Here is a 250,811-nt window from a genome sequence, read left to right as displayed (position 1 = left end):
ATATAGTGACATAGCCCAAGACTGGCATCTAAAGACACAGAGATGTGGGATCACTCACGCATTTCACATGGGAATATTAAATGGGGTAGCCACAGTGGGAAAGTTTCATAGGTCCTTATAAAATGTACCATTGCCATGGGGCCCAGAAATTGAGCACTTAATCATTTATCCCACGTAAAAGAACATTTTATATACACACAAAACCTGTACAGGGATGTTTATAGCAGCTTTGTTTGTAATGGCCAGAATCTGGAGATGATCAGGTGTCCTTCAGTGGGTAAATGGTTGAACTCCTGTGGTATATCCATGCTGTGGAATACTATGCAGCAAGAGAAAAGAGTGAAACATTGGTACCCTCAGCACTTTGGATTACTCTCCAGGAAATTGAGCTCAGTGAGAGACAGCCCATTGCAAAAGGTATCAAGGATTGTATGATTTTATTTTTATGACACTTTTGAAGTGACAAAGTTATAGAAATAAGGAAATGATGAATGTTTGCCTGGGATCAAGGGGGAGGTGGTGGGGGAAGGGAGGATGGAGTCATTCTACAGGGCAAGAGGAGGCTCCTTGTGGTGATGGGGATGATCTGATCTTGATAGTTCCAAGATCATATCCACGCTGTGACACTGTGCCATAGTTTTGCAAGATGGTCCCAGAAGGTGGAACCAGCTAAAAAGAGCAAGGAATCTCTGCGTCGTTTCCTGCAGCTCCTGCAAATCTGATTATCTCAGAATAAAAGGTTCGATTTTATAACTAAAAGAGAGCGTGAGGATGGGCTCCCTACTTGAATTTCCAGGATTCCCACTGCCTGTCTGATCACATCCATGTCCCCATCTCGGCCTCCAGACCGGCCAGCCTCTCCCATCATCCTGAGCCTCCCTGCCCTTCAGACTCCAGTCGCCCTGGGCCACCTCCCTTCCCCTTCTCACTGGCTCTCACCCTTCCTTGGTGTCCTCTCTCCGTGGAATGTCCTTTCTCCCAGCTCCTTCTTGCCAAGGGAGTCTCAGCTTCGACGTCCCCTCCTCCTGGAAGCCTCCCCTGATTCCCTCCAGCGGCCTCCTCCACGTTCTTCTTCCCTGCCTCCCCCTCTCGAGGCATTTGAAGTTCTTTTTGACTCTCACTGGGTTCCCTGGGTGGCTGATACCTTTGTCCTCTAGTCTGTAAGTTGCTTGAGAGGAGGACCACTAGCATCTCCCGGAGTCAGCCCAAGGGCTATGCGTAGTAGACACTCAATTAACATTTGTAGGCAAGAGAGGAAGAAAGGAGAATGGGGAGAAGAAAGATGAATGGAGAAGAAAGATGAATGGTGGAGGGAGGGAGAGCCAAAGGGCAGAAGGGACGCAGGAAGTGATGGACAGGGGACAGAGAAGAGGACGGGAAAGAGGGGCTGGGGGGAGATGTCACCGAGGCAGCCGCATGGACCTTGGAGGGAGGGACACAGAAAGTGCTGGTGGTGACATGTCTTTGTCTTAGGCATCCTAGAAATTTGTCTTTCTCAAAGAAGGAAAGTATTTTCCTAGGGAGAGGAGACAAGGACAAGGTCACTGTCCACATGTTCAGGTCCTGCATCTCCCGGTCCATCCAGGGTCCTCTTGCAGATGGTCATCTTGGGCACATTAAGGAGGTTTTCACCCAGTACACAGGGGACCAGGATCGGGCCAGTCCATCCTAAGAAAATTGGTTAAAACTAAGAACAAAAAAATGATAAATCTCTTAATATTTTCCCCCTGGAACACATGTTCATCGACGCGCTGATCTTAAGACAGAAAACGGGGACTTTTCACAGAGCGGGTGTTGGTTGTCGGGATGGCACATGCATCTTGCAAAGCCCCCCGCCCCTTTGCAGGGGCTGCGAACCTGGACAGGCTCCTCCCACACCCAATTCCACAGAGGGGATTCCTCACCTCCACCCCCAAAGGACGCTCCTCTGTGGCATCTTCACAGAGCACCGGGTTCCTGCTCCGAGAAACATTTCCGTCTCTCTTCACACTCCATTTAATTGAATTGGTGTGCTTAATGAAATGGTGTAATCATAACAAGCACAACTGGCATAAACAGGTTTGGAAACAAACACAAGTGACCTGGGATTCAGTGTGCTCAGGTGCATTGCACCATGTATCAGGGGCCCCTGTGGTCCGCAGGCCTCGGTCATCAAGTTTCAGAGTGAGCATGAGATTGTCTGTGAGCCTTGAAAGTGGCTTCAGAGGAATCTAAGAGTCTGCTCAGCTTTTACTTAATAGTCATTGAACAAATGAATGAAAATTGAGATCTGGTCTCAAGTCATCCCTCCGGCCTCCGTGTTCTTGTCTGTAAAATGGGTCTGAGGCTAATCCGAAGGCAAAGTGACCATGGACCTGAAATCAGGGCAAAACATATAAACCTGGCTCCCGTCCAAAGCCCAAGCAGAAGCGGATCTTTGCAGAGCTTCAGGCTTCAAGGTCTATAAAGCCTCAACCTTGCCGGGTGCAGTGGTGCACACCTGTAATCCCAGCAGCTCAGGAGGCTGAGACAGGAGGATCGAGAGTTCAAGGCCAGCCTCATCAACTTAGCAGGGCTCTAAGCAACTCAGGGAGACCCTGTCTCTAAATAAAATATAAAAAAGGGCTGGAAATGTCTCCACTGTTAAGCACCCCTAGGTTCAATCCCCAGTAACAAAAAAGAAAAAAAAGAAAGAAATGAATCTGATATTGAGGGAAGGATCAAATCCTGGCACAATTACTATAGGCGGTGTTTTCCTGGGAGAGTGATCTGACCTCCCCCAGCCTCGGTTTCCTCATCTATAGAATGGGAGGTGAATTCGTATACATGAAGCGCCACATTTATGAGTAGTGAGTAGTAGGCACTTCCTGAGCAGTAGCTAACATCATTGTGGTCATTATTACTATTATTATTATTATATTGTCATTGAGGCCTGGGAGAGACAGGCAGCCGCCAGCCAGCCTCTGGTCATACAATAAATGAATGTTGCTTTTATGTCCTAGAGAGGAAAAAGCAATCTGCCATTTCCTCTCCCACTTGAGTTGATTGCTGTTTCCTTCTGATTAATATTTATGAGGCTGGCTTTGTGCTTTGGCAGGGGAAGGGCCCTGTTGGTTGAGCAGAGGTCTATAAATCTATATGGTAATTACCTCCCTCCATGCCAGTGCTCCCAGAGCAAAGATAACTGAAACGAGTCACCCGTGAATTTAATGGCAGGAGACGTTGGCCATGGAGAAACCAGGCATGAAAAGCCTGTTCAGGAAACGTGCTGGGGAAACCAGAGGTCCCCAGGCTCCGGGAAGGTCATGGTCAGAAGCCTCCTGGTCTGTGCTCATTCCCTCAGCTGCTGGCCACGCCCCCCGGGGTCCACTGAGCCAACCCTCTCTCCCCAAGGGCAGGGCGATCCCCAGGGCGGGGCCTGGTTAATTAGCATAGACCCGCCCCCTCTGCACAGTGATTGGTCTGAAATGGGTGCATGACAGGCAAGCTAGTCCAATCAAAATGAACTTTGGGATTCTATTCTAAGAGAGGGGATGCTGCCCTTGCAGGACACCTGCTTTTGAGATTCCAGGGCTGGAACAGAATCAGAGCCCCTGAACACAGAAGAAACGAATTCTTGATGACTCTAGGAGTCCTAAATGCAGCTGTGCCTGAAGTTCTCCCTGAACTTTACAATTACATGAAACAATCAGTGATTCATTGAGTTTGGCTTCTGTCCCTTGTAACCAAAATAATCAGAAGATTTAAGTTCATCCCTTCCTGGGATAGATAAAGATACCGACGTCCCCAGTGAGCAGGGACATGCCCAAGGTCACACAGCAAGTCTGTGGCAGAGCTGAGGATGGAGTGAGTTTAAAGACACACACTAGAGAAAGCTTTTTTAAAAATGCAATGCTGGCAGCCGACTGGTGTGGTATTGGAAAATAGTGCGCTCACACACTAGTGGGAAACCATGCAGACTGGTAAGCCCTCTCGGGAGAGGGGTAGTTAGCAACCAAACAATTGGGAATCAGGGTAAAAGAAGAATAATAAGCATACAATCCTGTCAATAGATCATAAGCCACAGAAATCCTGGGTACAGGATTCCTGCTTCAAAAATATGTCTATCCTCTCAAGCGGGAATTCATTCCCCTTGAAGAATTGATGCTAAGGAAATAACATAAGGGGTCTACAAAGATTTAAGCACAAAAATGTGCATCATAGATTTGGTTATTATAATGAAATTTAGGGAGAGGGGAACCCATAATAGGGGAAATGGTTAAATAAGCAGGAGACAGCCACAAAACAGAATACCTCCATCAGACAGGAGCCAAGAAATGATTAAAAACCATGTTAAAGAAGGGTATTTTATGATACAGAAAATGCCCATGATCTATCAAGTGGGAAAGGCAGGTTATAATCTGATTTATACTGTGCGATACCATATGACCCAAATCAGGGAGGAACAGCAATATTTATATACATACACATATGTGGATACAGCACAGAATCCAGACAGCAAGAAAATCAGCCACAGTGTTACCAGTGTTTATCTCCGGGTGATATTTATTTGCTTCTTTGTGCTTTTCTGTGGTTTCCAAATATACTACAATGAGCATGTGTTACTTATGTAATCAGAAAAAAAAATTGAAGTATCATGTTAAAAAAAAAAAAAAAGTGACGCAGACTGGTAAGAAATAACTGGGCCAGCCAGAGAGGGGGACGTGGCACAGCCTCTGTCAGCCGCTCTGTGGACTTCACAGAGGCTCCAAAATAATTACCTTGGCAATAGAGCCACGTCCATAATTGAAAAGATTACAGAGGAGAACTTGGGCTCAGTCAGGGAGAGCCCTAAGTGGGTTACGTCCAATAGTTGAATTCTCTCAAGGACCTCTAAGAATAGGCTTTATTAGCTCCATTTTACAGGTGAACTCTCTGAGGCTCAGAGAGGGTGACATCTTGCTCCAGGTCACACAGGCAGGGGGCATTTCAGACCCGGTCTATGTGATTCCAGATTTAGCTTGAATCCGCATTGGACTGAGACCTCAGCCAGCTTCCGGGGGTGGGGTAGGGACCCCCAGCCACAGCTGAGGTTTCACAGTAAGGACATTGTCCACATCCCTGGCAACAGTCCTGAGCTGCTCCTGCTCTCCTCTGGTCTGGGGAGGCCTGGAGTGGACCCCGGGGAGGTCCCTGATGCTGGGAAGGGTGGGGTCACTTGCATGAAATCACTTAGCTGGGAAATGGCCTCCCCAAGGCCCAGAGACCCCCTCCATCCTGGTTGTCACTGGGCCAGCCCAGCTCAGGCTGCGGTGAGAGGGGCCACCTCTCGTGCGCAAGGCGCGAGGCTGCTTTGAACTTACCGTCTGGGAGTGGGAACCGCTGTGTGCTGACTCACCACCTTCTCCTGCCTCAGTCCTTCCTCCTACAGAAACTCGTGCATCCATCATTCTTACAGCATTTATCAAGCACCAGGTGTATACATGGAATGGTGCTAGGCATTGGGCAGCGCCAGGCTTAGGGTAGGGGGCAGAGAGAGCTCCCTTCTGTCCAGAGGGGATGCAGGTCTCCATTGATTCGCTTGGGGAGTATTTGATGAGGCGTTAATCCATGTCCCCCACTGCACAGGGACCCAAGATGTTGCAGGCCAGGTTCTCAGGGAAGCCGACCCTGGGCCAGATTGGGGAGCAGCCGAGCCAGCCCTGGCCATCCCTAGCAGAGGCACCAGGTTCCGACTGGCCCCTCAGCACTGCCCCACGAGTGGCCGGGTGGCCCGTCTTTACACAGCCCTGGTCATTGGCTGAGGAGGGGCTCAGCCTTCTACAGCTCAGAGGAGGAGCCATCAGCATAGGGTCGTCCTCCAAGACATCTGAGGACGAGAACCTGGCCGTGCGTCCCCGTGCACCCCGGGAGAGAGCCGTGAACTTGAAAATCAGCGTCCCTCCCCAGCAGAACTTCCCTTCTGCCTGAGCAGGGCTGTCCCTGGAGTCAGAAACAGGGCCCGGTACTAGAACGACCGGGGCCAAGTGCCACTCGCTCCTGAGGACAGGACAGGCGCAGGTGGCCGTAGAAGCCTGTGCCCCTCTAACGGTGCCGGGCACAAGGGCTTTGCTTCGAGAGGGAGTCACCCCAGGAGGACGTGCTTGGAGGGCTTTCCAGGGCAGGTTTGGAGGCTGAGCAGGAGTCCACCGGCCGCAGAGGCAGCGGCAGAGAGCGCGCCAACGAGCATAGAGCCGGGTGCAAAGGAGAACGTGGCCCCAGGGCGGACTGCTCCTTCCTCCCCAGGCCAACAGGTGTGCGTAGGCCGAGATCAGGAACCCAGGCCACCTCAGTGAGGGACTTCTGCTAAAGGGTTTGGGGTGGCGCTGGGCAACTTGGGTCAAAGGTCCTCCGAGAGGGGCTGCTTCTTCAGCCAGAGGAGAACCAAAGTGGCCCCAGTCAGTCCTTCTTCCTAGCGGGACGGTGACAGCGCCTCCCCCAGCCTGAGCCGCTGCGTCAGGCGCCCTCCACAGAGACCAACGTCACTCCTCCTAACGCGCCTGCTTCTTTCCCAGCCACACAATCAGGATTCTCTAGCTGTCAACGGTTGCTACAAATGTCACTTTAAAATAATCCCTCGGCAATAAGAATATTAAGAATGGCTGGTGTTCACAGAGGGCCGGCCGCACACCAGGCGCGAGGTTAAGCACTTACTCGCCTCTTTTAGAGTAATTCTCCCCAGCCCTGGGGAGGGACACTGTTGTCATCTCCATGTCACGGGGGAGAGGGAGAAGCTCTCTCAGAGAGGTTGAGACATTTATACAAGGTCACACAGTAAATGGCCCAGCCAGGACTCAAAAACCGTCCAACACCAAGCCCAAGGACAAGTTCTCAATGACCATACAACATGCCCACCACCCCCAGCTGGCATCTGCTCCCTCCCCTGAAGATCTAGCTTCCTTTAGGACTCAGGCTGTTTCTCCATTATTAAGCTAATTGGAAACATTTTTTCTTATTAAAAGAAACTTTCACCAGGCAAGGTTGCCCATCCTTGTAAATCCCAGTGGGAGGCTGAGTCAGGAGGATCCAGAGTTCAAAGCCAGCCTCAGCAAAATCAGGGTACTCAGCAACTCAGTGAGACCCTGTCTCTAAATAAAATACAAAATAGGGCTGGGATGTGGCCCAGTGGTTGCGTACCCTCCCCCCCCCCGCCCCCAAAAGTAACTTTCTGCATTATCAAATACAGATAGATAGTCCTCAACTTACATGGTATCAGGCCCCAATATATACATAAATTGAAAAGATCTTAGGTCGTAAATGTATTTTATTTAGTACACCTAACCTACCCAGCATGCTCACTTAGCAAAACTGTGGCCAATGTCATTGTCCAGCATTGGGAGAGAGAAACACCCCCATACACTGCTAATTTGGGGAAAGATTAAAATGGGGGAAAAAGGAATTGTTTCCACTGAATTCCATATTGCTTCTGCACCTCAAGGTGAAAGATCCTAAGAAGGACCAGGCTAAGATAAGAAGCATCTGACACACATTGTAGAAATGTTGCTGCATATATTATAAGAAAATGAAGGAGGCTGGAGATGTGGCTCAGTCATTAAATGTCCCTGGGTCCAATCCCCAGTACCAAAAAAAGAAAAGAAAGTATTCCATTCCACCTCTGTAACACACAGGTGGTTCATGTTTTGATACCTCTCTTTGTAGTTTGTTCTAAATGTTATATTTGCTATTGTAAATCTGTCTTTCTGTTGTTGAGATTCACTACACACACATTCAGCTGTGTCATGAGCCTGCTCAAGGTTGGCAAATGTTTTTTGTCATCGTCACTTTACATGGCTGCATACTATTCCACTGAGTAGCTGAGTACAGAATTTATTTGGCCCTAATATTGGACAGTTACAATGTTTTTGACTTTTCATATGTTACAAATAACACGAGAGCAAACATGCTTCTATTCGTAAAACTTTTATTTCATATTTAGACTTATTTCATGAAGGAGGAATCTGAGAAGTATAGTTATTTCAACAAAAGTCATAAACGATTCAAAGAACTTCAGTATCTCCCCGCCCCCTTGCTTTCTGCAGCCATGTGCATGGATACACGTGACCTCTGGCGATGAGTGAGCCCCACAATGTGTTTTTCCCCTGATTTTATTTTCTTGCACAAACACACCATGCTCGTCATAGAGCAGCAGTGTGCAGTTTTTAATAAACCTAAACAGAGGGCTGCCCCCGCCCAAGGTCATGCGGTCCATCTTGCTTTCAGAGCCTGACAATTCCGGCTGCTCGGTTCTCACAGGTCTCGCTGCCATCCGGGCCCGTTACCATAGCAGCGCGGGAAGCTTAAGGTACTCATTAGCTCTCCCGAGCTCAGTATTGTGTGACAAGAAAGGTGTGCTCCAGCACCCTCCCCAGCGCACTCGGCCTTGAGCATTGTTCAGCAATAGCCTGCTGTTGGCTGGTCCCACTGGAAGGTTCTGGGAGCTCACAGACTTGACGGCTGCAACGTAGTCAATATGGCAGCTTCTCCTGGCTCCTGGGCGCGCCTGGGCACCGTGAAGCCCAAGCAGGCAGACCTGCAGCCCCGGGCTCACTCCTGAGCCTCTGCCTCTGTGCCTTCTCCTTCCTGTTCCAGTCCTGACTCCCTGACGTGTGGCCCTCTATGCCCTGAGCAGCCCACACTGCACCCTGGCACAGGTGCCCTCCGGGAGGCTTGGCATCTGTTGCCCCGGGTACACAGCCAGCTGCTGATTCTGTCTCCACCCCAGTCCACCCACCCAGCGTCTCTCCTGCCCTCCCTCGACCTGTTCCCCCGACGGTCCACGCTGCAAGAGAGTGACCTTTAATGGAGCCCCGTCTGCTCTGATTGTCAACGTCCAGTGGTTCCCATCAGACCTTAGACTCAGACAAATGTCCTGGTCTACTCAGAATATTCGTCAGCCTCCCCCTGCCTGTGACATCCCAGCTCCTTCAATCTGTCACACCAGCTTCACCCGCCCCGGAAGCCTTCCCTGACCACCCATCAAATCGGACGTGGGCTTCCTGTTGTCCTGCTCCAAGTTCTCTGCTCCCTTCCCACCTGGCCCTTGTTAAAGTGCACAGCCAGCCATGAGGCCGAGTCCTGGGAGCTGAGGGGAAATCCCTGGGCCCTTTGCCCTCTCGGGGGTTTTGAAGTGTGCAGTTCAGTGGCTTGAAGTCTGTTCACGCTGCGGTCCAGCCGCTGCTCTGGGTCTGCACTTCCCTAATGGTGGTGGATACTGGGCATCTGTTCGTGGACCTCTGGTCCACCGTTCGCGTATCTTCTTTGGAGAAATGTCTATCGAGACCCGTTTTTGAAATTGGGTTGTTTGGGGCTTCTTGGGTGGTTGAGTTGAAGAATTCTTTACCTATTCTGGACAGGAGCCCTTTATCAGATGCATGATCGCCAAATACATTTTCCTGTTCCACAGGTTGCTGGGTAACCTGTGATCCTCCATCTCTACCCCAGGACCGTGGGCTTTGTAAGGACTGACAGCCTGTCTGCTCTCGTCCTCAATGTATTTCAAGCACTTAGCACAGCTCTTCATCCAAAGATACCTGACAAATATTTATTGAATGAATCAATCAAACAATTGATCACTCAATCAATTGCTAGTGTGGTGGCGCACGCCTGTCACCCCAGTGGCTCAGGAGGATCACAAGTTCAAAGCCAGCCTCAGCAACAGTGAGGCCCTGAGCAGCTCAGTGAGACCCTGTCTCTAAATAAAACACAGAATAGGGCTGGGGACGGGGCTCCGTGGTCGAGGGCCCCTGAGCTCAATCTGGGTGTGTGTGTGTGTGTGTGTGTGTGCATCTCCACTGCCGTTTGGAGACCCTCGGGCCCAGCTGTCTCTCAGCTCCACGCCCTTTCTGGCAGGTTTCCTGCTGGCCAAGTAGACTCCTTCAAGCAAATAGCAAGAAGGATGTCACAAGATCTGAGTTGGTAGGGATTCACTCCTCGCTCGCCACAGTTTGCCCCTGGTGGCTAAAAGCCTATTTTATGGGGAGCTGCAGTCTTTACTTTGCTGATTTTTTTTTCTTCTTTGCAGTGAATAGCATTCCGGCTCACTGCAAGCCACAGCCTCTCCAGCAAGTGTGCCCAGAACAAGACCTTGAGAGAATAAGAGCGGGGGAGAAATCAGCTTGGTCAGGCAGAAGTCGCCCCGGGGAGGCATCCTGCAGGAGCTCCGCGCGCTGGGGGAGGGAGCCAGAGTGAGGTCGCTGGGGAGCCCAGCGATCAGGCTGGGGGCGGGGCGGGGCGGTTGACTACAATGACAAACGCATTATTAGACAGACGCGTGGTCCCCTCAGCGATGTCAACTCCATGATGCTGAGAGGAGAGAAAGGCGGTGACAGTGGCTTCAAAGCAGAAATACCCGAGCATCGGCCTGAAGTACTAAGAGAGAGGAGGCTGCGGGGCAGGGGGCAGGCGGGGGGCAGCGGGGCTGCCCTGTCCTGGGTGAGCAGAGGGCACAAGCCCGTGCCTGTCCCACCAGCTGCTCAGAGACCCCTGGAGCCTGCCAGTCCCATCACCTGTAGGGGTCTCTCTCCATTGGTTCTTAACTCCCAAGAGCCACCAACACAGGGGGACCCTGCAGATGCCCCAAAGGCAGGGACCTTGTCTGTCTTGCTGCATCCCCAGCTCCTAGAAGCGGCCTGGCCTGAGGTAGCTCCCAGTAAGTCCAGGGTGAGTGAGTGCAGGGGCCCGTGGGGCTCATAGTAGGTGCCCAGGGCATTCGTTGAAAGAATGGACATGTCCCTGTGGGATTGGGGGTTGGGGTTTTTGTTCCCTTGCTTTGTTTTGTTTTCAGGCTCTTAACCACTGAGCCCCATCCCAGCCCTATTCTGTGTTTTATTTAGAGACAGGGTCTCACTGAGCTGCTGAGCGCCTCGCTGTGGTTGAGGCTGGCTTTGACCTCACCATCCTCCTGCCTCAGCCTCCCCAGCCCCTGGGATGACAGGCGTGGGCGCCCCTGTGTGATTGTGGTGACAACCTCCATCTCTGCTATCAAACCAAGAGCAGGAGTCAGAAAATTGAGGAGTGGATGAGTGAATGACCTCATTGGGACAGACAACGGAGGGAAGCTGTCTGTCCTCCTCACTGATGTATCTCCAGCCCCCGCCCCCAGCCCCAGGGCCTGGTAAACAACAGGTGCTCAATAAATGTTTGTCAGCGCCTTAATGATATGAAGGGGTACCAGCTACCAGCTCACAGTGCAGATCCGGCGGTGGGGATGTCCGTCCATTCCTGTTTTAACTCCCCAACTTGGGCTTAAAGCCACAAAATAATTAGTTATTGACGCCCAACACTGATGTCAAGAGTCTTTTGTTTTAAATGTTAACAGTTTTCGCTGCTCTCCTGCTGGACCAGGCACCCTTGCGGCCGATCACAGCCCCTCCGTAAAGGCCTCCTGGTAGCTCCGGGTCTCCCCTCCGGTCCTTCTGCCCTTTAGCTCCGCTCCTGGGCAGAGAACGCAGGACCGAGGGCTGGAGCCTTGCTCTCGGCATCAGGGGCTTCTTGCTGAGGTTGGAGCCCATGAAGAACAGCCCCGTGGCCAGGCAAGGCGGGAAGCTGGGGTGTGGAGACGGCCCCACCCCAGCCCCGCCCTCCTAAGGAGCAGGGAGCACTGGATCCACCCATCCCTGAAGGTGGAGGAAGTCCCAGCTCCCGCCCCATGCTCTTGTGCGCATGCTCATTCACGCACACAGTCATCTGGTCCTGGGGGGTCCCACAAAACTCACACACATTCTCTCCCAGACTCACAAACACATATTGTCCCGTACGCATGCTCACACGGATGCCACCTGCTGCGGTTAAGAGATTTTTAGACTTTTAAGTCTGTGGCCTGCATTTACTGAGCGTGGATTCTTTGGCAGGCCCAGGGAAGAAACTGAGAGACCCCGGTGAATCTGCAAGAGCTTCCTGCGCTCGGCCACCCACGTCACACTCACACACACTCACAGCCTCACACTGACATTAGCACACGTGTTCCACTTATATTCAGTAGTGTGCTAGCACACGCAAGTGCAGACGCAGGTGAGAGGGCAGGAGAGAGTATGTGTATTTGTGACTGTGCCAGTGAGTGTGTCGATGTGTGCTATGTACTTTTTTTTTTTTTTTTTTGGTACTGGGGATTGAGCCCAGAGGCACTCAACACACCCCCAGCCCTTTTTATGTTTTATTTTGAGGCAGAGTCTCACTAACTTGCTTAGAGCTCGTTAAGTTCCTGAGGCTGGCTTTGAGATCCTTCTGCCTCAGCCTCCAGAGCCGCTGGGATGACAGGCGTGTGCCAACGCACCAGGCTGCTATGTACTTATGTGTAAGTTCCACAAGGACATAGCTGTCTGAGGTCTGTTCATTGCTGGATTCCAAACTCAACACAGATTTAAGAACTGACCACGCATCCCCCGTGTTTATAGCAGCACAGTTCACAATAGCCTAACTCTGGAATCAGCCCAGGTGTCCATCAACGAATGAGTGGATAAGGAAGTCGTGGTGTACATACGCATCGGAGTATTACTCAGCCATAAAGAAGAATGAAATTATAGCATTTCCAGGAAAATGAATGGAACTAGAGACCATCATGTTAAATGAAATAAGTCAAACCCAGATGGTTATGAGTCGTGTGTGCTCTCTCATATGCAGAAGCTAGAGAGGAAAAGGGAGAAGGACGGAGGGGATGGGTCTCCTATTTAAGAAAAAAAATCAGAGATCGGCAGAGAAAAGGGACCAAGGTGTGGGGGGCAGGGAAGGAGGGGGAGGTGCTAGGGAGTGATATTGGCCGAACCATATTGTTACTTTGTGTGCACCTACGAATATACCAACAAATCCCGTCCACATGTGCAACTATGTTGCACCAATTAATAAGAAAAAAACTGGAAGAGAAAAGACATAACGGTGAGTGACATTACCTTAAATAAGTCAGACCCAGAAAGACCAAGGCCCTGAGTTCTCACCTCTATGTGGAGCTCGGATGTGGACATCTTAGGAACAGAAAGCAGCGGGCGGTTCCCAGCACCAGGGAGATCGCGGAGGGATCCCAAGGGAGCTGGGGCGGACGCGAGGACCGGCGGACAGCAAGGCTCCCGGGCCAGTGGGCCAGAGCCACAGACAGAACAAGCACCCCGGAGACAAGTCGGCCAAGACGCACGACTGGTGCTTCCAGGATCCTGTACCTGGAATAATTCGGACTTGTGTGTGGCATGATACACTGCGCGCTCCCCCCCCCCCACACCCTGCTAGCATCAGGGAGGGACAGCATGAAATCGCCCCCAGGGAAGGAAAGTTGGAAAAAAGAAGAAGAAGAAGAAGAATCAAAGTGTTGCTGGAAGTGGGATGGCACCCACTGGTCCTCCCAGAGGCTCTGGAGGCCGAGGCAGGAGGATCGTGAGTTCAAAGCCAGCCTCAGCAACTTAGTGACCTTCTGAGCAACTCAGTGAGACCCTGTCTCTAAATAAAATATCAAAAGGGCCGGGCCGTGGCTCAGTGGTTGAGCACCCCTGGGCTCAACTCCCAGTACCAAAAATAAAATAAAATAAATCAAAGTATTGGCTTGGAATTCTTCAGTAGGCTTTTGTGTATCTGCGACAGAAACCATGGTATTGAAAGCCATGGATTTCAACAGAAAATGTCAAATGTTTGAGCAGGCGGAAAAAAAACCTTTATTCCCTAAAGCCAGAGCTGGTTCAAATAGACCAGCGCATAGAAGAAAGTCTTAAGGCACAATCTATTTTTCTGTTAGTTGACTGAAACAGAATCTGCAGGGGTCCCTTGGAAGGTCTCCAGGCCCGGCCATTCATGCAGAGGGGAGGAGGGGCCCCGGGGAGCCCCAGAGCTGAGGTGCAGCCAGACCCCAGGTGCAGACCCCCGCCTGGCTCCCAGGCTGAGGCCATCCCGTGGCGGAAGGAGCTGAGCAGACCTAAGGAAGCCACTCAGAGTTCCCCAGGGTGCCCCAAAGCCACTTCCTTCTGTGGCTTCTAGTAGGAACAGGGATGATGGCCACCCGGCCGGACACTGCAGGTGTCGACGGGCTTCAGCCATCAGTAAGGGGAGGGCCATCTCCTGAGTTGGCAGAGCCTTCAAGGACAGGAGCCTTCACTGAATTCAGATGTCACCAAGGAGGTAGGGAGGGAGGACAAGGAAAGAGAATCTTGCAATGGTCAGGTGACCGCGGTCATGCACCACACAGCCATGTTCTGTGCCAGAGGCACCCGCGACGGAGGCCCAGGAGATCCTATCTCCAACGTTGCCACAGCTGTCCTGGTTTGCATAAGCCACTTCAGCAAAGTCAGCTAAAGACGCGGTTCTCAGAACCCACCAGTGTCCTTAATGATGCGTGGCTGTGCTCAGAGACCAGGTCTCACCAGGAAATGCCCAGCCACTGGGCTTCTCAGGGGCACCCCTCCACCTGCAGGTGGAAAGCAGGCTCACAGCTGAAGAGAATTTATCATAAAGTGTGCGAAAGTCTGGGCCCCGTCGTGACCTGGGGGTGAGCTGTGGCTAAAGCTGAGGGTCAGTGGAGCTGCTTGAGAAGTTCTGGATCCTTCTCCAGCTGCAGGTCTTGCAGAACAGACGTGAGAGCAAGCAGAGTGCAGGGCGCCTTCTTTGACCTGATGACTCCAAGCTCTCGCCTCGGCTCTAGTGGAAGCAACCCCCTCTTTGAGCTAGGGTTGGGGTTATTTTTGGGAATTTTAGAGACACTCTGGTTTGGCATTTGTGAACACACAGCTCTTAGGTGCTGCCCCTTGGTGACAGACATCACTAATCGACCAAGGAGCCTCCCGGTTCTTTTCTGGACAGCTACCCCCTAGGGAATGGTCCGAACGGGCCCAGAGTTGGGATTCTTTGCCCCCCTTGGTTGAACCTGAATTCAGCTTAAAGAGGCCTGAGCGAGTGGCCTTGCCAAGAACACAGCCAGGTACCCCCACTACCAGCTCGGCATTTTCCACTGGAGAAATCTGTTTTGCTGTGCTCTAAGGGGCCTCTGTGAGCAGCATCATGTTCTGCAAACTCTGGGGGTTTTAAGGATGCCTAGGATGTGCCCAGCTGTGTACAGCACAACACCTGAGCCAGCCGCAGGACGGATGCATTGCTGCCATGGGGACTGACCTTTGGGGACAACAGAAGTCATGGTTCTGAATCTGAATCCCAGTCCCGGGCCCAAATCCCTGGCTCTGTGACTTTAGGCCACCTTCCTTTTCTTCTCTGAGACTCAAGTTTCTGCATCTGTAAAATGGGAACCCTGAATATCGACCTTGGGGATATCGTACAGATTAAATGAGATAATATACGACAGCCCAGCCACTGGCTGGGACACTCCAACAGGGGTACTTTCAGCCATTCCAACCTCTGCAGGACAATTCTCGTCCCAGTAAAATCCTCCCCTGCAGGAGCTGCTGCTAATGTCTTTGCAGGCAGCTCCCCACCGAGGGCATCACACTTGGAGTTTTGCTAATGAGTCATTTGTACCCAAGAGCAAGCATTCAAGGAAAGACAGGCGGCATTGGGAGAGCCTTGGAAATCAAACCCAGAGAGTCGCTTTTCACTCCGAGGCATTCTTACACATGACCTTGCCTACACAGGCCTCAGTTTCCCCAACTGCACGGCGGGCTGGAGGATAGGGGCCTCTGGGAGCCTCGTAGCAGCAGGAGAGAGGATGGCTGTTGAGCGATGGCTCCCACGGGACCCTGGAGCAGAGTTGTCACGCAGCCTGGCTCCCCGGCCATGGCACTCTGGCCTGGCGCCTGGCCTGCGGCGGGCAGCGCTCCCTCTGCAAAAGGAAGCGCAGTTTGGCTCAGGCTGTGGTTAGTGCTCTGCTGCAGCTGGCCAGGCCTCCCTTGGTGGGGGTGAGCGCTGGCATCGCGCAGGAGCTTGGCTGGGCGCTGGGGCTGGCAGAAGGCAACCTGGCAGGCGGAGGGCGCGAGAGTCTGAGCCACACCTCCTGCAGGCTGCGGGAGACCCAGTCCAGGAGGAGAGACAAGCGGGGTCCATGCAGCCTCTCAGCCTCTCTTTTCTGCTCTTTTCACCCATCAGGGGCTGACTATGACACACAGAGAGAAATGACCTCAGCTGCCCTCAATCTGCAACAGTTGAGGACAGTGAGGCTCAGAGAGGGTGAGCAACTTGTCCAGGGTTTCACAGCCAAGAAACTGAGGAGCCACATCAAAATCTGGTCTGATCAGCTACCCTGCCTTCTACAGAAACTGAGAGGGTTTGTCCAGAGATTAAAAAGGAAAAAAAGGAGAAGGAGGAGGAAGAGGAGACGGAGGGTAAGAGGAAACACTTCTACTAATTGGGCTCGCACCATAAGCTGAGCAAAGTATTGAACCCTTGCACTCTAATTTCTCCTCCATAACCCTAAGTGGTTCTAATCCTATTTTACTGATAAGAAACTCAGATGCTCCATACAGTAACCAACATGGCCATGTAACTCCTGCTCCTCTCTCACCCCAAGATCCAGCCCAGCTGCCAGTGGCTGGTGAGGTCCCTCTTGCTCCTGAGACCCACTGTGCAAAGTGGGGACCGTCCTGGGCCACCTCAGCAAGGTGTTCCAAAGAACAAATTGATCCATGAGCACAAAGCGCCCAGAGTTTGGAGCGATGATGACCTTGGAGTCTGCTCCTGCCTGTATTGTTACAATCCAAGACCAGGTTGCAACAAAATAGCAGACAGTGGTTTCCAGGTATTTGAACATCACTTGTCAGTTGAAAAATAACAAAACAAAATTAAACGATCTACAGAGAAAGACAGATGCAGCCTATCCCATTTTATATTGTGCCAAATAAGACATTTTATAAAAATGACGACCATCTCTCACGACTGCCATTTCATAAAGAAAAGACGCTTCAACACCTAAAAGGCAGTGGGAAGAATAGAGCGCCAGGATGCAGGAGAGCCCTTTAAATTAAATAAACGTGGCTTTCCGAGCGCTCTTTCAACATTTATTCGTCTCATTTCCCCAAAGACCAGCAGAAACCTAGTCAGCGGCTGGCGCGGGATTCCAGTCCCGCATCCTGAGAGCACAGCCCGCCCCGCCCCCACCGGGCTCTGCAGGGGGGCGTGCAGGGCTGGGGGGGGTGTCAGAGACGTCTCCAAAATAGTGGGTTTGGGGAAAGTGGCCGCTGATAAATAGCTCCGGGTAAATATCTGAGTACATACATGTATTTTTTCCTTCCCCAGGTAACAGCTCGCATTCAGCAAACCTGAAAAAGGATTTCTTATAACAATAATGCAGGAACTGACTCCGACAAGCCTTCTTGCAATTTATAGGGGATGCAGAGTGGAACCCGGGTCTGAATACTAATCTAGGAGGAAGCTCACAGGGCTCAGGCTCGACTGGGTGGGCAGGGGCTTCCTTCTGCTCTGGAAGCAGCAGGCCCTGGGTGGGGGGTCTCTCTCTGCAGTTAAGTTTAGGCAGAAATCTACAGGCTCCGCCCCCCTCTAGAAGGACAGGGACAGGGAGGAAAGGGTTTCTGAGATGCCTGCATGTCTGGCTGGCACCCAGAGACAGAGACCAGGCTGCACTTCCCCCTGGGAAAGGGCACCAGCCACAGCAAGCCACATTGGCATGCCAGGCCCACGTGGATTTGAATCCAGTTTCTGCTACCTTTCACCTGGGGTCTCAGATCATCATGAGAAATGTCTTTTTTTTTTTTTAGTAGGCCACAGAGACCGTGGCAAGTGCTGATGAGTAGGTAAAGAAGTGCAGCCTTCATACACAGCTGATGGGGTGCCAAGTGCATCAAAAGGCGTGGGTGTCACTAGAAATATCAAGTGTCAGAGCAGGAAGGCAAAGAGACCCCCTCTCTGAATGTCAGGAGATGGCTGCAAATATTCAGAACCTGGAGCATGAACCGCAAGGCCCAGGAGAATGGACACAGACCGCGACGCACTTCTCTACACCCCAGGCTGACGGAGGTCACAGGTCCCTGGGAGACAGCCAACAGTCACAGCATCAAGTGTTCCCTTCTTTACCATCACCATCATCTTCATCACTTACAAGGCACCTAGGTCTCGGCCAATCTGAACCCCTTCTGTGATTTCACCCCTGTGGTTTTAAGGAATAGGTGGTGTCCTAACAAAGTCGGTTTCAAAGGAAAGAAGAATCCCTAGGGATGTGGGGGTTGAGGGGCATACCATAGTGATGAAGCTTCATTAAGAGGAATTGGCAGCCAGGCACAGTACGCACACCTGTCATCACAGCAGCTCAGGAGGCTGAGGCAGGAGGATCGAGAGTTCAAAGCCAGCCTCAGCAAAAGCGAGGCCCTAAGCAACTCAGTGAGACCCTGTCTCTAAGTAAAACACAAAATCGGGCTGGGGGTGGGGCTCAGTGGTCGAAGGCCCTGGGTTCAATCCCTGGTACCAAAAAAAAGTAAGACTAACATTCTCTGCAGAAGGCATTATAATCTCTGTAGAAATTTCCAAGGAATCTACCAAGAAGGCTGTCACAGCAAAAAATGAGTTTAGCAACATCAATGCTCAAAAGAAAGGAATGAATTCTATTTCTATAAACTAGGAATAAACTTTGGGAAACTGAAGTCAACTGTAAAAGCTATGAAATACTTAATGATGAGCTTGATGGACAGTCGAGACCTAAATTCTGAAAACTAGGAGATACTGCTGGAGAGAAATTAAAGCAGGCATAAATGAATGAAGAGAGCCTCTGTGTTTTGGGGTCAGAACACTTAACATTGTCAAGTTGCCAGTGACCCCAAGCATTGATCCACAGACCCAATGCAATCACCATCAAAACCTCAGCAGGTCTGTGTGTGTGTGTGTGTGTGTGTGTGTGTGTGTGTGTGTGTGTGTGAATGTACGAAGAGCTTACATAATGTATATGGAAAGACAAAGAATCCAGAAAGGCAGAATTAATTTTGAAAAAGAAGAAAATGAAAAGTCTGATAGGGTTTGACTTTAAGATGTGTTGCAGGGCTACAGTAATCAAGACAGTGTCCGTGAAAACTGGCGTAAAGACAGACCTCTAGATCAACAGAACAGAAGAGAGTCCAGAGCAGGCCACACGTCTGTGGCTGACGGATTTTCAACAAAGGTACCAAGGAAATTCGATGGAGAAGGTACAATCTTTTCATTAAATTGTCCTGAATCAACTGGATAATCATACGCAAGAGAGAGAAGAAAAGGAGGAGAAGGAGGGGGTCGGAAGGAGGAGGAGGAGGAAGAGAGAAACTTGTGTTCTCAGATTTGGCTGAGGTTTTTTTAAAAATATGAAACAAATATAAACTATAAAAGAAAACATTCATTAGTTGGACAAGATCAAAATTTAAATATTTTGCTCTTTAAAATGTACTTATGAAAATGGAAAAACCAAAAACTGGGAGAAAATAATTTTAGGACACATATCCAGCAGAGTTTTTGGTACTATAATATATAAAGAGTTCTTACAACTCAATAGTTTTAAAAAATACACACACACAGATGAAATAAACACATAAGCTTATACTGCACTAAAAAAGATATACAGATGGTAAATAACCATGTGAAAGATGCCAATGTTATAAAACTGAAGCCTCCATGAGATTCCACCACAAGCCCACACGTATGATTTAAACTAGGAAACCTGGCCAAAGTATAGCAAGGACATTGAGTGATTGGGTCTCACATGGCACCAAAGGACTTGTAAATGATGCAGCTCCTTTTGCAAACCATTCAGCAGTCCCTCGAGAGTTAAATATCACTACTATCTATGATCTAGCCGCCACACCCTTGGGTACTTACCTAAGAGAAATGAAAACATACGTCCTCACAAAGACTTGTTCAGGAATCTTGGTAGCAGCTTTATGTGCGGTGGCCAAAAAGCAGAAACAACCCAAATGCTCATCGTAGTTATGTAGCTTTAAGGACACATCCTGTTAAGAATAGAAGAAAGCTTGGTGCCATTTATATATTTGCATACATTTGCAAAGGTGGAAAGGATGCTCTCTTTGTCTAGCCACACACAAGAATTTGGGCTTAGGAAATATGGTCATTGGGCTTGGCTTGGTTTCTACCCTAGCTTTTCTTGATGTTTTCCCCCTCATTTTAGACCTCTGAGTCATGATGCTATCTTCTCCTTATAACTGTTCTGGGAAATGGTAGTATATCCTCGTATCGTATGAGATAGTGTGTGTTCAAAACCTATCTCTAACACTTCCGAGCTGTGTGACCTTGAGCAAATTGCCGAACCTCTCTGTACTCATTTGCAAAATGGGAGCAGCCAGAGGACTATTCCCCAGAGCTGTTGAGAGCATTAGCCCCACACAAAGTGGTCAACAAATATTTGCTATTCTTGGTATATGAACCCAGTTTCAGGAAAGGGTCTAAAGGTAGGAGTCACCTTGTCCTGTGGTGTGATAAGGATAGTTTCAGAGGAGATGGCATTTACATGGTCTTGTTCAAAGAAATAGATTCTCACTGGCATTGCAGGTGTGGGCCTAGGCGGGCGAGGGGCACATCGCTGTCTACAATCACACCATGTTCCCATCACCAGGAGCATCAGGGCTGAGGAGCCCATTCCAGTCAGCGTCTTTGAGGACGGCCTGAGAATCTGCACTACAGGGAACTCTGGACAGTTCTAATCCCCAAGAAGATTCAGGATCCGGCCAATGGCATTCAGATCCCAACATGAATTCTCTTTCCCCCACTCTCTCCTGCGATTCCATTCTTATGCCCCCTCCTCAACTTTTTTATGTGTTGGGGGAGGGTTTTTGCATGAACACCTCATTAACCTGGAAATTATTTTTCCTTCCCATTTTGTTCTTTCTAGGACTTGTAGAACTGCTGCTTTTAAGTCTTTATGCCTCTGTAGTAATGGAAGTGCAGAAGTTCATATACTTTAACATTTTGCAATGTATTACGTCATCCAGATACTTCTTGTCTTCATGCCTTTTCCTGCTTTTCCGGCCAGGTGACCATTTCACCTGTACAGGTGGGCCATTACCTGTATCCCTGCTCAACGCCATCCTATGCAAATATATATCCACATTACAGTTGGAGGACTTGATATGTCTCCGTTTATCTCACTCTGCATATTTTATAAGCACTCTGAAATATTTTTTTTCCTAAAATCTAAATGAATAAGGAAAGCTGAGCAGGAGGTGCCCAGCCAGCACATGCCTGGGGCTCCGAGCGCTCTTTCCGCGGTGGAGGAGATGGTTTCGTGAACGAGGCTCCTCTTGACTCCTTTGGCCTCACTGCAGGCGTCGGGGCCTGGGCCTGCTGAGTTCATCAGCCCATTGGCACCTGTCAATAACGGTGCTCGCCTGCAGCGCCCAGGGCCTGGGAACGCTGCGCGCCCCTCTCTTCCGGGGGAGGGCACCCTAGCTGTGGCGCGGAGGACTCAGATCCTGGTCCCACCGCTGTCTGCACCCTTGGGCCTCAGGTTCCATGACAGCTGCTGCTGTGCTCAGGCAGGGTCTCACTGGCTGTTCCCTGGGGACCGTCTGCTCTGACGTCACCTAGACACTTGCCCCAGACCCACCGGATCTCAGGTGCTTCCATGGACGCGGAAAGGTCGAGAGTCCCAGGTGAGTGCTCAAGCGCCCTGCAAGGTGGACCCCTGTCTCCTGCTTGCGCAGGAGAAAGGAGATGGCGGCGGAGCCACCTGCTCCTGCTGGGCATCTGCCAGCAGCTCTCGAGGCGACGGGGAGCCTCTGCTGACCCCTGGCTACCGCCCAGCTGCCGCACGGCCTCCCACCAGGCCTGGACAGAAGCCAGGGTAGCCAGGGCGGGCTGCCCCGTGACAGCGCAGACACCAGGCAGCCGGCCAGCCTGGCCGGGCCTCGGATCGGCAGAAGGTGGGCTGCCGCTCCTCCCGCAGTCCCTCTGGGGACCTGGCTTTGCTTCCTAAAGCCTGAGATTAAGGCAGAAATCCAAAGTGTCCGCCATCCACCAGAAGCCAGCGCACACGGGTGAAGGAACCCAGAATATGGAGTGCGCCGAGCACCGGGTGAGCGGTCCCCAGGGTGCGGGGCAGGATCGTAAGTGCAAGGTCGGCAGGGGGCCAATTAATACTGGGGCCGGTGACTCGCATGTCACTAAACAAAATCCCAAAATCTGGTGCATAGTAGGTATTTTAAAGGTTTCTCTATAGGTGCACTGAGTGACACCTACCCCCCCACCCCATGTCCCAGGTCCCTTCAGTCTTTATTTTCCCAGGCCCCAGCTGTTAGCATCTGTCTTTCTTTGCCCAAAAGCTTTCTCTACTGCCTTCAAGCACCTGCCAGAAATCCCAGGAAACGAGCTGCTGACCGCCAGCCGTCCTGGAACCAAGGGCCCGTTGAACCTGGAGCATAAATACCCGTATCCCTGACCCCTCCAGTGGAGAGGTCTGAGGCCAGCGATTACACTGTCCCTCAGAGTTCCCCAATGGGCAGAGCCCCCGATGGCCACAGATGGTCTTGCTCTTGAAAACCTGTCCTTTCTTTGTCTCAGTCTTGAAGCCTGAAGTGGCCAGGCGTTGAGCATGCATAAGTGGCCCCTTAAGAACGACCTCCCCCCCCAGTGACCAGGTCCCTGGTCAGGCCCCAGGTCCTTCTGTACCACTGAATCCCTTTCTTCTAACACTACACACTGGCCTCTCTTTGGCTTTAGGACTTAACAAATGCTGTTTCCCTGGCCGGGAATGATTTCAAGTTCCCCTCTGCAACATCTCAGCTGAGAATTTGCTTTCCCGAGGAAACCTCCCCTGGATCCTCCATCCTGCCAGGGATGTAACTCTGATGCTTCTCCTCCCACTTATGCAATTAATTAGCTGTTCAATGGCTGACTCCTCCCACTTATGCAATTAATTAGGTGTTCAATGGCTGACTCCTCTCACTTATGCAATTAGCTGGGTTCCATGGCTGACTCCTCCCAGTGGAACCAAAACTCTCATTTACATTCCCAATGCTCATCGCAGAGCCTGGCACATAGTAAGTGCTCAATAAATATTTGATGAAACCTCAAGCAAATGACACAGGCATGGCTGCTGGTCTAGCTTTAGCCTCACATCCAGGGCTTTCTTGGGAAGAGCCAGAGTTCCAGGAACCTTCACCCACGCACATGCTGTTCCCACCCCCACGACACCCCAAACCAGCCAAATGGCAAATGCACCCAAAAATCTGGGAAAAGCCTCTGACAAGTCATCTTAGAATAGTAACAGCTTCTGTCCCAGCCAGCGCTGTCAGAGGCAGCTTAATTATGGTAATTAGGACCCACATTAAAACATGATTATAACATAAAATTGGAATTAGCTGTATAACACATCCAAATTTTTCGGTATGCTTATTGATTTTCTTCCCCCGTTAATCAGAGGGCTACGGTAAATTCAGATAGATCTGGTCTAATTAAAACTGAGCCTGTAACGCTCTGGGAGACTCTCATTAGCATCTGTCTTTTGTTCAGGATGGAGAGGTGGTGATGTGGGTTTTTAGGAACCACCTAATCAGGGTGCTGTTTCTGGATCCTCGAAGGGGCCAGCCGCCCGCTCTCCTTCCTTTTCAGGAACTGTTGTGAAAGAAGAGCAAGGCATGAAGACATCTAAGAAATGCCCAAGCAAGGGGCTTGTTCAAAGAGAAACATCTCGTGGGACCTGGTGCCTCAGAGGCGTGGAGACAAAGTAATCTGAGGAGCCCATCCCTCTCTCTTCCGTGCGGCGGAGTGATGGAAATCAAGCCACCTTGGATTCCTGTCTCCATTCTGGTATTTCCTAGCCGTGTGATCTTGAGAGGGTTTTATTGTTCCTGCCTGAGCCTCAGTTTCCCCATCTGTGAAGTGGGGGTGTCGTAGAACCCATCTCATAGGGCCACTGGAAGGATGAGCGAGATTTCAGATTTAGCAGCAGGTACTATGGGTTGAGATCCCTGATCCAAAATTCGTGGGACCAGGAGTAGCCCAGATGACAGATTTTTTTTTGGAGGGGGGTACCAGGGAGTGAACCCAGGGTGCTTAACCACTGAGCCACATCCTCAGCCCTATTTTGTATTCTATTTGGAAAGAGAGCCTCACTAAGTTGCTCAGGGCCTAGCTAAGTAGTGGAGGCTGACCTTGAACTCACAATCCTCCTGCCTCAGCCTCCAGAGCTGCTGGGATGACAGGCATGTGCCACCAAGCCCTGCTCAGATTTTTTTTTGTACTTTGGAATACTTGCACACACTAAACATGAAATTCAAATTTGTTTCAGGATCACCTTAGGCACGTACCCTGAAGGTGACTTTCTACCATATTGCCGGGGCACCTGCGTTGTGACTGTGACCTGTCGCATGAGGTCAGGTGCAGGACTTCTACTTGTGCCCTCACATCAGTGTTCAAAAAGGTCTAGATGTTGCAGCATTTTGGATTTGGGATTTTTGGATCAGGGATGCCTGACCTGTAGCAGATGCCTCCAGTTATCGTCTAAGTAGTGGTTAGAGTGGCTGTCCTCTTGCTCCCATCACCATCATCACAACGCCAAGGTTATTGTTTTCACTCAGTAGAAGAGACTCTTGCAACGCCTGCCGCGGCTCTGTGGGCTCCCTGGTGCAGCAGAGACGCCAGGGCTCTGGATTTGGGGGCCTCCAGCTGTGCCTCTCCTAATCTGCACACCCTCAGAGAAATCATGTTCCTCCAGGGCTGTTTCCTCATTTGTAAAATGAACACGACCCTCAACAGGGTGCTGGGGACATAATGCGGGGTGCGGAGGGTGCTGGGCAGGAGCTCATCGTTTAACCAGTGCCAACTCCCTTTCTCCAATGCCTTGTCCCCTTGACAGATGGCTGTGGTGTGGCAGAGCCCAGGTCAGTGCAGAGACCAAATAAAGAGTCTCCAGGTTTGTAATCAGCAGCTTTCCCTCATCAACTGCTGGCTCGTCAGCATTACCTCCTTCAAGGTCCACCTACCACTGGCCTGGCCTTGATGGCTGGGAAGCGCATCCGTCACTGTACGTGTGGAAGACAGAGTTCCTCCAGTGTCCCACCTGGACTCATGCATTTCCCAACCTCCTTTCTGCTTGGCATGAGGCCACGTGGGGAAGGCTGGCCAAGGGACTGAGCAGAAATATAGCACTTCCATTTGGAAGGAAAAGTACAGTGGCCAAGAAGCCACACATAGAAATAACAAAACTACAGACATAAGTAACCTTGGTCATCAAATCCCTGCAGGAAGACAGCTATCCTGGAGAGCAACCCTGGAGGACTTTTGTGAGTGGAAAATAAACCACCATTTCACTAAGACACTGAAGTTTTAAGGTTTCTTTGTTACAGCAGCATAACCTAACCCATACCGATTACAGCAGTGGGTCCTCATTACAATCAACTCCACTGTTCGGCTTAGGCTCTTGCTCTGAATGCACTGCTGGCTTGCTGGCTATTTCTCACTCCAGACCAGTGGACCTGCTTCCAGAACAAATCGACCTGGAATTTCTAAATCCAAAGATTTTCCACAAGGCTCATGCCTTCTTACACAACCTGCACCTGGTCCTGCACCCCCCCAGATGCTTCAGAGAGCTGAAATCCAGGAGCAAGGAGAGCCCAACACATCAGGGCCCTTGATTGGTTCATGCACAGTGACATCGTCTGGCTTTGAGAACCACTCATTAGATGCAAGCTTGGTGGGATTTTCCTCCTCTGCCCAAGAATTAGGTACATGGCCCAACCTGGGCAGAGAGTCACATTGCACTCGGCCCCTTCAAAGGACTGGGGAGGCTCCCTGCTTTCCCGAGCCTGAGAACTTCTTTGGTGCCGTCTCTGTTCCGTTTTTCCAACTCTTCTTTAGCCTCTGAGATACTCCTATCCTCCCAAAAAAGCCCACCCACCTTTCCCTGATACTCGGACCCAGCATCATTCCCCAGAGAGCCCCAAGCAACACGAGGGAATGAATTGTATCCAAAAGCAACACAGCACCTTATCATAGGCTGGATTCCTTATTGGACTTTGTTATTCTAAGTTTGGGGTGAATTTCATGCTTAACATAAACATAATTGTTACTGAAAAAGCTCCGTCCTTGTCCCCGATGCCAATGCAATAACGAGGACACAGTTTTAAGGAAAAATAAGGTTTATTGCTTTGCTAGCAAAGGAGAGGCACAAGGGACTCCTGTCCCAGAAGCTGTGATTCTGCCCATCAGAAGGAACAGGGGACTTTTAAAGAGGTGACCCAAAGGCTCCATTCCACGTGTCCTCTGTCTGGAGTTGTAATTCTCTTGTTAATTTGGGAGAGAGTCTTTTCTGAGATCTTCTGGTGCCATCCTCAAAGTCCGGATTACCTGTTCCTATGGTGGGTGGGTGCTCAGAGACAGATAACTCTGCCTAAAATGGGGGAAGGGGGTCATCCTGTGTATCCCCTGAGATTAGGAAGAGGGAGAGATGTGGGAAGAGCAGGGAGAGAGGAAGGGAAAGAAACATCCATTTTAAAAATCAGTTGCCGTGGCAAAGCAGCAAGGGCTGCATTCAGATCATAAAGTGGACACTGTTACATAATCACAAAGGAAGTAAATGTAACTACGTAAACTAAGTCAGCACAGTCAGAGGAGAACGGAAACGCGTTTTCATTTATTCAATCAACAAACGTGGTGAGCGAGCAAACGCACATCTAGGTGCTGAGAGGACAAAGCAGTTAACAGAAGAGACCCACCTCCCTGCTCTCAGGCCACCTCATCCCAGTTGGAAGAGGTGAGAGGACCCCAGACCCTAATAGCAAGGGCAAAAACCTAGGGGTTGCAACATTAGACCAATAGGTAGGAAGGACTTTGCAGTGATTTGAGCAAAGCCCTGGATGACAGTCTTGGGTTCTCTTGTTCTTGTTGCCAAACTCCATTTTTCAGGAGACGGTTTATAGGGCTTTGTGGGGACAAAACCTGACAGTAAGGTCACAGTAAGGAGCCACCCTGCACAAACCAGGTCAGCCCTGTAGCACCCCACTCACTGCCAGTCCTGAGCCCCCGAGGGGACGCGCCAGCCCTGGGGCTCCAGCAGAGCCAGGAACCTGCAGAGGGCGGGTTGGGGACATCAGCAGACCCCCACCCCCAGGATCTCCTAGTTAGGGGCCCCGGGAAGCTCCAGAGGCTGCCTGCTCCTGCCACTGCCCTGGCTCAGGGGGAAGCATGGAGAGGGGAAGGGAAGAAGGAGAGAGGGTAAACTCCGCGGCCAAGAGGGCAAGAGGGGCCCATGATGGGCGGGAGGGGACGGGGCACTCGGGCCCCCTGCAGGGGACTGATGGGCGTCCTCCCAGGGCCAGGGACTTCCAGCATCCACAGCCCCTCCAGGGCCCCCCCACCCAGCCCGCCTACCTTGGAGAAGTGCTCAAGGGCAGGGGTTTGGGACACGGGGGACCTGAGGTCAAATTCTCCCTGCCATTGCCTGTGAGCCCGGGCGATCTTACCCCGGGTTCAATCGTCCCAACTCCCCGAGTTAACACAAGGACATGGTGGGACCCACGGAAAGCCCCTTGTCACCGGTCACCGGCTGAGCCTAGGAGAGGCCTCCGTCCACGCTGGTGCCCACTGTCTCCTCCCTGAGTAGGTGTGGGGACATTGCTCAGTTTCAGGTCTGGGTCCTTGGAGACCCTGGTCCCTTCACATTCACCCAGAGCCATGTTGACAGCTCTGAATGGGACCCTGAGCCCAGCGCCTGTCAGCCTTGGGTGCTCCTTGGAGCCACCTCGAACCCTGGAGAACGGGCTGACAGCCGGCCACTCCCAGAGCGCTGCACTGAGTAAACTTGGGTGTCCTTGGGCATCGGGTTTCCAAGAGGGAGCCTGGGAAACCCTGCTCAGGGCGTTCACTGAGAGCCCCTACAGCTCTCCCCGGAGAACGCGACACACCCCACCCGGATGCCCACCCCTGAGGCCGCCTCTCAGAGCATCTGATTGTCCTCTAACGTGGATTGACAAGGGTTTGCTCAGTCCCTGGGGATGGCCTTCACACTGGCGAGTTCCACATCCCCGGATTCAACCAACTGTAGATTGTAAATATTTGGGGAAAAAAAAATGCATGTGTAATGAACACACGCAGACTTTTCCTTGTCATGATTCCCTGAATAATGCAGCATTAACCTTTACATGGTATCAGGTGTTACCAGGCATCTGGAGAGGGTATGAAGTACATGGGAGGATGGGCACAGGTTCTATGCAAATGAGAAGGCATGCAAATGTGGAGGTATGCAAATTCTATGCAAACGCTATGCAAATACAAGGGACTTGAGCATGGAGGATTTGGGTAGGGAAGGGGATTCCTGGAACCGGCCCCTATGAATGCCAAGGGACAAGGCATTGCCTTCTGGGCACATTGTCGGACACTGGACAAGACTGTTCCTGTCCTCAAGTAATTTGGAGACAGGGTTGCAGGGAGCCAGTCATGGGAGTGAGGAGAAAAGGCAGCTCACCCCAATAAAGATGGGTGTTAGGGTTTAGGTATGAACGTCCCCCAAAGGTCCTCTGTGAAGCAACGGAAGAATGTTGAAATGATTGGGTTATGAGAGGTATGAACCAATCAGTGGATTAATCCACTAATGGATTAACTGGGCAGTAACTGGAGGCAGGAGGAAAGAGGTCACTGGAGACTGCCTTGGGGTTCATATTTTGTCCCTGGTGAGCAGAGCTCTGTTGCCTGCCCACCATGTCCTGAGCTGCTGTCCTCTGGCCCCAGCCTTGGCCATGATGTTCTATTTCACCTCGGGCCGTGGACTGAGACCTCTGAAACTGTGAGTCACACAAGCTCTCCCTCCTCTGTGTTGCTCTGATCAGTCTTTTGGCCATGGCTGCTGACAATGGGTGAGCTGGGCACGGTGACACACACCTGTCATCCCAGCAGCTCAGGAGGCTGAGGCAGGAGGATGGCGAGTTCCAAGCCAGCCTCAGCAAAAGTGAGGCCCTAAAAATCAGTGAGACCCTGTCTCTAAATAAAACACCAAAGGGGGCTGGGGCTGGGGCTCAGTGGTCGAGGGCCCCTGAGTTCAGACCCAAGTGCCCCCTCCAAAAAAATGAGTGAGGAAAAAGAGGTTGCCAGGCCACACCTAAGTCACCACTTATCAAAAGTAAGTAGCAGTTTTCCTGGCAGAGAAGTGAGAGGAAAAAGGAGTCGCCCCTGTGCCCCAATACCAGCAGCAGATGTGCTACGGCCTGAGATATCCAGAGGAAGGGGCGGAAGGAGGGACAGGTCCCTGTGACAGGAGAGGAAGCCAAAGACTGCTCACAGCCATGGTAAGGCTGTGGCCTTCATCGGATGGGTACTGGGGAGCCATGGAAGGCTGTAGGTCAAGGGGCAGCCTTGATCCCATGCATAAGGCTTCAGAGTGTGGCTGCGGGGAGCGCAGGGGTGTGGGACATCTGTGGAAGGAAAAACCTTTGTCTGACAATTTCCCCCGGCAATTTCATTCCATTCCCTTCCAGGATGCAGGAACCGAGATCATCAGCGCCATGGCAACGGTAGGAGAAACAAACGGCAGGCTGGCTGTCGCAAAGGGTACCGGGAGGCTGTTTGTTTTCCATACTATTATTTTAATAAGTGGGGATGGCGGTGACGGGCTGGGGAACAGCAGGGCTTTGATGGCACCACTGACATCCCCTTTTCTTGAGACGCCTTGAAATGCTCCCAGGCATTCAGAGAGGTTGGCACTTCGATCATGTCCCCAGCTGGGAACTCCTGCGGGTTCAGGATCTCCTGCTGCAACCATCACCTGTTCCCTGATCTGCCAGGAGGTCTGGCCACGTGGCCAGGGTCCCCCGCCCGAGGTCACGCAGACCTGGGTTGGAGAGCCCTGGGTTGTGCCCTTCCTGACGTGCGACGGGGGGCCAGTTCCACCTGCGAAGTGTGTCCTACATTCACGGATTTGCTCAGAATTGAAGGAGGCTTCACTGAGCCCCGCCTGTGAGCCCGGCTGCAAAAGGTCCTGGGATTCACGCTGCTTGGAACCCGGGGGAAGACACAGAGAATGCACTGCGAGCCCGCGAATAAATAAGAGCGAAAATTTTAGATAGTTTTCTATGTTAAGAAAGGTTTAAAACCGAGGGAGTCCTGTGTGCATGCTGGCAGATCACAGAGGGACTAGGAAGGGGCCGGCTGCTTATGTGCCAGGGTGAGGGGCACTTTCCGGGCAGGACAAGAAGAGAGGTCCTGGAGGGTCTCCGAGTGAGAATTTGCAGCTGGAGCATCATAAAGGGAGCTACAGGGAAAATTTAAACCAAAAAGAGAAGCCAGATCTGGAGGGACCCAAGGCGAGGCTTGGAGTTTGGGTTATAATAATAATAATAATAACCTCTTCAGGTGTTTGTGAGGATTCAGTGAATTCACAAATGGTAAACTCTAAGCAGCTGCATAAAAATGTTCCCTTTCACTCCCCATGGGAGGCTCTAGACCCATCTCTTAGGCATGAAGCTGACACCATCATTGAATTGCAGAACTAAGGAGATTGTTTTTTCTAATTATTCCACTTTTTTAAATGGTGAATTAAGGATCAGAGAGGGCAATGGGGCTTACAGAAATCACACAGGAGTCAGCAGGGGAAGATCTAGACTTCAAGTCACCCTCTACCCGCTGTACATTGGGCTCTTGAACTTCAGCCCATGCCGGAATCTCTAAGGGGGAATTTCTTGGCTTCTGTTCTGCTGACGCTGGGAAGTGCTCCCTTTGGGGTGGGGATTGGAAACGGTGTGGGATCATGGAAAACCCTAGACATAGTGCTTTTTGGTCTGAGGCGTCTCCCTTTGAGCCTCTGAAGGTCCACAGACATTTGTCCTCTTAGCCCTCCCTCTTCTGTCCTCCTGGACACAGAATCTGGGCTTTGGCTGGGGAGCTGGGAGGAAGGATAGGACGTTGATTAGCAGGGACCCCACACACACAGCCTGGCCTTTTCGGTATTCCATACGGAGGACAGTGGCGAGGTTTGAGAGAAAGGCGACGGCTAAAGAATGTTTCTGGAATTGAACAGAACAGCGCTGTCTCGGTTAATTCCGCAGGAAGCAAGCCACGTGAAAAATGGGTTAGATTGACTGAGTCCCTGACGGGGTTGGAAGTTTAACTTATTTGGTACCTTTAGCCCCAGCTGGACTTTCTGCTGGCTGTGGATATACACAAAGATACTTAATAAACCCTAAGAGGGAAGAGCTTTCATAGCAGGTGTGTTCTGTTTTTTTAACTTGCAATTATATGACACACTGTAATTGCTCCCATTAATTGAGCACCTATCCACTACCCACCCGGAGCTCAGGTCAGCACTGAACACACACCTTCCTTTTTATTTTTCTCCCCAAAAATAACCCTTTGCAGTGGTTGCAAATGTTATTCACATTGTACAAACAAGGAGATCGAGGATTACACGTTACTTACCCAGAAAGGGGCATGGAATCACATCCAGGCCTGTCCAGCTCCCGATGAACCTCATGGACTCAAAGGGCACAGATGCACCTGGGGGACCCCAAACCTGCATAGGTGCAGCCCATAGATGGACAGAGATCTGCAGATCCCCAGATCTGTGCTGACGGGGGCAGCTCTCTAGGGTCTGAGAAATGTCCCCCGCTCCCTGGTTTCAGTGCCAACAGAGCACATAAATACACACGGTATCTAATCGATTTTTTTTCTCACCTCTGAACCCCAAGCACAGAACCCTGAGTCAGAACAGTCTCCCCTGCTGCGGTTGCAGGAACTTGGCGAGGGGCCCGGGGGACCCTGGATGTTTGTCCCTGCCTCAGGGACTTCACAGTGGCTCTCCCTCCCCCTGTCTCTGGATGGTGGGATTCCAAGCTGCGGGCCCTCTTTGTATTCTGTGAACTTTCAGTTTGAACATAAAGGCACCCCCACCCTGCACCCCGCCAGGGAATCTACCAGCACAAGGGCCAGGGCGGGCGGTAGGGAGAGAAGGGGCATTTCCAAGGGAACCCACAGGGACGCAGTTGCTGCCTTCCAGGTGCCCGCATGGGGCTGAGCATCCCCTCTCAGCTCTGGCCGGAGACCCCGGCTCCCTGCAGCGCTGACCGGCAAGTGACAAAGGCCAGATCACGGATGAGATGGAGACAGGGGCGGGCGCTCCCCGTCCACCCCTCCAGATCCAGGGTGGCCTGTCGCCTGCTTCACTGTACTGGGCCTCTGTCTTGGTCTCCCTGTCCACCCGCCCTCTCTCCAGGTGTCCTCTTGTATCTCATTTATTTTCCTCCCGTCCCCACCCCCACCCAGTGATGAGCCCCTTCTCAGTGGCCAGAGGTTCCCGGGGGAGCTGCCTGGCTGGGTCTGGCCGGGGCAGGGGTGTGACAGGAATCCTGCTGGATGGGAAGAGGAGCCACTGAGGACAGGGTGTCTGAGGGCCAGAGCCCCTGGGTGGTCGTGATCTGTGTTGACAGGGAAATGGGACCGTGGCTATCCTAACTGCAGACTCCCTGCTGGCCTCTCCCTGGGCACACCCGCAAGGCAGGGAGAGAGGGACCGAGGGGTGAGCGGGTGAGTGGAAGGAGGGGTGGAAATGAAGGCCCAGAGAGACTGATGATTCACCTAAGGTCACACAGCAAGTCCACAGAGGAGGAATCAGCCCCAGACGCCCGTCTCTAGTCAGCTCTCCTAACACCAAACATCTCAGAATGAAAATGGGTGATTTCCTTAGAGTCTCTGAACTAAGGGTGGTAGCGCTGGTGGCTGTTCCCGCTGTGTGACAAACACTGGGCCACAGGCTTTGGCTCCTCCACTCCAGGGGTTCTCTCTCTAACTCTATGCAAAAAGTGCTAGGGCATCCCTCATCCCCAAGCCTGGTGTGACCCACTTGTGTCCGTCCCTCTGTATGATAAGGTTATTTTTATCCCTCCTTCTCAGAAGAGAAAAATAAGGCGCAACGAGGCTAAGTAACTTGCCTCGTCCTCCCACAGGGACCAGCGAGGCCTGGAGCCGACCCTCGGTCTCCAATGGACTAATTTTAACCACAGGAGAGCCGGTCTGTCAGGTGGCAGCACCAGAGGGGGACAGAATCGTGACCACCTGTCATCTGCTCCGCAGGGAAGCTGGGATCCTCTCCCGAGGCCGCAGTGGGCAGCAGGAGACCCTCTCTGAAGAAGGAGCCTCGGCCACAGGGCCAGTGGCAGTCCAGAGGACGCAGGTCGAGACTCAGGGGAAACCAAACACACAATTTTGTGGCCCTGGCACTGTCCCTGGAGAGTGTCCCTGTGAACAAGGCCCTCTGTCTTCCTACAGCCGCTTTCCTCATCTGCAAAATGGGTTTGAAAATTGCCCCGGGGAGGATTTTCCCCACCAGCTGCTCTGGCCCCCCACAGAATTCTAGCCGTGTTGTGCTATTTCTTCTTGCAGAAGGAAAAATCATCCTGGTATTCCTCCTGGGTAATCGGCTCACGTTCTCCATGTCGCAACTTCAGACTACCAGGTCTGGGTAGCAGGCAGAGGGACTGAGTAGGTCCCAGCCTGAGCCGTCAGTGGGTTAATAGTTTATGGTGTCACTTTGTCCATAAAGACACCGGCCAGAGGCTCAGTGTCCTTATCAAGGAGTGAACGTAAGATGGACCTCAGACATGGAGGCCTAGGGGTCACAAAGAGGTGTTGTGGTGCCAGCAAGAGCCACCCAATCACAGCACAGAGGCAGCCCCCCAGTTCCCAGGAAGTAGCCTGTTAGGTGACAGGGATGCCCCAGCTCCAGACTCAGATCTGGCCTAAACCTGCCACGTCCGTCACTTTCTGAGTGATGAGTGAGTTGAGTGACCTCAGCAAGGTTGGGCCCCTTCCTCAGGATCCCATGTTTAGATGGAGATGACCACCGCTCACTGTTAGGATCATCATGAAATTAAAATGAGAAGCCTTGTCCTGCACGGTCCAGCGAAGAGTTGGTGCTTATCAGTTTTGGTTCCCGTGCCTCCCGGGGTGGAGGGCCCTCCCCTTGGCTCTTCCTCACTCATTTTCCCTTTTCCTCCATGTTTCTGGCTTCTTTGAGTCCCTGCTCAACAAGTATCCCTGGGCCCACTGCCTGCTGGTACCAGGATGCAGACCCTGAGTTCATAGTGGCCCGCAAGACAGGCAGGGCCGCTCCTTCCAGAGCTGCCAGCCTGACACAGACGAGCCATGGAATGCGCCATCTTGTGCCAGAGGAGATCCCAGCCCTTCTGCACAGCCTTCCTCGACCTCCCTCTTTGTAGATCCCAACTGGCTTTGCTTCCAGGAATGAAAACTCGCTGCAGTCAGGGACTGGGTTTTCTGTCCCCTAGGGGTAGATGCAGGTTTGGGCCTAGGGTGAGTGGCCTGAGAGCTTGTGTGAATGAGCAAGTGGGAGGCACTGGATGTGGAGGGTCTGCTGTAGCCCTGTCTCCCTCCTCCCTCCCAGCCTCTCCCACCCTTCTCTCCAGGGCGCTCCAGGCTCCCCCCCCTCCCGCCCCGCCTGAAACCTTCCCTCCACCCGCTCCTGGACCCTGCTCAGGCTGCCCTGTGTAGGTGGTGAGACAAGGTGGGGTGGGGGAGCACAGGGCATCTCAATTGGGGTGAGAGGCCCCGTAAGCCAGCTGGGGTTGTGTGACTGCAGTGTAAGACACTCAGTGCCTGGAGTGTGTCCCCCACTGGCCCTAGGCCAATACCTCTCCCCAAGTGGCTTCTTATCTCCTGTCCCTCTGTGTGGAGAAAAGACAAGTTGCTTGAGCATCAGAACCGGGCAAGGGCACCGAGGAGGGGGACCCTGGAGCCCCAGTTGAGATGGGGAAAGAGGGTGGCAGGGGAAGGGGCTGGACTGCGGGGACCTGGCCCACCCCAGTGCCCCACTGCAGCCGGCCAGGGGAGATGGTGCTGGATCAGGGCAGGGACTAACCTTGGTTTAGAGACTGGCTGGGCTGCAGAGGGGTGGAGAACCGCCGGGCACTAGGTGCCCAGTTTTGTGGCCCTAGCACTGTCCCTGGAGAGCCACTGAGTCTGACTTCCCCCCTGACAGGGCCTCACTTCCAAACCCCAGGACCCTGGCAGGGGAGAGGGCGGCCAGGGGCGCAGGGGACCCTGGGAGAAGTGGAGTGGGGTCTCTGTGGAAGGCTGCGCCTCGGAGAGCCCTGGCCAGGCTCAGGCTTGGCCTCCACGTCACCGTCTGCAAAATGGTCAGGGCGTCCCCGAGCTCGCCTGGCAGGACAGGGCTGCTTGGGCACCGGCCGGGGACAAGGCTCTGCCCGCGCAGGACCCAGGCAAATTGGCGTTAAACTTTGCGGGGCCGCGGGGCTGGCTGCCACCCCGGGCGCCTTGGCCCGGCGCTCGCTGCCGCGCCCCTCCCGCATCGCCGTCGCACGGCCGCGGCCCCAGCCCCCTCCTCCCGCGCCGCTCGGCGCTCGCTCGCTCGCTCGCCGGCTCCTCCTCACTCGCCCGCCGCCCGCGCCCGGCGCAGCTCGGCCAGAGCCATCGCGGGGCTGCGCGTCCGCCCGGGGGCTCCCGCGGCTGCCCCGGCCCGCGGCCCCTCCCCGGCGCCCGCCGCCGCTGCCCGCTCGCCGCGGGCCCTTCCCGGCGCCCCGCAGCCCGGCTCCGCGCCCCCCGCAGCACGATGCCCGCGGCCCGGCCGCCCGCCGCGGGACTCGGCGCCATCCCGCTGCTCGTCGCCCTGCTCCTCCGGGGGAGCCCCGCGGCCGCACTGGCGGGAGGTAAGCGCCCCGAGGGGTGGGCCGGGAGGGGGCAAAGTTGTCGCGATCGCCGGGCGGCGGGGGGTCGCGGCGATCCCGGGGACTCCTGCCTCGCCCGCCCGGCTCGGCTGGGGAGCGGGGGAGGCTGCCCGGCGCCCGGCGAGGAGCCGCGTCCCTTGGCCCGGGCTGGGAGCGTGGAGGCGGGAGGTGTCTGAAGGACTCGGCGCTCCCCTGCGCCGGCTGCGGTTTCCCTCTTGCGTCTCCCCGGCTGCGGGGCTCACTCCCTGGCAGCCCCAGAGGAGCCCCTTGGAGTGGGGTCGCCTCCGAGACCCAGGTGCCCCGAGCCCTCGGCAACCGCACCCCCGGCTGGGTGCCAGATCATTCCCTCTGGACAGAGGACAGGACGGGGTGCAGCCGACCCGCCCTGCAACTGAGGTCTAGACTTCAACCGTCAGCACGTCTGGGACACCGTCGCCTCCCGTGACTCGGGCTGCCCGGAGGGGCTGCTCCTCGGCAGATCCCAGCCTGGGCAGGAAACAGGACTTGGGTGTGGCTTTTGCCAGAGGTCAGAGAAAGGGGCTCAGGGGCCCCAGAATTTGGCCAAGGAGTGAGAAAGGATGTTAGGTGGCTGGGGGGCGCGGGGACCTGAGGGGACTCCCTCTGTCTCTCCTCTGAAAGCCTCGCATCTCTGATCACTGTTGGGGGGGAGGGGGTTGCTAGTTTCACGCGCCACGTGCTCGCTGGGTGGGAAGAGGGGTCCAAGTTTGGCGGGTTGGCAGCCCCTCGTGCCCAGAACTGGAGCCGGCACCCTCTCTCCACTCTGCCGAGGTCCCCCAGGAAAAGTTGTGGTGTGGGGGTTGGGATGGATTGGGATGGGGAGAAGAATGAGCCGCTTAACTCACCCCAAGTTAACCCCAGGGCTGCGGAGATTTACCGGACACTAAGACACCTGAGTTTGGGGGGAGGTGGGGGCGGCACCGTCCGTCCATTTGGCCTGCCTGCTGGAAGGTCTAACTCCAGTTCCCAGAAACTCAGTCCTCACGTGGGGAGAGAAAAAAAAAAGCTGCAGTGTGGCCCAGGCTGAGACCGCAGGAGAGCACCCGCCCTGCCTAGCTGGAGCCCAGTCTTATTTGCACGGTCTTGACCTGGAGTCAAGGGGACAGGCGGTGCGCGCTCTCCCAAGGAGTTCTGCCCCCCTTCTCCCTTCCACCCTGTGCGCCCACCCGGTTTCAGCACCGAAGGCCTCGGACAGCTCTCAGCTCCCTGGGCCCCAACTCTGGGTTCCTCTCCCTTAAAACTCTTCCTCCTCCTGTGGCCTGGAGTGCCCTCCTCAGCAGAAATCAGGCATTCTATCTCCCAAGGCCTTCTCTTTAAATGTGGAGCCCCCCGTGCAGAGCAAAGGAAATAATTCATTACCTTTTGCTTAACAAAGCATAACATGAGGAAGCCCCCTTTATGAGGCAATGAGATTTTACAGTGTGCACAGAGCCACACAGTCCCCCTGGGAGAGATGGGGGGAAGAGATTGGGTTGAAATAAATCCCATCCACCACAGCAAGCCCTTTCTTAATTAGCTGTCTCCATTCAACAATAGCTTGGTGGCCTTGAACGAGGTCCAGATCGCTGTCCTCCGTGGCCCTTTTGAATCTGTGTGGTGACTAATACACACACACACACACACACACACACACACATACACCAGAGCTACCCAGCAGCTTGATGGGTTTTCTAAAGTGAGTCGACCTCTGGGGTCTATACTCTCCAACACACGACCTCCCAGGAAAACTGTCTGAATGGCACAGATGGGAATTGTTATACAAGACCAGGCTTCTAACATGTGCTGTTTCCTTTAGTGCGTGTGCATGTGTGTGTGTGTGTGTGTGAGTGTGTGTGTGTGTAGGAGTCTGGGTGCCTGTGTGTGCTTTAGATCTTAAGACATTCCACACTCCTGTTTCCGACTGCTCGGCACAATGGCTAGCCAGTATATATATTTCATTAACTTTGGGTCACCACCAAATTAAAGTCAACTGACGGACGACTTCAGAAGGCTCATTAATAACCGTGTGGTTCTGACTCTGAATCTCTGAGTCATGAAGAGGGCCCGAGGGTAGCCAATGAGCATTACCAATCCTGATGGTACATTTGGAGAAAATTGACCTTCTGCCATAAATTCTATTTTTAACCTAGAGCCTAAGGAAGGGCCACTAATGTCAGAGGGGGGACCGTGCCATCATCCAGAGTTGCAGACTGGTCCCTCTGTGTGTGCTGGAGGGAGGGGGATTTGTAAGTACTTGAAAGGAACTTGTTGCTGCATTCTCATGCAGGGCACGTGATTCTCTGGGCCATTTTGCTGTAAGGCATGAATAAGTATAAAGTATAACTTGTTTTTGAAGAGGCTCCTTATTGTCTGAGATTTGCACATGGGGAATAATTGTAACTACGTGCTAAGATTGCAGAGCTCCAGTGTAATTTCTTTTCTTCTTTTTTCCCCTTGAATTAATAAGGCGAATTCAATATTGCTCAATAAGACTCGAATTTGCTGCTTCCCCCGGTCTCTGATGGGCATTGTTGTGAGATTCACTTAAAGACTATTTTCATTATGGTTCATGTTCTTGGCGTGGGGTTTGGGCCCCTCCCCCCGGCCAGGTACCGCCTAAGCCAGGCTCTAGGGATTCTTCTCGTGTTCACGTGGCTCCCTGGGGCATTAGGGAATTAACGTTCCATTCATTTCCTTGTCCTTCCAAGGCAAGAGAATGTTTCCTGATCAGAGTGGCTTGTTTTCTGCTTTTTGCTCACGAGTCTGTTCCTGCAAGCTGTTCCAACGAGCTGGATTTGCAGGCTCTCCTCTTTGGTCCACAATTTCTGCAGTCCGCCCATACCGCCGATCTCCACTAGGGGCTCTCGAAGCTATGGTTAGTGACTGAGAGGAGCAGGGAGGCAAATCCTGACCCGAGCAGCCGCCAGGTGTGGGCAGTGCCCAGAGTCAGCAGAATGCCGCTCTTTCCAGACGCAGGGTGGCCTTGCCGCCTCCCTCTGTCTGCTTACTACACTTGCTTCCTATTTCTCAGGGAGAGAAATCGCTGATGGCTTGACATGTGCCACGAAAAAGAGGAAGGAAAAATAAAAAGCAAGCACCAGAGTGTTCCCAGGAGGGCGTCGGTAGAATGCAGGGCTGCGCCACCCCCTTGACACCAGCTCCTAGTTCCCTTCATGGAGCCGAATTGCCAAACACCAAACAGACCATGGCAAGGCATTCTGGAGAGTTCGAATGAGCTGGGCACAGGAATTTGATTTTTAGGAAAAAAAAATGTGGCTTTGAAATTGGAGCAATCTGGGTCCAGAGCCCAGCTCCGGTGCTTGGGAATGAGTGACCTTCAGAGGGACCATCTTCTGAGCCTCCATCCCGTCATCTGTGGATGGAGGGAGGAGAAGAGGAGCTGAAGGTTCCAGGCCCGGGGATGGTTATACGGATTACATAACTCGTGTGAATGCACCTGATACACCTTAGGTGCATAAGCAATGCTTTCCTGCTTTCCAAAGGGCAAACTGCTCTGATGATGAGGCACCAAGGAAGCACCCCCCTGAGGTTGGTGGGAAGCAGATGTTGGCATAAAGATTGAGATAATGGAGGCCAAAGTAGAAGAAGCAGAAGAAGGGGTAGTGAGTAGCTCCCGTTGCTGCATTTGGCAGGCGAGAAGTTTGCCGTTCCTGGTGCAAACGCCCTTCTGTTCCAAACGCTCAGAGTGTGTTGCTTTGAGCTTCCAGATCATTGTCAGGAAATCAGAGTTCATAGGACCAGAGACGCAGGACGGCAGGTGAATTGTTGGGAAAAGAACATAAGAAGAGAATCTCCCGAGAAAAGCTATTTTTTCACTCACTCATGCACATTTGCTGAGCACTTCCTACACGCCTCAGTCCTCGCAGGCTGCTGTAACAAAAATACCTTCGCCTGGATGGCGTCAACGGCAGCATTTTATTTCTCACATTTCTGGGAGCTGGAAAGTCCAAGATCAAGGTGAGGGCTCCCTTCCTGGTTTGCAGATGTGCACATTCAAGCTGAATGACCAGGAGAGAGAGGAGAGCTCTGATCTCCATTCTTTTTAAAAAAAATTTTTTTAGTTGTAGATGGACACAAAACCTTTATTATTTTTTTATGTGATGCTAAGATTCGAACCCAGGGCCTCACATGTTCCAGGCACGTGCTCTACCGCTGAGCTACAGCCCCAGCCCTAGCTCTGATCTCCTCCCCTCATAAGGGCACTAATCCCACTGTGGACACTGGACCCTGGGGACCTCATCTAAACCTAAATACTTGCAAACATATCATCGTTCCGGGCTTCATCATAGGGAGTTTTGGGGGGGACACAGACGTTCCCTCCATAGCACCATGCATGTAGGAGACCCCATGTCACATTCTGAGGTCCCCCTCCCAGGAAGTGCAGCCCTGAAAGCCGGCCACCAGGGTCCATGCCAAGTGCTTTGGTAGAGGGACACTGGGGAACTACCGCCCCCCACAGTGAGAGTCAACTTCTCACCAGGGTAAGCTGGCCTTGAAAAGATGTGACAGTGACCACCAAGCCAGAGGAGATCTCTACAACAGGGGAGTGAAAAAATCCTGACAAGGCTCCATTCTGGAGCCGGAGAGAGAGACAGAGGGAGTGCGAGGGAAGGGGAGGCGGGTGCACATGCTCACCCTCAAAAAAGACCCTGGAGCCGCCCCTCCTCCCTGCGCCCCCTCCGCCTCCCAGGCTCCCTGCTTGAGAAGGGAACAAAGGACCGCCAGGCTCCGTGCGCTGTGTCCACTAGAGGCTGCCATTGGGTTCTCAAGGAGGGGAGGGCAGCCGCCGAGGAGCCAGCCCTGGGCACGCAGGCTTCCTGGATCTGCCTATTTGCGTGATCCTCTGGTGACTGTAGATCCCCAGGCACAGCCGGCCCTTGTGTGGTGGTGACAATAGGGAGCAGAGCAGGAACCTGAGGGCTTCCAGGGCAGGGAAAGGGTGGTGCATTGGAAGGAGGTCGGTGGACTCACGGGCACGGAGACCTGCACCAGGGAGGGGGACGGCAGTTAAGAAATGCAAACAGCATTTATTGAGTGTTGATTTTTGTTGTTGTTGTTGTTCAAAGTTTTTCGTTTTTGTTTTTCTTTTGGTACCAGGGATGGAACCCAAGGGTACTTTACCCCTAAGCCACATCCCCGGCCCATTTTTTAATTTTTTTAAATTTTAAGACAGGGTCTTGCTAAGTTGCTTGCGGCCTCACCATGTTGCTGAGGCTGGCCTCGAACTCATGATCCTACTGCCTCAGCCTCCGGAGCCACTGGGCTGACAGGCCTGCGCCACTACACCTGGCTTTGTCCTAAGCGTTGTGATAAGTGTTTATATAGATCAGGCAGAGAACCCTTCCAACAGCCCCGCCAGAGAGACACAGTAATTATCCCCTTTGTAAGGATCAGGGAAATTGAGGCACAGAGAGGTGCAGCACGGCGCCCAGCATGATCAGGCCAGGAAGGTGGTGCAGTGTGGCAGCAAACCCTGTCCTGCACCAGAATCCTTTAACACCGAGTATATGTGTTATCTTCAAGATTTTTGCTAACTGAGATTATAATTGCTCTTGCCGTGGGGGTGGGGGTAGGGAATGAATAACTATAGGAGAGATGCATATGTTAACTTGATTCACCATAGTAACCATTTCACTATTTATATGTGTGTCTATACATAAATGTGTGTTGTAGAGCATCCTGCCCCATGCCTTACACACACACAACACAACTCTCAAGACCAGGTCCCCCAGCGCCTTTTATATCCCACACCCTCCAAGCGTGTGCACAGGTTTTGCTGGTGTGGGGGAAGGGCATATAAATATTTGTCAGATGCAGGTCGAATGTGTCCCCAAAGTCGAACAGAGTTCCTGGTGTAAAGCAAGCCCCTGAGTAAAGCAGGTCCAATTGAAGTGAGCCAGAAAGTGATACAGGTGGCCATTTTATTTGTAGGCAATTATCCATAATTATCACAGCTAATGAGAACTTAATAGATGTCAGACGCTTACGCTGGTTATTTTATCTGATCTTCATAATCGCCCTGCAGCTTGTAGATGAGGAAACCAGAGCTCAGAGAAAGCCGCTTTGTGTGCCCCAGGTGGTGTCTGCTAGGGAGTGGCCAGGTCAGTTGGAGTCCAGGTGGGCTGACCGCAGAGCCTGTGAGCTCCAGAAGCTTCCATGCCGGAGCCTGCTCTTACTTCTGGAATATTAGGAAAAGCCACCTTCAGGCCATGCATGAGCAGCCACCAGGGTGGGGTCAGCACCCGGCTCACCAGAGACCGGCAAAATGGAGACTGGAATCAACTAGGATTACCCCCAAGGCTTCCGGAAAGATCAGGAAGCTGTCCATCTGGTTCCTTGCTCCATGCGGCAACTCTGGCTGTTGGTCATCTCTCCTGTCGCCAGGTCCCCCGACCATAAAGGCGGGGTGGACATTGTGTAAGACTGATTTCTCTGGGCCTCTGCCTTCAGGACCTAAGCTCAACCATTTTTTTTACCTGGGAACCTCAATATTTCCATCCATAAAAAGGGTCACAAAAATCACTATCGTATTCACAAAGCTGTCCTGTCGCGGGATGAGGATGGGACCAGGGAAATAAGGGGCTTTGTGTTCACCAGGGAATGGAGACTCGGGGAGGTGGGTGCTGGTGGGGACAGCTGAAGGGGCCACCTCCGCCACCCCATTCCATAAGAGAGTGACAGCAAGTCACACCATGGCTTCCATTTGTCCTGGACTCACTGTGCCAGGGGACTGTGCTCCTCCTGCAGTCACTGTTTGGTTCCACATCCAGCTCCATCACAGGGTGACCTGATTTTACAGAGCAAGGGGCCGAGGCTTAGAAAGAGACAAGCACCAGCCAGGCACAGCGGCCCACGCCTGTCATCCCAACAGCTCGGGAGGCTGAGGCAGGAGGATGGCCAATTCAAAGCCAGCCTCAGCAATGTCGAGTCCCTAAGCAGCTCAGTGAGACCCTGTCTCTAAATAAAATGCAAAATAGGGCTGGGGTGTGGCTCAGTGGTCAGTGCCCCTGAGTTCCATCCCCAGGAGAAAGAAAGAAAGGGCCAGGCACCTGGTCAAGGTCTCGGGGACGGTGTGTAGAGGCATCCGCTTGACAAGCCCAGACAGACACTGGGGGACGAGGGTGGGTACCCGACAACACACGGCCAAACGCAAAGCTCAGGCCAGCCTGGAGAGCACGGTCATCCAACTGTCCCCCAGAGGGGGGATGTCTTCTCACCGGGTGGTGACGTCAGGTGTCCGGGGTCAGCTTGTGGAGACAGACAACAGCCCATCTCCCCTGCCGTAGCTGCTTTCTGATGGACTCCGGAGGAGGCATCACTCTGGTCTTATTCAGCTACCTGCCCCCTAGACTGTCACCTAGGAAAAGGTACAATGGGATGTTTTGAGAACTCGAGCTTAAATTCCCAGCTGGCTGATTTCAGCATCCTGGTCTCAAACTGTTGGCTTTAGTTCTTTGAGCCTGTTTTGTCCTGATGGGTCAAGAGGAAGGGCCGTATGTCCCTTCCAAGGTTATTAAGAAAAGCCAGCTGTGTGGATGTAGCCAGCTCCTTGCATGCACTTGGCTATTAAAATTTGCCATTATTGCTATTATCACTCACCAGGCGAACTCCTATCCACCCTGCAAAACCCAGTTCTGAATTCTCTCCTTCTTGAAGACCTCTCTGGCCTCTGTGATCCTAGACCAGTGATTTCCTCTCTGGTCCCCCACCTTTTCTCCCTGTTCTGGGGTGATTGATAGATGGCCAGTTTACACGCCTCCTTACTCCTGGACAATGAACTCTTAGAGAGTCCCACGTGAATTTCACTCATCTATATCTCCCTTAGCCCGGACCTAACTGTGTTCTACTGCCTTTCATCTTAATCTTCCTTGTGGGGAGGTGGAGCTGGAGTCCCAAGGCCTGAATTTAATTCCCAACTCTTTTTCCTACATTGGTGTGGTCTGAGGCAGTCTCCCGCTAAGCCTCGATTTTCATTGAAAAGAGACTAATAGAGGGTCCTACCTTGTAGGGTGACTGCACGGGAAATCAATGAGGTAATAGATGTGGAGTCACCGAGGAGCTCCATAAGAAAAGGGGGAGGAGGGCGAAGTAAAGGACGGAGGGAAGGGAAACGCACTTCACAAAGGGAGCAGAAAAATACGCCTTCGCACAAACGGACACACAGGACAGCCCGTCCCCTGGGTCTTCTCTGAAGCCATCTTTCTTTCCAAGGGCGATATTGGGTGCAGTTTTTCACCCTGGGACCCAATTCATTTCAAACTAGACATTTCAGACGCAGCAGCACAGGTTGTTTTAGGACCTGCCTTCTCTTTGTTTTGGGGGCAACATCAAAGAAAGCAAATGCCCAGCTGAAAACTGGGTATGAAGCCGGGCGCGGTGGCCCACGCCTGTCCTCCCAGCAGCTCGGGAGGCTGAGGCAGGAGGATGGAGAGTTCAAAGCCAGCCTCAGCAATGGTAAGGCCCTAAGCAGCTCAGTGACACCCTGTCTTTAAATAAAACACAGAATAGGGCTGGGGGTGGGGCTCAGTGGTGGAGTGCCCCTGAGTTCAATCCTTGGTACCCCCCGCTAAAAAAATTGGTTGCAGAGAGCAAACCGAGTCAGAAATACAGACTTTAGAGTCAAAACAATGTGAGTTGAAGTCTGACGCTTCTAAATGTCCTGGTGCAAGTCACTGCGTCACCTTGAGCTGGGACTTGGACTGTGCGGAGAGGCGATGGGCTACACTCAGGCCCCTCCTGCGGATGTGCCGTGGGGGAGGGGCTGGCCTGGTCAGCTCCTTCCTTCCTGCTCTCTGTCATCTCCATCCGATCCCCTTCCTGGGGACCCAGCCTGGCTCTGTCCTCTCCCCGACGTTTTCATCTTATTAAGGAAGGAGACGCAGAGACAAGGGAAGAGCTTCCTCCAAGTCCCGCTGCGCCCGGGGGTCAGGGCCGGGGCTTGGCCCCTCCTTCCTGTCTCCTGACCCCCGTCTAAGGTGATCTCAGGAAGCACGGCGTCCTTGCTCTCCCCAGTGTCTGTTCTGAGATCTGGTGACATGGCCAGGAAACTCCGACCAGCTGCTGCCCCCGGCAGGCCTCTGGCCTCCGTCACCCGTGGTGGATACTTGCGTCCCCGAGCCATGGCCGAGTGACTGCATGAAACAGGCTCAGCGGGAGCCAGAGCCAGGCCTGGCACCCCGCGTGCTGAGCTGGCACCTGACTCGGGGGCACCTGGAAATGGTGCCATGCAAGCAGATGGCCCGAGTCAAGCAGGCTGGGGAGGCAGGCCTGGGGCCAGGTGCACCCTGCCCTAACCATGGTCATGGCCACTGGCTGACTGGGAAGCCCGGATGGGTCTGGGGTGCGGGGAACCAGGGAAGGGCTGAGGGAGACAGCGCTGTGGGGCCGTTGCCCATCTTGGCCGAGAGGCTGGACGCCAGGGACCGTGGGGCTGGCTTAGAACCAGGTGATGGGTACAGTCGAACCCGCGGGTCGGAGCTTACGATGGCCATAGGGGGAAGGGGGCTGGGAGACGGGGCCTCTCAGTGACCGTTTCCTTCTCTGTCTCACCCAACCCTGGTTCAGCCATGGCCCTGTGCCAAAGTTGAACGTCACACATGAGTTCGAGTGCCCGAGGGGCACTGCCCAGGACACAGAGCCCAGCTGGGTTCAGCCCAAGTACAGTGTGAAGCCAGTCGTGGTGACCAACCGGGAGAAACTGGTTCTGAGACCTTGGCCAAGTGACTTAGCCCTGATGCGCTGGGGTGGCTGGTAGTGGGGACAACTGTGACGGTGAATTGTGTCCGCTCTGGGCCGATCCTCGTATTCTCAGATGGGCACTGGCTTCCAAAAGAGGAGACACCACGTTTTAATAGGATTTGCCGTTTTTCCGGTGCTGTGGTCTGAGGGCCATGCCCTGCCCACAATCCCAGTGACCACGGTAGGAGGTGGGGCTTTTGGGGTTGTGGCCTTAGGAAAGAGTTCCCTCGCCCCCTGCTGCACGTGGGGGTCCCCGGTAGACGTTGCCCTGTGCCTGCACTGTGCCCCTGGGCTGGCCATCTCTAGATGGGTGAGAAGGGGTGTCTGATGTTTAGAGGTCACCCAGTGAGAGCTTTCTTGTTACAGGAGCCCAAGGAGACAAGAGAGAACAGGGACTGAGCAGCCAGGAATACGGTCATTGGCTGTCAGGATTCTGAAGACATTGAGCCCAGCGTGTCCCAGGGACCGGCTTCTGTGTCCATCCCTCCCCTTCGTGACCCCTGATTCTCTGTGCACCCCTCCCTCTGGCCCTTCTCTCGGCCGCCTGCTGCTCACCACCCTCCTCAGCTCGCTGCCCCAGGACATTATGACTTCTCTAGCTTTAACTCCTCTCACGCACCGTGTGGCATGGTACCCACTAGCCACCTGGGGCCACGTAAATTAGCTAACATCTAATTTGAGTTCCTCAGTCACGTTGGCACCCCATAGCCAAGCGTGGATGGCAGCTGCCACCCTGGACGATGGGGAGTGAACGCAGGTTTCCGTCTTTCCAGAAAGTTCTCCGGGGTGCTGCTGTTTTTCCAGGTCATGGCGGTGCACGCGTATCTTCTCACACTCAGCCTCTCCGTCCTTCCCACCTCAGGTCGCAAAGAGGAACGTGGCCTGTCCCGCTCACTCCCTGCCACCAGGAAGTAGACAGGCGGTCGGTGGCTCTCGGGAGCCGGCCACCTTGGCTGGGGGGCAAACACACCAGAGAACAGGCGCCCGCCCTGGGTGGACCACTGTCCGGGGGGACTTCTCCTGCACTGGCTCTGCTGGTCCCTGGCTGCCCTCCTCCTGGCTCAGAGGTGGCCGGGGGAGGCCCACCTGCTCCTTCCCCAGGCCGCGGCTTCATCGAAGCCCAAAAATCCTTGGGAGACCTGGGGCTGTCTACTGCGGGCTCCCACCCCTCCGGACAACGAGGTCCTTGGGCCTTGGGGCTGGCTCCCTGTTCTCGGTTGTTTTAGTGAATAAGTGAACAGCCCGCAGTCGTCAGCCGAGACGCAAAGTGTTGGGCAGAGGAGGTAAAAGCATTTGCAGAAATCGCATGACCTTCGCATTGTCTGGGTCAGCAGCGCTCCTGGTGGGAGCTGGGGTGGTACGGGACAAGGAGGGGTGCACCCACTCGCCTGCCTGGGGGCACTTGAAGGTGACCCACTCTGATTCACAGTGGAGAGGAGCTCCAGGACTGTCCCTCCCAGGACCCTCTGGAGCGGCAAGCCTTCAGGAGCAGGCGTGGAGTCGTGGGGTCACCTCGGAGGAGCCCCGTGGGTGGCTTGAGTGCACATTTCCCCAGAGCTGTCGCGTTATGGGAACGGGGAGGAGGTGCCGGCCCAGAAGAATGTTCTGGGAGTGAACTTTCTGAGCGTGGTGGACACTGCATTAGAGTAGGCCTGGGCACGGATCCAGCTCTGCCACCCTGGGCTGTGTAATGCCGGCGGAAGTCACTTAATCTCCTCAAGCCTCGGTTCTTATTTGCCAAGACGGAATCTCGCACTTCCCAGGCCTCCTTCAGCAAGGTGCACGGAGAGAGTGTGATGCATATGGCCACCTCCCTGCAGGGCTGCAGGGGACCTATTAGGACCACAGCATCTGTGAATGGAGCCCTCCCCCGCCCCTGCAACAGAATTAAGCAGTGCACAACCTATGGGGCTGTACGTGACAATCCTGGAGGTGGAAGTGCAGCATCCAACAGCAAAGCATTTGCAGAGGGAGAAAGACAACAGTCTTCCCACATCTCATTCCCTAAAGACTTCTGATCAGCCCTCTGCTTTCTATGCCCCCTTTGAAAGCAGGTTTATCAAGTTGTAAAGCTAATTTGGGGCCAACTGCCTTGGAAATTAATGCAAAATATGTGGAATCAAGCCTCATTTTCCAGGGCTTCGGGAAGGGAAATTTGCCTAATTTATGGCATAAATAAAAAATGATGTGCTGGGGCTAATTTGCATACCACTACTTCAACTGGGGTTAAAAACTGAGCTTTGTTTTCGTTTTCTGTTTCTTGGGGTGCTCATTGTTGTTTTTAAAGAAAGCCTTCCGCTTCTCTCCTTAACCCAATGAGTAGGTTTCAGCAGGTTCCTGAACTCCGCTAGGCCTCCGCTTCCTCAAGAGCAAGATGAAGCTGATAAATGGGCCTCAACACAGGACGGGAGGGAAGCCTCTCGAGGTGAACCCTGAACACTCCTAAGACCAGGGGTCGGTCTCAATTACCCCCAGAATTTACACCGTAGATAATTACGAGTCATCACCGTCATCGTCACTAACTCAGCAATAGATCCTGTCCTGCACATATTCATTCCAGAAAATTCCAAAGACCGCAACACCACTGTGTACTCACATGGCGTTAATCAGAGCCCAGAACCCAGGATTATGCTGGAACACAGCACGTGCCCGGTTATGCCATGCCAGACTGCACAACAGAAATGGGTTACAGCCGGGCACAGTGGCTCACACCTGTCACCCCAGAGACTCGGGAGGCTGAGGCAGGAGGATGGCGAGTTCAGAGCCGCCTCAGCAACAGCAAGGCCCTAAGCAGCTCAGTGAGACCCTGTCTCTAAATAAAACACAAAGTAGGGCTGGGGACAGGGCTCAGTGGCCAAAAAAAGAAAAGAAAGAGATGGATTATAATCGTCATCACTCACCACCCCAGAGAGGCACATACTCTAAAGTCATTTTCCCCTACTGGACTCTGAGGCCCCCCCCTCTCTGAGCCCACACCGGTCACTACTCCACATCCCAGAAAATGGTAGCTCAGTTAGTGCAGCCTGTTGACTGAGTAGCTGCCGAGGGCCACCGTTCTTAACTAGCATGCGGGACTGCTTCCTATCAGCAGACAGGAGCTCTTCCCATCCATGTCGCGGACACCTAACCCAGCGCATGGCACACCTGAGCCAGCAGCAGGCACCCAGTCCCTGTGTGACAGCAAGGGTAACCTGGAGCGTGGGGTTCAAGGTCACAGAGGCCTGAGGCTGAACCTCAGCGTTGTTATTGGTGGAGCCGCGTGGCCTTGGGCGCGTCACCTGTGCTTTATGGAAACAGCCTGCGGGAAGATAACTGTGCTCTTTCACTGAGTGGCTGTGAGATGGAAAGGAGAGATGTCCCCTCAGGAGCTTAGCACAGTTCCAGACACGCAAGGGGTCATCCGTGGAGACACACTGAGGAGCCATGGGAGGACGACCTTTCCCGGGAGTCCCGAGAGGGGAACGCCTCGGTGTAGGACAGACAGCCATCAGGAACAGAACCCACCACCTCATCACCCTCCCCCGGTGAAATGCTCTGTGGGATCTGAAGCAAGTGTTAACTTTACGACGACCACATTCACGCTCCGCTTCCCGACGGGAGGTGTCTTACTGTCTAGTTTAATAAAGTTGAGGCTCTAAGCAGACGCGGGACCAGGGGAGCGAATCTGTCACCCACTGGCTGGTGGTTTATGACCAAGGTTCATCTCAGATCAGCCACAAACCCTGGATGACGACTGGTCCTCCCAGTGCCCTGACACCAGGGCACCGATGGCATTGGGGCAGCCTCCTCTCTCCTTAGTTCCGAGGAGAGCAGCCCCTGATGAGGCTGAGCCCATTCTGCACTGCACTAGGACCTCCTGCTGAGGCTCCCTTTACAGTATCTCACTTAACTATGGTGGAATCTTCAAAGGTGTCTGTTACAGCTGTGTCTGTTACAGAAAGAAAGTGGAGCCCCAGATGGCTGACTGGGAACGAGGTCAGATTCATTCATTCATTCGAGACCCACCTTCTCTTTGTCCAAGATGATCTCATTGGGCAAGGTGGCCCACGCCTGTCATCCCAGCTGCTCAGGAGGCTGAGGCAGGAGGATCGCGAGTTCAAGGCCAGCCTTTGCAATGGTGAGGCCCTAAAGAACTCAGTGAGACCCTGTCTCTAAATAAAATGCAGAATAGGGCTGGGGATGGGGCTCAGTGGTCAAGGGCCCCTGAGTTCAATTCCCACTACCCTCCCTTCCTGCCCCCCCAAAAGATGATCTCTACTGCACCAGTCCTTAGGCGGAGCTAGAGTCAGAGAGGAACAAAACCTCTCTGTGTCACCAAAGAACGTCACATCTAACCATTGCTCAGCCAGGACCCCAGGTGGCACGTGCCTTTTCTCTCTCCTCCCTGCTGCCCTCTGTGGACCGAGGACTTCCAGATAGGAGGCAGATCAATCCAAGGGACCAGGCTGGGTGCCCCGAGTTCCCAGGGCCACTGCCTGCAGCCCTGGTTGGTCTCTCACAAAGCCGCCAGTTTGGTTCTGCCCACGTTTGTTTGCAGGGGACACAAACCCCACTGGATGCTCTTCAATGGGAAAAGGGAATGCGTGGCTCTAGGAGACCTCCAGATCCCCCCACTTCCCGAGGCAGCCGAGGACCCGGGGCCTGCTGAGAGCCGCGCTGCCGACTCCAACCGTCCCAACAAGACGTTGGCGTTTCAGTCCTCGCGCACGCGGGGAAACGCATCCCAGCAAAACCCAGACAGCGACGCAGACACCGCGCAGGTGAGCTCACAGAAGCCACGGGCACACTCTTCCCATAAGGCGCCATCTCGGACGGACAGTTAATGAGGTCTGCCCCAAACAGATTCATGACTTCGGGTCCTGGGGTAGCTCTAGTCTAAGGAGTAATAAAAACAGTCATTTCAAAGGCGCGGCCCAGGGCAGAGGATGTCCACTGTGTATCAGACGTGAACACCTGAGGACGCAGTACCGTGGGAAACGACGCCGATCTTCAGATGAGGAAACTGAGGGTCAGAGAGACACCGTGATGGGACATTCCTTGGCCTTTGTTCTTTCTGACTTGACTTTTTTCTTTTTTTTAAAGAGCGCAGGCCCATTATGTTATAGGATGATCTTTAATTTCGCCAAAGGGACTTCTCTAATTCTTACAGAATGGCAGCGTGCATCTAGATTGGTCTATGACTCACTTTCTGCCTTTATTTTTAAATTTTTATTTATTTTTGGGGGGGAGTACAAGGGATTGAACCCAGGGTCACTTGGCCACTGAGCCCCATCCCCAGCCCTGTTCTGTATTTTATTGAGAGACTGGGTCTCACTGAGCTGCTCAGGGTCTCACTGTGGCTGAGGTTGGCTTGGAACTCGAGATCCTCCTGCCTCAGCCTCCTGAGCAGCTGGGATGACAGGCGCGCGCCATGGTGCCCAGCACTTTCCACCTTTACGGGCCTCTTTCCTATGATCAGAACAAGGCCCAGAAATACCCGCAGCCCAGAAATACCTCTCCCCAGTCCCTGATGCTGAACAACAGTGCCCTGTACCCCCTTCTCGGGTCCCTCTGAGTTTCCCTTCCCCTTTGCCGCAGCTCTGGGCTGGGGCCTCTGCTGCAGTAGTGATCTGCTCTGACCCTAGCATTTGTTTCCCCACTTGTCCATGAGAAATCCAGGGGTGCGGCCACTGCTCCCACCCCCAACAACACATTTAATGACATCCACTTCGCTGCTCCGCCTGAGGCCCTGGAACAAGAACTGAACAAGAACTTTAATCCCCTGGGGTCCATCTCTTGTCCTCTGCCAATTCAACGTCCCCACCCGTGTCCGCTCCAGGCGCTGGGCCACGTCCCTAAACACACTCATCAGTCAGTGTGTGCACAACGGGGTGGACGGGGCCACTCTGCAGTGGGGAGAGGAGGTCGGGTTTGTTCACTTATGATGGTAAACAAGACGGTTTCCAGAGAATCTCAGACCTGCTCGTGGCCACTGTGTACAGGGAGGGGTTGAAAGGAGAAGTGGGGCTCCAAGAACATCTAGAACTTCCAAGGTCATGGGCTGTGTGTGGCTCCCTCGCTCTAGGGTCCCCTGATCGGCCCTATTGTGATTTCTTTCTATTGCTCTATCAGAATTTCTTGCTACTGACCAGTAGAAAGACCACCTGCTGGGGAGCCAGAGACCCAAACTCTGGAACTGATATCACTGATAACAATGTGCTGTGTGACCTTGGACCTGTGGCTGTCCCTCTCTGGGTCTCAGTATTTCTATTTCCAAATTTAATGACCTGGGCTGAATCAGTCATTTCCAAACTGAACTATGAGTTAAAATCACACGTGAAACTTTAAAGACCAGAAGCCCATGACTGAGCTCCACCCACCGCTTCCCAGATACAGTTGATGTATCTACAAACCTTGCCTGGACTCTCTGACCCCAAGCCTCTGTGATTCCCTGGTTCATGACAATTTTCCTGCCATTTCTGTATCAGCCACCTCCTGAGCCCTTGAGCACATTATTGCATGTAAGTCACATTCTGTGCAGGGCACGGGGAGCTGAGACCCCCACTTTACAGCAGTAGCCCCTGGGACTTGAAGGCTTGAGTGACAGTGACAGGCTCAAGGTCACACAGCTGGGAAGACCCAGAGAGCTGCCCAGCCACATCTGTGTGACTTTGGCAGAATCTGCTGTGCTAGAAACGGGGAGGCGCCCTCCCTCAGCCCACCCCCTTCCCTCCCCCAGGGGGAGCCTGGTCTCCTGACTCCTCTCTTCCCTGCAACCCAGTTAACTCTTAATGATCCAGATAAATGTGCCCCGTGAAGTGTGGGGTCGATGGCGCCCGGGCTTCCGGGGAACCAGGCGCAGAGCCGCGGTGCGTCAGCCTTTCCTGCCTGCTGGCAGGGGACTGGCTGAGCCAGGTCGGGGGACACAGCTCGGCCAGGAGTACCTCACCAGAGCTCAGAGCATTTGGAAAAGGGACAAGAAGCCCCTGTGGTCAGAACACGGAGGTCAGGGAAGGAGTCAGGAGAAGAGACCTCACAGGGGGCGGCGAACGGTGCTCAGCAGACCATCGCCACGCGTAAGAGGGACCATGGCGACAGGATGGGGAGGGGGTGCTGGGGATTGAGCTCAGGGGCCCTCGACCACGGAGCCCCGTCCCCAGCCCTATTTGGCATTTTATTGAGAGACAGGGTCTCGCTGAGCTGCTTAGGGCCTTGCCGTTGCTGAGGCTGGCTCTGAACTTGGGGTCCTCCTGCCTCAGCCTCCCGAGCTGCTGGGGTGACAAGTGTGCGCCGGGGTTCTTGGCCACAGCCATGGGACTTCACTGTGGTGGAGAAGATGGGGGGTCTGCAGCATGGGTGCGGGGGGACTAGAGCTGGGGAGCAGAGCCTAGGTGGGTGGAGGGGAAATGATCCTGGAGGGTGAGGGGCATGTCCGCCAAACAGACCTGAGAGGGTCTTAGCTTAGGACCTGCGGGGCCGGGCATGGCCTGGGGTGGTGGAGGAGGCGGCCCCACAGGATATGCCAGGAGGTGTCCCGGGGGGCGCTTTGCCAGCCGGCTTTAGAGGCAGGGAGGGGCCTGTTTGGGTCTGAAATGCTGTTTATGGTTGGAAATAGAGGGCACTGAAGATGGGGCAGCAGTCCCTCAGGAGGCCCTTGTGGGCAGGACACAGCCCCTTCAGTACTTCTTGCCTCCTGCTAAGCTGCGGTCTGGGGCCATTGAGTCCCTTGCCTACCAGCCCGCAGCTCCTGGTGTGGCCTCTCTGCAGCTGCAAAGGAAGGCAGCTGTGGGAGAGGGGGAGTCACGTGACCCCCGCCCTGGACCCTGGCTGCATTTAGAGCCTCCGAGGACAGCCACAGACTAGCTCCCTGCCGCCCGGCCAGATCCTTGAAAGAGTCTTTCCTTTCTCTCTCCCATAGTTCCTAGAACACAGGCAGAACAGCGAAGAGGAGCAAAGAAGAATATAAATTCGGGCAAACGATGAATAAATTCATCCCTCTCCTGCTCCCAAATCCTGATCAGACTGTGCAAAAAAAAAATATATATATATATATATATATATAATCCCTGGCTCTTGGTTTAATGCAGGCCTGACATTACTGGGTAAATTAAAAGACATCTGTAATAGAGCTTAACTCTAAAAATGTGCTTGGGGCACCAATCAGATGTACCAAGCCTGTTCCTGCAAAAGACACTGGTACAGACACGCGCACCTGCGCCAAGTCGGAGGTCTGTCATTCTGACTTAAAGCCAGGGAGGCGGGGCTGAGCCCTGGAGAGAAGAAACCACCAACCAGGTGAGCAAGAGTTTAAATTCTGCTCCTCGCCTCTCAGCTGCCTGGCGTTCCAAACCGTCCCCGTGGGGAGGAGGGTGATGTGTGACTCACAGGGGCACGCCTCCTCACACAGGACCCCAAGTCTCGCGAAATGTCCACGGGCCTCTTCCAGGGAGCCGCCCCGCCCATCTGAGTGGTGCTGGGGACGTCGCTCAGGACCCCCGCGCGATAGCAATAGCATTTCACTATTGCTCGGGAACACACCACCTCAAAACGTGGCTGTTTAAAAAAGCCATGGTCCCTGTCTTCCACCACACCATTCTGGGGCATGATGGGGCTCAGCTTGGAGACTCTTCTGCTGCACGTGGGACTGAACAGGGTCACAGGGGAGGGTGCACGGTGCTCAGCCGAGTCCGCAGCCCAAGCTGCTGATTGTCCAAGCACCTAAGTATCCACGTGCTCCCCCAGGGAGCCTCCCCGGGGTGGCAGCTAGATTCTGAAAAGGAGCATTCTGAAAGCCAAGGTCAAAGCTGAAGGTCACTTAAGGGCCCACTTCAGGGTTGCACATTGTATTCAGAGAGTCAGAACAAGTCACGGGGCCAACTTGAAGGAAAGGCAAAGAGAAAGAGTCCAGCTCTTGATGGGGCATGGCCTGGCCTGGGTGCAACAGCGCTCTCGGTACTTACTCTTTTTGTGGGGTGGGGGACACTGGAGTAGAATTCAGGGGCTCTCGACCACTGAGCCCCATCCCCAGCCCTATTCTGTATTTTATTTAGAGACAGGGTCTCACTGAGCTGCTTAGGGCCTCGCTAAGTTGCTGAGGCTGGCCTTGAACTCATGATCCTTCTCCCTCAGCCTCCTGAGTTGCTGGGATGACAGCTGTGCGCCACCACCGGACTTGGTACTTCCTCTTGATATAATTCTATTCCATGTTTGGCACATACTCTGCTAGGTACTCGCCACTCTGGACCCAGTTACTGGTTCATGTCTGTGTTTCCAGATGCAAAGGAGCTCTTGTCTCGTTCATTGCTGGATCAATGATGGTGTAACTTGCTCAAGTTCAAGAGAAAAGTCATGGCCCCAAGGGTCCCTTCCAGATAGAGTCACTCTGAGCCCAAGAGATTATTGTGAAATATTGCAGGAATCTAAGGGCCAGTATTTGTATTCGTTTCTGGTGGCAGCAGTGATAATAATGGCGGTCATCGTAATGATGATGAATAATGGCAGTAACATTAACAACAATATAATCCCTGCCGCTCTGGCACTAATGCATGGAATACTGCCTTGCACTTAGGCAGCATTTGGCCATTTAAAATGTGCTTTTATTTCTATTACCTTATTACTCTATCCAACAACCTTATAAAATGTCCCAGGAGGACTCTCGCAATAATCCATGGTTTATAAATGAAGAAACAGGCTGGAATGGGACCCATCTCCTCCTGTATTGATAGTCAGTCATAGTAGACACGATTCACCAAATTGTACCAAGAGTTTAATCTCTTCCATGCAGCAATGCTGGGAGGCAGAAGCTAGGATTGCTGCCATTTCACAGATGAGGAAACTGAGGCTCAGAGAGAAGTCCTGGGATTGTCGGTTTCGCACTAGGATTTGCTCTGGACCAGTCCCGTCCACGAGTCCACGGTTCTTCCCACAGTGCTCCACTAACTTGCTCCCAGATCACCATGTTTGAAATCCCCTTGAACTGAGAAAACAGGAACCGTTTGTACAAAATCAGTGTGCCAAAGCTTTGGGTAACTCCTGCCAGCGCATACCCCATTCTCTGACCACCTGGAAGCAAGAACTGTACCCTTGCTCCTGGTTCTTGACAGTTTCCATATGGCCAAGGTGACCCGGAAGTAAATGTGCAGTAAGCAGACTGTCTGTGTGTCAGGTGAGCTGAGATCCTTGAGTCCAGTTCTCCATGGGATCAGCTCCCTTTGGAGTTGTTAGTTAAGTACTAGGTAGGAGCAAACGTACCCATCTCTCTGCATCTACAATGGATCCCATTATTTCACCAGTATTTTGGGTGACATCCACTTCTGGAAGGCAGGGAGCACAGAGCTGTGCATGGTCACTTGATAATCAGATTCCCTGAGTTCCGATCCATCTCTCCCACTTAATTACGTGACCTCAGGCGTGTCGATCTCCCTGGGCCCCTGTGTCTTCATCTCGAGTGGTGACTTTAGAGTGGTCCCCATCTCACAGGGCCAGGCAGGCTTATCTGTATACCTAACTGGTCACACGCTCATCCTGGAACACGTCACTGGGGCAGGTGCCACACAGAACCCTGCCTGGCATCCCTAGGCTCTCAACAGGTGACCAAGAGAAGGAGCCGGGGCTTCCCACAGGAAAAGCCACAGAGAAGTCCAATTCGTAAGAACCAAGAGCTTCTTTTATTTTTTTTCCTGCCTGTGGTAATCGATATGTGACAAGCGCAGGAAGGGACTGAGCACGTCCTAGCCCTAACAGGACTCGAGCGTGACCTGAGCAGACGAGCGAGTGCCTGGACCCAGGCCTGACGCTGCCCATCTCCACCCTGTCTGCCGAGGAGGCAGAGGAAGGTCCAGGAAAGAGCCTGGGCCTTGGCCAGACAGAGGCCTCTCGGTTTGGCAGCGAGTCACCCACAGTTCAAACACTGACCTCCCCGGAGATAGAGCGCCTGGGAAGTGGGCCTGTGCCAGGTCGCCAAGAGACAGTCACTGAGGCCACGACCTCTTGGCCAATGAGAATGAAGAAAATGCGCCATCGGCCAAGTCCCTTCTTCTCTCTGAAGTTCAGTTCCTTCATCTCTAAAACGAATAAGTTGGACTAGATGATGTCTTAGGATACTTCAGAAGGGAAAGGTCCAGGAATTACAACTAGATTCAAATGTCTTTAATGAGAGATGAAAGGGAAGAATCAGAGTACCCCTACTCACTCACTGAGTGACACTGAGCAAGTCAGTTCATCCATCCATCTATCTGTCCATCTATCTGACTACCATCCACCTGTCCAGCCTTCCATCCATCCATCCACTCACTCATCCATCCATCCATCCATCCATCTGTCCATCGGACTACTATTTCACCTGTCCATCTTTCCATCCATCCATCATCCATCCATCACCTGCTCCCCAATCCCTGTTCATTGATCCATCAATCCATCCACCTATCAGTCTATTCAACAATCCATCCACTTATGGGTCCACTCACTCACCTTCTCACCCACCCTAACACACACTTGTCCATTCAGACCACCATCTTTCCACTCATCCACTTGGTAATGAGTCCGTCCAGTCATCTGTCCATCCACCCTTCTATCTGTCGGTCACCCTTTCCATGCCTCTTATGCAAGGCCACTGTCAGCCCTTCGTTGGCCCCAACCTGTCCTATTTTGGAGCCTCACACTCACATCATACCATGCAAATTAAAAGCATTTTACTGCAACATGATAAAGGAAATATTAATGTTATGTTTTTGAAATCATTTTGTTTACCCAGTGTATCCCATGTGTAAATGCATAACCACAGTGTGAGAAACTGTTCTGAATGAACACACTTTCAAGTCCTGTCGCAGGGGGCTCTGACCAATTACTACATTTCCATTTCATAATGATTTGGGCATTGTCCCAACTCAGATAGCAGGGTGTGGCTTCAGGTGTAGGTGTACCTGCTGGCATTGAGTTACACTCACCTGTTCCCATGTAATCCTACCCTTCCTGTCTTTTTTATCTGTAATTTCTGAAGAGTCAAAAAGCACACTCAGGAATTCTTATGAAATGAGACTCGGACCCATCAGACTCTTTTCAAATATATTAAAACTTTTATGAATACTAAATTTAAAGAAAAAAAATGCCGAGGCTGACATATAATGGCACATCGTGGAAGCATTTCGTTAAAGCCTTTATTAATTTCGTGCATGCGGTTTTCTTTTGACTGTTTGGAACCAACACATTGTTTTCGGCTCTCAGACATTTTCTTATGGGCTCTTGAAAAGCTTGTAGGCCCCGGGTACTGGGTAGAGGGGGCCCATTTCCCGAGTCCTTCCCTGGGCCACGTTTCCGGATCCTAATTGAATGAGATGCAGCAGAGCTATCTGGTCAACCCGAGATAACAGGCTCAAGGCGCCCGGGAAACTCCTGTGGAGCCTCCTCACCATGCAGAGATTTCTTCCCGTGCACACGGCACCCCTTTAGGCATTCCTGTCCCAAATAGAAACGATAATTCTGGACAGATGAGCGAGGGAGATAAAGGCCGTCTCAAGCACTCGCCGTCAATCGTAATGAGCACCTCCTCCAGTGGGGAGCATTTTGATTATTTTTTGAAATGTGAAATAGCAGATTTATCTCCTGTGATCACATTGGGAGTATTTTTTTTCCATATAAAAAGGAGGTTTCAAGAAATGCTGAAAGGTTTAAAATAATGAAGGCAAATGGCTCTTACAATGATTGGGAATAGTGAAGAGTTTGTGTGTCTGAACATGGGGAAAAATGAGAGGATTCCCCAGGGAGGGATTTTTTTTTTTAAAGCAATTTGTCACCAGAAAAATCCATGTGAGAAAACCATAGCTTAGTGCCTGAGGGGTGCGTATGCGTCATCACCATTGGTGAATAGGCTAATCCGTCTCCCTCATTTAAAGATGAAGGATGTGTGACTCAGAGAGGGAAGGCAGCCTCCCCTAGATCACAGAGCACAATCGTGTCAAGACCGAGAGCCAACCCTGCGCAAGGCCTTTCTCCCCTCACGCGGGGCCACGTTATCCTGATAGAGTGGGGAAATGTGTGAATGAAAAAGTCACTCTTTTAAACAATTCCCTTTTGTAAAAAAATACATATATTTTGAGCATTTGAGAGAAGGTTGATCAGATCATCCCCAGCCTGTCACAGCCAGGGAGCCTGCGTCGACAGCCCGAAAGAACCTTTTCTTCCCTTCCTTACAATTCCAAAAAGTAATTTAAGAGTTTGTCTGTCTCTCGAGTCTCTGTGATGCTCAAGCTTTCTGTAGCCTTCAGTTCTGCTCACTTCCTGTGGCTGTTCGGGCCAAAGTCTCCCGGGAATAATTAACACACTGGGGATCTTGGTGCTGTGTGGACCCTGCAGGGCGTCGGGGGTCTCCAGGGCTTTGGGAATGGTGCTAGCTGCTGGGGAGAAAAGTTAACTAGGACAGAGTCCCTGACCCCAAGAGACTCAGAGGCTGGTGGGATATGTAAACGACCCGTTTTGGAAAAAAAAAAAAAACAGTACGTCCTGTGGGCGGGATAACCACAGAAGCCCAGGGACACTCATAGCCCAGACTGGAGATCAAGGAAGGCTTCCCGGGGAAGGTGATTCCTGAGCTACATCCCAAAGAATGAGGAAGACTTGGCAAAGTAAAGAAAAAGGAAGCAGGACAGGCGCGGTGGCCCACGTCTGTCATCCCAGCAGCTCGGGAGGCTGAGGCAGGAGGATCGCGAGTTCAAAGCCAGCCTCAACAAAAGGGAGGCCCTAAGCAACTCAGTGAGACCCTGTCTCTAAATAAAACACAGAATAAGGCTGGGGGTGGGGCTCAATGGTCGACTGCCCTGAGTTCAATCCTGGTACCAAAAATGAAAATAAAAATAAAAGATGCAAAGCTATTGCAAGCTCCAAAACGAGTTTGGAACTAGAAGCAGCGTCAGATGCAACCAGATCATAATTTCCCAGCCAGGAGGGTGCTGGGGCCCTGGTACAGGGACAAAGGCCAGGCATGAGCTTTCTGTTACGGAAGTGAGGTGGCTGGTGGCCTTCCAGGAAGTCGCAGTGTCAATGGGAGGCAGGAGAGTTGATAACTACTCCCCGCCCAGCGCGGGGCTCGTTGCTAGGCAACCGCCTCCCTGGAGTTACATAATATGTAAGAGAAACACTTTCCCCCACAGATGGCACACAGCTCCCTCGGTGCCAGGGGACTGCACCTCCGTGTTGCCTGTCTCCTGTGGCCCTGGGGTGGCCCCCACACCCCCTTCTGAAGAGGGCTGCATGGAGAGAAGGGGCTCAGGGGCAATCTGGCCTTGCCTCCTCCCACGTGCAGTTCCTAGTGTGACCGGGTCTGCTGCTATGCATTCTCCAGGTGGCTTTGGTGACATCAGATCTCCCGGGAGGTTTCACCAAACTTATAGCTGGATTTGGGCAACAGAGAGACGCTCCTGGTCCAGCTAGGGTGTCACTGGCTCATGTGGTTATCCATCCTCTTGGTTTTGAGGTTACAGATGTGTATTGAACAAAGGAATAAATGACTCATTTGACAATCATGGGATGGTATTGGGGAAGCAGAGGGGTTCGGGGTGAATCACAAGCTTTAGAAGCAGATGAGTTAGAGCAACTCGAGGCTCCCAGTGGGAAAATTACTTAACCACTCTGAACCTCAGTTTTCTCATCTGTGAAATAGAGGTGGTGATGAGGGGAGTGATGATTATGGTGGCGGTAATGATGTTGGTGATGATGATAGTGATGGTGGTGGTGGTGGTGATGGTGGTGATGGTAGTGGTGGTGATATAACCAGTCTCAAGAAGCTGCAGTTCCGCAATCAGATCAGTGCATATCCACGTAAAGTGCTCTGCGGGGTGAGAGCATAAAGCTCTGTGAATGCTGGCTGTCGCTGGAATTACCAGAGACCATAACTTGGACTCAGGAGCTCCTGGGGACCTCAGGATATACACAGTGATGGCAACACGCAACGTTTAGAGGGACCAGGGGAGACATAAGCAGGAGTGTCTGCCAGGTCAGGCCCAGTATCAAAACACCAGGGACCCGGGGACTATAAACAGGGAAACTGACTTCCACAGCTCGGGGCTGTGCCAGCAGGGCTGGGGTTTAATGAGGGCAGCTCTCTGCTCCCAAGACGTGGCCTGGGTGCCCTGTTCTCTGGAGGGGACAAATGCTGTGGCATCGGCACAAGTCAGAAGGGCAAACGGGCCTGTGTGTTCCCTGGATCCCTCTCAGGAGGCGTCCCCTGCAATCACCTCTTAGTCCCCAGCACTTAACGCCATCACGCGGGGCTTAAGTCTGGATTTTGAACAAACATCAGATCATACATATCGACAGGTCACCGGACGGCGCCATGTGAACATTCCCAAGGGGCCCTGATGTGCATGGAAGGTAATCAGAGTCGGCTTCTGGAAAGCCCTTCCTCCAGGGCCTTTTAATTCTGTCACTCTCAACCACCCAAGGAACTGCGGCAGTTTTAAAATGCACAGATGCCCAGGCCCCACTCAATATCAAGAAACTCAGCATTTCTGCTAATAGAATCTGAGACGTTTTCTTTTTTCCTCCGCAGATAATCCCATTGAATACATACAGAGTGTTTTACCCTATGCCGGACACCGTGCTAAGGACTTTGCATTCATTACCTCAATTAACCTTCACGGGAATGCTGTGAGGTTTATGTAATCACCTCCACTTTATAAATTAAGAAAACAGGCCCAGAGAAGCTGAGTGCCCAAAGCCACACAGTGGGTGGTAGACCTGGGACTTGATTCCCATTCCCAAATCCTACAGTCAGTCACACCAAGATCCTGCCTCTCTAGGTGCCCGGTCTACTGTGATTTAAGTCACAATAATTCCATTTACTCATACAATTCTGGAATCTGATTTCTGGGCAAAACAAGAATCACATTTACAGGTGGTATTAGTTAGCATATTGAAACAACTGCTCCAACATGCCAACTAATGCAGATCAAAATGTAATCATGATATCAAAATATGATCATAACACCAGCAAGATAGAAATCTGTCCCCCCCCCTCTCTTTCCATACTGGGCATTGAACTCAGGGGCAGTTAACTGCTGATCCACACCCCCAGCCCTATTTTGTTTTTTATTTAGAGACAGGGTCTCACTGAGTTGCTCAGGGCCTCACTAAGTTGCTGAGGCTGGCTTTGAACTAGCGATCCTCCTGCCTCAGCCTCCTGAGCCGCTGGGATCACAGGTATGCACCACCATGCCCGGCAGAAGTCTTTTTGTCTTTTCATCACTGTGGGCAGCCTGAGCTAGCAAGGCAGAAATCCTCAGGATCCCAGGCTCCTCTACCATCCTTTATATAGAGCCTCCTTCTCATCATCAAAGTGGCTGCTCCAGCTCCAGTCCTCACATCCACCTTCCAGCCAGTGGAAAAGGGCCAAGGGGAAGCGGTGGGCACTCCTTCCTGAAGACATTCACTGGGAGTTATATCCATCACTTCTCCTTGCTTTTCATTGGCCAGGATATTACCACAGGCCACATCCATCTTGAAGAATTGTGAATATTGTGAAGTAGTCATGTGCCCCTTCACAATGGGGACGTGTTCCAAGAAGGGCACCCTTAGTCAGTTCTGTCTTGGTGTGAACATGACTTACATCAACAAAATGGTCACAACATGAGTAGGAGACAGAGTCTCCTGGGACCACTGGGGTGTACATCACCTGTTCCTGAGAAAGCACAGCTAAGAAGCGCGTAGGTTCCGGGGCCGTCACGTCTCCTGCCAAGATGCAGAGGCTTCGTCATTAACGGGGAGCGGGGGAGTCTGTTGGGAATGATTGGCCGCCTCGCCTCTGCCTCCAGGGGAAGTTATTCTCAAAGACCCAGGAAATCGACAGGCGATCGGAGTCACCGAGAATCTCAAGGCCAGTGGACTGTCAATCTAGTAAGTCGGGCATCGTCTGTGTGGACAGTCCCCAAACCAAGACATTTCTGCCCACCGAAACGATGGGAGCACTAAGCCAGAGAGCGGGGGGAAGTTTGGCACGAATAACTTGGAACTTAGCGATGGAGAGAATCCTCCTACTGCCCATCGCTGACCTGCTTCTCCTCCCACTGCCCCGTCAGAGGCCGTGATGCAGACGGCGATGGCAGGTCCAAGGCCAGCCTGGGCAACGTAGGGAACCCTGGTCTCAGAATGAAAAACCCAAGGGAGCACTGGGATCGCAGCTCAGGGGGAGCCCCCAGTACCCAGAATAAATAGATGATGAGGCCGGAGGATTGCCCAGCTCCGGGGCAGCACAGTGGCTGGCTCACCTTCCGGGCTGGTCTCCAGCCTTCTCTCCAGAGCAGAGACCTGCGGGAGGGAGGGCAGAGCGCTGGCTTGTTTACCTCCGTCTGTTCCTCGGGAGGAGCCTGCGTGCGGTGACCCTGGAAGCCACTTCCCACCAAGTGATGACTGAAGGGAGAGGCAAAAGCAATCTCTTCAATCACGTTGGTTTGATCCGACTGCCTGGTGCCTTTGGAGAGAGGCTGATTTAATTGACTCTCTGCTGTGCGAAGGCCCCTTACCTCGGGGCGGTTCCCAAACACATTGATGCAGCAAAACTTAAGCCAGGAGGAGTGGGGTCCAGCGAGGGTTCAGGTCCAGCCCGGGTGCAGCTGGGCAGTAGGCTGGTGCCAGGGCGGCTGTTGACTTTCAGCAAGTGGGTAGAGCCCCACGGAGCGGCCAGACTGGAAGTCCACGGACCTGCAGCCCCGGCCGTCAGACCTAACCAGACAGACACAGGGAAGGCAGGGGATGTCATTAGGGCGCCTCCCAGGACCAGAGATGCCTTAGGATCTGTTGATGGGGAGCCACGTGGGGGGTGGGGCACGGACACCGACTGCATCCTTTAGATGTCACCACAGGCCATGAACTTGGTACTGTGGATATTTTTAAGCTTTATTTTATTTTTAATAGGTAAATGACGGTGGCATGCATTTAGGGAGTGCGATCCTCGTGCTGTTCTGCGTCCATTTGACAGATGGGGAAATGCATCCTGATGATTAGGCTTCTTAGCCAAGTCACACCCCCGGGAAGTAGGGGGGGGGCTGAGTTCTGCGGCTTCCCAGACCCTTCTGGGCCCCCCCTCCCCCTGCCCCCTCCTCCCGCCATCTCTGCCCTCTTTTAAAAACCCTCCTTTCCTGGGGCATCAAAGTTCGGGAGGTGTGTGTGTGCACGTGGGCGTGCGTGTAGGCACACACGTGTGTATGCACATGCACTCACATGTGTTGGTGTGCGGGTACCACCCATTTCATACTGTTACCTAGGAGGGTGGCCAGGCTCGGTGGTGACACAGCCTCTGCTTTCTCTGGACGCAAGAGCTGAGAGCCAATCCTCCCCCTTCCCTCCGTCTCACAACAGGTCAGTGGCCAGGGCATGTGGAGGGCCCAGAGTGGCCTTCCAGAGCCAGGAGCTCCCGCGTCTGCGCAGGCGCAACGTCCTTCTACTTGAGAAGCGGGGGAGGGGGCAGCTGAGGAGGACAGGTGTGCCCCGCCAACCCCGCACAGCCCAGCTTGAGGGCCACAGCTGACCCTGAGGCCAGCTTGGCCACCGCTTCCTGTGTGCCCTCGGCCTGCTGGTCCACCTGCCTGGCTCCCCAGGCCTGGGGCACTGGTAACAAGCCTCACCTTGCTCTTTTTTATTGGAGGGTAGGGATTCTGGGGATTGAACCCAGGGGCACTTAACACGGAGCCACGTCCCCAGCCCTTTTGATTTTTTATACAGAGACAGGGTCTTGCCGAGTTGCGGAGGCTGGCTTTGAACTCACCATCCTCCTGCCTCAGCCTCCTCAGCCGCTGGGATGACAGCTCATCGTATTCTCCCACCTGCTCTTTGCTTGAGCCAAACAGGGCGGGTCACTGCCTCCCAATCACGTCCCAGCCTTCCTTCCGGCTGGACTCTCCACCCGGCCTCCCTCCCCCATCACCTGCCAGTCAAACCCCACCCAGAGTCCCAGCCTGATTCATAGACACCCAAGCCTCCCCAGGGCCCCCCAGCAGGGCCTCGGCCTCCTTCACGACTCCCCAGGGCTTCCTGTACCCTTTATCCCATTTCCTCCAGGTTTCACTCCTAGGAAGACTTTCCTTCCTGAAAATCCGTTCACTCTTGCAGAGACAGTGTGGTTTTTTCCCAGTGTTTTTACTTATTAGACATAAATAGCGGGTTCGTTCTGACATGATCATAGATGCCCGGAGTAGACCTGGCTCCTCTCAGTCCCCAGGGTGTATCATTGGACCCTGAGTCCAAGCCCCTGGAAGAACCCTGCAAGGAGGAGACACTCAATAAAACTTAACGTCATTGGTTCGAATGTGTCTGGAAGTGGTAAGGACACGTAGTGTTACAGCCCAGGCTTTGGCAGTGACCATTTGCATTGAAAGCCCAAGGGGCGGCTGTGGGTTCCGACTTCCTTGACTTCCCGGAGCCCGGTTCCCCATCTCTGAAACAGGAAGAAGAGTGTCTGTTTGGCTGAGTCGTTGACGTTGGTTAAATGAGCTAATACCCCAAACTATTTTCCCAGCGCTGAGTTGGAGGAGGAGCCCAATCAATGGTCACTGTGTCATTGTGACTGCCATTATTTTCTGGAAAGGAGACATAGCTGGGGACTCCGATTGTCTGTTCTCCCTCACACCCGTGCCAATGTCCCTGTGTGTCCCTTTAAACAAATGGTTCCAGTTTGAACCCTGTTGAAACAGAACCTATGGCTGGGAGATCCAAGGTCACCCCCGGCCTCCCTAGCCACAGAAGGTGCAGCAGAAGGGGCACAAAGGTCTCACGGGTCTCCATAAGTTCATGGTGGCACATTGTCTAACAGACAGGGAAGGAGGGGCGGGTGGCCAGGGATTGATGGATAGCAGGCCCCTCCCCCACACTCCCTGGGGGCCACCCAGACACAGCATCCCAGCCAGCGGGACAGGAGGTGGCGGGGTTAAGGCTGATATTCTTCTCCCCCGTAAACAGTTCATCAGTTTGATGTCGTACTGGTTTTATGATGAGGTCTGTGGGGAGGAGAGGGGAAGTTCAATGAGGATGTGGGCGGAAGCTCCGCTGCTCCATCACAGTCCCACAGAAAGAGCAGAAGGACCTTTGGAGGAGTGATGGGCCCCGGGGGGATTCAGACATTCTCCACCGACTCTCCTACCCAGCTTGCGGCCAAGAACATTAATTACCATTAACCAACATTTACCAGAAATGACAACAACAAAACAGATACCATTAGCGGCCATCAGGTTCCTTAACGGTCACCTTTAAACAGCCCTAAGTAGTTTTCCAGTTGGAAACAAAGTTTCTGTCCCCAGAGTCGGGGGTGGGGGGGGGGGGTTCTATTCAGTCCAGGACGCGCTGCCTCCTCAGCGCCCCCTGGCGAGCACTTCCTGCAGTTGCCCCGTGGGAAACAGCTGGACCACAAAGCGGCCTGTGACCCGAGTCTATAATTCTTTTTTTCTTTTTCTTTTTTGTACTGAGGATTGAACTCAGGGGCCCTCAACCACTGAGCCACACCCCCAGCCCTATTTTGTATTTTATTTAGAGACAGGGTCTCACTGAGTTGCTTAGGGCCTCGCTGTGGCTGAGGCTGGCTTTGAACCCGCGATCCTCCTGCTTCAGCCTCCAGAGCTGCTGGGAGGACAGGGGTGGGCCACCGTGGCTGGCTACAATTTACTTTGGAATAGTCAAAATAGTCAAGGTGTCAGTACCAAGAACGTCTCTCTAGAATCCCTAAGTACATAAGCGTGCCCTGGACACACTTGTTGAAGGCATAACTGATACGGGCTGTTTTGATTTGCTCTTTCCACCTCCCCCTTTGCCTGACTCACCCTAGGCCTGCGCCGAGACTCTGCAGGCCGGGTGGGCGAGGCCCTTGTGCTCCCTTGGTCCCGGGTGTGCCTCTTCACGGACAGCAGCAAGGACGGTGTGGTTGTTATTTACGTCTCCCACTAGGCTCTGCGCTCCCAGGCATGACGGCTCTATGGCACTCATCTCTTTGACAAGCAGTAGACGTATTTGAGGCCCTGCTACTGAGTCTCGGGTGCATTTTATTTAGAGACAGGGTCTCGCTGAGTTGCTTAGGGCTTCACTAATGGCTGAGCCACATAGTGTCTCGTCAGGACGAGTTCCCGTGTGAAATGGGGACGTCATAAACACGGGAGCACTTCATAAGCACATACTCTGTCCCAGGCACCACGGGCTCATTTAAATCCCATGAAAACTCCTGGGTATGATCAGTTCATGACCTTCGTGCTCTGAGAAGGAAACCGAGGTTCAGAGAGGCCCAGGGTCTGGACTGAGATCCCAGAGTCTGCCAGGATTGGTCCCTCATGGGGACCTGCAGGTGAGGGATGGGAAGGGCCATTTTGAACAGACCTGGACACAGCACCCACCACTCAGGAGCTAAGAACAGCTAGAGGCGGGGGGGGGGGGGGAGGTGTGTGTGTGGAAGGTGGCGTGTCCACTTCTCTTCCCCATCCTTCATCCCGCACCTCGTGTGGCGAGAGGACCGTCACTGTCTTGGCTTTTGAATTTCTGAAGTATGTTCTCTGGGGTTCCAACTCTTTGGGCACCTTAATGTCGGGTCCCACTCTGCAGTCCTGGTACCCACCTTGCCCGTGGCCTGGGGGAAGCTCTTCCCATCAGCCTGTCTCCTTGTTCTTCCCTCTGTACCCGAAGATTCCACAGATACTGTCATTCGACCCGTGTTTGTCACACCTGTACAATGTGCCAAGTACTGGAGTCACAACAGGGTGTGACACAGACAAATGGTCCCTGCTGGGACTTCGAATCCACCCGGGGACTCAGCCACAACAGAGGGCCGTGTGCACAATTGTGCACAGTCCTTAACTCCCATTCTTGGGGGCGGGGTGGACAGTGTAGAGGGCTCTGGAATAATAGCTGACCACAGTTGCAGTGTGGATACCAGTCAGGTGCCCCTGAGTTCAAAAGGTTCCACAGACACCTGCCTTCGTCTTGGGGTCCTCCCTGATCACCCATCCCCCAAAGCCCCCCCGCCCCCGGGCAGTGAGCAGCTGCGATGCACTTGGGTCTTGTCTGCTCTCTGAGGGCACCACAGCTGCCACCTCCCTTCCCTGAACCAGTCCTCAAAGTCCAAGCTGAGGCCCGCCTACACCTGCTCCCCCCGGGCGCCAGCCGGAGTCTGCTCTCCTGCTCCCCATCCCAGACTCTGGGCACCGGAACCTCTGGGCGGAGGGGCCCTGGGGGCGGCAGCCCAGCCCCCCTCCGATCCCTGAAGAGCCCGCCGTCTTCTTGAGTCCACCTGCACTCTCCTGAGAGCCCCTTCCAGAACTGATCGTGGAGCCTCTGTCCCCGGAGAGAACGGAGTCCTTTCTTTCCAAGCGTTCCCCAGGTCAGTGGAACGTCTGTGACTATCTGACACTCGACCCCCGAGCCCCCACAACCACCGCCCGTCCAAGCCACCACCCGGATCCTGGGACCAGCCTGCTGGACCCCCAGCCCTCGGGTGCCTGCCTCCTGACCCCCGTCCTCCACCCTCGACTCCTCTGAGATGGTTTCTAGAACCTCCTTCTTCACCCCAGTTCCTACTCCAGGGCAGAAACAGGAGCTTCTCCCGTGTGGCCCAAGAGGTCTTCCCAGCACCCCTTCAAACACTTAATGAAGTGATTGCTATCTGCCAGCCGGTCACCATGTCCTTAGTATATGCTATTTTACCTGGCTCTCAAAGATCATAGGCAGGAAGTACTAATATTATCAGCCTTGTTTTGAAAATGAAGTAACTCAAGCCCACTTTAGTGAAAAAGTCACTTAACCACTTATTAAGAAAATGAGTCAAAATTCAAGCTGGGTGTGGTAGCACATGCTTGTGATCCCAGCGGCTCAGGAGGCTGAGGTAGGAGGATCGCAAGTTTGAGGCCAGCCTCCGCAATTTAATGAGGCCCTAAGCAATATAGCAGGAACCCTGTCTGAAAATAAAATATAAAAAAAGGATATGGCTCAGTGATTAAGCACCCCTGGGTTCCATCCCCAGAATCCCACCTCCCACCCAAACAAACAAACCAAAAAAAGGGTCAAGATTCAAAACTTTGTCGTTTGACTAACTTTACACTGTTGGAAGTGACACACACACACACAAAGCCCCAGAAAGTACAGACTGACCCTGGTTTGGGTCAAAACAGCAAGATGGTCCAGTCCAGCAAATGGAAAAGGTGAGTGTTCGAGGAAGTAAGAAACAGCACCCATTAAGCCTCTGTCACATCAACTAGAAAAACTTGTTTGAAGCTAAACTATCAGAGAAAGGCGGGTGAACCCCGAGAAACGGAGCCGTGGCTTTCTGAACAGAAAATTGGAGATGGCATTGAAGCCTCGGACTTAAAGCTGATCTTCTGTGCCCGAGGAAGCCACAGTCATTTATCTTGAAAGCTCCAGGGACAATTCATTCCTAAAGAAGACCTCGGGAATAATCTCGCATTATTTTGAACCCTGACAACCCTAAGTTCCTTCTTAATGCATCTAAAATTTCATTTGAAGCATGAAACATGCACTTCCACATTAGCTCTCCCTGGGGTTGGCTGCGGGGTCTCCTCGTGGAAGACAGCAGGGCGGGGGTTTTCCTGTGGCCTCTCTTCCTGTGGATTTTCACAAGTTGCCTGGGTCATTGCTGGGGGACACCACAGCACTCCATTCCTTTTTAATTTTTTTTATTTGTTATTTTTAGTTATATATGACAGTAGACTGTATTTTACGCATCATACACACATGGGGTACCTTCCCATTCTTGTGGTTGAACATGTGGGGTTTCACTGGTCGAGCGTAAACATGTGAACATGGAAACTTACATGCGTCATTCCACTGTCTTTCCCATGCCCATCCCCCCACCTTCCCTTCATTCCTTTGTCGAATCCAGTGGACTCCTGTTCTTCCCAAACCCCCTTGATCATGAGTCAGCATCCACATATCAGAGAGAATATTCAGCCTTTGGTGTTTTGCGATTGGCTATTTCACTTAGCTTGATAGGTCCCAACTCCATCCATTTACCAGCAAATGCCACGATTTCATTCTTCTTTATGGCTGAGTAATATTCCACGGTGTATATGTGCCACCTTTTATCGATCCATTCACCTATAGAAGGGCACCTAGGTTGGTTCCATAGTTTGCTATTGTGATTTGAGCTGCTGTAAACATTAAGGAGGCCGTGTCCCTGTTGTATGCTGATTTTATATCCTTTGGGTAGATGCCAAGGAGTGGCTGCAATTTGGTGCAACCACTCTGGAAAGTGCTCTGTTCTTCTTGTGATGACATCACAAAACTTGGTCACCGCCTTAGAGGCGGAATGGTACAGAATGTTTATGAGTTTCATGGTGAGTTATTTTGATTTTTTTTTAGAGAGAGAGAGAGAGAGAGTCTTTTTTGTAGATGGACAGAACACAGTGCCTTTATTTTTAATTGGTGCTGAGAATCGAACCCCGGGTCAGGCCCGTGCTAGGCGAGCGCTCTACCGCTGAGCCACAATCCCAGCCCGAGTTATTTTGTTTTAATATCACCTCAGATAAGGCACTTAATCTCCCTGGCCCTCCATTCTTTCCTCGACGAAACTGAATATTTATTTCATAAAGATGTTTATCAGAATTATATGAGATGATTCAGATGAGGCCGAGTAGGTGCTCAGTACATGTCACTTAGGATCATGTTAACATTTCATGTGTTTTCCAACACGGGCCCTTTAAATCTTCCACCTCCCTATTTTCTTTCTGTGTTTCCTGTTTTCCTTCCCTCTGTCTCCCTTTCCTGTAAATCTCTGCATCTGCCTGTGGTTGTGCTGGGGACCACACACGGGTCCTGGGTTTTTCATATTCCGCTCAGAGCTCACCTTGAATTTCTTACAGAAATTTGAGCAACGTGGCGACCACGACCTTTGCCCCTCTGGCCCCCATGGTTCATGCTGCAGCTCTGGTGTGCACTACAGCTGCCCCTTTACCAGCTCACAGACAAACTAGAGTTTTTTTATTTAAATAGTCCTACAGATCTGTTTAAAAATCAAGAGAAAAAGTTAACTACTTACATTCAGATATCGACTGCTTTCAATGCACTTGATGTTTCCCTGGGGAATGTAGTTTCCACTTGTGTTATTTTTCCTTCATCCCAAAGAACTCCTCTTACTTCTGCTGGGTAACAAATTGTTCCTGTTCCCTTTTCCTGAGAGCGTCTTTGCTAAACTCATGTTCTTGGGGGCTATTTTAGCTGGGTGTAGAATTCTGTTTTGAAACGTTCCCCCCTTTCAGCACTTTAAAGAGGTCGGTCCCTTGACCCCTGGCCTCCACAGTCCACGATGAGACATTCAGGAAATGCCACTCTGTCCCCCACATGTGGAATGCCAGGCATGCCGAGCCTGGGCCTCCCGTGATTATGGGTTGATTTTCTTCAAAGGCTCTCAGATTGTTCTCTTTCTCTTTGATTTTGAGCAGTCTGAGTATGATCTGCCCCGGCAGGCTTCCTTCATGTTTATCCTGTTTGGAATTTGCTGAATTCCTCAAATCTGTAAATGCATGCTTCTTCACCAAATTTGGAAAATTTTCAATCATCATATATTTAAGTCCATTTTCTCCCTCTTTCTCTTTACTTCTTGTCTCAAATTACTGGAGACAGCACTGGCTTCTCTTCTCAAATTACATGCATATCAGACAATTTGATATTTTCCTATAAATCCTTGAGACCCTCTCATTGTATTTATTTTGAGGGGTTATTGAGGATTGAACTCAGGGGCCCTCGACCACTGAGTCCCATTCCCAGTTCTATTTTGTATTTTATTTAGAGACAGAGTCTCACTGAGTTGCTTAGAGCCTCACTGTTGCTGAGGCTGGCCTCAAACTCGAGATACTCCAGCCTCAGCCTCCTGAGCTTCTGGGAGGACAGGTGTGCATACCGCCCGGCTATATATATATATATATATATATATATATATATATATATATATATTGCTCTGAAGAGGTTGGTGCTTTTGTTTTTGTTTGGCAATTGATGTGGACTCTAATCAGAATCTGCCTTTTGTATGACAACTCAACTCTTAGTTCAGACCTCCTGTCATTCACAGAAATGCTTCCTGTCACCTCTCTACCCTATGTGTGAAGTTCTGAAATAAGACCAAGGCAGCTAATGCATAGAATCGAGCTGTGGCCAGAGGTGAACTGACCTCCTGGGATCCCGGGCAGGACGGGGTGGATTTCTGAAAGAACACAGACAAGCTCCTTGCTATCATCCCAAGGGCAGTGAAGGCCAAGCCAATACCGCACCCCCCCCCCGGGCAGAAACAGCCCACATGACTGAAGTCATCTGGGTAATGTACGTTGGAAACAGGGGAGTTAAGTTCTCCCTTCCTCTGTTACCACCACATCTGTGGGAGAACACACACCTCCTCTCTGCCCATCCAGCAGGGCCATATTGTAATCCAGTCTCGAATCAGAGCTTCATGTCTTCATGTGGTGACAGAGTGGGTGAGTTAGGATGAGTCACGCGAGATGCTGTAACAAATAAAGCCCCAAACCTCAGAGACCGAGTGGCCACATTGACCTCTTACAATACGCAGCTTTCAAGTCCACAGGGGTCTTCCTGATGGTCATTTACATGTGTGGACTCCTTCTTTCTTGATGCGTCCCCATCTCGGCTTTGGGGTTCTTTGACGGATCTTCATCATCTGGGAGACCAGGGAGGGAAAGACATGGGGCTCACAGAGGGGCTTTTAATGGTCGGGGCCTGTGAGAGGCCCAGCGTGTTCCTCCTCGTTCTGCAGACATCAGTCGGTCCTTGGTTGCAAAGGTCTCTGGGATGCCCTGTCTAGCTTCTCACCCAGAGGCCAAGGAGGTGGGTTTCAGTGGAAACACTCCACAGAACAAGATGCTCACCCTTGATGGGACTGTATGGAGACCTGGGAAGGCCACAGGGGCTAGCTGCCTATTTTTTGATTGGTGCACATTGAGCCCCTGGAAGAGCGGGCTTCTGCATGGCTGGCCACAGGTCTCGCCTGGCGGGCACCAGCTCTGGGGAGACGCTGGCTCTTTAGAATGAGAAGCCGAACCAAACACCTGCTTTAGCTTTGCTCACGCTGCTATAGATGAACTAATGTTCAGATGGCCCTGACCTGCGAAGGCCCCACGCGGAGTTTCAGCGTTATGACCGTGTGAAAGGCACCCACCAGCCACGTGCTTCCTGCTCTCAGGACAGGACTCAGTGGGTCGCGGGCGTCTTGCAACACCTCAGGACAGAGCATGCTCGGGGTCAGAGGGTCTTACCCAGCCGTGGGGGAGTGCGCGTGTCTGAGCTCAGTTGAGGTAGGCCAGGCCACGCTCGGGCGCGTGCAGGGTTGGGTGTATCAGCTGCACTCTGGACTCAGAGAGCTCTCTCATGGTGGCTTTATTGGTAGGTGACTCCATCATAAGCCAGCAAATGCCTTCAACTTAAATATGATTTAAAATGGCTCAAGTAGGTGCTTTTATTATCCATTCTGCCTATGGGTCTAGTGGATCTAGGATGTTCAGTAAGTGTTTACTGAATAAAGGAGAAGATGGGTGGGTGGATGATGGATGGGTGGATGGGTGGATGGGTGGAAAGGGAAGGACGACCCTTGGCTCAGCCTCCGGAAAGTGGGTCCCAGTATGAGCCGTGCCCTCCTCCCCCGCCGCCCTGCTCCCTGGGCTCTGATCTGAGACCTGTGAGGCCAGTTTCTGTTGGGGGAAAAAGAGGAAGCAACAATAAAAGCCAGAGAAAATGTCTGTTCCGTGAGCTGATCAGGAGCCTCCTCAACTCTCCCTCTTTTTCCTCTGCCCCCAGAGGGAGGGAGGGGACTGGATTCAGGAAGCTCATTTTCCTGAGTGGGTTCTGAGAGCGGCCAGAGCACGGGGTTTGTCTCTGTCTTTAAGGGAACACAGCCTCCTTCAGAATCAGGGGGACTTCTGGAACACAAATCACCACAGGGAAGGGCACTCGTGTGGTGAGAATTTAATGTAATTCCCACACGGGTGACATGCCACCGTGGCTCGTCCGCCCCTGGGGGCGGCGGCTTTTGTGTTCTTCCTGGGAGACTGGGTGGGGGACACCCCTGCTCCGGCCCACCCCCCCCCAGCTCCCGCCACACCGCGGTTCTCTGATTACAATCCGGAGGACTCCTGGGGAGACGCAGGCCTCGGAGATTCTTCCAAACTCCTAATCAGAGGACAGTGTACGAGCCAAAGCCGGCCCACGTGCAGGGGGGTCAGCCTGGGAGATGCTGCGACATTTTAAAATTCATTATTCCAACAATTAAAATTCCTTGATTTTACATCTTACATTTTGTGCAGCAGCCCAATCTCAGGCATCCTTAGAAAAATCAGAAGGGGTGAAAACATGGACCATGCCACGCACACCTGGGCCCTGGTTGTTGGCCAAGGCCGCGCTGCGGTGGCCTGCCCCCACATTTGGCAAGGACTCCGTCGACTGCATTTCACTCATTTGCTTTTTCTCCGACCCTTGGTGGGTGTCTGACCTGGTGACCCTACCTCTAAGACTCAGAACCACCAGGTGCAGTGACGCAGGGCTACCATCCCAGCAGCTCAGGAGGCTGAAGCAGGAGGATCACGAGTTCAAGGCCAGCCTCAGCAACAGTGAAGGCCCTCAGCCACTCAGTGAGACCCTGTCTCTAAACAAAATACAAAATAGGGCTGGGGTGGGGCTCAGTGGTGGAGGGCCCCTGAGTTCAATCCCCGGTAACCCCCCCCCCCACCACCAAAAAAAAGACTTGGAATCCCCAGAGTTTTTTCCATAGCCTTGCCCAGGTCTCTGCATCTCTTGGAGGAGAACCATGCAAGCCAACGACATCTACTGTTAGAATGGAAATTTCCACCCCATGAAAGAAGAACCAGTTTAAGATTTTCTTCTTGTTTATTATTCCAAGGTTTTGCCGCATCAGACTTCAGTCCTGCCCGGGCTCTTGGTGGATGGAGTCTGTTGGAAAGAGATTAGGGGGTTAAGGGTGGCAGAACCTCAGCCACCCCTCGAAGGAGCAATACCATCCGGATCCCAGGCTGTGGGCAGCAACGGGCACCAAGCTGACCCCCTTCCTGTCCCTGGACCCGAGGACCAAGTCGAAAAGGAGACACGCCCAAGCCGGCCTTCCCGCGGACACGGCTGCTCCTGTTTGTGTGCACAGAGTGGCTACAGGATTTCAGGCTCAAAAGTCCCTTACGGACGCTCAGTCTGGTCTTCTCCATGAGGGTCCAGGGGGAGTCGGGGAGTGCACGGCCGGGCCACAGGGCCTCCGAGACGCCCACCTGCTCACACACTCCAGGGCCTGTTTTGTGACAGGCACATCAGGAGCTGGGGCTCAAGCCAACCCCCCTCACAAAAGACCCCAGACCCAAGTGCGAAGAGGACCCGGCCTGCGGGCCTCACCCCCGGCTCAGGCTGGGGAGTCCTCCCAGAGAAGCAGGAGAATGGAAAGGAGAAGTGGAGACCAAGTGGGAGGAGGAGCGTGGGTGGAGAATGTTCCAGAGAAAGAGGAGGCTGGGAGCTGGTCAGTGAGTCGGGATGAGAGGGACCAGAGCTCCCAGGCCACATGGGGCACCTCACACCGTCCTGCGGGGCCTGGCCGCCGGGGTCTCCTGGCCTGGGGTGTCGGCCAGATACTGACACCCCCCGCAGAGCTGGGGACGGAGCCATTTTACCTTTTTTGTGTCGAGACTCATGATTTCTGTTCTCAGCAAAATAAAAGATCCAACAGCTGAAATCGAGTTGGGAAAACCAGGGTCCAGCAGGGTTTTCCGTCGAGGGGTTGTGAAGTAAACAGGCCTGCCCCTGGGGAGGGAGAGGGGTCTGAAGTGGGGACAGCCACATTCTGCGGGGGGGGGGGAGAGGTGGCGCCCAAAGGGGAAGATGGCAAATGGCGGTCGGTGGAGCGTCTGGTGGGGTGAGAGGGAGAAGCTGGTCCTCGCTGTCGGGTCCGCCGTCCTGCCACCAGGGCAGGGATTGGCAAGAACGAAGAAGGACCGGCCACTCCTGCTCACTTGGTGCTCATTTTCTTGTTTGAGGACAGAGCCCCAAATCCCTTGTCGGCCCAGCTGGACTCCACTAAAGCTGCCCCATGAGGACCTGGGCACCCACAGGGGTTGGGCCACGTGATAAGCCCAGCACTGCGCCAGGCACGGAGGCTACCAGGTGACGGCCATCGCCCAGAGCTGCTGGTAACTCAGCTGGACCAGAGGAGGCATTCCCACTGTCACGGAGGGCCAGCGATGTCCTCAAACAGCAGGGAAGAGAAAGCTGTAAAGTCCGGTGGCTACGAAAGAGGCCTCGCCGAGGAAACTCTGTTCTAAACTTAGCTGTGTGTCCTTGGGTATGTGGCTTCCCCTCTCTGAGCCCAGTGTCTTCATCTGAACGATGAAGCTGCGGTATCTCCTGCCTCACAGAGCTATTCTGAGAGCCTGATGCAGGAGCTAGTGTGAGGCTTGGCACCCGAAAAGAAGAAATGTCAGCTATTCTTAGCTTCACCCATCCCCGGCCTTTCATCCCAGACAGAACATTGGGTGGCACTGTGGATCAAAGGTCATGGATTCCCTGATGTGGAAGAAGAGGGAGGTGAAATCTTTGAAGCCCTCAAAGAAGCCAAATCCTGCAAAGCGGGACTATCACGTGGAGGTAATATTCTCATATTACCTGTGAGAATCGCTGGCCAGACCTCAGGTGGAACTTCCGGAAGGAAGCAGCCTGCCCAGAAGAAAGGTGTGAGCAGTCAGACAACAGCACCTTGTTTTTTCCAGAAGCTTTAACAAAACAATTCCAGAGCGAGCTGGCCCAGATTTGTGAGGGGGCGGAGGAAAGAGTGGGCAGCCCGCAGCCAGAAAGACTCGAGGAGGAGAAGGGGAACGCGGAATCCCAGCTGGGAGAGGGACGCAGTTTGGGATGTTGATGGACAGATGCTTCCGCATGACCGGGGCACACAGTGCCTGACGGAGGTCACCCACGGGGCGCCTGGCACACGTGGAGTGCTCGAGTGAGAGGACTGGGCTGGAGGAACAGCTAGGAGGTGACCTGTCCTGCTTCCAAGAGGCCAGAACAAAATGGTTCAAGGAAAACACGTCTCAGAGCTGGACTGCCACCTGCTTTTGCGTGGGTGGCATCTGGCAGGAGAGAGGACCCAGTGCAGATGTGTGCATGCCCTTGGCAGCTCAGAGGTCTCGGGAGCCTGAAGGTCAACGAGGCCACTGAAGCCCTAAGGTGACCCCTCCCCAGTCTTCTTATCTTGGCTCCGAGAACTTCCCTTGACAGACCAGTCCCCCCACCGTGGCATGGAGGACCCCGATGGCGATGGCCAGTCCTCATTTACAGAAGAAAATGGCTCCATCCATCGTGGAGACTAGGCAGGAGTGGGCTCCACAGGACACTGGAGAGGTCGAGGGGGAGCCCCCTGCACGGTAAAGGGGTGAAGAGAAAGAATTCCTTGGTCTTCCTCGCATAGTCTGAAAATGACGTCCCCGGCTGCCTGTAGGGATTTTGGGTCAGGTTTCTTTGTTGTTTTTTTTTGGCAAAGGGCACCAGGGATTGAACTCAGGGGCACTGACCACTGAGCCCACCCCCAGCCCTATTCTGTGTTTTCTTTAGACACAGGGTCTCACTGAGCTGCTTAGGGCCTCGCTGTGGCTGAGGCTGGACTTCAACTCAGGATCCTCCTGCCTCAGCCTCCTCAGATGCTGGGATGACAGGTGTGGGCCATTACACCTGGATTTGATCAGGTTTTTAATCCTGGTGATGTTTTCAGGGATCATTTCCAAGGCATCCACCTCTGGGCAGAAGGAGCATTCGGCAGTGGTGGGCATCTGTCTGGTCAGCTGGACCTTCTCTCAGGGGCAGAGTGCATGGCTCATGCAGTGGGGAGCCTGCCCGGCTGTCCCCACCTCTGTCCCCACTTGTCACTGAGCTGAGGCCCTCACTTCCCCTCGTCCTGTGACAGGAGCATGGAAATTGGATCCGAGAGAGTCCCGTCCTCCTGGCTCCCGGCCCCCCACCCAGAGCACACCGACCGTCCACGGAGCTTAAAGGGACACCACCTCTTGGGACAGGAACCCCGGGGGTCAGAAACAGAGGCCTAGGAGAGCTGGGTCCTGCAGAGCCCTCAGGGCCACGGCGGAGACAAGTCTAGGTCTTCCCACCCGCTGCGTCCGTCTGAGCTGTTTTTGAACTTGACCTAAGAGATCACTGGGCCCCTGCAGGTACAGATGCCCTGTCCCCAAGTGGACATCCATGTCCTTATGTGAACAAAGCCACCTTGGCCACAGTCCTAACAATCATGGCCATCATGTGTCGGACGCCTGGCTGTGGACTTGCCACCCCAGCAGGGAGCTCCCATTCTGGTCCCCAGGTAGCAAGTGGGGAAACTGAGGCACAAGTGGCAAAGTCCCTTGCTCCAAGTCCCGTGGCTAGGAGGTGGGTGGCATGGCTTAGCCACTAGGCTCTCCTGCCCCGCTGCAGGGCAAATGGACAGAATTAGGATTTGGACCCGGGCCTCTATCCTATGGACAGGATGAGAGCAGCAACTCAGAAATTGTCACCGCACTCACGGCAGCTCACCAGTTTTAGGAACACGCCCACCCCGGGCTCCCTGCTGGTGCGAGCAGAGCCGGGCTCTCATCCTTCCCTTCCCGACACCACTGTGGTAGTTCCGAGCCCGCTGCCTCTAGTGTGCTCTGTTTTCAAACGAAACACAGGCTCCTCTTTGGGACTTACAAGACATGCCCCCTCCAGCCCTCCCTGCGTCTCCCCCACTAACGTGCTCCCCTTACTCTCTTTGTTTTGGTCACATCGACCTTCTTGAGGTTTTTCCTACCACAGGGCCTTGGCACCTGCTGTTGCCTCTTTGTGAACATCTCCTGGGCGTCCCCCTTTCTGCCCTTCAGCCACATCGACTTCCACTTCTTCTAATCTCACCTTAAGGCTGCCTCTGCAGACAGCTCTTCCCCTTTCTCTGTTATGCACCCACTGGGGATCCCACATTAGCCTTGGGGTTAAGTCCCGACTCGTCCTCACCCTATCCGTGGGACTGTGAGCAAGTCCTCCCCACCCTCCCAGCGCTCCTCTTCTCATCGCAACAAGGATGACAAGACCCAAGGCCTCGTCCAAGAGGGACCCAGGACCCCTCCTGGGCCTGGCCCATACCACGTGGTCTTCAGCGGGAGTCCCCCCCCCCGAGGGCCTTCCACCCAGGGCTGACAGGTGGCAGCCTCTGAGTCCTTTCCCTCCGGCCGTGGCCGGGTGAGGTGCCCGGCCTCCTCCCCTAGGAGCAGAGCTGAGTTCTGAGCCCAGACGACGCGGCCAGGAGGTGTCAGGAGAAGTGAGTCCACACGTGGCTCCTGCTACAGACCACCCCAGGGACCTTCCATGTCTGGCCAGTCTCCGGGGGAACTTCCCCGGGGGTCCCCTCCCTGAGGCCGTGCCCTGCCTCAGGCCAGCACCGGGCACCTTATGAACACCACGGGGCCAACTAAGCCCTCAGGGATGCCACGATGTTCGCGGGCACCTTGGTCTGCGGGTTCCAGTCCATGACTTCAGCAGCCTCGGGCCGAAAATATCCAGGGGAAAATCCGTATCTGCACTAACACTGTGGGGACTTTCTGTTTTCATATTCCCCAAACGGCGCACAGTAGGACTGGTATTCACAGAGCGTTTAGACTGTGTCACGTGTGATAAGAAACACGGAGATGATTCCAAATAGGTGGACAGGTTGCCCAGGTGATGGGCAAGACACTGGGCTGTGTCACACGAGACGTGAGCATCTGTGGACCTGGGCTGGGAGCGTCCTGAACCCACCGTTCCTCACGATGTCAAGGGGAAGGACCGGGGACAGGAACGAGGGTCAGCAGGCCACTCTTGGGAAGTGCCAAGGACGCTGGATGAACGAGGAGCCAAACGCTCAGCCTCCCCTCCCGCAGCCACCGGCCTCTCCCGCGGCCTTCGAGGCCCAATTAGCCCAGCCCGGGGGCCTCTGTCCCTCGGCCTGAGGCCTTCCCACTGTCTAATGGCCAGTCAGCACCCCGGCCGCGCCCTGATGGAGACCCCGTGAGACACCTGTTAGCACCGGGCAGCGTGGTGACCACCACAGGCTGGAGCAAGGACGGGCTGCCAGAGTCCGGCCACTTCCAAACCACGTGACCCAGAGTCATTCCACACCCCTGGAGCCTCCGTTGCCCAGGTGTGCAGTAGAGTCCAGGTCAGTGCTGCCCGAGGCGCCAGGAAGGAGGGCTCAGGACGCCCTGCCCCCGGCAGGTGCTGGCCCAGGCCACTGCGTCCCTGAGTGTCCTTGGCCCAGGCACGCTGTGCACACACCCGGCCTCCGCCTGCCCGCCCCCGTCCAGGAAGTCCCTTGCTGAAGACCCGCGCTGGGCAAGGCTCCGTCTTGCTGTGGCTTCTCCCAGGCGAGCTAGAGGACACCAGAGGACCGTGGCATGGCAATCGGGGCCCACTCCCTGCAGGCTGGTGGGCTCCCTGGTGCCACCTCCCTGCTGGAGGACAGGGTGTGCCAGAGCCCGTCCTGCCTCAGAAATTCCCAGGACAGAGGGAAGAAGCCAAGTGAAATGATGTCCCCAGTCCATCCCGACTGACCAGATCAGGGTCCACAAATCTGTATGACCACCAGCTCCGTCGGTGATTTCCCCGCAAGCTCCGTTAAGGACTCACAGCCATGATCGGCTCCACAAGACCCATAGCAAGGCACCCGGGGCCTCAGGGATTCTGTCCAGCTTCCTCCTTTTCCAGTCAGGAGCAAGTGAGGCTCAGAGAGGGTGAGCAACCAGTGCCAAGTCACACAGCCAGGAAGCTGCAGGCTGGAACACAAGCCAGAGGCCTCGCTGCCCGGCTGGATCTTCCTCTGGAAGGAGACCTTGCTATCTGCACGAGAAGAAAATGACTCGCATGGTTGAGCAATCCTGAGGACCAGGCACTATTATGCCCACCGTTCCAGAGACAGAATCTGAGACCTGACAGGGCAAACACCTTCCTGATGAGAAGCACAACCCGCCGCGTAGGAGACAGATCCCAAGGTCGCAGGGAAACGCTGGAGGGAAGCTTCCTCTCGCTGGTGGCGAGAATGACTTTCAAATGGTCTAACATGAAAACCACCTTTAGTTCACGTGCGCGGAGTGCACGGAGCGCTGAGCCCGAGGGAACCCGTCCAAGAGCCGCCACGCGATGCCACTGTTGGGATTTTATCCACGGAAATGGTTCCCAGCTGGGGGTGGGGTGCTCCCCAGGAGAACTCTGGCCATGTCTGGAGGCCTTTTGATTGTCACAAAGGGCACATATGAGGAGAGGACACTGCATTGCCAGGACAGCCTCATGACAGAAGTCCTCTGGCCCCCTAAGTGCCACCTTGGCCCCGTCAGTACACGGGGAGCCTGACTTTCCACCATCTTTATACCCTCCTCCACCACTAGGGGGCAGTTCACAGGTCGGTTCCCTGGGAGTCCCGGGATTCTCCTTGGCGTTCCATCTTCATCCACAAAATGGGTGCATTACGGTGGCATTAGCGGGAGTGGGTGGAGAAGAGAGAGAACAGGTCATACAGGAACAAAGTCCCCTGACAGATGGTGCAAGAGGTAAGAGCCGTGTTGGACTCCAAGTCTGATCCAAAGTCCACCCAGCTCAAGCGCTCTCTGTCGCCGGCCTGGTGGATGAACCCCCGAGGGCTGAGATTCTGCAATATAAGCCTCTGAATTCCTTTGCATCAAACACGAGATTTAATTAGAGTGTATTCCATTTCCCCTGCTTACTGGGAAGCGCGGCCCGTAGTCCTTCGGTTTCCCCTTGAGGGCAAGAAGTTCTGCTTGAGGGTCGAGGATGCAGATCTCACCATCAGCCTGAGTTTGAACCCTGGCCCTGCTGCTTATGAGCCAAAGGAGCTCGCAAAGTCTGTTCATCTCCCTGAGGCTCCGTTTTCTCATCTAAGACCTGGGGGTGAGGACAAATCCACTTGGGAAGATTGCCACGTGTTTGAGCTCTGATAAGGCTTGGAAACCCTTCGTATAGTGTTTGTGACGTGCATCACCCTCCTGGATGGCTGACAGTTGTCATCATGAGCACCTCGTCATCGTTATGATCAAGGTCCCAGGACAGGGAGAAGGTGGGCAACGGAGAGTTTGGAGACGGCTGAGCCTTTGAAAATCATGAACTGGAGCAGTGTGGACCCGATCGGTGACTGTGAATCTGTGACTCGGTAAATCTGACCTGTCACTTCCGCGTCCATGAAAATATATTCAGTCATGAAGTTAATTACGATTAAAGTGGCCGAGGGATCGATGGCAGATTCAGTGGGTGACCATCACAGAGTAAAACGTCTCAAGGTAAAATTTATAAAGCTGAGTTAATGCCCCATCCTGGGTGCAATGGAAGAGTCCCTGATGACAGTGGCCGCTGTTGACACTCAATCCAAGGGGCCCAGAGATCAGAGAGGACTTCACAGACAGAGGCAGGTAGGAGGGCAACCCAGGAAGTCACACTGTGCCTGGTCCCCCAGAAGCATCTACGAGGGTGGCAGTTCTGTAACCAAGGTGGAGACAGGGAGATTCGAGGACGCCTGGGACCCCAAGGAGGGATCACGCTTCGGAACAGAAGACAGCCAGACTGCAAGTCCGACTGGCAGGCCCTGGCCCAGCTCCTGCTGCGACCAGGGGTACTGGCGGAGGGGACAGAGCTGGAGGTACAAGAGAAAGAGCTAGAGGCAGAGCACCAGTGTCTCCGAGGCGTGGCCAAGACCTTGGGCTGATCTCCTCACCCTGGCAAGTCTCCGTTGGGGCAGAGAGTGGCTTGGCAGGATTGTTTATTTTTATCTTTTTTTTTTTTTTGGTCCTGGGGACTGAACCAAGGGATGCTTAACCACTGAGCCCCAGCCCCAGCCCTTTTTATATAATATTTAGAGACAGGGTCTTGCTAAGTTGCTGAGGGCCTCACTAAATTGCTGAGGCTGGCCTCCAACTTGCAATCCTCCTGCCTCAGCCTCCCAAGTCGCTGGGATGACAGGTGTGCATCACCGTGCCCGGCTGACATGATTGTTTAAAACCCGCTCCAGCAACAGGCTGGAGAATGGGGTGGGGACAGCCAGATGGGAGAGCAGTGGCAAGCTGGTGTCATCATCTGGGTGTACGTCCACAGGGGACTGACATGGGCTGAGGTGGTGGAGGTGATGGAGGAGAGACACGTAGACGTGGGGTCTCCCGGCAGTCCCGCTGCTCTCGCTGAACATCACGGACTGAGGGGCATTAACCCAGAGGCTCAGGCAGCCCACAGCTGCAGGTTGGGAGCCCAAGAGACGGTGATGGGCTGCAGGGCTTCTGAGAAGGGTCTCCTTGCTGTGCCAGGACAACACACGGCGTCACCCAGCCAGGCAGGGCAGGCTGTGCCCGCGAATCCAGGACCCCAGGACGTCATTGGTGAAGGCGGAGCCCTCCTCCCAGGGGTCCCGGCTGTCCAGTACCTGGACATATGGATCTGGGGGTCACGTTTCCAACACATGAGATTGGGGGGCACATTCCAACCAGAGCCCAAGGTCTGTTTTAGGAGTCAAGTTGGCGAGAAGCACCGTATTCGGGTTCTCCAGAGAAACAGGATGTGCCGGCTATGGATGCGCCCCTATGGATTAACTAGGAAATCAGGAAATCGGTTCAACACTCCCCCAGCAGGAGAGGTCAGAGCAGGGCAGAGACCCAGCTCCTCATTCACAACTGACTGTCGCAGGACTAACCAGGGTCCCCAAGACCTATGTAATCCCAGGCTCGGGACCCTAAGGACCCCAACACCTTTCCCTAGACGCCACCTCTTTTTTTTTGGTACCAGGGATTGAACTCAGGGGCACTTGACCACTGAGCACCACCCCCAGCCCTATTTTGTATTTTATTTAGAGACAGGGTCCCACTGAGTTGCTTAGGGCCTCGCTATGGCTGAGACTGGCCTTGAACTTGTGATCCTCCTTGCCTCAGCCTCCTGAGCCGCTGGGATGACAGGTGTGCACCACTGCACCCAGCTAAACTCCACTTCTTAAAGGTTCCCCCTGCCTCTCAACACCAGGGACCAAACTTCTAGCACATGAGCCTTGGGGGACAAACCATATCCATACCCCAGCAGGGACTGATGGGTAGAATGTGGAAGGTCAAGGAGAAGGTGGGCCAACAAGGACCTCCCTGCATTAGAGCTGAAGTAGCGATGTTGACATTGGCATCAGTCAGCTAGTCCTGGGATAATGCTGTGTAACAAATGGCTCTCAATCAGGGTCTCAGAACTACAACAGCGTGAGTCTGCAGTCATCTGCAATTCTACCAGGTTCAGATTAGGAAACTGGCTTCAAACATGCCACTAGCTATTATTACAAAAGTTCTACAATAGACACATTTTGCTTTGGTACCTGAAAAAAAAAAGTGACTAAAAGAAGCCATTCTGCACAAAGGTTGAAGAAGGACTGGTTGTAGAAATGCGTGGTGATGGGATGCTGAAGCAACTCGATGTCCCAGCCATCCTGCAGCTCAAGGCACAGAGAGAGGCCTGGGCCCCCTGTCTCCTGGGCTTGAGCGATTTCAGTTTTCTGATGAGCTTTTGTGCATGTAGCAAGAGCATTCTCAGGCAGAGAGCTGATCCTGCCAAACCCGGGAGGAGCCTGTCCTTGGCCGGGAAGCCAGCTCAGTCAGAGAGGTTGGCTCCCGCCCCTCACAGTGCCATCCGCCAACACCAAGAGCCCAGCCCCCGCCAGGCCAGTCTGTGCCTCTGTCCCTGTGCCTGCGCAGCCGGATCACTCCCTGGGACAGAGGCCATCAGACTCTGGCGCTGGCTGACTTTGAGACAGGGTGGGGACTCTCTTTTCAAGGACAAGGTGAACATAGAAGAGAAAACAGGCAACGCGCAGGTCCAGAATGGGGAGTGGGGTGGCTCAGGAAGGGAGACACCCACAAAATGGTGCTCTTGGCCGCCTTGGAGGAAGGCATCCCGGGTCCCAGGCAGCAGGAGGGATTGGGATGTGCCTGAGGGGACATGGCTGCCATCCCAAAGGGCAATTTGCAGCCTGGACAGGAAGCTGGTCAGGGAATTCACCTACAGCTGGGCGGCTGGGCGGGTGATGGGGCCACTGGCACGCGCACAGAGCCGGTGGCTGCCCCAGGTGGCCCCACAGACCTGGCCTCTCTCTGAGTACCTGCTGCCTTGGAGATCGGAGCCACCATAGTGTCACTGAGCAAGACCAAAGCCCGGATGCCACCCATTACCCCTCGCTCCCTCTCGGCGTCCCTGGGACCGCCCCCCTGGCCCAAGCCCCAGTCAGCCCCTGGCCAACAGCAACAAGCCCTCCCTGGAGGACCGTCCTCCGTCGCGCCGCCTCCTCCTCATCCGCGCTCCCCTTTGCTGCCGCCGCCATCTCCCCAGATGCACATCTGCCAAGGCCGCCTCCTTGTTTGGGAACCCCACCACCACCACCACACCGTGCAGCTGGAAGTTGTACAGACGCAGTTCCGCAGTTCCGCATGGCCTGGGCGCCTGGCCACCATGCGCCAGTGGCTCCCTCCGCCTGGAGCGGGCTTCCTCCAGCCTTCTCCAAGGTCACCTCCTTGTCCCCCAAGATCCGTTCAAGCCTCCACACAGAGCATCACGCCGTGGCCCCGGCCCCCGTCCACTGGTGACCAGGACCTTACGTGGACTCAGAGAACCCCACTCTTCTCCTTCCAGCGAGCCAGAGTGTCCTTGTGGCTGTGTGGTCTTCTCTGTTGGCCCCTGCGGCCCAGGGACCACGGCTGAGTTACTCGGGGCCTCACCCAAGCTCTCAGCCTGTCCCCACTAGCTGGGCGGCCCATGTCCCAGCCTCCTATGCACCCAGGGATGGCCCTGGACGCTGCCCGCAGGGAAATGTGAGCAGATGTCCCGAGGCTCGAGGTTGAGGCTCCTGACAGGAAGGCTCAGCCTGAGGCCCTCCGCTTCCCCTTAGCTCCTCCCTGAGACATGGAGCCCATGTGGAGAGGGGCCTTGGTCATCTCCAGCCATCAGAAGGGGGGACGAACAGGAAAGGGGGCTGAGGCCTGTCACTCTCGGGCAACCTGGCCAGCTCACCTCTCTTTTTGGGGAGGTACTGGGGATTGAACCCAGGGGCACTCAACCCCGGAGCCCCATCCCCAGCCCTTTTTTGTATTTTTTTAGAGAAAGAGTCTCACTGAGTTGCTTAGGGCCTCCCTGTTGCTGAGGCTGGCTTTGAACTTGCGATCCTCCTGCCTCAGCCTCCTGACCCTCTGGGATGACAGGCAGACACCACTGTGCCCGGCACCAGCCACCTCTTGTTGCCACTGGGTTACGCTTCCCTGCTATGAGCCACTGAGTGAAATTCTAACCAATGCGAGCTCCACAGGGACGTGAACTGTGTTTATTGTCCCCTGAATGTCCCCAGCAAGTGGCTGACGCGTGCCATCTGCTCAGCCAACATGGTTGAGGGAGTGGCCGCAGAGAGCGTCATCTTTGGCTGAGCTGGCTGCTCTGTCCCTCATGGCTGCGTGGCCACTCTGTTAGTGAGCTCCGTGTCACTGGGACCAAAATTCCTGACAAGGACAACTTAGAGGAGGAAAGGTCGACGTGGGCGCAGGTCAGTGGGCTCAGTCTGCGGTCAGGGGCTCTGGGCTGAAATACCAGGTGGGAGGGCGCGGTGGAGGGCAGCTCGTGACACCAGGAGGAAGGAGAGGAGGGGCTCGGAAAGCAGAGAGACTGTCCCAGGGCACACCCCAGGGACCGGCTCCCGCTACCCAGATCCAGTCTCCCAGGAGTCCATTCAGCTGGCCAAGGATGAATCCACTTGGTGACATATTAATCCACTTGGATTAATCCACCGGTGAGGTCAGAGTCCTCGTGATCCCATCACTCTCTAAAGTCCCCACCTGTGACCCTTGCTGCATTGGGGACCACGCTCTCAACAGGAGCACCGGGGGACACTGCAGGTCAGAGCCATGACAACCTCCCTGAGCCCCAATTTCCTGAAGCGTGAAACGAGGCTCATGACGTCACCCTCAAGGACCCTTAGAAGAACCAGACAAGGTGACTGGTGGAAGGTGGCAACGGAACCTGACTAGAAGCTCTGTAAACAGTCGCTGGCATTGCCATCACGAGGGACTGGTTGTCACCTCACACTGCCATTGTGAGCACGGATGACGTAGACAGCTTGGTGACAGGGCTCGGATGGGTGCCGCAAAGATCCCCAGAGTGACCTCTGCCCTCCAGGGCCGGGCAGCTCAGTGGGCAAGAGATTTACACAAATGCATGCAGAACTCACGGTGCCACTTAGTAAAGATGGGCCAGTGGCCCCCAGAAGAGGCACAGGTCCCCGATCACTTGTCAATCACCTACCATGGGGCCACCGAGTGCTGGGGTAGCTGCACAGAGGCTCCCAAGGGATTGGATGCATATGTCACCTGCTGGAACAGTGGATTAAATGAGCAAATGCAGGAACAATGGAGTCACTGAAGAGGAACAGATGAGCTAGAGAAGAGATGTTGGTGTTTTTGAGGGAAAAACCACGCTCCAAAAAAGCAGAGTCAGGGAGGGAGGGCCAGAACTGTGAGCCCAAACCATGAACCTCTTTTCTTTATAACTGACCCGGTTTGTGGCAATGTGTTATCAGCAACAGGAAACCATCTAACACAGCTTCCCGGCCCCGCTGCCCCTCCCAGCCAGCCCCAAGGTAGCAGAGATGAAGTGGATCTGACATCCATGGCAGCCACTGCTATCTGGGGACCCACTCTGAGCCGAGTGCTCTCTGGTCATCTCCTTTATTGATTCTAGTAGTGTGGGGAGCAGGGACCATCCTAGTGGAGAGACTGATGCTCAGAGAAGAGCTGGCAGCTGTCGGTGCAGAAGCCATCTGTGGTCTGACGAGGTGCTCCTGGCGAGTCCTTCTCTGCTGCCCCACCAGAGGTCCTTACCTAGGGCTGCAGTGCAGCCTCACCTGGGACTTCTAGAAGACACTAAAGCGTGGACCCCACCCCAGGTCAGCCTTCCTGGGAGTGAGAACGGCAACAGTGGTCTTCCGACAGTTCCTGCAGGTGAGTCACACTTGGTGCCGGGACTGAGAGCCACCACGGAGCCCAGAAGCTGTCATCAACACCTACGGTGGCCGCAGGGGGCCGGAGCAGGTGCTGATCCACAGGAGGGAGGGGCGCGGTGGGCTCCGCAGTGTCCCTGAGCGAGCCAGGCCCTGACGCACTTGCGACATTAAGCCCCCGCTCTGTGCCCCTGCAGCGGTTCTCGGTGCGCAGGGCATCCTGGATGGCAGGACTCTGCAGGGCGCAGTGGCTGGAGCCCTGGACGGATCTCCTGGCTGCCATGAAGACTTCTGCCTGTCAGAGCCGAGCCGAGCCGTGGCCCTGGCTCCAGAGTCCCCTGGAAGGAGCAGCGTGCCAGCCCGGCTCCCCAGACCCAGGGTGACCCACCCGCAAGTCTAAGCTGAGCTTTCGTCCCCCCGGGGAGCCAACGACAGGAAGACCCGCGGTCACTGTGCCCTGAAGGTCTGCTCCAGGGAAGAATGGCCCCAGGGGGGTGGACTTGCTGCCCAGAGGGGTGGTCACTCCCCTTCAGAGTGACTCCAAGCCGATGGCTGTCGGTCAAAAGCCACCAGACGGGTGTCCACCGCCAGCCCTGCCCGGCCCCTGGGCTCTCCGCCTCAGTGGATGCAAAAACCACCTTGAACTCCCTCATCCACCCCCCAGGATGCAGAATCCCCAGGGCCAAGTTTGGGAATCCAAATTCCAACCCAAGTGAGCGCCAGGGAGAAGGAAGACCTCGGGAAGCAGGTTTGTCCTCCTGTCCCCAAACAACACTCCAGGACACACCGTGGCCAGTCTGGGTTCCAGTCCCGGCTCTGGCACACTCGCCCCACCACCCTGAGCCGTGACTCAGCCGCACCCGGGGCTCAGTCTCCCCCAGCCATCCGCAGCCTTCCAGTGCCGTGTACCCACAGAGAGGCTGGGAAGACAGACAATGCCTGGCACCTAGTATATGCTCATTTAATTATGATTCCCAGTCTCTTCTGGGTTCAATGAGGGGGGTACCAGGAGAATTCCTTCCTCCCGCCAAGCCTCAGTTTCCCCATCTATGAAAGGAAGTGGCCATAGGAGCTGACCTCTGAGGTCCCGCCTGCCTTGAAAAGCACTAGGTCACATGCACGTACACAGGTGCACACCTGCGCAGAGGCAGGGACCAGCACAAACAGGCAGCCTCACCTTCCCTGACCATGTGACCTGGCCCACGCGACGGGGCCCCTCTGAATCTCAGTCTCCTCCTCTGTAAACTGGGGGTGATCTTAGCGTCTGCATCAGGGCGCTGTGCGGCTTTGGAGCGCGGTGCCTGACGCAGGGTCTTTGGGAACACGGCTCCGCCCAGCGCGCCGCCGCGGGCGCAGACCCAGAGAGAAGCACAAATTTTCCACTCAGCGCTGGCAGCCCGCTTTTGTTCAGTAATAGATTTAAACAAGGTTTCCTCTCCCGGCAATCGTCCCTAATCTCCGATTGTTCCCTCTTTAGAGATGCGGTGTCCTTCTGCGTTGTGTGGTGAATACAAATTAGACATTGTCTGGAGAGTCCCGGCTCCGGCCTGTTGTCTCTGGCAGACTGGAGCCGCCCACCGCCCGCAGGTGAGGGGATTCTCCGGGCTCTGCTCCTCCTAGCAGCTGAAAGACGGATTTTGGTGGGGACTGGGGACCAAGAAGGACCCTGGAGTGGCTTCCCCGGTCCTCATTCCCCTCCTTCACGCACAAGGAAGGGCTATATTCACAGCACTGCAGGCCCCCAACACCAAGGGGGAAGGGGCGTTTGGTGTGCCCATTTCATCAATTTGGAACTTAAAGCTCAGAGAAGTCAAGCACTTGCGCCAAGATCACACAGCTTCTTTCCAGTCCCTGATTCTCCAAGTTCAGGGTGAATGTGCGGATGGGACAACTACTCCCTCATTCTACATTCGTGGTCACGCATCACTTAATGACAGGGATGCTCTCTGAAAAATGTGTCATTAGGAGGCTTTCTGTGATGCTGCCAACATCACAGAGTGCTCACAGAAAGGGCTATGACATCACTCGGCTGTGAAATCTTACCGGATCACGGACGTAGATGCAGCCCATCGGTGACCAAAATGACGTCATGCGGAGTGTTGGCTGTGTTTACTGAGCACTTAGTAATACCAGCCTCCAACCTAAACAGAACAGAGACGGCACAGATCAGCAAGAAGACCCTGGCTATGGGGGTGTAAACGAGAGTCTGGGGGCGGCGCCTGAGCTGGGCGTGGCCCCTTATGGAGTCAGGAGGCCCGGGGCCAGGCTGGGCGTCCAGAGGGGCCAGTCCCCATGGGGCTGTGTTGCCGTTGTAGGAGTTTGATCTGACACTCAGTGCAGCTGAAGGACCAGGGTCAGGGGCATGGGTCAGTGACCTGACACCTCTGGGGACCCCTCCGACGGGTGCAGACTCCTGGGTCCAGGAGTGAGGGGAAGCTCCTCCCAAGACCTCAGGCAGGTGCCAGCTGCAGCCTAGGACGACCCACGGAAAGACGGGGGTGCAGTCCTGGATGAGGGCGGGAGATGTTGAGACAGATGAGGAGAACAGAGGACAGGGCACTGGACGCTGGTCACCAGGTGAGGCACGTGGGGTGGATGCTGTAGGAAGTTTGAAGGAGGCCACCCATCACCAGGAAGTCCAGGCCCCGGGCAGCTGGGCTTCCCAGTTCACTGGCATATGGGGCAGGAAAGGACTGGACCCGTGGCCTCAGGCCCTGCCAAGGGGAGGACAGCTGTGAGGGGTCAGGGGCAGGGAGTGTCAGGAGCTGACCACCCTGTGGCCCCTGCTGCTGGTGACTGTCTCTCTCCCTCTCCTCTCTTCTGCCCTCTTCCTTGCTGGGTGACCCTGAACAAGTGACCTCACCTCTCTGGGCCTAAACTTCTCCTGTAAAGTAGGAGGGAAAGGGTTACAGCATTCACCACGTATTTTTGACAGCCCTTTTTTTTTTTATCTTTTAATAAACTCCATGTTGGACTCGTCCAGGATGAGACATTTCAAGATGTCTATGGGTCTCTATTATGGGTACGTATGTGGATATAGATGGCCACGGAACCATCCCCACAGTCAAGATAATGAAGGTGTCCCTCACCCTCGAAGCTGCTCCCCCAGTGACTCCCCATCCAGCCTTCCCTCCCTGCACCACCCCGGGCCTCTGCAAATCTGCCTATTGTCCCTCCACATGGTTCGCATTTTCTAGGGCTCCGTAGGGACTGAATCAGGTGGGACGCCCTTGTTTGGGGTCCGCTTCTTTGGCTCCGTGTGTTCCTGGAGGCTCCTCTGGGTCCTTGTGGGTGTGGACGGTCCCTCCAGTTTGATGGATGAGCACTAACCCATCTTGGGAATGTGCCTGGAGAGGGGACCCCCTTGTCCCCGGATGGACACTGGACCCGTCCTGCTGTTTGTCTGTCACGAGCAGAGCTGCTGTGACCGGTCCTGCTCGGGCTTCCCGTGGACATTTCTGTGCCTTTTAGGTGATGCCCAGGAGTGGAGTCTCAGCACACGCAGCGTGACTTTTTAAGGACCGTCCCAACCCTTTGCCAAGGCAGTCGCCCCCCCCCCACCCCACCCCCGCTCCCGGGGTGCGGGAACCGTCTTGCCTGCAGCCCCGTTCCCACCTACACGTCAGCTGTGGGGGTGCTCTGGGGGTGACTCCCTGACGCCCCGCGAGGCTGAGCGCATCTCATGAGCCTGCGGGACGAGCACCTATCCTTTGGGTGCCGGGTCCCTTTAGTCCCTTTAGTCTTGGGTGCTCCGGGAGGTGGCGGGTCTTGACACTGGTCTTGAGCGTGGTCCACCGGTGGTGATCGGGTGTCACCGGATAGGAGGTCTGCCAAGGCCTTTCCCTCCCTGGGGCTCGTCTTTCCGTTTTCTTAACGGGATCTTTCAAAGAGCTGCAGTTCTCCTTTTAATGAGGTTCGAGGGACCCAGTTTTCCTTCCACGGGGGCTTTTTTTCCTGAGAGGATGTCAGGATAATTCGGCAGCTGGTCCAGGAGGACGCTCTTAACAAGTGGCAGATGCCATTGTTACTCTATGCAAGAACACACAGAGCCGCGGATGAGGTGGGGAGGGCTGGCACCTCTGCAACCCGCTCTGTGAGGCCCGACTGAGGTTCCCCCCACCCCTCGGTGGCCTCAGTCTCCTCCTGTGTGCAGGGGGCAGTTGTGTGACTAGGTACGTGTGAAGCTCTCCTCTTGGTGGATTAGCACGTCCATATTCTCAGAAGGTAAAAGGGAACCTCGGGGAAAGGGGTGGGGATAGGAATCCCCTTGCCAAGAATCGGAAGCTGTTTCCCTCGAGGACAGGCGCCCATCAGGGCAGCTTCCGTGACCCTCCTGCAGACACCTGGGAGGACCTCACATCCCCAGGACCCCGCGCCTCCCCACGTTGGGGTCTAACGGGGGCAGACGCAGAGGCTCAGAGAGACAAGGCTAAGAAGTCACAGCGCCAGGATTTGAACCCAGGTCTGTGTGAGCCCAAAGCCGTGTGGCACCAGGCTGGACCCCGGAGGAGGGAATGACGGGCGGGCAGGGAAAGGGGAGCTTGCACCAAAGAAATGTTCCCTCCGAGAGTCACAGTGCCGCCCTCCCGAGCAGCTGGGAGGAAAAAATAGAGTGGGTTGGAATTAGCAGATCTTTTTTTTTTTTTTTCCTTTTTAATTTATAGCTCGCGGAGTCGACGTGCTCATTGAGAGGACGCCTTGCTCTCCGGCTTGGCAGCCAAGTCAATGACAAAGTCCTGACAGCTCAGAACGGGCTGTCCTCCTCCTCCGTGGGAGGTCACACGGGTTGGCTGTCCCCAGGGCCAGTGTCTCCGCAGAGCTGCCCCTGACACGGTGCTCCCAGGAGCCAGGAGGAGGTGCCCCGGCTGCAGGCTTCAAGGCCACACGGGGCCTGTTTCTGATGTTCTCTAAGCACCAAGAAATCGTGACAAATAGGACACAGCCCCTGTCCTCAGATCGGAGGGCGGGGGGTCCCATTCCCAGATAATTAATTACAGGACAGCGGCCGCTGAGCCTGGTGGGGTATCTGGAAGGCGACCTGGAGGGGGTGATGCTGGGATGGGTTTTGAAGGCTGAGTAGGAGTTCACCTGGGTCACAGTGGGGACATTCAGTGAGCACCCCTGCCCTGTCTCCTGGGGTCTCCTCCGGTGTTACCCTGTGCATCTCACCAGCGGGCACACTTGCTGGGGGAGGGGTTCATGCCCTTCCTCCCACTCAGGACCACTTCCCCAGTCCTGAGCTGTGGCCAACAGAAGTGTCCCTGAACATTGGCAAGTCTCCCTGTCCTTGGTTGGAAGCCACTGTGCAGAACCTCCGTGTCTTCGTCCACTCTTCATTCCCGTGTTCCACAAGCTTGTGCAGGATTTGAACCCTCAGCCAGGCACGGGGCACTAGACACTCAGTGAGATTGATGATGCAGCCTCGGCCGCTGCCCCCAGGGAGTCGCCAGGCCAGGGATGCAGAGAGACAGGAGAGAGCTGAGAGGCACTGAGGTTTGTGGGTGGCGGCAGCTGAGAGAGGGGTGTAGTCCTGGTGGGCTTCCGGGAGGAGGAGACATAGACATGAGCCAGGTGATAGGAGTCGGAGCGAAGGCCACCAGGGTGGGCCGCCTGGCCCTGCTGGGCGTGGGGTGCAGCAGTTCTGCACACCTGGAGCTCAGGTCTGCCCAGGGCCAGAGCAGGAGGCTCCTGGGGGGGGAGGGGGTGTTGCGTGTCACTCCACCCTGAGGGCCACAGAGAGACGTGGGACGTTCAAACAGAGAAGCAAGAAAGTGATTCAATTAAATAAGAGAAGAACTCTGACTGCAGTTGGCAGAGAAGTCACCTAAAGCTGCCCTATCCGTTGGCTGAGTGGCCTAGAAGGGGCTCTGGGGACACTGAGGCCCCCTGGCATTGGCCCTGCCTGGGCTCTGTCCTGCAGGACGGCTCTGCCCCTCCCAGGGGCGTCCCCCGGCCTCCTCCTGGCCTGACACTTTCCCGGCCACAGTGGCCCTGCAGGGTGGTGTGGGGGGCCTTGTATCCTCCTGTGCCATGAAACCCGACCCGAGCCCCCACAATGGGACGTGGGTTTGAAGGCCGGCTGGGTGTCCCCTGCAGGGAGCTGGAACTGCTGGCCGTGGGCCCCCAGGTCCTGATGAGAAGAGAGCTGGGCATTGCTGGGGTGTCACGGGCCTGCGCGGGGTCAGCTCCCATGGTGGCTCGGCCTGTCGGGGCTCCCCGGAGTGGACCGCGTCCCATTCTTTATTTCGGGGACGCGTGCGCTTGGTGGACCGGCCTGGGAAGGCAGACAGACTCCACATGGAAACAGGAACGTGACTTGACTCACTCCCCCAGTGACGTGGGCTCCCCGAGGGCCCCTCCACACAGGAACCTGCACACGAGACCACCCAGGAAGGGCCCGAGGGCGCACGCCCCAGCTGACCTTGAAAGGGGTGACCGGGTGGGCGAGAGGCCAAGGGTGTCCAAGGCCTGGCCGGGGATCAGACGAAGGCCAGATCTGCCCACCAACAGCCCAGGGTGTCCCACCTTTGAGTCCCGCACCCTGGCTGCAGGGCACCCTAAATGCACCTCTGGGGCCCAGGGTGGCGTGGACCCTGCCACGCTTCCCCCTGCCTTCTGTCTGTGCACACAGCCCCCCAGGCTTGCAGGCCCCCATACTCTTCCAGAACCTTCTATCAGCCCTGCCTTACCCAGCCTCTGCTCCTGGTGAGTGGCCACTGACCCTCAGGCCAGATCAGAGGCCAAGGTCCTTCGAGGTAGTGGGACCTGGGTTCATATCCAGACCCGGCCACTTACTGCATGACGCAGCTCCCTGAGCCTCAGTTTCCCCAGTGTCCACGACAACCAAGTTCCCGCCTCATGTTGCCATCATGAGAATCCAACGGGGTCATCGCGGTGAAGGCTCTTAGCCCTGAGGGGCCTGAAGTGCTCCCCAATGAACCTCAGCCACTGTTTCAAGTCTGCCACCCGCAGCTTCTCAAAGGGGGCGGGGAACTGGCCTTTGGTCCCTCATCCTCAGATTCTGGGGTAATGCTTACCAGGTAGGAGACTCTCCATAAATATTTGCATGAAAGAGTCTAAAGTCGGAGCGGGAATTGGAGCCCCTGAAGAGCTGTGCGACCCTGGGCAGTGTCTCCACCTCTCTGGGCCTCCGGTGGCTCATGTGTGTCCCAGCGGTGCCTCCCAGGTGGCCCCGGTGGCCTTGTCAGCAGGAGTTCATGTGTGTAACGTGCTGGTTACAAAGTAAACACCACACAGCGTCACTCTGGGTATTTGATTGAGAAAATGAGGGACCGGGATGATTTATTACTTGGCTAATGCAGCACAGCGCGCCATGCCCAGGAGGACGGGGACTGTCACTGATGGACCGCTGACAGCTGCTAAGGCGGCCCCATCTGGTGCCCGCCCACCCAGCCCTCACGCCCAGGACCCTGGAGAGGCAGGATCTGGGCTTTTTCCTAATGGGCAGAGCGAGCGCGGGCCGCCATCTCCCACGCCGGCTGCTGAGTGTGTGCTCGTCACAGCCGGCTGCCCTGGATGATTGGTTGAGGGAGGCGCGTCCCCGGCTGTCCCCAATCAATCTGGAAGCTGAAAATCAGCCAGAATATTCCTTCTCCTGCAGCAGGCCTGAGCTTGGAAGGGCTCCGGAGGAGGAGGAGGAGGCAGCAGGGGCGTTCCTGACTCTAGGACAGGGGTGGCCAGAGCAGGGGCTGGGGCCATCTGTGTCCCCGTCATCAGGGACGGAGGCAGGGAGGGGGTCGGGGCAGGAGAGGCGCAGGGCTGGGGCTGGCTCTGGGCCCCATGCGTACTGTCAGGGTCGCACCCTGGACAGGATGACTAGCACACCAGCTGGTACCTCACAAGCACCTACTGTGCGCTGCTGTGGAGCAAACTCAGGAGAGGAGACCCAGGAGGACGGGGAAGGGCTAAAAAGGAAAACATGCTCCATCTGGAAGGTGCTGAGAGTTGACAAGATGGCCCTGTGACAAGGTGGCGTCACTCAGCCTCCCCCTCATTTACCGCAGAGCTGTTCATTGGCACCCAGGAGGGGCCAGGCACGGCGCCCGCCCCCCACAGACGCAGCTAGAGCAAGAGGCAGCTCTGCTCCCCGGGAGGCGGCAGCCTGAGGGCCACAGAGAGAAGCGCAGAAACAGGAGCAGCCACAGGGACAGCCAGCAGAGATAGTACCTCCTGCTGGGGACGGGCGGGGACGGGCAGGACTGGTGAGCCAGGCAGGAAAAGGTCCTCAGTCCTGCCCAGTCCTCACCAGCTTGGCACGGCGGGGCCTGTTCTCACCTTCGCTTGCAGATGGCGAGTCCAAGGCACAGACGGGGAGAGCCGCTGGCTGAGACCCCGCAGCTAGGAAGGACTCCAGGTTCTAACCAGCTCTTGCTGGACCCTGTAGGTGCTCCGCCTCTCCACACAACGCAACGCCAAGTTTAAACTGCAGGGTTGGAGCTACAGGAAGCCCAGTAGGACTCCTGTAAGTGCGGTGGGATGAGCCCTTGAGTGACTTCAGATCCCCCTTCCCTAGCACATGTCCTAGTGTTTGCACATAGTAGGTGGTCAACAAACATGTCCCAGGGCTTGCACATAGTAGGTGGTCAATGAACACATGCCCCAGTGTTTACATATAGTAGGTGGTCAATGAACACATATACCAGGGCTTGCACATAGTAGGTGGTCAACGAACATAAGCCCTAGTTCTTGTACACAGTAGGTGGTCAACAAACACATGCCCTAGGGTTTGCGCATAGTAGGTGGTCAATGAGCACTTGCTAGTTGACTGACAAGTTCTTTGGAGCCTCTGGGGCAGTTTGGGCCCCTCTTTCCCTGTCTCTCACAGGCGTGTTCCACCCACTGAGTCCGTGGAGGATGGGAAGGATCCTCACTTTAGGGAGGAAACTGAGGCTGGTGAGAAGTGGATCCCAGACTTAAACCCCAGTCCCCAGAACTCGGAATCCCGCATCCTTCCCCTTGACCTTGGAGCCTCCTCAATGCTGCTTCAGGAGCCCAGACTCAGACCCCAAACCTTTCTAGCTTCATGGGTGCTGCTTTCCCTCCTGTTCCCACCAAGGCAGGGGAGGATCTCTGCGAGTACCCCTCTCATTGCATCTCACCTAGGGCTGGGCACACAGTAGGTGCACAAGAAGTCCATCCAGTGCGCCCACACTGTTGTTCATGCTTCCCCTCCGTCTCCCACACCCCCAGCTCCTCTTGTGTCGGATTCCCTTTTGCACAGGCTCCGGCCACAGGAGGATTCTCCCTGAAGGAGGCAAGTCCCACTCATCTGTTGCTTTCTCCACCCACTTACCGGGTGGACAGGGCTGGCCCCGAGACGAGGACTGGGGACGCAGGCACGGTGATGCAGAATCAGCCCCTGCTTCCTGTCAAATGCATGCGCGTGAGCAGGTCATGTCATCTCCCTGAGTCTCCGTCAAATGGCACCCGCCTCGCTTGGTGGCTGGAGGGACTGACTCCATCCATGCCCGTGGCAGGCAGGGGACATTGAATTCAATGTGAAAATGCTGTAACTGAGGTCACTTAAACAATACCAGATATGCTGCTGTTTATTGAGCTACTACTGTGGTCGTGGGCATTAATCAAAGTATTCTATGTGCGTCATTGGTTCAGTGTTTGTGGAAGAATTATTATGTGCCAGGCACTGTCCTAGGTACCTGGGACTCACGGGCAGACAGAAAAAGACCTTTCAGAGATCCTTGTCCTTCTGAAGCTTATGTAAGAACAATGCACAGTTGTTAGCAAACCTAAAACACAGCGTCGGAAGTCACCAGTGCTAAGAGAGGGAACAGGAAACAGGTGACCTGCGCCGGCCCCCGCCAACAGTGATGCTTGACCCCCCCCCAGGTCCACCAATCCCAGCACAAAGGACCTGGCCAGAGTCAGACAGAGGAGAGAGGGCCACCTGGAGGGACGTCCATACCCCGGCATGGGGGGGGTGACTGTGGGGACAGGCTGACGGAGCGTCCAGGCAGGGGGACCTCGTGGAGTGCGTTGGATACGACTGACCCCACCCAAGAGATGACAAAGTCGAGAGCCAGCCCTGGCTGGGCGGAAATCCATGCAGAATGGGGACCTTGAGATGCCCTGGGAGCTGGTGGCCTAATGGGACACAGCAGCACAGGCTGTGCCCCAGCTGGGTGTCAGGACCTGCCATCAGCTCTGTCCCCTGGAGTCCAGCCCCCACTGGCTTTGCCTTCAGTCCCCTGAGGGACCAGCCCTGGATGAAGGAAAGGAAGGCGTCCGCGTGTCCCCTAGGCTTGGCGCCTGTCTTGGGACATCCGCTGAGCCCAGCCCGGCCTGCTAAACCGCCTCAGAAACCCATTGTCGCCTCCTTGGATACAGTGCAATGACACGGTGTGTTCTGCTCATTAGCAGGAAATCGACAGAGGCTCCTGCTTTCTAAATCACCCCTAATCTCCCTGCACCTGTTTGGGAAAAGGCAGGAGGAAAAAAATCAAGTTGGTGGTAGCACTGCCTGATAGTTCAAACACAGACACTCCAGGGCTCCCTCCACAACAGCTTCTGGGCTCTCGGGCTCCGGGCTTATTTTCAGAGGAACTCTGGCCTCCTGCCGAAGCCTCCTGTTCCTCTCCATCAATGTCACGGGTTTTGAACGTCACATCTGTCTGGGAGCAGGGGACACCTGGCAGTTTCCTCAAGAGTTGTTAAAAAATGGATATTGTCCTGTCATCCAGCGGCTCAGGAGGCTGAGGCAGGAGGATGGTGAGTTCAAAGCCAGCCTCAGCCACAGCGAGGCCCTAAGCAGCTCAGTGAGACCCTGTCTCTAAATAAAACACAGAATGGAGCTGGGGTGGGGCTCAGGGGTTAAATGCACCTGAGTTCAATCCCTGGTACCCTCAAAAAAGAGAGATACCGTGATGGAGCCCGGTGGAAGGACTGGGTACATGTTGATAAGGACTGTCCCATGATTTCTTAGGTAGGACATGCACTTCTTGGGTGGATGTCCCTAAGCTCAGAAGGAGAGTCCCTTGGCCAACCCCACGGTTCTCCCTGCAGCTGGCATTCAGACGTCCTAGGAGAGCGTGTGGGTGGGGTCACAGCACAGGGTCCCCCACATTGGCCTCCGTGCATGGGCACACGCCATCCCCAACCAGCAGGTGAGTGCATACAGTAGACACTCTGCAAACACTCCCAGTGCTGCGGCTGAGGTCCCTCCTCCGCTGACATCTCCGGGAGACACGGGGTACGTCTCCTTCTGTAAGGGGCGGCCAGACCCTCCTGGTCAGGTGACCTGGGACAAACTTCCACTCCTCTCTGAGCCTTTGCTTCCTCCTGGGAAGGCAGGGACAATGACAGCAAGTACCTCTCGAGCTTGGTGGCTTGTTGGCAAGGGCCATGAGCCATCACGGGGGCCACAAGCTCTCGAGAACCTGGAGATGTGGGCCAGGGACGGAGGATGTCGGTCCAGAGCTGGAGGAGCAGAAGCGGGGGACACGCCCTCGGGTGAATGTGTCCTCCTCAGATGCCCGGGAGGCCGTGTGCGCCCTGGACAGGCACAGACCAGTAAAGACCTGCAAAATGACCGCGTTCATTCACCTAGAAAGACCTGAAGGAACAGCCGCTGCCCTGGGTCCGGGTGCCTGAGGTTGAGCTGAAGTCCCTAGGGGCCTGGCCTCTGAGTGACGTCCCAGGGTGCTGCTGTCCCGGGGCTGCCGTCACAGCCACACGCCAGGGAAGCTCCAGATGGTGGAAATGGCCCTCCTACCCTCTGGAGGTGGCAGGCCCGACATCAAGGGGCCAGCCAGCCCAGCTCGGCTCCCTCTGGGCTCAGGGGCTCCTGCAGTTGCGGACACTCCTCGGCGTCCCTGCTTGGAGAGGCACGGCCCTCCTGCCCACCCTGCCCGCGGCCTTCTTCTCCCCTCTCTGAGCCCGGATTTCCTGTCCTTGGGCTAGAGCCCACTGTGGACCTGCCTGAGCCCCCCTTAACCTGACTCTATCTGCAAAGGCTCAACTCCGTCAGAAGGTCACCCCCACAGGGGGTCAGGATGGGAACCTACCTTCCGGGGTTGCAGGGAAGAGGATTGACCTACTGCCCGATCTGGAAGGTCATACCGTCTGTCAGAAGGCGACAGCTACTGCAGAGAAAGCTAAGCAGGGTTAAAGAGAATTTCCAGCAATGGATGAGCAGAGAAGTCTTCTGTGAGGAGGTGACATTGAGGACAGAGAGATGAATGAAGGAGGACACAAGCCGTACAGGTAATTGGGGGAAGAGCATCACAGTTGAAAGAGCAGGTGCAAAGGTCCTGCAGCAGGGCCATACGTAGGATGGGCCAGGGCTGAATGACCGAGGGGAGGGAGGAGAGAAGCCGGGCAATCATCTTCGACGGTTACTCAAAAAGAAAGGATGTGCCATAGAATGACCTTGTCAGGGTCGATGTTTTATAAGGATCCATGGGGAGAACAGATTGTAGAGGCCATGGGTAGAAACAGGGAAACGAAAAGAAGGGACTATTGAAGTTCTCCCAAACTCTGTTGGTCTGGTGTTAACCCATGAAACTCCCAGCAAGGTGACGTTCACTCAAGCTGTGTGTACTCTAAAGTCATTGAACTTTGCCAAACGTTGGGCCCGTGGACAGAGCCCCCGGAAGATGGACACCCAGCAGGAGCTTTGGATGAGCATGAATTCCAACGTCCTCGTTTCCTGCGCACCCTGTGTCCTTAAGCCCTGGCCGCTGGGAACTGAGAAGCAGGCTTCGGACACATCGGTGCTCACAGCGGAGAGGGAAGGTGACCAGAACACAGAGCCCCTGGGAAGGCTTCCTGGAGGAGGCGTCTGAGCTGGACGTCTAACACGGACAGGATCTGGCAGGAGGAAGGGAGATTTGCCCCTGCTGGCCCCGGGGAAGAAGAAGAAGATCCAATTACCGAACTCTAGCCTCTCTCGGGGGCCTGGAAGCCCAGGTGTCTTGCCAGGGGAGTCCCGGGTATCCCCCTCCTCCTCCTCCTTGGTCTTTCCCTCCCAGGGGCCGGCTATGGCCGGAGCTGTGAAGGCCGGAGGGGAATCGCCGTGATCGGGACCTGCATGTCCTCCCGCAGCCCGAGCCCCTGGGACTCTCCTGTCCTGAGCAGGAGGAGGAGAGGGACTCGCTGCTCCTGCAGGCCGCGGGGAGCCACGGGGGACCGCCAGGTGGGCACCAGGCAGGGGCTCGTCCCTGGGGCAACCGGCCAGGGGCGAGGAGGCAGGTCTGCACCCCAAGGAGGCCCTGCGTGCACCGCCCCCTGAGGCTCCATGTCCTGGGGCCCCTGCGGGGTGGGGGTGCGGGATGGAGCATGGGGAGGCACACAGGCTGCAGGTCTGGGAAGAGAGGGTTTCCATGGCAACCTGTGCTTGCCCGCAGCCTCGGTAGCTATGCAAATTCCCCAGGCTGCATCCCGACCTGGAGCCTGCACCCCCCCGCGGTGGAGAGCCCAGGCTCAGGGGGGCAGAAAGGGGGTCCAAACAGCTGCTGGGAGGGGGTGCGTCTCCAGGGAGCCCTGGGCCCCGCCCTGGACACTGTCTCGCCTCTGGGCAGGGACCGTCCCAAGCCTCCTCCTGCACGGCAGGCATCCTGCGCCCCTGGGCTCAGGCCATCTGGAGGACGGACAGGCTGACCCAGTGACCACTCCCCAGCCCCCCTCACGACACCTGGCCCCCGGCGGTGGGTCAGGATGCCAGCTCCTCTCCCTGGCATCGTTATGAGGGATGCTGACCTGGTTTCTGGACTCCAGTCCCCCTCTCCGGCCAAGCGCCGATGGGCGTGTGACCTTGGGACAGTCATGTCCCTCTCTCCACCTCTCCGTGCTTATGTGTCACACCCCTGAGCCCCACAGAGCCTCACCCTGATTGTCACCATGCTCCTACTGTCACCTTTATCGGGACCTCTGTGCCGTTGACCCCTGCTGCAAAGAGGAGGTCCGGGAACAACCCTCTGTGGTGGAGAGGACCAAGCCCTCGGGCCAAAGCCACCCGGCAGTCCCTTTTCTCTTCCCCTTTGAGACAGTTCTGGGGACAGAGTTAGTGAAATTACAAACCATGTCACCCCTGCACCAGGGCAGGATGGCTCCTGCAAAATCTCCCCTCTGCATGGGGATCTGGCTGGAAGACTCTCCTACACAATCCTCAAGTCAGTGGGGTTCCCCAGTTCAGAGCCTTACAGGACAGCGTCCTTCCCCGTGGGAGAACAGTGACCCCAACCAGGGTCAGTCCACCCCGGCACTCCCGGCCCTGGCTCACGCAGTCTGAGTGTTGGGCGCACAGTAGGCCCTCGTATTCACCACCAGCAAGGAAAGGGAGGAAGGGGAAACGGCAGAGAGAAGAGTGGAGTGTGGTCACTTTCTGAGCCCGCCCTTCCCTGCCATTCATCAGAAGGGTCCACTGTCACCCTTATTATTAATCACATTCTTCTCATTGTCACGATTACTAGGAGCCCTACACCGTTCAGACAGAAGCAGACCCTCCCTGTCTCTTTCAGTAGAAAAGATCATCTTCATTCCCACTCTGACCCCAGACTTTTTTTCTTTTTCTCACCAATGCCCGAAGGCAGAAATGCAATAGCATTTCTAATGCGCAAGAGTATCAAAGTTTGCAAGCTGCTAGTGCGCTCCCTTACAATGGAGTCAATTAATCCTACAACCTTTCTCCTGGTCTGTGGCTGTTAATTGAATTAAATGAGATAATGTTTTCTGAGTATTTAGTGCTCTGCCTGGGAATGCTGTTGCCTAGAGTTAATCTGTCCTGGGAGCAGTTGTGAGCGTGGTGGCGGCTCTTGGTTGGGATTATTAAGACCTCCCTGCGGGGACACAGCCCTTTGGAACTTACAAGGCACTTTCCATTTCCTCAGGATACCGCCTGGGTCTCGATTTTCCCATCAGACAAAGGGGAGTCTGGTGTGAACAAGGTGCGATGGTGAGGGCCTGGCAGACATGGAGCTTTGGTTCTCCGAGCTGAGAGGTGGCGAGAGCCCCGCCTCATCTGTAGGAAGACCCTAGACCCCCACCCCTGGTGGGGAGTGGTGGTCGGGTTGGGTTCCTTTCCCTGCGTCAGGTTCTGGTACCGGGGGCCCTTGAGGGTGGACAGGTACTACCTAGGTCCTCGCTGAAGCAGCTCAGGGGCAGAGCTGGGCCCACAGATCTGGTTCACCCCCAGCTCTGCTGGGCCCTTTTCCTCTGCTCTGGGACGAACAGTGACCCCTCCCCACACACACCAGATCCACATCTCCCTGGGACCGTGGTGTGTACCCCGTCTGGAAAGTGGGGGCCTGCAGGTGCAGTTGACTAAAAGGAGGTCATACTGCATGAGGGAGGGACCTACACGGAGGACTGACGTCCTTCAGAGGTCATGTGACGATGCAGAAAGAGGCACTCGGGGAAGAGCATCCTGTGACATGGATGACCCGGCTGAGAGCCAGGGAAGGCCAAGGACTCAGGGGCCACCAGGACCTGGGAGAGGCCTGGGGAGGGTCCCCCTAGAGCCTGCAGAGGCCAGGGCCCTTGATCTGGGACCTCTCACCCCCTGAGTTGCGAGGGGATGAAGTTCTGCTGTTTTAAGCCGCCCAGCTGCTGGTCAGTCTTCACGCAGACCTAGAATACCCACACACCCTCGCTGGGCCTCGGTCTCTGTGAGTGGGGACCAGTGGGCAGACGCTCGGCCTCTGGGTCAGATCCCGTGAGAGGACCCACGTGAAACTCTTGGAAGAGAGCAGACGCATGCACAGCCCCCTGACAACCACACTGTGGTCAGCCTGGACCAGCAGAGTCTCCCATTGAGGCCTCGTCTGCAGCCTCCAGAGTGTCCACACAGCTGCTGGACTCCCATAAGGAGGCCTGGACTCCATCTCTGCCTCCGTGGCCACCCTGGAAAGTGAGCACCGTGTGCCCCCAGGATGGCAGGATGAGAAGGAGTGACATCAGCAAGACCTGGACCAAGACACGGTGACCACCTAGCACCTGGACCTACTGTGTGCCAAGCACTCAGTACCCAAGACATCCAGCACCCAGAGCACCTGCAGGGTCAGTGTCACAGTACTGTCTCCAAGCTCAATGTCTTCACCTGCAAAACTACCTCAGAGGAGCCCGGAGGAGGATCCACTGGGGAAACAGAAGGCCTTGCACACAAATGTTTAGTAAGAACTACCACTGGTATTTTGTAATGATCTCATTTTCACACTTGAGAAACTGGAGGCACAGAGAGGTCAAATAACTGGCTCCAGGTTGCACAGCCCCAAAGAAGCAATTGACCTAGGATTTGGAAGTGGGATTTAGACTTGGATCTCCTGCCTCTCGTCTCTGGAGAGGAAGGTCACTGCTCCTGCTTCCTGCAAGGAGCTGGGATGGCTGGGTTGGTGGGGGTAGATTTTCAACCCTGAGAGATTAGGCAGATGTTATATAAGACGCTGAGTCCACCTCACCTGGTGTCCATCAGCAAGCAAGAAAGGACTCGGGCATGAAGCCAAGGATCCTGCCGGAGGGACCCTACCACAGCCTGGCAGGAGAGCCCAGCTGCAGGGCAGGTAGACTGTGGGCGAACCCTTCTTAAGAGAGCCAGGCACCTGCTCTTCCTCTGTGCCCCTTGAAGTGGGCTCCTCTGTCATTTCCGGGACACCTCAGTGGTGCCCATCTCACCTGGGGCCAATGGGGCTTGCAGGCCCTGAGCTAAGGGTGGGGGGCTGGACCTGTCTCCAGACACACATTCAGATGGTATCGTCGGAGCCAAAGGGGTGGGCGGGCTGCAGCTACCCTCCTGCAGCAGGAGGTGGGCCCTGCTGTCCACTCCCCGCCATCCCCCACCGGCCCACCCTTCCCCCATGGATCTCTGAGGCTGACGGGCCACCCACCACCCGCAGCAGCATCTCCTGGGAGCTCCTCAGAACCGCAGACTCTTGGACCCCATCCCAGGGCTGCGGAATCCAAATCTGCATTTGTAGCAAGCTCCCCAGACGCCCGGGCACATCCAAGTTCAGGCAGCACAGGCCGAGCATCAGGAAAGCGCTGGGGTGGGGGGGACACTGGGAAGGCAGCCGCTTCGGCTCCCGTGATGTCTGTGCTTATTTTGGATTTCACGTCTGAAGGTCACACTCCACTTGAGATCCTTGAAAAACCGTTGGCCAGAATTGTCCCTGCTATGCTTGGGATGTTGGATGACCCCCAAAGTCCCTGTGTTAACGGCTTGATCCCCACGTGGTGCAATTGGGAGGCAATGGGTTCTTTAAGAGGCAGGGCCTGGTTGGGAGTCTTTAGGTTATTGAGGGTGTGTCCTTGAAGGGGGTTGTGGGACCCCAGTCTCTTCTTCTCTCACTCTCTCTCTTTCCTCGGCTTCCCAGCTGATGAGGTGAGCAGATCAGCCCTGCCACGCGCCCCCCACAAGGACATTCAGCACAATCACCAGTGGCCCAAAGCAATGCATCTGCTGATCTTGGACCTGAAGCTCCAAAACTTTGAGCCAAAACAAAACTTTTCTGTTTATAAGCTATTTTTCCTCAGGTGGTTCACTATAGTGATGGACAGCTGACCAATACGACCCTTCAGCCCCATATATCTGACCACACTCAATTTCCTTGAAATGGACAGGGAGTGATGTTCATTACAACAGCAAACAGTCTTTGAGCCGGGCATCTGACAGCTTAAGAAGCTTTATCTTACTTAATCCTCACACCTCCCTGGAGAGGAGGGCATCATTATCCTCCCCCATTTCTAGGTTTGGAATTGGAAATAGTATTGGCAGCCCAGGGCCCCGTGGCCAGTGAGTTACAAGCTGAGCCCTGCAGCAGGTCTTTCGGTTAACAAGCCTCTCTTTGGCCACAAGGGAACTCATCTTGATGCACCAGAAAAATAGCCAACATAATCCTTGGTTCCAGCTCTCTGCTCTTATATGAAACACATCTGCTCACCCCTCTCCCCCCATCCTTTGAGGGGCTACTGTTTATTTATTTCACCTGTCCCCAGACTTTTCTTCAGGCTGCATTGAAAATACCGTAAGACAAGACCTCAGGCCCTTTAACTTCTTTATTTTTGGATCCACAGTGGCTGGACTTCTTGTTTGCATATAGTAGGTGCCTGGTAAACATTGGTCAAATTTCCTTTATTTATGTAGCTCAATTATTATACAGTCCATCACCAGTAGCTCATTATCACTTCGTTGAACTGTTTAGTTGGATTTGATTTATGGTCTACTTCCCAGTGGGGGCATTATTTCCTCCCGAGGGGCTGGTTCTTGGCTTCCTGCGTGTGTAACGCTCAGATCTACATTCTGTGCATCTACAGAATATCTGCACTATTAAATTTTCATGGAAAATGATTTAAAAGGGCTCCCAAGTGAGTGATAATAATATTTAAAAAAAAAGATGTGATACACAGGTTCATAATAGAATTCATTCAAAATTAAATTAAAAAAAAACCCCAGATCACAAAACACAAATAGAAGACATGATTAAATGATTCACCAGGCCAGCGGAAGCCTCATGGGAACGCTCACCCTCCGTGGAGGTCAAGTACAGCCGCTGAGAGCACCCCAGAGAGACCACGTTACATGACGAAATCAGCTTAAAATGTTGAAACCGGCACTCTGGTAAGGTGACAATGACACCGGTAGGCTCGGCTGTTTTGTGGCTTGCAGGATCCCTTAGGACAGCGGCCTGCATTTCTGCCCAGCGAATGCAGGAGGATCTTCGTGCCCTTTGACCAAAGGAATTCAACCCAGGGAATCTGCGACCAGACGTGGATTCAATGGTATAGCAAGCTGTGTGCAGGTGCTCATCGGCCATGAAGCTTGCAGAGGGGCTGCACTTAGAAATGTGCCCTTCCCCGCCATCCCGACCTGCGTTACCCACCCCCCAGCTTCCCCACCTGGGGAGGGCTGCAGGCTTCACTGCAGAGAGTGCTAGACCCTTGGGATTCCAAAGTTTGAGCAATGCCCCCAAACAACACACGAGCTCCCCCTCCCAGGACGTGGAAGAGAAGGACTCTCTGGGTGCTTTGTGAGCTTGGGTCAAATGCCACAGGATGACGTCAGCCTGAGAAGCCAAAACCTCACAAGCCACTCTGGTGTGTCCACGTCTCCAGCACAAGGGCCTTGCCGGAAGCAGACCGGTGAGGGTCACCTGCAGCAGGTGTCTGTGCATCTCACAGTATGCATTCAGCAGGAGCATCCTGAAAGCCAGCGCAGGGCGGGCAGCATCCAGACACCCAGAATCCAGAAAGAAACAGGGACCTGCCCTCATGGCGCACACAGCCGTGTGGGTCAAATGGTGTAAACTTGCACCTGAGAGCTGTAGTGTTGTCCCCGAGGGGTTGGGGCCAGGTCAGGGCATCCAGGGGGCTGAGGATAAGCTGAAGTTCAAAGGAGGTCTAAAAGAGGAAGAAGCAGGAGAAAGAGTCCCACGTGCGAAGAAAAGCCTGTGGTCCTAGTGGTCCGCCCCTGCCATCCCTGATCATAAAAGAGACAGGAAAATGAAGGAGGCAAGACAAAAACAGGGAGGAGGATGAACAAGGAGGTGAAGAAACAAATAAGAGCCCAGGTGGAGAGTGGGACATTCAAGGGTGAAAGGGAAACGTGCGCGGAAGAATCCGTGGACACAGGCACGAGAGAGCGGGAAGGAAGCAGCAGCAAGCGAATGAGAAGCAGGTTTCCTCCCTGGTGACATCTCTCGGTGGCCAAAATGGCCAGAGGGTTCGGTTGCAGGAATGGAATGTACAAGCACGCAAGAGACCTCCAGGCTCGCTGGGTGTTGTGAGCTACAGTTCGCAGCCTGGGCTGCAGCGATGGAGAAGCCTTAGCGACCTTGGGCCTCGGGGTCACCCCTAGCAGTGGTGGTGTAGTGGGTCGGGGTGTGGCCCAGGCACGCAGCTTGTTGAAAGGTCTCTGCGTGGCTCCGCGCAGTTACAGGCCAGGAATGACCGGTGTAAGGGACCCGCTGCACGGTTGGGGGGCCTGGACCAACAGCCTCACCTGGGACCCTATCTTGTTAGAGACACCAGGTCTCAGACCCCTCCCCAGGCCGCTGTATTAATCCATAACAGACACCACGGACTGGTAATTAATTCATGAACAGGAATTGTTGGGCCCATCTTCTGGAAGGCAGGGAGTCCCGGGTGGAAGAGCCTCCGCGCTGTTTCATCCCATGGTGGAAGGCGGATGGGAAAGAGAAAGAGCGCCAAGCTCCAGCCACGCCCACCCTGAGCCCAGCGGCTCTTCAAGGCCCCCCCTCCCAACACCAGCCTTGGGGACTATTTTTGCAGCACATGAACTTAGAGAGAGACATTCAAACTACCGCGTGGACTGAGTTGGGAGCACGAGGGAGGTGCCCGCCATCCGGGTCTGAACCAGTCCTCCAGGTGACTCCGATGCTCACTCAAGTCTGACACCCACTGTCTGGGAGGGATGGTGTCCTCTACTGAGATTCTTAAAGGAGACGCATTCTCCTGTTACAGCAGAGAAATACAGCAGAGAAATCGCAGGTTAGACCCACAGGTCAGTACAGATTCCCTGGAGCGACAGAGCCACCCTGGTCTAGGCCAGTGGTTCTCAAAGGGGTAGGCAGTAATTGAACCCCCGACCGACATCAGTTGACGTCTGGAGCCCCTTTTTATTTTCAGAACGGAGTTTGAAAGGGGCGCACTACTGGCCTTGGAGATGCCATTGAAATTCTACACCACAGGGGCACCCCCCACCCCAAAGATTTCTCCGGATTCAATTCCAATTTCTTCTTGAAGGCTGGACTGGACGGGATGGGGACCCTGCTCCGCCCCTCCCCCTCCCCAGGACCTCCCCGCTTAACCCGGGTCGCGGTATGAACGTCGCCTCCTCGGCACAGACACCATCTCCAGCCACCTGAGATTAAGAAGTCCTGCCAACGACACCAAGTTAGGTCCATGGACACGGTGACACTGGAATCTTAGCAGAGAAGCCCCTGATGGGACTTGCTTTCTTCCCGACCTTCCTGAAATCATAGGATGAAACTGGAAGGGACCCCACAGAGTCCTGTCCAACACCCTCAGTTTATAGACAATGAGACAAGCCAGAGAGAGGAAATCCCTTCCTGATCCCACTGTGATTCCATAAATACTTACTAAAGATGTCCTGGGTCCAAAGTCCCATGGCGTCAGGAAGGACATAACCCGTGGCAGACCAGGCAGATGACCCCTGTCCTCACGGAGCCCACAGTAAACATGACATCAGTGTCATTAGCAGGACTTCTTAATCACAGCTGGCTGGAGAAGGTGTTGTGCTGAGGAGGTGACAGTGGTACTGAGATCCGGGATGAGGGTCCTGGGAAGGGGGTGGGGACGGTGCAGGGTCCACCCCATCCCTGGGGCTCCAGCCTTCAGGAAGAACCTGGCTTTTCCCCGCGGCGCAGCATCCACTGCTCACTGATCTGGAGGGAAACAGACATTTAACTGCAGCCGGGATCCAGAGCCTTACAGCAGCCCCGGGGAGTTTATCACATCTGAGATTCTGATACCATCTGTATTAGAAACGAGAATCCGACCAGACTGCTTATGAAAGATTAGCTGGAGTTCTTTCGGGAGAATAAATGGCTTATACCAGCTCTGGCCCACTTTATCTGCCTGCTCCTGCCAGCCAGCCGCCCTCTGCCTTCCATCACGATGGCCATGCGAGGACTCCTGAAATCAGTCTGTCGTTTTCAATTCATTTCAACTAAAAAAGTCTTTTGTGAGCATCCACTCGGCCCGGGTCTGGGTGGAGAGTTGCAGGGACCAGGGGGCGGAGAGGAAGCTCAGCCTTTACCTTTGAAAGCTGCATGGGCTCCCAGGAGTGGATTTTTTTACACATCCATTCATTCAACAGATGCCACCTGAGCAGACCCGCTGTACCAGGCACTGAGGATGCAGAAAGCAAAGACCCCAGCCCACACTCACATGGCATGTGCCCTATATGCCAACGGTTACACAGAAGCATGACAATAGAATAGGGAGTCATCAACCCAGCCCAAGTGTCCCAAGGGTCCTCCTGGAAGAGATGATACCTGAGAGGAATTAGTGGTCAACCAGATGCAGGAAGGAGACCAAGGCACCAGCAGGAGCCACGCACAGACAGCAGAGCACATTTGGGGCTAAGAAAAACAAACAAACTGGCATAGTGTTAAGGCTTTGGTGGAAACTACCTCATTTACACTACCATGACCTCTGGTACAGGCACGAATGTACTATTTCCTATTTTTGCAAGAGGAAAATGGAGTAGAAGGACATACATATAACTATCAAATTGTAGAATTGGATCCAAACCCAGACAGCCTTACAGTCGGACCTATGTTTCTAACAATTGTGTTATGTAATGAATCTTTCTAGAAAATGATATATAATGCTTTATACTTGGATAATTGAATTGTAAAATGTCAGAAGTAAGGAGGAGAGTTTAGGCTATAAATGCAAGCCTGGACTGGAATTGAGGAGCCTTAAGCCCACTGACAAACTTTATGCAGGACTAAGTGATGTAAGCTGTAATCCTAGCCACTTGGGAGGCTGAGGTAAGAGGATCTCAAGTTCAAGGCCAGCCTTAGCAACTTAGCAAGACCCTGTCTCAAAAATAAAAAGTGCTGGGGATCTAACTCAGAGATAGAATTCTCTGGGTTCAATCTCTAGTAAGTGAAAAGAGTCAGACCTTATTCTGAGGATAAATTCTGAACAATTTTAAGCAAAGGAGTAATATGTCATATTTGAATCTTAGAAAATCATGGAAGGTGGATCTTCTGAAGAGAGAGAGAGAGAGAGAGAGAGAGAGAGAGAGAGAGAGAGAGAGAGAGATTGGAGTCAGGGAAGTCAATGGGGAGGGAGGCAAGGATCCAGGCTAGACATGAAAATAACTTAGAACAGAGGTAAAGGAAGTTGAGAGAATGAATGCGACTTTGCGACTGAGTGGCTACAGAGGGAGCAGGAAGGGATATTTGCAGAATTGTGGCTTCAAATAAGATGATCACAACAGCTGAAATGAGAAGAAAATTCTCTTTTCATCCAAAATGAGTAAAAGAAAACAGGCTTAAGGGTAATTTGGGGGCTATGATGTGAAGATGAAATGGCTTTCCCCAAGACAGGCAAGATAGTCATTCTTGCTATCTCCTCTATACTAATAATCTTGCAAAGAGTGGGGGCAAATATTCTCTAACTATAGTCATGATCTCAACATAGAGCTTTGTCTTGAAGGACCACCTGAGGAGCAAAGAAAGAGGAGGAACCCATGGGATCCCAGCTGGAAGACTCTGCTGCAACCAGCTCTCTTTCTTTGCTCAGCCTGCACAGATCCAGAGAGGTCAGAAGAGGCAAAAACTGAGTACAAGTACTGAAAATGCAAGTGAGAGTATGACAAAATAAGAGGTTAAGAGGGAAAAGAAGGAGACTGGACTTGGAGACAGAGAGACCCTCAGGTGTATTTACACAGCTGTAGGAGCTTTTAAGGGCACCATCTCTTGAGGTCTCTGTCCAGCACAGAAATGCCTCAAGCATTTACAGGAAGTGCCCATGTGAGCCGCTGTCCGTTGTCCTGAAATCTCTTTGTTCTCCACGCTATTTAAAGTGTCTTCTAATATGGAATGCTGAGGTGGAGCATATCTGTCCCATCTCTCCCAGGGTTTATCATTTCTTTTAATCTCTTGATGAAAAGTTTGTGATTCCTGTACTATTGGAGAAAAAAAACTGAGCCATGACTTAGGTGTGACTAGGTAGGCATCTACATTTATCAACATCTGATTGTGTTTCCAAAAATTACAAAAGTATTTTACCTTTGGAAACTTGAGTGATAAAATCTTTCCCTATATCCTGGTTGGGCATGCTTAAGGTCATTATGAAGGAAATGAAAAATTAAATGATTCACTATCCAAAGATGAACATCAGCTTGGGGCATGTGTTCAGTGTGTTCAACTAACAAACATTTCTTGATCACATTTTGTACTTCAAAGAGTCAGGAAGAAAGGGCATAGAGATGGACTGTGGTTCCTGCTCTCCATGAAACTTACAGCCTAATGGGGAAGACAGACATTGAGCAATGAGTTACAGGAGAAAATATTTTGTACATAGGAGACTAGTGGTGTGTGCCTACTAGACATAAGGCAGATGTGCTGGAGAATATGAAATTGGGACCAGCTGCAGTGGCCGATGCCTGTCATCCCAGCGGCTTGGGAGGCTGAGGCAGGAGGATCCCAAGTTCAAAGCCAGTCTCAGCGACAGCAAGGTGCTAAGCAGCTCGGTGAGACCCTGTCTCTAAATAAAATACGAATAGGGCTGGGGTGGGGCTCAGTGGTCGAGGGCCCCTGAGTTCAATCCTGTTACCCCAAAATAAAAAGAATATGAAATGGTGATGTCTCTCCATTCAAAGAATATAGTTGCAAATGTGGTGTAGACACAGGTATAGCAACAGAGAGAGTGGGTCAGACCTGAAGGATAGTGGTCTTTCAGAGACATCAGACTGGATTGGGGTGACTGGAAATGGCTTTGAGGAAAAAGTGCCATTTGTCAGAGGACCAACACAGAGAACAGTGGATTTCAGTCAAGTGAGTGTCCTAGAGGTGAGGAAGAGTGGTCCAGGATGATCAGGAATCGGAGGGAAATAAGATTGAGAGGTGTGTCCAACTCAGCTCCAGAGGTTCTCGAAAACCTCGTCAAATCATCTGGATTTTGTCTCCAGTTGTACTACATAAGAGAGGAATTCTGAGAGCAATAATCTGGTGACAAGGGGTAGAAGGGGGACATATGGAACTCAGGAGGCACTGACCTACAGATGGAAGTTCAAGATCTTTTTTTTTAATGGAAATTTGAGATCCTTCTTGGGAGAACATGTGTGGTAGGTATGAGACCCATCTCTCCTCCTGTGGATCTGCAGATATACCTAGGAATAGGAGGGAAAGACACTGAGCCGGATGTGGCAGGGAACCAGGATGCAATTCAAAACACTCATCCATCCATCCATCCACCCATCCATTTCTTCAAGTGTTTCTTTAGCCTCTTCTATGCATGGACATCAGAGCTGCGGCTACTAGTTAGGTACACACAGATACCAAGCCACTCTGAAGCTTCCTCCCTGGTCAGAAAGACAGATGTGGAGGCTGAGCGAGTAACCAGAGGTCAGAGCACTCAGGGAACATGGGGCAGGGGCTGAGATAGTCTAGAAATCTGTGAAGGTGGCATTCAAGCAGAGAGCCTGAATCCTGAGTAAGGAGCTGCCACTCGTCCCCAGGAGGACCAACATGGGCGGGTTGATGCTCCAAGTCCAAGACACGGAGCTCAAGTTATTTGTCAAGACAAGGCTCAGTCCCCAGGGAGAGTCCAGCATGAGGTCACCGGAATCTCAATGCAAATCCAACTCAAGATGACCCAACCAGCTCAAAACTGAGTGGCCACATCCCTTTACCCTTCTTCCCGTGATCTTGCCCTGCTACACTGATGACTCCTGTTTCACTAATGCCATCTCCTCTAGGAAGCCTCCCTGGGCACCGTCTTCTGGTTCTCCTAAACTCCTATGGCAAGAACTCCGGGTGCCAGCCAGCACTCCCATGCTGCCCATGGTCTCCTGGGTGCTGGACACCACATGATGTAGCCCTTCCCTCAGTCTCATCCCACAACTACATTGGAGGCTGATGTTATTACCCTAATAATATAACTACTCAGGGTCCACAATTTGATTCCAAATCTTGCTCCACTGCTTACTGTGTGACCTGAGGCAAGCGTGTGCCCTCTCTGATCCTTGTTATCTTCATCTGAAAGACAAGGCTGGTAGTAGCCCCTACCTGTCCAGGTGCAGTGAATTAAAGGGAATGTTCAAGTCCACCACTTAGGGCATTTCCCCCTCACCCCTGTCTCCATGTCACCATGACTCTGATAAATGATATAAGGTACTCAAGGTCACATGGAGAGTGAGTGGAGACCTGTGGGTTTGGACTGGAGCCTCTCTGACTCCAGACGCCACCTTGTACCCATTGCTGCAGTATGGTCGCTGGTCCCTTTCATCTTCTTCAACTATGCATCGAGGACACTCAGGGACAGGTCAGCTCTGCACAACATCTCTCTCAACCTCCCCAACCACCCTCTGAAATAGCCACCCCCCCTCCTGCAGAGGCCTGGGGGTCAGCTTTGGCCCCTCCCCTCCCCCACCCCCTCCCACACCCAGCCCAGTCCTGGGACTTCACGACTCCAAACCAATCTGTCCTACATTTCATTCCCCTTGGAGACCCATGGCTTCATGGTCTCTCCCCTGGACTCCTCTCTGTGTTTCCAGCTCTCCCACTGTCCAGCTGAGAGCAGAAGGGTCTTTGTAATCTGGTCAGATCACCTCTGCCCCCATGTTTAAATCTGCCCCCGTGGCCCTGGAGACACATCTGAACCCTTCACGTGGACCGCTGTTGGCTCTCTCCCAGGACAAGAATTCTAATCACAAAATGGACCGCGAGGAACACAAAGAATAAACCCAGGGTCGTTCCAATTTTGGATTCTTGGCCAGCTGAGATGCATTTGCTAGGGCAGGCACTGCAGGGGCAGAGTTAATATCTGATGACCACCAGGGCATGGAAGAGGACAGCAGGACACAGACTCCACCCGAGCTGGCGGGAAGGAAGCACCAGAAGCAAGAAGAGTTATGTTGGACTCAGGCCCTTGGGCTGGTGTCTTGTTCCTTTTGCTCTTCAGCTGTGTGACATTGTGCAAGCCAACTAACCTCTCTGAACTTCAGTTATGGTTATTTGTATACAGATACAAATGAAGAAGATGGACAAAACAGGCTGCACGTTTTCTAAGGTTTAACACCAAAATAGGGCATTAGAATGAACCAGATGAAATTACCTACATGACCTTTTTCTCCTTTTAACCTATGAAAATAGTCATTGCATGATACATCAAACTGCGGGTTGGTAGACTTTTCTCTAAAGAGTCAGATAGTAAATATTTGAGGCTTGGGGGGGGGGTTATTCAGTCTCTGAGGCAACTATTGAACTCCATCCTTGTAGCCTGGAAGCAGCCAGACAATATCTAAGAGAAAAAAAATGCATGGCTGTGTCCCAATAAAGCTTTATTTACAAAACCAAGTGGAGGGCCAAATGTGAGCCGTGGGCTGTAGTTTGCCAATTCCTACTTTAAGTCCCTGGACTTTCTGTGGTCCAAAGGAAAGGGGAATGACAGGGATGTGAAGTTTAGGATGTCCATGGAGTAGCTGCGTACCCAGGACAGTAGCTGCCAGGAAATGGGACAATGTCCCTCCCTCCTTTCCTCCTATCCTCTTCCAAGGACAATTGGAGACAAATACGATGCACCAAATCTCACAGGTCGTGGTGCATTCCTATTGCACTGGCTGTGTTTGAAGCTTACAGGCAGGACCACCTGCGGCTGACCCCTCCTCTGTCTGTCTCCCACTCTCGATGACATCATGGACAGCACTTCAGGGTCCCGCACGCCCTCCCTGAGGCTGGTCCTCCTGCAGACATCCCCATGGGAGGAGATGGAGATGGTGCTGCTCAGACAAGAGCCCTCAAGTCGTCCCGCGCACAGCTTCCTGACCTGGGTCCCCTTAGCTGGAGCTCTGCCTCATACGCATCCGGATCCGCCCTGACTGAACAGACACTCGGGTGTGCAAGTTCTGGGCTGGGAAGGAAATGAATACTTCCACCAAATTAGGCCAAGTAATACCCGTCTTCTCTAGGGGCAGATTATTTAAATAGCATCAAAATCAATTTCCATGCCATTAAATATTCTGGTCTGTGTTTTAATTGAGACGATTACATATTCCTCAAAAAGAGAAGAGCTATTTGAAGAATGGTGTCTTTTTCTCTCTCCCTCTCGCCGGAACCGGCAAGGAAAGCACCTCGGAGAGATGCAGACCGCCCATTAGCCCGCCTCGGTTCCAATTCATCTTCTCTAGAGCTAACCCGGTTTATTATTTTTCTTTAAGATATAAAAATGGAGCTCCGAGAGGCACCCAGGGTGCTGGAAACTCTGAGTTCTTCAGATAGAATAAACCAGGTCATTCTCTCTCCTCCTTAAGGAGGGCTGTGGGTGGTAGGCGCTGTCCTTAATGTCCCATTACCTGGCTGGTGTGGCTGGCTAAGGAGGGGGAGAGGAGGGTCAGCCCCAGCCCATCTGTCACAGGGCCCCCTCCTGATTCAGTAAACATCTCGATGGCCCCTTCCACGGGGGCAGGTACTTACTCCTGCTCCCCGAAAGAGCTCCCAGGCCAGGGAGGACCTTGTGCCTGAAAACAGTTATTAAAATGCAGCCTACTAGAGCACAGAAACCACAGGGCCCCCAAAGTGTCCTCGTGGCTGTCCTGCTGGTCACAACTCATTATTTGTGACAGTGTTTGTTTCATGCCTGGCTTTCCCTCTAGGCTTGGGGCAGAGACCGAGTCAGCTCTGCCTCCGCTGTGGCCACCACTGGAAGAGGGGCGGGCCGGAGGGAGGGGCTCCATCCAAATCACAGTCATTGCCAGGACAGTGAGTGGGTGGCTGGTCGGGGCTGCGGGCGCGATGCAGAAGAGCTCCTGTCTCTCCCCAGGGGGTTGTGATGATGTCTGCAGAGAGATGATGTCAAGGCCGAGGCATTTAGGATGAGCTGGAGGTTCCCCAATGACCCATGAGAGAGTAGGGGCTGCAGCCAAGGGAAGGGCATGTTCAAGGTCATGTTGACAGAAGTGACCCCAGAGCTGATGCTCACTGAGTGTCTTCTGTGTTCTACGCTCTGTCTGTGCATCTGCCATTGTGATTCTCATGATTACCCTCAGGGGGCTGCTCCTACCCATTTCACAGATGAAGAGACTGTGGTCAGAGTGGTAAACTCTCTTAACTCTCACTATTAGGAAATGGTGCGGGGGGACATTTTTCAGTGGATTCTGTGACTCTGAGTGTGGCTGGAATCTGTGGTTTTTTCCTACCTGCTTTCTAAAATATGAAGTTTGGAAAGGGACAAGGGGTTGGACACAGCTGTAAAGTTAGTACAGGAAGGTTGGACTTGGTGTTGGAAATGGAGACAGAGACCCCTCTGTGAGGAACCTCACAAATGCTAGGCTCAAGATCTTGAACTTCCAGCCGAGTGCAGTGGCCCACGCCTGTTATCCCAGCAGCTCAGGTGGCTGAGGCAGGAGGATCACGAGTTCAAAGCCAGACTCAGCAACAGCGAGGCGCTAAGCAGCTCAGTGAGACCCTGTCTCTAAATAAAAATACAGAATAGGGCTGGGGATGGGGCTCCGGGTTCGAGGGCCCCCAAGTTCAATCCTCAGGACCAAAATAAATAAAAGATCTTGAACTGCCATCTGTAGGTCGGCACCTCCTGAGTTGTCAGGGGCTCTGCCCGATGGCACTGCCATTGTCTGAGACAAGGATAAAGTGTCTACAGCTTGTTTTGGTGTCATCCTTCCCAACTGTGCACAGAAGAGTGAACTTGGGGGTTTCTGGCGGGGACTTCAGAGGGATCAGGCAGGGTGAGGCCCGGGGGAGGAGGGGGCAGCCAGGATGGCAGGGGAGGTGGCCGAGGGTGTCAGAGGCAGGAGGCAGTTAGAGGCTGAACTCAAGGCCCTCAGACGGAGGTGCATGAAGGGGGCCCTGCCCGCGTCTGGCCCTTGACATCGAAGCAGCCCGCATTCCCAGCGGGCCCAGTGGGGAGAGGGTGAAATCGCACGTGGAACTGAGCAGACAAGGCCGTGTTGCTTCCGTGTGGACCAAAGGGCTCCCTTCAGTGGCATGTGGCCCAGGCCACCAACCACATTCCCATCAATTTCCTTCCAAAGCCTCCTCTGCCTTGGGAGTTCCTTCACCCAGGGAGCAAAACCTGGCTGGTGCGGCCGGAGGTGGGCTGGCCAAAGGCTCCGTGACTGTCTCGCCTTCAGAGCCAGCCTCTCCGACCAGCCTCCCCTTCCAAAGGAGGTCACCGTGTGAACAGACACTCACTGGAGTTAGATCACAGCACAGCTTAGAGCAGTAGGAGGAGTCCTGGGGGCCTGGTCTCCCACCCCTTTGTGTCCTAGGGGACACTGAGGCTCCCTCAAGAGGGCCAGCTTGGTTAGGGTCACTCAGTTACTAAGCGCTCTTCCTTAGCCGGCCCAGGTGTCAGCCCTTCTGCACGACGATCCCTCTCCCTTCAGTAGCCAGAGGGTCCCCTCCTCGAGTCCCACCACAGGCTGCTTGTGCATCAAAGGCCGCGGAGCCCGCTGATGGACGTAGAAAGGGATCCACGGGAGGAGCAGGGTGCACACCAACTGGGCCTCTCCGCCTCAGCTCCACGACGCGAGGGTGGTCAGCCCTGGCTGGGAGCTAACCTGTGCGTTGCAGGACGAGAAGCAGCATCCTTGGCCTCTGCCCACTAGATGCCAGGAGCACCCCTGCCCCAGGTCCCCGGGTGGGCAAAACCACCCCCAGTGGAGAAGCCCTGACCTTCAGAAAACCCTGGAGGGCAAGGAGAAATTAGAAGAGGGTTTGGAAGAAATGGCCACGGGTTCGTTTACTGGGTGCGAAGCCTTTGGCAGGACCCTTTACCTCTCTGAGCCTCAGTTTACCCCTCCACAGGATGGGGGAACAGCTTCTCTTCTGCAAGGATTTTACTGTGGGATCAAACAGGGCAACAGACAGGACTGTGCTCCCTGCATGAATAAGTGCCACAAAAATGACACTCGATTCCTTGTTGTGCCACCCAAGGCAAAAGGACCAGCGTAGAGACGTGGCCAGGAGGCTGGGGTGGTGGCTCCGTGGCAGAGCACTTGCCTAGCATGTGTGCTGCCAGTGGCTGCCTCTCAATCTGATTTGCTAGTGACCCAGGTGGTCAGCTACTCTTACAGTGAGGTGGACTCTCAGGTGCATGTTGGCTTCAGTCAACATTCATGAAAAACATTAAAAGATACATTTAGGACCAGGACGCTCTGAATATTCTCCCTGGTGGTCTCTATCATGGGTATTAGATGCCCAAACTCCAGGCGTGTGTGGTCATGGGCCCAAGATGCATCTGTTTAACTCACACCAAGTGGAAACCCAGGCTGTGGGGCCAGGGGCAAGGGACTCACAGGAGGGCAGATGGGGCAGGGTTCCTCAGGCAGGTGTGAGTGCCCTAGAAAGGGAAGGGCAGGGGCTCTGGGGTTAGGTCACCTACATATCACCACCTTCCATTCCCGGCCTAGTACAAGAACTGTTTCCAGCACCTTCTTCCACATTGCTGAGCAAAGTGCCCAGCAACCTTCGGATGCTCAAGAAATGTTTGTTGAATGACCATCTGAGGGTGTGCATGAATGAGTAAGTGGAACACTGAATCGCCATGGAGAAAACAAATAAGATGATGTATTTAGAGCACTTTGAACAGCACCTAAGAAAGAGCTCATCATCAAGGGTCCTACATCAGACAGACCTGGGTTTGAATCCCAGCTCCCCCAGCACCCCCCGCAGTGTGTTCTCAGGCGAGTGAATTTCCCCCTCTGAACTTCAGTTTCCTCATCTGCAGAATGGTGAATGCAACTGTCCCCACACCACAGCCTCGTTCCCAGGACTAAATAAGACAATGCAAGTAAAACACTTAGCACATCCCAAGGTTCAAAGAGCGTACCCAGTGCCGCCGTGATAAATGCATATGTATGGATGGAATCGCGCAGGACGCCCCAGGTACCAATCGTGGGAAAAGGCACCCCTTCCAAGTGCCCCGGACCCGCCCCCAGCACCTGCGCCACAGGGTGGAAGAGAAGGGCTGCTGTGTGCGCCCTTGTCCCCTTGGCTATGGGAGCTCATTAGCGCTGGGCAGAGGCTGGCTGGACTCCAAGGCCCGGGACTCAGAATGGAGGCTCGGGAGAAGGTGCTCCAGCGCTCCAGCGTGGGCCCGCGGGTCCAGCCCAGAGAGCACGGGGTCCCCTCGCAGAGCGGGTGCCCAGTGCGTGCGGACGGGGTGGGTTGGGATGGACCTGATGAGGATGGGATGGGGCTAGAGGGGTGGGTGAGGGGACAGGAGGGGCGAGACCCGGTGGGGAGCAGAGGGATGCGATGAATAGAGAGGGGACACGCAGGGCACGCTCTCCTGCTCGGGGCTGAGATCTTCCTGTAGTTGACCTTAGAAGTCCCCAGGTGCTGGCCAGGCAGAGACAAAGTCACCTGAGACAGCAGGGGAGAAACAGGAACAGCAGAAGCTACCCAGTCCCGTCCCGGCCGTCTTTGTCCCAAAGAGAAATCTCCCCTTAAAAATCACTGCCCGAGAGTCGCCAGTTCTGGAAGGGACGTTAGAGACCGTCCTGCCCAGCCCTTTGCAGTCATGTTTAGATCCCAGCCCTGCCAACGACTGGTTGCGTTGGGCTCCTCCAAGCCTCAGTCTCCTCCTCTGTAAAGTGGGAGCGTTTCTATCACCTGCCTCACATTGGGGTGACAGGGGGGGGAACCTCCTGTAGCAGCGTTGACCACGGGACCAGGCTCAGAGTCAGCGCGTCTCCGTTAACATTCTTCATGCCCACGGTCACGTCCCAGGTGCCTCCTGACCCCACTCCTGACCCAGTCCAGGTGTTCCCAGAGTTCGCTGGTTATTGGGGACCATCGATCCCTGAGGTCACCCTGGGGTTCAGTGATTTGCTAGAAGGACTCACAGAACTCAGAAGCCATCAGACCTGGTGTCAGGGTCTGAAACAGCCCCGGGCAGAGGTGTGCAGGAGGACGGCCAGAGGGTCAGGGCAAGCTCCGTTCTCCTCTCCCGGGGAGTCCTGCACTGAGTCACCAGGGACCTGCTTCTCCCATCAATGAAGCCGTGGCCGCACTGGGGTCCTGCCAACCAAGGAGGCCCGCCTGCCCCGGGTGTCCAGGGTTTTCACTGAGGGTTTGCACACAGGCACGGTGGACCTCCCGGGTGGCCGACCTTGGTCAGCAGCACCTTCAGAGATCAGGCCTCTGCCATAAACCACATTGTCAGCACCGACTATCCGACATGGCCAAGGCCCCCAGGTACCTTCAGAAAGTCTCAAGGGACAGCACACGGCAAGGGCCAAAGGTAACAGTGGCACCCGCCTGTCATCCAAGTGACTCAGGAGGCTGAGGCAGGAAGATCACGAGTTCAAAGCCAGCCTCAGCATCCGCGAGGCCCTGAGCAGCTCAGTGAGACCCTGTCTCTAAATAAAACACAGAACAGGGCTGGGGTGGGGCTCAGGGGTCGAGGGTCCCTGGGTTCAATCCCTGGTATCTCCCCCCCCAAAAAAAGAGGTGGCCTTCAAGAGCCACAGTCAAGAGTCAAGTCTTTATTTGGGATGCTCGAGGATGGACACCCCGATCTGCCCCGTGAGTCCTTGGTCTGGTGACTCTGTATGCACCTGCTGCTGTCCTCGGGGGACAGTTGCAGGACTCTCACCAAACACAACCATCCGGGGAAGCTGAAGCCCCTCTTATAAACTGGCTCAGCGCTTGCCCGGTCCTCCCTGGACTTTAACTCGTCTCTAGGTGACTTATAGTCCCCACTAGGATGGGACAGGGCTGTCAGCAGCTGTTACACAGTGGCAGGCCCTCGGGGCTCATGTTCAGCACAGATGCCGGGCTTTTCCAAATATGTGCTAACTGTGCTTGATGGACTCGGGGTCGGGAGGCACTGCGTGGTCATTCCTCTTAAGGATTCATTTAATGATTCCATTATACAGGGGGCACACAGAGGCTCAGAAGCAGGCGTGGACTTACAGAGGCCACAGAGTGGGCCCCTAGGTCCCCACTGTCCTCACCCAGGGCCCTCCTCCACACCTCAGGCCTCAGTTTGCCCATCTGTACAATGAGGCCGTTGTCCAGGGATGGCCTCTGAGGAGCCCTTGGACTCTGCTGATACGGAAGCCACTCTCTCTCCTGTTTTTCCTGTCATCTTGTCCCCAGTTGAAGCAGTTAGCTGTCTGCTGTGTTGGGGCCCACCAAGTGTCGCCTTTCCTCCCCAGATCTCACTGAGTCACCAGGGACCTTTCATCCAAGGCAGATCCAGTGACTCATTTGCTGGAGATAGGTGGCGCTCGCTCCTGAAGCAGCCAGGGCAGGACTCTGTGGTCAGCTGGAGGGGACTGGTGGGGACACAGGTGTGGGGTCAGACAGCCCTGCCTCACCTCCTGGCTTTGCAGTCACCAACTGTGACACTCTCTCTGAGCCTCAGTTTTCTCATCCTTGAGATGAAGAGAGCAGTAGCCGCCTCTCAGGCCTGTGCTCCAGGCCCCGGAACACAAAGCCACCACTGTCTGCATTGTCTCCGAAGAGACCAGCGCCATCTCTGCAGAGCCGCCTTCCGCCTCACATTTGCAGAACTGCCTCTGACAGGTTAAAACTCCACCTTGCACGTGTCGCCCCTGGCCTCGCCCCAGAGGTTCCTCAAGGTGGACTGTCCCCACTTGACCAAGTAGAAACCAAGGCTGTTGGGAAAAGTATAAACGGCAGCCATACCCCAGAGAAAAAACCCCAACGTGGCGCCTAAGCACCTCTTCTTCCTACCTTCTTCTTTTCTGCAGTGGCGCGAAAAGTTCCCGCCCCTGTGAACTCTCCCGCCGGCGCCAATTTCAAATCTCGCTGGCGGGGAACCTTAGCCCCAACGAGAACTAATTCCTGGGCTCCAGAGCTGATATCTGAAAGAACTTGCCAATAAACGGGTTGCCTGCCATTTATCTAAACCCTACCATCTCCCCCTTAGTTCTATATAAGCACACTGCTTTTTACAATAAAATTGGAATTCTCCCGGGGAAGTGTCTTTGCGTGGGGAATTCTTTCAAAGGCTTTTTAAGATGGAATTTGCTCAAGGTCACGTAGCAACCTGAGGGCAAAAAACAGCCCTTGAATCCGGGTCTCCTAACCTTCCAGATGACCGTGTCCTTGCGAGCATTTCACAGTCTCCTCTCCCTTGTCTGTGGGTCTGAGCCGACGGTCGAGGAGGACGCCTTAGGCCATCTTCTCCGCTGCCTTGCAAACTGGAGTCATTCCCAAGTATTCGGCTGCCTCTTGCCTCTTGAGTATGTAGATGACGGAGTGAGCTGGAGTCCCCACCCAGGGCTTCCTCGGGGCTGTGTGTCAATGTCTCCCTCCCTCCAAGGCTGGCTCATTTTCTGTACACAAATAAATCGCCCTCTCCCCCACCATCGCCCCTGTCAAAGACCCCAGTGGCACCGTGAGGTATGAATGGAGTGGGGGTGGTGGGGGACAGGTGGGAAGGGACAGGGAGGTTGGAATGCTAGTCACCTGGCACCTGTGTCAGCCCCAGTTAACCTGATTGTTACAGTCAAGGGCAAGTTAGCAGCCGGCCAACCGCTCACTAGGCTCAGTCACGGGGAGGACAGACGGAGGCAGCACCCTGCCATGCCCTGATGAGATGGAACACGCCATAAAAGGGTGTTCGAGGCTTTCTTTCTGAAGCCCACGTACATTACGGAGGAGGCGCGCTGGTGGGGGGGCGGCGCCCAGGGGTCACCTAACAGATAATGACTCCTGGCTGAAACCCTGACAGAGTCCTTTCTTGCCTGATCAGATCGACCCCCAACACCAGCTGCAAGCCCCTGCAGCCTGGGGCCTCTGCAGCAGGCTGGGGGAGGGGAGCTGGGGTGTCCAGCTCATGGGCACCTTGCTGTGGTATTTTGGGTGGCGCGTACTCTGCACCAAAAGGTCTCCCTGCGATTGCAGCAGCCAGAGAAAGGAAGAGACCCCCCGAGCGAATCCACCAGCAGGGCTTCCCTCTGTCCTCCGGTGCTCCAGGAAGCTGCATGATGTGGGGGGACAGGCTGACTTCATGTGCTCTGCTTGTAAGCTGCCGCGTGGGGGAGGAGGTGGAGTTGACTGACTTGAGGATCACTAGGGCGGGGTGAGGATCCCTTGTCCGAAATGCTGGCGATCAGGAGTGTCTCAGGTTTCAGGTCTTTAGGATTTGGGAACATCCATAGGTACATCATGAGCTATCCTGGGGATGGAACCCAAGTCTAAACACAGAATTCATTTACGTTTATGAATCTATGTGCATTTATGTATTAGGTGTACCTTACACACGTAGGCTACAGGTAATCATAAGTTCTAATAAGTTTGTGCATGAAATAGAGGTTTTTGTTTCTGGGTTTTTTTTTCTTTTTTTGGAGGGGGGTTACCAGAGATTGAACTGAGAGGCACATCTCCAGCCCCATTTTGTATTTTATTGAGAGACAGGGCCTCACTGAGCTGCTTAGGGCCTGATTATTGCTGAGGCTGGCTTTGAACTCCCGATCCTCCTGCCTCAGCCTCCCAAGCCCCCAGGATGGCAGGCGAGGGCCATCGCGCCCGGTATGAAATTTTTCTAGTGTGAAATTTTCCATTTGTGGTGTCCTGTTCGCACTTGAAAAATTCTGGAATTTGGAGCATGTTTTGAGTTTTCAAGTGAGGCAACGCTCAACCTGGAGCACACACCTACATCCTACAATGTCACTTGAAGAGGTGGTGGGTTTTGTGTGACATGCCGAGTTCCCCCCCTCCACACTGCAGGCATATTTGCAATTCATAAAATAGAATAGTTTTTTAGGTTCTTAGTATATGTCAACTCCACAGCCATCAGGTGGGTTCTAAGGAGATAGCCATGATGGGTAGGCGGGACCCTGGGCACGAGAAACCCACTCCCAGTCAGAAAGGCACGGGGGAGCAGGGTGGCTATGGCAGTGAGGACGGTGCTGTGACCTATCATTAAGGGAATGAGGGTGACTCCCCGCGGAGACAGCAGCGTGTGCAGAGGGTAGGAGACCCAGGCTCTCCTCAGCTGGGTCACCTCCAAATATAGTCATCATCAATTGACAATATTACAAGTCAACAAGCACCAAATGCTTTTACATCATCGTAACACTGAAAGAATCACAGGGTAAAAATTCATCACAGCTGGGCCCAGTGGCACATGCCTGCCATCCCAGCGGCTGGGGAGGCTGAGGCAGGAGGATCTCAAGTTCAAGGCCAGCCTCAGCAACATCGAGGCCCTAAGCAACTCAGTGAGACCCTAAATAAAATGCAAAATAGGGTTGGGGATGGGGCTCTGTGGTCGAGGGCCCCTAAGTTCAATCCCTGGTGACCCCCAGAAAAAATTCATCACAAGCCAGGGATCATCCTATTAGAGGGGAGAGTGAGAGACGCAGATTGATTGAACAGGACTGAAATAGTTCACTGGCCGTGTTTCAGGCAGAGAAATGAGGACGGGGACCTGGCTGGGGCAGATCTCCAGGAAGCTTTGGAAAAGGCAAGGAGTTTGGAGTCCTCCAGGCAGTGAACTGGGGGAGGGGGCCGGTTGATGAAGACGCCCCCTCTGGAGGCTGGGATGGGGTGGGCGGGGCCCCAGGAAGCTGTGGCTGAGGTCCGGGCAGAGCAGGGCGTTCACATGGTGGAGCCATGGGAAATCCCAGGCTCGCTCCCCTTGCTCCTCCCTGGGGGGACCCAGGCTCTCTGACCCCTTGTAAAAATGACCAGCTGATCTCGTCCTCATCCCACCACGTTGCCCGGGACCCTGGCACCTCTGCTGCCTGTGGGTCTGACCAGCCTTGGACAGTCCCCACGCTCTGTCTGTGGGTGGGCCTCACGGCCGTGAGGGGTCGCCTTAGGTGACTATTTTGGCCGAACTGGCATGGAGAGAATTCCCCACCTCTCCGCCCACCGAGGCTGAACTCCCTGCCAGGGAATGTGACGGCAAGCCCACAGCTCAGTGTGCAGGACCACAGCACAAGGGGTCTTGAGGGTCCCAGAAACCTGCCCGAGTCCCAGGCATCCTGCGCACGGGCCGCAAGTGGCCCTGAGTGGGGGTGTGGCCTGGGTGTGGACCATCATGTGGAGATATGGAGGAAACAGATCCCCGGGGCCAATTCTGACTGCAGTCAGGACTCTGAAGGGAATGAGACAGAAAGGAGGGTCTTGGAAGAGGTGAATGGAGACATGAAGCAAAGGTGTGAAGCAGGAAGGTCCTGGACTGGGGAGCAGGGTGTGCAAAGGCCCTGGGGTGCAGCATGGGTTTGGAAAGTTTGAGCAGCAGGAGAAGTGGTGTGTGGCCACAATGCAGTGAAGGGCAGGAGGATGAGCTGTGTTGGAGAGGGACGTCCAAAGCCACAAACTAGGCTGTGTAGCCCATTAAAGGGGTTTTGATCTTGTTCTCAGTGTTGGGGAAAACCACTGGTGGATTGAAGCAAAGAGGTTCTATGATCTGATTTGTGTCTTAAAAGAACTACCCCCACCTCTGATGGGTTTTTCCCCCTTCTGCTGAAAACATAAAATCTGACCTTTGATCATGTTCAAGGGCTCATCCGGTGTGGATCCTGTTTGGGGGTTAGGTGGGGGACCTGGTGAGAAATCTGCTGCGCCTAATGTCCTACCTGAAGGTTCCCATCTGTCTTGCCAAAAGTACAGGGACCACCCGAGGCCATTCAATAGAATCTAAAGTCAGGACAGTGTCTGGAAGAGCCGGACGTGCTGCGTGGAGTCCAGGTGGCCTGCGCTTTGCCGGTGCAAAGGCCCTGAGGCCCATGTAGAAGGTTCTCTCGAGACTCTGGCCTCTAAAATAGCCAGACTGGGAAAAGGGGCGGTCACAGCTCATCTCGCAGGTCCTCGCCTCTGATTTCAAACAAAATAGGTCCAGGAGGATCAGCTTTATCTTAAGTGAAGTTGGGCCACGGATCCCGGCCGGACACCTAGCTGTGCCATGTTAAGCAGCTTTGAGTTGGGTCCCCAGGCACAAGTGGAGGAGCATGAGAGGCACAGAGAGAAGGGCAGGAGACAGAAAGGGGAAGTTCCCGCCAGTTCACCGGTCAATGGCTCTTCCCCAGGAACAGCGTCCAGTGGAGACCAGGGACTCCCACCTCCGTCCCCTATCCCTCAACAAGAGGGACAGATGGGTGGAGTGGAAGACAAGGGCCTCGGGGACTCCCCACTGGGTAGAAGCAGATTGTCCCCCCCCCCCCGGGAAACGAGAGCCCTGAGGACCCAGGATCGAGGCCGGGGCCGCCCCTGCCCTCTCTGAAGTGGTGAAAGACCTAAAGAAGTGAGGTCTTAGTTTTTATCATTGTCCCAAAGAGCATGCGGATAATCAAGCCACCTCACGTGATGCCCAGTGACAGTGCCACTCTCCGCCCCAGACCTCAGGCCCGCTCGGCAGGGGTGACCCGGGGCCTTGCTCAACTGTCCCTTCCCACACAGGACAGCCGCGACCACCCCTGGGTCACTCGCCCCACACGGAACTCGGTTGGCGCCCAGCCTGCTGTCCTCTCCTTGGGTTTTTCCTTGGTTACGTGGCTTTTTAAACATTTTTTTATTTGTTCTTCTTAGTTCTACCTGAGAGCAGGGTGGATTTTGACCTGTCTACAGACACGGAAGGTGGCTGTGCATGATGAGGCGTCTCACTGTCTCACTGTCACTGTGTTCACACAGGAACATGGACGGTCACGTCCAGTTCTTCCACTGTCTTTCCCCTTCCCATCCCCCTCACTTCCCTTCATCCCTCTCTGTTTGATCCAATGAACTTCGATTCTCCCCTCTCCCCCTGATTGTGAGTCAGCATCCACATATCAGAGGGAACCTTTACCCTTTGGTTTTTTGGGATTGGCTTACTTCACTCAGCATGGTCATTTCCAGTTCCATCCATTTACCTGCAAATGACACGATTTCATTCTTCTTTAAGGCTGAGTAATATTCCATTGTAAATATGTACCACATTTTCTTTATGCATTCATCTGCTGAAGGGCATCTAGGTTGGTTCCACAGTTTAGCTAATGTGAATTGTGCTGCTATAATCATTGATGTGGCTGTGTCCCTGTAGTGCTGGTTTTAAGCCCTTTGAGTATAGACCGAGGAGTGGGATAGTTTAGTCAAATGGTGGTTCCATTCCAAGCTTTCTGAGGAATCTCCACACTGCTCTCCAGAGTGGTTGTTACACGGCTTTTTAATGGATGATATCGTCTCTTTACATAGGGATAGATACACGCTGCACATATAGCGCTGCATCCCTTAACCATGGGGCTGAGGCATGCACTGCTGGGTGGTGTGATTGCTGTGTGAGCACCACAGAGTGCACCTGTTCACACCTAGATGCTGCAGCCTCCTACACACCTGGGTGAGCTGCTCTAGCCATCACCACGTACACGGTCCCTTGTTGACTGAGGCACCGCCCGGCACACAGCTGTACACACCCAGGTAGCTGTACACGTGCACGTGGGTGCACCGACACATGTGTGCGCATGAAAAGGTCTACAGTGGGACTGCTCCTCCTTGTTCCCAGAAAGATTCATTTCTAGTGTCTTCTCTCCATGTTTCTTTATATACATATAAGTAAATTCAAATATCCTCTCTCCTGGGCTCTACATGAAAAGTAACATTCTGAAAATTATTCTTGCTTTTAAATTTTTTTTAATATTTATTTTTTAGTTGTAGTTGGACACAACACCTTTGTTTTATTTATTTATATTTTTATGTGGTGCTGAGGATCGAACCCAGGGCCTCACATGCAGTAGACGAGCACTCTACCCCTGAGCCCCAGCCCTTAAATATATTTTTAAGAGAAAAAAGGCAGATGTTTTTTCCCCCTAGTCTGGATCCATCATTCCTAAAACAGCACCCTGCCCCTCCCCCTCCCCCCCACCCTAGGGACACCCCTCCCTCCAAGCTGCCCTTCTTCCTGCAGCCAGAGGGATATATGGCAAAAACCGAGGGAAGCCTGGCTTTCTTTTAATATACTTTTTAATTTAATACATTTTTTAAATCTACTTTTTCCAGAAACATTTTGGGGGGTACTGGGGACTAAACTCAGGGGCACTCGCCCCTAGCCCCATCCTCATCCCTGTTTTGTGTTTTATTCAGAGACAGGGTCTCACTGAGCTGCTGAGGGCCTCGCTGTGGCTGAGGCTGGCTTTGAACTCGCGATCCTCCTGCCTCAGCCTCCCCAGCAGCTGGGATGACAGGCATGGGCCACTGCCCCTGGCTGGATGAGCTTTAATTGGTGCTTTCTAGTGGTACACCGTGGTGGGATTTGTTGCTGTGTATTCGTACGCTGTTAGGAACTCTTGTCACTCCCCTTCCTGTCGGTTTCCCCTTAACTAATCAGACCTGTGTGTGTTGACCATGTGCAGCGGGATGCTTTGAAACATGCATGTGCTGTGGAATAGCTGAATCCACCTCACTGAGGCACCGATCATTCTGTAGTGAGAAGGTTAAGGTCCACTCTTTCAGCAATTTGCAAGTAGGAAATACACTGTTGCTGACTGTAGCAAGGCGCTCACCCTGTTGCACAGTACATCTCTGGGACTCCTTCCTGGCCTCCAGGTGAAATGTGCACCCTTTGACCAAAACCCCCCTCCAGCCCTGGGCCACCGCTGCGCTCTTTGCTCTGTGGGCGGGGCTCCTTGGGATGCCACTGCGCCCTGCTCTTTGGTGTGACAGAAGCCTGAAGCCTTGGCCATGGCTCCCCTTCAGTCCCCAGAGGGCATCCACTCTTCTTGCAGCTGCACGGATGTCCCCTGGGTGGTCCATAAGGGCAGCCTCTTGCTGGCAGTGACTTGGCCTGGATCCAGGCCTCCTCCTGCTCCCGCAGCACGGCCTGGCTCGACTTTTGCCCTTGAAGTTTTGCACCCGGAACATGGTTCTCTGTGTCACTAGTGTCCCAGTGGGGACCTCTGAGTCGAGGGGAGAAAGACTGTCCTTGTCAAGCTCCTGCCAGACTGTCTCTGTGGCCGGTGGCCCTGGGCCCCGCAGGCAGCTGTCCGGGGTGCGACCCTCCCGTCTTCTCCCTGGTCCCCACAGACGGCGTCAGCTCCTCTAGGTTTGGGCTTCTGCAATCAGAGCTTTCTATGGTGACATTTTGCGCCATCTGAGCAGGTGTCAACAACCATAAACGTCTCTCTGTTTGGGGACACACCCAGGTGGAGCCTGGAAACCGCCATTTCCGGAGCCTCTCTTGCTCTGGAGACTTGGGTTCCTGCGCCCCTCCTGCGGGGACCCCGAGCCCAGGCCTTTGCATCCGCTCTGCCCCGTGGGTGGCCTAACACACCCCAGAAGAGGCTGGATTGGGGTCCCTGGCTGCTCTCGAGCAAAAGTGGGGTGATGGAGGGGACGAGTTGGGACAAAATGTGGGGCCCCCGTGGGAAGCGGCTACGGAGAAAGCCAGAGGACACCTCAGGGTCAGTGGGGCGCCTTAGTCACACCCCGTGCCGACATCCAGCTGCCCCAGACTCCAAGTTAGCTGGTCTAGTTCAGAGTCACCAAGAGCAGTGCTCAGAGTGACAAAGCTGGAGGAAGCCTCACTGTCACCAAAGCCGCGGATGGTGGGTCAGTAGCCTCAGGTCACTCTGCAAGGTGATTTTTCAACATCAATCAAAATTCTAAAAATGTAAGTTTCTTGGCTGAGAAATGCAACAGGTAGGGGCATCACCTGCAGAAATTACCTAGACAGATTTAGGGACAATATGCACTAATTTCTGTGCTGTACGGAGATAGCCAACTGCCAGGACAACAACTCAGATACTAATCAAAGGAGACTGGTTTGGCAACACAGATGTTGATATTTTAATGTAGGCCTTTTAAAAGAATGAAGTGATCATCTGTGTGTGAACATGAAAAGGTATTCATGCTGGAGTCTAAGTGAAAAGTTGGTAGCAGAACACTAATGTAATGGAATACTATACAGCAGAGAAAATGGTCAACAGTAACCCTTAACAACATGGGTGAATCCCACAGAATGCCAAACCAAAAAAAAAAAAAAGCAGTTTTCAGGAAAATTCACAGGGTCTGGTCGTATTTATATAAAGTCTTAAAACATGCCCCTTAATGCCATATAAAGTTCAGAAGTATTGATCTCCATAATAAATAAATGCAGACCATAAACAACAAAAATAATAAAATGCATGTGATAAATGAGAGTTCTGAACACTAAATTAGAGATTCACATAATTCCAGGAGGAAAGTGCGGGGGGGGGGGGGGGGTGTGCATAATTATTCGTGGCCTGCACTTCTTGAGCAGGTGTTCCTACGCGGGCCTTCCTGCGCTCAGTCTCCAGCTCTCTGGATGACGGATGGTTCTGGACACTCTCCTCCGTAAGCGGCAGAGCTTACTGAGCTCTGGTGGACTGGTGGGCTGCAGCGCTGGCGAGGTTCCCAGGCTGCGAGGGAGGCCCGGCTCCGTGGTAATGAGCCTCGCAGACCCGGCTGAGGCAGCCCATTGTACAGACGAGGACAGCTGGGTCCCGAGGAGGGAAATGTCACTGGCCGTCAGCAAGAGGTGCGTCTAGAACACGAACAATCCTGAGCCAGCCCCAGGCTCCTGGGGGCTGTGGCACCAAGAAGGTGTGACACATTCGTCATCTCATTGCAGTGCACTGCTTTAGAGACTCGATCAGACCCTTCAATACAGGTGTCCTTGGAGGGCAGGTCGGTGCACAGGGCAGTGGGGGAAGCCGTGCTGATTCCTTTCAATTTCCTACTTTTGGGGTATTTTTGCTTTTTTTTTTAATAAGCTATTTGCTGGGAAAAAAAATATTTGAGGATGCAGAGAAAGTGAAAGACCATAAGAAACACGTCGGAGAGTGTCTGACTCCAGCCCAATCTGCTCCGTGGCCTTCCACACGTCACCTCCCCTCTCTGAGCCTGGATTTTTTTTTTTCTATAAAATGAGGAAGCAAAATGCCCACCTCAGGGTTGCCTGGGATCAGAGTGAGACCATAAACGGGACTGTCCTGGTGGAGTGCAGGTCACCTCAGGAGGCCAGGACTGCGAGCACGGGGCTGCAGGTGGAGGGCTCGGCTAGCCCGTAGGTGAGACCCCCACCCCAGCCACCCCCGCGGCTCTTCATCCCGGAGAGTCCAGGGAGATCAGCACCCAGATCACCTGGGGGTGCCTGTTCCCACAGGGCTGGGTTAAGAAGGGGACCCCATCTGCATTGGCTCCAAGAAGCCAGAGCTGTGTCCACCAGCTCTGTCTGTTCATTGCCCAACAGACCTGGGGTGCCAGCCCTGTGGCCTGTGACTGGCACAGAGTAAGGACTGGTGGACGAGAGGATGGCAAGTGGGTGGGTGGATGGGTGGTGGGTGGATGGACGGGTGGGTGGATGGGTGAGTGGGTGGGTGGAGGGTGGATGAAATGACAACCAAACACACGTGAACAAGGGGACTTTAGGCTCCCTCAATCCAATTCCTTATCTTTAAAAGGAGGACTCAGCCAAGACTTGCTCCAATGCTGTAAAATCCAGTGACTAAGCCCAAGGAGCCGACCAGCTCTGGAATCAGGAAGGAAGATCTTCCTGGGCCGAGGACCGCCCGGGGTCTCCGTGGTTAGGCCAGGGGTCCCCAACCAGAGGTGATGGAGCCATCCACCAGCGGGCGCTGGCAATGCTGGGAGCTGCCTTGGGTGGCCACATGGAGAGGGAGGAGGGAGGTTGGCTACTGGCGTCCAGTTGGCCAAGCCAGGGGTGCCTCTCGGCGTCTGGCTGGCCTGTATTTGACCCCAGAAAAACAATCCAGCTCAGATGTTGAAGGCATAGAACTGACGGCCTTCAGGGTGGCCCGTGTGTTCCCGGGGTGCTGTGGTGTTGTTTGAGGTGCTCTGCTGGGGTCTTCCAAGTCCCAGACAACCTCGTTTGGTTATTGTACTCACATGCTGTGTGACGCTAGGCAGCTATGCCCCTCTCTGAACCTGAAGTGTCTCCTCTGGGTAGTCTGGAACCATGATCTCTGGGAGCCTCTTGGTCTTTAACATGTGATCTTTGCTTCTTGGGTGTGTTCCCACCCCCAACCAGGGCAGGCTTGGCGAGTCCTTATAGCGGAATCGGAAGGTGCCAGAAATAACTACACATTGGGTGTTCGTGATGATGTTTAGAATAGTGACTCACATTTTTATAGTGCACTTCCCCAAAAATACATCCATTGATTCACCCACCAGTTCTGGCTCCTAAAAACAGTCTCAGTAAACAGTCCTACGAGGGAAGAATCACCATCGTCCCTACCAGGAAATTGCATCCCAAAGGGGCTCCTGACTCAGTGAGTAGAGGGCTCCCTTCAACCAGTCGGTGCTAAAGCCAGCACCAAGCCTCAGCCCTGAGCCAGGCTCACAAACATACTCTGTCATCCCAGAGGCTGGGGAGGCTGAGGCAGGAGGATCACGAATTCAAAGCTAGCCTCAGCCACGGGGAGGTACTAGCAACTCAGTGAGACCCTGTCTCTCAATAAAATGCAAAACAGGGCTGGGGATGGGGCTCAGTGGTCAGGTGCCCCTGAGTTCAATCCCTGGTACCCCCCACCCAAAAAAAAGCCTCAGTTTTTTTGTAAATATATTTTTTTCACATTAAAGAAAATATTAAATGCATATTACACCGAGGTTTGTAACAACAACAACAAAAAAAAATGTCAAAAGCAGGAGGAAGGACGATGTCACCACTGGTCCCAGGCAATTAGGTCGCCATCATGACATCTTCAAATCAAAACTCGACTCCGGGCATTGCCGTTTGTTTCACTCGGCGGTTTCCAGCCCATTTCGCACACGCCATAGAGTTTTATATCTCCTCCCTTCACCTGCCCTGGGGCCTCCCATGTCCTGCCACGCGCTGTGGCCGGCACCCGCCCCTTCCCCGCCCCTCGGCTGCTCCCGGGCATTGATACAGCGGACCCTCCCATCCATCGAAGCCCGCCTCCTCCAACAAAGTTAGAAAAGGGGACAGAGGAGGGCGCCCCTCCTTGGACGGCAGGAGAGATGCCCAGCTGCCTCCTGCATCCCCGGACGGTCCCTGGAGAGAGAGCGACACGGATGCGCACTTCATTAAGACTCCATCCCGTCCCCGAGCTCTGGGTGGTCATGGGTCTGCGTCTGTCTCCCTGAGTCCCCGGCATCTCTCAGAGCATCTCTCAGAGTGTCCCCCGAAGGAGAAAGGGGGTCCCCTGCTCTGGCTGGAGGGTGGCACGCAGATTGACTGACAGCATCTGCCAGAGCCCTGAATGCGCGCCATCAGGAAGGAAGCAGCCGCCAAGTGTGACGGGGGTGATTGAGGGTTTTAAACGCTCTGAGGAAAAGGACTGAATTTAACTTAATGGCCACGGGGCCCCCAGGAAAAAGCAGCCCATTAGAGCGAGTTATGGAGTTGCCAGATCCCCGGCTCCAGGGCCAATCCAGACGACATCGCGCAGCCTGCGAGCAGCTCACCAGCTGCACAGGTTGCAGACTATAAATTTGAGCCCCCAAGACGGTCCGGCTTGTGTGGGATCTGCAGCGGGGGAATGCCTGGGCAGAGAGACAGGCATAGTGGTGGACACAAAGTCCCCTGGACTGGCAGGCTTTCAAGGGAAGAGGCTGACTGTCCCCAGCTGGAGTCCCTCTCTCTAGTCCTTCCAGTTAGCTCTGGCTCACACCCACCACCCTGGGGACCCCGGGCTGGTGGGGGGGGGGGGGAGTGATGATGAAATCTGTCCCCTGTACTTCCTTTCACTTCCATTGGTGATATTTAGGTCTTGGAGGACTGAGATCACCAAGGGAGGTCACAGGCCTTGGAAAGAGACAGAGTCACCCCCTGTCCCTCGAACCCACACCTGCTTCTTGATGCCTGCACCCTTGAGCACCTAGAGGGCAAATTGAAGGAGGACCACGTAGCAAGTCAGCAAGACCCCAGGTTCCCAGTGACCACACCTCCCTGTCAGGCAAATGCAAATCAAAACCACCACGACGTGGCTCCTCACCCCAGTTAGAGTGGCCGTTGTCACACACCAAAAAAATATATAGATGCTGGCCAGGACAGGGACAAAAGCCAGCTCTCCTACGTGGCTACTGGAAATGTAGCACAGTGCAGCCATAATGGAGAGCCACGGATGGAGGTTCTTCAGAACACTAGAAATGGAACTACCATATGCTCCAGCTGTCCCACTCCTGGGCATGTACCCAAAGGACATAGAACCAGTATGCAACAGAGGCATCTGCCCTTGCAGCACTGTTCAAAAGAGCCACGCTATGGAACCAACTGAAATGTCCACTGACAAGTGAACAGATAAGGAAAATGTGGTTCTCATACACCGTGGAATACTATACAGCCCGGAAAAGGGAGGGATCTGTCATTTGCAGGCAACACAGCTGGAACGAGGAACCTCATGTTGAGTGAAATGAGCCAGGCACAGAAAGGCAGATATCATGGGATCTCATCCATCTGGGAAACTGAAAATGCAGTTCTCATGGAAAAATAGAATGTAATCCCTGGAGTCGAGGAAGGGTCAGGAAGTGAGCACAGAGTGAACAGAACAACCCCCAAGACACAGTTTGATTTTTCCCACAGCACAGGACAGCAACTGGGGTCTGATGGCTGACCACCTGATTTATTTCAGAATACTGAAAAAGGAGAGCCCAGAGGTTCCCAACACACAGAAAGGATAACGGCTTAGGAAGAGGGAGGTGCTAGTTACCCTGATTGGATCATCACGCATTTTAGCATGTATTGAGTTATCATATTGGACTCCCCCAAGTAGCTCCAAATAATTGTGTCCATTGACAAAAACTTTTAATTGCCAGAGGGGTTTTGGCAACCCTGAGCTCCCTAGGACTCATTCCTAGAGATAGAGAGTTGGTGGGTCTGAATCTGGGGGCAGGCAGGATTATCCTGGAGAAAACTCTAGAACCCAGAGCCACAAAATGAGAGTCTGGGAGGGAACAAACAAGGTGCTGTCCAAGCTGAGGGGAATACCAAGCAACACCAGAATTTCCTAACAGAGCCAGCCGCACAGTCTGAAATCAAGAAAGAAATGCCGGGTGGACTGCAGATTTATTTAGAGCCAGGTGTGGTGGTGCACACCTGCTCCCAGCAGCTCGGGAGGCTGAGGCAGGAGGATCACGAGTTCAAAGCCAGCCTCGGCAACTCAGCAAGGCCCTAAGCAGCTCAGTGAGACCCTGTCTGTAAATAAAACACAGAATAGGGCTGGGGTGGGGCTCAGTGGTCGAGGGCCCCTGAGTTCAATCCCTGGTACCAAAATAAAAAAAAAAATTTACTTAGGATCCCAAAGCCTTGTCTGTAAAACAGGAGTGATAATTTCTCCCTTGCAAGGTTGAGAAAGAACTGAATGAGGTAATGGGTGTGACGCAGTTGTGCATTCCTGGCACCCAGCCAGCGCAGTATAGTGTTTCAAACATCACTATTGCCACGGCAGGTGCGGTGTCCTGCTCTTTGTGGGTTCGTATGTGCAGATGACAAGACTTACTCTGCTGATGGTCTCCCTCCCTCGTCTCCTCCTGCCCCCTGGTGACGGAGGGCATTGTCTGGGAAGCCGACCACATGACCAAACAGAGCCCATCAGCCGGCTGGGGACTTTGCCCAGCCTAGCAGGGTTAACAAGGGCTCTAAAAATAATTGTCAATTGCTTGTTTGTTTCAAAGACAATGTCACAGCTACATGGGCCCTTCTGTCACGCTCATCAGGCTGCATATTTGACACTTAGAGAGACCCAGGAGCATCTGTGCTGGTGAGTGGTGGCCCAGACAGGATGACCCCTGGGGACCCCTGAGCCTGGCTGCACCCAAGCTGTTGGTATCAACCACAGCTGGGCCCCAGAGCTGGATGTCCCAACCCGCCACCTCCACCAGCTCTGTCTGGTCACCCTCTCCTCACTGCACAGTCTATAGAGACTGTCACCATCAATCCTTTGGTAAAAGCCACCGCTTTTGGAACAAACTCGCATCCCATCCAATCCTCCGAGTCGAGTTGGAAAATCCCGATTCCACCCCAGAAGGTGCGGGGCCTGGGGAAGGTCACCGGCTCGTCCAGGCTCCTGCGGCCGGGGGACTCGAACCCCAGGCCAGTCCCAGGAAGCCCGCGTGGCCCCTCACGACCTTGGCCTGCCCCGCTGTCCCCTGCATGCCCTCTCCTCTGCCGGCTGTCATCCTGGAGGGAACGCCGGCTGCTGAGCCATGCTCCCCAACAGGGACATTTGTGGCTGCCGGTTGCAAACCTTCGCCGTCTGTGGATCCAGCCTCCGAGTCCAACTCCATGAGAGCAAGTGAACCTTCCCACCGGCTGCCCAGACGCATCCAGATGACATCCCTGAGGGCCCCCAGAGCGGCGACGGCGCTGACCGAGCGCCTCTCTGCAGGAAACCCAGGAGGATGGCTCTCCGGCCCAGCGCCTCTGTCCCACGATGTCATTTCTCTCCATCTGGAGATCCTCACATCCTGACCGGGGACGGGAGGAATGGTGACAGTGGCTGGCAGTGACAGAGCCCACCTGTGAGAGAGGCGCTGTCCCGGGTGCTGAGGGAAGCCCGGGGAGAGCAGCCCCATTTGACAGGCAGGACAACTGAGGCTCACAGAGAGGAAGCCACTGACCGGCACCCGGAAGAGCTGGGCCAAGGAGGGTCCACAAAGCTCTTTTCAAGCAGGATTCAGGCCAGGAAGGCCCTTTAAAAATTATCTCTCAGTGGTTCTCCGAGTCCCCAAGTTCCCTTAGGAATTTTAATTTTGGGGGAGGGAGTGTACCAGGGATTGAACTCGGGGACACTCAACCACCGAGCCCCATCCCCAGCCCTGTTCTGTATTTTATTTAGAGACAGGGTCTCACTGAGTTGCTCAGGGCCTCGCTGTGGCTGAGGCTGGCTTTGAACTCGTGATCCTCCTGCCTCAGCCTCCAGAGCCTCTGCGATGACAGGAGTGGGCCACCAGGCTCAGCTCCCTCAGGACTTTTTGACTCTATGATGCCATACGAGCAATATGCCTTCAGCAGAAACTGTGCCTCGGATTTGGAATCTGGGTCTTTTTGCAGACAGGCAACATATGGTACATCTTCCCCTGTGAGGCTGGGCGGGGGCGGGGCCGCAGCTCTGGGGCGCCACCTAATGGACAGTTGGGACCATCCTGACCCTGGGTAGGTCAGATGTCCCCAGCACGTTTTCAATTTACGGTGTTTTCAATTTGCAATGGTGTCAGGCAGCAGAGTTGGAGGAGCATCTGTAGATGGTTTTACTTTCAAGATAAACATGAGGGCTGGGGCTGGGGCTCAGTGGTAGAGTGCTTGCCTCGCATGTGTGAGGCACTGGGTTCGATTCTCAGCACCATATACAAATAAATGAATAAAATAAAGGTCCGTCAACAACTAAAAGCTATATTTAAAAAAAAAAATAAAGAGATAAAATGAGTCACAAGCGTGGCACAGCAAGAAGACCCACAAAGTCCTGGCCCCTGCCTCCCTACATAACCAGGGCTGTCCCTAATCTCCCTCCACCTGTGCCTCCAGCTCCCTTCCAAGTCCTCTTTCACATTGGGCCTTCATGGGTCTTCACATATCCTCCTCTTAGGTGTCCTTGTGTGATGGACAACATGTGCAACTGTATATGGCAGACTGTGTGAAGACCCTGTCCTCTCTGTCCTGTTAGCACACAAACTTCTCGCTCTCTAATTGTTACTGCTTAGAAATATGATTGTCTCTACTTTCCTGTCCACCACTGCCGGCCATCTAGCGCATACCCAACTAGACCTTGACACTTGTGGCCTTGGTTCCTACAGTCCTGATGCTTAACTGGGTCCCAGCATGAGCCACCCCAAATCTTTCAGGAAAAGGGAGGACAGGAAGGGAGCAGAGGAGGGATGGGGACTGGGAGGGGAGGACCTAAAGGGCAGCCTGCACGCCTTGGGGACCCTCTACCCCTGCAGACCCAAGCTGACAGGTGTCTTTTCTTCTCTTCCCAAGATGTGGGACCAGAGGGCGCCTTCGGTCCTTCCGATCCTTACCTGCTGCCCTCCGACGCGCTGGACAGCGGCAGCCTGAGCAAAGAGAGCCCCGAGGAAGGGGTGACGATGGTCCCTGCGACCCCCGCGCAGTCGGGGGAGGAGCTCGGGGGGCCGGAGCTGGAAGGAACAGGACCCTCGGCGCATCCCCAGCCCCCGGCTCTGTCGCCGCTGCTTCCAGAGGAGACGGGCCCCGAGCACAGGGTCCCGCCCCAGAGGAAGCCGCCGGCCATCAGGCAGGGGCACCTGTGGCCACCGGCCACTTCAGCAGCGGCGGTCCCAAGCGCAGGGTCCCGCGCCGCGCGCCCGGCCCTCCTCTCCTCCGCCACTGAGGAGCCCCGTCCCCCGGGGGACCTGGACCCTGTGGTGGCCTCCGAACCGTCCTCGGAGGTGCACGGCTGGCCGGAGCGGGAGGAGGGGACGGTCCCCACCACGCCCGCGCCGCCACAGCTGGCACCCTTCACCTCGCAACCCTGGGTGGCGCACACGCTCCCGCAGGGGCCCGGCCCCCAGGAGCCCGCTGCGCCCCAGGACGCCCACGAGGCCACCCCCGACGACGCCAGCACCGGGACCCTGATGGACAAAGGCGACAACGAGCTGACAGGCTCGGCCTCCGAGGACAGCCAGGAGACCACCACGTCCACCATCGTCACCACCACGGTCATCACCACCGAGCAGGCGCCAGGTACTGAGCCCGCAGCCCGCGGCTGCCGCCCAGCGGATGTCCCGGCTCCGAGGGAGCGACGCTGGCGGGCAGGGGGGGCCTTCTGGCCTTTCCCGAGGCCCCCACCCCACTTTTTGCAGAGCTGAGCTCTGAACCCAGGGCCTCCATGTGCTAGGCGAGCCCCCACCTTGAGCCACGTCCCCAGCAGCCCCAGGGACATTTCTTTTCATCACGACGTTGTCCTCTGTATCTGTGGGGCGTGGTGGCACTTGTCTTGTCATCCCAGCAGCTCGGGAGGCTGAGGCAGGAGGATCGGGAGTTCAAAGCCAGCCTTGCCACAGCCAGGACCTAAGCAACTCAGTGAGATCCTGTCTCTAAATAAAGTATTAAAAGCGCTGGGGATGGGGCTCATGGTTAAGTGACCCTGGGTTCAATCCCAGGTTCAAAAAGAGAAAGAGAGAAAATTTGCACCTGCACTAATCATGTACAAACTCTTTCCCATCCTTATCCCTAATCCATGCCCTAGGATGACTATTTGCCCAGCATTCAGACGGTAGCCAGGATTATAAATAATGACACGAATATGTAATAATCTAAATGAAGTAGGTAGGTAAAGGGTCACAGGTTCTTCTGAAAATAGGACACCCTTTCTCCTAAGGGACTCGTGAATGCACAGACTTTGATATCTGAGGAAGTTCCGGAGCAAACCTCTGGTAATGTCCAGGGGCAGCTCTGCATGTGCTCCTCTAGACGGGGGACCGTGCACTTCTGCACTGAGTCCTTCACCTGTGGGAGAGGGGCCCCCAACAGCCCAGCAAGGTGGGGTCTCCTTGAAGAGTGTAAGCTCTGAGTCTGACTCGCGTTTGCCGTGTGAGCTTGGCCACCCAGCAAACCTCTCTGAGCTTTTGACCTGGTTCTAAAATGGATCTGAGGATATTATGGGGATAAGTGGGTCAGCCCTGCAGGCTGCTTAGAAAGGCATCCAGCAGCACTCAGTGGCTTGGTTTGGGTATTTTATTGCCACTTTGATGATCACATCCGTTCTAGAGCTAAGGAGTCAACAGCAGCCGGAGGGACGAAAACGCGGTTTCCCCTAGAAGCCCCCACACACACACACAGCCTGCCGTGGGCTTTGAGCCTCCATGAGTGGCCCCGTGTCCTGATCCAATGCTCCCCTCAGCCCTCTGCAGCCTGAGCTTCTCCGACCCCGAGGGCTACATCGACTCCAGCGACTACCCGCCGCTGCCCTTCAACAGCTTCCTCGAGTGCACCTACAACGTGACCGTCTACACCGGCTACGGGGTGGAGCTCCAGGTAACCGGGCCGGGCTCCTGCCGCCGCCTCCTCCCGCAGGACTTCCCGGGAGGGTGGTCTCCGCCAGGCCTCCTGCTGTCACCTGAGCAGCTCGGTTCTCTTTCTCTCCAACCAGGGCTATTTGAGCTGGGTTTTGTCAAGTGAGTAGGGGTCCCTAACTGAGAGCCCCTGGAGTATCATGGAACCCTGGAACATGGGGGAGGTTTTCTCCAGGAGGGAGGCCCTTGGTATCCTGCTGCTCAACACACACCCACGGGGAAGCCCACCTGGTTCATTGGATTCCTAAACATTTCTCTGTGAATGAAAAGAAAAACAGGGAGCTCACACATCCATGTGCTAAGTCTTAGCTCCGTCAAAGCTGTGCAGCCCTGGGCAAAGATCTTCACCTCTCTGAACCTTAGCTTCCCCTTCCGTAAAATAGAAGTACTGTGACTAGTTTGAAGGAGGACTAAACACAGCAATCCAGAGAGAGCAGAGAGCACTTGGCCAGAGCCCCCAGACACAGGACACGATGCTCAGGACGCATTGCCCTATGCCCTCAGCACACCAGCACCTGGCTCCAGCCTTCCTGGGAGGTCGCCCCATCTTTTGAAATCCTTGCAGAATGAACCCTGGAGGCAGGCCTGGGGGTGGGGTGCTATCCAGCAAACGGTCCCACAGAGGAAAGGAAGAAAGTGGGGTCAGAAAAAGGGTCCCACACCCTGTGGCCTTGACCTTTTGGGGCCAAGGTTAGGATTTTGGATGCGTTCCTTTTTCTAATAGACCATAAAAAGCCATCGATAAGGACAATAAAGAGCCAGGTGCAGTGGCACATGCCTGTCATCCCAGTGGCTGGGGAGGCTGAGGCAGGAGGATCCTGAGTTCAAAGCCAGCCTCAGCAAAGCAGAGATGCTAAGCAGCTCAGCGAGACCCTGTCTCTAAATAAAATACAGAATAGGGCTGGGGCTGGGGCTCAGTGGTCCAGTGCCCCCTGAGATCAATCCTGGTACCATCATTCATTCATTAATTACAGAACCATTTCTGAGCTGGGGTCTTTGGATGTCCTCACCAGAACGAGACTCTAGGGAGGCGTTTGGACCTGTACGGGACGGGCAGAAGCTAAGCCCCTCCTAACCAGGGGTCTTTGCGGCCCCCAGAGTGGAGCGTTCTCAGGGGTCCGTCGTGGGTGGTTACTCGATATCCGTGGAATAAAACAAACTGGAGAAAACTTTCAGTCCGTCTGACCCGGGGCTTACTGAGCCCTCTCCTCCGTATCTCAAAGTGACCCACTGTGTATCTAATACAGTGTGCACACAGTAGGACTCCTCATTCCGTGACACCAGGCAGAGTGGCCAACACGGGGGCCTGGTAGCACACAGACAGACTCAGTGCCTCACCTAAAAGAGTTCAAGGTCATAACAGAAACACACAAGACACCCCTGGGTGAGTTGGGGGGTGCTGTAGAGGATAGTGGAGCACTGGGCATGCTCCTTGGGCCTCAGAGAAGGTCTCAAAGGTGAGGGCAATGTTGGTGGGGCTTTGATGAATGAGTAGGAGTCCGTGAAAGAGGAGAATGCCTGGCCTGAAGAAGGAAGGGCTCGTGGGAGAGACTGCTCCGCTTAGACAAAGGACAGAGGGGCTCTGTCCCCAGCCCTGCTCTGAAGGCCTCAGTCTTGGGCCAGGCAGTGTGAATCACATGCACACGCACACACTCTGTTCATCCTCACTGTGAAACCACTGCAGTATCTCCCTTCTCCCTCGCCCAATCCTAGAAAGTGGGAAAGACCAAACAAGAACACGATTCTTTGGAAGAGGGTTGGTGGCCCTGCAGACAGAGCCACCAGTTAGGAGGACATGTGCAGGGGCCTGGGGATACCCTAGAAACAAGACCCCAGCCCTCACCTGCCAATTCACACAGAGCAGGAGAATGTGCTCGATCACCCCCTAAGTGTTTATTGAGCACCTACTAGAACCAGGCACTATTCCAGGCATGGGGGCGGGGGTCCCTGAGCAGCATGGAGAATCCACACCCTCTCGGAGTTGACACTGGTGAGATGTCCTCTCCTGTCTCCTGGAGAGTGGGCCTCAAGCACAAGTTGGCCAGACCCCTGCCTCCAGCCCACCAGCTCCAGGAGAGTCTATCCAACCCACCAGCACCCAGGAGCCTCCGGCAAGGACAGCCATGGGTGCCCCTCAGACCACAGGACCCTTGCACCGCCTCTTCCCTCCAGCTTGGTTTCGCCCTGTCCCCTTGGTCTTCAGGGAACTGAGAGGACAGACAGCTCCAGGCTCCTGTGGGCTGGGGCTTGGGGCCTGGGGGTCCCATTGACCAGGGGCTGGTGGAGGTACCACATTAGCTGTGTCTGGGCCAGCTGGGGTGCCACACTGATGTCCTCGCAGCCTGGGAGGGCCCTGTCAAACAAGGCTCAGCGTTTCTGTCTGTCTGTCCCTACCGTCCCCAGGTGAAGAGCGTGAACCTGTCTGAGGGGGAGCTGCTGTCCATCCGCGGCGTGGACGGCTCCACCCTGACCGTCCTGGCCAACCAGACGCTCCTGGTGGAGGGGCAGGTGATCCGAAGCCCCACCAACACCATCTCCGTCTACTTCCGGACCTTCCAGGACGGCGGGCTCGGGACCTTCCAGCTGCACTACCAGGGTACGCCAGGCCAGGCCACCAGACAGGGCGCCTGCCTCCGTGTCCCTCTGGCCCACTGAGTCGAAACTTCTTCTGTGCCAGGGAGCCTTCGGGAGGTTGAGTTAGGTGACAACCCTTCTCCGGATAGTGTCTCCAGCAGCAACGGGAGCCTGCGGTCCCCAAAGGAGCCAGTCCCGTTGAGTCACAGTTGTCAAAATATTGCCATAATCCACGAGCTTCTGTATCCCTGCATTAGATAATATCCCCTAACGTTTCTGATAATGACTGCAATTTCAGGGAAATGTGTCAAGATATACATTATGCTATAAAATGATCCGCGCTGCTCTTATGACAGACTCGCAGGCTCCGCTAATAAGTCAACCCCGTGCTGCCTGCAGCCGTGAGGGACAGGTGTCCTGGAGACCAGCTAGGGGCTGATGAAAATAAGCTGCCACTCCCCCTGTTCAAGTCCATGGCCCTGGGTCCCCTCTGAGGCTCCCTTGGACTCCCGAAGAAGAGCCTGTGGCCCCAGCAGCCCTCTGTCTCCAGGTCTCCCCCACTTGCTTCCTGCCTGATTCTCTCCCTCTCGCCTCGTCCTCTCTCCTCCTTCCCTTCCTTTCTGGCTCCCTTTATGTCTCCCTCTTTTCCTTCCTCTCCCTCTCTCCTTCCTCCCTTCTCCCCCCCCCCCATTTTCTCACCTCCTGGCTGCTCCATGATGTCAAATGTCCCTTCCCTTAACTAAGAGCCCCTCCTTGGATATTTGCCAGTCACCAACATACCCACCTGGACAGTGAAGCCCTTGGCCGCACATCTGGATTTGGGGGACCATGTCCATGTATATCTGATGGACCAGACCGCTGGAAGAACAAATCACTTCTGACTTTTCCCTAGAGGGTTCTGGACCAGGGGGAGGGCAGTAGACAGAGGGGTTCACCTCCTCACACCTGTTGATAGAGAGACCACCCTGTACTGTTGTCATGGACCCAAAACAAGAGAGAAAATAACTCGTTGAAACATGAACTTGAACTTCCTCCCCCAGACACACTGGGAGTGAAGACAGGTGTTCTATGCCCAACCGCCATCTAGGAGTGGGGTCAGCATGACCTGGACATCAGGCGCTGCCCATGGCTCAGGCCCCACCAGCGCCCCACCACCTGAAAGCCTACTGTGCGCCAGCCCTGTGCTCGGCTGCCCTCCCCCAGCATGATCTCGTTTCATCTTTACACTCCCGTGAGGGGGTCACCATCAACACCTCCCCCAGGAAGATGAAGAACAGGAAGGTCAGGGAGATGAGTCTCAGGGCCACGGGGTTCCAAGTGAGAGAGTAAGGACGGGGACCACACATGTGTTCCCCCGGGGGCTCTGGCTCCCCAGCCAGGGGCTTTTTCTATTTTTTTTATTTTTATTTTTTGGGGGGTGCCAGGGATTGAACTCAGGGGCCCTCGACCACTGAGCCCCATCCTCAGCCCTAGTTTGCATTTTATTTAGAGACAGGGTCTCACTGAGCTGCTGAGGGCCTCGCTGTGGCTGAGGATGGCTCTGAACTCTCGATCCTCCTGCCTCAGCCTCCCCAGCAGCTGGGAGGACAGGCATGTCCATTTAACATCTGAACCAGCACAGGGAGGTGCACAGGCGGCACCTGCCCTCCTGTGTGTGAGAGAGAGAGTCAATGAGGCCAGGGAGTTGTTTTTAACCCCAAAGCTGCTGTCACTAGCTAGGCGGAGCGGGGAGTTTTGAGCCCCGAGACAGTGCTACTCGGGGAACTTCGGTACCCCCGCAATCAGTGAGAGTCACAACCCCCTCCCGCGTCCCCAGGGCCTGGTCATTTCTCCTCAGTACAAATGGGCCCCTGGGATGTGGGTTGCGAACTGGTCACCCCGTTGGCGGGATGGGGTGACGGCCTCTGTCCTTGCCCTTCTCCCCAGCCTTCATGCTTAGCTGCAACTTCCCCCGCCGGCCCGACTCGGGGGACGTCACCGTGATGGACCTGCACTCGGGCGGGGTGGCCCACTTCCACTGTCACCTGGGCTATGAGCTGCAGGGCGCCAAGACACTGACCTGCATCAACGCCTCCAAGCCCCACTGGAGCAGCCCGGAGCCCGTCTGCTCAGGTAGGCCCCGCCCACTCGGGTAGGCCCCGCCCGCCCCAGTCAGGCCCGCCCAGCCACGCCCATCCCGGCCCCGCCCTCCAACACAGGTCCTCAGAAGGAGCTCAGGGCCGGCCGCCACCCAGAGGAGAGTACACCCACCCCTGAGGGCTTACCTCTTAACTGGGGTAAAACCTGTACTACACCAAATTTACCACCAGAAACATTTAGTATATTCACAATATTGTGACACCATCACCACAGTCTAGTTCCAGGACATCTTTATCCAAACGGAAACCCTCTACTCCTGAGAAATTCCTCCCCAGTCTCCTCCCCGCAACCCCTAGCAACCACCAGGCTCCTTTCTGTAACCCGGGGATCGGCTCATTGTGGAAATTCATGTCCACGGGATCATATCTCGTGTGATTTCTGTGACCGGTTTCTCTCACTGGCCATGACATTGGCAAGGTTCTTTCAGATTTCAGATGGTATGGGAGCTCCGTTCCTTTTCATGGCTGTATAATATGCATTGCATGGTTCTACCAGCTTTTGCATATCTGACCATGGGCATTGGAGTGGCCTCCACTTTTTGCTGATGTAAATGAGGCTGCTGTGAGCATTTGTATGCAAGTCTTCACGTGGACATAGTTCTCATTTCTCTTAGCTATCCAAAAAATGGAATATTCCCATGCAGTGGTTTTATATTTCCAAGAGCCATATTCGAGGACACCCATTTCTCCTCTTGTTATACCCCATGCTGTCGTCATAGCGGTCATAGCCGGTGTGAAGGTGCTGTTTGGTCTTGTTTTGCTGTGCTGGGAATTGAACCCAGAGCCTCGCGCATGCTAGGCATGTGCCGTACCACTGAGCCCATCGCAGCCCTCGTGGTGGCTTCCACAGTTCCCTGATAACTAATGATGTCCGGCATCTTCTTGTCGGTCATGTATATTTTCTTTAAAGAAACCTCTGCTCCAGTCCTTTGCCCAGGGTTTAATGACTATTTGTTTTTTTTCTTGTTGAATACTAAGAGTTCTTTATATATTCTGGATACTAAGCCCTTAGAATACATAGGATTTACAAATATTTCCTCCTCTTCTGTGGGTTTGTCTTTTCACTTCTTGATAGTGCCATTTGATGGAAGGAAAAATATATTATTAATTTTGGTGACATCTCATTTATCTATTGTTCTTTGTTGCTTGTGTTTGGGGCATGACTGCCGCCATTTTGTTCTTTTTAGCTGAGCTCATATGCACTGAGCATCCTGCCAGAGGCTGTAGTTAATCCCACCTCCTGGGATACACTGCCCCCATTTCAAGATAAGTCTCATGGAGGTGAAGTGACTTGCCTAAAGTCACCAGGCAGCTGGGGAAGGTAGCCTGCCCACAGCCTGGCACCCGCCAGCCAAGGGGAGTGGACCCTGTGGGTCCTGCCCTCTGCAGACAACAGCTAAGACTTCAAGACTCAGAAGGAATCCCACACGCCCGAGGCTCTTTGTCGCCCAGAGCCGTTCCTATCCGCTGGTCACTCCACAGACCTCCAGCAGCATCTCTGTGTGCAGGATGCCGCCCCAGTGCCTGGCCGTCTCAGAGAGCCTGTCCCCAGCCCTGGCTCTGGGGGTCTCCAACCTAGTGCACAATGCAGTGTGCGAATGAGCCAGCAGGGACCAAAGGTGACGTTACTTAGGGACTGTGACAAGTGCCAGGAAATGAACTCCCCGGATGGACCCAAGCAGATGAGTGGGGACCAGAGAGACATCAGAAATCAGGGCAAGAGGGGTGGCCACGAGGAAGGGTATGCGGGGAGGAGGCACGAAGGTGGGAGTGAGGGGTGAGGATGGGGAAGGAGTCCCAGGGAGGAGTCCCAGGGAATGCCTCCAAACCAGCATCTGGAGTGTTGGGAGAGAACTGGGCTAAAGGCCGGGGACGGGGACGGTCACTCCAGGCAAGTGAAGCAGCAAGTGCAGAGGCCTTGAGGGGGAAGGAAGCCATTGCGTCTGAGAAAGTAAAACGGGACCAGTCGGGTAAGGGGGCAGCACCCATGTGGCTCAAGGTCCTCGGGTGCGACATGGGTGCACGAGTGGCGGACATCTGTGTGGCTTCAGGCCCAGGAAGAAGCGCCCTGGCCGCTGTGTGGCACACAGATGGCCGGAGATGCTCCGAGGGCCTCCGTGGCCACCAGGTGGCGCTCCGCCCCTCAGTGAGGGAGGCCTGGAGCGGAGGTACAGGCTCCAAGTGTGGGCCTAGGCCGGAGCGCCCCGCGCCTGAGCTGGGCCCTTTACACATTCAGTCCTCGCAGCAAGGTCCTTAATGCACCGTCTGAGCCCCGTGCAAAACCAGCCGAGTCAGAATCTGCATTTCACACGACCCTCGGTGACTCGTGGGCACATCATGGTTTGGGAAGCACCAGCTGTGTCACACTGACCCTGCACCCGCGGGGCAGGCTGGGCTCTGTCCATGGTCCTGAAGGACGAGTGGACCTCTCTGGCAACTTCTTTGGTGCATATCACAGCAAAGTCCAGAGCAGAGGGCAAAACCCCTTGTAAAACCTCAAGAGTCCTGGGGGTGGGGGGGCAGCATAGATGACCCCTATTGGCTGAGCACCTACTACGTGCCAGGCCATGCACCATGAATGAGGTGAACACCAGGCACCAAACGGCAGGATTCGAGCGCTCGCGGTCAAGTGGAATCCAAAACAGCAAATGAGAGTGGTGATGTTTACGAGATTTAATTGCTGCGGTGTTGTCCCCGAGGCCTGCAGAATGTTTCTCTTTTTCAAACAAAGGAGGGAAAATCCAAAGCACAGGGCAGTTAGTGTGCCCGCGGCTCTCGTGTTAATTTATATGTATGTGTGAAAGCAAGAGGAATCGAGCCTCAGTCTTGCTGAGGAAGATGGATGGGGAGCTGTGTCTGGCAATCAAGGCCAACAGAGCCATCCGTCGGCTTCATAAGGCTAGAGGGGAACCAAGGGGCGTCCCGGGAAAAGCAGCCCAGAGGACAGATGGCGCCACCCCCCACCGGGGACAGTGTCCTCCATCTCTGTCTCCAAACCACACTGGAGTGACACTGACAAGGTTTGGGGCACCTTCTCTGAGCCAGGCACGGCACCAAGCCCTATCTGTAGAGATCACCTCAGTGACTTCCCTCTGCGTCCTCTGAGGAGGGTGGAATGATTATTGTCATTATTACAGCAGGGAGACCCAGTTCAGAGCCTCGAGTGCCCTCCACAGCAGGGAAGTGGCCTCGAATCCAAGGCTGGGGGACAATCTCTCCAGGATGGGACAGGAAGGCAAACTGGGCTCTGTCCATGGTCCTGAAGGACATGTGGACCTTTCTGGTTACTTCTTTGGTGCATATCACAGCAAAGTCCAGAGCAGAGAAGAGACCTACCCACCCACTCAGCTCTTCTGCTGTAACGGTATTCAGAGCTGAGTGCAGTGGCGCACACCTGTAATCCCAGCCGTTCAGGAGGCTGAGGCAGGAGGATCACCATCTCAAGGCCAGCCTCAGCAACTTAGCAAGGCCCTCAGCCACTTAGTGAGACCTTATCTCAAAATAAAAAAATAAAGAAGGGCTGAGGATGTGGCTCAGTAGTTAAGCACTCCTGTGTTCAATCCCTGGGACATCCCCACCACCACCACAAAAAGCCTATTCAGTCACATACTCATTCAACAAATACTCAATGAGCATTTGCTATATGTCCATAATGAAAAAAAGAAAGATTAATTTCTCAATCAACAAACATTTACAAAGTGCCCAATATACTCCGTGCACCCTGAGATCTGTAGAATATCACCATGAATTAGAAACGGGATGGAGGAGTAGCTGCAGTAACAGATTCCAGAGTCAAGCATCATGAGTCTGAGTCCCATCTACTCCACTTTCCTAGCCTTGTGTCCTTGGGCTAGTGGCTTACCACCTCTGGACTTCTTTTTCCTCTTTTACAAAAGGAATGGTTGCTGTTTATTCAATATTTACTGAGCACATGCTACACACCGTGAACTCATCCGGGTGCCAGTGTTCAAGAAAAGCCAAAATAATAATGATGATGGATTGAACCCAGGGGCCCTCGACCCCTGAGCCCCACCCCCAGCCCTATTTTGTGTTTTATTTAGAGACAGGGGCTCACTGAGCTGCTTAGGGCTTCATCCTTGCTGAGGCTGCCTTTGAACTCGTGATCCTCCTGCCTCAGCCTCCTGAGCTGCTGGGATGACAGGTGTGGGCCACCACTCCCTGCTGAAACCCACATCTTACAGAGGCAAAAATGCAGAATGGAGAAACAGCTCCCCAGGCAGCACATGACAAAACAATTTCCTAAGACCCCAACATCTCCTGGGCATAAGAGTCAGAATGGCTCCTCATTTGTGAACTGAGAGAGCTGTGTACCTCTTTCTAGGGCACAAATCACTTTTTAATATTTCTTTATTACATTTTTATGATAAAAGTAATATATGGTTCTGCTAAAAAAATTTTCAAGAAATTCAAAAGTGTAGAAGATAGAAGCAAATCACTTTTATATTCATGGTCTCAACGGATCCTGGCCAACAGCTCATTGAAATATGCACGACAGAATGTTTTCTGTCTTGCCTTTTTTTTCCCACTTAAAAAATAGTGAGCATTTTCTTATGTTTGTAAGTGTTCTTTGAAAACACGGCTTTTGATAACCACCCAGAGAGAGTGTATTTATTCCACCAAACCCCTGTGAGAGGAGTCTGTGTTGTGTCTTGGTTTCTCGGAGAAGCAAAGCGGTGAGGTGCGCCCTCCTTCCTAAATCCACGCACAAACCTCCAAACCTTTCGTAGGATCCATTCCCAGAGCAGCAATTCCAAGGTCAGAGCACTTGAACCCACTCTCCCACCTTTCCGCCTCATTGCCCGTCTGAAAGGTCCTAACGTTTTCATCCTCACTAGTCAAGGATAAGAGTGGCCTTTCTCATGACCTTTACCATCTCTGGGTTTTTATCTTGACCAATTAGGTGGATCCCAGAGTTTAGACTGCATCCTGTTATTATTAGTGAGCCTGGATGTTGTTGTGCGTCCTGAGTTACTGAGCTGGATGTCTTCTCTGGTGAACTTTTTGTGTCCTTCTCCATTAACATTTATTTTGTTTTTTTGTGGTTGGTGGTGGATTTGTTGGGGTTTTTGTTGTTTTTGTTTATGTTTTTCGGAAGAGGGAGGGGTACCAGGAAGGGGTACCCTCCACCCCGAGCCCCACCCCCAGCCCTATTCTGTGTTTTATTTAGAGACAGGGTCTCAATGAGCTGCTAGCATCTCCCTTTTGCTGAAGCTGGCCTTGAACTCGCCATCTTCCTGCCTCAGCCTCCCAAGCCACTGGGATGGCAGGCGTGGGCCACCGCACCCGCTGGATGAACATTGTATAATTAAAAGTCGGGGCACAGCCAGCTCCGTGGAAGAGAGCCCAGATCCCAGTCGTTCCCTCCCATGACACACTCATGTCGGGGGTCCGGGCATGGAGTGGGGTCCATCCAACAAGATGAAGCCTCCTGGAGGACAAGACTCTTCCAAGCGTCCCCACAGGCACCCCAACTCCTCCACGGGGTCTCCCGTGCTCCACCCAGGCTGAGGGGTAAGGGTGGGACTGGGAGGAGGGACACCCACGGCCTCACTCTCTCTGCTCTCTGCCCACCCACGCTGGACCAGCCCCCTGCGGAGGAGCCGTGCACAACGCCACCATCGGCCGCGTCCTCTCCCCCAGTCACCCTGCCAATGCCAACGGAAGCCAGTTCTGCGTGTGGACCATCGAGGCCCCCGAGGGACAGAAGCTACACTTGCACTTCGAGAGGCTCTCGCTGCATGACAAGGACAGGTACATGGGAGGGCAGCACCCTGCCCCGCAGCCTCCAGACACCAGGGTTTGGGGTCCCCAGGTGGACAGAGGCTTTGGCTCACAGAGTTCGAGGAAGTGAGTGCTGGGGACAGTGGCAGAGACCTCAGGGGCCATCAGCTGCCATCTCTTCCTCTCCCACATTAAGCGACCAAGATGTGCGGGGGGGGGGGGCGGGGGGGGGGGACAAGACAGGGGGACAGGCCCAGGTCACTCAGCAGGCGGGGGAGGGGAGGGAGGGACTCAAGGTCCCCATCCTTCACTGTCCCTTCTCCTGCCCCCTTTCGCAGTGGAACAAGGTGGGGACCGTCTCCCCAGCCCCTGCCCCATGCCCAGCTGTGGTCGGCTCCAGAGAGAACAGGCGAAAATCAGAGAGAAGTGGTGCCTGGGTTCACAGGGGGGTGAGGAGGGACAACTAGGTGCGAGCACACCGCAGAGCAGGGAGAAGTTCAAGGGGACAGCCAGGAGAACCCAGGCACAGAGTCCAGATCTCAACACCTGTGTGCTCCGGCACCGTGCTCTAGGACTTTGTGGAAAACTGGGACCTCCAGGGCTTAGACGTGGGTCTTAGGCGGGGCTCCGCGGGCAGCAGGCAGGATGCGGGGAAGTCGCCTACCTGGGAGGTGACGCTGTGGGTGCTCACAGGGGCTGGGAACGTGAAGGGAGAAGTGTGGCTGGTGACAGCTGGGTTCTGATCATTGGAGATCTGCGGGGAGCAGCACAGAGCACCCCCAGAGTGGTCCTGCTGGAGGGACCAGCCCTGCCTGCCACCCTCTGAGCTGGGCTGGCAGAGTCTCATGGGCACTGGGTGGGTGGGAAGCCAGCAGAACTTTCAGGGGCAATAGGAGTTCAAGGGATTTTCCATTTTTATGAGAAAAATAGCTAAAATACCACAATATTTACTAACTCAGAGGTTAGTTAGGCTCAACTTAAGAAATGAGACTTTCAGCCTGGTGTGATGGCACCAGCCTGTCATCCCAGCAGCTCAGGAGGCTGAGGCAGGAGGATCTCGAGTTCAAAGCCAGCCTCAGCAAAAGTGAGGCCCTAAGCAGCTCAGTGAGACCCTGTCTCTAAATAAAACACAAAATAGGGCTGGGGATGGGGCTCAGGGGTCAAGGGTCCCTGAGTTCAATCCCTGGTACCAAATAAAGAAAACAAAAATGGGAATCTGAGCTAAACCTTGAAAAGAGATTTGATTGACGAAACTCAGAATAACAGAGAAAAGAGTGTTTCAAGCATGAACAACTCAGGGGTGGGCAGGGGGATCCAAGGAAGGAATTAGCAGTGTGTTGGGAGGGGGCATGGCCAAGGTTCTCACAGGACACAGAGCCCATAGGCTGGGCAGATAAATCACGGTCATCTACCGACAGCCTCAGAGAGTCCAGCTACTTCTGTAGGGCACTGGGGGCCCGGGAGGAAAGACATGAGGAACATTTTAGATGACTTTCCCCAAAATGATGTCTTCCTAAACTCCAACCCTGTCCTATGTAGCCCACAAACACATTTGGGAGACCCTGCATGCCCGCCCTCTCCCATCTTGGAAGGTCCTGATACACATCAGCCAACAAAGGCTCTGATAAGTTCTGCAGAAGAAAAAAGCTTTGTTTTGGCTTAACCCAGCTTTCCCTGGACCCGCCCAACCACAGACTTCATAAGGCTTTGAGACAAAGGTCCTCCCATTGCAGACCCTAGACAGGGGCTGTGTTCAGAAGACGAATGGATTCTGAGATCCCAGGGTTTCCCTCCATTGCAGCCCATTTTGCCTAAGATCTCTTGAAAGAGGACTCCTGGCCCACAGCCCCCCCGAGATGACAGGGTCAACAGGATAGGAGGACTGTAGAGACGCCCCTCTCAGGTCCTGGGTGGCCCCTGGCCTGGACCATGGCCCCTCTCCCCAGCACGCCATCCTGAACAAGTGGCAAAAGGAACAAACGGCAGCCCCCACCCGTGTGCATCTTGGTGACATTAAAAATTCATCCGGGCAGCATCAAATAAAGCGTTTTTATGAGTCATAGTAAAAAAAAAAAAAAAAACCTCAAAGGACTAAAAATGTGTGTTTACGACTCCATAAAAGAAATTTACCTAATTCGCAAGCCGCTTTCCTGCCCTGCTTTGGCATGATGTATTTTCAAAACACTCAGTCTAGCGGGCGACAGGTGCGAAGTGGTTTTAAATGACAATAAAAAGGAATCCCGACATTTTATCTTAACCCGGCTGTGTTGGGGGGCACTCTCTGTTGACCTATCCCCAAAGCCCACCTCTAAGGAGGTCTGGGAGGGACTCTAGGATCCCTTCTTCCACAGCTGGGGACACGGAGGCCCAGGGGTGACAGGCTTATGTGCGCCCCTGTGGGGACTGGAGCTGGGGACTCCTGACCCCCCACCTTAGGAAATGAGGCCCAGGCCGAGCTCAGCGGGGATCGAGTGCCGTAGGAGCATGGCTTACTCCTTAAGGACAGGCTCCCCTGTCCTTTCTCGCCCCCAGGATGACCGTCTACAGCGGTCGAACCAACGCCTCGGCGCTTCTCTACGACTCCCTCCGCACCGAGAGCGTCCCCTTCGAGGGTCTGCTGAGCCACGCCAACAGCATCCGCATCGAGTTCACGTCCCACCAGGGCCCCGCGGCCACCGCCTTCAACATCCGCTTTGAGGGTGAGCCTCCCTGGGTGGTGGCCTGGGACCAGGGGAGGGAGCTGGGGCTGAGGATCTGGGAGGGAGAAGTCCGACCCCGAGGCCAGCCTCCCCTAGGGTTCCCGGAGACCCATCTGTCAATCATGCCGCAGACCCGGTGCTGACGCTGCCGTGCGTCCGTGCGCTTGTGCGTTTCCTGGGCCGTCCTGCCACACTGGGTGCACCCGGTATCACCTCTGCTTTAGATGAGGAAACCTAAACTCATCCAAGGAACTCGGGTGACTTTTCCCGAGGCCAGCACTTAGGGAGATTGCAGCTGAGATTTTCGTCCTTAAACATGGCTCTGTCCCACCCAGTGGACCTCTTAGAATCCAGCCACCGCCTCCTCCGGGAAGAGTTAGCAAGGGCTTCCGTCTGGCACCCGGCCCTGGGGCGCAGGATGCTCTGAGCCGCTCAGTGCCCGGCGGCCCCTTCCCACCCGGTGTCCCCGAACCGTGGCCTTGATCATGGGGCCCTTTTTATGGTCTCTGGTGGCAGAAATCAGGATGCAGATGTGACGGGCCCTGGGAATGAGACTCTCAGGGCACAGGGAGGGACTCGTGGGACCCCAGAGGGCAGGGGTTCTTGCTTGCGTTTCACATTAACTCACCTGAGCTGCCCCCTTGTGCCCCTCCCAGCCTTCGAGAAGGGCCACTGCTACGAGCCGTACCTGCAGAATGGGAACTTCACCACGTCCGACCCCACCTACAACATCGGGACCGTGGTGGAGTTCAGCTGCGACCCTGGCCACTCCCTGGAGCAGGGGCCCGCCATCATCGAGTGCATCAATGTGCGAGACCCCTACTGGAACGATACAGAGCCCCTGTGCAGAGGTGAGTGGGGCCCGGAGACCAAGGCCCCAGCTCAGAGGCATGGCCGCGTCTTCGCCAACTGTAGGATCGAAATCCTTTCCGGAGCCCATTGGCCTTTGGAGCTGGGTTGCTGCTAATCCTTGGGAAATTACAAAATGAATACATGGTTTGTAGAGTGCCCCTCCCTCCAGGCACAGGACTCACAGTGCCCGGTGTGCTGGGCACATTGCCACATGGATCTGAGCTCCCGCCTACTCTCTCTGCTTGTGCAGTGCACAGCCCACCAACAGTACAGGGCAACCCAGAATCTCAATAATAATGATGATGATAGTCGGTGTGCAGCAGGCACGTCACAGGTGCTCTGCCGAGGGCTGCATGTGCACTATGATCCCGTCCTCACTGCCACCCTGTAGACGTGAGCAGCCCCATTTGCAGATATGAAATGTCATGGTCAGATGACATGCCTAAGAACGCAGGGTAATCGGCACAGACCTGAATGGGACTCAGGTCTCTCTGTTCTCAGAGACCCTGCTCTAGGCCCCTCTGGACACCATGGGCCTGCAGGGCCCTCCTCCACTGGCTCCCAGGGGCTGCCCTCCCTGGCTCCCTGTGGCCAAGGTCACAAAGCCAGCCCCAGCCGGACTCCTGGCAGGTGGAGTAATGAAGGGCGGCCTCCCTCCCTCCTGGCAGCTGCCTGAGTGGCGGTGGGAGTAGAGTCACAGCCTCAGGGCGATGAGGGATGGTCCCCGTGTTAAACGTGCTGGTTCAGCAGAGCGGGCTGTATTGGTGCCCGGCCTCAGCTGGGCTCCGAGCCTCCCACCCTGGCAGACACCGAGGGGGTCTTAAAGGCTCCAGTCACCCCAGTCTGCTTCCAGCCGCTCAGAGCTGGGACCTCCCACAGCAGCAGGAACCACACAGCAGGCCCCCTCCCCTGGCTGCCCTGTGGCCTTGACCTTCCTGAGCTTCCTGAGCTCTGAAAAGGCTCTTCATAAGCTGAGGAGGCCAGCAATGGTGTCACCTCTGTTTTGTGGAGGCTGGCGTCAGAGATAAGACCAGAGCCCCAGGAGGGTGCTTAACCCCTGAGCCCCATCCCCAGCCCTGTTTATGTTTTATTTAGAGACAGGGTCTCACTGAGTTGCTTAGGGCCTCGCTGTGCCTGGGGCTGGCTTTGAACTCGCCATCCTCCTGCCTCAGCCTCCCGAGGCACTGGGATGGCAGGCTGCTCCACCTGGCCTGGGGGCTTAGGGGAGGAGCTATGATGCACCAGGGCCTTCGAGCTCTGTCCTTGGTGCTGAAGGAGCCCCTGCCCTGCTAGCTGATGCGCACCAGCCTCCAGCCAAGAGGAGGTGGAGGCAGCTGTCACTGTATTGCTCCACCCACGTGGGAGGACAGCCCAAGCCAGGCTGTGATGGTCCCTGGCTGTGTGACCTGCTAGCGCCCCCTGCAGCGCCCCACCGCGCTGGCTCCTCACACAATCTGTCTGTCTTCGCAGCCATGTGTGGTGGGGAGCTCTCGGCCATGGCTGGGGTGGTGCTGTCTCCAAACTGGCCAGAGCCCTACGCGGAGGGCGAAGACTGTGTCTGGAAGATCCACGTGGGGGAAGAGAAGCGCGTCTTCCTGGACATCCAGTTGTGAGTGTCACGGTGATGGGGGACCCATTCAGCCAAATGGGGGAGCTGGGGAGCGAGCGCTTTCAACCCATACTAACGAAGTATCTATCATGTGTCGGGGACTGTGCAAAGGACAGGCGACCCCATGGTGAGATTCCCCTGACGGGAACAGCAATGTGCGCATGCAGAGTCCCTGTTCCCAGGAAGGTCATGCTACCAAGGAAACAGATACTTTAAATGAACACAGGCACACAAAAAATTGCACACTGTGACCCTCATAAGCAACATAAGGAAAGGTTCTATGAGGGTCTATGTTGGGAGTTGATATAAAGATGAAGGTCAGAAAAAGCTTCCCCAGGGATGGGACAGGAAAACTCAGAACTGAAGGATGGGTAGGAAGGGAACAGACTGTGCAAAGGCCCTGTGGTAGGATCAGGCCTATTATGTTCAAAGGACTAAATGGTCCGTGTGGGCAGAGAGAGGAGGACCCTGTACCACATGCTCAGTGTCCTTTAATTTCTAATGGCTGTGCTTTAATTTCCTGTGCATCTCCTTCCAGATCCTCTCTGTCAGGGGTCTGGTCTGACTTCTCTCTGTTTCTAGAGTCTAATGCAGAACTGGATATGTAATAGGTGCTCAGGAAATGATTGCTGAATAGAAGAGTGTTTAGTGAATGGGCTTATCTGACCTCAGGTCCACTTCCTAGGCTCCATGGGGTGACCACTAGATGCTCCATCCAGAATGTTGTCCCCCTCCCTGCAGGGAGCCAGGAGACCCCTACCCGGTGCAAGACACAACTGGCAATGGCTCTAGAGGTAGTTCTCCGTCTCACAAAGAATCCTGCCTGGAGGTGCCGAGCCCGTTGCTGGACCAGGCTCCTGAGCCCAGGGAGCCCCGAGCTAGCAAGGAGCAGAGCTGAGACCCAAGCTCTGGTGGGTTCTCGGCCCGCGCTTTCCACTGCCCTGGGACAGACCCAGACGGCGGTGTCCACAGGAAGCCCAAGACGAAGACCTCCCGGCAGGCCAGGTGGGGGACGGCACAGGAGGAGAGGACGACGGTGGGCAGATCGCTGTCGACTGTCGGGAAGCCGCTCTTGGAGGCAGTAGACGGGGCCCCGGGCCGTCCCTGGACCTCCGACTCCAGACGAGGCAAAGTCTCGCGAAGTTGACCCCCATGGACCTGGGGCGGGGCAACCCGGGGACGAATCCCCGTCCCTCACCTCCCACCTCAAGACCCTGGGCCCCTCCCTACGGCTCTGCGCTTCCCGCCGTCGTGGGGACCTTGGGATCTTGGGAACTTGGGCCTGTGGCTACCAGAGCCCACAGCTCAAGTCCACCCCACCTCGTCCCCCGGCCTCGAGGGTCTGGAATGGGACGCCCACCCACCCAGCTGAGGCATGTTCTCAGTGTCTGCTCAGAACCACCCCAATAGCAGGTGCCAAGAGGGTCCCCGCGGTTGTCCCTTCAGCAGGAAGGCTTCTGTTGAGCAGAGTGGGTTGGACTGTCTCTCTGGGCGCGAGGGGACTGGATGCTGGTGGCTGACAGGTCGACCTGACAGGTGGTGAGGGAAAGGAAATGTCCCCCAGATGCCAGGGACATCTGCAAAGGCCAGAAGTGAGAAAGGGTGTGGCCATTTAGTGACTCTGGAGGTTGGTGGCGGTTACAGAGAGAAAGCATCCAAGGAAAGCCCGGGGGGTCTTCTTAGCCGAAGATCCAGATAGAAATCTAAAGCTGCTTTCTCTCAGGAGCCTGCTGTGGCTCCCTATTGCCCTCATGGTAACTATGAATTTATGGTTCTGGTTTATGAACTTCTCCTTGTCCTGGGAAGTTCCTGGGTGAGCCACCCAGGTCTTCAGACAGAAGAGCTCTACTCAGTTCCCGGGTTCTTAGATTTCCTTGAAGAGGATCCCACCCAGCCCCAGGCCCCAAGGAACTCTCGGAAGCCTGTCCTTTCTGCTTGGTTTGGCCACACTGTCCCTCAGGAGGCCTCCCAGATGCGTGGTTTTCCCTAAACCAGACTGACTCACGTGTCGGAGGCCTGAATGGGGAAACAGGAATATGGGAATCCCGCCTTCAGCCCGGCTGGGCATCAACTATTCAATTAACCTTCAGCTTGACCGCGGGTTGGGTTTATTTCCACTGCGCGCACACACACCATGGGGGGCCTTGAGCATTGCAGCCGGGGTCCTCTCCAAAGCCAGCCACAGGCCAGCCGCACCGACCTCTTGCAGACCTTCTCTCTGGATTATCTGGGCAACCCTGGACGTGAGCATCGGCTGGGAGAAAGCATCCCTAGCCCCCTCCCTCGATGTCCTGACCCCTCGTGTCCTCCGCAACTCGGGACCCGACCTGCACCCCTCAGGGCTCCAGATTCACCCACGGCACCCTGGCCAAGGTCTGGAGGCTCCCAGTCATGACTATTGTGAGATGCCCCCGGCTTCCAGGGGGTAGAGACCAGGGATGCTGCTCAGCATCCCGCAATGCACAGGACAGTCCCCACCACAAAGAATGAGCTGACCCAAAATGTCGACAAGTGCTGAAGTTGAGAAATCCTTGGATGTGCTGAGTCTTGCAGGACAGAGGCAAGATGAGCAAAGACGAAGGAGAACAGTGCTCCACCCTAAAATAGCATATGCTGTTCTTATATGTCCATGTTGTTGAACTTTGTTAAGCGATCGGTACATCCCAGGTCCTGAGTCCTCAGTACATCCCAGGTGCTGAATGCTTGGTACATCTCAGGTGCTGAGCACTTAGTACATCCCAGGTGCTGAGTGCTCAGTACATCCCAAATATCTTCACAACTGGCACGTGCAGAAGATTCTGAAATCATCTCCATTTCACAGATGAGTAAACTGCAGCTCAGAGAGACTGAAGAGGTGACTGTGATCACATAGCTAGGAACTGGTCGGGCTTGGATTTGAACCCCCACTTTGGCCATGTCCCCAGGGCCTTAAAAGGAGCTGAAGGAAGCCCAGCATGTCTGGAACTCAGCGAGGCGTACTGAAGTAGGGCCTCCAGGAGGACGGTGGGATCAAGCAGGGATTTGAAGGCTGCACTAAGGAGTCCCACTTCCCCTAATTGGGCAGCAGGGAAGAGTTTCAAGCATGAAAGGGATCAACCCCATGCAGAAGGGACCCGGTCCTCGGGTCGCCAGCCCAAGGCTCTCTCTGGCCCATCTGGCCCCCTCTTGGTGGGGGGCATCTGGACACGCTCCTCCTCCCTCCCACACAGGGAGCAAAATAGCAGCTCCCCGGCCAGGGCTCCGGCAGGGCCGCCGGGCTGACCTCTCCTGCTTGGCTCCTGCTGACAGTGTTAGTGAACCAACTGGATCTGAGAGTCAGAATGATGCTGTCCTCGGGGCCCTCCACACTCCTGAGCATCTGCAATTTTCATTTATCACATGGACGAGGGGCGGGGGAGAGTGAGCTGCCGACAGAGCCGGGGAGGGGCCCCTGTCGTGAGGATTCGGGTCACAGGGGACAGGGGACAGGGCCCAGGTGGCCCTCCTGGTCTCGACAGTGACTGTCAGAGCCTTACTTCAGTTATAATTAGTCACTATTTATCAAGGACCTACTATGTGCGAGGCCCCGAGGTGCACACTTTACGCCCATGAGCTGTGGTGAACGTGAACATCCACCTGTAGCGGTGATGATTACATAATTAGAGCTGATGTGAGTGCAGCTAACTGCAGAGGGTGATTTCCCAAGTCAGAGATGGTGTCTGAGCAGCATGTCCTACCGTGTCCGGCAAGTTCTCGGCATGTCGTCTTTGAAGACTGAATATGGAGGACCCTTGAGTACGGCAGATATTATCTTTACCACTTTATGGGTTGGGCAATGATAGCACAGAGAGGTGAAGTGACTCCCGTGGGTCACACAGCTAGTAAAGGCAGCGCACACCGTGGCCCTTGCATTCAGGTTGGACAGGCTGTCGGGGGCCCAGCACCCTGTTACAGGGGTGATGCAGGAAGGTTCTGGGCCTGCAGGAGTTCAAAGTTCAGGAAGGAGGTAAAGCCAGACACAGACCACCCAGGGGACATAGTCAGAGTGCTGTGGTTTGGACGGAAAGAGGCAGATTGTAGAAATATCACAGAGAGGTTGACCTCCAGGAAGAATTGTGTGTGTGTGTGTGTGTGTGTGTGTTTGTGGTACCTGGGGCACTTGACCAGGAGCCCCATCCCCAGCCCTATTTTGCATTTTATTTAGAGACAGGGTCTCACTGAGTTGCTTAGTGCCTCACCATTGCTGAGACTGGCTTTGAACTCACGATCCTCCTGCCTCAGCCTCCCAAGCAGCTGGGGTGACAGGCGTGGGCCTCTATGCCTGGCTCCAGGAAGAATCTTGAAGAGTGTCAGTGGCCAATCTGAAAAGGGGACGGCGTTTCAGGAAGGGATCATAGGGGCCAAGGTCTGAAGCTTGAAAAGACTGACCCTTAGCGTGGGGCAGTGCCCTGAGTGGCAGCGTTTATTAGAATCACCTGCCTCCAATTAGTGTTGGAGGTGGGAAGGGGGTTCATGGTCTTGGATAAGCCAGAACCCCTCCAGGATAGACCTCCTCACACCTCCCTACCCCATCACGGACCTCCCAGCTCCATCAGGAAGATGTCTGTTGCCCTAGAAGCCCAAATGGGACCCGAACCTTTCAAATACTGAAGGATTTCTTTTATAATTCATATTCTCTCTCTCTCTCTCTCTCTCTCTCTCTCTCTCTCTCTCTAACAAGGGAAGGAGAATAAGGAACTAGGGAATTATCAGTAAAAACATCACAGAATGGTGCATCGCACAGCAAGTTAGAGTTAGGACCAGAAAGACAACCTGATGTGGCTGCAAAAGCTCAGCACAGGGGCCTGTCAGCGCAGGGGCCCCAAGCTTGGAGAAGCCACATGGCCAGGGAGACCAAGTTACTAGAGTCAAAAGAGCTGCATTTGAATCTTGATCCTGCTGCTCCCTGGCTTCGTGGCCTTGGGCAGGTTCTGCAGATGGAGCCGCTGCCCTCCTCCTAGTGGGATATTTTATCCAACTTACCCCGTGACTGGCAGCCCACCCTGAATACCTGTTGAATAAGAGAGATGGCCCTACAAATCAGGCCCCATGATCCCCGAGGTGCGGATAGGGACTGAGGCTCAGAGAGACCAAGGGCTTGACTACAACCCTCGGCTAGGAAGTGAAGGAGGCAAGATGTGCCCAGGGCTTGGGAGCTCGTATACAGAAGGCTCGATGGGTTCATTATGTACACGATGCGTTGAACATGTAGGAAACACTCTGGAAAGATCCAGAGAGAAGAAAAGGCCTTTGCCCGTGGAAGTCCTGGGTTCATGTTCCAATTCTTTTACTAACTGACTGTGTGACCTTGGATAAGTCACTTGACTTCTCTGAGCCTCAGGTTCTTATCTGAGAGTTCCTGAAAGGAGGCAATGTCAATCAAACGCAGAAGCACCTGCAAGGCCTGATGCCTTCTACCCACCCAATAATTTAATTGTCCAAGGCACCCAGACGCACTGACACCTGCGGTATCGGCAGCCACAGCCGCTGGTTTCCTGAGCCGGTATGCTGACTGGCCCCGGGTTCTCTGAGACCCCACCGAGGGGCAGGCACTGCGTGGCGACATCAGGCCAGGAGAGGACACCACCTCCCACGGGTCAATACAGGAACAGCCTATGGGGGTCCCACTGCTGGGCCCCCTGTGCTGTGGAGGAGGACGGTGATCTCCAGGGGTGGGTGCTCCCGGCTGTGTGACGCGGTGCCCACGCCACTCATCATCCCTCACCCCGTTGGCGAGGAGAAAGTAGATACAGAGGAACCCTAAACAGATCTGTGAAGGTCTTCATTTATGGGTTTGGGTTCTCTTTTTCCCCTTGATTTAAATCTGAAAGTTATTTAATCATCGTCTCCACAGCCCCATAGAGACCTGCCTGCAGTGCAAGATAGTGTTCATAGGAAAATTATTTGAGTTCTCTGAACCTCCGTCTCTTCTTCTGGAAAATGGAGATAAATCCACCCATCTTCATTCATTTAAATGGCATTTCTCTCCCCTGTGCCAAACCCTGTGCTGCTTCAGGGGCGCAGGGGTGACAGGCCTCTGTGGACGCTAACACAGGCAGATGGGGTCTGATGGGATTTGTTGCTCTGGCTTTTCTAGAACCCAGAAAAATTCTGGCATGTTCAGGAGTGCTTCTGTGCGCCTGTGTGTGGGGTGGCAATAGGCCTCCCTCACCTGAGAGTCTCTCGGAATCAGGTTTTGGAGTATTTGAGTGCATACATGAGGAGATGTCTTAGGGGACCTGAGTGTAACTCAGAATTCGTTTGTTTCATGCACACTCTCACACATGGGCTGACGGGGGTTTTACAGCGTATTTTTATATTTTATCTGCATTTTGGCTTTGACTCATCATCACTTGAGTGGGATTGCCCAGTGTGGCCTCACGCTGGTGTTCAAGGAGCCTTGGATTTGGGGGTGTTTGTATTAGGCCACTCACCCCGAGGTTCTTGCAGGGTTTGCCTGAGAACAAGGTGACGGGGAAGTACCGGGAACGGCCCTTGGCACCCAGGAGCCTTGTGAAGACTGTGGCTAGTTATTCTATGGCTGCCGATGCAGGGTGGGGCCGGGGGCCCAGAGTGACCTTGAAATAATAGGGAAACCTCTCAAGTGGAGAAGTGGGGAGACAGCACCCCAGGAGAGGGGCCTGCATTGGACATAGCCGCCCAGGGCAGATCCAGGAGCTGCCTGAATCTGCAGATGTTTGGGAAGGGGCCCACCCAGCTGTGGCCTCCTGGGAGAGAAGGCCCAGATGCTGGGTGCGATTCTGTGGGCCGACTCTCTCTCAGTCCAAATCCTATTACCAACTAATTCCCCTCCCCCTTAAAAAAAACTGCCAATAAATTGGTTTGCCTTTTACACTCGGCTTACTCTGAGCAAAATAATGTCCATGAAATTATAAGTTTGATGTGAAAACCAGCTATTTCTACGTTTTGTGCACTCGCATTTAAACGAATGCAGACCCGTGGGATATTCTAGAACGTGATGGTCTGCACGGAGCCCCACCGTGAGTCCACCGACAAAACCTTTTACAGGCAAGAGCGCCAAGCAGGGGTCAAGCGTGTGTTTGCAAGGAGTCAAGAAAGGCAGGGGAGTCTGATCCTGGTTTCCTCCGACGCTCTCTGTGGAATAACGAGTCCAGCTCGTGGTTAAGGAACCTCACCTGCAGCCTCGCCCCAGCCCTGGGCTCCTGGTTGGTGACAGGCGCTGTTCGCACCTGCTGGGGGGGCAGGTGGGTCTGCGGGGCGCCGGGCACACACTGCCTTCTGCAGGCAACGTGGAGCATTGCGTCACTGGAGAGGGGTCTGGCTGGTCTGGCAGATGTAAATTTGCATTCGATTCTCATCTTGCCTCGCCGGAGACGGCAGTGGAAGCAATAATGATGGTCCCTTGGGCTGTTCGTATCCTCTTTGAAGAGGTAATGCATTCACACGATTCCAAATTCAAAGGTACAAAAGAGCCTTGTGTAAAAATCAAGTTTTCCACTCTCCCCCAACCAAAGCCCCCCTCTGCGGTTCTCCTCCCTCGAGGCGTCCACCCAGCTAATTTCTTATGTGTCTTTCCCCGACTCTTTTTCAAACAGTTCAAAAAACAGAAAAATCGCTTGTCCACCAAAATAAAGTCACCTAGACAGAGGAACAAGTTTAATACTGACTTTATCCATTCCTAGGCACACCCAAGATAGATGAGACTATAAACCAAACAAAAATCATTACATTAGCCAGGCATGGTGGTGCAACCTGTCATCCCAGGGGCTGGGGAGGCTGAGGCAGGAGGATCGTGAGTTCAAAGCCAGCCTCAGCAACGGCGAGGCCCTAAGCAGCTCAGTGAGACCCCGTCTCTAAATAAAACACAAAGTAGGGCTGGGGACGGGGCGCAGTGGTGAGTGCCCCTGTGGGAAAGGCGGGTGCAGAAGAGAACAGCAGAGCCCAGCTCCTCCCTCTGCGGCCGCTGGGTGTGCGCTCTCCCTTACTTCTGGGGGACAGCGCTGCGTTTCTATAGATCTTCTGGCCACCCTAAGTGCCACTGAGTCTAACAATGGTGTGACTGCAAGTGTGACTCATCTTTAGAGTCCTCCCTCCTTGGCAGGGGTTCTCCAACTGGACATGAGGAAGGCCGGCTGCTCTCTTCCCAGGGGAGGGGACGGCGCTCTCTTGACCGACTGAGATCTGAGAGATGGGGGCGCTGGGGCTTCTCCCTCTGCTGTGGGGTGTTGAGGGGGACCCGGCCTCCTGCCGGAGACCTTTTTGAGAGGACTTTGTGCTGGCTGTCCCACACTGGGTGCTCAGCTAGACCCGGGGGACGTGGATCTAGCCCAGCAGCCTGTCCCTTCAGTGGACGAGCGAATTCTTCGGGGGAATTCGCTTAGTGACGGGGGAGGCTGTCACTGAAGAGAAGCCTGAATGGTGGTAAACGAGGCCATTGCTGCCCTTCCAAGCCCTGTGGACCTGGCCACCATGTCCCATGATGACCTCCTAGTGATGTCCCTATCCCTGTCACCTCCTGAGGCTTTCTCTGGCACCACAGGGACAAGTCAGAGTGCTGGGGACTCAGGACCCGGGCAGCATCCCTCACCCAGCCAGGGATGGAGTGGGAGGGTGACACCCCAGCGCCCCCTCCCCAGCTGTGTCCTCTCCACCTCCCAAATTCCTGCAGGACGGAGCCCCGTGCACGGGTGGGAACTGCCCGTCCATGCACTGGGCAACGGCTCCTTCCATGCGCTCCCAGATTAGCCAAGGCCCACGGAGCACACGTCTTGGCTCGGATTCTGCCCCCAGGAAAATCCACAGCCAAGTTGCTCCTTAGGAAGTGGAGATGCTCACCCCTGCAGCCTGCTCTTGGCTGAGGCACCACTGCTGAGCTCCAGGACAACAGGAGCACATCGCGTAGTTGGATGCTCCTGTGGACGGAGGGCATTCGCATGGGTCGGGTCTCTCTATTGACATCCTGGATTAGCTCATTCTGTATGACAGTAGGGGATGATCCTGTGTGTTGGAGGATGTTTAATGATGTCCCTGGGCTCAACTCAGCAACGGTGCCCATCTGTAAGGACACCATGTCTCCAGACATTACCAAGTGTCTCCTGGGGACAAAAGTACCCCACGTGAGAACCACTGACATGACTCACCTGATGCCATTCGACATAAACAGTGATCTAAAGAGGGAAGAATAGTGGTGGTGATGGTGGTAGTGATGGTGATGGTACTCATGGTGATGGTGATGGTGGTCATGTGATGGTGATGAGGAAGATGGTCATGGTGATGATGATGCAAATGGCAATGGAGATGGTGGTGGTGACAGTGATGATGGTCATGGTGGTGGTGATAATAGTGATGGTGGTCATGGTCATGGTCATGGTTATGGTCATGGTAGTGATGGTGATGATAACCATGGTGATAGTGATGGTCATGGTGATGGTGATGATGGGTATGGTGATGGTCGTGGTGGTGATAGTGAAGACGATGGTGATGGTCATGGTGGTGATGGTGGTGAAAGCAATGATGATGATGGTAGTGATGGTGGTGATGGTGGTGATGGTGATGATGGTGGTGATGGTGATGGTGATGATGGTGGTGATGGTGATGGTGATGATGGTGATGGTGATGGTCCTGGTCATGGTGATGATGGTCATAGTCATGGTAGTGATGGTGATGATGATGGTGGTAGTGATGGTGGTGGTGGTGATGGTGGTGATGATGGTGGCGGTGATGGTGATGATGATGGTGGTGATGGTGATGATGGTGGTGATAATGATGGTGGTGGTGATGGTGGTGATGGTGGCAGTGAAGGTGGTGGTGATAATGATAGTGGAGGTGATTGTGATAAAGGTGTCCATAGGGGAACTAGAACATAATGACATAACATTCAAATGACCTGATCACACATGCCCAGGTGCTAACAGGGAACCTGGAACTTGACCCACGACCTTCTGGCTCCTTTCCTCCTCCCCATCTAGCAGTGGAAAGGCCCATCATATGAAAGGAACTTTGGGGAAACCTCATGCCGCCATCACAGTGAGGAAGCAGAGGGTCCACCCGGGCCTCCTGGTCCCCAAGCCAGGTGCCCTCCAGCCCGCTGCCCCTTCCTCTTTGGTGCAGAAGACAGAGCGGTGGTAGGGCCTCAAATGCAAGCCGTGGACGTGGATCTAGCCCAGCACCCTTGAGGGTGCGCTACTGCATTTAGGTCATTGAAGGGATGACAGAGTGGAGCCAAGGGCACGCCTGGACTGCACTGCTAGCCACCACCGGCTGCTGTGGGCTTAGAGGAGAGCCTTTCCCATCACCCGTGGCCCTGGCCGAATGCAGCATCTCCCCGTGACTGGGGTGCTCGTGGTGCCTGGAGCCACAGTTCTGCCCTCAAATAGACTTTCAAGCAGTTCTCTCCTATGAAAGTATTTCTTGAGCACCTACTGTGTGCCGGAAGGTGGTGACTCCAGCATTTCAACACAGCAGGGTTAGGGGCTGCCGTCTAGGTGAACACCGGCAGGGGCCATGCGGGGTCCAGGGGGCGGTGTTCCGAGGCCCCGTGTTTGAAGCCGACAGAGGGCTCTCACAGGAGGCCGCCCTGGTGGGGGCACAGAACAAAGGACAGAGAGCATTCCCCGGGTTGGGGGAAGTCCTCGTGAGGAATTCTGAGGTGGTAGAGGAGGGTTTGGGGTGAGTAACACACACCCCTGCTCCCCAAAGCAGACCTTCAGCAGGGTCTTGGGTTTCTGCTGTCCTCTGGCTACTTGCAGCACCAGCGCAGGTGCCTGTCACCCTCCTCCCCCTCCCAGCCTGGAGGCAAACCCCGCCTTTGGGCGTTGGATGAAGCAGGGTGGCGGGGCTCAGCGGCTGTCTGTCTGTCTCCCTGCGCCTGTTCCGGGAACCTGCAGGGAACTGCGAGGCCACGCCCACCCCCTTCTAGAGCCCTTCAGCCCCGAGGCCCCAACTGGGTTCCTTAAGCCCTTTTCTGTCTGAGCCCCTCAGGAACCCTGCGGGCTCCCGCGCAGCGCCCCGTCCCAGGCAAGCTCCACCAGACCCTCACCAGGCCGTCTCCTCCATGGCCCCTGCTTGGGCTTCTCCCGACTACAGCCTCCCAACCTCCAGCTCTCTTATACTCTCGGGTTTGGAGCAAGCCTCGCCGCCCCAGGAAGGCCTCCGTGATGCCCCCAATCCCAATTAGCCGCCCTCCTCTGCTGTCCCGTGGATCCTAACTCCTGCCTGGAATCCCTGGCTTATAAGTTGAGATATACCCAGGATGCCTCTGGGTGCAGTTCGGTGCCTAGCACGTAGTAGGTGCTCAGAAAATGTTAGGGAGGGGATAAGGAGAGGAGAATGATGTAAGAGAACAGAAAAAGCAGAGCGAAAAGAAAGGAACCCACAGATCTGTGGGCGGGGTTTGGGGAGGGAACGGCATGTCCTGGTCCCCTCTGCAGTCTGCGCCTGCGTCACCCCCGCGTCGCAGTCTGGGGCCTGACATGGAGCACATCTTAAGAAATTATGTGTTCCCTTAAAAAATCAACCGAGCGCTCATCGACTGCCCGCTCTCTGCCCTCGCAGCCTGAACCTCAGCAACAGTGACATCCTGACCATCTACGATGGCGATGAGGTCACGCCCCACATCCTGGGGCAGTACCTTGGGAACACTGGCCCCCAGAAACTCTACTCCTCCACACCGGATCTGACCATCCAGTTCCACTCGGACCCTGCCGGCCTCATTTTTGGAAAGGGTCAGGGATTTATCATGAACTACATAGGTAGGTGTCTTCGATTTTTTTTTTTTTTTAATAATGGTTTCCCTAGATATACCTGTTGGAAAGTTCTGTGCCAAGGAGATTGTTAATATATTGGTACAGTCAGTATGTATGGTTTTTAAGAATCTGGGCTAGAGTTTGAGTCTCAGTACTGTCATCAATGGCTGTGTGACCATGGGCAAGTTACTGACCCTCTCTGAGCCCCCTTTTTGTCATCTGGGAATATGGGAATAGTGGTTACCAGGTTTCGTCTGTAGTCAGCTGAGATTGTGCATCTCAACAGCCCTGCTCCCATATATGCACCTTCTCAAAACACACGCTTCAGCTTCTTGCCTGAATTTGAGGCTCAGCTCTCCCTAGGATTTTTCTCCCCTGCCACCCTGTCAGACAGGGACTGTGTCTCCCACTTCATGTACTTTGGGCCCTAGAGATGCAAGAGGCGTCTGCCTTGATCCTCAGCGGGGCTGCCTGCCCTTCCTCTCCTGCTCATCTTGAAACAAAGCCAAGAAGCACTCTGCCATACCATTCAAGTTATGTCCCATGGGACCATCCTTGTCCCTCCCCCGTCACCCGCCCTCCCTCCTTAGTGGCTCCATCCTCAGTCCCAGCTCAGCCTCTAAACCCGGGCTCCATCCTGGCCTCCATCCTCTCCTGTCTGTGCTGTCCTCCAGGTGTAAACAGCACCATGTTCCAGGGACCTGTGGTTGGCACTTCCAGCCTTGACCGTGAACTTGACCAAACAGCTCCCTGTGACCCAATCTCTCGAATGTCTCCTGGGCTCAGACCTAAGGTGGCCGGAGGGAAGGGTTTCGCTCCTTACCCACCAGCCACCACCACCAGGCGTGTTCCCATTCCGGGAGAGGGGACCTTGCTTCTTGGGCTGGCTCCTCTTCCTGTCCCCCACGTCCACCCACCGCTCAACTCCACTTCTCAATGTGGCTCAGACCCAGGCGCCACCCCACACCTCTCCACGGACCCCACCTACCGCCTGCCCTCCTCCCGGCAGTGGGGAAGCTGGGTCGCCATGAGGTCCCAGTGAGCCTGGCCCTGGGAGGGACGTGATGAGCACAGAAGATCTGGCCCAATCCTGTGGGGTCACACAGCCCCGGACCAGGGAGGACGAGGGACTCCCCCATCCAGGCACAGCCGGGGCCAGCCCTCTAAGCTCCTCCAGCAGAGACCCTGGAGCCACGGGGTTAACCAGGACCTGACCTCCACAGACATCCGGAGGGCAGTGGGTCACACCTGCAGGTTTCAGCAGGCAGGATCCAGCCAGTGACCAGAGCTAGGGCTGGTCCCTCCCAGAACCACGGTGGCATCATCATTCCCAGAGTGCATGGGGAGAGGAGGGTCCTTCCCACCCAGCCCCTGTCCACCACCACCGTCACCAAGGATGCTCTGGCTGGAGCCAGTGTCCACGTCTCGAGTTCCTTCGCCCCCTTGGCCTGGGGACTCACCCACCCTCTCTCACCTACGTGGCCTCCCTGCACCATTCCTGACCTCTGAAGTACAAGCCGCTCCCCTGACCATCTCAAAGCCTCGTGTGTGCTAAATTAAGGTCCCTGCTTCATCCTTCCCAGCTGGGAGACATTTTTCATTCTTGCCTGCTACATGTCCCCACTCAAAGACGCTAACACAAGTATCGATCCTTTGTTACGCTTCTCCAGGGCCCTGTTAGCCTTGATTGCGCTGCTAAATATTGTCAGAGTGCTACTGCAACTAGACCTTGAGTCCCCCCATCGGGCGCATCAGGGGAGGGCTCAGATGACTGTCGGGCCAGGTGCCCTCGGGCCAGCTGAGGGGGGCAGCTGGTGGCTGGGTTCAGGCTGCCTCCTTAGACCGCCCCTCCCCCGGCTGAAAGACGCGCTGGTGGCTGTGCCCACCTCCCCTCCCGTGCCGAGTCCACCCTCCGGAACCACGGTCAGCCTGATGGCACACATCCCCCTCTATCGGAGGCTGATGGAAGTCAGGGAGGCAGTCTGGCTGAACTTGAAACTTAGACTTGTGTGACATTTTACAGTTGACAAGTGGACACACACACACACACACACACACACAATTTTATTTCACAGGAAATGTGCTATCTCTGATTTCCAGAGAGTTTTGCTCACCAAAATCTCTTGAAATCTCCTGTATGCTGGTTCCTCACTGGGCACCGGGATCTGGGAATGAACAGAATTCTCTCCTGCCCTGATGGAGAGGTCATCCCATTAACCCCAATGTCAGGGTCAAGCGCAGAAGGGGCTAGCACGGATGGTGGGGATGCTTCCCAGGAGACACGCAGCCTGATGGATTTGGGTAACCCGAGAGAGGGTGGGGGGTGGAGAGAGAGAAGAGTTTCCATGGTTCTTGTTTCTGTTAAAGAAACACCATTAACCTCCCAGGAATGGTCTACAGAGCTCTGTTTCATTTTCATGCTGATCAATTGTCAGTGACTGCTTCAGTTGAAGACCCTGTAGAAAAGCACTCAGAAGAGTCCCCTCTGAAGCCAGGGGAAAGGATGCTGTGATGGACTGGTGATGCCTGTCACAGGGTGGGAGAGGGTGTCTGCTCCCTGGGTCTAGATTTAACCAACATGGACACAGCTCTCATCCAGGGGAGCCGTCTGACGGTCTCTAGGGATCTGGGGTCTCTAGATAGCACTGAAGCTCCTCATCTTACCTAAAGTCCTAACCCCAGCTCTGGAAGGTGGCCAAGACTTAATCTGCTTGGATGCTTCCAGAAAGACCCCGGGGCTGAGTGTTCTGACCTCCCAAACCTCCTTGGCACAGACGGATGCCCTTGCTGTTCTTTGCCCAGTGCCTGTGGCCAAGTAATATAAAAGCACGGAGGAAGGAGCAGTGCTCTTTAAAGAGACATTGGTCACTTGGGACCTGTTGATTCCTCAAACCACAGAGTGAGAAACCAGCTCTATGCTGTCGGCCAACTGCAATCACACGGCGGTCTGGAGCGCTGGACTGAAGATCGGCGGGTCTGGGTTTGACGCTAACAGAGGATGGATTAGTGATGTCTGCCAGGAACAAGGGGCTGGTGGGCAGTGGTGCCTATGTGGTGACTGGGCCACCTCTTTTTGGTGCTCATCTTGACCGTGAACCTGAAAGCGTGACTTGAGACCTTTGGTGCTTATTGAGGTGCCCACAGGACCTTAGTCCAACAGGTAGATGGAGTCACAAGGCTCAGCTTAGGGCGCACACAGCACACAGGTCTTGATTCTTGACCTACCGATGACAACAGTGACGCCCACAGCGGGTGATGGATGTGGCAGGAGCCACGCAGCCTCTCAAGGAAAGAGGACCGAGAGAGAGGGTTTCCAGTTTCTCATTCTTATAACCAGGGACAGATCATTCTAGAACCTCCATGGAAGGTTGGTGGGTGGAGAAACCGGCCGATCCCTGAACCCGGGTCCCTGGGCTACCATCTGGGAACCGAAGAAAGGGAAGTGTCCAAACCCAGGCCGCCCAGTTAGTAAACAGAGGGGCCGAGATTTGGGCCCCAGCTCTGCATTACGTTGGCAGCAACTGCATAAGTGACCTATGTGACAAAGGCCAGGGAGGAGGAGGGGGCCTGCAGAGGGCGTGGGCGCAGGGCTCACGCTGAGACACCAGAGAAGCCCAGATTTCCCGGCAGCAAAGCATCTGATCCAAGGAAAGCCGCCGCGTCCCTGTCTGCCCGGGTCTCCTCCTTCCGTGTCACCCAGCCTCTGCAGCTGTGTTCCAAATGCAGGGCTCCGCTGATTCTTCAAAGGCCTAAAAATAGAGGCCCCTGTCCCCCCACCAGGCTGTGCTGGAAGCCATTTCCCTGCCCCTCCCTCCAGCAGACACCCACGAGATCGAGATCTCCGCTCTCCACATGCAGCCGTGATGAAATCCCAGGAACAGCCCGCTCCTCGGGACGGCTCTCGGCAGACAGTGGGGACGCTTCACCTGCCCCAGAAGCACAGAGGAACTTCAGATTAATTACACAGCATAAGGGCTCCGTTCTCCGAGGCTGGTGGTGTGCGCAACAACGCAAAGATAGTAATAGTGGGCTCCGGACCGCTACCGTAGGAACAAGGGTTCAAGGGAGGATGAGCATGAATAAGGTCTCAGTGGAATTTCCCGGAGCATGGTCAGTGTTCCCTGGTGACATGCAGTGTGACTAGAGGAATACACTAACAACCCTTTCTGTTTGCATAGATGAGCATTTATCTTAATGTGTATCATCTTAAGGTAGCTGGGCACGGTGGTGCTCACCTGTCATCCCAGCAACTCGGGAGGCTGAGGCCAGAGGATCGAACATTCAAAGCCAGCCTCAGCAACTCAGCGAGACCCTGTCTCTAAATAAAAAAATAAAAAGGGCTGGGGATGTGGCTCAGTGGGTGAGCACCCCTGGGTTCAATTCCCAGTACCAAAAAAAAAAAAAACCCTCAGTACAGGTCTTGCTGATTCACCAAATGCACCGATTGCCAGAGAGGAAGAAGTTGAATGTATTGCTAATCGATTTCTGTGTGATAGATTCTACCCCAAATGAGCCTTCAATAGGCATTATGTCACAAAGTCTGTGGAATGAGGAGCAGCCTGAGCTGGCTGGCCCTGCCTGGGGGTCTTCATGAGGTCAGGGAGGGTCCTGGTCATTCCAGAGGGGCCGGATGACCTGCTTCGCAATGGCTCAGACACGTGACGGGCCAGTGGGTGCGAGGCTTCAGTTGCTCCCATGGGGACTGCTCCAGAGGGCTGCTTGGGCACCACCACAGGGCAGCTGCTCTCTCCAGAGCCAGGGGTCCAGAGAGAGCGAGGAGACAGCCTCTGTGTATGTGCCAGCCCCACCTGGTCACCTTTGCAATGGCCCGTTCAGTTCAGGTGGGGACCACAGAGAATGCATTCTGGGAATGAGCAGGTCCTGGAATCCACAGGAGCCCGGCCTCTGCATGGCTGCTCCCTGGTGGCTGTGGAACCAGGCACCCGGGGAGGAGCAACGGCCGGTATGCGGCAGCACTAGGCTCTGCCTGGCTCCATATCCTAAGCTGGTTTTATCAAACCAAGAGTTTCCACCAGTCAGTCCCAGGGTCTGTGGGAGGGATCGTGGTGAAATCTCCCTATGAAAAGAGTGGCCGCCTGCCTCTCTGGGGATTCAGACAGTGTTGCTTCTTTCGTGAGGGTATTTCTTCGATTTGTTCTTTCTTCCAACATTGACACGGGTATCCGGAGCCGGAAAGGCCCCGTCCCCTCTAAGGATGCTGTTTCTGTTTTGAAGAGGTATCAAGGAATGACTCCTGCTCAGACCTGCCCGAGATTCAGAACGGCTGGAAGACCACTTCCCACACGGAGCTGGTGAGGGGGGCCAGAATCACGTACCAGTGTGACCCGGGCTACGACATTGTGGGCAGCGACACCCTCACCTGTCAGTGGGACCTCAGCTGGAGCAGTGACCCCCCATTCTGTGAAAAAAGTAAGAGTCCCCTTGTTTCCTTCCCCTAAGTCGGTGGTGGTGAGTCCTGCCCTGTTTATCTGCTCAGCCGCCCCCTCCCCTCCACGAATGCTGATTTGTAGGTCCCGGTGAGCGCTCAGGCTCGGCCCTCAGAAGCCTGGAAGATGTGCAAATGAGTGGAATGGGTTAGAGGTGAGACAGTAGGGAGTGGTGGGGACTGCGGTGAGAGGGGCATGCGGCCTGTTCAGAACCAGCACCCAAACGCAGGTCTTCCAAACACCTGGGCCAGCAGAGAAAACGAGCCTGGGACGCCCTAAGACAGGAGCCCCCCTCCTAACCCCGCGTCTCATGGAGCTGACTGCCTCCCGAGCCTGGCTCCCGGGCTCCGGGGCTCCTGATGCCTTCCCCCCGCTCACCATCCCTGCCTCCGCAGGAGAGTGACCAGGCAGGTGACCACGGCTGACTCTAGGGTCTGGAAGGGGGGCTTAGGAAAAGGAAGCGCTCCTGGTCTCTGCCTTAATGTCTGGTTCGCAGAGGGGGGAGCTAGAGTGGGAGCAGCCCCTCCCCTGGCCACTGGCTTCCCACCTCCTCAGCCAAGCTGTAGTCCCCAGCCTCCTGCCGGGACTCCTGGGGACACACATAGACCAGCATGTCTTGAACACGACTTGAATCAGAGGAGCACGCTAAGAAATGGGGTTGGCAGAGGGAACAGAAGGTATCGGGAAGGGACGTGGGGTCCCCTATAAACTCCCTATCATAACCGCTGCCAGAAAGTGTCCTTACTGCAGGGGCAGAACAGGCGCTGCAGGAGGCCCACAGAACCAGCGGGTGGGTTGTCCTGGGTGTCCCGTAACTGTGTGTGTGTGTGTGTGTGCGCACGCGCGTGTGCATGTGGACAGAAGATAAAGCAGTGAGCAACGAGCTCCCCTGGACCAGCTCATGAGCGTGGTCCACGGCCCCCGCCGCCATCCGGAGCACCTTAAAGGCTTGGGAAGGTCATAAACCAGCCCTCGGTAGAAACGACTTCTTGCTCGCCTTCATCTTTGCCGAGAAAAATCTCCAATCCGAGTCGAGAAATTTTTAAATTACTTGAAATCTAAGATTTTTCATTTCTAAAATCCTGGAGTCTGTATTTGAGCGGTTCTGCTTCCGGGCCAGCCCTCGAGGTCCCACCCGAGCGGAGGACACCCACCAAGTGGCCCCAGCCCGCCTCCCTTCTAGAGAAATGAGGTCCGGGGAGCCCCCGGAAAAGTGGGCGCCCCTAGGAAGGCCTCTCTGGGGCCAGCGACCCTCCTGACATTGGCAGTGCCCAGAGCCAGACCGTGGGCACCCACTGGCAAAGCAGGCTGGCTAGGTGGGTCGGTCACAAAGAGAAGGGGACAGTCCCTTATGACCTGGCTCTCTGGCAATGGAGAAGAGGGAAGGAAGGAAGGAAAACAGAGAAAGAAAAAGGGGGGGAGAGAGAGAGAGAGAGAGAGAGAAAATCAATAGCTACAAAGACATTTTATTGTGGAGGGATTTGTACCAACTGCCCAGCAACTGTCCTGGGTTGTTGTTGTTTTTTTTTTTTCTTTTTTTTTAACTCAGAAAAATGGAGGTATTTCCACCCCATACATACTGCCTACCTCACTCCTTCTTAATTGGTTTATTGTTTTACTTTCGTCTGTATTGATTCTTTAATTAAAGAAGTACTGGATTCTTGCTTTATCTTAATCAAACACTGTGAAGAGGAGTTACCCTGCTTTGTTCCCGTCAGTGGTGACTCAGGACCTCCTGAGGTGGCTGCCCATATTTAGCACTTCCCTCCTTAAAAGATTTGCACGGCTGCCAGGCAAGGTGGGGCACACCTAGGATCCCAGTGGCTCCGGAGGCTGAGGTGGGAGGATGGCAAGTTTGAGGCCAGCCTCAGCAACTTAGTGAGGCCCTCTCTCTAAAAAGATATTTTAAAAGGGGGCTTCGGGTGGTACAAAAAAAAAAAGATTTGCTTCATCTCCTTTTTAAACAAGTAATGGGGGGATGTATGGCCTTACCCATAGACCTTTGAGGCCCGGTGCAGATCCTAAGACAGGTTCCTAAAAGAGGCCTTACACCAGGGCTCTCCTTCCTCCTGGCCCAGTCTCCAGCCTCCTTTAGCTCAAGGAGAGATGCCCCTTTCGGAAATTTTCTAGAACATTCTGTAACTCTGGGCCAAGCCGCGATCTGACGCCTCTCGGTCTGATGTGCTCTCGCGCAGTCATGTACTGCACCGACCCGGGGGAGGTGGACCACTCGACCCGCCTGATCTCGGACCCCGTGCTGCTGGTGGGCACCACCATCCAGTACACCTGCAACCCGGGCTTCGTGCTGGACGGCAGCTCGCTCCTCACCTGCTACAGCCGCGAGACCGGGACGCCCATCTGGACCTCCCGCCTGCCCCACTGCGTCTGTGAGTCCCGGCGGCTGCTGCCGCCTCCTGCGCAGCTGCAGACCGGCTGCTTCTCAAGAAGGGCTGGGGGTGGCCTTCTGCTGTAGGGAGGGTCTTTATCCTCATGGCCACCACCCCACCGTGGCCAGCAGGGACCAGGGCCCTTGGACTGTAACATTTACCGTAAAGATACAGAGTACCCACCCAGTCCCCGCTCTTCTTCCTCAAGTAATACTGCGGTCTTCATTTGAAGAATAGGATGCTGAAGTTCAGAGAGGGTAATTGCCTACCTGGGGTCGCACATCGAGTTAACAGTGGAGGTCAGATATAAACTCAGAGCTCTTTGAAGCTTTTCCTAGGGACTCTGCTGGGCTCTCAGGAGTCACGCCATTGCTTGAAGAAAGCACAGGGTCATGTAGAAGGGGCAGTGCTCCCCAGTAGTTGTGGGGTAGACATTGTCAGTGATGCTGCTATTTTCACATAGGGTGCTGCGAACAGCCCCACTATAGACACAGCCAGGTCACAGTCAAGTGACTGCACAGGGACCTCCCCTCCCCACAGCAGCCCCTGGGGACCAGCCCGTGTCACCTGGGCCTTGGGGGCACAATCAGCCTCCAAGCTGTGACAGAGAGGAAGGCAGATCACGATAGTCACTGTGCACAGAAAGCGTGGGACACGTGTCATCCATATATCGTGATTGTGCGTGAGTGTGCATGGATGTTTGGCGTGTGTGTGCATCTGTGAACATATCTGAGGCCCAGGGGGACGTGGTGGAGGTCACGACGCTCCCTCACGACTCTCCCCTCCACGTCCACTGCCGCTCACACCAGCCCTGACCCCGACCTCGTTTTGCCTTGGCTGACGGTCGAGGCACAAACTCACAAACGGCGTCCCAAAGAGACTTCAGCCTGTGGCCCTGCCCCTGAGCCTCGGCCACACCTCCTTCCGCAGTCCCAACGCTTGAAGGGAACCCACACCCTTCGGGTTCTGTTATGGATTGAGTGGTATTCCTCAAAAGGGCTGGGTTAGGGTCCTGACCCCATAACTGTGACCTTTATCAAGATCAGGGCCTGCTGGGCATGGTGGCCCACGCCTGTCATCCCAGCAGCTCGGTAGGATAAGGCAGGAGGATCACGAGTTCAAAGCCAGCCTCGGCAAAAGCAAGGTGCTAAGCAACTCAGTGAGACCCTGTCTCTAAATACAAAATAGGGCTGGGGACGGGGCTCAGTGGTCGAGGGCCCCTGAGTTCAATACTGGGCACAAAAATAAAAATAGGGCATTTCTTTGCAAGTGTGACAAAATTAAGATGTGGTCCTATTATATTGAGGGGTGGGGTAGCTAATCCAGTGACCAGTGTCTTATGAGAGAGCCAAGCACTGGGGTGGGGCCTGTGGTTTCAGCTGCTGGGGAGGCTGAGGCAGGAGGATCACTTGAGCCCAGGAGTTTGAGGTCAGCCTGGACAACCTAGTAAGACTCTGTCCCAAAAGGAGGCAGGGGAAGGGGCTGGGAAACTGTGTGCACGTGGAGACTCAGCCTGGGCCAGGCCACGCGGGGACAGAGGCAGAGACAGGAGCTCCCGGCCTTGCCGGCCTCTACCGGAAGCAGAGACCCCACGGGTCTCAGGGCACAGTCCTGTTGCCACCTTGATTTCTGCCTTCCGACCTCCAGAGCCCACGAGCAGCTGTGGTTCTGAGTTGCATCAGGAAAGGAATGACGTTCTACCTTCCCCATGGCCACCCCAAGTGTCCCCAGAAGCCACAGTAGCAGCTCAGCGTCAGAGCCCAGGGATGAGCCGCTAAACACAAAAGCGTGTTTGGAGCACAGCAAGCGGAGCTGCCGTTGATTAAAAAGGAAAAGGGATTCCGCTCATGAGACGCAGCCTCCCCAGACCCTCCCGGGCTGCCCGGTCTTCCTAGATCTCCCAGCAGCGAGCGGCCTCCCTCCCCGGGGCCCCATCTGCAGGCACTTAGAGGCTCCCCGACAAAAAAAGACGCTAATGAGCCCAAGAGTCAAGCGGGTGTCAGGAGGCTCGCTGGGCTCCCAGGGGCGGGGAGAAGGTGCCCTGTGGTGGCAGCTGGGTTGCAGGCAGCAGGTGAGGGTGACAGGGGATGACAGGGGCCTGTGACAGGTTTTTGGACACACCCCCAGCTCTGCTGGGTGACTTTGGGCAAATAACTTGACCTCTCTGGCCTCAGAGCCTTTGCCTGTGAAAAGAAGTCATACCGTCTGTGGAGCAGGGTATGCTTCCGTTACTTTAGGGTCTTGGATGACCCTGTCCATGATGGATTGACCCCCTCATCGGGAGCCTGTGGCAGCACATTCCAGCAGCGTTACCTGGTGGAACGAAACTCCTTACCCCAGCACAAGGACGCGGGAGCAGAGGCGGCTGTGGGCCCGCCCCCTTCCGAGGGCACGCCCCCATGACCTAAAGCCTCCTGCCAAGCCCCGCCTCTTCACGGTTCCATCCCCCAACAGCACCAAGCTGGGACCAAGCCCTGACTTGTGGGCTTCCAGGAACCCTTGAGATACACAGTGGGTAATGGCAGCAGCTCATTCACTCAGTAGGCGCCTCCTGTATGCAGCCACATCAAAACTGAGGCCCCCACGCTTGATGCCCTGGTGACCCGAGTCCCTGGGCCCACACACCCGGTGGCCCACTTACAAGGCAGTTGGTGGGAACAACATTCAACCTCCTGCGTCTTGGTGGTGCTCTACCTGGGATCTGAGGTGCCTAGAGGCTCCTGGGCTCCCTCAGGAACGTCCAGAGCTGCAGGACGGGGTCCTGAGAGCTGTGACCCCAGCTGTCCTTCCTGGTTGGCATGGCCTGGGGGGTGACGGGGCAGGTGGGCAAGGCTGGCGGACGTGGGTGGGGGTGGCCTGGAGGGATGCGTCCTCCCGGGCCCCTCCTCTCTGCCCAGAGTCTGTCCCTGAGTGAACTTGGGGATGACCTTGAGCTCGTGGAGCAGTTCACAAGGCTCTGACGGATGTCCCTGTGTCCCTCAAAAGTTTTGAAAGCCCTCATCGCCCTCCTGTGAGTGCCTGGTGGCACCCCAGGGTGCCCTGGGGCAAAGTTTGGGAACCACGATGCTAGCCCCTGGACACACGGCAATGGCCAAGCAGACATGATCCACACTCTCACGGAGCCCGGGGCCTACGGGGAACCAGGGAGGAGAAACAGGCCTAGGAGGGAAATAGCAATCCATCTTTGGGTCACCTCCTCCAGGAAGTCCTCCTTGATCCCAGGACTGGACCGTGTTTCCCATAGAACCTAGAGACCATCTCTCACGGCACATGCTGCGGCTTATCGCAGCCATCTGTTGAGAGCTCATAGGATCAGACACGAAAGTCACTTACTGGGATGGCATTCAAACTTCCCAGGCCCTTCACAGAGCGCCCTGAACTCGGGGTATAAGGATGTCGCAGCTGGGCCGAGCCCCCATCTGCTGTGGCCAGACTGCGGCCGCGGTCGGGGCTCATGGACAAGCCTCCCCCGTCGGCCTCCCTCGGCCAGCAAGTGGAGGCTGCTGAGTGTCGATCTTCATTTAGAAAAATACTGAGCTCTGAGAAAGCAAAGCCCAGAGAAACTCGGGAGGACCCTGGGGATTAAGCACAAGAGGGGCTCCTCATTAGAGAAAACCGTTACACACACAGGACACAGAGCACAGCGGGTCCCGGTGACACCCCAGCCCTGCTGCTTACCGGTGGTGTTATGTGGCTTCAGACAAGCCGATTTCCTCCTCCAGAGGATTAACAGCTGAGCACCGGCCTGAAAGCTCACAGTGGCGTGCCCGGCATGCAGCAGATGCTCAATGAACGCTGGGTGCCTGGCATGCAGCAGATGCTCAATGAACGCTGGGTGCCAATTCCCACAGAGTTCCAGTGATGCACGACTCACGGGGTCTTCTACAAACCAGTCGTGACAGTCACGGCTTCATCTTGAGCATTTTGTTCAAATGTCCTCTAAAGAGGAGCATCTCTTCCTTACAGAGAGGGAAACTGGAGGAAGAGCAGAAGGGGCAGGCTGTGCTTCTGTCTGTAAGACGTCAGAGGACTCCCCAGAGAGCGCAGGATGACGTCACTCCAGTTACCACAGAGGTGTCAAAACCTTAGAGGGTGGTGGTCAGAGAACCCTGGTCCTGAAATTTCTAGAGAATCCTTGGTGGTGGAAATGGGGTGCAGTCCATATCTAGGACACAGCCCCCACCACAAAGAAGGACCCGGCCCCAAATGCCAATCATGTCAAGATGGAGAAAACCCACCCGGGATGACCTCATTTCGGGGTGTGGGGGCATACTACTGCCCACCCACGATTCTGCTAAGCTCCGAGTGTTGGCGAAGCCCTGTCTATTGAGCAGATGAGAAAAATGGAGACCAGAGACATAAAGCGACTCATCCAAGGTCACACAGCAGACCCAGGTCTCCAGTTGTAAATTCAGGCCACTTTCTGGATCCCTCTCCTGCCACCTCCGGGGCTCTGAAGGTACACACTCAGAGAGAGCTGCTTCTATCGGGGAGTGAGTCCATCTGAAATCCTTCTCACACTCTCACTTACGCTGGGATCCAAGCTGAGTTGGACCGGCTTGAGAGGCCCAGAATCCTAGACGCACAGCTCAGTCACCACCTTCTTGGAGACTTTTCACACATGAGTCCCCAAAACCTCAGTGGCCTCGTCTGTCAAATGGGTACATGGTGCAGGAACAACAGATTCCAGGTGCCTGTGAACCTGGCTCGGCCAGTCACTGGTGTGGGCCTCGAGCAGATGACCGGCGGTTCTGAGCTTCGTGTCCTCCCATCTCAGACGAGGTAATGGCCTTGTCTTGGGGTCCCTGTGATCATGAATTGAGGGCCTCCATGGGAAATTCCCAATGGTGTCTGGTCCCTAGGACGCTCTCGGTGAGCGTGGCTACTCTGGCCAGTTCTGTCCCTCCCTCTGAGGAGGCGAGGAGGATCAGAGGTGATCTCTGCAAGTCATCCCATACAGGATGGATGTTCCGATGTTTCAGAAATGAATTCATTAAATGATTAATGAATGGATTATCCAGGCCCAGACACAAAGCAGCAGCAGTTCTGGGCCCTGGATGAGCTTCATAATCACTGGGGAATTTCTTAAAAGAGCGCCCTGGGGCCTGATTAACTGACCTCAGGGGGCAGAGCCAGGTCCTGGGTAAGTCGGGAGATTCTGGCGCTCAGCCAGGGGGGCTGTGGGACCCACACCCTCGCCTCGCCTGGGCCTACTACCATTTCCCCCTCCACATCCAGGACTGATCACTCACCCTTCGTCACTCTGTGGCACCCGGGATCAATTCATACAATACCATACGTGAATGAATTTTTGTTAGAATTACATAAAGGTACAGCCATGTCTATCTCGCTCGTTATTGCATGCTCAGGGACAAGAACAGTGCCTGGCACATAATAGGTGCTCAATAAATATTTGCTGTGTTCATTAATCTCGGTGACTTCATGAAAGAGAATTCATGAAGAGAAATCTGCTGGGTAACACTGCCACCTGCTGGTCACTCTCCGCACTGCAGGTGCTACAGGATTTTCCTTCTCTGGGGGTTTCAAGAGGAAGCATCCTGCAGCCCAGAGGGAGGGAGAGAAGGAGGAGACGCCCTGCCCCTGTGCTGGTCCCTCAGCAGAGATGTCACCACACTGGATCGCCATGATAACTGCTCACTCTTCTCCATTAGACTGAGTTCTGGGATAACAGAAATCTTCCTTCTCCGACTCCCCACTCTCCACCCAGCTCCCAGTTCAGATCTGGCACATAGTAGGTTGCAGAGTCATAGTAGGACTAAGAAAGAAGCCCAAACTGCCAATCCCTGACTTCAGATATTTATGCACTTGATAGTGTCGTGCAGGGACTCTAACTCCTTGACACTGTGGTGCATACTGCCCCCAGTGTGTGTGCCTAGACACACAACCAAGGTCTGACTCTGGGCCATGGACACTGGATTCCAAGCACGTTTACTTTAGAACCCTCCTTGAATTGAGTTCATGCAAGATCATCCAAGACACACTGATTGGAGCCGGGCACAGTGGCCCACACCTACCATCCCAGCAGCTCGAGAGGCTGAGGCAGGAGGATTGCAAGTTTGAGGCCAGCCTCAGCAACTTAACAAAGCCCTATGCAACTTAGTGAGACCCTCTCTCAAAATAAAAAATAAAAAGGACCGGGATGGGGCTCAGTGGTTAAGTGTCTCTGGTTCAACACCTTGTACCAAAAAGAAAAAAAAAAAAAACATTGATGGGGCACCTACTGTATGCCAGGCTGCTGAAGACGCAGCAGTGAGCCCAGCTGGTCTGGGGCTCGGGGATTTTCTCAGAGGATTTGTAGAGGAATCTTTAGAACAGGAGCTCTGGCCCCATCCTGCCGTCATTCAGTATAAAAGGACACAACCCACCTGCTTATGAAATGGCCTATCAGGACTCTATGTGAGGCCATAAGAAAACTTTTTTCCCGTCCCACAACCCATGGCCCAGGCACACTCTGCAGGGCTGGTGACCCCTTGCCAGTCCCTGCAGGCCCAGGAGTCTTATCCAAAGAGGCTCTGCAATATCCTGACCCTCACTCGCCTCCCCTCACTTAGTCACTCCCCTCAGCTAAGCCAGGGGTCTCCTGCCGACACCGGGGTCTCCTGAGTCCGGCCAACAGCACATGCCTTTTGCTTTTTTAATCAAATTGTTTACACATTGATTGGACTCGGAGCACCTGGACCCTGCGCTCCGCAGGACACGGAGCGTTCTGACCTTGGCCTCTCTACAGGACTCCCCCGGCCTGCGGTCAGTGTGTGTGAAATACATTCTGCATCAACGCATGAATTCCTGTGGGGCCCATCCTCCTTGTCAGGCCGGACACACTTCCAGCAGCCCAGGGCCCTGGACAGTCCCCTTTGCCATCCCTTCCCTGGATCTTGAGAGTGAGAATAAAATAGCTCCTGGCTCCTGGTGGTGACAGTCACTGGTGTAGAAAAGAAAACCCGTCAGCTCAGGGTGCAAGCAGGCCCCACCCCACCCCCAGGAGAGCCAAGCCCAGATCCTTCCTCAGTGGTGACGACTGCTGTACAACACCCACCCGATTGTTGGCTCCTTCTTTGGAAGGGTGTTGGGCTGAGTGCCCACAGGGCCAGGCCCGACTCTGTGAGACACAGGGGGCCGCTCCTCAGCCCCAGCCGACCACTGCCGGAGGCCGCGCGTGCCCAGGATCGCCTGATCCCCTGACGCTTCAGAAGAAGCCAGAGATCTGGGTTATCACGTGAAACATCCTGGTTTGCAAAAGCTCCGTAACTATTGGATTTATGTCCCACACATTGCAGAGTGAGCAGCAGGTCACAGTCACAGGGAGAAGATCGCGGTCAGGCCTGTGTACAGCGCGTCTCCCACCCACAGGTTCCAGGGCCCTGGGTTAAGTCCCTCTGTGCCCCTCCGTGCTCTGGTCGGTACCTTGGGCTGGCACATAACAGCTGCTCAGTAAACACCTGCTGACTGGGCGGATGAGAGCTTGCTGTGAGCCGATGTTGTCCTGGGCCCTGGGGACTCCTGGCATGAACACGGGAAAGAGGCGCAGACAGGACCAAAGACCGTGGGGACAGACTGATGGAGGCCTGTGCCCGTTACAGAGCAGAGCTCCAAGGACACTGGGATCTGTGCCGTGGTGGACAGACCTGGATCTCGAGGGGATCCTTGAGATTCGTCTTGCAGAATAAGTCGCCTCCAGCAACACTCGTGTGTGATCTTACGGTCCCGGGGACGAGGAGCCTGGGATGGCTGAGCCAGGTCTTGGGGTCCGGCATCTCTCACAGGACAGTCCCTGGGGCTGGGGTCTCCCCCAAGGGTGGAGCAGGGAGGGCCCCACCTCCGTCCTCGGGGTGTCTGCAGGATTCCCTTCCTTACAGGCTGTTGGCCAGAGGCCACCTGCACAGCCAGGTGCTTCACCCAGGACGGTAGAGAGGGCCTCCTAGGCAGACAGGGTGACCGTCTTACAGACGCGTCACGTGATGATGTCCCAGAGCCTCTGACATGTTCTTTGGGTTAAAAGCAGGTCCGGGCCCTACCCACCCTCGAAGAGATGGAGACGGGGACCATGAAGGGCTGTCTTGTCGTGGGTCCCCCGTGTCACCTGGGCACAGGAGGACAGAGGGCGCGCCAGGGAGGGGGCTCCCCAGGCTACACTCGGGGGTGGGTGGCGCATCCAGTAGGCAAAACGCAACTGGTTCCCGGAGACAGAGCAGGAGGTGGGAGGAGGAGGGGCTGAACCTGCAGGAGCCACGTCCTCTCCCGAGCGTCGGGTCATCGGGTGGGGTGGGAACGGCCCCTGCTCCATCTGCACCGGGGGTCTGCAGGGGCGAGACCCCGGGAATTGCCGACGAATCACTCAGACGCCACAGGAGACTTCTAGAACCTTCTCTCTTGAGTAGCACTACCAGGGGCGATCCAAAGCCACTGGTGGGAGACCTTTCCGTCTCGTCTTTCCGACGAGTGCGAGGTGCTGCTGGATGGCAGGTCTCGAGTCAGAGCAAGGCCCCCGCCAAGGAGGAGCTGCGTAGGATCTGGCGTGGAGAGACCAGGACCCAGGAGCACAGGTGGGGGAGGTAGAGCGTGGGACCCCCGTGGGGGTGGATCCGGCAGGTCCTCGGGAAGATTAAGAGTGGGATCCACATGGATGAACAGGTCCACTGTGGGTGCATACAAGAAAGCAGGACTCACAAGGTCTTTCTGCAGCAGCATCGTTCATGTGAGCCGAGAGGAGGCACTGAGGGTCCCCAGGCTGGGGGACCCACCACATGTGGTCCATCCACACATGGTGCATTATTCAGCCTTTAAAAGGAGGAAACCTGGCTGGGCACCGTGGTGCATGCCTGTCATCCCAGCAGCTCAGGAGGCTGAGGCAGGAGGCTCACGAGTTCAAAGCCAGCCTCAGCCACAGCGAGGCCCTAAGCAACTCAGTGAGACCCTGTCTCTAAATAAAACACAGAATAGGGCTGGGAAGGGGCTCAGTGGTGAGTGTCCCTGAGTTCAATCCCCAGGACCCCCCAAGAAAAGATGAAAACTCTGACATGGGCTACGGCAAGGATGAACCTGAGGACATGATGCTCAGAGAAGTAAGCCAGTCCCCAAAAGACAACTGCGTGTGACACCTTGTCCCTGAGGTCCCTGAGGCCATCAAGTTCCTAGAGAAGAAAGCAGAAGAGAGGAGCCAGGGCTGGGAGGGGAGATGGGAGTCGCCTAATGCAGAGCTCCAGGTGTGCAAGACGAAGCTCTGGAGATGGCTCATGCATCACTGAGAATGTCCCCAACACTCACTGGCCAAGACGGTGACTCTCATGCTGGGGGAGATTTTACTGTAACTTAAACATCCTGTAGTCCTAGGCATGGGGCGGGTTTGCTGGTCGTCCGTCCACCTAGGGGCGAAGAAGGAGTGCGTCCCCTGCTGGGCCTGGGTGGGTGACACCTGCAGGCTCAACTCTCTGGCCACCCCGGACCTCGTGTCTGCAGCTGGAGAGAACAGACACAGGTGCTAGCGGGAGCTTATTCGCTGAGGCCATGATGGAACTCCTACTGTATCCCAGGCCTTGAGCTTCCAACACAGTGTGACAAACTCATATCCAGTAAGGGAAGCAGACACTTCCTTGAATAATCAACAGCATAATCAATGATCGATACCATGATCAATAATCAATACCATAATCAATCATTAATACCATAGACTGGGTGGAGGGAGGAAGGAAAGATCCATGACTCGGGAGGCATCCAAGAAGGTTTCCTAGAGGAGGAGCAATGAGGACGAGTATTGAAAGACAAGACCTGGATGCTCTAGGTGGGTGGGTCAGGTGTCAGAGGAGAAGCAAGATGATCCCTTCATTACCCACCACTGCCACCTGTTGCTTACTGAATGGCTAACATTCCAAGAACATCCTGAGCACTTTACATCTCATTTAATCCTCCAAACCCCTGTGAGATAGGTACTATTATTCCCAGCTGTGCTGATAAGGAAACCTAGGATCAGAGAGGTTATGCCATTTGCCGCAGGTCACACAGCTAATAAGCAAAAGAACCAGAGTTCAACCCAGACTCACAACCCCGTGCCCAGGCTCAGTTTGTTCCCGGAGGTGGGAGAGAGCAAAGCCTGAGGAACGGGTGACTGGTCGACGTGAGGTGGACTGGAGAGGGCCTGCCGCCAGGTGACAGCTGGGTCCCGTGGGCTCGGGGTCGGTGTCACCACCTTTGTTTTGCACCATCTCATCAGAGCCCCCCGGGGCTTGCGTTTCAGCGGAGGAGTCCCTGGCGTGTGACAACCCAGGCTTGCCTGAAAATGGATACCAGATCCTGTACAAGCGACTCTACCTGCCCGGCGAGTCCCTCACCTTCATGTGCTACGAAGGCTTTGAGCTCATGGGCGAAGTGACCATCCGGTGCATCCTGGGACAGCCATCCCACTGGAACGGGCCCCTGCCTGTCTGTAAAGGTAAAGAAGAGTCCTGGGGCCCCTGAAGCTGCTCTGAAGGGGCGGGCGGCTGTCCCTGGTGAAATCTAGCAGGCCACCTGTTTTCATCCGTTTTCTGTTGCTCTAACAAGAGGCCTGAGGCAGGGAACCTTATTAAGAATAGAAGTCTATTATTCAGCTCGTGGTTCTGACACTGGGAAGTCCGTGAGCTTGGTACCACATCTGCTCAGCATCTGGCCAGGGCATCCCGTGGTGAGTCAGGGATGTGTGCCAGCTCCGGTCTCTCCTCCTCTTCCCACGAAGCCACAATGCCACAGGGAGGGCCACCCTCTTGGCCTCAACTAACCTAATCATCTCCAAAGCCCACCCCCAAATACACCAGGAGACAGGTATGAGGACTGGCTTTTAAGCGCGTGACCTGCTGGGGACACACCCAAGTCAGTGCGCTGGCCAGTGACCAGTCAGCTTTTCCGCTGGTCTTGGGGCCACCGTGGAATGAGAACTCTGGCCCACCCCTCCTCAGGAGGTCCCAGGATCGGGTGGGACGTGCCTGTCGCCAAGCCCGCGGCCTCCGCTGGCCTGCCGGCCCCTACCACTGCAGCCTTGAACCCTGAAGCCCCTCACCTCTGGGGAGTTGCACCCTGGGAAGAAGCACCCATCCTGGATGGAAAATTGGGGGGCTCAGCTGCCACGTTCCTTTAGGCCAGGGCCGTCTCCGTCTCCTGGGCCGCCAGGTGCTCTAGGAATAAAGTGGCTGGAAGTAGTCTCCATGGCGGGCCAAGCTTCGTCCCTACACGCGGGATGAAAAGGAGATGGGCTGGGCTGACTCAGATGAGCATGCCAAGCAGGGAAACGGCCGCTGGATGTCACCTAAGGGCCTCGAGGCTCACCATGTCTCATGAAAGCCATGCAAGAGCCCTCACCATGTAGTTGAGAGCACAGGGAAGAGACAGCCCAGCAGTCCAGGTTGAAATCACACCACCATCTCTTAGACGCTGTGTGACGTCAGAGAAATCACTGCACATCTCTGAAACTCGACTCTCGTGTAAGATGGTGGTGTAACAGTTATCTACCTAGTGGGGCCGCCGTAAGGGTTGACTTAGGCACCGTGTGGACAGCTCTTGGCACAATACCAGACACAGGGTGAGGAGTAATTGTTCATTATCACTCTTATTGGGCTAATGTCTTTACTCTGTCTCGTCTTCCCTTGGAAATTAAGGAAGTGCTCCCCTGCGTACAGAAGCCCAAGATAAATGAGAGCACACGTTCATGTCTGATTTTTTTTGGTTTCCTTTTATGCAATCAGAGCCAATCTGCTTGACGTTGACTGATGCCTCCCAATTTCTCTTGCAGTTAATCAAGACAGTTTTGAACACGCTTTAGAAGGTGAGTTCAATTCCAGTACGAGAGAAAAAAAAAAAACACTCAATACATCAAGCTAATAGCAGAAAACCGGGGCAGGTCCGCGAATATCTCTATCCAGATACTTACAAACATAATAACTAATTCCGCCTTCACACTAACAAAGGTGATTCCGAAACAGGAACGGCCGGGGGCAGTGGGGCCCACCTGTCATCCCAGCAGCTCAGGAGGCTGAGGCCAGAGGATCTCGAGTTCAAAGCCAGCCTCAGCAACAGGGAGGCCCTAAGCAACTCCAACCCTGTCTCTAAATAAAATATTTTAAGAAACTGCTGGTGGCTTAAGCACCCCTGGGTTCAATCCCCAGTACCAAAAAAAAAAAAATAGAAAGAATGTATAAAGAAAAGCAAGTCATTAGAATTGCAACTTATCCTGAATACAACCTGGAGGGAATTGATACCAGTTCTCTACGTGACAATAACAAGGCAAAAATATTAAATTAAATTCAATACTGGGCGTCCCCAGCCCTAAGCCCCCGTTGTGACCTTTCAGCCCCGTTCCCTGCTGAGCCAAGCACCCCCTGCCCTCTGCAGGGAGGGGGAGCTCAGGACAGTCCCAGGGTCTGTTCTCCCTTTCTTTCCGTCTCTTCCCCGACATTCCCCCGCCTCCCTGTCCTTTCATTACAAATCCCCAAGTGAGTTTTATTAAAGTGGAGCAGATGTTGAAAACCGTGCAGGGTGCTGGGCTCTTTTCCGTTGCGGTCCCTCTCTTTGCTCTGCCTCTGTTCAAGTGGGTACAAACACCTCCCACTCCAGCCCTAGGAAAACCTCTATTGTCGCATTTCTGTAGATGTCTCCACCAATTACGCGGCTGCTGCTGTTCTTTCTGGAGCCACCGTTTGCTCTGGGACAATAATGAGGTCACGTAGCGTCTGGGGCTCTGCGGATGCTGTGTCATGAGCTGCTGTTCCTTGCAACAGACCCCATTCTAATCCCAGCAGGCAGAGCCAGGGTTCCACCATAAGTGACGGGAGGAGGGTGTGTGGGGCCCTCCACCTGGAAAATAAGGGGCACATCTCGCTGTTATTCTCCAGCGGGGCTCCAGGCCTGCCTTTTGCCAGCCAGCGAACCGTGACAGTCCCCCCGGGGGCTCTCAGACACCGTGAGCACCTTGTAACGCTCTGTGCTCGCGCATTTATTGTTGTATTAGGATTGATTTTTTCAGACCCTGTAAAGTGGCAGTTAATGGGTTATAGATTGGAGGACAGCTCGGCTCTGCTGGACGTGACCGTGCAGCAGGCGGAGAGGCCCTGCAGCCTAGGCTCTCAAGCCACCTGGGTCCCCCGTCAAGCCGTGCTGGGAAATGCCCCAGAGAGCTGCCCTAGTCCTTGCCATGGCCACCACCCTGGCTGTGGGAGCCCCCAGGTGACACGGAGAGGGTGGCCCAGGAATGGGCAGCGGAGGTTCTGGAGGAAGCCCAGGGGTCTTCTCAGTCGGGGTGTCCTCCACCTGCAGCCTGACAGCTCCCCAGCAGCTCCCACCCTCCCCTGGGCTGAAATGTCCCTGAGTGGTGCTGGCACGGACCCCAGCTGGGGGTGACGAGGTCCCAGGCTGGCTCCAGGGTTGAAAGTTCCTGTTAGAGACCTCGTGGCTGACCCTGGGCCCGGGCAACTGTCTGAGGCTCAGTTTGGTTTGGGTTTTGGTTTTTTTTGTCACATGAGGTTGAACCCAGGGTCACAGCCCAGCCCCTCTTTTCTCTCCTCTGCACCCCATGGACTGTCCAGGGAACCTGCCCTCCTGGTCACCACCTTTGGGGTTTTCTCCACTTCTCTGATTTCCCTTGCGTTGGATTCTAGCCCAAGTGTACCCACATCCAGCCCCCAGATGGCACAGAGATGATCGGGATCCCAGCTGCCATTCTGGTGGCCCTTCTGGCCATGCCACCGCAGAACGAGTCTGGGCTCCGGGGCCCCTGGTGTCTGCCTCTGCCCTCCGGGGTCTGGGGCTCTGGGGCGTCAGCCTCTTGGGGACCGCAGCACCGGGAGGGCGGGGTCGCCCCCGAGAGCGGGCACCCGGGGTGGGGGGCGTGAGACGGGCCTCAGTGGCTTCCTTGTTCAGTAGCAGAAGCGGCAGCAGAGTCGTCGCTGGAAGGCGGGAACGTGGCCCTGGCCATCTTCATCCCGGTCCTCCTCATCTCCTTGCTGCTGGGCGGAGCCTACATTTACGTCACCAGGTAGGAGGGGGAGGGGCGGCGCTCCGCATCCCACCTGCCGCTCCGGGGCAGAGGCACCCGCGGGGGCCTCCTGGGCACCTGCCCAGCCTCCGGGTGGGCAGCAAAGGGGACAGACACCATCCCTGACCCCAGAGAACTTAGGGACTTAGGGGACGCGGACAGTACACACCGCGGTGCACTGACTCACCCATCCCACCATCCACTCGCTCGCTCGCTTATGCAGCAATAACACGGTGGCCATCAGATCGGGACCAGCCATTGTCCCTGGTGCTGGTGGCCGCTAGCCTGCACTTGGTGGAGAGGGAAGATACTCCCCCGCGCGGTCCAATCACCAAGTTTCCAGAGTCCCAGCCGGGGCGCGCCCACTCTGTGCCAGGCAGCCTCTGGGCGGCACAAAGCCCAGTCTTTGCCTTCTGGGATCAGGGTCCTCGGCGGGGCAACGGGGACAGCAGGCGGAGCACATCAGAGAAGCATGCAGTGCGTCGGGACAGAAGAGGAACTTGGAAGGGAGAAAAGGGCTCTGGGGTCCAGATGGTTTTTAAGGAGTAGGCAGCAGAGGCCCCACTGAGAGGGCATTTGACCAAGAATTTGAGGGTGTGATCATGAGCAAACCAGCCGGTCTGTGGGAGGGGAGGATGCAGGCAGAGAAGGCGCACGTACAAAGGCCCCGAGGCAGCCAGCGGCTAAGGTGCACCGTGCCCACCCAAGCGGAGCTCAAGTGCGGGGGAGGGGAGACTGCAGACCAATAAATGACAGCTAAGGTGAGCCACCTGCGAGAGGCGGTTTCCACACACCCCTTGTCAGTCCCGGAGGGTTGCCAGCTGTTCTGTGTCTGGGTCTCCGCGGGAGAGAAGTAACCGCCGTCCCCTCCTCCGCAGGTGCCGCTATTACTCGAGCCTCCGCCTGCCCCTCATGTACTCCCACCCCTACAGCCAGATCACCGTGGAGACCGAGTTTGACAACCCCATTTATGAGACCGGGGTGAGTTGCTCGTCCTTCCTGCCTCCTGTCCCCGCACCTGCAGCTGGCAGAGGCACATCCAGTGGCCTTGTCCCGCTCCTGCCAAGTCCCCTGCTGAGCTGACCAGCTCTGTCTGCAAGTGACCAGAGCCAAAGAGAGCCTGAAGGCCTGGGGAGGGGGGACAGGCATGGGGGGAAGGGCTCTCCACAGAGCAGCTCACAGCAGGAGTGTCCCTCCTCCCAAGACAGAAGTCACAGTCCTGCCCAATGTAAGCACAGGAGGGACGTCCTTGTGCTAGAGTCATGTCACAGGCCCACTCACCCGGCAGAGAAGGGGACCACACAGGGACATGAACACCAGGAGGTGGGCACAGCGGGGGCCACCTTAGATCCGGACCGAAGTGTAGATGTGGTTGTTCATTAGTGTGGGCCCAGCAGGAACCAGAGACTTCCACCAACATGGTGACCACTGCCAAGCAGAGCCTGTGACTTCTAGCCTTCCCTGCTCCTCACCGGGGCCTAGGATACGCTCCACACGCTCCGTGAACACTGGAGAGATTGACTTGGTTGCTACCCCAGGTGCAGCCATACCAGATGGGGACATCCCCATCCCACCAGGAAGGGGCAGAGGCTGCTTTGGACTCTCTGCATCTTCTTCCAGATCCCAGAGAAAGGCCAGGCCCGTGCAAGTGGCACTTTAGTTGTTTGGTTTTTAGGTGTTAATGATTTTCTTATTTGCTCTTGTTGGTTACACATGACAGTAGAGTATGTTATGACACATCAGACAGACATGGAGTGTGGCTTCCTGTTCTTGTGGCCGTGCACGAGGTGGTTTCACTGATCATGAGTTTACATATGAACACAGGAAAGTTCTGTCCAGTCCACCCCACTGTCTTTCCCATTCCCATCGCCCTCCCTTCCCTTCCTTCCCTTTGTCTAATCCAATGAACTGGGTTCTCCACCCCCCCTTATTGTGTGTTAGCATCAACATATCAGAGAGAACATTCAGCCTTTGGTTGTGGGGGGACTGGCTTATTTCACTTAGCATGATATTCTTCAGTTCCCTCCATTTACCAGCAAATGCCATAATTTCATTCTTCTTTAAGGCTGAGTAATATTCCATTGTATATATGTACCACAGTTTCTTTATCCATTCTTCTGGATATAGCTTGGCTATGGTGAATTGAGGTGCTGCAAACATCGATGTGGCTGTGTCACTGTAGCATGCTGAATTTTAACCCTTTTGGATATACACCAAGGAGTGGGATAAATGGGTCAAATGGTGGCTCCATTACACACTTTCTGAGGACTCTCCATACTTGTTTCCAGAGTGGTTGCACCAATTTGCAGTCCCACCAGCAATCAGGATGTACCTTTTCCTCCCACATCTTCCCCAACATTCCTGCTGGAGTGAGATGAAATCTCAGTGGAGTTTTAATTTGCATTTCTCTAATTGCTAGAGATGATGAACTTTTTTTCATATGTTTGTGGATCAGTTTTATTTCTTCTTCTGTGAGGTGCCTGTTCAGTTCCTTGGCCCTTTTCTGGATTGGGTTATTTGGTTTGGGGTGTGAAGTTTTTGAGGCCTTTGTACACCCTGGAGATTAGTGCTCCGTCTGAGGTGCAGAGGGCAAAGCTGGAGGCTCTCTCTGCACCTTCCTGATTGTTTCCTCTGCTGTGAAGAAGCTTTTGAGACTGACACCATCCTGGACATGGTGTTATACAGACTGGATCACTCATATGGATGAGCAGGGTGTATCACTGACCTGTAGAGCCAACAGGATACTCAGCGGAAAACAATCCCCAACTCGGTAGCTCAAAGCCACAAACATGGATTTGCTCAGCAGGGTTTTAGGCTGCTCTCAGCTGGCTGGCGATCTTAGGATGGGCTGGTTGCCATCTGGGGGGCTCATTCTGCTGCCCATGTCCTTTATCAGCCAGTGGGGTCCAGAGGCTTCCGGGGCATGCCCTGTCCACGGTAAGGGCAGAGGAAGAGACACGAGCAGACACACACAGCACAGTCCGCGCACCTGCTGTGGGCCGTTTGCTAATGATCCATCCCAAGAAGCAAGTAGGGGTCACAAGGTCAAGGGCACGGACACAGGAACTCCTAAGAACTGGCACCATCGAGGCCTCACTCTCCCACCCAGGGCTTCTCAAACCTGTGCTGGTCTCTCCCTCTCTTGCAGGAGACCAGAGAGTACGAGGTTTCTATCTGAAGGAGCCGCACCTGAGAAGGGAGCCTGCGGACGTCGCTTCAGTCACGACCCCGGGGGACCCCCATCCAGAGACCACATGGCATTTGATGGAAGCCCTTCCCCCCCGCGCCCGCTGTCTTTTCCTTAGACTCTTCATTGGAGATTTACTGTTTTCTTCACTGTATTTATTATATTTAAAATTGAAATAGGTGTGGTTCCAGGTATCGCAGCTGCAGCCGGGTTCAAGTGACCGCCTCGATCCTGAAGGCCGCTGGGAGGTTTGCAGAGCGGCCAAGGGCAGCAGAAGAAGGAAAAGCACCAACCCCGCCCCCCCCAACAAAAACACCCGCTACGGCTGCATCGGACTGCATGCGTCTCGGACACCCACGCCCACGGAGGTGGGCTCCAAACCCAAGTCCCAAGATCAGTCCAAAAAGGGTCTTTCTCGTTGGGTTACCTCGCCTTGGACTTTAGCACAGGGCTGACACCCATTCTGGTTTGCTCGTCTTTTCCAATCTGACCAGCTTCTAATGCTCTTGCCCTCATCTCCTCCTTCCCACGGGCCTTGAGAAGGCAGCAAAGATGTCCCCTAAGCCAGGCACAGTGGCCCACGCCTGCCATCCCAACAGCTCAGGGAAGGCTAAGGCAGGAGGATCGTGAGTTCAAAGCCAGCCTCAGCCACAGCGAGGCCCTAAGCAACTCAGTGAGACCCTGTCGCTAAATAAAATGCAAAATAGGGCTGGGGTGGGGCTCAGTGGTCCAAGACCCTGAGTTCAATCCCTGGCACCAAAAAAAATAAAATAAAGATGTCACCTAAGTATCCTCTTGTGCCACCCTGGCCTTACTGGGCACCGGCAAAATAAGAAAATGTTTTCTTTCTAGAAAGGTGATAAATGACGGAGGAAAATTTTCAGAGAAGACATGAGATTTGAGAGTCCCAATGAAACATTGGGTGAGGGGAAGATTGAGCGAGGGAATTGAGTTAATAAAATGTCCTTTCCTTTGACACTCCTTCAATGATAAAAGAGCAGGTCATTTACACTGCAAGTGCCAGAATCGATCACCTTGTTTGGCAGGGCCAGTCTCAGGCTGTGATAATAAATCCACGGGCTCAGAAGGACGGCAGAGTCTGCATGGGGGGGAGGAGGCAGCCTGCTGGAAATCCAGGGGAGCTGCTTCTGTTGTGGGGGTGCTGCAGCGTCTCGGCCTTTGAAACGGGAGAGGGCGGACTGCATAGCTCTGCGAAGGACAGAAGGACGCTACCTTGAGGACGCGCTGGCTCTTAAGTATCTCCGCAGGGTGGAGGGGCCTGGGAGCGTGGGAACAGGGGCCAGGGCTAAGTGCGCAGTGGGAAGGACGACTTCTGGCCAGACCCATCTGGACGTCCAGGAGGACGGGAGGAGGACGTTCAGGTCGTGCCACTGAGTCGAATCCCGTCTTTGTGCTGCAGCCCGGAAGGAACCACCCAGAAGCAGCCAGCGGTGATCATGTGACTCCGACAGGCAGCACACGGGCTCGGTGGCTTTGACGCCCTCCCACGCTCTCTTAAATCTGCTGGTTTTCAAACAAGGAAAGAAAAAGTCCTTCCCGGCTGCCGTGCCCCACAGAGAACAGCTGGGAGTCCATCTTTGGACAGTTGCTTTGGAGACGTCCAGAGGGGGACGGGGAGCCGGGTCTGAGCGGGCAGGTCCTCCCCCAGCAGGAGCCCAGACCTTCATCCAGGGGGACACGGTGGGGGTCGGAGGTGGCAAGGTTTTCCTTCTGCCAGAAGAGAATCCTGCGTGGGTGCTCCCCACAGTGGACGCCCGCGAGAGACCACAGCCCCTGCCCAAGCCCAGGGCCCACCCTGGCTACGAAAGACCCCCCAGGAGACCATCCAGACTTGTAGTGAGCAGTGTCCCCTTTGGAGAAAGACAGCAATACAGCTAATGTCCCCTTTTTAAAGAGGCAGAGTCCAATCCTTGCTCGTCTTGCAATCTGATGCTTATTCTAACCTGAGCCCCGGGACCCGGCAGTGAAGAACGGGCTGATGGACTTCAGAACAGACCACGGCTGGGCCAGAGCTGGACATCCGCCTTCTGTAAAGATGGACTACCTATAAACCTCTAGGCTGCTTCTGCCCCTGGAGCAGGCAGGTCTCCTCTTGGCTACTGGAGGGTAGAGAAGACGCTGACCCTTTCTGTCCAGAAGGCCAGTGTCTTTGCCCTGGGTTCGTTCAGTATCCGTCACCAGGTCCCCAGTTCCTCTTAGCCCAGAGGCAGGACCTGTGAGCTCCACCATGTCCAGCACGACCAAAAAGACAGGTTGGTGTCTTCTTTTTTCTCTTTTGGAAACATCTGGATGTGTACCTGTCCTGTGGGGAGGGAAGACGTCACTCACAGTGCCAAATGCGCACCAGATGGCTCATTCACCGTTCGCCTACGTCTGTTTTTATAAGATCAAAATTAAAAACCCATTGGGATTAAATACTTTTGACCAGGATACACTCTTGGGAAACTTGAGGACCCACTGAGGCTTCTTCCCAGTGGGGCCACACGTTGACAGAACCCGCCAGCTTCTGCGGATGCATGTGGTGGCATCGATGACCAGCTGATCCGTGCAGGCCGTCCCTGTCTCTAGCCGCTAACACCCTGTGCTTTCAAATGCCCACCCTCCGCCCTCTGCAGCTTAGAGCAGACCTTTCCTGGTGTTGGGTTTTGGTTTTTTGATAGGATTATTGAACCGACACAAGCATCCCGACGAGCCTCAGTCTTTCCTTAATGCCATGATGCGTTTCAACTGGGATCCTTTGAAGTCAGCTCCTTGGAGAGCTTACAGAACGTCAGGCCCATCGCTTTAAAGACTGCCAAGCAGCCCAAAAGGGAGAGCAGTGGCGATGTTTTCGGGAGGGTGATAAAAGGGGGGCACTTTGGGAGGGGGATTGGGTAGCTTTAGGCAGAGACAGGAGCCTTGGGCTCAGACGGCCTTTCCATAGGGGGCAGAGTCAAAGGGCATGACCTTCCTATGTCCTTGACGAGACATGGGGTCACTTGAGGTCAGCTGTTGAGAGTGTTTGGGACCCTCAGAGGTGGGCTTTCTCCTGGGAGATTTTCATTTTCATTTTATCATCAAACAGAATAAAAAATCGAAACCGACTTTGTAAGCTAGAATAATGAGATGAAGTCATTTTCCACTTTGTATATATTGATGCTAATAAAACAAGTGAAAAAGAACAAGATCTGTGGGATTTTTGTACCAAAGCCCCGGGAAGGCACAACTGGGGGATATTTCCAGTTTCTGGGGATCGAGGTGACGTAACACCTGCTGGTGTTTTTAAGGCCAGGACAGGACTGTCCCACTCTGGAATGGTCCTGGGATCACTAAAGGAATGTTTGGAGCAAGACAGTTCTCAGGGGTCTCCCAGCATCAAACATGCAACCCTCACCCCCACACCCCCAGGCTCAGGCTGTCCTAACTAAAGATCTAGGGTTGCTCCAACAGATTTGTGTTCAAAGTTCTAGAGGCTTAGAAGTCCACGCTCAGCCTGCCGGACAGTTCAGCTCCTGGAGGGGCTCTTCAGGCTTGTAGATGGCGGTCCCGCAGGGCCTCGGCTCAGCAGAAGGGAAACAGAAAGAGAACGTAAAAGCTCCCTCTCTTCAAGGGCCACAGTCAGCCAGCACGGTGGCCCACGCCTGCCATCCTGGCCGCTCCGGAGGCTGAGGCAGGAGGATCACGAGTTCAAAGCCAGCTTCAACAACAGTGAGGCCCTAAGCAACTCAGTGGGACCCTGTCTCTAAATAAAACACAAAAGAGGGCTGGGATGGGGCTCAGTGGTGGAGGGCCCCTGAGTTCAATCCCCGGTACCACCCCCCAAAAAGGCCACAGTCATATCAGATTAGGGTCCCACCCTCTGAGCCTCTTGAACCTTAATTACCTACCAAGGACCCACAGTCCCCACGGAGGCTAGGCTTTCAACATGCAGATTTTGAAGAGACACAATTCGATCCATTGCGTTCTGTCCCTGGCCCTACCAACAATCCATGCCATTCTCGAACGCAAAATACACTTGTTCCACCCCCAAGAGTCCCAAAGAATGAACCCATCCCCACATCCACTCTGAAGTCCGACACCCAAAGTCTCACCTCATCGTCACTGAAATCGGTGGGTAAGGCTGTAGGTGTGACTCTTCCCAAGGCAAAGTCTCTCCTGTCTGTGAACCTGAGACCTGTGAACCGCCATCTGTGAAACTCACCTGTTACCTTCACGAGCTTCCAAAACACAACGGTGCCCCAGGCAGAGGTCAGGGGTTCCCACTCCAGGGCAGAACCCGGAAAGAAGGGGACAAGGTCCTCAAGCACAGACAAATGAGCTCACGAGCCACAGGAACAGCCCTTCAGATTCCTTGTGCTGTCCCACCTGCCCTCCCTGAGCCTGGCCGACTGGAGATGCATCCCCGCTCCTGGGAACAGAAGAGGAAGCAGCCTTGGTGGGGACAGCCCTGATGGACTCCCAGTCTCCTCTGAGATCAGTCTTCCCCTTCCTTAAAGAACAGCACACGTTGGAGAGGTCTGTGGTCCGGGGAGTCCGGGAAGTCTGGACAGCCCTCCTCCCCTCCGTCCTGTCTAGAGATGCTGTGATCACATCTCTGCTCCTGCATCTGCTAAGAAGGCCGCAGAAGTCCTCGAAGAACCCGCGATCTCGCTACCACAAGGTGGTTCAGGCACGGCCCTATGAAACAATGTTCCTCTTTCCGGGGGTGGGAGGTACCGGGGACTGAACTCAGGGGCCCTCGACCACTGAGCCCCATCCCCAGCCCTATTCTGTGTTTTATTTAGAGACAGGGTCTCACTGAGCTGCTTAGGGCCTCACCCTTGCTGAGGCTGGCTTTGAACTCAAGATCCTCCTGCCTCAGCCTCCAGAGCTGCTGGGATGACAGGTGTGAGCCACTGCGTTGGACTCATTTTTTTTTTCAATGTGGAAAGGCTGTGAATTCCCCAAATCTTCAGGTTCTACTCCTTTTCCCTTAACAATTCCTTCTTCGGTCCACCTCTCTCCTTTCACGTTGGACCCCACAGGCAGCAGGGATCTAGCCACTCCAACTTTTGGCTTAGAAATCTCCCCAGCAGAATGTCCACCTTCACCACCCTCGAGTTCTACCTTCCAAAGGCACTAGGAGAAAGTTCCGCTGAGTTCCTTCCCACTTATGATTAGGACTCCTTTCCTCCAGTATCCGAGGCGTATCCCTCGTTTCTGAGAGCTCCTCAGGATGGCCTTCAGCCTTCAGGTTCACGGCCAGGGAAGATGAATGGACCTCTCAGAGCCCTTCCAGCCGTCAGACATGACCCCGTTCCAAAGCCACTTCCACATGGCTGGGCACTTGCCACAGCAGCACCAACCCCATCTCTCAGTTCCAATGTTGGTCAGATTTCTCCCGAGGAACAGAACCAAAAATGTGTGTGTGTGTGTGTGTGTGTGTGTGTGAGTGTATGTATGTACGCACTCCTGAACCAATCCCCCGTCATAAACTTGTAGGGGTGTAGGTAGGGGTGTGTCTGAGGCACCACACAGGGTCACCCTCGCAGCTGGAACACACCAGGATTGAACTCAAGGAATAGGAGCCGGGTGCCATGGCCCACGCCTGTCATCCCAGCAGTTTGGGAGGCTGAGGCAGGAGGATTGCGGATTCAAAGCAGCCTCAGCAAAGGCGAGGCCCTCAGCAGCTCAGTGAGACCCTGCCTCTAAATAAAATGCAAACTAGGGCTGGGGTGGGGCTCAGTGGGCCGAGTGTCCCTGAGTTCAATCCCCGGTACAAAAATAAAATAAGATAAGGAGTTGGATCATGTAATCATGGAGGCTGAAGAGTCCCAAGATTTGCTGCCGCGTCCGGCCAAGGGAGCCGAGTCCGGCGAGGGACGGCGAGGTTAAAAGACACACAGGACACCAAGGTTCTTCATCCAGGAGTCAATAATCTTTATTGCTAACACACCTTTTTTTATACCCCAAGCAGCAGAAGTGGAAAACTACCCAAAAGCAGGAGGGAGGGGGGAGAAATTTAGTTTCAACATCTATTATTGTCAGGTACCGAAACCTCCCTTAACAATAAGTCCATCAGACCAGAAAAGGTCAAGGCATTCCCGTGGGATACATATGTCTCAGACGGACAAGCAGGAACAGAAAAACCGCAAGTTCGCCATGGCCTTGTGAGCTGGCCACACTGGCATGCAGAACAAACTAGTGGAGGTAGGGCTCCAGGGGCCAAGGTGGACCTGTTGCCAACAATTTGCCCTTTGGCCTGCTGCAGAGCTGATCATGGCTCCAGGCCAAGTGCCCGGGCCTGAGACCCAGGAGAAGCCGTGGTGTGAGTCCCCGGCTGAAAGCTGGGTGGCTTGAGACTGGGGACACTGGGAACAGACAGTCCAGCTCCAGTTCAGAGGCCATAGAGGACCAAAGTCCTAGCTCAAAACAGCCTCGCGGGAGGCGCCCTCCCCCATGGGGGGTCAGGCTTCCCACTGTGCCTGGGCCTTCCGTGGACTGTAGGGCCACTCACGTCTGCTTTGCCCAACTCTGTCAGCCATGTTCACCTCATTAACACAAACACACACTCATACACACCCATAAACACACACACACCCATACACACACAGCCATACACACACCCACACACACAGCCATACACACACCCACACACACACAGTCATACACACAACACACCCACACAAACACACACCCATACACACACAGTCATACACACACACAGCCATACACACACACCCACACACACACCCATACACACACCCACACACACACAGTCATACACACACAACACACCCACACAAACACACACCCACACACACACAGCCATACACACACCCACACACACACAGTCATACACACACAGAGCCATATACATACACCCACACACACACACACACACCTATACACACATACCCATACACACACCTATACACACACCCATACATACACACATACCCCCACAACACACCCATACCCCCCCACACACCCCCATACCACCCATATACACACCCATACACACACACACTCACACACACACGCTGAGACTTTATGCAGAACGTCAGAGCCAACATCTGGGCATCCCGTGGCCCAAGCAAGTTCTCTAAAGTTGACCATCACACTTCTCAAAGCCCTGTCAACACAGGGGGACCCCTCTGAGGAGTGGGGAGCTGTGACCTCCATCCTGCAGTCTTGTGGTGACTGCGTTATTTCTCAGCGAGAGACCCCAGAACTCTTCACACGTCCTCAGGGGAAGACGTGTTTAACCTCCCCGACTTCCTAGGCTGTGATCCCCAAGGAACACTAGAAACTAGGACTCAAGGGCACGTGGGTCGTTGTCTAGGTGACTCCACAGCGTGGGAAAGTGGGACTGGAGGGGGGATGAGCCAAGGCTGAGGGCACTGTCTGGGGACTGGGGAGGGGCTCAGGGGCGGAGCTCACCCAGCGCGTGTGGGCACCGGGTTCTGCCATCAGCACTGAGGGAGGAGAAGGACAAGCGTCGGCCAAGAAGGGCCGTCTGAGGCCTGTGGGTTGCAGGCCCATCGGGAATTCTGCATCCCTCAGAGTGCTTCCTCCTGAGGGATGAGGGAGTCCGTGGCCACCACCAATTCCCAGTTGTTGTGATCAAGAGTTCCTGGGAGGCCTGACCCCTGGGCCCCTCCTGACCACTGCGGGTGGTATCTGCTGCAGGTAGAAACCATCCAAGTAGAGTGGTGCCTTCCCCCTAGTAACTGCCCTTGCCCAAGTCAGCCTCCCATCAGCTCATAGCAAACGGCTCACGTCCACCTTGTGAGGCTCATGGTGCCGTCCACACCTTGGAACTTGATCAAAGTCAGAAAAGAAAGCCTAGAAAACAGAACTGAAGGAAGGGGGGACAGAAACTTAAAAGACTAAAGACTGAAAATAGATCTCCATGAAGATAACACCTTCTCCTACTGAGGATAACACGCAGGTGCAAGCAGTATTTTCAAAAGAAGGCACAACTAGACCATTTCTTTTTTGAAAAGGTTTCTAAAGATTAGAAAATGTTCAGCTAATTAATATGTCTGAATCCAGTAGATTTCCTCTGTCACCCAGGGGATGCAGAAATATATTTCTGCATCAGCTCTTTTCTAGAACATTGGATGGTTCCTCAAATCTGGGTGACAAAATTCTGCTTGATTCTCCTTCAAGCTTAAATATATCACCTCTAGTACTGTATCACTCTGTTCTCCAGCACTGTGACAAAACACCTGAGATAATCAACTTAAAAAGAGAAAAGGTTTCTTTCAGCTCCTGGCTTCAGAAATTTCAGCCCATGGTCACTCGGTGCTGTTTTCTTTGTGCCTGTAGCAAAGCAGAGGGTCATGGTGGGAGCACGTGGCAGAGGAAACTGCTCACTTTGTGGCCATGGGAAGGAAAGGGAGACCCAGAAAGGAGCCTAGGTCCCAACATGCCATTCCAGGACTCACTCCCAATGACTCATTTCCACCCACTATGCTTCACCTCTTAATATTCCACCACGTCCCAAAAGCACCAAACTAAGTGTCTGTCCCTCAACACGGGCCTTTCAGGAACATTCCAGATCCAAATACTAAAAAAAAAAAAAAAATGTATAGGAAGAGAGGTTCACAGGAAGAAGGGGCGTGTCAGGAGCCTGGGGAAGGACGGAGAATGGGGCCACACACGGTGACGGTCTTCTTCACCCTTGGTGAGGTTGGTAGTCGACCTTCTGTTAATGTCCCCCTTCAGTTAGGCAAGTGGGCAAGTTAACAGTGAAGAGCACCGATGTTGAACTGTCCCGAAGTTTGAAAACTTGAAGTGGCAAAACTATGGTCATCCAAGGAAAAAAATGGTGCATTCTAAGGATTTTAACGGTACTTGAATTTGTTGTTGCTAAGCAACCCTTCATCTGGGCACAGACAGCGTCTACGCCAGGCACCTCTTTCTCTTGTAATTCTACATAGAATGTTCCGGAAGGTCCCTAAGAAGTTGGAGCTGCTCCTTTTACCTCCCCGTCATGAGTGAGAGTCTCTGTTTGCTCACATGACCCAGGCAAATCCGCGGTGCCACATAAATGCATGTTCTTGTGCAGCAGTCTTGCAGGATGATTCATTCCTCATCACCGGCTTCCTCAGAGATTGCTTTCCAAGTCTTAAAAAAAAAAAAATGCATCGACCGTCTAACGCAAGATTTTTCAGAGCAGTGTTGTCCTTGGGCAAGATCCAGTGCCTTTGGGGCCACTGTCCCTGGTCCTGGAATCTTTGTGTACCATAAAATGTTCCCTGCACATAACAGGATTTAGAGCCGGCCATCCAAAGGGGTCACCTTGGGGCATTTCTGGGAATCAGGATGAAGAGAGTGGAACGGGGTGTCCTTTCAGCCTCCCCCAGGCCCTAGGCTGTCCCCGTTGACCACACAAGTCTCCAGGTGGAGCCCGGAGGGACAGAGAAAATGTTTATTGATGGGAAATTCAGCCCAAAGCAGGCAAGTTGACCAAACTGTGGCAACAAGATGCTGTTTCTGGATCCCCCCTTCCCTCTCTTGGCCCAGTGATTAGGCAGAAGGCCGGGGGCGGGAAATGGACACAGGAAGAGGGATCCATCTCCGCACATTTTTCCTCTGACCCGAAATGTCTCAAAATATTGAGTACATGTAGCAAAACAAGTGGAAAAACGGGTAGGTTTTGTAGCTGAATCGATTATGAAACAGAGATCAGAAAAGATATTGAATTCTCCGTCGGAAGCTGGGTAACGTCAGGCTCCCGTGAGCCGGTCTAGATCACACTGATTCATTCAGCAACTGCTTATTGGACATCTGCAGCCACTACAGCACGAAAGGCCCCAGAGATCATTGTTCCAACCTAACAAGGAGAACAAGGTGGTTGAGTTAAAAGAAACAAAAACATAGTTTTAAAACCCCAAACCATCAGAGATCTGGGGGCACAAAAATACCCAAACTATTTAAATTTCAAAATGAAAGGAGCCCTTCCTGGGAGAAGAGTTAGTCTCGCGGCTTCATGGCTGTCTTAACCTCTGGAGGATCAGTGGAAGGGTAAGGAGATAAACGGCTGCTTTGATTCCCCAGTTTTTTAATGGCTACTTGTGGACTGAGGTGACTTTAAAAATCCCAAGAAGTGCTGGGCACCGTGGTGTATGTCTGTATTCCCAGCCGCTCAGAAGGCTGAGGCAGGAGGATTTCAAGTTCAAGGCCAGCCTCAGCAACATAGTGAGTCCCTGAACAACTCAGCCAGACCCTATCTCAAAATAAAAAATAAAAATGGCTGGGATGTGGCTCAGTGTTAGTTAGCAGCCCTGGGTTCAATCTCCAGGACCAAAGCAAAACAAAAAATTGAAAAAGTAGCTGGCCATTTGAAGCCGATATGGAGGTGAGCTCATCTCATGCCCACGACAGCCCCCTTGTCCCCACCTTACAGACCAGGAAACAAGCAGCTTGAGTCCGAGACACTTGTTCAAGGCCAGACCTTCAGTGAGCCTCAGAGCTCACACACACACACTGCCCCTCCACATCCCAGGACTCAACCAACCTCAGACCAAAAGCACCTGGAAAGAAAAAATGTTTTTTTCCTGGTTTTTCAACTCTTCAATTTCATCTTTTCATTTTTGGAAAGAAAACAAAATCATATTTGTTCCAAGCATGTTCAGAGCTTTATTTGTTTGTTGTGATTCCCCAAACCATAGTGTAACTATTTACACCCATGGACACTGTATCACGTGGAGTCTGGAGATGTGGGCATGGGTCCTCTGCAAATGCTATGTCCTTATATGGGAAGACATCAGTCATGAGGGGTCCTTGAGCACACCGCCCACGGATAACCAGAGATGACTCTGTGTGCGTGTGTGTGCGTGTGTGTGTGCGTGTGTGTGTGTGTGTGTGTGTGTGTAAAGCACATTCCCCAGCCAGACCACTTAGGTTTATAATTCTGATGCTCACTAAATGTGGGTTTAGCAGAAAAGAAGCAAGTTTCAAGGCAGAGGGAGCCCTAGAGGGAGCACGGCAGGAGCTCAAGGTACAGCGCGGGGCTGGAGGGTGGGGACAGGGGTGGCAGGGTGAGAGAGGGGCTCGCCCTGCAGAGGATCTCCACCCGGGAAGTGGGGAGGAGACGAGGACTCCGTGCGCAGTGCGCCCTCTGGCGGCCACGGGGGGAATTCCACCTGAGTCGCTGGTTCTCAGCCGGGGCGATGCTCCAGGTTCGCCTCCTGGTGGACTCACAGAAGTCGGGGAGGAAGCGGGAAGCATCCTGGGTGGCTGTTGAGGCTGTTAGTTCCCTGTAGGTTCCCAGTCATCTCTTTGTAAGTCTTAGGATTCGGCTTTGTTAGGCCCCTCGGAAAGGAGCGTCTTCAGATGGCCCCTGGGGCAATTGGCAAGACGGGCCAGGGTCAGGCTGAGTCATTGATGGGCCTGTCACTCAATCGGTGGAGGAACTGGGTTTCCAAGGTCCGGCAAATGGGGTACAGAAAGAATATGGAAGCGGAAGCCCGATGTGGTGGGGCATGCCTATAATCCCAGCTCCTCAGGAGGCTGAGGCAGGAGGATACCAAGTTCAAGGCCAGCCTCCGTGACTTAGGGAGACCCTGTTTCAAAGTGGAAAAGAGAATGGGCGGGGGATGTAGCTTAGCGGTAGGACACTTGCCTGCCACGTGCAAGGCTCTGGGTCCCAGGAGGAGAACAAGGGGGGAGAGACAGTGGCAGAGAAGGAGAGGTACCAGATAATGAGATTGACCAAATCATGTTCTGAGCATGTACAGATACGCTACAGTGACGCCCTCGATTGTGTATACTTATAATGCACCAATGTTTTTTAAATTAATTAATAAAAAGAAGATGGAAAGGTCAGAGTGTGACCTGGATGCAGTCAGAAACTGAGACTCTGCCTGCCCTGCCCGGCTGCCCTCCCGGTTTAGAACAGTAGTGGAGAAGCACAGAGTCCCCTAGGGTCACATGTGCCTCAGGAGGGGGACCCAAGCCAGGAGAGATGGGACCCAAGGAGATCCCTGCCAGGAGAACACACGACAGTCCCCCACGACCGTCCCTCACGACCAGCAGTTTCAGCCACCTGCAGTTGACCACAGTCCAAAAGTATTAAATGGAAAATTCCAAAAGTAAACGATTCATAGTTTTTTTTAAACTTGTATTACAGTATATTACTATTAGTCTTTATTTTGATATCAATTGCTAATCTCTCACTTGCCCAATTTGTAAGTTAAACTCTATCACAGGTATGTGGGGGAAAGCACAGTCCACGTGAGGTCCTGCCCACGGTTTCAGGCACCCACTGGGAGTCTTAGAAAGTCCCCATGGATAAGGGGGATTGTTGTCAAAACAATGGCAGTAATCATTATAACATCTGGTACTTGCTAGTTCTTTTTCACTTTTTTCTTTTAGATTAGTCTTTAGATGTCTGAGTTATTCGAAGTACTTTAATACCCCATTTACTCTTGTGAGTAAAGAAACTATCCTTAGTCTTCTTTTACAGATGTGGAATCGTATATTACAAGGCTCAGAGAGGCTAAGTGACTTGCCCACGTTCACACAGCTGATACACAAGGAAACTGGACCCAGGGGCTCCTGGTTGATGTTGAAGGCAGAAATAATTGGCAGCCAGCCATAGCATAGCCACTTCCTCCCAGGGTACTCAGAACCAAGGCAGGCTCTGTTAACCCCTGAATCCCCTGAATACAGGGCTCTGTCTTATTTAGCTTCTGTCCCAGGAGGTGCTCAGAAGGGGTTAGGTAGGCAGCTGCTAAGAGCTGGAACTCAGAGTTGAATCTTAGATCAATCAGTGATGTATTAGATTACTGTTACTATAACAAAATGCCTGAGATAACTAACTTATAAAGATAAAAGGTTTGTTTTAGCTGCAGTTTGAGTGGTTCCAGTCCATATTCAATTGGCCCTATCTCCTCCCTACAGTACTACCCAGGGGATCCAGCCTTTAATACTTGGACCTTTAAGACCCAAAATATAGCAAACGATGAACACTTTGGGGGGAGAGGACACCTGGTGGGGACAGATGCCTTCATCATAGCAGAGCTCCTGTAGATGGAGCCTGGACCTCCCAACACAGAGGGAAGAAGGAGAGTTGCCACCTACCCTAAGTAGCAATGAGAGAGAGAGAGAGAGAGAGAGAGAGAGAGAGAATGCTGGGACAGCCTTTAAAAACTGTCTGCCCCTTATGTTTACCAACAGAATCCCAATCTCATTGGTTGTTGTGGTGGTGGGTTTTTTTTTTTTTTGGGGGGGGGGTTGTTGTTGTTGTTGTTGTTTCTTGGTTGGTAATGGGGATTGAACCCAGGGACACCTTAAACCTGAGCCACATCCCCAGTCCTTTCTTGTGTTTTATTTAGAGACAGGATCTCACTGAGCTGCTTAGGCCTCACCAAGTTGCTGAGGCTGACTTTGAACCCAGGATCCTCCTGCCTCAGCCTCCTGGGCTGCTGGAATTATAGGCATGTGCCACAGCACCCTGCCCCAATCTCATTTGGGCCCGTAATGAGCCCAGCCTCAGATGACAGATCACTGTTTCACTTACAGTAACCTGCTGCTCATTTCCCAGCCTCCCCTGATGCTGGGGTTGGTCCTCTGGTCAAAGGGCCTCAGAAGGCATTGACTTAGGGTGGGTGATGGGCTCTGGTCAAAGAAAGTGTCTGCTCTCCTGATTAAGGGGACAGCACAGCTGCTCCAGCCCCATTGCCCTCTCTTCCGACCTTGAACCCAATCAGGATGACCTCAGCCGCCATCTGGTAGTGTAAGTGATTGGCCTGAGGATACAAGAAACCCATTTAACCCTGGGTCTCTGAGGCTGCCTGTTGACACCAGCAGAAAGCAAGACGATTCATTAAACCAGCCATGTCACGTGTAAAATCTATGTGTCCTGCAATAGTGTAAACAGAGAAGATCGCCCATCCAAGTGGAACCTAAGAACACAGTGTGTTAGTCAGCTTTGTGTTGCTATGACAAAATGCCTGAGAAAAGCAACTTTAAGGAGGAAAGGTTCATTTTGGTTCACAGCTTCAGAGGTTTCAGTCCACAGTTTCTTGGCCAAGGTGGGCATGGGGTAAGACAGGACATCATGGCAGAAGGGTGTTGGGGAGGACAACTGCTCACCCGAGGGCAGCAAGGAAGCAGAAGAGAGAGAGAGTAAAGGGAGCGGGGGACAAGATACGGTCCCCAAAAGCATGTCCCTGAGGACCCAAGTCCTTCAACTAGGTGCCACCTCCTAGTTTCCACCACCTCCCCCCAGTGCCATGAGCTACAAGCCCATCAATATATCAATCCATCGAGGAGGTCAGAGCCTCATAATCCAATTGGAGCCCCACCTCTGAACATTGCTGAGCTGCTCACCAAGACTTCAATACATGAATGTTTGGAGGACTTTTGTTTGGGGGGTGGTTATTAGGGATTGAACCCAGGGGTGCTTAACCACTGAGCCTCATCCCCAGCCTTTTTAAATGTTTTATTAGAGACAGGGTCTTGCTAACTTGCTTAGGGCCTCACTAAGTTGCTGAGGCTGGCTTTGAACTTGAGATCCTCCTGCCTCAGCCTCCCGAGCCACTGAGATGATAGGTGTGTGCCACTGAAGGTCCAAATCTTAACACACACACATGCAATTTCCAGAAAGTTGTACCAACTTTTCAGATCTCGTGACCCTCCTGCCTCCCATCCAAGTTCCTCTCTCCCCATCTCCTCCTTTCTCTCCCTGTCCGTATGCTCCAAGATGGACCAATCCTTTGCACTGAAAGTTGACGTATGTAGAAGAACTCAGCCTGACATTGTATCCATGGCTTCACATCTTTAACTACCGAGGGTTTTTTTGAAGCTAGCAAGTGAAGAGCTTAAAAGAAAACTCCTATGAACTTTGTTTCTGTCTGAATTTTTATGTGTGAACTTCATGGTTTTGGCGTATGTGGTCACTGACCTCCACCTACTGTGAACATGGTGAGCAGGGACACCTCGATCGTGGCTGGCCACCCTGATTCAATACTCCTAATCTTTCCTTGAGCAGTTTAGACAGGATGGATAAGAATGAGTAAACGAGGTAAATGTGAACAGGGTGAACACTGATAAATAAATTTTTCTTAGTTTCCAAAAAAAACCTACTTTGTATTTCCTTACATTTCTAATATACGCTTTTAATTGCACTCAATGAAGACATGACCTTCGAGGGGCTGGGATGCAGCTTAGTGGGAGAGCCCCTGGGAGCCCCTGGGAGTCCCTGGGTTCCCTCCTCAGTTCCACCCCTCCCCCCAAAAAAATTACCATCTTAAGATGATGCTGTTCTTACTGCTGCTGAGGGGCTATCACCACAGCTGGCACTTAACAGGTGCTCTTAAATGATTTTTGAAGAAGTGGAAATCAACCCACCCAGAAGCCCCAAGTGTGGTCAGGGTTACTGGTGAGCCGAGTCCCTGGGAGCCAGCAGATGGCATCCTCGATCTGACTAGCTGAAGGCATCCAGCATCCTGCAGAAACCGTTACGCACTAGGCTCACTTTGGAGAATTACCCAGCACCCTTCACTCAAGAAAGAGAAACCCACGCCACTGTTGTCTCACTGTTGCCCAAGAACTGGACCCAAGGCTGAGTACTGGGGACTTCAAACACGAGGTCCCCTTGACCCAGGGCTCCTATCGGGTTCCCCTCAACAGGGCTCCACTCCAAGTCCACAAGACATGTTAAAACAATCTTTTATGGATGTTCTAGGGGGGACCACGTGGGAGGCACATGACCAGGCACATCTCACAGGGAAACTGCTTCAAAATCTTCTGTATCCATTTCTGTCCCCAAGAGTCCACATTTCTGGGGACTTGTCCCAACCTCTCTCCCACCCCAAACTCAGATTCGGTCCTAGACACAGAGCCATGTTCCTTGAAACTCTCCCTAAACCCCTCATCCCAAACCAAAACTCTGTGATGCCAGTTAAATTTGAAAATCCATTTTTTAAAAACACTCAAATCTTTAGGATGAATGCTGAATCGATGGGGCACCTGGCCAGGGTCTGGTCCATCAGAGTTTTCACAGTTAGTTCAGAGGCGGTCACACCACCCAAGCAGGGTTCATGAGAAAAGACAGCATGGGGATAAACCAACACTAAACAATTATTTCTCATTTACCTAGAACTCACATTTAAGCCTGGTAAGGTGACCACCTGCAATCTCAGCATCTCAGGAGGCTGAGGCAGGAGGATCACAAGTTCACGTTCAGCCTGAGCCACTTAGGAGAAGCTTGTCTCAAGATAAAAATAAAAAATAACAAGGACTGGGGTTGTAGCTCAGAGGTAGAGCACCCCTGGATTCGATCCCCAGTGCAGGGAGGGAGGGAAGGAATGGACTCACATTCTCTGGGTGCCCTGCATTTTATCTACCCGCCTTCTTCTGTAAATGCAAGGTCCAGATGAAGGAACTCCAGAGCTCTTCCACAGAGCCCTGTGCCTCTGGATGCCAAGTGTCTTGCAAAGGGCAAACCCCATTCAAAGAGTTCTTGCCATAACAAAAGTTTTTAAAAAGAAAGAAAAAATACTATTTATCCTGTAGAGGATCCTACTCACAAGCGTAGTATCCTAGTACCCTAATGAACCATTTGATATGCAAATTTCCTAATGTCATCAATCTGACAAGTTTGGTGTGGGTGGGATCGCCCGAGGGGTTTTCCTCCCTGATAGAATCTCAAGACTGGAAATGCCCATGCCCTGTACAATGTACCCTTCCTACCCCACCCTCTTCCTAGTGCTATCTGCTTTGCACCCTGCACAGGGGGACCCCTACCATCCCATCTTCCTCTCTTCCCCATCCTGTCTTCCTAGGCATCCCTTCTCGGAACACAGTTAATAGAAGGTATAAATCCATCAAGTTTAGGATTTTGAGGTTGTTCACCAATGAGATGTGTTTTTTCCTCCTTTTTACATTTTTTAATGTGTGAAATACATCTATAAGGATCCCACGGGCTGATTATAATGATTCAAACAGCACAAAGGACTTATAAACCAATTCGTTCCGTGTGTGTGTGTGTGTGTGTGTGTGTGTATGTGCACACCCACCAGGGATTGAACTCAGGGCACTGGACCACTGAGCCACATCCCCAGCCCTATTTTGTATTTGATTTAGATACAGCCTATTGCTGAGGCTGGACTTGAACTCGCAATCCTCCTGCCTCAGCCTCCTGAGCCGCTGGGATGACAGGCGCGCCCGGTTAAGTGCCTCACCCCCAACCTGGTCCCAGATTTTTGAAACGCTGCGCAGTAGCGTTTGGGGTACAGCCTTCCACATCTCTTCCCTCACTCTTAAAACCACATCTGTGTGACTCTGCTGTGTTGGAGAGAAGCCACTATGCCCCTTGTGTTTTTCTGCTGGCATGCCTGTTGCCATTCTACCCACCTATAGCTATCTATCTGGAATTTATGGGGGTGGGGGGCGGGCAGGACACCTATAATAGATGAAATACCTACAGTCGCCTTCTCCAGGCCCAGCTCGCCGTTCTGACAGCTGGTTACGGTCGTTCCGTGCAGCCTCATTATTTATTCCCCTTATTGCGCAGAGATACCAAGCACTTGGGGTTAAGATTTTTGTTCCAAGTTGTTCACTTGAGCATAGCGTTAAAAAGCTAAAAAGATGGTGAAGGACAGCCAGTAGGGCGTCGCCTGCTTGTTGACCTCACAGGGTCCCCGGTGACTCTGGAAGGTTTTCTTTCCTCACCAGCCACGCAGTCCTGGAGGCCACCTGGAGGGGGACTTCTGCCTCCACCTGGGCCTCCTCTCCAGCCTCCCAGACTCCGGCCCACACGCAGTACCTCCGTCCTGACTTGTGACCATTTTCCATGGGAGAATTTTCAGAGAGATTTATGGAATCCAAATGATTTCACCAAATAATGAAAGGACAGACGTCACGGCCAAGTGACCGTATCATTCTTCAGGAGGACCCTGGTACATGTTGGCTTGGATCTCCACAATGGGGCCTAGATTCCGTCATTGCCCACACCAGGGGCTCCCTTTTCTTGTGGGGATCCACAGGACAGTGACAAGGGAGACCCAGGCTCCCTGCTCTTGGGGGCCCTCGGTAGCTGGGGACTCTGCACAGGGCAGCCCTCTCAGAGCACGTGCTCAGGAGGAGCTCGCACGCAGACGTCACAGTACCCTCCGTGGTCCAGCCAATCAGAAGTGCCGTGATGCGCTCGGAGGAGGCCACGTGACCTGGGCTAGGCCAATGGGGAGTTGACTCCTCCCTTCCGTGGGCGCGGCCCAGCTCCGCAGGGGGTGCTGCGCTGCCTCTGGGGCAAGCTGCCTGCAGACAGAGCCGGAGACAGACAGAGCCCAGCAAGGGGGACAGACAGATGGGGGGGCGCGGCTTGGGAGGCTCTCGGAACCCGCCGGGCTGAAAATCCGAGCACTCCACCTCTCACTTTCCATCCCGTGGACAAAGCGTGTTCCTGAGGACAAAGTGTGTTACGTTTCTGTCCCCTGAAAGGAAAAGAGGCCTCGGAAATAGAACACCATTCAGTAATGAGAAAACGCAGCCTCGCCCCAACCTCACACAACGCAGAGCTGTTAGGAATTCACTCAGTCTGTCCAGGCGCAGTGGCGCCAACCTGTCATCCCAGCGGCTCGGGAGGCTGAGGCAGGAGGATCCCGAGTTCAAAGCCAGCCTCAGCAAAGGCGAGGCCCTAAGCAACTCCGTGAGCCCCTGTCTCTAAATAAAATACCAAACAGGGCTGGGGATGGGGCTCAGTGGTCCAGTGCCCTGAGTTCAATCCCTGGTACTGCCCCTGCCCCCCCAAAAAGAATTTAGTCATTCTGCACATGGAGATGTAGCTCCCTGGGAGAGCACTGGCCTAACTTGCATATGGTAGCAGATTCAATCCCCAGAAGAAAGAGAAGGAGGGAAGGAAAGAAAACAATAGTCTTTCTCACAAAACATCTATGTGATGGCACTCCCTTATCTGCCCGTAGTCAACCATGGTCCAAAAGTATTAAGTGGAAAATTACAGAAATAAACTACTCATAAGTTTTAAACAACTTTTATTACAGCATATTGTTTTAATTATTCTATCTTATTATTTGTTATTATTAGTTATTATTGCTAATCTCTTACTATGCTTAATTTATGATTTATAATGTAAACTTTATCATTGTATAGGAATCTACAGCAGGTCAGGTGCTGAATAAAAACATTTAAAATATTATTCATCCATGAAAAAGAACAACTTTATGACATCTGCCAGAAAATGGATGGATCTGGAGATTATTATGCTAAGCCAAATAAGCCAATCTCAAAAAAACAAAGGTCAAATGTTCTCTCTGATATGTGGATGTGAACACGCAATGAAGTGGGGAGGAAAGAATAGAAGTTCAGAGATCAGACAAAGGGGGATGAAAGGAAGTTGGGGGATGGGTATAGGAGAGAGGGTGGAATGATTCTGATATGACTTTCCTGTGTTCATACATGAATACACCACAGTGCATCTCCACATCACATACAACCACAAGACTGCAATCCTAATTAGAATAAAATGTAATCCATGCTTGCATAAATAAGTCAAAATATATTCTAGTGTCAAGTATAACTAAAAAGAACAAATTAAAAAGGGAGAAGACATTTTGGTTGACAATGGATTAGGCGGGCAATGGTGGCCCCTAGTGACACCAAGGTCATCTTAGTTTGTGAAAGCACACTCTGCGGTGTTCACACGGTGATGACGTCACCTAGGGATGCTTCTCTCGGAATCTGTCCTGTTGTTAGGTGACACAAGACTGTATACATAGGGTTCAGGCATCTGTGGAACATCTTAGAGCCTATCCCCCAGGACAACGGGGCTACTGTATCCACGTGGAAGACAGCACTACTTGTGTAGTGCACAGTCTCCCCTGGTACCCTAATGAGTCAAGGCCCACAGGTAAGAACTACATCGTCCATGTCGGTGGCCCACAGGGCATTTGAAAGCACCAAGTGGGGCTGGCAACCCCATCCATGGCTCCAAGGGGACAGTAATGACGACGAAGGGCGATGGCACGGGTCGGTGCTTCGAGCAGTGCCGGGTGCAGGGGGAGGGCTTGGGACAAGGAGGTCTTCGATGCCACCTAAGGCACTTGCTGAATGAGAGGAAATGAACAAGAGCAACAGAAAAGCTCAAGGTAGGGCGGTGCCAAAGACGCCCCCTCTGGACTTAAAGTCTGTCTTGTCTTGATTATTGATTGATTGTTGATTGATTTGGTACCAGGGATTGATCCCAGAGCTTAACAACTGAGCCACATTCCCAGCCCTTTTTATTATTTTTTTTTTTTTTTTTGAGACAGGGTCTCACTAATTGCCTAGGGCCTTGCTAAGTTACTGAGGCCGGCCTCAGACTTGCGATCCTCCTGCCTCAGCCTCCAGAGCTTCTGGGATCGCAGGCCTGCGCCCTGCACCCTGCACCCAGCTTGTCTTGATATTCTTAATGCTTTTGAACATGGGGTCTCGGATTTTCCTTTCCCCTGCAAATGAAATGCCCCTTTCTGAATTCCGGCTGATTATAGAGTCTGCTCCCCCCCACCATGGGGCTCGCTGTGTGGCCTGGACTGGCCTTTAACTCCTGTGCTCAGGTGACCCTCTTGCCTCAGCCTCCCCAGGAGCTGGGCCTCCAAGTGTGCCAGTCTCTTGGCCTCTCCCTCACACTCTCTGGGTCTGTTTCCCCCTGAGCCGTCCGTCCCCCTCTGGCTCTTTGGGGCTCTGTCTGTGCCCCCACCACCCCCTCACCCCCACCAGCCCCCTCTGAGTTATCAGGCTGCTCACAGGCTGCCACACATCCCCGTGGCTGGGTTTCTCCCACGTCCACGTCTGCTAAAAAAAAGAAAAGAAAGAAAGAAGAAAAGAAAAAAAGTCTTTTGGAAAAAAAAAGAAAAATCTTTTGACCTTTGAGAGTCAAATAAAAAGGACAGAGAGTGGCCTCAGGAACAGCAGCACCTGGGACACCCAGTGGGAGGCTGTGGCCGTCAGGGTGTCCCCAGCGTCCTGGGTGTCCCCAGCGGGCCCTGCAGCCCCACCCTGACACCAGAGTGAGTGGGGCTGAGGAGATCGGCTCTGGGGCCTGCAGCAGCTGTGCCCAGCAGTGGCTTCCTAATCCTGCGGAGCCCTGTCACAAATCCTTCCTGTGTCACAACTTAGCTGTGAGCTGCAGAGAGTGACAAGTGGGGGTGGGGAGGAGGATGCATCTGTAAAAAGATCTTGGGGGGAGCGGGGGGGGGGGGGGTGAGAGCACAGCAGGGGTCAGAGACCTCCTGGACACTTCAGGACTGGCTAACTGTGGGCAGAGTGACCCCCACCTAGTGCTTACCCTGTGCAGGGCTCTATGAGAAGCCCTTGGAAACACGGCCTCGTTTAATCCTCCCAAAACAAACCCGTATAGATAAGGAAGCTGGGGCTCAGAGAGGCTGAGCAACCCACTCAGCGTCACACAGCTAAGGAGTTACCCTTCAACCAGTCCGATGTCTGAGCCCAATGCCTGGAGATTTGGGGGGTGAGGTGCTGTTTCCTGGGACCTCGCTGCCAGTGCCCTCACCGCCCTTGATAACTCAGCAGAATTTCTCATCTCTCACAGAGCCACCTCTGGGGATGGTGGAGCTACCTCTAGAGCTGACCCCCTCTGCACAATGGAGCTCCACCGTTGTGCAAATTCAAGAAACCAGAAGACCTGGTTGCTGGGGAACCTGGGTAAGTGAGGGCGGACCATCTTCAGCAAGTTGTGGGGGAGGCTGGGTCGGCTTCCCGAGCATCCTGAGCTCCGGCCAGTGGCCTCCGGGTGCCTGTGTCTGGGCCCTGGAGAAGAGGCCAGAAGGTGTGGAGCTAGGGGAATCTCCCAGGAAACCCGCTGCCCTCTCCAGAGGGGCTCTCCCCCAGGTCGGGGGGGGGGGGGGCGGGGGGTGGCCTCCAGCAACCTAAGACGCTGTTTCTCTTTTCACACGGGAAATTCTTAAATCAGTATGTTTCTTACAATTGAGCTATTTTATGACTTGGTAGTACTTTCTTTAGTGTTCATAGAAGAAGACGGAGCCTTCTATGAAACGACCTATGACGATGCAGGACTGGCTCTTATTGGGCCACAGCTTGGACCACGTGTCTCTCCCTGACCCATCACTGTGGCTCTGATTGTAATGCCTTAGTCACACGCACCTCTGGCGTTGGCGGGTGGGGTGAGCCTTACCTAAGCAGATGACTGGCCACAGGACTGGTGGTTTCTAAGAAGAGAATCAAAGAGATATTACCAGAAGAGAAGACTGTGGATTCTGGGCAGACAGACACGATTGCTTCACCCTCTACCAGGGTCATTCTGAGATTTGATGAGATTATGTGTGAGACAGTGGCCCACAGAAAGCCCTCAGTACTCTCACCTGCTATTATCATAATAGATATTAAGTTGAAAATTTTCACCTGAATGTATTTGAATCTCCAGATCAAATTTCCAGTTTACAGGAAATACCTAATTCAAAAAACAGGTTAAATGATGCCTACCAGGAACCACACAGACAAATGCAAGTGGAGGGAATGCTGGCGTTATTCTGTGCCCTTTTTGTTGTTGTTGTTGTTGTTGTTAACTTTTCACTGTATTTGAAATTTTTCAAAATAAAAAATATTAGAACAAGCAAAGATATTGATGCTGAACATCACTAATCTATAGTGCAAATCAAAACCACAGGAAGCTGGGCCTGGTAGTGCACACCTGTCATCCCAGCAGCTAGGGAGGCTGAGGCAGGAGGATTGCAAGTTGAAAGCCAGCCTCAACAACTTAGAGAGGCCTTGTTTCTAAATAAAATACAAAAAAATATAAAATATAAAAAAAGTGCTGGGGATACAGCTCAGTGCTTAAGTGCCCCTGAGACAGTGTCTTGCCAAGTTTGAGAAGCTATGAACCCAATGATGAGAAGAACCTGGAGAACTAGCATTGCTATTGTGCAAATGGATGATTCTTCAATGAGATCATTAAATTGCCATAGGATACTGTGATTCCTCTTCCATGTAGATAATCAAATGAATTGAAGAAACAGATAATTAAATAGTTGTGCACAGATATTCAAGGCAGCACTATTTTATAATAGCCAAAATGTGGAAATAACCCAAATATCTATTAATAGACAAATGGATAAGTTGTGGTATATCCATTCAGTGGACTAGTATTCAGTTATAAAAAGCACAAAGCTTTATCAACATGGACGACCTTGAAAACATTATCCTGAGCTAAAGAATCCAGAGTTAAAAGGCCCCACAGTGTTATGGCTCCACTTGTATACATTGCTCAGAACAGATCAGTCCACAGAGCAGGAAGCCCAGAGGTAGTTGCCAGGATGGAGGGAGGAGAGAAGAAGGGTGACTGCTCAGTGGTATAGGTTTCCTTTTGAGGTGATGAAAATATTTTGGTATCGATAGGGAAAGGGGCGTTCAATATCACAGATATAGTAAATGCTGCTAAATTGTCCATGCATGGTGAGTGGCTTTATGTACATGAATTTCACACCAATAAAAAAAATGGAAAATGAAATAAAGATAAATATAAAAAGCCCTCCCCATGTGGTGGCACATATCTGTCATCCCAGCAGCTCAGGAGGCTGAGGCAGGAGGATCTCGAGTTCAAGGCCTGCCTCAGCATCTTAGTGAGGCTCTAGGTAACTTAGCAAAACACTGTCTCAAAATTTTACAAATACAAATAAAAGGACTGAGGATGTGGCTCAGTGGTTAAGCACCCCTAGTTTTAATCCCCAGAACAACAACAACAACAACAACAACAAAAAAAAAAAAATATATATATATATATATATATATATATATATATTCGTCACCACAAGGGAAGGGGAGCCAAGCAATGAAATGTACAGGAAGTCACTTATTCCTGGGGATGACAAGGTCCCTCCCACGGGGACCCCTGAGAGCCAGAGTGGAATGCCCAGCTCAGCCTCCCCGTTCCAAGCAGCAAGGGGGGAGATGTTTGTCCCTGAGTCCCCGTCAGTACGTGGATGAGGACTGGGCCCAGAGTGTGTTTCCTCCCTGACACTCCCGGCCTGTCCTCCAGGGCAGGGACCCAGGGCAGGAGGACAGTGGCCCCGTGCAGATCCCAGTGAGAGCACAGGGCAGGACACAGGTCTTTCTTCTGAAGCCATGTGACCTGCACCGTGGGAGCTGAAGGTCTCCTTTGGCACTTGTGAGAACTGTGGGCTCAGAGAGCAAGACACCAAGGCCCAGGGCCTCACATGCTCAGGACGGCACGAGGCCCAGGGGTCCAGGGGCTCTCTGACCTTCTCCCTGCCCAGGGTCTCCCGTTCTCCTTTCTGCCTCATGGAAGTCCCTCCAGGAGGACGTTTTCTTGGCCCCTCCCTATAATCTCATCAACACAAAGAGATCAGCTCTAAAGGGGACCCCAAGACCAGAGCTCAGAGGAAATTTTTCCTGGGCTACTGGCTGTCCTTTGGGTCTTTCCTTCCCACCCCCTAAAAATCATTCACTGTTCCTCTAAAATCGCCTCCACTGCCCACCTCCCTCCTCCCTATGAAGCGGGTACATAGTTTCTAAAACTCCCGGGGTGATTGGGGACTCAGTTTTCCTTCATTGACACCCTATGCCTGTAATAAATTTGTAGGCTTTTTCTCCTGTTAATCTGCCTATTGTCTGATATTTCAGCCGACTTAATAATCAATGACCCGACCATTGGAGGGTGGAGGGGAAATTCCTGTCACCCTTAGAGCAGCAGCAAAGTTCCAGGTGCACGTCTGTCATCCCAGGGGCTCAGGAGGTGGAGGCAGGAGGATCATGAGTTCAAGACCAGCCTCAGCAACTCAGCAGGACCCTGCTAGATAAATATATATGTGTGTACACACAGGCTGGGGGTGCGGCTTAGTGGTTCAGCCCCTTTGGATTCAATCCTGTGAGAAACACGCTCACCTGCCCAAGTCCAAAGAATGGACTGCAGCAGGTGTGACGCCTAATGACTGTCTTGCAAGATCCGGAATCTGGTGCTCAGGACACCCAGGTGGCTGCAATCAGTATTTTATGCCCCAGAGCACAAGGTCCCTCCCAGTTCCTCGCTGGCTGAGCACTGAGGGGTACGTGCTCTTCCCTGACGTCACCTAGGTCTTACTGTCCCCTATCAGGTTATTTAAACAAATGCATCTTCAGTTGTCCCCACCTCGTTCGTTCCCTTGTGGAAGGAAAGCCCCCCCTGGAGAGAGTGTATCGGGGCTTGTGGGTAGCCCAGCAGAGCACCAGGGCTTCTTACTATTTTGAGGGATGGGGTTGTACCAGGGATTGAACTCAGGGGCCCTCGACCACTGAGCCCTGTCCCCAGCCCTATTCTGTATTTTATCTAGAGACAGGGTCTCATTGAGTTGCTTAGGGCCTCACTGTTGCTGAGGCTGGCTTTGAACTTGAGATCCTCCTTCCTCAGCCTCCCGAGCTGCTGGGATGACAGGTGTGCACCAGCTGGCTGTCGTAGTATTTCTAAACAGATATTTCTGCCTATTGATCGGGCTGGCCCCTTCCCTCCTGTCTGTCCAGGGCTGTTCAGGAGCATGAACTCCGCTCCACCACCTCGGCAGGCTGCGGTGCTACTGGGTGAGTTAAGGGCTGACAACCCCTCGGCTGTATTTCCCGTCTAGCTGTTTGTCTTATATTCCCAGGAATTTTACATTTAAACCCAAATGCTGTATTCTGAAAACAGACCATTCAACTTCATGTTTCTCACAATTCCCAGTACCAAAAAAAAAAAAAAAGTGTTTGGTTTGTGTCTTTTTTAAATATACGCCACACCCAGCTCTTTAGGAGACAGGTGCACAGTCAGGGCTGCCGGCTGCTGGTGGCCCATTCCTGGCCCACAAGATAAGCAGGCCCATCCCTCCCCCTGGGTCAACCGGGAAGGCCTCCCAGCAGAGCCGCAGGGTTATGAAACGCACATGCTGTCCTGTCCCCTCACACACGAATACAGAGGTCACAATCCCAAAGCAACTCCCTACCCAAACTGTTCTAGCAAAAAAGATGGAGCTCCTGAGAATCAATCCCACTGAGAAAAACTCCTACAAGACAGGAGACAGCAGCAATGGGGAAGTGACCTCCCTTGCCCGACCTGTCCCCTGGCCCGGGATCACAGGAGCCACTTAGCCACATCCCATTGGTGGCCTCAAAGCCCAAATGCCAAACCCAACTTGGAGCGATGACTTGGTGACGTGCAGAAGGTCAGGACGCGGGCTCCGAGGGCTGGCAGTCAGGAGAGGGAGGGAGGGACTGTCACTCCGATCTGCTTCTCTTCCTTTACAAGGTCAAGTGGTCCCTGTCAGAGAAAGACCCGGAACAGGGCGATGGTACCAGTCACCTCAACCGACAGACAGACGGACGTGCGCTCCCCGGGCCGCGCCTGTGTGCTGAGCCCTGGCCTCGGAACATCGCCGGTTTCCATGGGAACTGAAAAGCTCTTTCTGGAAGAGCTGATGGGAAATTCAAGTCAAGATGTCCAAAGCGACTCACGCAGCGATTTCCTGAGACCTGATTTGAAAGGGAAACGGGAGCCCAAGGTCGCAGAGAGGATAAAGGGACGCATAGCCCTCGGGCGGCTTAACAGGATCCCGGGTCTCAGTCCAGAGACTGAGACTGATCCGGGACTAAGTCCTTAGTCCAGAGACTGAGACTGTCAAACTAAGCTCCAGGGACAAAGCTGGGGAAGCAGGTCCTCGGACACGGTGCTGTGATGGCCGGCGAACCAGGTCTCTGTCCCCAGAATTCAAACCTTGACAGGACATCACAGCAACCAACTGCTAATGCGCTCACTGATGAGCCTCGAGCCCCCCCCCACCCCCCAGTGACAGTCACACTCCGACTCGCCAGGCTGAAAAGCGCTGCTCAGCTCATCTGATTATATATCTGTTTTTTTTTCCCCAATCTACTCTGTAAGGCAGTAATGCAAAGTGAAAAATAATAGCTTCCTCTAAGGGCTGTCAGATTAGCATATCATAAGAAGGAATTTTAAAAGACAACTAAAGAAGATGCTCTATTTTTAAAGAGTGGATTCAAAAAATAGACAGAATGTGATTTAAAAAAAAAAGTTTCTGTTATGATGTAAGAATGTGTCCGCTACATCCTTCTCTTCTGGCCTTGGCTATGAGTTCTGTTTGGGCCATTAGAAAACTGTGGCCTTAACTGTGGGGGTCTTGCCATGATGCAGAGAGTTGGTGCAAAACCTGTGATTTGTGTTTTCAGTTGTTGAAATCCCATCCTCCCTTCCAGGCTAGAAATCTGGGCATCAACCTTAGCTCTATTGTATTAGCTCATTTTTGTTACTATGACAAAATGCCTGAGGCAGGCTAGTTTATTTTTTTAAAAAAGGTTTATTCTTGCATGTGGTTCTGGCGGTACAAAGTCTAGAGAACTCATCTGGTGATGGGCTTCTTTCTGTCAGCATCCTGAGACGGCAGAGAATGCTCATGGCAAGAGACAGCAGGTGCCCATGAGTACGTTTGTCTGTCTGGTCTTTCTTTCCTTATAAAACCACAGGATTTGATCGGGGGAGGGGGGGCTCCACCCTAATGACCTTGTCTAACCCTCATCATCTCAAAGGCCCACCTCTAGACATCAGAATAAGATTTAAGTTTTTACCCTCCCAATAGTCAACCATGGGGATGGAAGATCAACAGGAACTTGGGAAACAAACCGTTTTCAAACTTCAGCATCTGTCAGTCACCGGACCTTGTTGGCTTACCCGCCAGATGTCTCTCAAGTTCTCTGGCTCCTTTCCTTTGCCACTACCCCTGTCCTAGGAGGACGGTCATTACTCCTGCCAAGACCATTGCAGTAGCTAATCTCTCGGCTGCTGAACTGACCTTCCTCAGGTCCATCCTCCCTGTCGTAGCCTTGGTTTCCAAAAAAGTCGAGGCCAGGTGTTATAGTACGGAAGCTGGACACCATGTGAAGCCACAGGGATAGCTGGGGAGCTCAAGGGGTGGACTGTGTCCATCACAATGGACTCTCTCCCTCCTGGAAATCCCGGACACCACTTTAGATCCAAGGCCTCTACTGCTTCTCTGCTGGCCTCCCCACCCCAGGTCAGGCTGGGCCCAGGCACAGCCTTCACTGTCCTGCCTCTTCAGGAGCTGGGGCATCTTGGCCCCCAAGTTCATGACCACACCAGATGCAAGAAGGCGCTGCTCTTCCTCATCAAGTCTAGACTTGGGTGAACACCACGGCACAGGACTGGGTACTGGCTTCCCCAGAAGCTCCACAAAAGGGTTAGTTTAAGTACAGACGGGAAGAGGGAGCCGACCGCGTGGGGAGAGTCTCTGCCTCCTGCACCTCAGAGAGAGCGCTGATCCCCAGGATATATAAAGAACTCAGAAAACCCAACCCCAGAAGAATAAGTGACCCAGTCAATAAATGGGCCAAGGAACTGAACAGACGCCTCACAGAAGAAATACAATCGGTCAACAAATATATGAGAAAATGTTCATCATCTCTAGCAATTAGAGAAAAGAGAATTAAAACTACACTGAGATTCCCTCACTCCAGTCAGAATGGCAATTGTCAATGCAATTAGCAATGAGTGTTGGCGAAGATGTGGGGAAAAGGCACACTCATACATTGCTGGTGGGACTGCAAATTGGTGCAACCACTCTGGAAAGCAGTATGGAGATTCCTTAGAAAACCTGGAATTGGACCACCATTTGACCTAGCTATCCCGCTCTTCAGTATATACCTCAGCATACTATAGTGATGTAGCCACGTCAATGTTTATAGCAGCTCAATTCATTATAGCTAAGCTATGGAACCAACCTAGGTGCCCTTCAGCAGATGAAAGGATCAAGAAAATGTAGTACATATACACAATGGAATATTACTCAAGCATAAAGAAGAATGAAATTTTGCCATTTGCCAGTAAAAGGATGGAACTGAAGAATATCATGCTAAGTGAAATAAGTCAATCCCCAGGGAACCAAGGCTGAATGTCCTCCCTGACATGCAGATGCTGATCACAATAGGCGGATGGGGGGAGGGAGGAGTAGAGGGAGGAGCGAGGTTCATTGGATTGGATAGTGTCTGCTCCTCCTTCTGCTCCCCCCACCTCTGTGTGCACCTGAGCATGGACAGTGGCCAGCCCGTCCCAAGTTGAGCTGAATCAGTTCCTTCAGGCACAGACAATGCTGACAGGTAAGGAAAGAAGACAAGAGTGGAAGGAAAGTGACAGCTACACAACTAGGAGAGCTCCTCTCTCTACAGGGCTGGGTCTTGGAGGGGGGGAAAGCCGAGGCTGCATTTCCGACAAGCCACTATGGCTGTCTAGTTGTCATCGTTTCCCCACGTCGAGCACCTACGGGGGCCCAGCTGGGGCTGTTAATTAGTCAATGAGTTAAGAACCTTCATAGAACAGCTGGCCCCCAAATAGAAGTCGCGGTCCCTGTCCCTGAAGTTTACTCTCTAAAGTGAGCAACACAAACACAAAGGATTGTTTAGAAATAAGAGGAGGCAAGAGACTTTCAGACCATGAACGACACATACCTTAAGGCAAAAAAATATTTTTACAGTGTGCAGGCAGGTAGAATGTTCTGGAAGGAGTGTTCTGGGAGGCCCAGAGAGTCATTTTTTTGTTGGAGAGGTTTGGAGAAGTTTCTCTCTTTCTTTCCATCATTGTGTTTGGCGGGGCTCGCCAAGGGGACCTATGAGGACGTGAAGAGCCAGAGATGGCGTGCTGAGGTGTGACAATGTGACCCTGAGGTACAAGGAGAAGTCCAGAGAGAAGGGAGACAGCATCGGGGAAGCCGTCAGTTCCCCAGAAAGGTCCTGTTCTCAAAACATCTGCACCCGAGTCAGCTGAGCAGCTGGCCAATGCAGATGCCTGGCTTCTGCCCGGCAGATGGGCTTTTGCAGGAGTGGAAACTCTGGTTCCCCAAGAACACGTTTCCTCCCTTGATTCCTGAGCATCTGGTTTGTTTCTACCCAGGGAAGTGGTCAATCATATGACTGCTTATACTTCCATTTTTGCTTGGGCTGCAGGGAAGCTCAAAAGCAAATGGTAAAGCTGAGTGTAGTGGTGCACACCTGTAATTCCAGCAGCTCAGGAGGCTGAGGTAGGAGGATCAAAAGTTGGAGGCCAGCCTCAGCAACTTAGAGAGCACCTAAGCAACTCAGTGAGACCCTGTCTCTAAATAAAAAATAAAAAGGGCTGGGGATGTGGCTCCGTGGTTAAACACCCTGGGTACAATCCCTGATACCAAAACAAAAGGTTCTCTCTGATGAGTGGCATTTGAGTAGAGACCCAATCCCTCTAAATCCCATCCACACTGGGGAATCTCTCCAGCCCCATCGGGGATGCTTCGTTTTCATTCCCCAGGGTTCTCAGCCGTTCTGTGGTTTCTCAGCCGATGCCCCAAGACCCCCACACACACCCTCATATTCCACAGTTTCTCATATTCCACCCCCCAGTCCCCCCGCCTGGGTTCTAGTTCATGGCTCTGAATACACGACTTCCCCAGCCAACGGGTGCACAGGGCCCAGCCTGTCAGGGGGCTTGGCAGGGCTGCGTGGTGACAGCAGGAAGGAGTCAGGAAGTCCCCAGAGGACAGCTGGGCTCTTCGGGTCCCTGCAGCCTCGGGGGCCAGCAAGGCCCTGGGGGGAGCAGCTCGCGGGGAAGGTTCGCACAGGTGTGCCTCGCGGATCAGGAGGCGAGAACCCCAGGGGTCAAAATGCACAGCCACCCCTCAGCCAGGGGGTGCTAGGGACGCGCCTGTATCGCCTCAGTTACCTCCAGGACGATGCGACGAGCTCCTAACGAACGCACTGTGACAAGGGATAACTGAGGCCCAGAGAGCCTCGGAGTCCACCACGAAGGCCGCACGGCAGGGACCTCTGAGCCTGACGCCCCTCGATTTCCTCCACCAGGGGAAGTGGGAGCCTAGAAAGTCAACGACTCCGAACAGGGCATCTCAAGGAGACAGAGACCGTGACAACGTCACCACTGGCAGCTTTGAGCACGCGGGCTTTCAGTTCTAGGTAGGTCAGATGTGTCAGCGGTAGGTTGAGATCCTAACAATCACATCGTGACCCAACCGCCCGCCTACTCTGTCACTGAATCGAGGAGATGGAATCTGGCAGGGCTGATAAATTACCCCCTTAGACAGGTACAAGCAAGGGGGAGATAAGACAAAAAGACGGCAAGAGAAAAAAAATGAAGTTTGCACCCAGAAAAATAAAAAGACTGAACAAAACCCTAGTGCATCTGATTCAGGCTTCTGCAAAGTCCCCAGTGCCTGAGAACCAGTTAATTAAGGAGGCCCACAAGGCAGGGTCGGCTCTGCTGTACGCTCCTGAGGTCTCCTTCAACTCCTCCATTCAACCCTTGTCAAAAGACCCCATGGCCAGGCACGTGACGCACGCCTGTCATCCCAGCAACTGGGGAGGCTGAGGCAGGAGGATGGTGAGTTCAAAGCCAGCCTCAGCAACAGCGAGGTCCTAAGCAACTCAGTGAGACCCTGTCTCTAAATAAGTTCCTTTACTGTGTCTGAGCTTGTAACATGGATGGGTGGGGGGACTCCCAGGTGTGACCTCTTGCTGCTCACCTTTCTGCCTGTAAGAACGTGACGGTGATGAGTCACCTCTGTGTGGTCCCCTCACGCTTGCTTCCTTCTCCCTGGAACCAGGAAACCCTAGCCACCTGCAGCACGCAGAGGCAGCTGGCCAGGGAACGATGCTGGCTCCAGGTCCCGGCTCTTCTCCGGGGTGCGGGCAGCAAGGCCCTCTCGGATGGCAGCTGCAGAGGAGCCGGCCGGGGTGGCGCGCAGCAGAAGCAGCGGTCAGGGCGGGGACCGGTGAGTCATGCCCCAGGCAGCTTTCACAGGACTGCAGATGCCTGTAACAGCAGATCAGGGACATCTCTCGAGGGACAGCCGGCCAAACCAAGGTGCCTCTTGCTCATCTCGGCTGTTCCAAGTTGGCACCTGAATGGCTCATCTCTCAAAGCCAGAGGGTGGACGTGTCCCTCGCTCTGCTGTCGGGGCTCCCTGCAGCCTGGAGTTCCCCAGGGCCTGAAGCGGGAGGAGCTGGTCAAGATCCACGGTGGCAGCCCCCACGCCTGGGCTTGCCCCTGCTGCTCAGGGCAGTGGTGCTCTTTGCTTGTCCTGTGCCCCAAATGGCAAACTAGCATCCTCCCCTGGCCCCTCAGCAGGCCCTGCCTGGCCTTCTCCTCCCCATCTCAGTCCCCTTGGGGGGTTGAAGGTGGGGATTCTGCCAATGGGCTCCCTCTTCTCTGGCTGCTGGCTGGGTACAGCCTGTGGGGATCCCCAGAAGGAGAAAAGAAGGCGCAGGGAGAGCCCATTCCTTCTGCTTTTTTTCTGGAAGAAGCACAGCCCTCTCCAATCAGCCCCCCGCCACCTCTCTCCAGGTTCTGGTAGCCACCCTCTCTTTCCATCCAGATCCAGGGGTGACACTTCCTTATGGTGACTTGCTCTACTGTGTGCTCCTGAGGTCTCCTTCAACTCTACTGGACTCCTTTATTCAACCCTTGTCAAAAGACCCCATGGCGGGCACGGTGGCACACGTCTGTCATCCCAGCGACTGGGAGGCTGAGGCAGGAGGATCGCGAGTTCAAAGGCAGCCTCGGCAACAGCAAGACCCTAAGCAACTCAGTGAGACTCTGTCTCTAAATAAAATCCAGAATAGGGCTGGGATGGGGCTCAGGGGTCTAGGGCCCCTGAGTTCCATCCCCAGTGCTACCCCCACTCCAAAAAAAAAAAAAACACATGGCCCGACTTGTAGACACCAGAGTGATGCTAATGCTTGGGTAAGAGCAGAGCAGACCCCTCCCACTCTGCATAGCGAGAGCCACCAAGCCTAGACAAGAATCCTTTGGTGGTCTTGAGCAGTGGCCCATCACTTGGAACAAAATCCAAACTCCTACGTGAGGCTGAGAAGCTTGAGCTGCCCTGCAGACCCCTCTCCCTGTGGGCTTCCTCGGGCCCACCCCAGCCACGATGGTCTCCCTGCCGATCCCTACACACGCCAGGCCTGCTCTTTGGGAATCTCACAGATCGTCAAGTGCAACCCTCATTCCCACAAACTCCCCAGTGGACATCCATTTTTTAAATGTATTTTATTTTTTGAGCATCACGAAGCTGCAAACTGGAGTGTCTGTGGGAAATGGCCGGTTACATAAGCAAGGGAGGGGCCTGCTAATGAGCGTCACTCAGCTCTCCTGGTCTGGCTTCTGTCTCTCCACCTGAGACAGAGGCAGGGACCAGGGCAACAAACCCTTACTATCAACACACAGTGCCAAGACACCGGGTGACAAGGGACAGCATCGGTGGTGCTCAGGAGCAACGGGTCCTGGGTGGCCACGTGGCAAGCCACACACCAGAACTCTGGACCCTTGTGGCAAGATGTTGCCATTCTTCAAGACAACTTGAAGTTCTTTATTTTTTATTTTTTTCAGCACTGAGTATTGAATCCTGGGCCTCGTGCATCCTAAGCACGTCACCACCCCTGAGCTACATCCCCAGCCCAGTTTTAATTTTTATGTTCTGATATTTAAAAAAGAAATATCTGTCCATCCAGGCACAGTGGCACACTCCTGCTATCCCCTGCTACTCCAGAGGCTGAGGCAGGAGGGTCCCAAGTTCAAGGCTAGCCTGGGAAACTTAGCAAGATCCTGTCTCAAAATAAAAAATTAGGGGCTGGGGTTGTGGCTCAGAGGTAGAGCACTTGCCTGGCACGTGTGGGGCACTGAGTTCAATCCTCAGCACCACGTGAAAATAAATAAATGAAAATAAAGGTATGGTGTTCATCTACAACTAAAAAATAAAAAAATAAATAAGTCAATAGATAAAAGGGGCTGGGGATGTAGCTCTGTGGTAGAGCACCCCTGGGCTGAATCCCCAGCACCAAAAACAAAACAAAAGCAAACAAACAAAACCCAAAACTCTGTGCAGATCACATTCAACCTGTCTTGCTCCTGGATTTCACACGGACGCTCCAGGATGCGTTCACTGTGAACTCAGCAGGCTCAGCGTCGCGTACACTTGATAATTACGTGTTGGATGAGCAAATGGAAAGGGAGTCTTCCCAGCTCACTTCTTGGAGTTCAGAAGTACCTGAGAAACAGAGGGATCCCCTGTTGGGAATGTAGAACATACGGGTTCAGAGGGGGAAGAGGCTTGTCCCCTCGAGCTGGGAGCTTTGAGGACTATATTTGCTCCTGGGCTCCGATGTGGCACAGAAGAATTTTTTTTGAAGATTAGATTTCTGTACAACGTGGTCTGGGGCTGACATGGGTCAGTGTATATGGACATGCCTGGTTTTATAGCCACGGCTGGTGGCTTTGTGTACTGGCTGTTAGGTAATTTTACTATTGCTCCCAACTGGGAACAAAAATGGAAACCTATAACCGGTCATAGTCTGTTAGCACCAAGAAAGGCTCATGGCTCATGTTTTGAAGTGTGTCCTTAAGACAAGATCTAGTTCATTTAGGTGGTAAGTTCTATCCAAGTTTCCTATGGGGCTGACTCGCTCAAAGATCGTATTTGAACCTGGGCACGAGTCTCATCTCTGTTGTCCCACCTGGCAGACATTTAGGATCTCACATTGACCTTTTCTGCATAATGTATGGGTCAGTTTTCCATGGCTATAACAAAACACCTGAAGCTAGGTACTTGGTGAAGAAAAGAAGTTTATTGAACTCACAGTTTTGGAGACTGAAAGTCCAAGACTGGGCAACCCCGTGTGTTTGGCTTCTGGTGAGGGCCCCCAGGGCTGCCTTACAAGGTGCCACTCTAACAGGAAATCCCACGGTGAGGTGGCACTCTAACAGGAGACCATACGGTGAGGCGGGAAGCCAGAGGGATTCCTGGTCCAGGCTTGTTCCTTTCTCTGGAGAAAACAGCAGGGGTCCCCGGAGACCTACATTAATGCCTCCCAATGACCCAGTCACCTCCCACTAGCGGCAGCTCTGGAAGGTTCCACCACCTGTCAACATGATCACACTGAGAACCCTGCTTTCAGTACACAGCACCTGCCCCCCGCCACTCTAAAGCCCTTGGAAATGAGCACGGGGTGACCAGGATCCGGCAGCAGCAGAAGCAGGGAGGGCTGGGGGTAGAGGAATTCTTCCCTCCCGTGGGAAGAAGTCCTCTCAGGCTCCCCAGCAGCAGGCGGTGTCTGGCTCTCCCTACCTGCACCGTAAGCAGGAGGCCCATCATCTGCTCAAACGCTAAATAGATGTGAGCAGCACTTTATTGGATCAGCTCAAGGTGATTACGATTCGTTCTTGGAACACGTTCATCACTCTGTAACACCTGCGTGTGACTCGGCTTTCTGGACAGATAGAATTACTCCCGGCTCTGAGCCAACCAGCCAGATCCCGTCATCCTGATGCGAGAGACCCATTCAGATAGACAGGCAAACTTCGCTCCCAGGATTTCTGACCCAGGTTTATCTTGATATTTCCCAGAGTGAAGTTCCCCAACTTTTATTTGGGGTCCTGCACAGCAGCAGTTGACGCACTTATTTTAGTCCTAGGACCTCCTAGTCCCCAAATACAGAAGGCCAACTTATCCAGGTGACAAGCACAATGGCCTCAGAGGGAAGCAACTGGGAAACTTGAGTGTGCGTTCATCACCTGCTTTCTCTGTCCCTCTCTGTCATTGTCCCCACGGGACCTGCCTGTTGAGATACACTAGCAACAACTGCTCTTGCTTATCCCCGAATAACTCAAGCCACATTGAAAGCCTGCAGCCCAAACTTCCAAAAACAAAGTTAATTTCATATAGTCGAACTGCTGTTTTATAAATCATAATTGTGCAACATTCAACCATTTGGACCAAAAAAAAAATAGAACAAACATTTACATACCTGCCAGTTGACTTTATCTAATGTGAACACTTTGCTTTATTACCTTGGGTTTTTTGTTTGTTTGATTGATTTTTTTTTTGGTACTGAGGATTGAACCCAGGGTGCTTAACCACTGAGCCACATCCCCAGTCCTTTTTATTTTTATTTTTTTATTTTGAGACAGGGTCTTGCTGAATTGCTTAGGGCCTCTATAAGTTGCTGAGGCTGGCCTTGAACTTGCGATCCTCCTGCTTCAGCCTCCTGAGTTTCTGGGATTGTAGGTTTGCCTCACCATGTTCAGCTTGCTTTGGTATTCCTCAAGGAATAAAATATTGTAAATATTGTTGAAGCTCTTTGGTGTGCCTTTCCCAAATCTCATTTCCCTCTCTGCCCTCTTCCTTCCCAGAAGTAGCCACTACTCTGAATTTGTGTTCATCGACCTCATACAAGATTTTTCCTATTAGTACATATTCCAATTAGTATATATATATAAATACTATATGCTTATATAAACTATAAAAATATATTAAAATATATATTTATATTTATTTATATATTTTAAAATATACTACTAAATACTATAGGCATATAGTATTTACATTAATACTAATATTATTCCCCCCTGGGAGAAGACAATTCACACATAAATACTGCACATACTCTTCTGCAATTTGTTCCTCTAGCTCAACACTATATTTTGCAGATTTATCTGTGGTGCTTCTCTCAGCCCTGGCTCATGCACATTAACTGCTCTATCATATTCCTTTGTATTAATTTATTTGTGCATTTTCCCTTGATGAATGTTGGCTATCTCTAACTTTTCAGAAATTCAGCAACAAACACTCCTAAGCTTGTCCCCCACTCTGGAACATTCTCCAGGGCCAAGGCTTTCAGAATGACCTGACTGCCACCCACTATCAGAAATGATTTCTACACTGGGACCCAGTGTAACCCCCCCCCACACACACACACACACACACTCACACACAGGCACAGACACACACCAAAGTTCTGAAAAATAATACTCTGACTACATTTTCAAAAGCATTCTCTTAATTTCTATCATAATGCTCTTCATCAGGTTGATGGAGTCCCATTCCTACTCTGCTAAGAGTTCTTAGGAAAGGCTGTTGAGTTTTGTCCAATTGTTTTTCTGCCCATTTAAGATGATCCTAGGGTTTTAAAATTCCGTCCATCAGGTGGAGTGGGGTGTGGATTTCTGAGATTGAGCCAACCTTGCATTCCTGGGATCGGCTTTGCCTGGCTACAAGGCAATGCACTTCATGCCAAGCTGCCAGGTCTGAGGGCACTGTCCTTGGAAGACTGTCCTCATGCCTAATACCAACTGCAAGAGTGCAGGTCCCCAAGGCCTTCCTCACTTCCTACCAGCTGGCTACAAATTGGGGGGCTCCCACAGACTCCTTCAGGTCTGATTATTCAGTAAAATCAAAATTCAGGAAAGCATTCTACTCACAATTACTGTCTTAATTTAACAAAAAACAGAAGTCAGAAAGAACCGGAAGAAGAGACACTGCACAAAGTCTGGGAGGGTTCCAGTCGTAAAGCTTCCTTGTTCTGAGGGACACATTACTCTCTGGGCATCAGAGTGTGACAATGCTTAGAGGACTGGAAAATGGGTAATGTCCCCAAGCCTCGGGGTCCTTCTTGGCTCCTTCATGCAGACAAGATGGACTGAGTCACTGCCACGTGGCTGACCTCAGTCTCTAGGCCCCTTCCTCCCCAGAAGATGCAGCTGATTTCATTTGACTTAAAGCCTCAACCCTCTAGTCACATACCTGGTCTTTCTGGTGTGGCCATTCTGAGTCACCCATTGGCAGAAACCATCAGTCGGGGTCTGAGATACCCACCACAAATAACAAAGGCACTCTTAGGGCTCCGGATGTAGCTCCACGGGACACCACTTGCCTGGCACGCATGAGGCCCATCCCCAGCACAGCGAAGGAAGAAGAGAAAAAGAAATTCTGTTGAGTGGGGGTGTGTCTTTGTGGTAGAGCAGTGCTTACCTCATACGCATGAGGTCCTGGTTTCTGTCCCCTGCACCAAAAAAAAGAAAGAAAAGAAAGGGAAAAAAGAATTGAAAAGAAAAAAGATGCTATCTTTTAGAAAATTCCAGAGTAGAGGTATCACCCAGAAGCCAAGAACAAAGAGAAGCTGAATTCTTCCTTCTGCAGATGTGTTATCCTTTCTAATGTAGCTAAATTTAATTTGCTATTCTGTGTTAAGAACTCCAAATCTATGCTCCTGAGGAATATTAATCTGCACTGTGGTAGATTTTTGACACATACTTTTAATCAAATTTTAAAAGCTTCCTTCTGGTCCCAGTTTGCTAAGTATATTTGACTTTAGTCAGATGCTTTTTCTGCATCTATGAGGATGACGGTATAGTTATTTTCTTTAATTGGTTAATATGATGAATTCTATTATGAGAACTTCTGGTGTTGAGCAATTTCCATTCTAGAAAAATAATTTTTAATGTCATGTAAGCTTTTCTTTTATTGAACATGATCCATTTTAATATCACAAATACTCCTTTTTAAAAGTGAAACTACTTCTCTACATTTGCAAATGCAAATCCTTTTGGCATTGTGTTCCAGGAGCATTTATATGCTTCTGAAAATATCAAATTGAAACCTTATAGAAAATGCAGTTCTCCTATCCACCATTCCTCTTTTTTCTTCCTTAACCCTCCCTGAAGTTATAACTCTTAAGAACCGAGGTGGCCGGGGCTGTAGCTCAGTGGCAGAGCACTTGCCTAGCCCTGGGGAGGCACTGGGTTTAATCCTCGGCACCTCTTAAAAATAAATAAAGAAAAGGCATGTTGTCCATCTACAACTACAAAAAAATTACTCAAATAAATAGAATTTGGTTTGCTTCCTAAGAGGGACTTTCTTTGCATTTATAAACTGTAACATTTTAAATTTTAATAGAACATGCCTATACCCACATGTATGTACATGCTCCACGGTTCAAATCATACAAGTGTAATTCTGCTTTGTCATCTGTAATTTGTTCTGAATTTTTTTCCATGTTGTCACAAGTACACGTGTCCTCATTCTAATAACTTGGCTGTATTATGTCATATGAGAAGACAACCATTCCTCCAGCTACCCTCGAACTTCTCCAGGTAGAAATGAGCGACACTGCTGGTTCTTAATGTATACACGTTTGTTGTTATTTTAACAAATGCTATCAAATCGCTCACCAAAGTGGCTATCCCAGAGCCTTCAATGCACCGGTTGACCTTTCCTCAAGTCCACACATACTCTGGCGAGTTGCTGTGACCTTGATGGAGCAAGGCACAGTCTCTCTCCAAGCCCCCAGTGACTCCATCTGCAGGAGATGGCAGTTGGGTGGCCCCCATCAGTGCCTGAGATGGTGTAATGATAGGTTTGCAGCCTCTGAGTGGGTCGGGAATGACTGCCCTAGAGGAAACCCTGAGAGGAGGAGGGTGCATCTGGCAGTCAAGCTGAAGGCAGGCAATTTAGAAGCACTTGGTCCTCATCTCAGCTCCTCCATTAGCACAGTGACAATTTATCTGGTGCTTTAATGCAAAAGTCCCCTCTGGAAGGCCTGAACACCCTGTTCCAGCAGAGCTCACCTATTAAGGTCACCAAGCTTGACAGAGGACTGGGTCATTCTCATTTTCTGAAACTCCCAGCAAATTAAAATAATAATAATAATAAGGCCAGCAGGGTTAGCAAAACTGTGTGTATCATATTGCCACGGAACAAATAAATACTCTCAGCAAATACAGAGCAACATAATTGCACTGGTCAAAGATAATTATAGGATTTACAGACGATATTAATTCATAATGTAGTACAGATGGTATGGTCCAGGAATGGAATGCACATTTACCACTATATGAAAAATAGCTTTCTTTTCCAAGTCTACCATGGTGATGCTGTGCCTGAATGTTTAAGTGCCCTAGGAAAAGGCTAAATTTGAGCAACTTTCTAAATGTGCAACAGGACATTTACTTTTCCATCCTCCCCGGGTTCAACCACTCTGGGCAGACAGGAAAGAGAGACAGTCTGTTTGACCTTTCTCAGTCCCATACCTGTGTTGAGGACCCACATTCTGAGCAAATGTGAGTGCATTTTATAGTTTTAATCTATGCCTTTGGGTCTATTTTAGCAGAGTGAAAGAGAAAAAAAAAAACGTTCTTCTGCCTTTGGAGTTGTGAAAAGGCAGAGATGACAGAGATGAGGTATGTTCTGGGACATGGAGGAGATTCTGCAACGTGGTGGAGATGGGTTCTGGGAAAGGACAGAGGTGTGTGTCCAAGACAATTTCAGGACTTCAAGACAATATTAATTCATATTCATATTCTGAGACAGGAAGTGGGTGGATTCTAGGCCACCCCCCCCCTTGAGGTAGATACTTAAGTCAAGTACCCGAGGGGGTCCTGGGACCGGGTTGAGAGGTGGATCCTGGTCAGAATGAGGATGATTCTGGGCCATGAGAGAAATGAATTCGGGGACATGGAAGCAGTCGGTTCTAGGACAGGGACAGATGGATTGTGGGCAGGCCAGCCCACTCTTGCTCCCAGAACCCACCCATGCATTGTTCCCCTGGAACCCAAGCCACATCCCATAGACACTCTTGGCTTAATCTCTCCCACAGGCCTCGGCTCAAACCTGGCATCTCGGAGCGGCCTCCCTGCCCCCTCCCCATTAGGTCTGCCCCGACCCTGCCCTGCCCAGCACTGCGCAGCGGGGAGGACTGTACATTTGGAGCTGTAACAGCGGGTCCCGTGTCTACTCGCCGCTAGACCAGGACTCCCTGTGGGCAGGGGCCGTCTGAACAGCGTCGCGCAGAGCTCAGGGCCAGGCACCGAGGTTCCCCGGCTAACGCGTTTTCCATCAGACGAGGATCCTGTTTGATTTGCGATTTCATGCCTGGTGGCCGGGGCCTCAGAAGTCTATGTTGAGTCAATCAATAAAGGAAAGCAGGGCAAGGGGGCGGGGGCGGAGGGGAGTAAAAGAGAATGCAAAGGAGGGAAGGCAGGAGGGAGGCGCTCGGAGAGCTCGGGAGCCCGCGGGAGGGTGAGGGAGACGGGCAGAGCCCGGAGGGCGGGCGACACGGCGCACGGGGACCTGATGAATGACTGTCGCCGCGATCGCCGGCGCGCACCCGGGCCTGGGCAAGCTGTGCGGCTGGGTGTGCAGGGGAAGGACCCTCCGGGGAAGCCCGGGCGCCCGGGGCGCGGCGCGGCAGGTGCACGTGCCGGGGTCCCGGCCCCGCCTGCCCCGCCCGCGCCCCTCCCCGCGGCCCGCCGCGCGCGGCATTGTGGGAGTTGTGGTCCTCGCGGCCCCGCGGAGCGCAGCGCGGCGTCGGCACCGGCGGGGGCACCGGCTCTGCTCGGCTCGGCTCGGCTGGGCTCCGGCGGCGTGGGCCGGGCAGCTGCCGGGCGGTGGCCCCGCGGCGCGGGCAGGGGGTGTCCGCGTGTCAGCGCCCTCGGGCGGCCGCGTTGTTGCCTGTGCCAGCAGCCGCCCCCGCCGCCCGCGCGCCCAGGCGCAGGTAAGCGGCGTCTCCGGGGCTGCGGGGCGGGAGGGCGGCGCGGCCCGGCCGACCCCGGGTCGGGGCTTGGAGGCGCGGGCCGGGCGGTCAGGCTCGCGGTCTCCGCGCTTGGCGCTGCCGCCGAGGATGCTCTCGGACGTCTCGCCCGCATCCCGGCTCGGCTCAGGGGCCCTGCGGCCAGCGCTCGCTACGTGCCGAGCCGCCGCCGTGACGGGGATCGCGGCCGACTGGGCATCACCCTCCTCCTCCGCCTCCCCCTCCCCCTCCCCGCCTGGTCGCAGTCCCCTCCCCCATCTCCCTCCTCCCCCGGGAACCCCGGCTCCTCGCCTCCTCTCCGCCTCTCCCAGCCCTCAGCATCACCCGCTTCCCACATTCCCCGTGGTGACCCACCTCCCCTGTCCCATTAGCTGTAAGGCGCCATAAACCTCCTGCCCTCATCGCAGCCGATCGCCCACTTTTCCTGGCAATACTAACCTTCCCCGTCCCATCCCCCTCACCCCTGACTTCCTGGTGGTCACCATCTGCGTTAACTCATCCTGTGCCTGTCCCTCTTTCCCACTCTCCAGGCCAGTGGGTGCTGAGAACGCTGGCCCAGAGAGTGCGGGAGGGAAGAGCCCCACGGGAAGAGCTGGCCCCAGCGCAGCAGTCTGGCTCCGGAGTGGAGTGGTGAGGGTTGCATGCATCACACTCCTGGCCCAGCGCTGGGCTGCTCCTTTCTGGGTGTCCAGGGTGGCCTGGTCCTGAGGTGACCAGAAGCTCTTGAACACTGGGCAGCCCCTTGAACTGGCCATTTAAACTGGGGTAGCTGGGTCAGGCAGGGTCTGCAGGCGTTCATCCTGTCAGAAGTTACATTTGATTGGGCTTGAATTTGAACCCTATTCCCCAGAGCCAACTGACATTTAAGGTCTGAGTTTGCATGTTATTAAAGTGTGGAGCCCTGAGATGTTTCCATCCGTGGTGGGGACAGAAATGAAACATGCAAATGAACAGATGTGGGTAGAAGGCTGGAAGTTACTGTTGTCCCTGAGAGAAGGAGCTGTGTGCTCCTGTGGCGGTGGTGGCTGTCGCTGGGGGGTTGAATGTTTGGAGCAATTCATAAGAAACGACCACGTTTGAGGGTTTCTTTTAGTGTCACGGATAGGCTGTGGGCTTGTACATCCACCTCTGGTCTCCAGACTATTTTGGCTAAAAGTGATTGGCAGGTATAGAAAGTCCAAACTTCAGCTCTCAGGTTCATGGCCTCCTGAGGAGGGTCTGAAGCTGGGATTCAGGGCCTCAGGTCTTCACAGCTGTTGGTTGGCTGCTGCTTGGAGAGGGAGCATGGCTGACAGATGAGGCTTCCCGGAGGAGGGGGGGGGGGCAGCTGGGTGGCCAGTGGCGAGGTCCCTCATCATCTGCCCAGTTCTCTGTGTCTGCATTTTGTGGACTTAAACTTGAGTGATTCGCAGGGCTGCTGGGAACTAACACTTAACAGGTGTGTTAAATTATCGCCATCTCACTCTTAGAGCATCCAGGAAGAAACTGCTCCTGAGAGACAGAGTTTGAGAATTCCAATTAGGATATCAGCACAGTGGTTGGGGGAATCCTTTCCCTAAAAGCACTAGTTCTCTCCCTCCTGACAGCTTCACGCTGAATTTCAGGAATCCCGGGGTTCTGCCTGGGATGGCTGGAAACAAGACACCTTTCTTTAATCTGGGTTGAGAGGAAGGAGCTGCTGGTCTAGGAGAAGACAAGAGGGATGAGTCTCCAATAGTGGGACCCAGCCCTTCCCTGTTCTGCATCCGAGGAGCAATTGGGACCATGTTGGGGGGAGGGTAGCTTCTAACCTCCCCACACTGGTATTTTTCCTAGAAACATAAAAAAAATTCCCATGAATATTCAGAGTGTGTTTTTGACTTACTAAACATCATAGTCAAGTGATTCTTTATTCAACCAAAACTGGGAAGAAGCCAGTAGGCAGTTAATGAGCACCTAAGGTTTCCCTTAGCAAGCCTGGGGACAGAAAAATCACTTGCGATTTGGGTCTGAAGAGCGCCGGGGGTTCACATTGAGCTGTTGGGATCCAGTGGAGTCCACCTTTCACCACCCTCCTCTGGTTGGCTGGCCAGCCCTAGGGGGTGCCGCCCCTCCTGGCAGTCACCAGCACTTATTGGGTGTTCCCAGCGACACAGTCATAAGTACTTTGTGTGCGCCTTCAGCCGGAGAGAAGAATGTGAGCCCCATTTGTTGGTTACAGAAGCTGAGACTTGGCGAGGGCCGTGACCTGCCTGGGGTTGGCATCGACACTTGACCCTGCCCGTCTCCAGTTTGGGCTCATAACTTCTCTGCTGAGCAGCAAAAGTTTTCCAGGCCAAGTGTGTCCCCAGGGAAAGGGGAGGGTCCCATCTCCCCATTTGTTCAGCTGTCTTACTATATTCCCAGGAGAGAAGGGGAAAACACTAAGTGACGTCCCCAGGTGAGGAGAGGTAGAGGCTTGTTGAGGAACAGAGCGCTGTTGTTCCCAGCTGCTCAGAAAAAGCGAGGCAGAGAAAGGGATTCGCAGACACGCAGCCCAGGTCTGAGAGGGTCGCGCCGCTGGGCACCGGGGCCGTGATCCTGCCCTTGGGTTTCTGGATAACCGTGGTGTTGGCCACTGGCCCAACTGTAGGCAGGATGAGTGGCAAACCACAGCTTCCTGTTTGGGAAAGTGCAGGAAACTGAGTCACAGGCCTGGAGGGCTCCTACTTCCACGCCACCCCATTGCTCACTGACCATGTGGGTGAGCTCGAGCCTTGTCTCCAAGCTGGAAAGCAGAAGAAGCCCCGTGTCGGCCTCAGGTGTGACCCCGGGGCACCCACTTCCTTTCCCAAGTCGGTATTAGCCTAACCCTGGACTGAGGGCAGCCAGATTCAGTAAGAATGGTGATGTGCTTGGGAAGAGAAAGGCTAACCACTCAGACAGACCCTTTGTCATTGATGAGGTACTTTTGAAACCAGCTTCCTTTTCCCTTAAAGGCAGTAATGAAAGGGGAATAAAAGAAGTAAGATGGACACACGTAGGCTTAGAAGGCACATGGAGTTTGTATCCAGGCTCTGGCTGTGTGACTTGGGTGAGCTGTTTGATCTCTCTGGGCCTCAGTTTTCTCATCTCTAAAATGGGGACAGTAGCACCTCCTAGGGTGTCACAGAGTTACCAGGCCATCCCTGATGGATGTAGAGGAGCAACGGCTGGTCTTTTGGGAAATGGGGGTGCAGGTAAAATGAGGTAGGGTATACAAGACTGCCAAGTGTCCCCTACCATCAGGGGCCTTACAAAATGACCCAGAGCTTTACACTTGAAGAGTCTTTAATGTTTAACATTTATGCTGTGTTCTCTTTCTTTCATTCCAGGTTTGGATTTTAGAAAAAAAGTCTTCTGGCAGAGACCTGGAGCTTGCTAGTGTGATATAGACCACCTCCTGCCACCCTGCTGCAGTGACTTTCGCTGGGAGTGGAGTGGCAGGTCCAGCTGGCCAGCCTCAGCATTCATCGATGTCACCCGTGGCAGGCTGCGAGGAACAGTGGTGGCCATGCCCTCCTCAGCCCCAGCGGCTCCTTCTCCCCCACGCTAATCTGCATGGTGTGGGTGCCCCTGGGACCCCAGAGGACTGAACGTCTGATCTGGCTTCACACCCCCAGTAACAAGTCCCCCAAGATGTCGCTGGAGTGGCTGGTAGCCTGGGGCTGGTCACTGGACGGCCTCAGGGACTGCGTGGCCACCGGCATCCAATCGGTGCGGGACTGCGACAGCACGGCCGTGGTCACCGTAGCCTGCCTGCTGGTCCTGTTCGTGTGGTACTGTTACCACGTGGGCAGGGAGCAGCCCCGGCCCTACGTGTCGGTGAACTCGCTCATGCAGGGCGCCGAGGCGCACGGGCTGCAGAATGGCTTCGCCTACTGCCAGGCGCCCGAGTGCGTGCGCTGCACCCACGAGGGCCTCAACCAGAAGCTCTACCACAACCTGCAGGAGTACGCCAAGCGCTACTCGTGGTCCGGCATGGGCCGCATCCACAAGGGCATCCGCGAGCAGGGCCGCTACCTCAGCAGCCGGCCCTCCATCCAGAAGCCCGAGGTCTTCTTCCTGCCCGACCTGCCCACCTCGCCCTACTTCTCCCGGGACGCGCAGAAGCACGACGTGGAGCTGCTCGAGCGGAACTTCCAGACTGTCCTGTGCGAGTTCGAGGCCCTCTACAAGGCCTTCTCGAACTGCAGCCTCCCGCAGGGCTGGAAGCTCAACAGCACCCCCAGCGGGGAGTGGCTCACCTTTTACTTGGTCAATCAGGGGGTTTGCGTCCCCAGGAACTGCAGGAAGTGCCCACGGACGTACCGCTTGCTCGGAAGCCTTCGGACCTGTATTGGGAACAATGTTTTTGGAAATGCGTGCATCTCCGTGCTGAGCCCCGGGACTGTGATCACGGAGCACTACGGACCCACGAACATCCGCATCCGGTGCCACTTAGGTAGGTGGCGGGGACAGGGGTCCGCGGCGTGCACGCGTGTAGTACCGCGCCTCTGCCGTCGGAGAAAGGAAACACCAACACCGTAAGAGCTCAGAGAGCCAGGCGTGTGTTGGGTTCGCGGTGCTTTTACCGGAGGTGGATGATCTTGTGTTAGTAGTTGGGACAGCACCAGCTGAGTCCTGGAAGGAATTTGACGTCACTGTGAACCTAGGGTTTTGTTCTTGGTTTTTTTTGGCGGGGGGCGGTAGGGAGGATTGAGCCTAGAGGTGCTTAACCACTGAGCCGCATCCCCACCCCTTTTTAATTTTTGAGACAGGGTCTCTAAGTTGCTTAGGGCCTTGCTAGTTGCTAAGGCTGGTTTTGAAATTGTGATCCTCCTGTCTCAGCCTCCCATGTGGCTGGGATTACAGGTGTGTAAAGCTGCACCGGGTCTAGTATAAACCTAATTATTATTATTATTTATGGTTCTGGAAGTGGACTCAGGGCCTCAGATATGCTTAACACACACTCTAACATATGCCCTAAGCCAATGTCTGAGGGGCGCTCTGGCCAGAACTTTTTGCAGTGAGGAAGACGTTCTCCATCTTCATTGTCCAATACTAGGTCCTAACCACCTTCGCCCCAAGTGCTTGAACACAGCTGGAGTAACCGAAAGGTTCAATTTTTAATTTTTTTTGGTTTTGAGGTTCTGGGAACTGAACCAAGGGTGCTCTACCGCTAAGCCACACCCTCATCCCTTTTTATTTTTTATTTTGAGTCAGGGTCTTGCTAAGTTGCTGAGGCTGACCTTGAATCTGCGATCCTCCTGCCCCAGCCCCCCCCCCCCCCCGGGTGGCTGGGATTGCAGGTGTGCATCACTATGCCTGGCTTGATTTCAGTTTTAATGGCCACATTTGGCCAGTGGCTACTGTCTCAGCCAACATAGCTCTAGAGCCAAAAGCTATCATAAAGACCCTTGAGGTTCCTAGTGGCTTTAAGAACCTGTGAAAGGTACGTTGGTGCTTCCTGATCATCAAGGAGGATGTGAGGCCTGGTGGAGAGTCCTGGGAGGTGGAAGTGTGTGTGTTCAGCAGTGGGGCAGGGTCTGGGGCAGGCCACCTGCACTGCGGCCGTCCCATGAGCTGGCTGCATATTGCACCTCTCTGAGCCTCGGCTTCCTCAGGTAGAAAATGGAGGTCAAATGACGGTTCTCTGCAGAGCCAGCCTGACGCCCGGCCAGGGATGTGTATCACAGAGCCTCTGCCATCAAGGCAGGCCTAACCACAGCTTGGTGAGCGGGGTTCTCAGTCCCCAGGATGCCATGTTCCTGGTGGACTGTGACAGAGGCTGGCTCTGGGGCCATGGATCAGTCGCTAGCCTCCCAGGCTGGAGCGAGCCGAGATGGACAGCAGTAGCTTTAGGAAGGGACCACATGGCTTGGGCTTCAGAGGGGACAAGGAAAAGTGCAGTGGGGTTTCCTGAGTGTGCTCTGCAGGGGACCACGCTGGAGCTGCCTTGGGGAACCCCCTGCAGCAGCCCTACTCCCCCACCCTTGGGTGGGCACTCACTCTAGAAGACGCTGCTCCTAAACTCCAGAGAAGAAACGTCTAGACAGAGCCCTGGACGTGGTGGGGATTTCAAGAGCCAGGGCCGGGCAGGGGAGCTCCTGAGCCATTCTCAAGTCACGGTCAGCTGTGAGACTGGGTCTTCTTGGGCCCCAGAATCCCCCCTGCAAAATGGAGAAGTTGGACTTACCTCCCAGGATGGCCGAGAGGATTGAAGGAGTGACATCCTGCTTGGTCACTGGGACAGTGCCTGGCACACGTGGCTAAATGCTAGGTGGTAGCCGTCATGGTCAACCTGGTGTTGGAGGGTGTGAGAAGTGACCCGCAAGACGTGGTCACTGCCCTTGGGACATGGCGGATGAATGGCTTAGGGAACAAGCAGATATGAACCCAGGCCTGGCCCCCTTCCCGGTGCCCTTGGGCAGGCCCGGGGCTGAGCCTGTTGGCCCTCTGTGCTGGGCGGAGCCGCCTCCCTGCAGGGCTACCCTAGAGCAGCGGGCACACACCTTGGCAGGAGGGGCCAGGCAGGTCATCTGTGTGGCATGACGCTAAGCCAAGGGACGACGTGGTCAGTGAACCACTGGGCAGGGCTCCAGGCGCTCCGAGCTGAGCTGGCGCTGCAGACAGGCTCTGGGCAGGCGCGGGGTGGGGGGGACCTGACCCAAGGGCGGAGGGGGCCTGCCAGGCGGAGTGCGGGCGCAACCCTCCCTGGGGCTCGGGTCGCCATGGCCAGGTGAGCGGTGGGCCAGGCAGCCAGAGGCCTCAGGCCAGCTGGGCATCGGGCTGTTGAGGGGTGCTGGGGATGGGACCCAGGGCCGCGGGGGGAAGGGCAGGCAGAGGCGCTGCGGGCAGATGTGGTGAAGTGCCAGGCTGATGCCGCCACCAGGGACGGGTAGCAAAGAAGTCCCCGTCACCACCGCCCCACCCCCGTGTACCAGCGCCTCCCCGCCCCGCACAGTGGACATCAGTGTAGAACAGGACCTCAGGCCCTGGGCATGGCCCTCCTGGGCCCAGCTAGTACTTGCAACAAAAGGGGGTCCTCCTGTCCCCGCACAAGATGTGGCTGGGTCCCTAGGGCCAAGGCCACCTCCACGGCCAGGTTCCTCCGCGTGCTTCTCACGCAACCAGGCCCACGTTGAAGTGCACCCCGTGACCTTGTGTGTTGGCCGAGCAGGTCCCCTCCTGCGGGTCCCCTCCTGCGGCCACACCTGTGCCCACTGTCCCAGCTGAAGGGAAGGAAGCACGCAGTCCTGGGCCTCTGCTCCCTCCCCCGCCTCCTCGTCCCTGTCCCTCCACACCAGGGAGCCTCCAGCTGTCCCACAGTGTTCTGTGGAGTGCTGGGCCCTGCCGTGAGCTCCCTCTGGGCTGTCGCTCCATGCTGACCACTCCGGGCCCGCCGTCACCCCTTGTGGGGCAGGCTGTGACAGGCCCCTGTACGGATGCCCACTCAGGGAGCAGCTCTAGACCCCGACTCACCAGGCAGATGTCCAAAAGTCACATGAGAAGACCAGAGTGTGCACAGCCACCCCGGGCACAGGGAGGCCCTCGCTGTCACTGTGGGTGTGGACGGTGCCCAGCCATCCAGCAGAAGGGGCCAGAGTCCCAGCCTGTGTTTCCTGCCCCCTCCCAGTTGCTGGCCTGTGGGGACAGTCCCCCGGTGTCTCCCTGCTTCCGTCATGGTTGGTGGGACAAAGGAGCAAACTCTAGGCCACCGAGGATCCTGGGACTGGCGGGACTGTCCAAGGCCATGCGGGGCCCGTCTGTTCCCCAAGGGCCTCCCAAATGCTCTGGGGGGAGTCTTCCTCGTTTGTGCCCCCCAGGCTGGTTGATGGGCGGAGGGCAGGAGGCCGGGCTGCTCCAGGCTGGAGCAGAAGGCAGGGAGTGAGGACAGGGAAGGCCGCGGTCAGCCAGCCAGCCGCACCCCGCTGCCCCGACGCAGCAGCAGTGAGTCCTGGAGGGGCCCAGGGAGAGGGGAGCCTCCTTCCGAACCCCTGGGTGGACTGGCCCTGCAGAGAGTTCTCTCGTCCCAAAGCCTTCGCAAGCAGCAGAGTGACCCCAGCTGAGCCGCTGAGCACCGTCCGGAGACGGAGTGTTGGCAGTTTGAACATGGAGACCACAGCCGTGAGCAGAGACCTCCGTGTAGCTGCTCGTGACCTGTGACTGTCATCAAAGTGTCCAGTAGCTATTTTTCTTGGTTCAAAGCAGATCGGCCCCAGCAAGGGCCAAATAGTGACTTTTCAGCAGATCCAGTCACTGCTCCATTACTCCCAGAGTGATACGGTGGCCTCTGCACAGTGTTTATGTGGCACAGACCTGCGCAGTGACCTTCAGTTACTGGTGACAGGGTTGCATAGCAGCCTTGGAAGGTACATATACTAATGTCCCCTTTTCACAGATGAGGATGGTGAGGCTCAGAGAGGTTGAGTGGCTGGCCCAGAGTCACACAGCACAGACAGGTCTCAGCTCATCATCTGTCCCAAGTCCTCTGTCCTTCCTACACCTCCATGTGGTCTCCTCCAAGAGCCATCCACTTTGGCTTAAAGAGTACATAAAAATATTCCAGTTGCCAGAGAGAAAGAGAGAGTGTTTTTGTCATAAGGACCCTGGATCCAGAGGGCATGCTGACTTGCTCAGGGTCACCCTTAGCCCAGTGCATCACTGAAGACAGATGGAGCCACCACTGACCCGCCCCCTCTCAGGGCTTCCTCCCAAGCCCTTCCTCCCAAGCCCTTCCAGGCTGACCCACGCCCTGAGGAAGCCATCAGGCAGCTGAGACAGTGCCTTTCTCTGTGGCTGCCGAGATGGTGGCAGCAGCCAAGTGTCTCTGCTGAGGCTGGGAATGGGGACGTGAAGGCCAGCGGTGTCCCCAAGGGATGGCCCTGGCTCGGCCTCACCGATGTCTCCAGCACCTGGCTCCTTGTGAGGGTGCCCACCCGTGCCCTCCTGAGGCCCACCACTTCCTTAGGGTGGCCTCCGGGTTGCAGGAGGAGGCCAGGAACCACACAGAGCCTCCACCCTGGGCCTCAGAATGGGTTAGAAGGTGGAATTCAAAGAGGCGAGCCCCTCGTAGGCCGTAGGCGGTTCGTTGCAACTAGAAAGCCCAGGGGACAGGACTGTGGTGACAGCTGTGGACGGTGGTCTGGCTGGCTTTCACTCTCTGTTTTCCCCACAAGGGCTCAAGACTCCGAGCGGCTGTGAGCTGGTGGTGGGGGGCGAGCCCCAGTGCTGGGCCGAGGGCCGCTGCCTGCTCTTCGACGACTCCTTCCTGCACACCGCGTTCCACGAAGGTGGGTCCCCCCACGTCGTCGTTTTGTTTTTAACAGATTTTATTTTTTTGCCGCGTGCATGGGAAGCGCCCCTGGATCTCAGAAGGCAGCAGGTCCCTCTCCCTGTGGTCACTGTAAGTGGAAGACCTTCAGCTTGTATTTCCTTAGATTTCTTTTTTCTTTCTTCCTTTCAGTCATTTGCCTCTGAGATTCCCTTCTGGCCACCTAGTGCGTCCCTCGGGCTCTGTGACCAGAAAATGGTACCAGGGATTGAACTCAGGGCCCTCGACCACGGAGCCCCATCCCCAGCCCTGTTCTGTGTTTTATTTAGAGACAGGGTCTCACTGAGCTGCTTCGGGCCTCCCTTTTGCTGAGGCTGGCTTTGAACTCGTGATCCTCCTGCCTCAGCCTCCTGAACCACTGTGACAGGCAGGCACCAGAGCACCCTGGCAGATTTTAGTTCTTAAAGAAATTTTAGGGGGCTGGGGCTGGGGTTCAGTGATAGAGCACTGGCCTAGCAAGTGCGAGGCCCTGGGTTTGATCCTCAGCACCATATAAAAATAAATAAATAAAATAAAGGTATTGTGTCCAACTACAACTAAAAAATAAATATTAAAAAAAAAAAAAAAAGTTTTCGGTTTCCAGAAGAAAACTGAGCAGAAAGTACCAAACATGGTCCTTCGCATCCCGGCCCCCAGCTGCCCAGATCTGGACGCGTTATTACCTAAGTCCGAGCTCAGGTCTGGGCTTGCTCTCGGTGTGGCTTTGGACAGAGGGGACAGTGTTGTAGCCAGTGATTCCACTGCTTAAGAACAGCACCTGTCCCCGCCTGGCCAGCTGCCCTGCAGTCCACCTGCTCAGAGCCTCGTGAGCCTGGGGATCAGAGGAGGGAGGTGTTGTGAGCCAGGCCAGGGACAGCACAGGTCCCCAGCCCAGAGCATGCAGGGTCAGGTCCTGCCACACCTGGGTCCTGGCCACGGGCCACCAACCTCTCCTGTGTCCCCCTCCCCACAGGGTCGGCAGAGGATGGCCCCCGGGTGGTCTTCATGGTGGACTTGTGGCATCCGAACGTGGCGGCGGCCGAGCGGCAGGCCCTTGACTTCATCTTTGCTCCTGGGCGATGAGGACACTTCCCCGCTGGAGCGGCCAGGGGGGCCGGGGCACACCTGGGCGGACCCGGGACAGTGCGCCCGCCCGGCCACAGGCCACGCTCAGCACCTGCCTCCCGGGAAGCGCCCTGGGATCTTGGAGGGCGCGGTCCCTCTGCCGCGTGGTCACTGTAAATGGAGCCCTGCAGCTTGTGTTTCCTTAGGTTTCTTTTCTCCTCCTTCCTTCCAATTGTCGCTTCTGAGATTCCTTTCTGGCCAGCTAGCGCGTCCCCTGGGCCCGTGACCAGGGACGCGGTGCCTCTTTGAGTCCGTCTGTCGCGTCGCCCCTTGGTTTCTTCATGTTTTCAAACAGAGTAACCAAACGGCCACCGTCCGGCTGTCGGAGACGAAGCTGCTCGTGGTCACCTCTAGGCAAAGCAGACGCCAGCCAGCCAGCCACGCGGCCCCTTTGCTGGCACACGGAGGATCCTTCGGCCGCCCAGGGCAGGGGACAGTCTGAGGTCTCCGCTCCTGGCTGGCTCTGGTGGCAGGGAGCGGGCCTGCAGATCTCCCCAGGGGTGGCGTCCAGGGTCGGGGAACTGTGGCCACTGTCCTCTTGCCCAAAGCCGTCAGTTCCCTGCAGGGACCGGCCCTCCACTGGTGGCTTCCTCCAGAGCCAAGGCCGGGGTCCTCCAGAGCCGGGCCGGGCTCCCAGGCCAGCAGTGGCCACTCACCTCACTGCCCACAGATGCCCACTGCCAGGCCAGGCCGGGCACAGCCCCTCAGCGTCTGGAGTCCAGGGTGGTCCAGGGCAGGGCCAGGCTGCCTGGGGGGGAGGCTCGCCACCCGACTCCCAGCAGGGCTGTCCCCGATGATGGCAGTGCCAGCTCTGACCAAAGCGTCCCTTTTGACCTGGAGTCTGTTCCCGTGATTTTCTCCCTGTTTGTTCGCGAAGGTTCCAGCGGCCGCGGGGGGCCGCTGTGTGCCTTGCCGTCCCGCGAGGCTGCGTGCCCAACAAAGGTGACCGGGGCCAGCGTGGGTGAGGGCTCAGGGAGGCCTGCAGACCCCAATACCTAGGGCCACTGCACCAGCTGGGTGGCCTCCTGTGAAGACATGTCCGCCCGTAGGAGAGGCCCCGGTGAAACAGCTTCCCTTAGCTGAGAGCCGAGGGGAGCCACACGAGAGGGACCTTGTGGGGACAGTGTCCCGGGGCCAGTGGAGGTCCACGCAGCACAGCAGCAGGATGGGGCACACAGCTCTGGCGCTGGGCCTGTTGGTGTCCTAATATGAACCGAGGTCCCCAGGAGGGGCCGTGTGCGAGAAGCCGGGATCTGAAGCGCCGGGTGTCACTGGCTGTGTGTGAAGAGGACACGTCTGTGGCGGGCGAGGGGAACACAGGAGGCAGGGTTGTCACCCGGAGTCCCCGTGCCCGTCGCGTGTCTCGTCAGAGAATCGCCGAGGTGCATGACCCCACACGAGCCGACCTTCCTGCTCCAGTTTACAAACCAACAGCCACACGGACACCTGGCTGCCCGGCCCCCTGTCATGGTTGGGGACAGAGATAAATAAAGGATCTTGCTGAAAACCAGAGTGACGTGGTGATGTCGTCTGTGGGGAGGAAGAGGAGGCTGGCGTGAGCCCAAGGGACGGGTGCCCCGGGAATTTGTGCCCCTGGTTATTGAATCATGTCACAGAGGTGGGGGGACTGCCCCAGCGGGCGGACAGAGTGGCCGAAGCAACGGTCCTTCCAAGATCAGGGGTGGGGAAGCCCATCTCCAGAACGCCAAGAGCTACAGCTGTCACCTGGGCAGGGCACAGGGACGCTGGCTTCAGCCCAGCCGGGCATCAGGGCTGGGTGGCAGGAGGCACTCCCTGTCACCTGGCAAGTCACTTAACCCAGTCTGCCCCCTGGAGAGACAGTACCTGCCCTTAAAGGGCCAGCACTGGTTCCTCCCTGCAGTACCAAGGACACCTGGTAGAGAAATAGCCCGTGTGTCCTAAAGCGGGCAGCAGGGACTGGTGGCCAGGAGCCCCGGGAGCTGCCTGACCACCAGGTGTTCCGCACTCAAGCCCAGCTCCAGCCACAAGAGTCCCTGGGTGCCACAGCAAGCAGAAGGGAGGTGTGCCCGCCGCCTGGGGCCCTGGTGTTCTCACCTCCCATGTGTGTGCAGCCAGTTGCAGCTGCTAAGGTGACCTCCGTGTTTTGTGGGGACACCGGGGTGGGGAGGGGGCCTGGCTGCCCCTGCAGAGGGGACCCCACCTCCCAGGACAGCAGCAGCCTGGGAACGCCCTTCAGACCCTGCGGTCGGGCAGGACCAGCCCCTTGTCCACGCAAGGTCACCCAGGCCCCCCGACCCAGTGGGCCCTGAACTCTTCTCCCAGAGGTGCCTGTTTGTCATTCCCCAGAGTCACCTACATCCTCCGTGTTTGATGCCGCTGAGCAGACTAATGGCATCGAGTGCCTACAACATGGAGCAGGGGAGAGGCAGGGTGGCCCTGTGGCCTGGCTCTGGACGCTGCTGCACAGGAAGCCACCGGGAGCTTTGATTCACACTGGTGCCCCCCACCGCCCCGCGTGCCAGGGCACCTTCCCTGGGGGGGATACCAGGCTGCCCTGTGACTCGTTTCCTGTCGTGTTCTAACCTGCAGCTGGGGCTGAGGGGCTCTGCTCTGAGGGGCCAGGATGGGAAGGTCTTGGAAACAAGCTGGCTGGAGAGCGGCATCGGCTCTGTCCCCGTGTGGCCCTGGGCACCTGAACCCAGCTTCTAAAGGGACAGCTGTGTTTTTTTTTGAGGGGGAGGATACCAGGAATTGAACTCAGGGGCACTCGACCGCTGAGCCCCACCCCCAGCCCTATTTTGTATTTCATTTAGAGACAGGGTCTCACTGAGCTGCTCAGGGCCTCACCATTGCTGAGGCTGGTTTGAACTCTTGATCCTCCTGCCTCAGTCTCCTGAGCCACTGGGATGGCAGGCGTGCGCCACCGCACCTGGCTCCCTTTTTATTCTTAAGCCAAGCTTGAGTTATGGTTCCTATCCGTAGCCACCAAGACGTCCTCCTCCACTGCACGCCTCGCCTGTGGGGCCTGGCGCCTGCTCTCAGAGGCGCAGCGTGAGAACAACGATCAGGCAGGTTCTGGGAGGACAGGAGGGACTGCACGTGTGTGTGTTAGACACAAAGAGGAAGAGCCCAAGCCAAGTCCAAAGTGCTGTCCTCAAGACCATCTCGCCCGCTCTGCAGCCTTCCCTAACATTGGCCTCCTCGCTGACTTGCTGACAGATGTAAATGCAGGAACAGGACAGAATAAGGCCACATGTTACAGAGGTGCTGACAGAAGGCATGACAACCCCCAAGCAGACTATGGCATTAGGTGGCAGGAGAGGAGGATTGGGGACTTCTGCCTCCTTCCCAGGAGTCCTATCGGTCCTCTTCCCTGCCTCCCCGCCCTGCCTCCTGCTCCCCACGCCCCGTATTTGAACCACCCCAGGTTCATAGAGTGCTTTCTCCAAGCACAGAGAGCACGCCCCATGAGGGTCCTTCTGCATCGTGCCATTAGATCCTTGTGGCCCGGACAGGGACAGTCACACACCCTTAACACACGAGGAAGCCAGGCTCAGCATGAGCAGTCACTGTGAACAGGGCCCTGTGGCCGGCAGAAGCTGGAATGAGAAGCCAGTGATCCAAGCCTCTGTCCACAGGTTCCTCGTCAGATTCAACCGACCTGGGTCAAAACTATTCTGGAAAAAAATTGTACTGACTTCTTGTCATTGTTTAAACAACACAGGCCACGACCGTTCACCCACCATTGACACTGCGTTAGTTGTTGTAAGTTAGAGATGGCTTGAAGCACACAGGGGGCTGTGTGACCCCTGTGCCAGAAGTGACTTGCATGTCCCTGGGTTTTGGTATCCACTGGGGTCTTGGAACCAGTTACCCATGGAGACTGAGAGAGGGCTGCACACCAGGTTCTGGACGTCTGCCTGACACTGGGTGGGGGCGGTGGTCTGCCTTCTCAGGACACTCCTGACACTCCTCTGCTGAGGGTCCACAAGAAACCAAGCCCCTTGTTTTATCAAAGAGGACACCAAGGGTCAGAGAAATAAAGTGACCGACCCTGATTTCCACGGCAGTAAGGTGCGGAGCTGTGATTTGGACCCGGCTCTGGGACACCAAAGCCTGCGTGCTCCAGGAGGGACAGCCCCTGGCAGCAGCTCTGCAGACCTCGGGTGAAGGAAGCGCCTCCAATCTGTACCTGCCACCTGCCCACAGGGCTCTGGCCAGGACCCAGGCCTTTGCCTGGGAGTGCTCCTCCCAGCCACCAGGATGGCGGGACAGGGGGAAAGGGCTGCCTCTCGCCCTGCTTCTCTCTCAGGAGCCAGCGTCCCTTCTGCTGAAACCACACCAAGCCACCCCTGCTTAAAGTCTCCTCCTGGCCCAGACCTTGCAGGCCTGCATGGCCCTTCGTGGGGGCCACCTCTCCCACTCCCCGCACTGCCCTCTGGAAGGACAGGGTGCCTGGAATCACCAGCACCAGTATTGCATTTGCAGGCGGGTGTATTAGTTTCCTTGGCTGCTGTAACAAATGATCTCAGTATCTTAAAGCAAACGAGATTCATTGTCACGGTTCTGGAGGCTGGACATCCAAGATCGGTCTCACTGGACCTCATTCCACGTGTTCATAGTCACATATCCACCCTCTGCGGGCTCCAGGGTCCATTCCTTACCTTTCCCAGCCTCCAGTGGCTGTGGGCTTCCTGTCAACCTCCACCAAGAGAAACACCATCGAGGGTGACTTCAACAAGGATCCCAGTCTCGCTGGGCACCACGGTGCGCACCTGTAATCCCAGCAGCTTGGGAGGTTGAGGCAGAAGGATAAATTTTGAGGCCAGCCTCACAACTTAGCGAGGCCCTAAGGAACTTGCTGAAACCCTGTCTCTAAATAAAAAGTAAAAAGGGCCGGGGATGTGGCTCAGGGGTCAAGCACTCCTGGGTTCAATCCTGGTACAAACAAACAAACAAACAAAAAATCCCAGTCTCCTTTAGCTACCACACTGTCACTGTCACTGTGGTGGTGGCAGGAGCACTGGATGCCTAGATGCTTCCTCTGGGGGAAGAGGCAGCTTGACTAGGTGCCAGTGTTTCCCTAGGGAACAAAGGGCCTTTCCCAGTGGGAATCCGAGGCCACTATTAATCTCTCCCAGGAACTTGAGTCCCACAGTGCACAAGGGCAGGAACCCTGCAGGGACTGACCCCAACAGAGCCTCCTGCTCCCTCCCCTCCCATGGCTTCTGCAGGCTATACAGCAGCATTCTAGATTGTGAGGCCAGCGAAGCCAGCGTGGACCGTCCCACACAGGCCACCTGCCCCACTACCACGGGAGGGAGGGCGGACGGGCGGGCGGTGCTCCTGCTGCAGGAACATGCTGTGTGGCCCCCAGGGCCTCTGCTCAGGGGCGTCTCACTCATTTTGAGGGCGTGGGCCTGTGGCTGTCGCTCGGAGCCCCAGATGCCTGATACATTGGACAGGAAGCTGGGGGTTGGGCATTCTTTTTCCTGCCACTTCTAAGCCACTGTTACCTAGCCTTGGCGATAACGCTGCAGCTCCCTGACCTCTGGGGCTCTGGGCACAGGGAGGCTCCGTGGCTGCCTGTGCTGGGACCTCAACCCCAGGAGGGTGGGCTGCAGGGGCCTCTCCATACCCACAGGCCACCTGCCTGAGGCTCTGTTGGCAAAGGGGAGACAAAGGGTTACCACACAGGAGGCACCGTGGGCCCGTCTCATACTGTGGGCTTGACACCTGGGGGCCACTCCCAGGCTACTAAATCAGCACTGGTGTGAGGGGGTGCCCTTCCTTCCTGCTCCCACCCTTCCAGAAGGGGCACCCTAGGACCAGGGAAGGATTCTCCCCCAGCATCCCTTTGCCACGCCAGCCTGGCCCAGGGCTCCCGGCAGGCCACAGGCACCTGTCCCCAAGAAGCTGGGCACGGCGAGCCCAGTTAACTGGCAGCAGGAGACAGCTGGGCCTCTGGGAGCCACCCTGGGAGGAAGCCCACTCTGAGGAGGGTGGTGAGTGGAAAGCCACCAGGCAGGTCCCAGAGGGAGGCAAGGGGACCAGCTGGCCATCTGTACCAGCTCTGTCAGGGAACTGTGGAAGACGGGCGAGCTCACAATTTGTGGCTGTCCAGCCCGGGTCTGCGAGGAGGAACCGCAGGTAGCTGGGATCCCAACTGAAGCTCTGAGCCCAGGGTGATGAGCAGCGTGGCTAGGGGGCAGGGGGCGGTCCCTGCCCTACAACTGGAACCTGGACAGGTGTGTGGAGACAGGTGTGCATGAGTGTCCTTGTCCTGCTGTGCCACGTTACAACAGGGGCTTCAAGGGCCTGTATTACCCCTCCATTTCTGTGGGTCGGGACAGTGACTGGGTTGGCATTCTGGGGGCTCCACGGGGCTGGAGGATGTGCTTGCGGCAGGCTCACGGGGCAGCTGGCCCACTCAGGCACAGGCCTGCCTCAGGACGGCCCAGGGGGGCCTCTGCGGTCCTCGCACTTCAGCGCACCCTTTGTGGTCAGGACTCAGCTTTGGGGTGGGCCTTCACGGGAAGCCCTGGCTGCCTGCTGTCCTGCTTTCTAAGAAACAGATGCATTTTGTATCCAAAGCAGCCTGTGGAATTGGGTGAGAAGGGAGGTTTGTGAAGTTAAGACTGGGACCCTGGGCTGGCTGGGTGGCTGACATTCAGCCCCGGGCAAGGGGTTGCCAAGGACATTCTTAGGAAGCACGGCTTGCTTGGAGGCCATGAGATGGCTCTGGACTCTGACT

The 250,811-nt window shown here is 54.2% G+C and overlaps 2 protein-coding genes across 2 annotated transcripts; both read left to right on the top strand.

The window, feature by feature from the left end:
- Positions 1 to 35,407: 35,407 nt before the first annotated feature.
- Sez6l (seizure related 6 homolog like) lies at positions 35,408 to 195,465 on the top strand. The gene is made up of 17 exons (XM_058573601.1): positions 35,408 to 35,504; positions 137,845 to 138,567; positions 139,727 to 139,860; positions 142,302 to 142,494; positions 144,399 to 144,584; positions 150,217 to 150,382; positions 152,885 to 153,051; positions 153,708 to 153,902; positions 155,374 to 155,512; positions 167,066 to 167,262; positions 172,492 to 172,686; positions 174,899 to 175,090; positions 185,343 to 185,537; positions 186,870 to 186,902; positions 188,996 to 189,107; positions 189,986 to 190,088; positions 192,256 to 195,465. Exons 1-17 carry the CDS (start codon positions 35,408 to 35,410, stop codon positions 192,283 to 192,285), a joined length of 3,057 nt encoding a protein of 1,018 aa, XP_058429584.1. The 3' UTR covers positions 192,286 to 195,465.
- A 38,056-nt stretch (positions 195,466 to 233,521) lies between these two features.
- On the top strand, positions 233,522 to 245,581 carry Asphd2 (aspartate beta-hydroxylase domain containing 2). The gene is made up of 4 exons (XM_046427221.2): positions 233,522 to 233,622; positions 236,991 to 238,099; positions 242,817 to 242,930; positions 243,924 to 245,581. Exons 2-4 carry the CDS (start codon positions 237,217 to 237,219, stop codon positions 244,031 to 244,033), a joined length of 1,107 nt encoding a protein of 368 aa, XP_046283177.1. The 5' UTR covers positions 233,522 to 233,622; positions 236,991 to 237,216; the 3' UTR covers positions 244,034 to 245,581.
- Positions 245,582 to 250,811: the final 5,230 nt, after the last annotated feature.

Source organism: Marmota monax, unplaced genomic scaffold (assembly GCF_021218885.2).
Source record: "Marmota monax isolate L192 unplaced genomic scaffold, Marmota_monax_Labrador192_F-V1.1 WCK01_AAM20220418_F8-fsc00177, whole genome shotgun sequence".
Classification (NCBI taxonomy): Eukaryota; Metazoa; Chordata; class Mammalia; order Rodentia; family Sciuridae; genus Marmota; species Marmota monax.
Note: the sequence above shows the minus strand (reverse complement) of the source record. Positions and strands in the feature narration are given on the sequence as shown.

Coding starts and splice junctions, on each gene's coding strand:
- Sez6l (XM_058573601.1), top strand. CDS start 35,408: ATGCCCGCGGCCCGGCCGCCCGCCGCGGGACTCGGCGCCATCCCGCTG. Junction 138,568..139,726: donor CACCACCGAGCAGGCGCCAG/GTACTGAGCCCG, acceptor TGCTCCCCTCAG/CCCTCTGCAGCCTGAGCTTC. Junction 150,383..152,884: donor TCGCTGCATGACAAGGACAG/GTACATGGGAGG, acceptor TCTCGCCCCCAG/GATGACCGTCTACAGCGGTC.
- Asphd2 (XM_046427221.2), top strand. CDS start 237,217: ATGGTGTGGGTGCCCCTGGGACCCCAGAGGACTGAACGTCTGATCTGG. Junction 238,100..242,816: donor CCGCATCCGGTGCCACTTAG/GTAGGTGGCGGG, acceptor TTTCCCCACAAG/GGCTCAAGACTCCGAGCGGC. Junction 242,931..243,923: donor GCACACCGCGTTCCACGAAG/GTGGGTCCCCCC, acceptor CCCTCCCCACAG/GGTCGGCAGAGGATGGCCCC.